General features: G+C 38.2%; 1 protein-coding gene across 1 annotated transcript; it reads left to right on the forward strand.

Annotated features, from left to right (window-relative positions):
• Positions 1 to 12,132: 12,132 nt before the first annotated feature.
• On the forward strand, positions 12,133 to 206,712 carry FBN2 (fibrillin 2; the record flags this gene model as incomplete). The annotated part of the gene is made up of 65 exons (XM_084304737.1): positions 12,133 to 12,350; positions 13,048 to 13,130; positions 17,134 to 17,232; positions 17,785 to 17,880; positions 19,800 to 19,895; positions 54,793 to 54,990; positions 63,442 to 63,567; positions 79,072 to 79,197; positions 84,766 to 84,918; positions 85,654 to 85,887; positions 87,363 to 87,500; positions 96,618 to 96,737; positions 97,300 to 97,425; positions 98,413 to 98,535; positions 99,580 to 99,702; positions 107,684 to 107,836; positions 108,790 to 108,843; positions 111,523 to 111,648; positions 114,412 to 114,537; positions 128,005 to 128,124; positions 134,591 to 134,728; positions 136,023 to 136,073; positions 136,446 to 136,571; positions 143,239 to 143,466; positions 146,727 to 146,852; positions 148,630 to 148,758; positions 154,904 to 155,029; positions 155,781 to 155,915; positions 156,690 to 156,812; positions 156,953 to 157,078; positions 158,670 to 158,795; positions 159,986 to 160,108; positions 161,488 to 161,610; positions 163,660 to 163,785; positions 165,531 to 165,653; positions 166,038 to 166,160; positions 169,922 to 170,083; positions 170,813 to 170,881; positions 171,521 to 171,646; positions 172,086 to 172,211; positions 172,807 to 172,959; positions 177,725 to 177,793; positions 178,453 to 178,578; positions 179,474 to 179,599; positions 180,052 to 180,177; positions 181,780 to 181,896; positions 183,810 to 183,938; positions 184,255 to 184,374; positions 187,673 to 187,798; positions 188,027 to 188,179; positions 188,850 to 188,915; positions 189,193 to 189,318; positions 189,425 to 189,544; positions 190,814 to 190,936; positions 191,341 to 191,472; positions 192,771 to 192,896; positions 195,494 to 195,700; positions 196,976 to 197,101; positions 197,662 to 197,784; positions 197,945 to 198,061; positions 198,733 to 198,861; positions 200,383 to 200,502; positions 202,797 to 203,028; positions 203,748 to 203,919; positions 206,338 to 206,712. The coding sequence occupies 65 exons, from the start codon at positions 12,133 to 12,135 to the stop codon at positions 206,710 to 206,712; spliced, it is 8,712 nt and encodes a 2,903-aa protein (XP_084160863.1).
• Between the last annotated feature and the right edge of the window lie 19,114 nt (positions 206,713 to 225,826).

Below are 225,826 nucleotides of genomic sequence, written 5' to 3' on the forward strand. Positions count from 1 at the left end.
CTTCAAGAGCTGATCAGGTCAGCAGATGGGTGCCTCTGTGCCTCTCAGAAGAGAGTGTCCTGCTACTATCACCCATCGCCTTCTCTTAGTGTCTTAGTAGGACTGGTTGTTACACAGGGAGCAGACCAGGCTGCCTTACTCAGCTCCATACCCCAGGAATGCATCTTTCTTTTTCAGTCTGCAGAAGAGTGAAGTGGTTCTGCAAGGGTACCTCAGGCTTTGGTACCCCTGCTGGTTATTGTTGCCAGCTTCCTCCAGTGTTACTGGCCTCCCTCCCTTCTGTGAGTACTGGGGAGGGAGTTTGGGGCAGTTTGGCCAAATATGGATCCAGTTGAGAATAGGTTGAAATAGCAAATACAGCAAGTGACAAAAGTTCCAGTCTTGGGAATAATTTGCTGCCTGTCAAGAGACCCGGCTATAGAAAATGGTCAGAGGTCATCTTCTCAATCTTAAGACAGTTCAAAAATTTTAGTTTGTTCAAAGACAAAAAGACAGAGTAAGATCAATAAACATGAATCTTCAGAATTCCGAGATTAAGATACTGAGATGACATGAAACAAAATGCACTCTCTAGCACTCCAACATTATTCTAAAAACTCAAGCTCCATTTCTGTGTTTCTTATTTTTCCACACTCTGTCTTTTGTCTATAGATTGTCTCTTTCCAAAGAACTGAAACTTTATTCTCCTTTTTGATTCTACTCCCCTCATTTAATGTAATTCTCGGCTTCTAAATTAAATCTACGTCTGTTTTTCTGATTTACTGTCTTGGAAATCTTGCTGTTAGTGCAAGGACAAAAGAAACCTTAGCTGTGTGTTTCTCCCACCTCTTTTCTGCAGCCACTTTGCTGCCTGTCATTCAGGTATGTACTCTCATCATCACTGGCAATTTGCATCATTTGCACTGCATATGATGTTGCATCTGTAGGACTAAAACTCCTGTGCTAGTTATCATCTCACATTTCAGTGACGACAACATTGTTTGCCTAGTGCTTTGAAATGCAATGTACATCCATATTGCTAACACAAAGATAAATTTATTGCATTGCTTCACTGATTTGGCTTTCTCTATTGTATCAAATACAGTTTATGTAACCTTTTAAAGACTCTTGCTGTCACTCACTTTTATTATCTCTCATTTGGGATCAAGAGGCTGACATGCATGTTGGAAAACTTGATATATTGCTGCTTCTCTCCTAATCTTCTTCTCTTTTGAAAAAAAAAAAAATATCCTGAGGTTATCTCCAAACCTTTTTTCCTCACTCATATCTCTCAATAATATTTAATCAATAGCTATGCCATGTGCATAATGAATCCACCTATCAAATTTACCAATATTTCTTCTGTGCAGTCTCTCCTAGACAACCCCTGATGCTTTTATATGGATTACAGTATTTTAGGATTAGGAAACTCTTCAATTAATTACAAGCATGTTTATGCCGTGGTTGTAGAACACAGACCTTATCCATTAATAAAGAACCCAGATGTCACTGTAAAAATATCAAAAGGACTAGCAGTTGTAAATAGTGGCAGATTTGTTTTACAATTAGGGTGATGCTGAGTGACAGTCCAGTAATTTAATAGAGAGATATCAACCAAGGTCAGGGACTAAAAAAAAAGATATTTTTTAAGTTATCATTCTGTGAGAATATTACATAGAGGTTGTGTTCCTTCTGCCTTTGGCATTATCTGGATAAACGTCTTGCTCTCTGAGACCAAAAATAAATAAATAAATAAATAAATAGATAAATAAATAAATAAATAAATAAGATTCTAGAAAACACTTCCAGAACTTCGCTGTATGAGTAAAGAAAAATGAACTGCAAAATAGTCTAAAGGTACTTTATAACAGTGAAATGTAGACTATAAGGCCAAAGAGAATCCACTGTGAATAAGTGGCTGTTCTGTCCACAACCAGTCTCTAAGTGATGTATGATAAGTATCCTCACGGTTTCTAGTTCAAATTTTATTTGACCTTTAGTTAAAGACCACTTCTGTTTGGCAACAGACTTTTGTGAGTCCCCTGAGAAGTGACTTAAGAGAGGTTTGACTACGCTGTGTTTGTGAAAAGGAATCTTATTCCCTGTTGTTGAAGCATAGGCATCACTAGCCAGATCCAGGACTCAGCATGGAGGATGAATGTTTTGAACAAAGAAACTGTGTTGAAATCTGCCTTCTTTCAAAACTGGAATGTGATGTGCAAAGATGACTTTTCAGTTTGAAAAGTTTATACCATGTTCACCCAACCCAGTATATTCTGACGTTTTTCTATTATTTTAGTCATTCTCCTGTCTGGCCAGGTCTATCAATTTTCTCAGGCTGGGAAGATGAATAGTAGATGTTTTCTACTGTCACATTCACATATATTTTCCACCATTGAAAATGTCTTTAAGGTCTGTGCCGATGGAAATCAGTGGAGAATGTGGCTTGGTTTTAGCAACTGGTCTGAAAAGCTCTTACGTTGTAGTCTTACAAGTCTTTGCTCTTACTCTGTGCAAAGCACTTTCTAGACTAAGGTAAGTATTATTAATGTTTTCTTTTCTCAGTCTTCTTAGTTCTATCTGTGAACTTGATACCAAGTCCTTCTGAAATGTATGTGAATATATATATATATGCATATGTGTATGTATATGTGTATATATATAAACTTTCTTTCCAAGCAAAGGAGAACATCTAAGGGAATAAAGCTGTTCATGTTTTGTGTGTATATTGAAAAAAATAAAATAAAAATGAAAATAAAAATAAAAACTGAGGCCCAAGGGCTAGGTTTCCTAGATTGTTTAAAAATATATATATCATAGATATGATATGTGAATTGGCAAACACAAGCTTTGGTTTTTAAAATGTCAGTGACAAGTTAAAAACAGGAGAATCTGGTCAAAGAGATCTATGACTGTTTTTCTTTGAATGCAAAACACATATGCAATCTGTGAAATGTTCTACCGTAGGCTGTAGGGGAAAGGGGTGTAACTAGCATTTCCTTTTCAGTCTGAAAATTTACAGGAATGCAACAGCACATCTGTATGGAATTAGCATGGCTTCTCTCCCTAATACATTGAGATGCATTTGACTGCAAAGCTAGAGTCTATAATCTTGAGTCCAGATTTGTTTTACCTAATAAAAACATCAGGACTGATTGTACCTTAGGGTCCAATAATTAAAAAGGATATATATATATATAAGATATATCAAATATATGTATATATATAAGTAAAAAATAAAAATAGGGAGATTCATTGTATTTTTCAGCCCTTACACCTTTAGACATCTGTTAACAAGGCTGTGCTTAGCTAGCTATATACCAAACCATGTACCCGTATTTACAGGCACTAAGATGAATTTGAGACCATCTCAAAAAAATCGTATTTTTTGTAAGCCATGAACAAACATTTCTGGTGACTGTCAGGTTTCTTATGGCATTTGCATTGGGATATGACCTATCCTTTCTTCCATTGTTCTACATGAAAGGTTCACTTCTGAAATAAGCTAATGCAAAATTCGAATTCATCCAATTCATCCTAGTATGTGTAGTACTATCACAAATTACTGAAGCATTCTGTAATGACTGAAAAAGTATGATACTTACTTTCTCTCTGCATTTCAAACACAGGTTTTTTCTAAATCTCATGAACAATGATCAGAGTTTTATGTATCAAGATCATACCGATTTGAATCCTACATAATCTGACATTTGTCTGCTTAAATTTGCATGTAAGTGAAAATTTCAAACTTTGTTTTTCATAGTGCCTGTTTTTCATGTGCCTATATAAAGGAACTGACTTGATAGCAATTTAATATTTTATTTTTTTTTGTATTAAAGCATGAAAGGAATCAGAGTTTATCCATATATTTCATAAAGCTATTTAATTCTGGTAAAAATAAAGTAAAACTTGGTTCTTGTATGCAAAAGCAATTATCTCATGTCAATTAGAAAGGAGAAAAGCACAAAAGAAATACAGCAGAAAACTGACTTTATTAAATTCTTGTTAAGAATGATTTTTCGTTAGATAACGCTACTGCTTAGTTTGGGGGTTACTGGAGACTTGGGACAGTTGCCAAGAATGCTTTAATTTTGTGATTCCACAGATACAATGTTATTTATTAAAAAGCGAGAACATAAGCTTTAAGCAATGATACGGTGTCAGTACAAACTGCACCATTGACAAGAATGGTGGAATTCAGGTGAACTAATAGTTGGCTGCAACTCTTTGATATTCTCACAGTTCATCCTTCTTGCCTTTAGTTAAAACTTTATCTCCTATAAGTATGCAGAAACATCAGACCATAGAATGGATCATGATAGACACAATCTCAGGTTTTTTTCAGATTCTTGATTTGTGGTGCAATGCTCATGTACTTATAGCTACCATTCCTAGAACTTCAGCACTGGTTTGAACAAAGAAAACTGCCTCAGAGCACAAAGTAACTGTGGAGATGTTAGCACACTGTGTAGTAAATAGAATATATGATTTTAGGTAGACAAATGGGTAGGAGAATGGAGATTTAAACATGTGGTGCAATCTCAACAAGATTTAGTATACTGGAATCTTTTTTAAATATGTTGCTAATGAGAATCTGGGTCAAAAAATAATGCTTAAAGGGACCTATAAAAGAACAATCATTTAAAATCAAACAGCCATAAAAATATTAATGCATTTAAGTAATTAAAACCACATACTCCAAGGTTTAATGCCAGATGAAATTTCTCTTGAATAAATGAGCCCTTTTATGTGCTCCACCTACAGACTCCCTGGGGTAGATTTTCTAGAATGAAGACAAATCAAAATAATTATAACTATAGACTTCCTGGAAACTGGGAAGTACCGCATCAGCTACATGCTTTCTTCATAGACAAAACACAATATCCAAGAATCTCAGTTGTGTTTTATATTTTATATAAAACTTGACTCGTTTTATACCAGACACTGAGGTGTCTGAGCTCTAGGAAGGGAAGACTTTGATCTTCTGTTTCATTTAAGACATATATAAAAATCTTACTTCATTCACTCCTGATTCTTGTATGTAAAATCTGGCTAACCTTTTCTGCACCTAGGAAAAAAAAAAAAAAAAAAGGCCTAATTTTTTCCTCTTTTCTTCCATGCTTTTTCCATTTGATGATAGATTTGGGAGTTTTAAGTAAAGAAAAATCAGGGCAGAGGGATCCACCCTCCTACACAAACAAACAAGCAATACAACAAGGGATTTTATAGGTAAAATAGGTGATTTTATAGGTAAAATAATTAAATAATCACATGAGTCCTGGAAGGATATGCTATGATAGTCTGCCTTGCTTACAGTTTCATTTCTACCAAAAAGGTAAAATAGCTGCCATCTTAAAGTTATGACTAATTTTCTCAAGAATTAGTCATTCAGAAATAGGTTATCTTTTTATAGCAGAAGTTGTAGCATCGATATTTTTGTTTGTTCAGGTTTTTTTGTTTGTTTGTTTGTTTTTGTTTTTGTTTTTGTTTTTGTTTAAATGCATGGAACACTTCTCTTATGAAGTGTTTCATTCCTCAGTACTCTGATGGCTTTTTTTTTTTTTTTCAAATTGCTGCTTTCTCTGCCTAAATATCTTTCTGTTTTTATTTTAGCCTCATTTAATGGTTTGACTTCATCTTTTCAATATGCCTCATTTAATGCATACTACCTTTTTATTTTTTTTTTCATCTGCAGTGAAAACATTGCTTTGAAACCACTGCTAAAACAATTCTGAATTTTCTAGATGGCAAACCTGCAGGACTGCAGGATGCTTGATGTGTATGTGTATAAGTGAGGGACTTTTTGTTGAGGGACAGTACTTTATGTCCTAATAGTAGAGCAACTACAAGTGAATTAATAAAAAATATGAATCAGGAATAGATCTTAAATTGTCATAATACCCTCTAAAGGCAGAAAAAAATAATTAAAAAAAAATACAGCCATAGAAGAGATTGTACCTATTTACTGATTTGTTTTGATTGAGAATAAATTTAGGGTTAGAATAAATCAATTTTCTCTCATTTTGCTAACTAGAGTTTATTCATTGTCACCAAATTATGGGCAAATTTAGAGAAGAAGAAAGGAAGCTAGGCTAACTAATCCAATTCTCTGGCTTCCTACTTCCTGAAAAAAATAGTGAAAAAAATTATTCAGGTAAGAGCAAGTATTTATGTGAAAACAATAACACCAGGAAAATAAAAATTAAAAAACAAACAAACAAACAAACAAACAAACAAACAAAAAATTGTCGAAACCAAGCAAGATTCAAACAGATTTTATGTAATATATAACAGCAAAAATGGATGAAAGAAAGCAAAAAAGATATCCTCTGCCTGATTTTAGTAATGCTTCTGAAATAGTCTCAACTAACATTCTTCTAAGCAAGACATCACAGTCTTAACTACCAGAGAGTTAATATGTAATACATTAAAGAGTAATTAGAATGGTTATTGGTTATTGCCAAGGAGGTAGCAAGTACTATGTGTTTGTTTCACACAGATGCCTCAGACCAATTACTTTTCAATACGTTGTTTTTTTAAAGAGCAGATGATTTATTCCATTTGCAGACTAATGCCAACCTGAAGGGAGTATAGGAGAACAGTGTTAGAATCCCGAAGTGACACGGTAAGGTAGATAAGCGGCCAAAAAAAAAAAAAAAAAAGTATGCAGCTCAATTAACTAAAATTTAAGTGTTTGCCTTTTATGCACATTTAGAAAAATATACTAATATTATAGTACACCATAAGTTAAAATGAATCAATAACATCATTCCTGGTGTTATACACACTAAAAACTATGGACTGTAGGACTGTAAAATAAATTAGTCTCTGCTCCACCATTTTCACATTTCACATTCTCCAAAAACAAAAATAAAAAAATGTAAGATTATGGAAATAAAAAAATAATTGGGAGAGAGGTCTTTAAAATGCAGGATATAGGATCCATATTGGACATTATGAAATGCCACTTTTTAGCAGTTGGTCCATGAAAAGCAGCAATTATAAATCACCTGTAGTGCTGAGGAGTTCCCATACCTGAAGCATAAGTTAGATAGCCAATGTTTATGACATGGGTAGTAGTCTTTTTTTTTTTTTTTTTTTTTTTTTTTTTTTTCTTGGCTTACAGCAGAGAGGATTAGCCAGATGACTTTTCAAGGTCTCATCCAGCGATACTTTAAAAAAATGTAATTGTATCTATGGTGAAGATATCAGAGAAAGATACTAGCTGAAAATTTGGCACTGTCTGAAAATGGTGGAGAAAGGGAGTATGTATTAGGTACAGTGAGGAAGAGGGCACAGATTAAAACAGCCAGAGAGAAAGCTTTTGTAATTAGAGATATTTTTGTCGGTAGTACCTGTAGTATCTCAAACAGGTTTACATAATGTAAGGTCAGAAAGAAGTAACAATTAAGAAATTCCACACAATCTTTTTTTTTTGTTTTTGTTTTTGTCTGGATAGACATCACAGCTTGAACATGTGATTAAGGCAAGACAGAATACACTTAGTAAAAGATGAGAAGCAAGTTGCAGTACCAAGCAACAGAAATTTTCAAGATTGTTGGGTCTGTGTGTTGTTTTGTTTCATTGGGATGAGGGCGGTTGCTCTTCCTCTAGGTTCTTCTCCCTAGAGAAAGAGGAAGGGGAAGACTGTCTGAGTGAAAAAGTTCAGAACCTTATTTTTTATGTACATATTTTAACATGACAGCAAAACATTCAGAAGAAGACGTCAGAAAGACAGGATGACATGCTCTATCAGCACGCACGCAGATAGGAATTCAAAGGCCTTGCTCTGTATGTTTGGATACCCTAGCTCTTACAGCACCTGAGTTCCACTCTGGACAATTTTCCATATGACTTAGAGCCTAGAGGTTATTGGGAATCAACAAATTCACTTAATTAAAAGAGAAAACAGCACAAGTGGAAAGAACAGTCTGCATTTCACAGGCATTCTATCCAATACATTTATAACTTTACAATTTACCATTTTCTAGTATTTTCCTATTTCCCAGCGTGCTTCTGCCACATTTAGAAAATGTTTATGTTTTGAAAGCTTCAAAAGATTTACAGTAAGAAGAAAGGTGAGAATATCTGCAGTCCTGTCACAGTAAGGTATACTGAAACAATGTTGAAAAGATGCTTTAAATTAACAAGTAAGGAACTTGCATTCTACATAACAAGTCAGTCATGTACATGGAATTTGAGAATTAGAAAAGGAGAAAGAAAAAGCAAAATCCCTGAATGACTGAAGTTTCCTATTTGGTGCTGATTCCGACTGATTTTTGTCATTTGAGCCACTTTTATCTAGAATAAAATGTCTCTCTTGAAAGGGTAATTTCAAGCACTTTCTCCATGGAAGAAGTGAGAGGTATTGTTAATGATGTCCAGAAACTGAAAGCCTCTTGTAATCTTTGATACAAGAGGCATTCAGATCCATCCCTTGCTACCAGCATATATGGTGTAAGGACCATATTGAATGAATTGCATTCCTCACTGTTCCTCACTGAATCATAGGTTCAATGGTTTGAGTTGGAAGGGACCTTAAAGATCACCTAGTTCCAACCCCCCTGCCATGGGCAGAGTCCCACTAGACCAAGTCACTGAAAGCTCCATCCAATCTGGCCTTGAACACTTCCAGTGATGGGGCATCCATAGCTTCTCTGGGCAACCTGCTCCAGTACCTTGACAACCTCAGAATTAAGAATATCCTCTTTGTGTCTAATCTAAATCTGCCGTCCTTTAATTTAAAGCCATATACTTACGTCTGTAAGATGGTGACTCTTGTACTTTCAATACTTGTAATGATCTAGGTGTTCACTGTTGGCTGCTTTTGATGGGTAATGAATAGGTAAGAATGTTTTTAATTGTCAATGTGGCCATTGATAGATATCCATTTTTATGACTAGAAGAAATCATTTACAGATGAGAAGTCTAGTTTACTTAGGTTCTGCTTTAGCAAAGCAATACTGCAACAACCCACATTTTATCTTTGCTCCCAGATGTCAAAATAACAGAAGTGCCTTTACTTAAAAATAACTCCCAACCTTGTTTGGAAAGAAAAACGTCAACTACATGGGAAAAATGTGGACTCCAAAATAATCAGCATTAAAATAAGATCTTTTCTCTGGGAATATTTTCTGTATATAAATGTACAGTTTTATGTTTCCTGAATATACACTATATATAACACTAGGGCCTATTTTTATTAGAATTGGTCAGACTTGAAGTGGAACATCAGCTATCTAGCAATTTAGACATCATTCATCCTTCTGCATCACTCACTTGATGTCAATACATCCTGGTACTATCCATGAAGTAAAATTCTATTTTACAATAGCTAAGAAATAGGATGGGAGGGAATCTCATCAAATTCACATGCTTATTAACAGTTGGCAGACTGTCTATGACATCTTTCCTAATGTAATTTAGTTTTATCCTAAAAAGTACTTAAAGTTTTAGGTTCTACATTTTCTAATGCAGAGCTGTATTGCTGTCTTATGTAAGAAAGTATTCTTATTGTAGCACTAATTTGAGTTATGGTCAGTTTATACTATTTTTTTCTTTGACTATTTTCTTCCCTTCCTTCCCCCCCCCCCTTTCCTTCTTTCCTTCTCTTTCTTTCTTTCTAAGAGAACTGCTGCTAGCTAAAGAACCCAATCTCTTTTAGCAGTGGGTCTCTTCCCTTGACCGTGCTAATGACTTCTTTATGCAATTCTTCTATTTTCAGCACATATTTTTCTAATGTTACTGATGAGAACGTAATTGCTATTTTAGATGATGTCTGATCATTGTCTCACACAAGTAAAAAATACTAATGCTTCCCTTTCTAATAAAAACAGCTTTGTTGGTGAGTACATCATTTGTATCCATTATTGACATGGATCTCTTATATCACAATCTTTTCAGAGTCAGCACTCCTTGCTGCCTAATGTTGGTAGTTTTGTGTTCTAGAACTAGTGTTCCTTGCAAATTTCTAGGAAAATATTACCTGGTCCTCTTCTGGTTTGAGTACATCAGGGTCTCTGAGCCTTATGTGCACATCAGTTGTGGCAGCTGACCAGTTGTTTTTCTTCTTGTGCTCAGTATCTACAGTTTCTTATTAAAAACTAATACAAAGTACGTACCTCTTGGTTTTGAACTGTAACTATTTCTTTCCTTAATCCCAATTGTGTAACTGGTTCATTTTGTTGTTGTTGTCTTTCATTGTTATTACTATTATTAAGATTTTGTTGTGTCATTCTTTTCAAGAGGTAGCTCAGTTTAACTTTGGGTAATTACTTCTTTATCTCTCTGCTTCCTGACACCCAAGACCCTGATCTTATCTCAGATCAGTCCTTTCCTTTTTATTCTTTGTAGGCTATCTGCCTATTCTTTGCATTTTTCTTGAGATAGTTATTCACCCGAGCAGGCATGGAATCCTTCTCTCTCCCTGCCTTTGTTAGGAGCACCTCATTCACGACAAGTTTAACAGCTTCTGATCTGAGGAAATTCCAAACGTCACCTATATCCTTGAGGTTCCTGAACTCTTCTTTCCAGTTGTCTTCATTCATTTGTTCCTTCATTAAATTGTCCCCTAATTAAAGCTTTACCTTTAAAGACTTAGACCCTTGCAAGCAATCTTACTTTTGATAGCCTTCCAAATCTGAACAAAAACAACAACAAAAAGTATTCTGGTCAATGAGAATACAGATCTGTATGTGCACCCACTATGAGAGCAGCTGGACTATCAAAGCAGTACAGTGACTTGAATAAGCGGATGGCTTTGTGACCTCTTAGCTGGCGGGTTTAATTTCAGAGATAACAAATCATGGCTCCTGCTCCTCGTTCCAGAATTAGAAGTGCCAGATAACACGCATCCAAAAGCAGCTGCTATTTTGTTTTGTTTGTCTTGCTTTAAAGTGTTTTGTTGGTGCTGCAGTAGCCATAGCACGGTGAGGTGCTCAACCCCAAGATGTAATTCAAAGCGATAAATCAGCTCAGATAACAAAACCAGTAGCGTCCTGTGGTTATCGGAACGGCCCACAGGGAGCACTCGGGGACTTCGAGCAGGGAGGCGCCTGCACTGCTTGTGCTGGTGCCTAACCACCCAAAGCATCTAGGTGCGTGCATGGTTTTGGCCTAAAAAGAAGTCACAAGGAAATTAGCCATTTTTCTTTTCATTCATTTTAAGATGCTCGTGTAGGTGAAGGGAAAACAAGTAAAACTTTAAGGGAGTGCGCCGGAGAAAACTACCAAGTATGGTGCGAACTCGGTTCAAACCCTGGCAGCTCCTGGCGTTCACCAGGGAGCCGTGAAGTTCCCACCGGGCTCCAGCTCCACGGGGGCCCCGCGGAGCGCCAGCATCCACCCGCGGCCTCCACCGGGCCGGGCCGAGCCTGGCCCCTCCGCCTTGGCCCCGGGCCTCCCCTCTGCGAGGCTCCCCTCGGGGGGCGTTGCGGCGGGGCCGGCCCTACCTGCACCGCTCCCCCTGACCGGGCTCCGCGGGCCTCCCTGCGGCCTCCCCCCTTCCCCTCCCCCGCCGCCCCCTCCTCCGGGCCCCCGCCGCAGCCCCACGTGTGGGGCGGCCCCGCTCCCCTCCGCCCGGCCCGGCCCGGACCCCCGCACCCCGGCGGCCGGGAGGCGTCGTCGCGCCCCTGTCCCCGTCCCCGTCCCCGCCGCGGGGACCCCCGGCCCGCCGCCCAGCTCCTTTCCCCGGGCTGCGCTCGGCGTTAATTAGTAGTGGTGACGGTATCTGTGTGTGGGGGGGTTCAGCCCGGTCCCGTTGGATTTCCCCTCTGGGAGGGGGGCGGTGGAAGGAAATCCTAGCCGGCTCGGCTTTTTCTTTCTTTTTCTTTTCCTTTTTTTTAAAAAAAAAACTTTTTCTTTTCCCGCCCCCCCCTCTTCATTCCCGCCTCCCCCCCTCCCTCCCCCGGAGAGAGAGGAGGGGGGATGCAACGTGGACCCCGCTGCCGGTATCACTGCGTCCCGCTGAAGGCGGCAGGGCAGCCTGGGGAGGAGGAGGAGGAGGAGGAGGAGGAGGAGGAGGAGGAGGAGGAGGAGGAGAGAAGGAGCCGCAGCGGCTGAAGCCTCCCCGCGACGAGAAGCGGTGCCCGCTGCGGGACCGGCGCGCCTCTCCCCCGTCTCTCGCCGCTCTTCCTCCGGGGCAGCATCCACAGCATGGGCCGGCGGCGGTGGCTGTGCGTGCAGCCCTGCTTCCTATGGCTCGGCTGCCTGGCCCTCTGCGCGCAGGGAGCCGCCGGGCAACAAAAGCCGCCGCCGCGGGTCCGCCCTGCGGGAGGAGCGGGCGGCAGCTTCCCCGCCGCCGCGCACCGGGAGGAAGGGGCCGGCAGCGCCGGACGGGTCCGCCGGCGAGGACAGCAGGACGTGCTCCGCGGGTAGGCACGGCTCGGCTCGGCACGGCTCGGCTCGGCTCGGGAGGGAGCCGCTGCCCCGCGCAGCCCCGCGCCCGTCCCCGGCAGCGGGAGCCCCGCGCTCCGCTCGTGCTGCGGGTTGCAGCACCGAGGCGGCTCGCCCGTGGCTTTGTTTTGTGCTGAGCGGGTTTCTGCTCCTGTACAAAAAGACTTTTTTTTTTTTTTTTTTTCCTTTCTTCTCTTGGTGTTTTGGGGGAGTTCTTGCTAGCTTGGTTTAGTTCATAAATCTTTATGAGGAGTCATCCCCCTTGTCCTGTGTCAAACGCAGCACAAAGCCAACTTTTATAGCCGGACTTGTGACACCGCGCGTGAGCGCGGAGCCAAGCTCATCCCCGGCGTCTCCTCTGTGATTCCCCCAGGGATGGATGTGGCCTGTTCTTGCCTATCCCGCCTCTCCTGTTCACACTAACCAGTCACACTGACTATTTCACTAATGTCAAATAAAATGGCTTGGAACTCCTTGTTGGAGAGAAAAATTGTATTCCTTTTGGGGAGGACTTTTTTTCGTAGACATCTTTGCTACACTTTTCTTTTTGTTTTGTTTCGCGGTTATATTTGTGCTGGTAGATTTACATTTCTTCCCCTCTGAGAACGTAAAACTTCAGGTTCTGCTTGCATAGATTTATATTTTTATATATGCCTGTATTTGTATGTGTTGCAGGCCAAATGTGTGTGGCTCTAGATTCCATTCGTACTGTTGCCCTGGATGGAAAACGCTCCCTGGAGGAAATCAGTGTATTGTTCGTAAGTGTCTGACTTTAAGTTTCTACTGCCCTAAGGGTAATAAGAAGAATAAGTGTTCTTCTGTGAGTTACTGATCCATTTAGTATGAGAAAAGAGAATTCTTACTGTAATTAATTTGGCCAGTTCTGTCTTTTGCCTTATGTGCGATTTTTTTCCTTAAAAAAAAAATAAAAATAAAATAAAATAAAAGAGAGAAAGAAAGAAAGAAGAAGAAAAAAAAGAAGAAAAAAATTATGGATTTATAGGTCCATATTTACTGTAATTGAAAGACTGGCAAATTGTTGTGTTTTCAGTGTTGTAAGAGGCACTTTTTCACCTATTTATTTTATTTTTAAAAGAACAAGACAGTGAAGTAAAAATAATAACAACAAAAAAAAATCTTCCAGATATCAAATAATCCACTGTAATAACAAAAAAAAAAAAAAAAAAAAAAAAAAAAGCTGAAGAGGTCTTGATATAAAGCAAATGAGATCTGAAGTTTTCTGGAACTTTTGTGGTAGGCTTGGAATTACAGTCCAATGGAAAACTTTTTTACCTCTGGAGTGCTTATTCTCTTGCCTGTCATATTTAGTTGTATTTTTGTAGCTATAAAGCATGTAGACGGTGATTATTGCTGGGTCATAATAGACGTTGTGCTGACAGATGTGGCTGTTGACATGGCTTGGCAAAAAAAAAAAAAAAAAAAAAAAAAAAAAAGGAAATCTGCAGAATACTCTGTGTAGGAAATGTCTACCTGGAAAGGAAATACAGAATTACGTTTCTGTCTGTTAGATAAAACTGATATTAGACTTTTTTTTTTTTTTTTCTATGAGGGCTGTTCCCATTGATTCTAGGCTGTTGTCATGTTGTCATCCCTTTTCCCAATAAGTGTGCTCAGCTTCAGAACTCAGGTTAAAGAACATGCTGCCCTTTGCATAAGCAATGCAAGTCTTTGTAATACTCAGTCCAATGAACTCCAGACGTCCAGGACTAAACCGGAGAAGGAGAGGGAGGAGAGGATGGTAAACCAACACCTGTGAAACTTAAAGGTGGCTTTTGGGCCACTGCCTGATGATGCAGGACTTGTTCACATTTGTTCATTTCACATGAGTAAATTGGCCTTGGTAATGTTTCTTGTAACTACCACAGATCGCTAATTTTCATCTCAGGTTGACCATAGCATTTCCAAGCAAAGGTTAGATGCATCATTCAGAGCAAGGAAGATGATGGTGGCAATGCCACTGTGGAGTAAAAGGAGCTCCTCAGAACATTCAGTCCATATTTATCGTCTCTTATCAAGTCTCAGTATTTACTTACTTAAATGTGAAACTGAGTTTTTAAAGTTTTTAGGCTGCCCAATACACTATTGAGCTGTAATAGTTTTTTCAAAGTCAGCTGGATATCCAGCTCAGTTGCAGTCAGGGAGAGACAGTGATTTAGGTGCTTTCAGGAATCTTAATAACTTACTCTTAAATTGCAGTTCTCAGTGACTCTTAAAGACCTCAGTCTCAGGTGTTTTCACATAATAACCATTGACTTGCAACAATTTCTATGCACAAAAGACACCTTTTAGCTCATGTTTAACTTACTGGAGTTTAACTGCAGCTCTCTAACATGCTTGAAGGGTGAATGATTTTGCCAGACCAGCTGTCAGACTGGTAGTTATGCTTTCCAAGTTGTATTTTTGGTGAATGTTTAAGAGCACAGATTTCTACACTTATACGTTTTGCTGAGACAATGGATCTTCTAACTAGATCTATTTAGCTAGAGAAAACCTTCTGCACTGGATGATGGAGGGGACAGTAAACTTCATACTGGAGTTGACCTGATTAAAATCATCAGCTACAACATACACTAATTATAAAGTATTGGTTCACAAAGTGAGTGGTGGGTCAACAGGAAACTATTCTGACTTTATTGTGTTTTCAGTTGATAATGTGATAGCAATTATTTGTGGTTGGTGAAATATTATGGTTAAATGTGATCTTTTATCTAAAGAAAAAAAAAAAAGGTCTGGTTGGTTTAGCTTTCTCTTTAAATAAACTGTATGGATGAAAGCATGTTTGGAATATGCTTACAGCTAGAGGGCTTTCAGCTGATAAAAATTGTTCCTCTAACAGATAATAAACCAAGAAAGTGGTTTAATGTAGACATGAGGAGATTGGGCTATCTTGTGTAAAGATGGACTGAACAACACTGTTCTCTGTGTCCATCAAGTGCTTTAATTCATATTTCTCTTTCTCACTTTCAAGTCTCCTAACAGAAAAAGTATTTCAAAGTATTTCATATCTGTCAGTGGTATGCCTCTAATTCCAACTATCTATCAAAGCCTCAGAAACTCTCACATCTGCTGCCTTCACAGCTAGGGCATAGTGGTAGAGAAGGTGTTGATGATCCACATTGCATCTTTTTGATGCCCAGAAGAACAATGTCAAATGACAACTAATGTGACTTTGTCTATTACTCTGGGAAAGAAAATTTGGCCTTTAACCAATTATGTCAAGGACTCAGGTGTACAAAGTCTTGTCTGGTTTGAATATGTTCAGCATCGGTACTGAGCTTTGTATTCGGTGGAGAAAGGGTAAAAGCACGTACATTTTGCAGGGAGCCTATCTGAACATCTTTAATGGGGCAAGAAAAGAGACTGCTTCATTAAAAGACATGTTTTTCATCTATGTATGTTTTCCTAAATTGGAAGTGGAGCCTCCTTTTATATCCTTTTATATGTATCTATATCTATATCTATATCATCTATATCTATATCTGTATCTATATCTATATCTATATCTATATCTATATCTATATCTAATCTATATCTATATCTATATCTATATCTATGGGCAGGTATAGTTTTTTTTGTTTGTTTGTTTTGTTTTGTTTTATGTGTATGAATGGGTTTTATCCCATTATCTGCCAGATATCCTTGCCAGATTATCTGCATGAGGAATGTGTTGCTCTTGTAGTCCTTCAGTGGAGATGTACTTCCTCATTATCTGATTCTCTCAAAAAGCCTAGAAATAGTTACGAAGGAGCTGTGATGCTTTTTTTTATTTATTATATACATATATATATATATATTTGTTTATAAGTTGTGTCCTGCAAGATGCATGCTTCTGAGGTCCTTTTGTGCTCTACTAGCTCTTAATGTCTTAGGTTCTCTTATGGTGTGTTTGCTAATCCAGCACATTATTTAGATGAATTCATTTGGATCTCATTTATAGTCTGGATTTAGACTTTAACTATTCTCTGGTTCTGTGGTTTCTTTGCACAATAGAGTTCCCTTGGCTGGTGAAAGAGGAGTATGGCACAACATGGGGCATTGTGAGGACAGTACAATGGCACGTACAATGTCCACATTTAATGCGGTGTGAAGGGGCTTCCCTGAGATTTGTTTAAAGTTAGTTTCACAGTGAGAATGTGGGAATATTTGAGTACGGAAACAGTATTTAGGGTAACTCCACACAATCTGGAAAGCTCAGTGTTCAAACATAGGCTTTCCATAAAACAGGTTTGACGAAAGGATGGATAATCTTCCAGAAGACAGCTCCTAAAATGCTTCTAGAATAGTAACAGTAAGAGAGAAGCCATACCAACAGTTAGAATTCATGAGTCATATTGTTTATAATCATTCAAATATTGGATTCTTCCTAAATTTTTTTTACAGGCCTCATGGTGTAAAATATATAATTCCAATAATTTTTCATTTGCTTGTATAATGGGGTGATGTTTCTAATTAGGGAAAGAGTTTATTATCTGTATTAAGTGGTCTGACCAGTGTTTGAATGTGCCATCTTCAACTCTGTCTTTAAGTTTGTCAGGGATATCAATTATTCCCAAATTGTTTGGTTTATTTAACTTACATTTACTTTTGTGTATATATTAGCTGTCCTAATGAATTGAGGATTCTGTGGCGTTTTCTTTTTTTGTTTTGTTTGATATTTTGATATTTGATTATTTTTTTTCCTGTGACTTAAGACTAAGGTTACTGTTAATCACACTGTCTTTTAAATGTGCTCTTCCTCAGCAATCTGTAGAAATAGCTGTGGTGATGGATTTTGTTCCCGTCCTAACATGTGTACTTGTGCAAGTGGACAAATATCACCTACTTGTGGACCAAAATCCAGTAAGGACTTGCTCTATTTATTTTCCTTGGAGATTTCATGTTAAGTAATTCTTCTTAATGTGTCAACTTAAAAATACCACGTAAAATCTTTAAGAATAACTTTTCATTACTGCATGTCTTCCACTTGAGTATATCTCTAGTTTTATTGATAAAAATTGATACACGTGTGCATATTTACTCTGTGTGACAAACTGAAAAAAATGACATGTTTAAACAGATAAGCGTGTTTAAAAATAAATGTGTGTGGCATTAATGTTTTGCTTGAGTCCGTTTTTGTAAGAAATGAATGTTATGTGGCCTTCAAGATAATTAGAAGTGCTACATTGCTATTATGGAGAACCTCTTTCACTGATGCTTTTAAAATAATGGTTTACCAATAGCTGCAAGTAACAGTTTTGGTTACAGAATACCTGAGCGTGCCTGTAAATACACAGTACATGCCATTCACGTCTGCTGTCATGTGAAGTTCTTGTCTGCTTTCAGATGTCTTTTGTCTATCCATCCACATATTTTCCCATAATGCTTGTGTCTATGTGTCTGGGCCCTCTGCAGCGCAGCAGTGCAGCATCAGGTGCATGAATGGCGGTACATGCGCTGATGACCGGTGCCAGTGCCAGAAGGGCTACGTCGGGACCTACTGCGGGCAGCGTAAGTAGTCATCCCTGTGCGTCCGGTTTAAGCCCACATTGGTCCCACAACTCAGCCCTCCCACTTTAGGCAGTCTAGGAAGATAGGAGAAAGCCCATATGAAGAAATACAGTAAAATGTCTAAGAGAAAAGTGTTGCTATTCTGCTGGACTATGTGTAGCTGGAAGTCAGTTTATGCATGAAGTGCATTTGTAGTCTCTGAAGAACCCTTTGGGAATGATGACAGTATACATCCCACTCACCTTGTTTGTGTTTTTTTTTTAAACCAGATGATCACTAATATTTCATTGTCTGTGAAGAAGTTTCTTGGAAGAGGAGCTTAGCTGCTATGTTATAGCATGTTTTTCTGTTTGACTAGAGAAAAAGATTAAATATGGTTCAAGCTCTTGGATGTTTTTTCAATTTGGCAGATAAACTAGGAAGTCAATTATTTGCATAACTCTACCTATCACAGAAGAGTGTTGACAAGCTAACAATAAAAATGTAAACAATAAAAATGACTAAAGGCTGTAGAGGTGAAGAAGGTCTCAAAGACCTAGTGTATTTTGAGGGAATCTGGCTAGCTGAGAAATTAATTGCTGAAGGTAGTCTGAAGAAACTAGAAACATACAAAAATCACTGTGCAAAGAATGCTTAGACTGAGTAATGTGGAGGAACATCCTTTTGTTCTAGTCTTCTCTGCAAATGCAGAAGCAGACTTGTTTTAGTTTTAATTTTGCCTGGGTAAAACTCTCTAAAATTCTAGGTAATAATAATTGTTATCGTAAAAGAAAAGATGATTGCCTATTTAAGCAGTGTCTTTAAAGCAACCCACAAAATCTGAATGAATTTTGGAAACTGCTCTCAGTGAATATTTTTGTGTTCACCATGGAGATATAGTGCATTTTTTCCAATATGAAAAATTTACTGACTCTAGATTCCTGAGGTTCTTTTGCACTGGATACTCAAATATGTAACAACCCCCATTATTAATGTGGGGAAACCTGTGTAGGAAGGCAGTGTAGAAATAGAAACTAGACTGGAATCCCTTTGCTGTTCATGCGACCTGAAGATGTTGGGACTTTCAGACTAAATGAGTAGATTTGGACTGTATGCTAACTCTGAACATGGTTTATATGTTCTGAAAGCAATGAGCTTGATCATAGATTAACACACTTTAATGGTATTTTTCAAACAAGCTGACAAACAGTCTTCTTTTCAAACTGAGAAGATTTCAGTGCTTTGCGAGGCTTTGTTTCTTTATTCACACCATTGATAAATAGCATGAGTGGGTGCATAGAAGTTCCACAAGTGTAAAAGTACCTTCTCCATCTATGTATTCTGTGGATTCATACCAAGAAAAAAGAATTTTATTCCTTTGATGGATCTTTCAAGAAGCATAGTTTCTGAAGGTACTTAAAGATAACTTAAACTACTAATTCTTTTGCCTTGCTCCAAGTGACATGCTAGCTCTGCTAGCAGTATGAATTCTGAACATTGAGTTATCTGCCTCTTTGACTCTCCAAGAAACCACCCTTCCTGAGAGGTTTGTTGCTGTTGGGCCTGGATAGTACAACTTAATCTGTGCACAAATTAGTTGAGTTTGTATCTGATAACTTTGGTGATGGATGTGAGTTCTTATGATTAGTGACTAGTGCTGCACAACTGTTTAAAAATACACTGAAGTTAAGTGTCTGCTAAAAAGCTGTGCTGAATATGATTAATTAAACAGCTGTTTGCAATTAAGGTGAAGCAGTTGTAAGTACTAATGGAATTTGACCTGAACAGCCATTATTGTTGGTGTTTGATCTTCAGGTCCAAAAAAACTTAGAGTAGTTGAAGGGAAAAATAATTTTTGAATAGCACATATGTGAATCTGAAATGTCATTAGCATAGCTTTAAAATTTTTTTTTTTTTGTTGTTGTTGTTGTTAATTAAAGCTGTCTGTGAAAAAGGCTGCCAGAATGGAGGACGGTGTATTGGACCTAATCGCTGTGCATGTGTCTACGGATTTACTGGCCCTCAGTGTGAAAGAGGTAAAAGAAATAAATAAGGAAGAAAATTATAGGTGGTTATATGCAGCAATGTGCATACATGTGTTTTATACAGTGTATTTGCCAGCTGAACCAGTAAGCTTCCAGCAAGAGATTTATTATTTATACTTTTATAAAGTTTTCCTTTACGGTCCAGTAGCTACACTTCGGGTTGGAAAAGCTGTCTCAGTTGTTAGAAATTAGAATAATTTAGGGTGCTTATTTTGTTTGTATGATAGTTAAAAGATGAGATATGTTTGCTTTCTCATACATGAAATAACATTAGAGCAAATTAAGAAGAGATTGGACTGTGCACTTAGTCACATGGTCTGAACTTTTGGGTAGACCTGTGCGGTGTCAAGAGTTGGACTTGATGATCCTTAAGGGTCCCTTCCAACTCAGGATATTCTATGATTCTATGAAATTGCTGCTTGCGTACGTCACATACATGTAACTAAATTAAGGATTGCTTTTCTGTATAGCAAATCTTTGATGGGGGGAATTTGAGAAGTTACTTGTTCTGGTTAGTTCTGTCATACAGGAAGAAGTTAGAGAAGGAGGAAAAAAAGAACCATAATAGGTGAAATCAGTTCCATGAAGCTATTCTTATTCATCAAAACAACTTAAACACGTCTTACAGTGCTTTCATGAATTGGGGGTCAAATCAGGATTTTCTTTTAAAATCTTTTAAAGAAATTCCTTAGCCATTTCTAGAAGATTATAGAGGTGCTGATAAAGTCAGTTTTAATGATTCCAAACAAAACATTTTTAGTGCTATACTATGTGATAAGCACAAAAATAATTTAGGCACTATGTCCATATATAGTCATTTAGAATAAAATTATCACTCTCAGAAATCTATACTTTTTGCTTTTTAGTAAATGGGACCATTGTTTGTATTTTGAAACCAAGATGACTCCGAAGAATTATTAACGTAGAACTGCTCAACGTTAGATGTAACTGTAGAAGGTGTTCTGTGTATCAAACTGATAATTACTGTCCAGCTAGGATGGGTTTTTAAAGAATGGATATAGTGAGAATTGCTTTTCAGAATGGTAATAATAATTGTACATCCTTTAAAATGAGGTTGTCAACAATAATCAAAACTGATGCTGAATAGCTTAGCAGAAATATAACTCTTTGTCTTGAAGTTAGTGTTATTGCAAATAGTTCTCATCAAAAAAGATACTGAAGAAACTGAGCAACAGAATGTGAAATCCTGAATGCATGTATGCATTGTTATCTCACTCCTTTAAAATATTCAGTGGATTATTAACATTAAAAAGAAGGATGGAGTCATATACATGGACAGAAAATATAAAGTTTAGAATTACTCTTGTAATGTCACATTCTTAATTCACATCAGCAGTGGATATGACACCCCCTAAGAGCAGAAATAGACTTCTTAGAGTCACAGAAAAATATAGATGAGAAGGGACCTCCACAAGGCCATTTAGCCCAACCTTCCAATCAGAAGGTCTGATCGGGTCAGCTTGTTCAGGTGTGTGTCCTGTCTGTAGAGTTTTAAACACCTCCAGTGACTGAGATCCCACAACATCTCTGGACATCCTGTTCCATTATTTCTTCACCCTCATGGTGAAAACTTCTACATTAACATCTAATGAGAGTTTTGCATGTTCCAACCTGTGTTTGTTGCCTCTTGTCTGAGAGCTGAGAGCATCCAGGAAAAGTCTGGCTCCAGTTTCTCTGCACCTTTTGTGCAGAGAGTAATATAGTGATAAACCCTCAAAACCTTTTCTTCTTAATGCTGGATAAACATTGTTCCATCAATCTTTCTACACAGGGCAAGAGCTTCAGCTCCTTGACCAGTGCCGTGTCCTTCCCTTGTACTTCTTTCTCTATGTATATTTCTCTCTTCTGTTGGAGAGTCAAAAACATAAACAGTACTTCAATGCAGTTTTACAAGTGCCAAATGCAGGCAAAGGGACACTTTGCTGAATTGGATGCTATGGTCATACTGATACAGCCCATGGAGATGGCCTTCTTTGTTTCAGGGCTGGACCACTGATGCGTGTTAAAGTTTTTGTCTATTGGGACTCCCATAATCATTTTCTCAGAGCAGTTTTGCTGGCAGCTGGACTCCACCTTTATTGTTCCATCACTTTTGTCAATCCTAGATGTGAGACTTCTGCCTTTGTTGGACTTCTTGAGATAACTTCTAGCCTATTTTTTTCAAGCTGTCCTTATCACTCTGGATAGCCACTCTGCTCTCCAGCATATTGACTGGTGTCCCCAGTCTGGCATCATCTGCAAACTTGCTGGAAGTGCACTCTTGTACCATCATCTAGGTTGTTACTGAGCACATTAAATTGTTACTTGTCCCAGCACTGATCCTTGAGGGTCTGCACCTCTTTCCTAGACTCCAGTTGGACTTTGCACCATTTCTTACAACTCTTTAAGCCAACAGTCCAGACAGTTTTCCACTCCCTTTAATTCATGTATTCAGCCTGTATCTCACTAATGGCAATTTCTCTATGGGCAGCTCACTCAAAACCCTTGCTATGTCAAGCAACATCCACAGCTCTCCTTCATATCTTTGTACCAGTGACCTCAGGGTTGAAAGCAGTGACATTTGCCCATGGTAAAACCATGCTGTCTGATCACAAACAACTTATTGCCTTTGTGTGCTCAGAAATAGCTTCTGCCATGGAATTCTGTGTGGCAAATTCAGCTCTGAGGTGCTCAAAGCTGCATGTAAATCATGAAAATATCTGGTACCTTTTTTGATATTTGATGACGGTGGAAATGAAAATGATTTCCTTATAGAAGAAGGAAATAATTGAACCAAACCCTGACAAAACCAAAACCAAAACCAAACAAAAAAAAAAAAAAAAACACAAAAAAAAAAAAAAAAAAAAAAAAACAACCGAAAAACAGGAATTTCTATTTGCTATTCCAAGTTTGCTTTGTATACCCACTAGATGTCACAAGCAACAGAGAAATGTAAGGGATGAATTTGTTTCTTTGTCTCTAATCGCTTATTACTTTCATTCTTAAAACCAGATTTACCAACTTCTGTACATAGCTGTTGGTTTAGTTTTAGCTGTTACATGTTATATTCAGCCCATTCTTTCTAGATGATTCTTGTGAACTAAGCTCAAGGACTTGATTCTATTATATTTTGGAATAAAGCATGGAAATTTTGGAATTTAGCATGGAAAGCAAGAAACTTCAGTCTGTTAAGAACTTCATTAATATTTAGAGCTGTTTTCAGGAATCTATCTTTGTAGAATGCACACCTGTCTTTTAGCAAAAAGGAAATATTACCTGTCCATTTAGGATGGATTTTCAAAGCAGCCTGAAGGGGTTGGACAATGTGAGGTTGCTTAATATTTTAAGCCTTAGTTCAGATGCAACATACATTTGTATACATTCAACAGATAGATTTTAGCTCTGGTTGGACTGTAGTGTGATAGAATCGTAGTATTGCAAATTAATTTTGATTCTTTTTAGTATTGACTGCATTCATATATATTTGATTTTTTTGCCAGACAACTTGGTAAACTTTCCTTTTGTGTCAGATAGAAGCAATCGCCTATGATTAAGATTTGCTTTTAGTTTAGAATCTGACTAGTTTCAGGGCTGTGGAATCCTGTCAATAGACATGACAGAATCTAACTGTGGTGGTGGATCAGTTTTTATTAAAGATGGCTATACTCTAAATAGAAGTATTCTGTTACTTCTTTAGAAGATTCTAGTACTTACGAGTATTGCAACTATTTTTTTGCTGTGATGAAAGCATTGCAGTCTTCTTTCTTAAAATTCATTGTGAAACTTTAAACTGCATAATCTAAGCCACATAAAGGAAAAAAAATCTATAATTTGGTGTTCCTATTTCTCATCTGTCTTTTAAAGTCTTAGATTCAATCTAGAGAAATGTGATGTGTATAATGTCTTAAGTCATTTAAGCTATAAAATATGTTTTGTTTGTTTGTTTTTTGGTGGGGTAGTTGTTTTCTGAAAGTAAGTAGTAGGCTAAAATTGCTTCTGCTATTGCCACAAAAATATAGCATATGTATAAAATAAATATAATCTCATTTATAATATACATTTTGCAGTGGTGGACAGGATTAAATAAATTTTCTCCTAGACCTTAGTGTTGCAAGCTCTCAGCTTAGTCCTGATGCTGGGGTAATAATTAGTATCAAATGAATAAAGAAGTGTGTATGAGTTCAATCAATTTCTGGCTTTGTGATGCTTATGTAGCATCAGTTGCATAGTCCTAATTTGTGCTTGCTCTGCAGTAAAACATTGTGATATGAATTAGTAACCTACAGTGCAAGATATGGTAGCAAACTTTTCATGTATGGTTTAAACATAATAGATATACATACATACCAAAAAACATACCAAAATATTGAGTAAACTAGTTGTAGGCAAGGCAACATATGTATGTACTATTGTGCTTGCCAGGTTCAGCAGAGTATGGTATGCCTGTAGGGAGGGATTAATTTCTCTAAAGTAAATAAGCAGCTTCTCCATTTTTCACAGCTACCTAAGTTTTTGTTAATGTTGTGGAAATGTCTCAGTTCACTGAATCTAACCTGTCAAACTACATGTAAAGAACCTACTGGCCATAATGAAAATATTATTCACCCTTGTCTTACATTCTTTGCACTGTAGACAGTTTTGTTATTGGCTCCTTTATGGAGGCCACCTCCAGCTTGAATGTTTGTAAATACATTGGCTGCTATTGAACTTTTAGCAGACAGGAATGTACAGTCTTTCCTTCTCATCTGTTCCATTATCTACCAGATTTTAGATTTAAATGGTGTAGAACATCTATGAAGACACTATATTTTAGACTTTATGGACACAATGAGTGCATGCTGACTTTTGGAATTATTTCACATACACTCCGTATATTTCCAAATATAAATGGTAAGACATGAATATTCAAAACTAGTTACTAATTTATTGTACTATTGTTCAGTGAAAGATGAAAAGTCTCTTACATAATAACTGTAAAATAACTGTTATATAGGCTATAGTTATAAATAACTATAACTATAAATAACTGTTAATTTTTTGTTTTACATGAGCTGAAGTACATGACAAAAAAGTAAAAGATACCTTAAAATTTTATTCTGTTCAACAGTAATTTGTAATTTACACTTTAAACATAATAAGTTCATGCTTTCAAACAGAATGCAGAAGGCAATGATTTCCTCATCTGTTTGTAGCAATAGGTGCCCCATAATACTTTACAGTAAAAAAAGGCCTCAGTAGTTTAATTTTAAACTGAGTTTAGCAACAGTTCATAACTCTTTAACTAAAATTTTATAGTTTAAGGTTATGTGTACTTCCCTTGCAAATCACATCAGAGTTATAAGGGATTTTTTTTTTTTTTACATTGCTGTGTTTTAAATGCATACTTTTTATTGTTCCGTAAATTAAGTTCTTTTAAAATAGGTATTTTCTCCCTAATGTAGAACATATGTAGCTTTCCTTCAGATTGGCCTCCCAGACTCAGTTATATGATAAAACGTGACTGCTTGTTCAGCTATCTGGGCTCCTAGCAGACTAATTTCCGGGCTGGAGACAGGAGGCTGAACAGTAACTAATGACTGGCATGATTACAGTATTTAACTTGAGACTTGCTGCTGGGTTAACAAGAAAGCAGAACCTGTCTGGAAGCTCGTGCTTCACTTTTTCTGATATATACAATGACCTTTTATGTTTTCTATCAAAGTCTGCTCTTATGGTCAGCTTCTTCCCTTTTTATTTGTAAACGTGTAAGATTCAAGCATTTGATTTTGTCAGTTTCTTACAAAAGAAATAATAATAGTAATAATAGAAATAATAATAATAATAATAAAAAAAAAGATAGTAAAATTTAGCTATCCTCCCTCTTGAAAAATAATAAAGGAACAAATGATGCAGATTAAAAGGCCTCATCCTCAACTGTGTGCCTAAGAACAGATTTTGTTCTAGCATGACCAGGTCTCCAGATCTTTTGATTTCTCAAGATTGTATTTATGTATGAGCAAATAATCCTTTTTTTTTTCTTTTTTCTTTTTCTTTTACAAAACCTGTATGTTTTTAAACTGTTGATCTGTAGAGGTATATAGAAGGATGGAAAAGCAACAATATTTTCTTCCTTCTTTATCATGAGTTAAAGTGAGGAGAGAAGCATCCTGTGACTATTGTATATTTGCCTTCATCCCCTGTAGAAAGAGAAGAAAACAGCACTTGTGATTCTGTGGTGGGGTAGGTGCCTTTGCAAGGGGGTTGGATTGAGTAGAAATGCCTGCATGGATTGGGAAGAACATAAATTTGAAGATGGGAGAGGACTTCATATAAAGCTAACAGGTCTGAGCAGGTGAGAAAAGAGGAAAAACAAAAATGTAAGTCGAATACAGTATAAAAGCTTCAGAAAGGGGGGATTTTCTGAGTTGTTCTCAGGAAAATTGCTGGTATTGTACCTTATCGCAGTGTATTCATTGCACTTAGTGTTCCCAGAGGTATGTGTAGTAACCTCCTCTGTGCAGGCAGCAGTGTTGGTACCAGCTCTGCAGTTCCTACAGGCACTCAGCCTGAGCCATGGGAGAGCCAGAGGAGGGATAGCAATGAAGCAAGAGAAGGGGCTGAAGAGTGGGACACTGCAGGAGATGGTGAACCAGGCTCAAGGCAGGGGATGTCACTGCAACAAAAGTTTGTTTTCTGGGTTAGGAAAACATACATCTCATATGGTATTTGAGAGCAGTTGTCTTCATCTGACCTCCCCTGATAGGAGAATGGTTAGTGTTGCTTGTGTATCTAAGGAGAAAGAAGAAAAATGGGAAAAAGAAAAGGGCTTATTCAAGCCAGCACGAGGATGGAGAAGTCAGTTAACAGTGCAGAGAGAGCTAGGGTGAAGGAAGAAACATGTTCAGAGAAAGCATTAACAATATGTAGTAACTGGGGCAAAATAGGGGAGGACAAAGGATAAAAAGATCTTGAATGGAGCTATTTTAAATAAATTCATTAGCACATAACTGTTACAAAGATTTTTTGGTGTAATACAACTGAAAAACATTGAGCCTATATAATAAACTAGCACAATTTTATAACAGACTCGATGCTTCTAGAATATTATTTTATTATACAGAAAGCATACAGTTCACATTTAGGCTGTAATACTGTGGAAGATCCTTGTGTGTGCGTGGGCTGGGATGAAGAGTCACTTAGTGACTGCAATTTAGATGGAAGCAAGGAGTGAAAGGAAATGAAATTTGTAACAAACTGCATTCTCCTGTGACAGGTATGCAAAAGTTCGTGTAACTTTACGCCACTCCTTGATATGTATTATTGGTAACAGGGCCACAAGAAGTGGAAGCATTGCAAGTTCAGTGAGGTACAGCAAGAACTTTTGGGGGCATACTGGGATAGTGTTTATTTGGTTGTGTGCCTCTAAGTTCATAAACCCTTTTGTCACACAGGCTATGGCAAGTTGTGCCCATGTTTTCCTGCCTGCCTGTCAAAGAGCATAATAGTGCAAGTGGTTCTGAACAGGCCTGTGCTTTTTCTCAAGTTGCTTAGTGTATTTCAGCTGTCCCCCAGTGATCGTAAACTTTGTTCTGGTGCATAACAGCAAAAATGATTTTGTGATCAGTGAGCTCTTCCTTTTTAGTAGGAGCTATGAGAACATGATTTTTTAATTTTGCTGGTTTTTGTTTTATAGTGGTTACTGTTAGCCTAAGCTGAAATAGATATTCATTATGTGGGGTAGGATGTGTGCAGGTAGTGGGTGCCTGCTCTGAAGAGGTAACCAGACAAAGCAAGTATTATTATCCTGCCTCTGAGAAGGGCTGTGGCACCATGAGATTACTGCTTGTTGAAGGTTGAGCAAGGCAGCTTCAGTAGGCTAGCAGTGAACCAAATATCCTGATTATTATTATTTTATTTTTTTTTTTAAACTAGGGATTTATCCTTCTCATTTTGTCGAGTTTAGCATAAGACTGCTGAATTTTTTATACTCAAGGAGTGAGTGCAACTGAAAATGTCGGACATTTTTGGAGAAGGCAGGAAGAAAGGAAGGCAATAAAATTAAAAAAAATATATATATATATATTACTAAATGCTGTCCTCAAATATCAACAATCACTCTTCTTTTCTTCTTGCCACAGGGCCACGTGTCCTATTACTTACTTTTTTCTTTTTCAGTGCACAGTAAGTGGAATACTTACCTGCCGAACACTAATATTTCATTCATTTCCAGTCCATTTTAGCTGTTGGGAAGTGGAACATGTGGTGTTGAGTTATCTTCTGCAAGTTTGTAAAGGACTTGTGAACCTGCTAGTTATTTTCGTTATTTGTTTGAGACTAGGTATCTCAAACTCAATAAATCTATTATATACCTAAAATCTGAGGTTTATAATGCTTAGTTAAGTGCTGTCCTTGTTCACTCAGGAAATCCTGTTCTTACAGTGAGTACTGTCCTGAAAATATTTGCATACGTGAACAGTTTGATAAACTATGGTAATTCTGAACGGGAAATTTAGAAAGCTGCTTTCATGTTCCATCTTAAATACAAATAGCTACTAGAATTACAGGAATGTCTAATCTCAGTTTCTAGCACTAGATTACCTGGTTTTAACATCCATTGCGACCTCCAGTAATAAGGTTTTCAGTTTTTTCTTCTCTCCTCTTTCACAAGCTGACAAATAACCAAATCACTAAGAACCCCACACATTGTGTACAGAGAATGTGTGTGTTTGTTGTTAGCAGGTATCTTAAAATTTCTCTCTTCTGGCTGTGCAAATGATTAAACAAATTTTAAAAAGATACAGATAATTCTGAACATATTGTTAGCAATAATGATTAAGAAAGTAGTGTAATTCCAGACAGTATCTTTCTCTTGCTTCCCTTTTTTACTTCGTCTGGGGACTTCAGCATATAATGGTTAGTATTCCTTTTCTCTTGCTCACTTTTCCTCTGGCAGTACTGTAACATTCAATCAGTTAGATAAGTATGGATGCAGCAAACAATGTCACTTTAAACTGAAAAGCTACTGATGTGTAGCATACATATGTAAATTACTTTAATAATTTTTACAGTGAGCGTAGTACATGTTGTCTCTGAATGCAAAAGACCAAAGCAGGTTATGCTGTTTTGGACAGAAAATGATCACGGTAGCAGACACAGTTGAGTCTGAACCTGCAGTTCACAGATGTGGTGGAAGCGCAGTCATCTAGGTATGAGCTAGAATCCATGCCAGGGATCAGAGCCCCGGCGTGCTAATAAACTGACCAAAGATGATCTCTGGTCTCAGGTGTTCTTGTGGTCTGCTACTACAAAAATAAAGATGAGGAAAAGATGGTAAATTTGAATATAAGCCTTTACGGGAAGCTAATAGTGGGGTGGGAGTCTACCTTTTGAAATGATATGGCATGGAGAGGGAATCATTTCCTTCACTCGTTTTGTAGAGCTCTCAGGTCTTTAAGGAAACAGACAGCTATGGGCATCCTTAGTTCTGTATAATGATTTTTGTTGCTACATTCTGAATGAACACAAAGATATTCTCTATCCAGATATAACTGTTAAGCTTCTTACTCATAGGCCTAGAAGAGTCTGAGTTAGCTTGGCTCAATCTGCCTTAAAGATATATCAGTTTATGTGATGGTAATTTGTTGAGAATTTTATCAAAAGATTTCCTCTTCTGTATTATTTTGATTAGTCCTTAGTTCTGGATGACTTCTGACCACAGCAGTTTGTCAGAAGCAGCTCCTGCCCACCTCCCAGTTCCAAAAGCCCTAAGAAACTGTGCTGAGCAGCATAGAGTGGTTACAAGGTCTTTCAAAGCTGGGACTCGGAAAGAGGGGGGATGAAGAGGTCATGACAGGACCCAAAATTTGAATTACAGTGTCCACCAGCAGTAAGTACATCCAAAAAGTGAGACCAAGTCTTTTGATAGAGAAGCATTATTACTTTGTTGGTAGCTGGTTTTGAAACACTTGATATCATTAATAGTTTTCAGCTAGTTCAGATATATGACAGCTAAGTATGGTAGTGATAAAGGGTCGCTACACTGTGTGTTACATGAAAATGAAACTGTGTGCCTTTAAAGTGAGTCTACAAGTGGAAGATGTAAAAGTAGATTTGAGTGACCTCTTCCAAACAAGTTGAGAATTTTCACCAGAATGAAATGGAGCTCACCTGCAACTCAGATACAAGGATAAAACTCTACTGTCAGTGTTTAAAGGGGCAGTACTGAAACTATGCTATGTCAAAAAGGTACATTTTTTTCACATACATGTTTTTTTGTTTGTTTGTTTGTTTGTTTGTTTGTTTTCTGAAGAGACAAGGATCTGGTAGTATAGAGCAACAATCCAAAAAACAGGTAGGGAATGTATTATTTAGGAGAGGGAAATCTTGGCTCCTTCTTTTGTCAGTGAAAAATTTATTCTTTTTAAGGTACATTAGATGTGACTTTTTAATTCATTAATCATTTGATTTCATTAACCTGATTATTTAAAGTACCTCCAGAATAGTATGGGTATATTTCCAGATAATCTCCAGAAAAATCTGGGGGAGATTAGAGGCTGCAGTTTACAGCTTTAAAGTTTAGGTGAGAATGGGTTGAGAGAGATGGAAAATACATGTAAGATGTGGATGTGAAAGGCATGGCTTGCAAGCAGTGTGGCAAAGGCAATCTGAAATGTTAGGGAGCTGCTGTTATGAGGAATATGAAGGGCTCCCAACAGATAAGATTTGAGCTCTTAAGCACCTTTGTAAGGAAATCATTTCAAAAAAAAAAAAAAAACAAAATAAAACAGAATTGCTTCACTGAAATAGTATACTGAAGAGAAGGAAAATAAAATGAAAACCTAGAACACACTAAAACTGATACTCATGTCAACAGGAACTGTCTCTCAAAGAAAGTGCAAAGTCCCCCGAAATACTCAAGTGAATAAGAAAACTTCTGTGAAATTCAGGAAGTACTAATGTTTATTATTGCTTATGTAGGCATAGTAGGCAGATTTTAACATTGCAAGAAAGTGCAAATAATTTAACTTAAAGAAGCCAGCTTGGAAGTACTGTAAAAATGAATAAAAGTTTTGGTTTGGTTTGGTTTGGTTTGGTTTCCTTTTTTTTTTTTTTTTTTTTTTTTGAGATTGGACAAATAGATTTACTGATAAATCTATCAGAGAAGGGAGGGGGGAGGGCACACTTGGAAAACTCTACCTGTGAAAAGATCCTGCTGAGAGATATAGTCTGAAATGCTTTTTATGTTTTGTAGAGGTTTATATTACTCAGGAACATAAGGTGAATGGAAAGAATCTCTTGAAAGTGCCTGTTCAGGAAGCCGCAGCACACAGGAGAGCTGCCACACAGGATCAGGGCAGGGGGTGGCCTAGCTGGCATTCCCTCCCTGTTTGTAACCACTTGAACAGGAAAAGTGTGTGGTGACTTTTCCCAGCGTCAGGCAGTGCTGTGGTTTAGAATTTTTCTGAGCAAGTGGCATTGTAATCATTTTTAACACCTTGCCCTGCATTTTTCTGCTGTGCTTGTGTCCAGCATTGTTTGTCTCCTCCCTCACACTCTAAAATCACTCATAGACTACCCATTTCCTGCTTCTTGCTACTCGCCTCTTGTTTCACTCTACAGTCTCTTGAAGAGCCTTTGGTTGGGGTCCTCTGGGAGTCCTGGTGGGTGGTATATGCTCCCATCTGATAGGCATGCTGACTCTTTAAATAACTCCACTAGGTATACAGGCCTCAAGTTTTCTTGTACAAAAGTCGCATTGATTCTTCCACAATGCTGCATTTATCAGTATTCCTGCATCAGTTAAGGTCTAGGTGTTGAAAAAAGGAGGCATATGGCATGCTTCTTTACTCTTGTTTTTTAAATTCAGACTGGCGTGGGCATGGAAGCTACAGAAATCCTGCAATTTCTTCCTTTTTTATGTGAAGATACATGAATTTCTGTAAACTTGGTAATAAAGTCGTGCTTTTGGTTCTGTGGGGCCTATGTCTTCTTTTGACTGTCTGACTTAATCTGCTTCATTGGGTTATGTTAGTCCTCTGGTTTGTAAATTGCAGACATGAAGTCTTTGCATAGAAATAAATAACCTTCTTGGAAATGTTCCACCTCCTCTTCCATATGATATATAATTTTTATTACTAATATCAAGATTTGTAAACAAGTCTTTAAATGGAAAGCTTTAACTGTCCTTTGAGTACAGTATGGAAACTGTTTTTTTTTAGTGTTTTTCAGAGTTTCATGTGAAGACTCTCAGTTCTGTCGGGTGAATTAAAAAGCAGATTTGCCTCCTATCCTTAGTCATTGATATTGCCAAGAGCATCCACAAAAAGCAGTCAGTGCAAATACTGGATCTGGACAGAGCCCACCACTCCAAAGATTCAGTGCCATGGGTGGTGCCCTTAGGATTCAGAAATGACTAAAGCAAGCCCGATGGCACCTGTGCTGTGTGGACCATCTGGGAGCTCAGTCCCCTCCCATTCTCCTGCTTGCCCCCATTGTGGAAGAGGGGAGAGAACAGGAAGGGCAAAAACAGAAAATTCCATGGCTGAAATAAGGACAGCTCTAGGGCTGAAACAATGAAGCACGTGCAAGCAAAGCAATACGAAGAATTGGTTCACTGCTTCCCATTGGCAGGCAGGTGTTCTCCATCTCCTGGAATGCAGAGTTTGTCATGTGTAACAGTTACATGGGAAGACCAATGCCATGAGTCCAAATGTACTCTCCTTCTTTTCCCAAACTTTATTTTGAGCAAATCATACAGTGCAGGACATCCCTCTGGTCCTTGGGGTCAGCTGTCCTGTCTGTGTCCACTCCCAGCTTCTCATGCACCCTAAGCCAGATGACGGAAAAGAACAAAGAATGAAATTTGCAATGCTGTGCAAGTACTGCTTGACCATAGCTTAAAACACTAGTATGTTACCAACACTGTTTTAGAAAAAAATGCAAAATGCAGCACTGTATTGGCTGCAGTGAGGAGAATGAACTCCATGCAGCTACCAAAAGTTCCTCAGCCAACACAGGTTTATAGTGGACATTTTAAGAAAAGAAAGGAATAGACAGGTATTTCTCCAAAATAATATTTAATTGAAATTCACATTTATTTTGGAAATTAAATTTTAATTAAATAAGAATAATTGCTGCAGCAAATTGAAAATAAATTGTAATGCCATCAGTATAGGATGGGTCTCACTGAAGATTTACATGACAGTTCCGTAAAACAGGTGGTGTTTTCGTCTATCCCTGTGGTGGCAGGGAGGGGTACTGACAGGACACGAAAAGCCCACCTGATAAACACATGGCTTAGAGGCTGGTGCCAGCACAGAAATCTTGTTTTTTTTGACCATGGGGCGCTTTACTCGGCACCTGGCCTGATGGCCGCAGACGGGTCCCTATCTCTTAGGGGAAAACGGATCCTGGGCCAAGAGCTGGTGGGGCTCATTGAGAGGGCTTTAAACTAGGTAAGATGGAGGATGGGGCTGAAACAAGGCTTGTTAGAGCTGTGCCAGGGGGAACAATGGCAAGGCCAGAGGATAAGGCAATGGCCCAGCTGAAGGACATCTACACCAATGCATGCAGCATGGGTAACAAACAGGAGGAGCTGGAAACCATTGTGCAGCAGGCAGGCTACGACTTGGTTGCCATCACAGAGACGTGGTGGCACTTGGACTCTCATGACTGGAGTGCTGCAATGACTGGCTATAAGCTCTTCAAAAGGGACAGGCAGCACAGAAAGGGTAGTGGTGTGATATTAGAGAATCTTTCGATGTTTTGGAACTCGAGGCTGGGAATGACAAGGTTGAGTCTCTTTGGGTTAGGATCAGCAGGAAGGTCAACAAGGCTAGTGTCCTGGTCGGGGTCTGCTATAGACCGCCGAACCAGGATGTGGAGACGGATGAGGAGTTCTACAGGCAGCTGACAGAAGTTGTGAAATTGTTGGCACTTGTTCTCATGGGGGACTTAAACTTTCCTGACATATCCTGGAAGCACGGCACAGCCCAGAGAAAGCAGTCTAGGAGGCTTCTGGAGAGCCTGGAAGATAGCTTCCTGACGCAGCTGGTTAGTGAGCCTAGCAGGGGTGGTGCCCTGATAGACCTTCTCTTCACAAACAGAGAAAGACTGGTGGGAGATGTGGTGGTCAGAAGCTGTCTTGGGCAGAGTGACCACAAAACGGTGGAGTTCTCTATTCTTGGCAAGGCCAGGAAGGGGACCAGTAAAACCGCTGTATTGGACTTCCATAGGGCTGACTTTGAACTGTTCAGGACACTGGTTGGTAGAGTCCCCTGGGAGGTGGTTCTGAGGGGCTGAGGAGTCCAGGAAGGCTGGGCACTCTTCAAGAGGGAAATCTTAATGGTGCAGGAACAGTCTGTCCCCACGTGCCCAAAGACGAGCCGGAGTGGAAGAAGATCGGCCTGGCTCAACAGAGAGTTGCAGCTTGAGTTTAGGAGAAAAAAGAGGGTTTACAATCTTTGGAAAAAAGGGCGGGCCACTGAGGAGGACGATAAGGATGTTACGAGGCTGTGCAGGGACAAAATGAGAAAGGCCAAAGCTCATCTGGAGCTCAATCTGGCTACTGCCATCAAAGACAACAAAAAATGTTTTTATAAATACATCAACACAAAAAGGAGGACTAAAGAGAATCTCCATCCTTTACTGGATGTGGGGGGAAACGTTGTTACAAGAGATGAGGAAAAGGCGGAGGTGCTTAATGCCTTCTTTGCCTCAGTCTTTAGAGGCAATAGCGGTTGTTCTCTGGATACCCAGTACCCTGAGCTGGTGGAAGGGGATGGGGAGCAGAATGTGGCCCTCACTATCCACGAAGAACTGTTTGGTGACCTGGTATGGCACTTGGATGTGCGCAAGTTGATGGGGCCAGATGGGATCCACCCAAGGGTACTGAGAGAACTGGTGGAGGAGCTGGCCAAGCCACTTACCATCATTTATCAACAGTCCTGGCTATCGGGGGAGGTCCCAGTTGACTGGCAGCTAGCAAACGTGACGCCCATCTACAAGAAGGGCCGGAGGGCAGACCCGGGGAACTACAGGCCTGTCAGTTTGACCTCAGTACCAGGGAAGCTCATGGAGCAGATTCTCTTGAGAGTCATCACGCAGCACTTGCAGGGCAAGCAGGCGATCAGGCCCAGTCAGCATGGGTTTATGAAAGGCAGGTCCTGCTTGATGAACCTGATCTCCTTCTATGACAAAGTGACACGCTGGGTGGATGAGGGGAGGGCTGTGAATGTGGTCTACCTTGACTTCAGTAAGGCTTTTGACACCATTTCCCACAGCATTCTCCTCAAGGGACTGTCTGCTCTTTGCTTGGACTGACATACACTTTGTTGGGTTGGAAACTGGCTGGATAGCTGGGCCCAAAAAGTTTTGGTGAATGGAGTCAAATCCAGTTGGAGGCCAGTCACTAGTAGCATTCCCCAGGGCTCAGTACTGGGGCCAGTCCTCTTGAATATCTTCATCGATGATCTGGACGAGGGCATTGAGTGCACCCTCAGTAAGTTTGCAGATGACACCAAGTTAGGTGCGCGTGTCGACCTGCTCGAGGGTAGGGAGGCTCTGCAGGAGGATCTGGATAGGCTGGACCAATGGGCTGAGACCAACTGCATGAAGTTCAACAAGGCCAAGTGCCGGGTCCTGCACCTGGGGTGCAAGAACCCCAAACAGAGCTACAGACTGGGAGAGGAATGGTTGGAAAGCAGCCTGGTGGAGAAGGACCTGGGAGTACTGGTTGATAGTCAGCCGAATATGAGCCAGCAGTGTGCTCAGGTGGCCAAGAAGGCCAACGGCATCCTGGCTTGCATAAGAAGCAGTGTGGTCAGCAGGGCTAGGGAAGTGATTGTCCCCCTGTACTCAGCTCTGGTGAGGCTGGACCTCGAGTACTGTGTTCAGTTTTGGGCCCCTCGCTACAAGAAGGACATCGAGGTGCTTGAGTGAGTCCAGAGAAGGGCGACAAAGCTGGTGAGGGGCCTGGAGAACAAGTGCTACGAGGAGCGGCTGAGGGAGCTGGGCTTGTTCAGCCTGGAGAAAAGGAGGCTCAGGGGCGACTTTATTGCTCTTTACAGATACATTAAAGGAGGCTGTAGTGAGGTGGATGTTGGTCTATTCTCCCACGTGCCTGGTGACAGGACGAGGGGGAATGGGCTTAAGTTGCACCAGGGGTGTTTTAGGTTGGATGTTAGGAAGAACTTCTTTACCGAAAGTGTTGTTAGACATTGGAACGGGCTGCCCAGGGAAGTGGTGGAGTCACCATCCCTGGAGGTCTTTAAAAGACATTTAGATATAGAGCTTATGGATATGGTTTAGTGGAGGACTGTTAGTGTTAGGAGTCAGAGGTTGGACTCGATGATCTTGAGGTCTCTTCCAACCTAGAAATTCTGTGATTCTGTGATTCTATATCATTCCAACCATGTTAAGCATTGGTATTGTGAGTTGTTTGTCATGCATTCAATTTCTGATTGTGTCATAACTACTAATGCAACAGTGTTGTGTGCATGATTTGACATACATTTGTATGTAAAATCAGTCTTTGAAGAGGTGGGAGGTAAGCTTTGTTATTTCAGTTATAATCACATGATAGCTCCTAGGTAATCAGTTATCTGAGTTCTTCTATAAAAACAGGTTTCAACTGTGAGAAAACTTAATGTTCTTACTCTAGTGAAATAAAGGCATTTTTCTCAGCCTTACAAATTTTAAGGGCTATATGATGTAGAGATGAGCCTGTTTTCTTTAAATAACTTGCAGAGTCCCCAGAACCCCAGCGGGGTTTTGCTGTAACCAGGACATTCTCACACTCTAAATGACCTGGTGAACATTTATTTTGGCATTGCTCAATTTATGTAATTAAATAGTTGACTGCTCTGTGACTGCTCTGCTACACTATTAAAGTGTTTTATCTATGGCTGAAATATCATAGGCTGCCTTCTCATTCTTTCACCACACCAACATGAGGTGATTCTCTTTGCCCTAAGTGAATATTTGTCATCATTTTTATGTGTGGCCATAAAGGTAGTGTGGCCTTGTGTCAATATAGAAAATGTATGGATAATTCAATAGATTTTAGTAGAAACATGTTATTTTCTTTAGAGTAAAACCTAATTTTTTGATGTGTTTTTTGTATACATTTGTTTGTAAACAAGGTTTGTAAATAAGCCTGTACATGTTTGTAAATAAGCCTTTGACAAGGCTTATGTATGCTTGCATGTGATTCCTGATTTCAGGAATGTAATTTTTTTAAGCTGGTAAGGTGGTTTTTTTTGTTTGTTTGTTTGTTTTGGTGTTCAAAAATATTTGAGTCATCTAACCTTTGAAGCAGGAATAATAGCATATAACCAATTAATAACATAGAAATAACAAATCAGTTTGTATATGTATACTGATGTTAAAGTTCCTTAAAAGGATTTTATCAGTAAATCATATAGTCATAGAAATCATCATTATTTTAAAATGTTAAAGAAAAATATTGTGTGTCATGTTCACTATTTGAGAAGGAGAAAGAATATGTCCCAAACAAACAAGCAAAGGTTGTACAAAGCATGTTGACAACCATTTTATCAAAATGATGAAAATGAATGTTTGACAAGAAAGAAAGTTGACATGAGTCCTTTGGGAGGATGTTCTTTTTTTTTTCTTTTTTAGGTAGCTTAATGTTCAGGCTGGTTAACTCTGCAGTTCCTCAAGAAAGACCAGTGCAGGTATAGTGGTCTGGATTTTCTGGGTGTTTTGAATGCAAGGAGTGTAGGGTATTATTTGCTCTAGCTTCTTATTTAAGGACTTAAAATTTTGGAAATGATAGATAGCTGTATATTTCATATCTATCCTTAGATACAGTGGAAAGCAAAGTGCTTGCAGAGATCTAAGGTAGCTTAATTTATTACTATTAGTGAATTTGTTACATTTGATTTAATTGCATTTGATATTTAGGTAATCAAATGCAATATTAATTTATCAATATTAATTATCAATATTAATTATCAATAGTAAATACGTTTCTAATGAAGTTACAACTTGAATTCACGGTCTAGTAAAGCTAGAAGAAATCTGTGACGTTTTCGTCTTCTTAAGAAGGTTAGTTTGTAGAAACTTGTTGCTAGGATTTTCTTAGATGACACTTCATTATTAAATATGAATATTTTTCACTATTTAATTGCTACCTTAGATTAGCCAAGTATTAGCCAGTGATGTGCAAAGTATTCAAAAGATTAAAAGCCTAAAGGAACAACACAGGAAAAGTCAATGGAAATAATTAAATTGGGAGTTGAAATATTTGTTATGAAACAATGAGCTGTTGAAAACAGTAGAAGGAAAACACAGGCAGGAATTGAACTGAATAAAAACAGAATAGGTAAAGGGTAAAATCTGCATCAGACAGGCATTGAAAAAAGCATCTTGAAAATGAAGACTAGTGCTTAAGGCTAGTTCATAGCCAAGTTTCAACACATTGTCCTTTCACAGCAGTGGAGTGCTGTGCACTCTAAAGTCTATCAGCACATTTGAAAAAGTTGTAGTAAGGTATTGGCTGGAATCTTAACATGCTGCTCAACTCAATGAAGTGTTAAAAGCTGTGCAACAAAGATTTTGGATGAACTTCAGAAGAAGCAGAAGGGAGGTCAGTAAGATTAGATGTTACTGATCTTAAATATAAAGTAAATAAAAGTAGAGTAATAATAGTCCTTATAAAGGAAATATAACTTGAAAAGTAGTATCAGAATGGGCGTATCATTCCTTATTTCCTGAATCTGTGTTACCGTGCATCTGCAGTCATCTTGTTTGGACTGACAGTAGGTGATCTTCATATTAGCTAAATTTTTAATTTAATCTTTATGGCTTCAGAACCTTGAGCTATGTCTTTTTGTCTTTGTCTTTTTTTTTTTTTTAATGTCTAAAATTTAAAACCTACTTTATGTGTTAGATGTGAGTAGTATTTTAACATTTTTTTCAGCCTTTGTGCCTTGCAGCAAAAAATACTGGAAGAATACAAAAGGAGAATCCTTGTTATTTTTTTTACCTCATTTCAACTGTTTTAAGTGATAGATCATACTGTAATGTGACTTTGTAGACATTGAACTACCTGAGACATCATGTAGCTGCTACCTCAAACCAAGCAGCCTGATGCCCAAAAAGTTTCATCGCTTCTGAATATTTATATAATGCAAACTTAATCTGCACTATCTACAATAAATGGGAAGTTTAAGAAAGGCCTCTCAGCTAAAGCAAAACCATCTGAAAATAATAAAATGTAACAAAAGAGGAGACATTTTCCAGTATAGAAATAATATCACTTGAAACTGAAAGATATTCTCTTTCCAGATAAACAATTCTTCTTGAAACCCTGACTGAATGAAAGTTGGAGATCAGTGTCACAAAACCGAATCTCAGATAGTATAATTTAGGATCTTATCTTCCTTTCATTTGATAAAGAATTTCTGTAGACATTTGACAGCTGAATGCGAATGTGACAATTCAGGCACATATAAGAAAAGATGTTTCCTCTCCATTTTAGTGTTAAGATGTTTATCGCTAAGTTCATTTCTGATAAAAAGCTTAGCTTCAGGTGATTACACACAATTTTTACTTTTGTTACAGTTTTGTAGAACACATATTAAAGTTTCTGTTCTCATTCCCTTTCTCCAGACCCTTTCATTTATCTGTTGTAGTGCAGATTGTGCTGTGCCATGCTGTGTTGCTGTAGAGCCCTAAAACTCCCTAAGCCCATCAGAACCCTGACAAAGGAAGAACTTTCAGCAAGCATCAATTACTGTTTTATTATTGTAAAGAGACTTAAGTTGCTTTGATATAACCTTACATTTTGCCTACAGAAAAGATTTTGATCAAGGTGGAAGATGATGTTTTAGTAAGTGATACCTGTGATTTCTGACAGTTGCCGGAGCAACTGTTATCAGTCATAGACCAGTATTGGGAATTTGAACCATGCTGTTTTAACTTTGTGAGAGATCAGCTTATTCACAGATGGGTCAGCATCATAAAAAAAGTAAAGCTGTTGTTTCATTTCCTCTTGATGAAGTATCCAAAACACAGTTTGAGTGTGGCCCTATGAATAACAAGTTCTTTGGTCTTTTCTGCCTAGAGGATGATTTCACTTCATTTCTTTTACCATACCTCAGACAACAAAAACTGTAATTTGATGAATATCTTACAATGTATGACAGTATAAAAGCTATTCAAGTTACAGATCTTCACATTAGTAATACAAAAACTTTACTAACTTCAGAACTTTTGTTGTATTTCCTAAGCAGTAGTTTTTAAAGAAAAAAAAAGTAGTTTTCTTCTGGTGTCATTGTATTTCAATAAAATTCCTTTCTGTTAGTACCAGAATATTTTGCCTCACAGGTGTAATTCTATTGGTTTATAGCATATGTTTTTAGAATTCCCTCCTGTCTCTGTTGCCAGTCCTATGCCTGAAGTTACTCTGCTTACTTATTCATATAAGGAAACATCTAAGGTTCTGAATTAGAAAAGCATGATTTCTGAAGTGATGCATACCTCTTTCTGAAATACAGCAGCAGAAGAAACAGTATTATAAAAAAAAAAAAAAAAAAAAAAAAAAAGAAGCTTTCATATATTAGAATCACAGGACCATATAGGTTAGAAAAGACCTTCAGGATCGTCAAGTCCAACCAGTAAACTGACCTACTGAGTCCTATCACTAAGTCATGTCTCTTAGTGCATGCAATATATTATAATATATATTGTCATATAGTCGTAAGATTTCATGTATGCTTTAAAAACATAGCTGTGTGTTGTTTTTCACACACCCTTCCCTCACACTGCACTATAAGAAGGTGCATTAAGGTTTAAGAATCAGAGTAGAATCATAGACAGATTTGTGTTGGAAGGGACCCTAAAGCCCATGCAGTTCCAACCCCCCATGCCATGGGCAGGAACACTCCCACCAGACCAGGTTGCTCAAAGCCTCATTCAACCTGTCCTTGAACACCTCCAGGGGTTGGGCATCCACAGCTTCTCTGGGCAAACTGCTGTAGTGCTTCACCACCCTCAGAGTAAAGAATTTATTCATAAAATCTACTTTAAACCTACCCTCTTTTAGTTTAAAACTGCTGCCCCTTGCCCTATCACCATGCTCCCTGATAAAGAATCCCTCTTCAGCTTTCCCATGGGCTCCCTTTAGGTACTGGAAGGCCACTATAAGGTCTGCTCAGAACCTTCTCTTCCCCATGCCCCAACTCTCTCAGCCCAGCCTGTCTTCGTAATAGAGATGCTTCAGCCCTTTGATCATCTTCATGGTCCTTCTCCAGGCTCATTTTAACATTTCCATGTCCTTCTTGTGCTGGGGGCCTCAGATCTGAACACAGTGCTCCAGGTGGAGTCACAAGAGCAGAACAGCGGGAAAGAATCACCGCCCTCACCCTGCTGGCTCTGCTGCTTTTGGTCCAGACCAAGTGCAGCACTTGGTCTGGACCAAAAGTGTGGCTTTCTGGGCTGGCTTTCTGGGCTGCAGACATGCATTGCTGGCTCACATTGAGCTTGTCAACCGACACCCCCGGGTCCTTTCCCTCAGGGCTGCTCTCAATCCATTTTCCACCCAGCCTCTATTTGTGCTGGGGGTTGCCCTGGTCCAGATGCAGGACCTTGCATGTGGCCTTATTGAATCTCATGAGGTTTGCACAGGCCCACTTCTCAAGCCTGTCCAGGTCCCTCTGGATGAAATCCCTTCCCTCCAGCATGTCATCCCTTCCCACACATCTCAGTGTCATCAGCAAACTTGCAAAGGGTGCACTTGATCCCACTGCCCACCAATAAAGCTGTTAAACAGCACCGGTCCCAATACTGAGCCCTGAAGAACACCACTCATCACTGATCTCCACCTGGACATCGAGATTTTGACTGTAATTCTTTGAGTGTGACCATCCAGCCAATTCCTTACCCACTAAGCCGTCCATCCATCAAATCGATGTCTCTCCAATTTAGAGATAAGGACATCATGGGGGACACTGTCAAATGCTTTTACAAGTCCAGGTAGATGACATCAGTTGCTTTTCCCCTATCTACCAATGATGTAACCCTGTCATAGAAGGCCACTAGATTTGTCAGGCACAACAAATTATATACTTAGTAATAACAGTGATTATGTACTATTACTCCCAAATTCTTAGACAGGAGAGTGCAAGAAAATATACTAAATATTTAGTGACCTGCTGTACAGTTAGCAATGTTAAGTATTTGTAACCATATATACATGCATATAAGTGAAAAGTGTATTTTATATGTATTTTCTCCATTAACACCAGTGACAGGACCCGCGGGAACGGGGTTAAGCTGAGGCAGGGGAAATTTAGGCTTGACATCAGGAGGGGGTTCTTCACAGAGGGTGGTTGCACACTGGAACAGGCTCCCCGTGGAAGTGGTCACTGCACCGAGCCTGTCTGAATTTAAAAAGAGATTGGACTGTGCACTTAGTCACATGGTCTGAACTTTTGGGTAGACCTGTGCGGTGTCAAGAGTTGGACTTGATGATCCTTAAGGGTCCCTTCCAACTCAGGATATTCTATGATTCTATGATTCTATGATTTTAATATAAATACGTATTTTTTTAGATTTCTACATGCTTTTCTATAAGTGGTTACATACTTTATATTACTGCTGTCACATGGAATGATGTGGCACGCTCCTGTAAACCCATGAAGAAGGTCATAATACAACGCAATTGATGAACTGTGTTTTTTAACTTTGGGTATGCATATGCGTGTTCAGTGTACACACAAGTCCTGTAAGTTCAGAAGGAGTGAGAAGAGGACTTTATTATTCTTTTCTGTATTTTGAAATATTGTACCTGGGGCTCCACGGCTGAACAACAGTAAAAGATTGAAGTATAAATGCATTGTTCAGTAAAACCTGAACAGTATTTGCATGAAAACTTCACAGAGTCACAGAATGGTTCAGGTTGGCAGGGACCTTTGCAGGCCATCTACTCCAACCCCAGTGTTTCAGCAGGAACATTCAGAATAGGTTGCCCTGGACCAAATTCAGGTGGCTTTTGAAGATCTCCAAGGAGCTCCCTCACTCAAAAATCTCTCCGATCAACCTGTGACAGTGCTCCATCCTCTACGTGGCACAGAAATGCTTCCTGATGTTTCAAGAGGAGCCTCCTGTGTTCCAGTTTGTGCCCGTTGCTTCTTGCCCTGGCACTTGTCACCTCTGAAAAGCAACTGGCTCCGTCGTCTTTGCAGCCTCCCTCCAGGTACTTACAAACTTTGATGAGATCCTCCCTGAGGCTTCTCTTGAGTTTGAAAAGTAAGAAAGGAGGAGTTTGCTTCTTTTGTTTTGTTTACTTTTGCTTTAAAAGGCATAGTCATTCAGTATAAACGTCATATTTGTTTTCATTAATAAAAAAGGAGTTTAGTAAAAAAATATAAATGTTGAGCCAGGAGGATCAGTATGGAGGACATAAAACTCTGTGCCTGTAATGGATTTCTGTGGCTGGAGTTAGACAGATGCCAGGTATTCAGAAACAATTTTCTTGTTTTATTTTCTCCTTCTGTTTTTGTTTGTTTGTTTGTTTGTTTTTTACTACACCTGTTCTGCTAACAACTGCTTGACAACTTTTGTGTTAGAGACATAGGAGCTGTTAGAATCTGGCAGATCTAATGTAAGGATGAATCAACTTTGCACAATCTTTCCACTTCTGGTGCAGATAAAACACATAGAGTGCAGTCCTCCCATCTGTGCTATGACATCATTGTCCTTGCATGCAGACTTCTCCTGCCACCCTCAACCTGTTCCCTTGGTGAGGCTGGTTTGCATGTCCCAGCCACCACTTCTGCTGTCTTCTGTCTCTGTACATTCCCAGGACGTTACTGACGCCAATGAAAATGCACTTTTTGGGTTCGGTCCTGCACTGTGTCTGGCAGAAATCCCAGAGAAGCTACTGGGAGTTTTGATTAAGAACAGAGTTCAGATCCAGGGCCACTGTTTGGATATGAGCGTAGATGTTTCCGGTTTTGCTACCTAAATGCTGTAGCACTGCACTGGTCTGTAAGAACTGAAACGTGAAACTGGAAAGGTTAGAAAAAATTGGAAAGTGGAGGTTAGAAGGTGTTTCTGTTACTCAGCTTGAAACAGTCAAAAAGTAAGCCTCATGTAACTGGTGAAAAGCATATTGGATTGTAGAATTAAAGTTCTAATGATTTTGACGGTGCAGTGCAACACAGTAATTATGTATTAGAAAATGTTTAATTTCAAGCTATTATTCAATATAAAATTAATTAAATATGAAAGTTTAATGTTCTTTAAATTTGATGCACTTTAAGTTTTCAACCATGTGTGTGTTCATTAGCATTGGTTATGCAATGTCTAAAAAGCTATAAATGCTGTAAAAAAAAAAAAAAAATATATATATATATATATATATATATATATGGAGAAGAGTATACCAGCTGTTATTAGACACAGCATTTGCTGTAACAGATCAACAGCAGGTTGGGTCCAGGTTTTCAAAATGCTAGAGTGCTGAAAGAAATCTGGTTTATCTTGCTTCAGAGTTGAAGGTCAATGTATGAGAAACAGCAGCAAGTTGTTTCTTTATAAAGAGATGGTTCTGAATTAAATTCTGTCCTGTTTTTGATTGTTAAAAAATACCCTAATTTATAGTGTTCCTCTGAAAATATTGTATAAGCTGAAGAAATCTGTGGTAGTAGGTTGTTTTTTGTTTGTTTGTTTGTTTGTTTGTTTGCTGAACCAACCCCAGAAGTCCAAAGGAGAGGAAACCACACTTATGCCATTTCACAGAGAAACCTCCAGTAAATAGTAACTGGCTGGATTTTTAGTTTATTGTCAACTCAAGCAAAGTATGGATCAGGATAGTGTAGACATTCATCTGGGTACGTGTTTCTTGCATGCTAAATGTGAGTTTTTTAAAGAGCCATGTATGAAAGAGTTATTTTTCCTTTTTTTTTTTTTTTTTTTTTTAAATTAAATTAACAAAAAAAATCAGCCACATGTCTGTGGTTTCTATAGTATTTTTGATCTGCTAACCCTTTTTGCACGTTTTTCTTAATTTACCCAGAAGTTGCTTATTAAATATATTTCTCATTTTGTTTTGGATATGAACACTTTCTTAAAATGGCTACTGAGAAGAATTACAGTTAATGGGAAAGAAAACAGGGCTGCAGGTCATCCACTTTTTCTTGATTTCAGCAGACTCAACTGTGCATAGTGGTGCCCAGCTTCCTTCTGCTTCTGGGTTGTGGCCAACTGGGGTCTAACATGTAAACACCATCTCCTTTTATGTCTTCCTTCTTATTTTTGACCTGCTAGAGTAGTACGCAGATTGCCAAAGGGTTGGGGGAAAAAAAAAAAAAAAAAAAAAAGATCCCATCTCCAGCTACCACAAAAGTTTAAGTTGTGTTTAGCTGCTTTTCAGTTTTGCAGCTACTGAAAAATATACGTTTGCACCTTTAAATTGTCCTGACTGCTCTTTTACACTTGGCTAACTGAAAAATGTCCCAATATACCAGGATGAGATCAGAGTTTCTGAGAATAATTAAGCATTTGCTGTGAGACCTTTTCTCCAATTCTTCCTCATGTGGGTAGTCTTAACCAGTATAAACTGGCTCAATTTCATTAGTGGGAATGATTACTGGCATGAATAATGATGCAGAACTCCAGAGAGGGTTGGGATGGTGGGGTGGGGGAGTTTACTCTGTGCTTTTTGCACTATTCTTTACTGCTATTAAAAGTTTATCACACCTGTAGACCTGAATCTTAAAATTTCATCTTTGCTGTCAAGGATTTCTGTTTCTCGGCGTTTTAACTGTACTGAACAGCACTAATTATGGGGGGAAAGCAGAGTATGACAGAAAAAAAAAAACAAAAAAAAAAAACTGTGGAAGATGTAATTGAAGTTCTAACATTATGGTCCAGAAACATAGCTTATTTTCTTTGCAGCCACATGGCAAGGCATTGCCTTCTTATTTGTTGGGTTACTTCTTTATTTGATGGGTTATGAAGGAATTCACGGATATAATGTGCATTTGTCCAGATTTCCAGAGCCCAAGTTTAATGATTAATATATATTTCCATCATATGAGCAAAGCTTGGCTTGTCCATGAAATCTGAATAATCTGAATGAAATCTGAATAGTCTGAATAAAATCTGTTTTGTACAGGGCTTCAAAGGGAGTAAACAGATTCCTTGGTGTCATTGAAAATCAGACATACAGCTGTCAGGCTATAAGAGAAAATCTTTCTGCACTCCCATGTCATCCCTACAATACCTACAAGTACTGCATGCTCTCCCAGTGAGGGTTTTTTCTTACTGAACTACCAAAACTGACACAGGATTTTGCCTGTATATGGTGAAAGACATTTTATTTTCCTTGTAGAAAAGAAATGATCTTAAAGGTGGAAATCAGTTTGGCCTAGAGATGTATTGTCTTTGCTGTGGAGATTTCTTTAGAAAGGCTGTAATGTTGAGACAAACAGAGGAGACGCAGGCTTTGTTGCAGTTCTTTTGCAGAGGCGCTTCACTCCGGTCTTTGAGTATTTGTTGGTCATACCTAGGTTGTATGGTAGAGAGGAAAGCCTCTGTTTTCCCTTCTATTAAAAATTAGAAGGAAGGGGGTTGTGGCTTTGGGGGCAAGTGTATAATTTGCCATGTGGTAGTTCTGGAGGAGCCTGGGTTGTGGACCAAAATGTTATTCACTGGCATTTCTGTAAAAATGAAAGAGGAGAGAGTGGTAGGTGGCAAGATACACAAAGTTGCTTCACTTTGAATTTCATGGACATCTCAGCATAGTTAAGAAATAACAAGATAATAATACTGGGGTAGTAAGTACAAACTGCAGAAACTTGTAAAAAAAATACTATTATTGTGATGTCTCATTTAGATGCACACTTTGCACAGAGGTAATTCGGCCTTTAAGTTCATCTAGTAACTGATGATACTTCCTTGTGTGTCAGCATGTGTATTTGCTTGTGGAGCTATTTCACAAGACTCCGATATCCAAATTAGAATGCAAACTTTGTGTAGTCGCAGGGCTTGTGGAACTATAATGAAATGCATATATCTGCAAGAAGCTCCAAACAAACTAAAATTGGAGTTTGTGCTGGAACCAAGATCTAGGGATACTTATTTCCCAGCTTTTATTCTACACTTCAAATTTTGTAGCAGTCAGTGCACAATAATGCAGTTGAAAGTGGCAAGAGTTTCTTCCAATGAGTTTTCCCAGTATTATTTTACTATTTATGGAGTTTTGTTGCTTACAGAAGCGAAATATTTTTGTGATTCTTTCTTTCTTTCTTTGTGTTTCTGTTCTCTGCTTCTTGTCTGTGTGTACTTAAAAATATATATATATATTTTATATCTTAAAATGTTAGAATCATTTTCCTCGATGTTCATATTAATTACAGAAATTTGTCCTTTATTTCAGAAGTATTGTTGACTATCTAGTACTTTACTGTCCTTTCCAATGTGTTTAGGTTTGTAAAATGAATTATTTTTAATTAAAAAAAAAAAAAGTTTTAAGATCTGCAGATAATACTACAAAACTTCTTCTATCTTTTGTCTACTTAAAGCTGACATAATATCAATTATATTAAAAGGGGTGTGCAAACCCTGGAATGTTGTTTTTGGAAAAGAGTTGCTTTCTCTGTTCCAGCATGAGGAAAATGAGAATGTGCTTAGAATGGACATGACAGCAGCACTGGTGGAAACTGGAATTTTGCTAAAAACTACAAAGCCGACATAGACTGCTGCTTTAAACATGCTTCTTTCTTTCTTTTTCTTCCTTCCTTCCTTCCTTCCTTCCTTCCTTCCTTCCTTCCTTCCTTCCTTCCTTCCTTCCTTCCTTCCTTCCTTCCTTCCTTCCTTCCTTCCTTCCTTCCTTCCTTCCTTCCTTCCTTCCTTCCTTCCTTCCTTCCTTCCTTCCTTCTCTCTTCCTTTCTCTCTTTCTTTCTCTCTTCTCTCTCTTTCTCTCTTTCTCTCTTTCTCTCTTTCTCTCTTTCTCTCTTTCTCTCTTTCATTTAGATCAGCCCTTCACTCTCTTTTTAATTGCCATGTGTATATTAAGTTGCCTAATCAGTCACAGGAGTTTAGGTGATGGAAAGGACTGCATCACAGGACTTGGTCAGAAATGGTCATGAGGAGGGACCATTAGAATAGTAGCAAGAATTCAACCTGAAAATGAAAGCTGTCAACTCTAGGAAAATGTTAAATCCTTCATAATACACTTAATGTAAATATTAAAAAACTTTTTGAACTAAACAATTTTTCTTAATTTCTATATATCAAAATAAATGTTATAGAAATCCCAGTCTCATACACTAATGAGCCATCTGTGGATTTGTCTCAACTTCTTTGAGTTATCCATAATTTAAATTTTTAAAAGACTTCGGTGTTCATTATTTATGCAAATCATAAACTTAATTATGGACTTGACATACAGATTTTCTTCTTTAAAAAAATGGGAAGGAGGTGGCTCAGACTTTACTATTCAGGCTTAAGTTTATGCAAACTTCTTAGCCTCAATAGCTGTACTGCCCATAGACTATTTTTTCCAAGAGAAATTAATAGCTTTGCCAAGCCTCTTTCATTTTCCAAGAGACTAGCTCTCATTTTCAGCCAACATTTTTTTTTTTTCTGCAACTTGTTGGATGTCACCTTTGAAAAAAATGCTTTTTATTTATATCAAGTCTGAATCAGAACAATTCATCTAACTTCTTGTTACCTTTGAAATCTCCCTTATGGTGAACCCTTGGTGTTGGCAGCTAAGCATTACTGAAGATCAATTTTCCATATTAGGATGATTAAAATATTGAAGGAAAATCAATTTTAGATAATCTTTAATAAAACAAACATATGTACCTTTGTAATGTTTAAATGTCTTTTTTCATACTGTGAGTTATGAACTGCAGATGGTGGAGCTGAACAAGAAGGATAATATTTGCATATGCATACATTTCAGATTTGTGGTCTGAACACAAGTACAACTGTGAGTATTATCAACCATTTCATACTCAGATGAAAATTTAATCAAGGAAAAAGTCCTGATCTCCCATTTTTAAGAAGCACAAGGATCTGGACAACACTGTCATTTATGCAGGTTGAGTGAGACAATGGGATGTACATTGCTCTGCCGATCTTTCTGACATCACAGTAGGGTTGCACATTGTCTCATTTGATACTGGAAGAAGATAAACCTCAAGTATACTTTTAATTATCAAAACCTTTAATTATCATCGCTTCAAAAAAAATATTTATTTGAAAAATCACATGGAATTTATGGGGAAATCAGCCACAGCATCCTAACACAGGTGCAATAGAGACAGTTGCACCTGCAGCATCTTTTGTGTTGGAGCATCCTCTGGCAGGGTGAAAACTGACTTCAGATCTTTGTCAGCGTAGACTTAATCTGTCCTCCTCAAAATTCTTTGGACTTATATCCACTGTGCTATTTTTCCTGTTTGAACAGAATAAAGTTCCAGGTAGTGGAACTACGAGTGGCAGATACTACTTTCCAGCATTTGGGTTCTAGATTTCTGTGCATTAGGTTGTTTGTCTAACAATGCTGGTGTATGAAATGGAGTTTTGAGGCATCAGTAATAATAATAAGCTGCTTACTATATTTGAGCCTTCAAGTGAGGTGGTGGAAGCTGAGATGATTTATTTTCAGATCTCTTCATTAATATTTGCTAAATCATACCTGTGAAAGAGTGTAAAGTCCTTATGATGGGCAAAATTGCTTTAAGAGGAAGTGAAACAGGTTTCCCAGGTACTAGGATTTGTTCTTCAATTAATGGGGGTGGGACACGTCATAACAAATCTTTTACTCACTTCTCTTGTGATTCAGACTGATCAACAGCTCAATGTTTCCAGTATTGTACTTTTAGTCATAGAAGTATCAATATTCCAAGTAGATTATAGTTAAAAATTCTTCCGTATCTAGTTACGATTATATGAAGTTCTGATTAAATAAAAATAAAGAGACTTCACAATTCCTTTCTGCTAATTTTTCTAGCACTCAGACATGAAATACAGGATTTATCATAATATATAGCTCCAATACTGCAGACTATGTCCTTTCAGCCTTCTGGAGGGCTTTATGTAGGTGCAAGAAACTGACTGCACCTGCAGTAGTACTGTTGGGCTTTACACGTAAACAATCTTTTGGTCTTTGGAGCTTCAAGTTAACATCTCAGTCTGTGAAAAGAAACTTAATGTTTTCATATTCTTCCAGATAACTTGCAACACACATTCCAGCATGTCTGGATACCTTTTTCCTTTCCTTTTTCCCTCTGTCACTTTTTTTACTTTTAGTTATCTGAGAAGACATAAGAAATTCATGGGCAGCAGTTTTTAGTTAACACAATGTGAAATTGTGGAGGCTAAAAGCATGACAAAATTCATATAGAAATATAATTCCTATATGTTTGTCAAAATATTTTAACTTTTTATTGTAAATGACAACAAATAGTAGGTGTTAAATGCTGTGTTTCAAGTCTTCAGTTAGTGGGTGTTAGGCACCAGGAGGAAACTTAATGTGGTAGGCAGATTATCCCATGTCAATTTACGGTAGGTTTTTTACACCTTCACCTGAATCATCTGGTTCTGGCCAGAGGTACAGGAAGAAAAACAAAGTAGATTACTATTGGACCATATCCAACACTTGGATTCCTATATTTCTAATTCCTGTAGGAGTCTCTCTGTCAATTATGTTTTTAAAAATTACAACTAGAGTTAGAATTAACTTTTTTTTTTTTTTTTTTTTTTTTTTCCCAGAAGAAGCTAATGAAAAAGATCTCAAGAACCCTGATAGTTGAACTGCCCCATGTAGTCTGTGTGAATACAGAATACACATTTCTACGAGAGACTAGATGTGCTGTAGTACAGTGAAATTTAGAAGTCCAGTATGTTGTTTTCAGTTGCTTTGATTTTTTTTTCTAATTATTTTTTTTAATATATTGATGCCAAGAAAAAGTGCTTCTTATTAAATTTAATGATATTAACAGTTTTGATTGTTGATAAGGGTTGTCATTCTTCAAGTCATGGTGCATAACAAATACAGTTTTCTGAGGTTAAAAAAATGCGTAACACATATGTGCTGAAAATCGCTTTCTTTCACCAAGGCAGTTACCCTTTCTAAGCAACAAATGATTTGTAACATATGTTCTAACATATGTTCTTTCTGGCAAAATTATTCCAGCAGCAATGCTGGGGAAGGAGCAAATGAAGAAATGCCAAATAATAAGACAAGAAAAACAATATGGAAAAGATGATTGATTCATAAACTCAGGGATTTTAAGGTCAGATGAACCATTAAAAAAATCTAGTCTGATTGTTTAAAAATGACCACAGAATATCACACAGTAAATAGTGAATCAAATCCATGTCTTCATTTGAAACTAAAAATTATCGTCGGACTCGCACCTAATCTTAATATATTTATTTCACTTAAATAAAAATATACTATGTGACATTATTCTGACTCTTTGCATAGTATTTCTAGTTTTCCAGCACCCCTTTTGAAATGCAGCTGCCATATCTGTGCAAAGAACTACTATTGATTACTTATTGTGTTCTTTCCCAGTTTCTGTCTCGTAATGGTGTGCTTCTGGATTACTGCTTTTGTACCTGATGTCACATAAGCCACATATTCACTTAGGAGCTCAGGATCTGTTGTCTGTATGTCATTATCTTGAAATATCATTTGGGATCTCACTATTTTGGGTTGAATTTATTTTCACGTGTAAAACTACTTGGAAGTTCAATGACAGTTTCATTTGTTCTTGTAAAGTTAGTAGTCAGATTTTTAGATGCCATCCTGCAGATTTACACTGATAGAACTTGCTTGGTTATACAACTTGAACATTAGGATTTATGCATTCTCTGTTTATTAAGGCACAGTTTGGCACATATATGTAGGTTTACAGAGTATATGCTTCCTACACACTTGGGCAGTCCCTTGCACTACTGGGCACCTTACTTTTGATAATTATGTTTTATTATAAACCCTTAATTTTATGCTAGTGGCTTGTAAATGGTTTTTCCAGGTTTACACATATCTCTTTAGTCTTTTTCAGCTTCACATTTTTGAAAATCTTACTCTTGAGGAGTCTAAAATCAACCTGAATTTTCAGGAAAGATTCAGTCTTTCTGACTGATCTGACTGTAGTCATCTATTGGGCAAAAATTCTGCAATGTGCAAGTTACAGACCAACAGTCAGCTCTCAATACTTAGAGTAGACCATGAACTTTCCCAGAATCTGCCTGTTACTTGTATTTCAGTCATTAATGAGAAAATGAAATGACTGAAATATGTTAATCATTTGTATTACTACCATATTAGTACCGTATATAACTTATTTGACATAAGAACGGGAGTCTGCTCATTGAACACTTAGTGGTAAAAGCTTTTTCTGTGCATATAAAGCTCATTACTTTCTCTGTGTGATACAGGGAATGCTTTTACAGATGATATTAGGCAATAAATTATCACACAGCCAATTGCTAAAGAGCACAGTAATGTTTGTTTTCCAAGAATGAAATAGTGTTGTCATTGAATTCAATAGCCAAATTCCCATTTGCTTTCACCAGGGCTAGGATTTAATTCAATTTATTTCAGTTCTTAAATTCTGAACAGTTCTGTTTTTCTTCTGATTGTAGACTGACCTTTGCTGATGATTTGCAGGTTAAATGTGGTCTATCACATATTTCCCTCAATTTTTGTGATACCTGAGTAAACTTTATATGAAACAGCTATACAGTCATAATCTGTGATGGAGTCTTTTTCTTACACTTACTCCTAAATTGAATTCCAGCCAAGATTACAATGAGTTTGTAGAATTAAATGTTTGATAGATGGAATTTGTATTTCAAATATTTGTCATTCACATATATTGCTTGATGAAATTCAAGCTGAAGATGGCAGATGTCTGTCTTCTGCTCTCAGACATCAGTGTTTGTATTTCATGTCAGAAGTTCAGCTATCTCTGATTTAGCAGGATGTTGGAGTTAATTAAACTGAGGCTATTGAGAAGCTGCTTGTCTTCCAGTATGTTGGATGAAAGATCACTGAAAACCTTTTTAATGGATAGGATTTTCTTTCTGTAATATTTTATGATATTTACTTATGCAATATTTTATTTAAAGTACTATTTTGGTGGCTTGATGGACACAGGGGTAGCTCAAATGCATAACTGAAGACAATATATCAATGAAAGTCAAGAAACATTACATTCACGTTCTTTACAGAGTATTTAAGATCTTTTAATCTCCTTGTTTTGTTAGACATTTTTCTTATTTATACTTACATGCATGCATAACTTTGTTTATGTGAAGAGTCCTGTTGAAATTAGCTTCAAACGCATTGAAAAAGCTGTATGCAGAAGTATTTCCCAAATGCATATCTGAATGAGCTTTTTCAAAGACAGGGAAAAGATCATTTATTTTTCTTTGAGCTAGAATCACAGAATCATAGAATCTCCTGAGTTACAAGCGACCCACAGCGATCACTGAGTTCAACACCTGGGTTTGCACAGGACCACCCAAAAAATCAGACCATATGTCTAAGAGTGTTGTCCAAACGCTTCTTGAACTCGAGCAGGCTCAGTGCTGTGACCACTGGGGAGCCTGTCCCAGTGCCTGACCACCCTCTGGGTGCAGAACCTTTCTCTAAACCCCATCCTGACCCTCCCCTGTCCCAGCTCCATGCTGTTCCCTCCTGTCCTGTTGCTGTCCCCAGAGAATGGGACATTTGGGAAGACCATTTCATTTGGGAATTAAGCCATTTGGGAAGACCATTTTTTCCTGTTGTAAAGATGTCAAAGCCTTGATTTTTATTCTTCAGGGTAAAAGTATCAAATTCTAGAAGGCGTCAATTGTCCTATTTGTAGCTTGCTTGTAAGCCCAGTTACAAACTAGTGAAAGGCAGAAGGTCTAAGTGATTTACACATTAACACACTGCAATCTATTTTCAGTAGGAAAAAAATAGGCGAATAGGACAGGATAACAATAAGAACAGCCGCAACCCCACTGTTATGCCTTTATTCACGTGACTGAGTCTGAGTGGAAGCTTTGCACTTTCTTCTTTCCCCCTGCCCCACCTCTTAAAGTTTCCATAAGGATATGAAATCTGACACAGAGCAACCATCTGTTTCTCATTTGTTCCTAGGGAATTTGAACTAATTGTTGTTCCCCGTTTGCCTTGCCTCATAAGGTCAAGAAATCTTTCTTTTTACAGGTTGAACCCTAATAAGTTAACCATTTATGGGAATTCAACTAGGAATATATTTTCATATAGTTTGTATGCTGTATTAAGTGCACTGAATATAACACATACACAGCACATGTAAGCATATGGCTCATGTTACTCCTCTGAAAATAAATAATGGTGTACCAATTAGTCCTCCATAGGTAGCACTACTTTGCACTAAGTATTCCAGCAGGAATGTGGATTCTGTGGAAAGTATCAGGCATGGCTCTGATCAACGTGGAGTGAACAAATGTGTGGCTTTTGTGTTCTGGATCTCCTTCCCATGAATCATCATGAATTTTCTTAGGAACAAGATATACAGTTCCCAGTCCTTAATTGCTTTATCTGCTCTCTGGTTCATTTGTTCATTTGTGTGTTTGTTTTTAAGACTCTTTCTTATTGATTTTACTGGATACATTGTCAATGCACTGGTCAGTTTTGGGGTCTAGCTACCTTTCATTACTTGCATCTGTGAGAAGGAAAGGAATTGAAAGATAAGATAATCTTGCAAAAATAATTACATTCAGTGGAAAGTGTTGTGCTACTTTTGTAAGCATTAAAATAACTTAAATTGCTGAGTCCTCCTACCATTTTCTTAGTACAGGTGTCTAATGGATTAAAAACAGATTCCTGTTTTATTGAGTCTAATATAATAATACAGTGATCTTTCCTCTTTTCCAGATTACAGAACAGGCCCATGTTTCACACAAGTTAACAACCAGATGTGTCAGGGCCAGCTAACTGGAATCGTTTGCACGAAAACCCTCTGTTGTGCAACCATTGGGCGTGCATGGGGTCATCCCTGTGAAATGTGCCCTGCCCAACCTCAGCCGTGTCGTCGTGGTTTCATCCCTAATATTCGCACTGGAGCATGTCAAGGTAAGTCTTCTGGTTTAAATTGTGCATGACTGTATGACTATATTCATATGGAATGCATTGCATCCATTTAAAACAAGATCACAGTTTTCCCTGTGTGTTCTGTACCTCAATTTTGATAAAATTCTGATAGCTTCACAGCTTCCAGAGTTTAGCTAGTGTACTTATAGAACAAATCTCAAATGCCTGGAAAAAATGAGTGCCAATCAAGAAGCTGTAAATATAGAACATGAAAAGGTCAGAATGTCTGTTGAGCACAACCATCAGCTACTGCAGTAGTGCACCAATTAGGTAACAGGAATGTGTTGTTCTGGCCCTTAACTAATATGTATGTCATTCATTCTTCTGAAAAATTGACTGTTTCTTGCTATTGAGTAGTTTCCTTTTTGAAAGGGATTGGCAGTTATTATATAGACATTTTTTAATCTCAGTATTTATATAAAACACATGGTGAACCTCCTATTGGATAACTCTGTGTGGAATTATATGTGGTGCCTAAAGGAAAGATAGGGAGGGTCTCTAGTACTAGTAAGGAAAGGCTGTAGTACTCTATTTCTAGGTTCATAAAATGCAGTCTAAGAATGGGCAAACTTGAAAGATAGGTATCTGAAAGAGGTACCTGTTTTGCTGTTTAGTTACATTTTCGAACAAACTGTGTAAAGAATGCAGTAACAAAGGATAGTAGATCTTCTGAAGTGAATATTTTTCTGTTATAGTTTGGTGCACATGGTCTGTTGATAGATTTAATTGTCTTAGAACCTTTCCAAGGAACAATGGAAGCCAGGCAGAAAACAGAATCAATTTCCATTTTATATAATTTGGACCTAAGACACCAGCAATAAGTTTCTTGATTCAGTTGTCAGGCCTCAGGATACTTTTATGAATGTTTTGTCTATTAACAGCTCAGAGTACGTTTAGCATTAGGGCTGAAATATCATGTTGTAAATCAACATGGTTTCTCTGAGTTCTGATTATAACTCATATAAAGAAATAAAGTAATGAAGAGAACAAAATCCTGTTTAATCAATCAGCCCCTACTCAGTCTGGGAATAAACCAGCAGTGATTCAAATAATTTTGGATGACACATTTTTTTTTGTTTTCTCATTTCAATAAGTGTCTGTGTACTGGTCTGCCTCTGCATATCCATATGTTATGTCTTAAAAAACCTGTGTGAGAAAGCACATCTGTGATACTGCAGGCATTACATGCATATGTAGATTTCTGTGGTATAGCTGAGATAATTTTTAGTAAAGTGATGAAGTTGAATAGAATTATCTGCTCTAAATATTTATGTAGATGAGTCCTTGTAATGCTAGAATACATTCTACTTTAATTTGCTATTTAAAAAACAGCAAAAAGAACATAATACCAGGATTTGTTTGTGTGTACGTGTTAGCAAGAATTTCTGTTAGAAAATTCAGAAAAACATCCTGATTCAGGCACATTCTAATGCTCAAGGTAGTATAAAAGATTTCAGGAAAATTGGAATTTTGCTGCTACAAGAAAGGGTAGATAATGTCCTTTTATCACTCTTATTTCATTATTTCTTATCTTTCAGTGTCTGTTTCCCCTTCCCCTCAGCTCTCTCCCCACCATACCCCCCTCCTGCCATTGTGTATTGAAACATTAATTTTAGTGTTCCTTTCCCCTGTGCTGCCTCATGGCTCATTGGCTAAAAGCTGCACAAATTTAGTAAGATCAGCTGTTTGGCTGGATTTCTACTTCAGGGCTCCTGCATAAGAGTTCTTGGTAAGGGTTCTCTACTAACTTAGATTGAAAAAAATGAGAGAAAATGAAGATACTTTAAAAATTTTATTTCTTTTAACATAAAAAATAGATATAACATAATTTGGGGATTTTTCTTCTTTAGTTTTCATTCTCACAGAGTTATGGTTGACCTGAAACTACACTGGAGGCTACTAGCTCAAATTTAGTTATGTGGAAATTCTCCAGCATTGTCTTAGCCAAGGCATCTATTTTATCTAAAATACTTAGATTAGTTTCAAGCAACAATAGATTTTTTAATTTTTCTTCATTGCAATTGTTTGCTTTTCTGTTTTCTGTGCATACACTGCTTAAAGCATCCAAACTAATGAAAGAGGACAAACATTTGATTGCATTTCTCTGTATATGTCATAAATAGGCCTCTGTCTGCATTTAACAGCTTATGCTATACTCTTCATCTTGAAATGATTATTATGTTTTAGACATTCTTTTCATAACAATGTCATAAACAGAAACAGTGTACTGAAGGCGTGCATGTTGGTTGCAGTCTCAAAGTCAAACTCCATTGTGTGATGAAAATATTGGCCAGATATAATGAACTCTTAAAACTTCTTGGCCAAACAGAGCCTGGCATAGCTTCTGGGGCTTAATTTAAATTATGTGAGAGACGTCTTTAGCACCCCTGCCCTCAATACTGTGTTTTATTTTTCTGCCAGTTTATTGTGTGTGGCAAACATTTTTAAGTTACGCAGTTAACATCATTGCTGAATTCCACTGGGAAGCATAAAAGCAATGTAGTAGTCTACTTTATGTGATAGATGAACAAAGTTTTAAAAGCCATAATTTTTGCTACATTTTTGGCATATTACTTCTGTATATGAAGATCTGATTGTATTTATGTCAGCAGGAGTCAGTACATGATGTTACAAGATGGCGGTAAGGCACAGATGATTAAAAGTTAAAATTTCTGGGTGGGAGAGGAGAGACAAAAAAAAAAAATCTTTGTTCTACAAAATCATTATGTTGTCTTCCAAGCTTTTCTTTCAAACTCTGAATCCTGGTAATCCCTGCTGACCTAAGTTCTATGTTTGCAGGCTGGTAGTATGTTATGTACTCCATCCTGAATTATCATTCCACACTGCTGCAGGAAGGGACTGGACATAAAACTTGCTATTGTAGAGACTGTTTTCTTTCCAAACTCCTTATTAGGGTTTGTAGTCTGTAGAAATAAGCTACAGGGATTTGCTACAGTTATTTAAGAAAATCTAAAAGGGAGCCTGGACAGGAAGACAAAGAATTTAATCAAAGTAGGAGAAAGAGTGGTAGATCTGTGAGTTATGCATAAATGTAAGTCTCAATAATGATAACAGGCAAGGTTATGCAGAGGTAAACTGCAACAAAGAAAATAAAAGGATCAAAATGGAGCAAATGTGAAATATTAGCAATTCAGGAAACAATTGTTCTCTGCTATCTGAGGAGGCATCATTTAGTTAAATATAGGCTAATATGAGCTAAATGTGAGCCAGCAATGTGTATTTGCAGCCCAGAAAGCCAACTGTATCTTGGGCTGCATCAAAAGCGTGGCCAGCAAGGCAAGGGAGATGATTCTCTCCCTCTACTCTGCTCTTGTGAGACCCCACCTGGAGCACTGCATTCTGCTCTGGGGCCCCCAGCACAAGAAGGACAACGGCCTATTAGAGCAAGACCAGAGGAGGGCCACAAACATGATCAGAGTGCTGGAGAACCTCTCCTACAAAGACAGGCTCAGGGAGTTGGTCTTGTTCAGCCTGGAGAAGAGAAGGCTGTGAGCAGACCTTATAGCAGCTTTCCAGTACCTAAACGGGGCCTATGGGAAAGCTGGGGAGGGACTCTGTCAGGGGATGTGGACAAGGGACAAGGAGCTTTAAACTAAAAGACAGTAGAAACAAGGAGGAAATTCTTTACATTGAGAGTGGTTAGGCACTGCAACATGTTGCTCAGAGAAGTTGTGGATACCCCATTCCTGAAAATGTTTAAGGCCAGGTTGGATGAGACTTTGAGCTACCTGGTCTAGTGGGTGGGAAGTGTCCCTGCCCATGGCATGGGGAGTTAGAACTGGATGGAACCAGAGGTCCCTTCCAACTCAAACCATTCTGTGATTCTATTCAATGATTCTCTGATTCTAAATAGAAAGATTAAGTGAGAGTGGTAATAAATGTTTTCATCATGGGTTTTAGAAACAAATATACTGATCTGACTAATGTTACGTCACCTTTTTAATGTTCTGGTAACATCAGATTTGAAGAGGCTTACGTTAAAGGAACACAAACCCCCTCATTATTTAGTAAAACTATACCTTCAACATACACCAATTGGACCAGATTGACTCAGTCAATAGTTCAAATGTTTGGCTTTTTTTGAAGTGGATGCTCACATCAGCAGGTAGCCCAGCCTGAGAGCTAATGAGTGATTTGAAATCAGTATTACTTGCAAGCCTTAGTATTGGAAAATATACCATAATTGTGGTATGCATTAATTATCATTCTGACAAGATTTGACTAGTAAATATGAAGTTGTTCCTATTCTTCACAGGATGTGCATGTTGCTATCTTACTGTATCTTAAGCTCTTTAGCTGGAAAAAACAGGTGAAAAGTTGGGTGATAAAGCAGCCTTCCTTTGTAGTCAGTTCATTTCATCTCTGTCTTACCCATACATAAGTTAGTATGTAAGTCTTCCTGACTGAATAAGGCTTTTCCAGATTGATTATGTTTGCTTAGTAATGTGCTTGTATAGAACATTATGGTAATATTATTACCATAAACAACTAATGAGAAATTAAAGAAGCAAAACAAGACAAAACTTTTTTTTTTCAGCTGTTTCCGTTTGGCCATTGCTTAAAAATTGGGAATTCAGGCAAGAGGAACTCTACATAATTGCCACTTCTACATGGCCTTAGGAACAGCATAATGGCAGAATACTTGTCTTAGACATTTTCACAGTTCCTCCCTGCATTCCTCAACTGTCCATTTCTGAGCTACACCCTTTGCCTTCTGACAGTTAATTTATTACTATTATTATTATTATTATTATTATTAGCATTAGCATTGGAGAGAGAAAAACAGTCCATGGCTGAATAGCTTTGGAAAATACAAAGGTTCTTCTTTCTGTTAGCGTTGCTGGTGTTGTTAAGAATAATTATTCAAGATAATATGAAAAAAAAAAATCTGTTCTGTAGCAGTAATACTGAATGTTACAGGCACTGACATAGTACGAAAGTGAGAAGGTAGTTAAATTTCAAATTCACAGTCAAGAATGATAGATGGTAATTTTTAGATAACTTAGTGTTTGGAATTAATGTCAGATTTATTAATGGTATTAACAGTGTCAACCTAGATCCCATTCTCCTGTCATGAAAATTAGTATTATAAAAAAAATAAATAAGCTTGGTATTACTTCTGTTGTGTTTTCAAATTTGTAGTATTTCTGGTAATTAGAATGTTGTAGAAGAAGAACTAACAGTTTTCCAATGTATTAACAATTATTTTGCTTTTTGGTTCCCACATGCAAAATTAATTGCACAAAAACTCCCCATACATATTTATAGGTAAAAATCAAGAGAAAATGCATAGTTGGGTAATTACTAGTTACTAGTAATTAGTACTAGTAATTATTAATTACTAGTAATTAGTAGTTACTGCTATCTTAAATAAGATGCACTCTCTCCTGAAGTATGGTATAAAAACTGAGAACATTTATATTTCCTGAGCATTATATTTCCTGAACATTCCATGTATTTTCTGAGTAGCAGTCCACTTATAAGGAAGGGAAGCTGAATTTGTCTGGGTATATGTTTACAAGTATTTGTTCAAATCCTGCAGGCAGTTACTATTTACTGAGGAAAGTTTCTGCAAAAGTAAAGAACCTTTTTTCACTTGCCAGGCGTTTTCAAGTCTATGAACACATGGAAACGTTCTGCCTAATCTTGAACTTCTGTGTACAGAACTGCATCTAGAGAGTTACTCATCTAATTTTGTGTTTATGGCAAAAAGCTTATTGTTTCAATATGGCTGGGGTTTAAAAGTGAGATTGAATATGTAGTTAATAATGATAAAACTTGTGTGGCTTAGTCTTAATTGTCAGAGATATACGAAGTAAATAAAAACATGCTTAATCTCAAATTTGTTGTATTTTGAGAAAAAAGTATTCTTACATCTTCAGATGGCATTTAGGAAGCAGTTCATAAAAGGTGCCCTTTAAGGAAGTTGTTTTCTGCCTTTTCTCAGTTTTAAAACAGTAATGGACTAACATGAGACGGTGATAGACCAAAAAAAAAAAAAAAAAAAAAAAGGCTTCAGACTTGTGTATATATATATATTTTTTGTATATATATATTATATATATATATTAGACTAACAGTGAAGTTGAGTTACTCATTCTCTTTGCACTTAAATAAAACTTAAAATAGTTAACAACTAAGCCATTCACAAATTAACAACAAATTAAGCTTGATACTAGCACAGAAAGGTGAGATAGCTGATGTGATTCAAGATTTGCAGGATCTCACCAAACACAATGAGACCATTTGTGTTTTCATCACTGGACAAGCATTACACTGTGTTGCATAATTGGGACTGGCTTTTCAGACTTCAGCAAATCTTGATATTTATTTGTTCTTTTAACACCGTACGAGTAATACTGAAAGAAATAAATGGGATCACTAAATCTTAAAATGTTGTTCTCTTTAAGGTTTCAGTGGTACCTTTTCTGGAAATTATTCATTTTCTGCTGTTACTGCCATTAATTTATTATTACTTGACGTCTTCGACTTACAAAACTGTGAAAGATAAACAGTGGTTATTTTTAACCACTGATCTGCTGACATGGTTGGATTAATTTAAATAAACATTAATAAATGACAGAAGGCACAGGCATACCCAATGTTTTGAATATATTCTGAGGCTCAAAGGTCAAAAGGCAAACACCATATTAGTTTTACTCAGAACAGAGCTACTGGGTGGGCTGGGTGTGATTAAATAATGAAACTGATATTCTGTCTAGATGTTGCTAAATCACGTCCAGATTCATTACTGTAATTCAGAGTAGAAAAGTTTGCTTTCTGGGTAAACGAGATTGCACCAAGCATGAGTTAATTGAAAGAAAAACGTTTCAAAAAAGTTCATGCCTCCAGTGTAGTCCTTAATCCATTTACAGTCTGTTGCGCTGGGGCTCTGTACTGTGCTAACTATATCAACATCAACTGAGGAACAAAATACAAACTTTTACAGCAAATGTACCTAAAAACAAGTCCAGTTGTTAAAATAAATAAATAAATAAAATGTTGCCTTCTTTCTTTCTTCTTTCTGATTATATCTGCTTGAATGAAAACGCAAGGGAATAGACTGGGAATGGACTTCACTATAGTGAAGGCTATATCTACAGCACAAACTCCAGGTGTAATAAAAACTGGGGAATCACTATACTCCACTAATTTAGGTGTAATTTCAGCGTCTCCTGAGAGCTTCCAGATAATGAACATCCTCTGAAACAGTATACTGCATTCTGCTATCAATACGTTTCTGTGGAGAAAATAGAAATATCAGTTGATTTTTACCTCTTCTGTAAATGGCAAATAGTTTAACAAGGAAGATTACCTAAAATCTTTTTCACAAAAGAGGTTCTGCAAGCTTTGGAACAAAATTTGCAAGCCTTCTCTCCTCTATGAACATTCGGATGCATGTGAAATTTTGCTGTGAGGGAATTAGTTCAAATGATTAATTCTGAAGTCTCATAGCATAGCTTAATGAAATTTTGAAATAGCTAGAGGTAGTTAGAAGCTAAATTTTCACGTATCTGTCAAGCATTAGTCTGGAGCCAGTTCTGCCTTTCTTTGAGTACAAAGAGCTCCACTGTCGTTTAGCACTGGTTATTTCATAGAGGCCTCAGGCTGCTGTGATCTTCCATATTATTTTCACAGCCCATTAGCACTTATACATAGATTCTTGGGATAGTTTTGTATAAAACTACCTTGCAGAAATGTAGAATGTTTTATATATAAACAAATGAAGAGTGGAGAAAAAAATACAATTTGAATGGGAAACAGCACATACTGAAATACAACAGGAAAATACTGAAAGTAAGCTGTAAAGCCAAAATGGCAAATACATTTTCTAAGAGCATTTATTTACTGTTGAAAGTTCAGCCTAAAGAAATCTATGAAATTCTAGCCTAAGTTGTTACTTCAGTAAATGAAGTCTGTGCAGATCATTTGCAGTACAACTTGTCCTGGTTGAACAGCACCTATTTTGTATTGACATTAATAGTTTGATTTCTGTCTATAAAATGGATGTCCTGCAAGAATTTTCATATCTAGTAAAAGTGGGGAGTGGGGTAGTCCAGGTGTAAAGGTAGGGGTCCTTTAAAACTAAGAATCTGTTTTTTGTGATGACCAATGCAAGGAACAATCTGAGAGCATGGGATACCAACAGTATGTTGTATATATTTAAAAGATGTGTGAGTTAAAAATCAATACATGGAAAATTTTGAGTTCATATGGAATCAAAAAGAACACACATGAAGGTCATGTTATTGCTGTTACTGCCTCATTCTATGGTGGTGCTGAAGTGGAGAAATATGCTGGGGTTTGTTGTGGTTATTTTTACAAATAATTTCAGAGATGACTGCCTATATGCAACAGCTATGATGGGTTTTTGTATCTTATTTCAAATAATCTTTTTTTTTCTGTTTGTAGATGTTGATGAATGTCAGGCTATCCCTGGAGTTTGCCAAGGAGGAAACTGCATTAATACAGTAGGTTCCTATGAGTGCAAGTGTCCTGCTGGTCACAGGCAGAATGAGGCAACTCAAAAATGTGATGGTAAGTGATGTTGTCAGACAACAAACCTAACAAGTGACTAAATAAAGCATTATAGCTGTTTGGTAATGAAAGAAAAGGTAATTGATAGTTGCAGTGTCTGATCTGAACAGACATAACAGTAGTGCCTTACGTTTTTCTCTTGTGTCACAATATTTTCTATTTTCCTGTGCATATTTTGTATTAGACTTTTTTTCTGTCTGATTTGTGGGTAAAGATGGCATTCATTCTGTTTCAAAATGTTAAAGTATTGATAAAGAATGAATCTATGAGCTTTGTATTACAGTAACTGGGTTATTAGGATTCTGTTTGTTTTCTCAAGAATGTCCATATATTCTAGTACAGGTAGGTATTGTCAGCCTACTGACTATGGCATGAAAAGCAATTGTGGTAATGGCTGTAAGAAATTTCTTCTGTGTATACTTTGTGTTGAAGAGCCTAGTTAAGTGAAAAAATACATAGGAAATGTCTTTCTTTGGAGACAAAAAAAAAGTCAAATAGACCGTGTTTACTCAGTAAATATACTGGTATAATTAAGAGCTGAAATTCCGTGTAGTTTAAAATAGTGTAATAGAAAATTTCTGAATATTTGTGGGTTTGATGAAGACTTCTCTGAAAAACTACAACACTGTCCCAAACAATGGGTAAAGATACTGTCATATTTAAGTTACACAGATAAGACAACTGCTTGTTCAATGCTGTGGTTTGTGGTTAGGCAGCAATTCAGATATGTTACTAAATTACATTATACATCTATCCAGTTACAAACACACACATGGCTTTTGCCCTATTCTTGAAGTCACATGAGTTTTCTGTAGTTTTGCCTGCACTACAGAATTTAAAGAAATACTAAGTAATACCATAGGTTTGAAAATTGCATTTTCTATGTGAAATGAACCAGATTGCATCCGGTGTTGTTGCAATTAATACCGAAGAGTAGATAAAACAAACATCCAGTTATTTTCTTTGATTCTGTCCTTATCTCACCTTTCAGTTATTTTCTGTCCTTTGATATTGGCCAGTTTCAACTGCTGCTCTGTGCACAATAATATTCCTGTCATGAGTTGTTTTCGGGAAGCCTGGGTATATCTTCTGAAACCCTGCAAGAAACAGTTGGCAGTAGAGCTTCAACCAGCAAAACAGAACTCTGAAGGCTTTTCTTGCCATAAATGAGAAGAAATAGAAGTCACCTTTGTATATGCCATGCATGTACACATCTATATATACCTAGCTGTATGCAAGAGTGTGCCAGTAGTGCACAGAGGCTTAGGGCTCTACAGGAAGCATAAAGATACACAGTAAAAGCAGGTCAATTTGAACTGTGTTGGAAGCAAAGGAGTTTTGCTAGAACATTGGGAAAAAGACTGTCTCCATGCCTTTGCTACTGCTAACGCCCCAGTTGCTGTTGCATTTGCCTGAAGCTGGATCTCTGACTCTTAAAACTTATAACTTCTTTTTTATTTCCTTATTGGGTAGTAGTGGCAGCAGTAGAGGCTACCATTTCTATGTCTTCTTGTCACTTGCCTTTCTACCCATAACATTTCTAACTCCAGAAGAAATTCTGGTAAATTATAAAAGAAAACAGAAAACTGTGATTAGCACTGATATATGTTAATTGGGAACCAGGTTAGGAAAAGGAAAGAACCACTCCCTTTGAGGAACTGTTGCCCGTTGTTCAGCTAGAGAGGCTCTTCTCTAGTGCGATTAATTGAGAGGTGCTTTGCGTTGTCTTGCTCCAGCTTCACTAATCAGGACAAGGCTGCTTTAAAACCTGTTGCATATCTATATGTGAGAGAAGTCTGCCATAGATGGAGCTGAAGTAGATCAATTTCTCTTAGCAAATTCTTTGTTGTAGGGTAGGTTGTCAAAGGCTGTAAGTTTTTCTTTTAAGTCAATGTATCCATTACTCAGAATGTTGTCACATAATGGTATTTAAAAGTAAGCATTATTATTAGATGAATCAGAACGCAAAGTATGATGATGAAGATGTATAGTAATTATCCAACATTTGTTTCTATTGTTTTGTGTTTGTTTGTTTTTTTTTTTTTTTTTTTTTCTGATCATGTATATTAATAAGTTGGAAAGACAAATTGGCAGCTATCATTAGCAGTTACATGCAACTTGGTTTTTGACTTGAAAAAATAAGCCCAGCGTTTTATATCGTCAGACATGGTACTGTACTGATGTCAATATATGACTTGCACACCAGAGCTAATTGTTTGATGAATGAAACAGGAGAGGTGGTTACACAGGACAGTAGAAGGCTTTACTTGCATCAGTTATTAACAGCAAGACTGGCCTTCAAGTTTGAGAAACCAGGGGGAACATCTAAAGCAAGGAACATGTACACTTGCTAGAAAAGGGTCAGGAAGGGGAAAACTGGACCATTCAAAAGGCCATGGGCTCTGGTGGGATGCATCTACAAGAGCTGAGGGAGTTGGCAGATGTCATTGTGAGGACCCTCTCTATAATCTTTGGTCAATCATGACAACTGGCGTGGAGTGGTGGTGGCTGTATGGGTGCGGAGCGAAGGCCGGTGGCAGCCCGCGGGGCAAGCACGCAGGCACTGGGCCATGCCAGGCCGAGCAGGGCTGAGCCGGGCTGGGGTTGAGGCACGGGGAGTGCCGGGGGAGGCCGGCCAGCCGGCTGGCTGGCTGGCTCTGCGGCCATGTGGGCCACGTGGATGCTGCTGCTGGTGCTGGCCGCCCTGTCAACCTACTACATCTACCTGCCACTGCCCAGCACTGTGTCAGATGCATGGAAGCTGATGCTACTAGATGCCACCTTCTGCGCTGTGCAGCAGACGTGTCACCTGATTCACTATTTGAGACTCAGCCATCACCTGATGGTTCTGAATTATTTGATTTGTATGTTCGACAAGTTGAAGTCTGTCTCTTCTGAACACATTAACATAATGGATGCAGTTTTTGATGGTGTGGAAGTCAGAGTGTTTGAACCTCCTGGAAAACAAGATGAAATGCTCAAGTGCAGTGTTGTTTACATCCATGGGGGTGGCTGGGCCTTGGCAAGTGCAAGAACAAGCCTCTATAACAACCTCTGCAGAATCATGGCTGAATCTCTCAATGCTGTGGTTATTTCTGTTGAATACAGGCTGGTACTAGAGGTGTGCTTCCCTTTAATTTTTATATAATTTGCTCGACATCACAGGTGATGCCCTCCCACACCAGCCCCACCTTCCCAGATGCTCTTAGGCAACAGGTTTGAGGCCCTGGATCTTGAGAGATTAGTAGCTGAGGAAGAGGTAGTAAGTCTACCCAGGAGGATGCCTAGGGTGAGGAAGTCGACTCCACACCTCAGGACTGCCTTCACAAGGGCAGAAAGAAAGGTGATTGTTGTGGGTGACTCCCTTCTCAGGGGAACAGAGGGACCTATTTGTTGATCTGACCCTACCCGTAGGGAAATCTGCTGCCTCCCTGGGGCCAGGGTCAGGGACATTGCCAGAAAGCTTCCCAACCTGGTTCTCCTCTCTGACTATTCTCTTTTAATAGTCCAGGCTGGCAGTGATGACATTGAAGAGAGAAGCCTGAAGACCATCAAATAGGACCTTAAGGGACTGGGACGATTAGTGGGTGGAGCGGGAGTACAGGTGGTGTTTTCATCCATTCCTACAATGGCAAGGAGGGGTACAGAGAGGACACAGAAAGCCCACCTGATAAACACATGGCTCAGAGGCTGGTGATAACACAGAAATTTTGTTTTTATGACCATGGGGCGCTTTACTCGAAACTCGGCCTGATGACTGCAGACGGGTCCCTATCTCTAAGGGAAAAACAGATCCTAGCCCAGGAGCTGGCAGGGCTCATTGAGAGGGCTTTAAACCAGGTAAGAAGGGGGACGGGGCTGAAACAAGGCTTGTTAGAGCTGTGTCAGGAGGAACAATGGCAAGGCTGGGAGAGAAGACAATGGCCCAACTGAAGTGCATCTACACTAGTGCACACAGCATGGGTAACAAACAGGAGGAGCTAGAAGCCATCGTGAGGCAGGCAGGCTACGACTTGGTTGCCATCACGGAAACGTGGTAGGACCACTCTCATGACTGGAGTGCTGCAATGTCTGGCTATAGGCTCTTCAGAAGGGACAGGTAGCATGGAAGGGGTGGTGGTGTGGCTCTCTATATCAGAGAGAGTTTTGATGTCGCGGAACTTGAGGCTGGGAATGATAAGGTTGAGTCCCTATGGGTTAGGATCAGAGGGAAGGCCAACAATGGAAACATCCTGGTGGGGGTCTGTTATAGACTGCCGAACCAGGATGAGGAGACTGACGAAGAGTTCTACAGGCAGCTGACAAAAGTTGCGAAATCATCAGCGCTTGTTCTTGTGGGGGACTTAAACTTCCCAGATATATCCTGGAAGCACAACACAGCCCAGAGAAAGCAGTCTAGGAGGTTTCTGGAGAGCCTGGAAGATAGCTTCCTGACACAGCTGGTTGGTGAGCATACCAGGGGAGGTGCCCTGATAGACCTTCTCTTCACAAACAGAGAAAGACTGGTGGGAGATGTGGTGGTCAGAAGCTGTCTTGGGCAGAGTGACCACAAAATGGTGGAGTTCTCTATTCTTGGCAAGGCCAGGAAGGGGACCAGTAAAACCGCTGTATTGGACTTCCATAGGGCTGACTTTGAGCTGTTCAGGACACTGGTTGGTAGAGTCCCCTGGGAGGTGGTTCTGAGGGGCAGAGGAGTCCACTCTTCAAGAGGGAAATCTTAATGGTGCAGGAACGGTCTGTCCCCACGTGCCCGAAGATGAGCTGGTATGGAAGAAGATCGGCCTGGCTCAACAGAGAATTGCAGTTTGAGTTTAGGAGAAAAAAGAGGGTTTACAATCTTTGGAAAAGAGGGCAGGCCACTCAGGAGGACTATAAGGACTGTTGAGAGGCAGTGCAGGGACAAAATTAGAAAGGCCAAAGCTCATCTGGACTTTGATCTGGCTACTGCCATCAAAGAAAACAAAAAATGTTTTTACAAATACATCGACACAAAACAGAGGACTAAGGGGAATCTCCATCCTTTACTGGATGTGGGGGGGAACTTAGTTATAAAAGATGAGGAAAAGGCTGAGGTGCTTAATGCTTTCTTTGCCTCAGTCTTTACAGGCAAAAACAGTTGCTCTCTGGATACCCAGTATCCTGAGCTGGTGGAAGGGGATGGGGAGCAGAATGTGGCCCTCATTATCCACGAAGAAATGGTTGGCAACCTGCTACAGCACTTGGATCTATGCGAGTCAATGGGGCCAGATGGGATCCACCCGAGGATACTGAGAGAACTGGTGGAGGAGCTGGCCAAGGTGCTTTCCATCATTTATCAGCAGTCCTGGCTATAGGGGGAGGTCCCAGTCGACTGGCAACTAGCAGACATGATGCCCATCTACAGGAAGGGCTGGAGAGCAGACCCAGGAAATTATAGGCCTGTCAGTTTGACCTCAGTGCCAGGGAAGCTCATGGAGCAGATTATCTTGAGTGTCATCACATGGCACTTACAGGGCAACCAGGTGATCAGGCCCAGTCAGCATGGGTTTATGAAAGGCAGGTCATGCCTGACGAACCTGATCTCCTTCTATGACAGAGTGACGCGCTGGGTGGATGAGGGAAAGGCTGTGGATGTGGTCTACCTTGACTTCAGCAAGGCTTTTGACACCGTCTCCCACAGCATTCTCCTCAAGAAACTGGCTGCTCTTGGCTTGGACTGGCGCACGCTTCGTTGGGTTAGAAACTGGCTGGATAGCCGGGCCCAAAGAGTTGTGGTGAATGGAGCCAAGTCCAGTTGGAGGCCAGTCACTAGTGGCGTCCCCCAGGGCTCGGTGCTGGGGCCGGTCCTCTTTAATATCTTCATCGATGATCTGGACGAGGGCATCGAGTGCACCCTCAGTAAGTTTGCAGATGACACCAAGCTAGGTGTGTGTGTCGATCTGCTCGAGGGTAGGAAAGCTCTGCAGGAGGATCTGGATAGGCTGCACCGATGGGCTGAGGTCAACTGCATGAAGTTCAACAAGGCCAAGTGCCGGGTCCTGCACCTGGGGCGCAATAACCCCAAGCAGAGCTACAGGCTGGGAGAGGAATGGTTGGAGAGCTGCCAGGCAGAGAAGGACCTGGGAGTGATGGTGGATAGTCGGCTGAATATGAGCCAGCAGTGTGCTCAGGTAGCCAAGAAGGCCAACGGCATCCTGGCTTGTATCAGGAACAGCGTGACCAGCAGGGCTAGGGAGGTGATCGTCCCCCTGTACTCAGCTCTGGTGAGGCCGCACCTCGAGTACTGTGTTCAGTTTTGGGCCCCTCGCTACAAGAAGGACATCGAGGTGCTTGAGCGGGTGCAGAGAAGGGCGACAAAGCTGGTGAGGGGCCTGGAGAACAAGTGCTACGAGGAGCGGCTGAGGGAGCTGGGCTTGTTCAGCCTGGAGAAGAGGAGGCTCAGGGGTGACCTTATCGCTCTTTTTAGGTACCTCAAGGGAGGCTGTAGCGAGGTGGGGGTTGGCCTGTTCTCCCACGTGCCTGGTGACAGGACGAGGGGGAATGGGCTTAAGTTGAGCCAGGGGAGTTTTAGGTTAGATGTTAGGAAGAACTTCTTCACTGAAAGGGTTGTTAGACATTGGAACAGGCTGCCCAGGGAAGTGGTGGAGTCACCATCCCTGGAAGTCTTCAAAAGACGTCTAGATGTAGAGCTTAGGGATATGGTTTAGTGGAGGGCTGTTAGCGTTAGGTTGGAGGTTGGACTCGATGACCTTGAGGTCTCTTCCAACCTAGAAATTCTGTGATTCTGTGATTCTGTGATTAAATAAGTCTAGGTATCGTGATTTATCATGATTAGCAGTACAATTTTCTTTCAGTAGAATTCAAGCTTAAATTTACTGAGTATCAAAACATAAACTACCTAAAATTCAGAAACATTTGCTTGTAATCATACCACCAAATATATACAACTATCAAAAAAAGAAATGCAAGTGTTGAATGTTTTCAAAAGTGCAACTGTGATGTCTCACTCAGAAGAGTGGATATGAAAATTTTAGAATTATAATCAACTTATCATTTCAGTGTTGAAGGAAAGACAGCTGTAATTACTAAACAAATGTATAATGTGTTTGATTGTGTAGGCAATTTATAGTTTAGAAATGTGTGTTTTGTTGTTGTTACTGGTCTTCGATTCATGCTTTCAGTTGCAAAGCTTTTCACTGGAAAGCTTTTATTCAAAATGGTATTCTCTGACTTACAGCTGTTTATTTTGGCAGCACTCTTTGAGTTTGAGAATGTTTAGAACTTTTTGTAGTATTGAATGTAATGATTACATTGATGTTGGAGAGTACCTTTGGCTTTTTTTGAGGAATACTTACTTATTCTTGTTTATTAGAAGTTCACTTTTTTTTTTTTTTTTTTTTTTTTTTTTTTTTGTTCTCTCAGTCACAGTATATTTTATTGGTTTTCCATGAGACTTCTAGATCAGGAGTAAGAAAATTGAGATTATTACCGTGCCAGCTGCTGCAGTGTTAGTACAGACTTTTCTAATATAATAAATGTATCATTAAAGCAAAGACAGCAAAGACATCATTTGGACACTGTGATATAATCCCTAGAAGAGCTCCATGTGAAGGACGAGCCATTACCTCCTCTGAGATGAAGTCAATACATCAAATAAATACATTCGCAGAGATACATAAAAGACAAGTCATTCATGCCACTTATCAGATCCAGGCAATATTCTAAAATGGTAACTGTAGTGTGATGTGTCAGATGAATCCTAGATTTATTGTGCTAAAAATTGACATCGTCAAAATAGATTAGTATTAAATCATATATGCGAGTATGAAAGTATTGAGTATTTTCTGAAGTGTGTAATTTTCTCTTAAGACCTGTTGATCTGAAAAATTCACAATCCTTTGTCTGCTTTCAAAGAGAGTCTCAGAATTCAAAAACAGACTGGGAAAAAAACTTCCACTACATTGGGTTCCACTAACCAAACTCCCATTTTCTTCATCTGAACCCCAAAGCCAGAAAACATATCCATCTACCTTCTTTTGCAACTACAAAATTATGGTGAAGCTATGACACCATTGGAATAACTGTGATGCCAAGCTGACCAGTGTGTGTGGCTGGAGTTCTGCGATGAAGTGATGTAGTCTCTTTAGGGAAGAGATGAAGAGTAGAGGAGGACTACCTTTCATAAAAGAAGGCTTGTCCTTCACATGGAGCCCTTCCAGGAATTGTATCACATGTCCAAATGATGTCTAAATGCTGTCTTTGCTTTGATTATATATTTATCATATTAGAAAAGTCTGTAGTAACACTGTGGCAGCTGGCATGGTAATAATCTCAATTGCCCTACTCCTGATAAGTAAAAGTTATTTTACAGGCCACTATGTAAGGATGAGAAATCAGACAAAGTCTTCTTTAAGCAGTTCAGGGAAGCATGTAAATAACAGTTACTGATTCTTCTGGGACAATTCCTGAAATCTGGGGGAATGGCAACACAGTGGGACACAAGCTGTCCAGGAGGTTTCTGGATGGTATCAGGGACAATTTCTACATAATTTCTACATGCAGATACCTGTTAGGCCTAGCAAGTGGGAAGGTGTGACAGTGTCTTAGATCTGCTACTCTGAAACATAAAGAAATGTGTTGGGGACATGAAAGTCTTATGTCAGCCTTGGAAATGAAGTAGTAGAGTTCAAGATCCTGGAGGGAGTGAGGAAGGGAAGCATCAGACTACAGACTCTAGGCTTAAGGAGAACAGATTGTGACTTATTCATTGGACTGGTAGTTGTGATCCTATGTGATCCTGTAGGGAAGCAGCTCTGAAAGGCAAAGGAGCTCAAGAGTTCTGGCTGTTTGAGAATAACCTCTGCCCAGGACAAGCATGGTCTGTCCCAGCACCCAGGAAAACAAGTAGACTTGTCAAGAAAGCAGGCTGGCTAAACAAGGTACTCGTTACTATTTTTTAAGAAAATCTTAAAATCTAAAATCTAAATCTTAAAATCTAGGGTTTTTGATTATTTTTTCCAGCTGTTTTGGAGAAGCAGGCTTTTTAGCCTTGTTTGGTCTGTATCACCAGATGCTGGTATGTACCAGTATTCTGGATGACAGTGTACACAAATAATTGCATGTATTTTTGTTGGCTGATTGTAGATCTGAATTCTGTGTATGTTGTTTCTGTCTGGCATCTGGTGCTTTGCTGACAAAAGAACTTGCTCATTGATATGTGTCCTTCCTTATGGAAGCAGTAATTAATGCATTCTTTGCATTCTACTTCTTTAACCCATCTAAAGCTCTGTGTAATAGTTAAAAATATTTTTTAGCAGTTCTCCCTGACAGTATGCACAGGAAAAGATAAATGTATTTTTAACATATATCTGCATAAAGGTTTGTGGTGCCTATGGAACTATGCAAGGTAGAAGTGAAACATCATCTGCAGTCATAAACATTTGCTGTTATTTCATAGTTCAGTAATCAATTGGTTTTCATTTCCTGCCTGGTTGGCAGCCTGCTGCAGCACAGGTCATAGCCTCCGGCTTTGTTTCTTCTAAGACCCTGCCACTTCCTTCTGTGGCAGAAGTTAGGTACTAATTAGTCCTCCGTCACAGCTTCCCCACAGGGAATTATCCATAAGACAAATCACCGTGTCCAGGTTGTACCATTTCTTTCTGTGGTTACAAAACTAGTGAAACTGTTGCTTGTTCATTACACTTGCTTCACAGCCAAGATGGTACTGCCAAAATAATACCAGGGTAATACCATAAAACCAAGCCATAATTTCATTCAGCCTTTTTATTTTTTAAAGACCTTGAGAGTTTATAATCTCTCAGTGTGAGATTTATAGAACAAAACTATAGCTAGTGCTTTAAATGATTATGCTTTAAGGTAGGGGAACTGTTTGCATGAGTGAAGTTGCATTGTTTGTAGATACAGATTGGGAAGGGTTTAAGGAATCAGTCCCCAGTGAATTAGAACCTGTTTGCAGAGATATTATTTATTAGAAAATGTTTGTTTAAAGTATATAGAACTGATATACCACAGAGTATTCTGCTCACTCCTTTCACTTTCTTTAAGAATGGAAAAACAGATCAAATATTATTTCCTGTTTCAAAGGACAAGATTCAAGTTGTTATTCACCAGACAAGGCTCCAGTGTTCAGAGGGAGATACTGGAATGTTCTATTGCATGTTCAAACCTTTTTTTATCTAATAGTGAGTCTTCCACTTGAAAGTTTGTGTGTCACTGTGTGTACAGCTATCATTGGACTAAGTAGGAATGATCATGACATACTCTTTGTGTTGGAATTCACATTGATACAACTATGCTAAACAATAATTATAACATTGTTTTCCTAAGTAGCCTAATTGTTTGTATTATACTCATTTTTTGTGTGTGTGTATGGGTGTGTTTTTTTTTTTCTTTTTTTAGGAGAAAAGATCAGTAAAGGGGCATATTTTCAGTTTATCACATTATTTTGAGCCTCAGATTAATATTTACTGACACTGACATTTCAGAAATTAATGGTAATTTTACATAAGTAAATAGACCTTTAAAGATTTCTAACAGCATCTTCTATGAGTAACTGTGTGTGTATTCCCTTGTAGAAATGTAACTAGATAGCTTAGGCTATTTGGTAAAATACGACCTTTAAAAGTAATCCACCTCAAGGTGCAATGTTACTGCTTTTATTTATAAACTTCTTTATATTACTAAGTTATAGGCTTTCCACAGTAGTCAGGACAAATCTTTGCACTTCAGGGCAGGTCATATAAGAAGCAGGTACACAGCCGAGAAATTTGAGGAGAGACTATTATAGGGTTTGTAGCAGATTCAAGATTTCCATAGTACTACTGTGATGTAGTACTATGATAAAAGAGAGGATGCACCCTCTCTTTTATGGCCTAAAAGTTTGGATCTACAATATACCAAGTGTTCATTGTCACTGTGAGAATTAAAATTGTTCATTTTTAGTATCTTATCTCTGAGTATTACTGTTCAGAGATGGATCTTGTATAGATAAATGGAGGGGAGAAATAAGTTTTCAGTTGTGCTTGCTGGTTTACATAAGAGGTGGAATATGACTCGTTTGTATTTCAAGACTCTAATAAATGTGTCCTACTTACGCTTTTCAAATTGGCTTCATACTCTTTGACTTAACGTAGTTAGTTATGATACCACTTACAGTCAGAGTACTCCAGGAAGTAGGAGGCCTCTGATGCTCTTCCATTCTTGCTGTACAGTTGACATCAGAGGGGTAGAACTATATGACACAGGCTAAGTCCTTTTACTTTAAAACATGACAACAAAAATACAAATAACCTTTTAAAAGATGTGATCTTTTTCTCCTTTAACGTGCAATTTCATTATACTGCAAAAGTTATTTTCAGATTTGTTACAAGAAGCTATAGGCTAAAATGATTTTCAAGGGACCGTTTTCAAAACTCAGAAGTTGAGAGCCCCTTTTCTAGCACTTCTAATCCAGCTAGTTCATAAAATCCTGCTTACTATAGCAGTAAAAGTCTTGAATTCTGGCTGACAAATAGGCAGACTGTTTGTTTTTGTTTTTGTTTTTGTGTTTTGTTTTGTTTTGTTTTGTTTTCTTTGGTTAGAAACTCTTTTCTTAATACTCATACCTGCACAGTTTTTGCCACATTATAAATTTGTTCTCATATGGAATGTGACTTGCTTTCTCATCTATTGCGCAACATTGGAACTGCAGCCATAGACACCATCAGTCTTTTTCCCTCCTTAAGATAGCATCTCCTTTTACTATCTTTGGAGTGTTTTCTCCAAGACCACAAGACTTATGTGTGTTTGGAGGGGGGGTGGGGGGAGGGTGGTGAAGGAAAGGGGGCTGCAATTGTACAACTTCTTAAGTTCAGCCATCCTGAAATAGCTCTTCTATTATAAAAACAAACAAACAAACAAACAAAAAAAAAAACAAGTACATGCCAAAACCAGTGGAAGACGAAACCAAGATTTAGTTCAAAAGCTGTTGAAACAATCCTCTGACTGAATCCAATTGCTCCCATGTTCCCATAAGGAAGATAATTATTCTTCCACAAGGGTTTGCTATGTTAATTGGTTAAAAACATGTTTTTCTCACCATGTGGAGAAGACTGCGGAATCTTCCTTCTGCTCCAGTAACTGTCCAGGTTTCAGGAAGGTGCTTGCTGCCTTCCCAGCTCCCTGTCCTTATTGGACAATGTTTGCAGGGAAAAAGCCCTGGATAGTGTTAAATCCCTGTGCATGTAAGTAGGTAAGCAGTGTGGCTTACCTTCTGCAGCTTTGCAGAATTGGCTAACTACTTCCTTCCAGTCTCTCTCTCAGTTGCCAAGACTACAAACTGCAGCTACTCTCAGTACGTGAGTGGGCTTTGACCCACTCAGCTGAGTGTGACCAACTAGTTTGGAATTTCATTTCCTGTGGTAGAAGACCAGATGTCAGGTACCTGTAATGATGTTTACTGCCTTTAAAGTAACAGGTACCTGTGCCATGGTGAAAGTGAATTGGAAGATGACATTTTTGAAGTGCCTGGTGGTTTTAGTATTCAAATATTTATTGATTTTTTTTTTTCTTTTCACTTTAGTTGTATAGGAGCTGCTGTTGCATCTCAATTATAAAATGTGAAATAAATGCTGTGAAAACTACAAAATTAAGACCCACATTCTATGAGAGTTACTGAACAAAACAGATATTTTTAAAGAATACATAGCTAGCTCCTAGATCAGGAATTCTTAAATGTAATTTTTTCATGTATCACTGGTGGCAGTTCCTACCTACTTTGTGCCATTCCATTCATGTGTGTAACATCTGCATCTTCAGACATCTCCGTTGTTTTATACCACTGGTGATATCATTATCAAAGCTTGGGTGCCTCTAAACTTCAGGATAGGTTTTGGAATTTATTATTGGATCTATTTCAGTAGTGAAGGAAAAGGGTAGAGCTGTATTTCCTTGAGCTGGAAGTTGTACTTTAGATGATGGTAGGATAAGGGAGTCTTCTCCCATGAATACCCAGTGACTCTGCTGTTGGCAAAGTGTCACTTTCTAGATGGAGGCTGTTCCTGTAGAGTCCTCCTTTTGTCATATTTGTTGCCTTTCTGATGTGATGTTTCAGTTTGTGTGTGTGTTTATACAGAAGGCAGTGTTATTCTTTAAAGGGCTTACAGGTTGTGAAAGACATTTGCTGCATGAAAGATCCCAACAAGGCATCCAACTGGTTTTGGTTCTGTTTTGATTTACACACATGATTTCATCTGATTTTCATGAAATCGTATGGTAAGCAGCTCACCACATTATATATATCGTCTTCAACAATAGTAAATTAATGCAAGATTTCAGAGATTTTCTGAGGAATTGTTTGGTTTTGACTTACACCAACATTTCAAATTCTGGAATCTCTATATTGACTAACTATGAAGTCCTGAGTGAAAACATTATTTCTTAAAATTATTTTTATTTAGGAGAAATTACACTGTCTTTTGTACATACTTGAACAGATGTCTCAGATATGGGGAATAGTTGTTATCATTTCATAACTATTTTGAAGTAAAATTTAAACTTTTTGTGTCCTCTGAAATGCTTAAATAGCATTGTTAAAAAGACAAAATTCATGCTTCTTTTGATTATTCTTCACAGTGTGAAACAAACAATAAGGGGTCACAAGATGCTTATATGTGTGGATTAAAGTAGTTTGAAGCAATATTACTTGTGTAGAAAATTGTCTTTTCTACAGTGACACTCAAAAAGACATGTCACTAGGGTCAGGTAGGGTGCTTTGTTCACCTTTACAAAGAACAGTTCTCACATTCTTAGTATTCATGTGCAAAACTTAATTTTCCTTTGCAGTACTTGATTGTCTACTGTAGATTCATATCTAAATAAAGTTCTTTATGTGTGGAACTTCCCACAGTGGGGAATTACCTTTTTAATATAGAACCTGTGCATACCAGATCTTTTTGGCACACTTTGTTTTCTTTGAATTTTCAGTGTGGAGAATGTAGTGGGGGAGGAGGCACAGTGTTCATCGCATAAAAGCATCCTAAGAAATAACAGTGGATAAAGTTTCTTCCTCAAGTTGTCATTAATCTCAAGGCAATTTCCAGAGTGGCAGTGTCGGGGGAAATGATGATCTTTATAAAAGTGCCAAGACTTCTTGCTGAGAATGTGAAGAATCAGTGCCATCAAACTGCCATTTGCTGTTTCTGATGATTCTCGAGAATTATTTGACATGAGACAGTCTGGGTTTAGGAGTCTGATCTTTTTATATATTGATTTAACTCTGTTTCACAGTATGAAAGTCTTAAATCAATACTGCACCAGAAGTTTACAAACAAGTTAAGCCTTGTATCAATTACTACTCTTGGTATTAAGCCAATCAAAATCTGTGGTACCTTATCATTCAACTGGAAACCATAACTCATCTGAAGCTAGTTAGAAAGTTGGCCTTTCCTTCCTGCATTTTCACAGAAGCCTCCTGTGTTAAACCAGGGCCACACTTCACATTTTCTGAAAGCCACTTGGAATGCTAATGGACAGATGTCACTTAAAGCCAAAATCAGGTTGCTAAACAGGCCCTAAAAATATTCCAATACCTAAAGATTGTCACAGTTGCAGAATGAATTGGTTACTTACAACAGCTCATGACCATTTGTCAATGGTCATGACAGTCCTTACCATCATGCTGTTTTCCTCACTTGTATTTCTTCCATCCCAGTTTGCTTTGCTGTGCTTCACTTTCTCTAAGAGTACAGTCAGATTGCTTCCTCTGTTGTTTCTCATTGCCTTAGCACCTTCTTTTGCTTTGCGCTGGGACACACCTCTATCCTCTTAGTCCTGGTGCTGAGTGCCCTAGAGCCCTTAGTTATTTGCAGTAGCTCATTCATCAGCTTGATGACATCTCAACTTCCATGTATTTACATGTGCAATTTTTCAGTGTTTAGATGAGACTGCTGTTTTTAGTTAACAGAAATGTTTGGATAGATTAAAAATATCTGAAAAAAAAAAAATGAAAACGCAATGTTTGGTCTATACTTCTGAAGACCTAGCCAAAATTCTTCTTTATAGCTGAAGTACTAGAAGAAGGCCAGAAAACTGTTAGATCTGATGAGAAACTGTTAGATCTGATGAGGAATATCTTCGTGGTCACAGAAGCCCAGAGCTGTCATGCTTGGCTGCTGTATCATCTTCATTCGTTCAGCTCAGAAGCTGGGTGTGTGTTTTTGTGTTGTCTTGTAGCTGCTGGATTTTTCCTAGAGATGGCACTCAGTGTGTGTCATTTAGTGGAAGTCTCAGTCGACCTCTCTGGGACTTGAAGTGGTGCATACTTTGAACCTGTAAGGAAAGTCTGCATTAGATGGCAAACAAAACAATTTGCAAAGGCACTCTTCACAGCAGCTTGCAACTAGCAGCATATTATTAAATCTGAGCTAAATAACAATTTCACTTCAGAGAAGTTATTTTTCCTTCTCTTTTACAACAATATGTGCAAATGTTTTGCTCATCATCTTCTGTATTTTCCTTTTTGAATAGATATTGATGAATGCAACATCATCCCAGGAATCTGTGAAGGTGGCGAATGTTCTAACACGGTGGGAAGTTATTTCTGCATCTGTCCCCGGGGATATGTCACATCTATGGATGGCTCCCGCTGTATAGGTAGGTGTTCCATCCTGTAGGCTTGAAGAGCTCTTAAGGTTATGAAGGCAATTTATACACAGCAGCAGGACTTCTAGGGGAGAATGCTAGATGGCTGGGACAGGACCTTACTCACTAGAAAACTCACTAGTATCACTCTGATCCAACAACTTAAAATTCCTAACATCTTTTTCCTCTCATGGTTGCCAGTACAACAATCTTTATCTAGATTGTAGACCTCTCAATGTCAGCTGTGCAGTAGGCTGAGAACTCCTGCCAGAGATCTGGATTTTTTTTTAGGGGAAAAAAAAGGAATGAATATCTCTCTGTTGGAAAACGTAAGAAATGTTAATTGTATTTCTTCGTAAATCTGTATCTAATGAAACCAAAGGTTAAGCTTACTTCAATTCTAAAGGTGCAAACATTTATTTTAATACCAAACAAACTTGGTATTTCAAGTTCCATCTGACATAGGTTAATTTAGCCTTTAAAAGTCACTATGAGGCATTAAACTATGCTGAGTTGCCACTAATTTGGCCATAACAGGTAATATAACAAACCAAATATTAAGTTTCAGTAGGTTGAATGGTTTAAATGGTAATTTATTTAAAAACTGTTGCTATATTGTTGTTATTATTATTATTATTATTAAAGTTATATATCACAGAATCACAGAATTTCTATGTTGGAAGAGACCTCAAGATCATCGAGTCCAACCTCTGACCTAACACTAACAGTCCCCACTAAACCATATCACTAAGTTCAACATCTAAACGTCTTTTAAAGACCTCCAGAGATGGTGACTCAACCACTTCCCTGGGCAGCCCATTCCAATGCCTAACAACCCTTTCAGTAAAGAAGTTCTTCCTAATATCCAACCTAAACCTCCCCTGGTGCAACTTTAGCCCATTCCCCCTCATCCTGTCACCATGCACATGGGAGAACAGACCAACCCCCACCTCGCTACAGCTTCCTTTAAGGTATCTGTAAAGAGAAATAAGGTTGCCCCTGAGCCTCCTTTTCTCCAGGCTGAACAAGCCCAGCTCCCTCAGCCTCTCCTCATAGGACTTGTTCTCCAGAGCCCTCACCAGCTTTGTTGCCCTTCCCTGGACTCTTTCGTGCACCTCGATGTCCTTCTTGTAGTGAGGGGCCCAAAACTGAACACAGTACTCAAGGTGTGGCCTCACCAGAGCTGAGTACAGGGGGACAATCACTTCCCTAGCCCTGCTGACCACACTGCTTCTTATGCAAGCCAGGATGCTGTTGGCCTTCTTGGCCACCTGAGCACACTGCTGGCTCATGTTCAGCCAACTATCAACCAATGCTCCCAGGTCCTTCTCTGCCTGGCAGCTTCCCAGCCACTCATCTCCCAGCCTGTAGTTCTGCTTGGGGTTATTGTGCGCCAGGTGCAGGACCCAGCACTTGGCCTTGTTGAACTTCCTGCAGTAGACCTCAGCCCATTGGTCCAGCCTATCCAGATCGTTCTGCAGAGCCTTCCTACCCTCGAGAAGATTGACAACAAGCGCCTAACTTGGTGTCATCTGTGAACTTACTGAGGGTGCACTTGATTCCCTCATCCAGATCATAAAGATATTAAAGAGTACTAGCCCTAGCACTGAGCCCTGAAAAAACAAGAGAAAGTGCAAACAGAGTCCCCCACTACCACAAATTATGCAGTTGAGTTTCCCGCATTTGGGGAAATAGCAGGGGTCAGGACACCTGGAGTGCAGGGGATGAGCCTCGCCCTGGGGAAACCTAATCATAGATCTTCTCATTAGCTTTCTTTTGTACAGCTGCAGATATGCCGAATATATGGTATAAACCGTACAGATGAATTAACTGAAAATGCTGATTATGACAATAGTGTCATTTCTAGCTCTCAAGTGGGTTTTCTTATTTCAGAAATCTCATAGCACTTTGATCTCATGTCGGGAAAGGGATGGAAATTCTGAAGGGAGTTCCAGAGTACAGATACTTGGCGTATGCCAGCAGAAACACAAGGCCTGCAGGAGATTTTACATTAATAATTTTTTGCACAGCGTAGTCTTTTGTTATTACCAGGTTCATCTGGGGAGTTCCAAGCTTTAAATACATTGTGTCTGGTCTCAGGAATCGTGACAGCCTATGATTTCCAGGATGATCAAAATTCTGATGGATTTTAGCATGTTTTTACAATTCATTTTTGAAAGTCAGCTCCCAAAACCAATTGCACACAAAGCTGTTTGCCCTAATCTGCTAAAACAGGCCTTTATGTTACAGTCTTTCCCTTAAATTAACTTTTGTCTGGATGTTCTTGTGTTCTCAAGGATTACAGTATTAGAAAAAATAGTGCTTAGGAGAAAAGTAAAGAATGTAATCATTACAAATACATACTTTTTTGTTTCTCTCGGTTTAAGATAAATATTTACTTATCACCAAAATATCAGGATGTACACAGTTATTTTAATTCATACCATGTCTTTCCAAATTAATAGAGCTTTTATCCCAGTTAGTGTTCAGAGGTGTGACAATGAAAGACCTAGGATGTATAATTGAAAGAACTAGGATATATAATATGTACATATCTATTTAAATATATTTTTGTTTAATTTTCACATGGTAATACTTAAAATATAGTAACACATTCAGTCTACCTTTAGCACAGACATGGTTCTTCCAATTGAAACTAATTATAGTTGAAGAAATATTCAAAGGGAGATAAAAGTGCTCAAAATTATTTCTGGCTTAATATAATCTGAACTTTAATTCAAGAAAAGAGGTGTAGCAACAAATTCTATCTTAGCTGTCTTATCCTATATAACAATGTCTCTAACAATGTCTATCTTATCCTATATACCAAATCCTATTTTAGCTGTGAAAATGATTGGGTAATCATGTTAATTGTTTTACTGTCTCTGTGGATAATGTTAGACACTTAAAGCACTTACTAAATCTCATACTAACACTGAAAATGCTATGCTAGAGTTAGATTTTTAGGAGACTGGATGGCCTTTTTTTTTTTTTTTTTTTTTTTAATCAGATATATCTACACCAAGGGAAAAAGAAATGGTAAAATCAATTTATGGAGGTTGCAGTTACATTGTCTCCGTTTTTTCACAGTGGGCTTTTCATTTTTTCCTATGTAGCTTCTATTTGTATTGCTTTGTATCCTTTGTATCAGCCATCTTTCCTGTTAGCTCAGCAGAATTTAGATCTCAAGTGCTTTGTTAATATGCTGAGGATATGATTTGAGCTAAGCCCCGGGACCAGTCTGCCACATAGTCACTTATATGTTCAGAAGATGGGTAATGTTTTTGCTCCAGCTATGTCTTTGGAGAAGGCATCTGGAGTGAAAGAAGCTTGTAGATACTGGAGAGGGACTGTGGACCTGCCTTATGTGAGGTTGGGATGGGTACTGTACTGACGAAGCTGAGTGCTGTTCCAGCAGCCACATTGAGCACTGTGGCATCTCTATGACCTTCTAATACTAGAGCGTCATAATGTGTTATGGTTAAAAGTATGTGAATGAATAGCTATTAAACTTGCTGAAAGAAGAAGCTAGAAATGGAATTTTTGGTGTCTTCACATGCCCCAGACCTTCTGCCACACATATTTTACAGTTGCAGGCTCTTTACTTCATACTCAAGATTGTATTTCTGTGAAATATTTTGGCTTTTTATTTTTTAAAGCCGAACATCTTAAACTTAGCTTATGGAGAGGGGCCTGTGATTTCAAAAATACTAGTCCTTAAGATTTGTGTTTTTGACCTTAGTCATTGTTTGTCTATATTTTATGTAGATTTAGGTCATATTTCAGGGTCATATTTCTTCTGCCTCATGCATCTTGTGTTGTTTTACTGCTTGTGTTAATCTTAGAAAAGACTTGGTTAAAAACGAACAGCTTACGTTTGTTCCTCTTGCATGTTTTTTATCTTCAGATGTTAATTTCACTGAAACGACTCATGGGAAAAGGTTCTGTTCAGTCTTTTTTATTTTTTTAAAGAGCATAATGACTAGCATGAGGCTACACTGATAGAAATTTTGCAGAAAATAGTTTCTTGAGTTTGGTTGTTTTGTTGTCTTCTTTTTAAAACTTGTGTACAGTTAAATACACATATAATTTATATAACTATATATATCTGGCTTTTATACCTAGTTGATTCTGTTAAGCTGTTCAAAGTCTGTAGTTTTTTGAAGTTAAGAAAGAAAAACAGACTCAGTTTGTCTTTTCCAGTGTCTAATTCTGGAATCTACCGTAGCCATCCTGGGTTATATTGAAGCTATATTGTGAGCAAAAGATAACAACATTGATCTATCCAGTGTTCCTTCAAATAAATTAGCAGCAATTTGTCATAGTCCAGCAACTAACATGATTTTCTTCAAGTCTTGTTTAGCACATGCAAATGAATGCACTATTTTTTTTAATCTGACCACATTGCAATGTTCATTTTTCTCCCATTTTTGATTGTTTGTTAGCATAGGAGGCTGTGACATACAGTATTTAGCTGCTGATTATTTATTTTTTGATATATATTTTTAAATTGTTAATAGAATCGTAGAATGGTTTTGGGTTGGAAGGGACCTTAAAGATCACCTAATTCCAACCCCCAAGGTTGCTGCATCCAACCTGGCCTTGAACACTTCCTGGGATGAGGCATCCACAGCTTCCCTGGGCAACCTGTTCCAGTGCCACAGATTAAAGAATTTCTTCCTTATATATGGTTGGCTTAGCCTTGTTCTTATACAAGCTGAATGTTAGTGATGCTGTTAGGAGGCACTATCCGTAGTGGTTAAGCACAGATGTGATTGAGACTACAGTAAGAATCACAGAATGGTTGAGGTGGGAAGGGACCTCTGGAGGCCATCTGGTCCAACCCTCCTGCTTAAGCACCTAGAGCAGTGTGTCCAGGACCATGTGCAGGCAGCTTTTGAAGATCTCCACAGCCTCTCTGGGCAACCTGTGCCAGTGTATTGTCACCTGCACAGTAAAAACATTTTCTGATGATCAGGAGGAACCTCCTGTGTTCCAATTTGTTGCTATAGCTTCTTGTCCTGTCCAGAAGAAGAGAAGGAGAAAGGCAAGTAAAGGAGAACGGACAATTGGTCAAGGCCATTTTCTCCCATGTTCAGGAGATTCAATAGTTGGGCAGATTTTGAAGTGGCTCTATTCTTTCTTCTACATACTCATTGAACACAGTCTGAAATAATTTGAGTAGTATTTATGGGATTTTTATTCTTTTCAATATTTCTGTAGTGGTTGTTGACAAAGCCACTAGAGAAAACATGCCTAGTCTATTCCACAAAGTAGTCTGTGAAAGAAGTTGAGAGCTTGTCAAGACTGGAAGAAAAGATGAGTTTGATAAGTAGATGTTGGATTAATGCAAGACTCATGTCAATGAATGTATGTAACCTTGCAGTAAACCAAATGTGGAATGGATTGGTGCTAATCACCTCGGGTAATTGTTTAGTGTGTTTTGATTTTTAAATACATAAATTTGATTTTTAAATACAGCTCTTAAAATGTTTTAGTACTTACATGAACTGAATAAGGGAAAGTAATTTTGAAAGTTCGTGTTACTATTTTTGGTTTTCTTTCTAAATTAAATTTCAGATCAGAGGGCAAGTACATGTTTCTCCAGCTTAGTGAATGGGCGCTGTGCACAAGAACTTCCTGGTAGGTTCACCAAAATGCAGTGCTGCTGTGAATCTGGCCGGTGCTGGGCTATTGGATCTGTTCCAGAGATGTGTCCTGTTAGAGGATCTGGTGAGTGGCTTTGTGTTTATTTTGTTTTTATTATTTTTTTTTTAAAAGAAAAAAAAAACTTTAAAATGTAGGTTAAAAGGAGAAAGAAAGTCAAGATTTAGATTGTTATTTGTTCTAGTGTTTTTAATACTGATGTTTCCATCTGTGAACCATTTTTTTTCTGGTCCATTATTGTTTGGGACTAGTTTCTTTAACGTCCTTTTGTTGACATTGGAAGCATTTCTTGGGAAATGGGGAAGATTTTGTGGTAAATCTCGAAGAGGAAATGACTCTGAAGGTCCATAGTTCATTTCGATTTAAAGGAACAGCTGCTCTCCCTTTCCATTAAATTTCATGTTACTTTGAACTAGAAATGATCAGCATTTCATTTATTCTTTCAACTGTGCTCACAGAGTGCTATTCCACATCCCATGTGAAATGTGTTTTCAGTTTATTTGTATCAAGATTTCTGAGAAATCAGGGAGTTAATGCTGTTGGAAACACAAATGGTTTTGACATATAGCTGTAAATTAAAATACTCCCTTTTATTATTCTTAGTGTCCTTCCTTAAATAATACCCATCACAATTGTGGAATCCCTCTTGAGATTAGGAGTGGGAGAGGGAATGCTTAACATGAAAGAAATGAAGAACCAATGTTCTGTTTTTTGCAGCATGCAAAGATCTTTATCTTCCTTAGAAGCTGGCTTTGAAGGGTTGATTTACTTCATGCTTCTTTTTCTGTTCCTGTTCAATAGATGAACACCGCAGACTTTGTGTGGATGGCACTTCTGCTGGAGGTGGTTCCAGGGGTGGTGGCACAGGAGGAAACGGATTCCTTCCCGGTGGTAATGGCAATGGCTATGGCCCGGGAGGAGCAGGATTCATTCCCATTCCTGGAAGCAACGGTTTCTCCCCAAGTGTAGGTGGAGCAGGGGTAGGGACAGGTGGTCAGAGTCCCACTGGAAATGGCCCAATAATTACAGGGTTAAGTAAGTATTGGCATTGTTATGACTTGTTAATCTCTTTTGATTCCTTCTATTTTTTTTTTCTGCTTTGTTTTTATTCTGAAAATGATACTGCATTCTTAACACATGTTCTAACATGCCTTTGCATATAAATGCATATAGGAGACTTTGGCTGATACATCAGACTTTGGGAGTACCTTTTTTAGCAGGAGTTCAGATGAATGGATTTTTTTCTTCATTTCTGTTATAGAGTCCTCAAGCATGTAGCTTTAGTATCAACAATTAAGTATAATGAAAAGATTTTTTTTTTTTAATTTAATATCTCTCCCTACTGCTGTGTGTGTTTTTGTTGCTTTCCCTTATTAGTCAAAGGCCAGTCTACCTATTCATTTTCCGACTTGGACTCTTAATAGCGTACCCTTCCTAACTTACTGTATGTCTTCATTTCATTCACATGATTAATCTTACTACCTGTTGGTTCTATAGCAGAGAATTTCTTACCAGGAGAAGTTTCCCAGTATATACTTTACACTTACTTGCAAGACTTGGACAGACTAGCACAGGAGACTAAAAATTCTATCTGTATTCTGTCACCATGTGTGTGCAATTTTTTAAATGGGGAAGGTGTATATGTGTATATGCATCATATTTGTGTGCTTTGGTCCATTTTTATTATTTATTTTTTATTATCTCTTACTTCCTTTAATTCACTTTTCCTCTCCACCTTGCACAACTGTGGTGACTGATGTTTTTCAGAGAACTAGTCTCAGCAAATTATTTTGGAATTCTTTTAAGTGATTACACAGTAGCTACGGCTAACTATAGAGAAAAAAGTTAATAAAGAATCATTGAATATCCTAAATTGGAACAGACCCCTTAGGATCATCAAGTCCAAATCCTGGCTCCACATAAGAACACCCTAAAATCAGACTCTGTGTCTGAGATCTTTGTCCAAGCGCTTATTGAACTTTGTCCAGCTCAGTGCCATGACCTCTTCCGTGGGGAGCCTGTTATGGTGCCTGACCACCCTCTCAGAAGGGTGAAGAAGTCAAGACTTTAAAGATTTTTATTGATCTTCCTGCCTTTGGCACTTTTAAGTTTGGTATTTATGACAGTAGCCCAACAAGAAAGAGCTTTATGTTCAGCTACGATGTATTACCTGTATGTCAGTTTATGTACTGCTAATATATATCTAACACATTTGCTTCCCACTTTACCACAGATGTTTGAATTTTTCACTTGTGCTGTGCCAGCCGATCTGGCTCAGTCAGCGCTAATAAGACTCCAAATTTCTAACTATTCTCAAAAAAATCACCAACATTTAAAATAAACTGTTCTCTTTCCTTACTTTGCCAAATCTAAAACTTACCCACTCTGCAGAAACACTGCCTTGCTGTAAGCACAAGGTGAAGTCACACATACCTAAAGTTTACTTGTATTTGAAAGTATGAATATCTGTCTTGTGTTCTCTTTTTTTTTTTTTTTTTTTTTTGTACTAGCAATACTCAATCAGACAATAGACATCTGTAAACACCATCCCAACCTTTGTTTAAATGGACGTTGTATACCAACCATTTCTAGTTACCGATGTGAGTGCAACATGGGCTATAAACAGGATGCAAATGGGGATTGTATTGGTAAGTGAACATCCATTGTTAATTTTTAAAATACTAACATTTTTCAGGTTTACTTTTTTTTTTTTTTTTTCCAAAAATACCAAACATTTTATCTTTCTTTCACATACGTATTTATTTTTTATTATAATAATACTGCTCTTGTGAAAGAGAATGCAAGGACTATGTTATTATTTACACTTGAAGAACTTATAGTCTTTCTGAGAGTAATCTGCTTCCTAAAAAAATCTTGAATCAAAATTATGAGTATGGAGTATTAATCTACAAGATAGGTATTGTACATTTTTCTGTTCACATCGAGTAAGTTAAGTTCCGTTTGTTCTTATTTATTCTTTTGTTATGCTCATGTAGCTTTTTTTTTTTTTTTTCCTAGAGGAGTTAATGTTCAATTATAGGCAAGATAACTAAGGGCAGAATTTATGTTTTTAAAGATATTAAAACATAAGTAGAATGGATGATTAAATTTTGATTATAGTTGTATTTCATAAAATACTGAATGCTAACTTCCTATAAAAAGCACAAAAGTTGGGGTTCTGCACTTCTATTCAGTACTGTAAACATTAGTCTTCCAGTGCCAAAGAATTATCAGGTGTTCTTGGGAAGTTTTGTGGACAAGACCCCTGTAAATGTAGGATAAAAGGATCCTAAGGGCCTAAGTGTAAAGCTCCGGTTCTCTTGCTGGTTAAATTGGCTTATTGATTCTTTTTATAAAGAGATTTGAGATTTGTGAATTAAAAATATTATGTAAGAGCTTGTTACCTGTAGTTTTTTTCTCTCTGAAACAGTGCTTTTAGAACTAATTTCTAATGTGCCTGTGGATTAGGGGAAAATAGAGAAAAAAGAATCACAGAAATTGAGTCCTTAAAAAGATCTTGTAACCAAGGTTGTCAAGCAAAAGCTGGGAACCACTGCAACTTCGTGCTGTTGCACATTTTTCCATTTCCCCTGAATTCCAAACTGAGTACGAGGACCAACCTTGGTTGGCACCCTGCCTTCTGGAGAAGTGAAATGGGACAACTGTTGATTAGTACTTTTCCTCTGGTGTCTGTTTGTTACTGTATCTAATGTCTCTGTTTTTCCTTCTCACATCAACTTGGTACAGTGCCCTTGACAGTTTGCAGGTCCCCTTAGTCTGTCCCCTTGCACCCAAGAGACCAGTTATAACTACAATGTTTCTGGGAACTGTCTGTACAACTTGTAAAAAACCATCAGGTGTGGAGGTGCCACCACTTCCCCACTTGTCATATGTCCAGAAAGCTTTCAGAGCTTCTAATCTAGTTTAAACACAATTTGACAAAAAATGCCAGCTCATTATTTCTTGTGTTATCCTCAGGGTTGTAAGAAAAGCAGGTTAGTACCTTTCTCTCTGCACTTCTGTGTACTTGAGGAGTGTTAAAGTTCCTCTTCCAAGTTGTCCTCTGTAATATGTATAGAAAACCCAACTTTACCAGCTTTTTATCCTTAGGAAAAAAAAAAAAATCTAGTCCTCTGATCTCTGGCTGGGAAATTTAAGAGATTTATTCTCTTGCCACATCCTTCTTGCCTTAGGAAGTATGAGTGCACTGTAAGTGAGGAATGGAGTCTTACCATACATCTATATTGCATTGATGTGCTTTTACAATGTATGCAGAGTCCTTGCACTTTTGATAACAGCATTACATTTTGCATCAGTAACATCAGTATCTCCTAACTGTGGTGAATCTTGACTCGTAGAAAACAGTCTTAAAATGTTCTAATCATCTTCTGAAAGCTGGCATACTGAACTAATGTGTGTGAAATAAAATCTTGGGAATCTAGCTAGTTTAGTCTCTTTCCTAACAAAGTTTCATCGAGTTATTCTTCATGAAATCTAGTTTACAACTTGTGTTCATATTCTGTGTTATCTGGGGGACAAGTTGAAAATCTTAGTGAAGCACACAGATTTTTCTTATGTAGCTGGTAACACAATATATGTTTATTACATTTTTATTATTTTTGCTTTTTAACTTTAAATGAAGAAGTAAAGATAAATAATGGTAAAAATCTGAGTCTGTGTTTGTTGTAAAGCTTGCAATGGAACAAAGTGAAAGGCATTTCTAAATTATATTTCTGAGGCAACCATCTTGTATTCAAATCATTAAAAAACAGTGACAATTAACATTATGGTAGAACACAATTATGATAAATGCTTATTCATGCTTGTAACAAACTACTCTGCATAAAGAAATACACAAAAGGAGCAAGAGAAACATAGCTCTAAAAACCGAGCCTACATACCATGGAAAGGCACAATATCATGTGTCTTTTAAAATCCTCTCCTCTCCGCAAGACAAATTTGACTGAGCTACTTTGTGCTTCATATTAGCAGAGAACGTAAAGGTGACATGTGGCATATAGTGATTAAGTAATAATTCACTCTGGCATATATTTTAATGCTGTTAAACTCAAAGCCCTTTATTACTTAGAAAAGCACAGAAAATAACTTGTACTTCAGTGTTGCTCATTTAATATGTTTTGATAGCATTAAATCCGTATGACTATTAATCAAATGCATGTATTGATAATGTGGTATATGTAAGTTAACAGCCTAGGAAACAAAGAACCAAAGCAAATCTTGAGATAGTAAGATTAACACTCAAAACACCAGAGGCAATTTGTAGGAAAATGTAGCTAGGTAGATAACCAAAGGCATAATCTGAGCTTTCATGTCCCTTTACACCTGTGTTTTTAGTGAATGCCAGTTTCTGAAACCACTGGCACAAAAGAAGTGAGTGATACATTGTCTTTAGTGCCCTTTTGGCTTCCCAGCCCAAACAACTAGCTATTCATTTATGCATGCCATTTGGGAGTGGCTTTTGGTTTTAGTCCAAAATAGGATTTAAACCCTGTGCTTGGGTTTATTGTGAAATACTTTATTTGCTTTATCTTTGTGCCACTTGATAAGTAGGTTGCAGCAAGTAAAGTTATGTTTAATTTAAACATTTTTTTTCAATTCTTATAGAAAAAAAATCATACAGGAATCATACAGGAAATCATACAGGAAAAAAACATCTGTGGTTTAAAAGACCTATCAGATATAACTGTCTAAGTGATGACAATGATTGACAGAAACATATAGTGTGTTCTTAGTAGCTGGCTGGCATTCTGTCCCTTTCTCTTCTATAGGGTCACTCTGTAGGCCACTAGCATGCCATTCACCTTCCACTCCAGCTTGCGGCAAGCTGTATCAGATTTTGAATTTGAGTTTAGAATTCTTGAAAAATGTGGGACTAGAGTGATAGGTACTGTTATAAATGAAGTCTCAACTCAATCTGAATTTAGTAATATTTATAAAAGAATATTTATAAAAGGCAAGTAAACAGCGCTGGGTGCACAGGGAATCTATGCTCTACCTACACACACACACATGAACATCAAACTTTCTAAATATACAGAACATTGCTTTTACATATTAAACCCAAGTACACCTATATATATATGCAATCAGGAAAGGTAACAAACAATCCTTTAAGTTCCATGACTTAACAGTCTCCATTTTCCATTCCTTTTCTTGATTACAAACAAGTCTCCATTTTCCATTCCTTTTGAACAGTATGTCTTGCTTTAAGATGCCAAGCAACTCGGCCTTTGGACCTTATGTATCCCGTTCTTCCCGCATCAAAGAAAAGCATATCCATCTCCTTTTCAAGGACAATAGGGCTTGGATCAAAAGGCACGTCCAGGTCACCAGGGGGCGTAACAGCAAAAGCCTTCGATGGCTGTAGCAGCAGAGGGGCCCATGGCATAGCAGTTGGATCAGTAAACGAACCCACATCTCCATCACTGTCTGGCAAACCACACATTTCTGACTGTGGTCCCACAGGGCTCTTTAAGGCCTTAGAAGCTGCTCACCAGGTGCCAAGCAATCCACTGCAACCTTGTCGTTTTTAGTTGCAGAGTCCCACACCTTGACCTCAATTTGGTTTCATGTTTCAGGATCATAAATTGTCTGATTGTTAATAAGGAGAATTTGTCTGATTGTTAATAAGGAGAATAAGCTGTGAGGTTACCAGGACAGTCTTTGTTCCTAAGGACGTATTGCCCCAGCAAGGGGCAGTTATGTGCACAGCTCCGCTTCTCTCAGCTTGAGCTTTTTTCCAGCTACAGTGCGCCCATTTCCAGCGACTTTCTGTACGACCTTCTTTGAGCGGTTTGCTGAGTTTGACCGAACCTATCTCAGTGAGGCGATCAATGTTCCTGTCCAGGTCTCCCTTCTGCTAGCCCATTCCTTTTCATTCCTTCTTTCTACTTCTTTATTGATGACATAACATCATCTCTTATACCCTTTTCCCCACAGCAGTCCTTTTCAAGAACAACTTTTCATTGGTCAAACAACTTTGTATATAACAGCAACAGCAAACACCCAGAAACTTCCATGCTTTAAGAGCTGGAGAAAAAGCAACCCCGAGACTGCATGGAGTCTCCTGAATCACCCTTCTTTGTTCCCTCTAAACTCTTTTACATTCCTGATGGCCTCATCATTAGGAGTCTGATGTTATCATCAACGATGGGGCTTGCCGACCCCCATGGCCACACACTCACATCTTCCCCTTCTTTATTAATATCAACCATCTTCTTGACACGAATTACCACTCCGTATATAACAGTACATTTAAACAAAATTGTTGACCCATATAATTCTCTAGCAAACAGCTATGTGCCCAGAAAAAGGAAGGGAAGGGAAGGGAAGGGAAGGGAAGGGAAGGGAAGGGAAGGGAAGGGAAGGGAAGGGAAGGGAAGGGAAGGGAAGGGAAGGGAAGGGAAGGGAAGGGAAGGGAAGGGAAGGGAAGGGAAGGGAAGGGAAGGGAAGGGAAGGGAAGGGAAGGGAAGGGAAGGGAAGGGAAGGGAAGGGAAGGGAAGGGAAGGGAAGGGAAGGGAAGGGAAGGGAAGGGAAGGAAGGAAGGAAGGAAGGAAGGAAGGAAGGAAGGAAGGAAGGAAGGAAGGAAGGAAGGAAGGAAGGAAGGAAGGAAGGAAGGAAGGAAGAGAGAAAGAGAGAGAGAGAGAGAAAGAAAGAAAGAAAGAAAGAGAGAGAGAGAAAGAAAAAGAAAGAAAGAAAGAAAGAAAGAAAGAAAGAAAGAAAGAAAGAAAGAAAGAAAGAAAGAAAGAAAGAAAGAAAGAAAGAAAGAAAGAAAGAAAGAAAGAAAAAGAAGGAAAGAAGGAAAGAAAGAAAGAAGGAAAGAAAGAAAGAAAGAAAGAAAGAAAGAAAGAAAGAAAGAAAGAAAGAAAGAAAGAAAGAAAGAAAGAAAGAAAGAAAGAAAGAAAAAGAAAGAGAGAGAGAGAGAGAGAAAGAAAGAAGGAAAGAAAGAAGGAGTATTCATACAGAGAACTTAGTCTTCAGACTAAGGGAACTTAGACTTCATAACTGAAACTCAGTATGAAACAGTGGTCTGAAACCTCCATCAATTCTGGATGTATTAGGATCAAAACAAAGATTTCAGGTGCTCTAACAGGAGCTGATACTCTGCCACGTGCAGTAATGTCCTAGATTGAAAGCTGGAGTGGGTGGAGAAATGGCTTCCAGGAAGTTTAAGTGTCATTTTGCCTATTTTTTTTTTTCTGTGTGAAACAAATCTGTCATCACAAATTATTTTAACTCTCCAGTGGCTTACCTTTTAAGGATCTGCTTGTATTCAGGTGACCTTGTCTGACTGTTACTTTCTGGTTGTATTACAAATAAGTAGTAAGAGTGTCTTAAGTGCCTCATTGAACTGCTGATTTGTGAATGTTAGTGGCCATAAATCAAAGAGAAAGTTGTCTTGGAACTTTAAACAGGAACTTAAATGCATATGTGTATTGTGTGTATTGATACATACTAAATTAAAGGGCTACTTCAGTCTAATTTGGATACTCTTATTACTGAAAGAACATACTTGGGGAATGTTACATTTCACTGTATGTCATTGGGTTAATAGTACATAAATGAACACTGCTTCCATACTGGTCTAAGACACTGCCTTAGATGTAAGACAATGCCTTACTAAGGCTGCCTACTCCCCAGGCAATAAATTAAGAAGTCAGAATTTATTAAATATTTCTGTAAAGAGTTAAAGAAAAGTCTTCTTTAAAAATTACCCTGTCAAACCAAAACATAATGCAATTAAATACTGCCTTCTAACCTAAATGCATATCATATTTTTGTCATGATGGAACATTGCCTGATGTGGCATAAGGACAATAAATAATCCTAAGTGATCTTACACTGAAAGATGGTCATAATATTCCAAACTGATGGACGGCTATGATATTACTACCTTTATTTCATTCTGTTTATAAAATCTCTGTGTAAAACGGTAGATACTTTAAAAGTGTCAGCAAGTCCATTTCTGTGAGATTTGTATTTGCAAAATGACTATAATTCCTTATTGCAAATTTTGCAATGGATCTTCACACTTATCACTGTAAGTATTAAGGGTGTTTTGGGAGTTCCATGCTGTCTCTTCTGACAAGTATTACAGATAAAATACTAAAAAGAGGAGTTGTGTGATGCAAGTGGTGAAAGAGAAATATTCATCATTGAAGAGAGGCATGTTGGGAGATGGAACAAAATGGGTTAAATATCTCTGTCTTAGATGTTTCCTGTTTACACTGCTTGGATATGCATGCTTGCAATGCAAACTCAAAGCCAACAACTTCTTTATATTAACATATACATGCTATTTCCCTCTTTTATGAACAGCTTATAAAAATAAGAGCATCTTAAAATGCATATTTTATAGGGAAATCATCTGATGCACATGGCTTTTTAAGGATTTTCCCAGTTCAAGTCAGCTATTTTATAGAGAAATGTTGCATTCCTGATGTAGAATTTATAAATTAATTTACAGTGAGATGCATTGCTAGCATGAACATTTCTTTAACAGATAAAGCAATTTGAAGCCTGTAATAAAGTAAGTCGTAAATGTCATTCTCTGTAGGAAAACTAAGCAAAATGGAGGACTGCCGTGTCTATTATTTTTAAGTTCCCCTATCCTCCCGTCTACAAAAGAAAGATAAATATACTGTAAAGTATTTTGGATTAAGATATTTGACAAAGCAGTAGTGTGAAAATGTGATTTAGATTTTGGCATTTTTTTGGTAGCTGGCAATTTCATTCTGATGGAATTATGTGCAGTCCTCCTGCATACTGGCTGAGCACCGACAAAAAATACCCTCTCAGGAGGAAGAGCATCTCAACATCTAGACAGTGTAGAAAAACATGAGGGCAGGAAGCTACTACAATTACATAGAAGTCTTTTGCCATGTAAAAAGCTGATGCACTTTATGTTATCTTCATTGTATTTAACACTCTGAATTTCTCTGTTCTTTATCTTGCTTCACTCTTGTGGTTTTACTGGAGTGGTGCTATGAGCTGCCGATGCACATGTGAATGAGCTAAATATGCATGAGAGGAGGTATTTGATTCTTCCATTTGCTTTGCCTTCATTCATTTAACTGTTTACCCCAAACAATCTGATTGTATTTAGGCATCAGGAGTTCTGTGAACAAACTCAGTAAATTGTTGATTTGGGTGGCCCCAAATCTCATTGATATGTATGTTGATAGTATTTGTTTTACTGAGTATACGTTAACACATTAAGTCCTGTGAAGTTTAAGGTGTTGTTTATGGCTTAATTAGAACAAAACTAACCTTTTGCCATTTGTAGAGTCAAGTCATTCATAGTACAACACTTTCAAGAAGTATGTGTTGAGCATATAAATGAAAATGTCAGCTTTTAAATTTGATCTCTCATTTGATCCCATTGTTTCTAAGATGTAATGAACTGAGTTTTAAAACTAAATCTGATAAAGGGTGATAAAAATGATCAGCAAAGTTACCCATGTTTTCCCTGGTTTTCTGATAGCTTACACTGCAAAATTCATGGGAAAATGACCATTGCTAAGAAGTGCAGCTGTGGCTTTGCTATGTGCCAGTTTCCTAAAGCAGCTTACAGCCAGATAGAATGGTTACCCAGAACCTCCCAATCAGCATTAACTTTAAAGCCTACCTGGATGAAGAGGTGTGTAATTTCAGGCGTACAGGGGAAATGGAGGGCATAGCTGGGGGAAACAAGGCACATAGCAAAGGTTATTGATGGAGAAAGGGGGATTTAAACAAATGATCATTCAGTTAGTAACCTGTGAATTTAGTTGTAGCAGAGAAAAGCTGCTCAGATCATCCTTCGGTAGCTGTAGGAGATACTGCAAGCCAGTGGTCCTGTCTGCAAGACCAGAGAACCGCACTTGTTCTGCTCCCAGGATCAGGGAGGGCAGGGAGCAAACACCTCTGAGAACCTGCAGAGGGATTTAGGGAATGTAAAGGGGAGGGATAATCAGTGCCTTTTTAGAGTTGGTAATACCTGTCTCAGGCCAAGTCACAGCTGACTCATAGAAAGCCACTCGAGATCAAACTTGAGAAAGGTTCTTGAAAGGGATTAAAATTTTCAGAGCCTTGTGTCAAACAAGAGTTATTTCTGAGTAGTTACTTAAAGCAGTTAAAGTGTATTTGTTTGTACCCAAATAACAAAAACCTTTGGAAAGGACAGTAAGGTACATTATAGAAAAGAGGTAGATTAAATGCAGCACTACTCAAATGCAGAGACTGTGGTTGAGAATGCAATGGTGCATAAGCAACTGAGATATGGTGCACAGACTGTAGTCTCATTAAGAATCCCTCCTGCTGATGTGCAGACCCTCCTCATGTTTCTGTAATAAACCTGTGACATAATGGGGGATTTTAGATGCCAACATCCACTCTGCTTTTACAATGCCAGTTTTGATCTGTGTTGGTTTTATTCTGAAGAATTAGTGGTCATTCAGTTAAATGAAATTCTGTTGACTAAAGTGTTGTTTTAATAGGTGATCCTGTGTCTCAAAATCTTAATATGTTATTTTTCTTTTGTCTACTAAGATGCATACAGATGATGCAGTAACATTTTGTTTCTTGAAAATGTCCATCTAGTTGTACTAAAATCAGCTCTATGATCTTAGGAAAGTCGTTATTTTGTATCACATTTTAAGTTTCAGCATTTGTCAGTTACTGTCTTTTTAACTTAGAAACTTCTAGACTTGGAAAAATGTTCTATATATGGTGAATTCACCAATGTTCCCCTGTACTGCCAACAGATGTTGATGAATGCACATCAAACCCATGCTCTAATGGAGACTGTGTCAACACACCTGGTTCCTATTACTGCAAGTGCCACGCAGGTTTCCAGAGGACTCCTACCAAGCAAGCTTGTATTGGTAAGAAAATTTGCTTTGTGTCTACTGATGTTGCAGATGTTCTGACCCCTTCTATCAGATCCTACTGGAGTTCAAAGAATAATTACCAGTGCAATTTCAGTAAATCTCAACAGATGTTGTATTAATTGGAATCCTAGTTCTGGGCCACTATCCCATTTATTTTACTGTTCTATTATTCTGGAATACCTGTTACTTGGCCAGCCCATTCTAACTGGGAATTTGACAAAAGATCATGAAATAGACTATTAATACGACAGATGTGTATTTGTATATGGATGTAGATGAATGTGTAGGCAGTTTTATAGAGTTATTTATAATGTAATTGTTGAGCATAGCTGACATAGCATTTATTGTAAAAGTGTGAAAAATGATATTTTTTATATCTCTGATGGAATGTGAATGAATTCTTAACCATTTTTGGATTTATTTCTTAAGTAAATAAAATTTAAATAAAATGCCAGCATTTTTCAAAGCAATAATTGTCACTATATAAATTTTATTTTATGGTAACTGATTGTATGATATATATATATATTATTTTTTTTTATTATTTTTGCCTTAGATATAGATGAGTGCATCCAGAATGGTGTTCTTTGTAAAAATGGCCGGTGTGTAAACACTGATGGAAGTTTCCAGTGTATTTGCAATGCTGGGTTCGAACTGACTACAGATGGAAAAAACTGTGTGGGTAAGATCTCTTCTTCATATGTGTCAGGCATTGGCTTGCCAGTTCTAGAAATTGTACTTCATAGTGCTGTAGCACAGTGATGATTAAGAATTGCCTTTTGTATAATAAGGCATGACCTGAGGTGAACTTACCACCTCTGCAGTGAAATAGACATTGTATGGAACTATATGTTTTCAAAGAAAACTGGAAGTAAGTTTTGTTTTTGAAGCTACATTTCTCCACAGGATACCCAGGTAGCCAAGTGCCAGAAATAACATTTTCCTACAAGCTTCATAGCAGGTGCTTCGTATATCATAGAGTCACAGAATGGTTTGGGCTGGAAGGGGCCTTAAAAACCATGTAATTCCAACCTCCCTCCCCTTCCCCCTCCCCGCCATGGGCAGGGACACCTTCCATTTGACCATGTTTCCCAAAGCCCCATCTAGCCAGGCCTCTAACGCTTCCATCCACATCTTCTCTGGGCAACCTGTTGCAGTGCTTCACCACCCTTAAACAATTTCTTCCTTATAATCTAACATGAACCTACCCTCTTTTAGTTTAAAGCCATTACCTCTTGTCTTATCACTACACTGCCTGACAGAGTCCCTCCATAGCTTTCCCATAGGCAAGGAAAATTTCAGCACTGCTGAAAAAATAACTCTTTAATTTTGGCTATACTGTGTCATAAAAATCTTCTTAGATAAACAGCCAGTTGCAACAAGCTCTTAATTCAATCAGGTGATTGAAGTTTTTTAGTCATTCACATAAGAAAGTGTGATGCAGCTTGTTCTTCTGTACGATCTGCTGAAACACACAAAGTAGCTTGTCACAATGGGGAAAAAGTTTACTACTTTGTCTGTAGAGATAAAGCTATTCAGGTGCTTCATTAGAGTTACTGGGAGTATTTAATCTGCAAGTGAAGGAATCTTTCTTACCATCTCTCCTGCTCTTTATGTCATTTTCTGGAGATGAAAGAATATAGGCAGTTTTCTTTGCAATGTTTTGCAGACCATGATGAGTGTACCACTACAAACATGTGTTTAAATGGGATGTGCATAAATGAGGATGGGAGTTTTAAATGCATCTGCAAACCGGGATTTGTTCTGGCTCCAAATGGGCGTTACTGTACTGGTATGTAGAACTGTGGGTAACTAATTAAGACAACCTTGATTGAAAACAGTTTTTCCTGTATGTTGTTTCATTAAGAATGGTAATCTTATCACATGGATTTAATATCATACCTTCCTAATTCATTATAGTAGATATCTTAAGATGCCTAAATATAAGTTTTAAAATTACAGAAAGAAATAAATGTATTACTTAGTATTGTTCAAAATAGGACAGCAGGTGTTTAATCAGCTTTTGAAACATCTTGGAGTCATCTTAAATGCAACAAAATATGCAGAGCCTTATTGAAATGGGAAATTGAGTAGCAATATGGGAAGTTTAAAAAGGTTAAAATATTTTACTTTGATAAACACAACGTATGCTTTCCATACCACCATTCTGGCAATTCAGAATGCATAACATTTAAGACATCACATCTGGCATAGAGAATTATAAGCTTTTTAAAATGAGGTCATGGAAATATTGCATTAAACATTTTAAGAATGGAGTCTGACTTAATTTCAAGTAATGGAAGATACCTGTTACAGCCAGTAGAAATAGGTTTGGACTTGAAGTATTTTCAGGAGGTGCAAAATCATGCATATACATTAGCTGTCTGCTTTGAAGCTGAACCAATTATATTAACTGTGTTTTTCTTAATACACATGCAGCTGGACTGTTCACTTGGAAATTGATGACCTTTAAAATGTTCTTTGAAATTAAACTTTACTATCATAGAGGTATTCTGTGAATAATGTTTCCTTAACCATGCTTTAAAGCAAAGTTGCAGTATCATGAGATGGACAAAGAAAATTTATTCCAATATTTGTTTAATGTAGAGTCTGAAATACCTTACCACTCCTTACAGTTTTTCTGACTTTTTAAGGCACGGGTGGAATTTTGATTATTTAGTGTGATTCCAAGGTGAGACTTTACTAGAAACAAAACAAAGATATATTAATGATTCATTCATTAATAAAGCCATCAGGTAACATTCTAAAAATGTTAATTGTAAACTTGCTTGAAAACAGCTAATATATTGTTGAATTGTGTTGCCTCCTGGTGTAGATATTGATGAATGTCAGACATCAGGAATATGCATGAATGGTCACTGCATAAATACTGAAGGATCCTTTCGGTGTGAATGTCCACCTGGCTTGGCTGTTGGGGTTGATGGTCGCGTGTGTGTAGGTAAGTGAGTTTTTCCTTTATTGAAAAGTATCAGGTGAAATTAAAGATATGCGTTATGTAACATTCTGCTAGGTAATGTTGACATCACCTATAGAATGGAAACAAACCAGAAAGGATTTATTCTTAAATAAAACTGATGTCTTTGTCTCTTGTTCTGCTATGAGTTTGTGTTAATATGCGTGCATATACGTATTCAGATTTATACTTAGTTGTACATAATCCACTCCAAATCACTAAAGGAGGTATATCTCTTGATTGCAACACTGTTATTTTTGCACTCCTGTTTCCATGTCTTTCTTTAATTGGAAAACATTTTTATTCTCTCCATACTATACTGTTAAAAAAGAAGCTCTAGCAAGAGAAATGGCAAAAACTAGATAGATAGTTTGTGTGAACTCAAGTATCATTATTACTGATTCTTAGGAAATCTTGCATTAATTTATCCAATATTCCTAACATTAAAAAACAAGAAGCTTGAAGCTGTGAAATCATACTGGTAGCACCTCTTGTTTACCTGTTATTCCTATAAATTAAAATTAAAGCTCAACTCTAGCCTTCCTGTAATCTCTTTTTTCTTGAGGAATACCCTTTTCTAGTCTGCTGATGAGTAAGATTTTGTCACATAATCTGAACTGCAGTCTCTTTATCTGCTCAAAAATTTTTAGTTGACAGTAAAGAGATTCTCCACCTTGCTGCATCAGGAACTCTACCACAGCATCAGGGCTAGAGCTCTCCAGAGGAAAAAAGAGCATTTTCAACCCAATGAAGAAAAAAGGGTAGAGGACAAGACATACTCAATCCATTATTTTCTAGTGATTGCTTATAAAAAGGGTGGAGAACGTTACATATTTTACAGAAATCTCTGAGAGTGATGGGTCTGCCTGCACTAGGGACTGTGATACTGCAAAGTTTCTTAAACCAGCTTTGGCCAATCCACAGGAGATTCCATCTTCCCCTTTGTTCACGTATCAGAACGTCACCTTCACTATATCTCCTAAATGTCTTCTCTCTAACTCATGAACATATCTATAATCAGGCATATTAATGACCCAAGGCTCAGTAAGTAGATAGGTATGGTGTTAAGCTTCAGCAAGGGAATATGTCTATAGGCATATAAGGTCTTCCTTGAGTGAAAAGTGCACCACTAGCTGATGCACAATGCATCAGCTTCTCAGTTGGTACACACCTGTCTTTGCTAGATGCTGCTGCTGCCATTGGAGCTGGTATTAGATCAGATTAAGAAATTTTGTCAAGATGTTTGACAGGTTCATGGAGCAGTAAAGGCAGAGAGCACCATTGGCTTAGCTCTGCAATTGTTATTAATATAATATAACATAATATATTTATATTAATAATTAATATATATAAATAATTATTTATATATAATGTACATAAATATATAATATATTTTATATAATGTATAAAATTTATATCTATATATAAATTTATATATATAATATATAAATAATTATATATTATTAATAAATATTATATATTAATAATTAATTTCTGCTGCTGGATACTTATACATCTTATCAGCATGAGTCCAAATAAAATGGCTTCATCACAGAATTTAGAGTTTATCTCAACACAAAGGGATGTGAGATACTACAAGCTTGAGTTAAAAATATCCATTTCAAATAAAGTTTTAAATTGGGCAGAAGTTCTTGAAAGTAAAATCTGGTACAAACTTTCATATCTAGTACCTGTGCTAACTGTCCCTTTCCGGCGTCAATTCAGTTTGTTAAATATGCATGTTTAAAGCTTGGAATGGCTTAAAAAGTAGTCTAATAAAAACACTTTTTCAGTCTCTCAGTTCAATCCCAAGCATTTGTTATTTTAAACAAATGAGAATTTTGTGCATTTTAGCATACTAAAAAGGTTGAGCCAACAAACACAAGGATTCTTCTCTAGCCAGGTTGTTTGTTTTCTTCCAGTTTATTAAATGTTTGAAGAAAAGCAGTGAAAATATAAAACAATGAGAAAAGGCTTGGTGTACTGTTTTTAATACATGAATTTCACTGCTTAGTGGCACGGCAGCAAAACCAGATTTGAGTACAAGCTGTTCAGTAACTTTTTTGTGGTCCAAGTTGGCCTCATCTTCACCCTTGTCAGTGATACAGCTGCAAAGAATCAAGTCAGTGCTCAATTTGCTGTGTTCCCATTTACCTAAAGCTGCCACAGTACTAGCAGCTAAAGGCTTCACAAGTTGGCTATCACCTGTGAACAAAACTTTTTATTTTAAAATGTTCAGTTCCACATGTGACATATCCTTAAGGTTTACCATGAATGCTTAAATTTTCAACAGGAAATATTCTTAATATGACAAAATTCCCAAGGCAAAATTGTGATTTATTTGGAAAATTCATTTTAAAAGGATGGTGATGTTATTATTCCCAGCATAAAGTGAAATATGAAATCTCAAACAGTGCCTAGCAAAAACGTCCTTATACATGACCTTCAGAACAGAATTTCACAGCTAATCTGTAGTTCAGAATTTTGTGTGTGTCTGTGTGTGTATATATATATATATATTTACACATGTTGTGTTGGCTACAGGAATTCTCTGGTTATTCTATCATATACTACATGATAATAATAGTTTTCAGACACTCGGATGGCTAGAAAAATATTAATGCAAAAAGTATTAATAGTCTGAAAATTAGTAAGTTACTTGCAGTTTCCTTTTAACAAAAATCCCACAAATGGTCCAGCCAATTATCAAAAATTAATAAATAAATAAGGGTATACAGTTCAGTTCTCTCACTTTTAGTTTAAGCAGTATTTTACTTATGAATAGTAACATTGATTCTAGTGGAACTATTCATAGAACAAAGTGCTTTTTTATTTAATATTAATAAGTATGGCAGACTCAACTACAAAATATTATACAAGTTTGGGAAAAAAATTACAGCAAAGGAGAACAAATGTTTGGAAAAGGAACAGTTAGATAATTTCTCAGAGCCAAGGTAATATTTGCAGGCATTTCAGGTTTGGCTATTCTTCTAACTTCATGCTCAGATACCTCAGCTGGCTCTGTGTGTATGTGTATCATCTCAGAACTTGCAGTGACCTGTGGCTGTAGCTTTGTGCAGTGTTGTTTGTTCTTTACTGAGGTACTTTTTGTTATGATTAAGTCTGCATTTCACATCTCTGCCCACAGCTGTAGCCATCTAGGGCAAAGTAGCTAAGTTTTATTTCAGTCTGTTTAGGTATTTTGCAGAACTATGCCCCAAAGTGTCAGTTATGAGCACTGCATGATTTGGCCTTCTCTGACATTTGGATGGTTGCAGTGACTTTCACTAAGAATAGGTCAACCACTGGTCCACCCGACCCTGACCACAAATGTAGTGGTGATAACACCTGCAGGTGTTGAAATGCTTCAGCACAAAATTTGAGTCTAGAAATGCTATCCTCCAGAAAACTGTCTAGTGAAAGCTCAGAAACAGGCATATAGTTAAACCAATGCTAGGCTCTGATCCAGGGCATGAAAAAAAAAATTGTGCCTCTCTTTGCAGTCACTTTGCAATGTCCCCTTCCATAGAGAGGGATTCCAGCTGCTTGTCTTCCTTGCCCACTAATTTCTGGCTACTGGCCCCATTATCCCAGCATCAGAGCATCCAGGTGACACTGTGCTCTCTTGGACAATGGCTGAAATCTTTTTGCATATCTCATAGCTCACCTAAGGATAGGGATTGGGTGTTTACGGCCTCATTTATAGTATCTGACTCTTCCTCCCCCTGTTTTCATGGTGGCCCTGCTTTGGGATAGCCTGCATCATCCATTTCCCCCTTTTCCTTCTTAGTAGAAGTTTTTTTCTTAACAAATGAGCTGACTTTCATATCCATTGCTTTGTCTTGTGTATGTGGAAGACCCTTACTGGGGCATGTTGAGTACAAATGAGTACAAATACCAGATTAATATCACCACTGGTAATTTTATCATATTGTAAACCAGTGTTATGCAGCACAACAAAAGGAGATCCTTAAACAAGGCCCCAAAGATGATAAACAGCATGCCAGTGAACACATCTAGTGAGTAAGGTGTTACACAACACAACTCCGAGAACAAACAGAACTCCAAGAGCAAAAAATTCAAAATTGTGACCAGCAGCTATTAAACTGATATCATGCTTATAACTACTTTTTTTTTTTTTTAGCATACTGTGGCCAAATTTGTCATTATGTTAACCCTTCATGTCATAGGGCATCAAAAGGATTGTTGTGGTTTAGCTTAGCAGGCAGCTAAGCACTACATCTTACCATTCACTTACCATTCATGGGGTAAGAAATCAGAATCAGAAAAAAAAAAAAGGCAAAGGTAAAAGCTCATGTGCTGAGATAAAGACAGTTAAAGACAGTTTAATAGAACAGAAAAGGAAAGGAAAATAATAATAATGATAAAGGAATAAACAAAAAAAAAAAAAAAAAAGCAATGCGCAATCCAATTACTCACCACCCACCGACTGATGTTCAGCCAGTCCCTAAGCAGCATCTCCCACCAGTCACCAGACAATTCCCTCAGTTTTACTGTTCAGCATGACACCAAATAGTATGGAATATCTCTTTGTCCAGTCTAGGCCAGCTGTCCTGGTTGTGTCCCCTCCTAGCTTCCTGTGCACTCCCAGCCTTCCCACTGGCAGAACAGTATGAGAAACTGAAAAATCCTTGACTATGTGAACACTGTTCAGCAACAACTAAAATATCAGTATGTTATTAGCATTATTGCTACCCTAAATCCAAAACACAGCTGCTAGGAAGAAAAGTAAGTCTGTCCCAGCCAGAACCAGGACACCAGCATTCTGAAATTAGTAGCCCAAGGTTGATCAAACTATACTTGGGGAGCAGCACAGGTCCATCAATAAGGTTCATGGTCAGAACTCTTGGGACACGGGGAACTTGAGCTTGGTGAGTTGCCTCAGGCAACTAATGAACAGACACAGCAGTGGCTGTCCTCATCCTTGCTATCAGCATGAGACAAACAGACATAGTATTGCTGTTTAGGTTCATGAGGTATAAGCCTGGTTCTTTCTCCTGCACAGATTTTGTGAATCACTGGCTGTGTAGATAAGACTGTTTACCTATAATTAGCAAGGCAATCCTACACAGGTTCCCTGACCTTCTTTAAAAACATTGTGTTATGTGAAAGAACACTTGCTCCCTGCAAGTGGGGAGTTGTTCAGGGCAGGGCTGTCATTCAGTACATCTGTAGCTTCCTCTATCTGCTTCCCACCTTCACAGTTTTAAAGACCTTCCTATTGAGTATTTCTTCCACACTTGCCAATCTTTTCTCCCCCTGCAATTTTCCACTGGTGCCATTTCCTCCCCTTGAAATTGCTTCTTCAGTCTCTACTAGACACATAACTAGGAGAAAAGCTTCAATTCTGTGAGAGGACAAAAACTGAAACTCCTTTATTCAAGACAGAGCAAGGCAGTATGGCATCTAGACTTTTTAGGGGTGTTATTGATGAAACTAATTATTCTGCAGGGTACATAAGCAGCTTTTCTTGTGCAATACCACTTATTGTCAAGCATAAAAATCTTTTCCTGCTGTCAAGTGCAAGCAAATTGTACTGGCTTCACCTAGACTCTTGGCAAGCAATAAGTCCTGGAATCTGGGCCACATTTAGCTGTGCTCCAGAACTGTATGTTCCATGGGAGACCAAAAGCAAGAGAAAACATTTATGTACAGGCTATGCCTTTTTGTAGGAGCCAGTTTACAGCAGTCAAAGAGCAGGCAGAACACATAAAGGATTGCTAGTTCTTATTGGAATTGGCAGAGGATATTCAACATATAGTTTCATGTAACTTTTTTCTGTTGTTCTGGGGACGCGTTTAAGCAGACATCTATCAGGATTCCCCCAGATCCTCCTTGGTTTAAGCACATCCAGACTCATGTCCAGACCATGGTGTATTGTAGTTTTACTGGGAGATCAACAGAGAATATAATTAAGTCTGGCCTAGTCTGTAGATACCTGAAACAAAAGGTATTTGTGTAGTTCTAGCAAAGGTTTATAGAGGTATAGGAATCAAAACTAAAGGCTATTTCTTCTGTCTGTATCTTGCAGTTTTCAACTACACATTCAGATGGACTGTCCACTCATGCTCTTGCTGGAAGATAGACAGTATTATCCTATAAGCAAATGTATATATATATATATATAAAAGACATATAACCCTAAAATGACAAACAAAAACAAAACCAAAAACAACCCTCCAACCAACAACAGAAACAAAATGCACAAAATGCGGTCCAAGAGATATTCTTACAGTTCTTGGTTAAGTATAGCACAGCAAAAGTTGGTTTTACCTGTAAAGTCGGGCTGAAGGACTGCCAAGGCATCTTATTGCTCTTCAAGGTTCAGTCATGATTTACATGAATAAATCAGCTGGAAGACTGACAATGTGCACATGGTGAAGAGAATCCTATAGCTGTATGATTCTCCTGTATATTTTTTCTTCTGTCTTTTACAGCATTATTTTCAAGGTTGGAGACCTTCCAGGTATTTTCTGTTTTCTTTCTATAGTGAGTGGTGGTATGTCATAGCCGTCATTTCCAGCCCTCTCCTCAGAGCTGGAACTAATTTCCATAGTGGCTTTTTAATCACAAACCTCCTGTAAATTCTCTTACTCAAGGAAATAGTGCTGCTTCCTCACATCCTTTAACCATGTGTGGAAATTGCCCAATCACTTGTGCTAGCCAGGTAGTATGACCTCTGATATCCTAATGTTTATCCAGCACTGGTGCCAGGTTATGTATAATCCTATTAAGTCTACCAATCTCATATATATATGATGGTTTGAACAATCTGCTGAAACAGCATTTCTGTTCACAGTTGGTATGTACAGTAGGAGGCTGTGTTCTATTGGAAATATGTAGCCTCCCAGGTTACCCAGGCTGCTGGTGAGATTATTACATGAGACACCATTCCAAAAGTAAATGCAAGATCTGTGTCACCGGGGTATGGCTACAGTCCTTCTCAATGGGAATGTTGAGGCATTACATGATGATTAAACACTATTCTGTGTTTCTTATTTAGGTAGGTGTTGATAGATACATAAAGCAACTCTCATGTGGAGGTCATCTTTGTTGGGTCCTATGGAATTCTAAGTTAGCCCACAACTAACTAGTTTGTTTAGGTGGTTTTAAAGTGCTCTGGAGAATACTCGAAGAACTGTTTTGAGAATTGGTCTTGATGCCATCAGGATTGTCTTATCAGAGCAATGCAGCTGTAGGCAATGTAACCATTTCGTAGAACAAAATTTTTTAGCTCTGATTGAGATAGAATTGACTAGTTCAGTTGGATGGGACCTACAAAGATCATTGAGTTCAATTGCCTGAGCACTTCAGGGCTACCCAAAAGTTAAATGATGTTATTAATAGCATTATTCTAATGCCTCTTGAGCACAGACAGGCATGGTGGCATCAACGATCTCACTACGAAGCCTGTTCCAGTGTTTGACCACCTTCATACTAAAGAAATCTGTCTTAATGTCCCCCCTGGCACCGTTCCCCACCCATCCTGTCATCAGTTCCCAGGAAGCAGAGGCCAGCTCTTCACTTCTTCCCTTCCCCTCCTGAGGAATTTGCAGAGAGACATGAGGTCACCTGTTGACTTCCTTTTTCCCAGACTGTACAACCCAAGTGTCCTCATCCTTTCCTCCTAGGACATGCCCTCCAGACCTTTTTACGGATTTGTTGCCCCTTTTCTGGTTGCTTAGAAGTACTTTAACATCTTTTTTCTAATGTGAAGCCCAGAACTGCACATGATGTTGAAGGTGAGGCCGCACCAACAGTAAATACAGTGGAAGAATCACCTCTTTTGACTGGCTGGCTATGCTGTGTTTAATGCATCCTCAAATGCCTGGCACATGCTGAGCCTACTGTCACCAGCACCCCCAAATGCCTTCCACAGATAATATACTTCCATTTCACTTAGTGCCTATGGAAATAAATTATTTCTTTGCATGTCCTTTCTTAGATACTCATATGCGTAGCACATGCTATGGAGGAATCAAAAAGGGAGCATGTGTTCGTCCTTTCCCTGGTGCTGTAACGAAGTCTGAATGTTGCTGTGCCAATCCTGACTATGGTTTTGGAGAGCCATGTCATCCCTGCCCTGCTAAAAATTCAGGTAAATTTTCACTTTCAAAAAACAAAACAAAACTTGTCCATATTAGTTTGTTCATTTATTTAATGCATTTGAGAGAAATGAATAGTGTACTTAATAGAAATGTACACTGAAAATGGTTTCTTCTCTAAAGATAAAACAAACTGTCTGGTATTCTAGTTTTATGTACTGTAACATTTGAGGCAAACCTCCTTTCAGAAATGGCCAGACTGTGACAAAATTATGAGAGGAACATGAATATTATATGGAGGGACATGTATATGCTATGAATGAATCTGGGTCCCTGAATTTAATGATGCTTTAGAGAGAATAAGCAGACATCTCTGATAAATCTGTACATCTCATAGTTAAATCTAGTTTAAAAGTGCATCTCGTATTCGTTTGGGAAATATGTATTTTATAGGAATGAGTTCTCTAAACACACTTGGAGACTGATTTAAATAAAAATTAAAAAAAAGTTCTTGAAAACAGAATTGAGATGATGGGGCTTGGATAGTAGACCCATTCAGTGTTGTTTTCTGAGACAGCAGAAATTTTAGAAGAAATGAAGAAATACTGGTATTATGGTTGAAAGCAATAGCTGAGGGAGAAAGTGTTGTCGAGACTATAATGAAGTAGCTTAAATATTTCATTCTTGCTATCAAATTTCATTTTTGTAGATATGGGAAAGTTCAGGGTGGAATGTAACAAGACATGTTTAGCTAACATATATAGATAGTTATTTCATGTGAACATTGGCATTTTATTAATTACAGAATCACACAGAATCACAGAATTTTTAGGTTGGAAGAGACCTCAAGATCATCGAGTCCAACCTCTGACCTAACGCTAACAGTCCCCACTAAACCATATCCCTAATTACATTGTAGAAAATTTATTTTGAGGATTAAAGATAGTAAAACACTGCAAATAACGTTTTATTTTTATTTCTTACATCTCTTGCTTCAACTGAGTAGCTGAATTCCATGGCCTGTGTAGCAGTGGCATAGGTATTACTGTGGATGGACGAGGTATGTTGCGCATTTTATTTAATCTATATGTTTGAAAGTAAAATAAAGATATGTTCAGAAGTAGGTTTTTCTGTAACATGCTAGGTATTTAGGTATGCTAGGTAGTTTGGGTATTTTTGCCTCAAGACTAATATTTTGCTTTTAATGTTTTCATTATTTAAATAGATTAATTAAACTAACCCTTTATCCTTATACCTAGTAACAACATACATAACTTTTAAAAACAGTACTACATTAGAGGAAATACTGTTTCTGTTCAGTACAGTAAGTGCATATGCATAGTTTTGTCTTTTCTATGAGCTCATTTCTTTAACGTCTTGCCAGACTTAAAAATAATGTGAAATCCACAGACTTTGTACATTCTCTCAGTTTTCTTTTCAGTGAATTCTGCAAAGTCCATTTGGAGAGTTTCTAAATCTCCTGGAGAAATAATGGCAGTGTACCATAATGCTGTTATACAAATAGCATCTTACTGTGAGAATTTGCATGTAGGGAGGTTATACATTCTTTCGGATACATGGAAAAAAATCTAATTTCTCACTGAAAATGTAAAACTAATTATGGACTCCACCAACTGCAGGATAGATTATAATTTTTGGGATTCCATGTCTAATTAAATCCCTCTTTGTTTATGTTTCTAAAGAAAACTGTAGCATTTTCTGTATGTCTTGCACAGCAACCTTACAGGTGATTTTATTGCTGCTGTTCCTACCACCATTTATGTCAATGTTTGCCAGCTCTGTTTCATAAAGGAGAGAAATACTGGTCCTGCAACCAATCCCTGCTAAGATTGTGTTCTTTTCTTTGTTCTTTCGCATTATCAAGAGTGAGTGAGAATACATTTTATCAGGAAAGGTTTTGGCATATAAATTTTACCTTCAGTTGATTCATAGATTGTTAATTATACTGCAATCCATCACCACATACCTACTCCCCATATTTAGCTTGTGATTAAGAAGCCCAAAACCTTAATTTCTTTGTATGAGAGGAATATGAATGAAGGTGAGGACAGAAATCTTGCTGTTGTGTTCAATATAAAAAAAAAAAAGGAAGATTTGGATCATGTCAAAGAATTTACTTTGAGGAGTTGGAGATGATCATCCCCATGGGTTGCTTCCAACTCAGGTTATTATATGGTACTGTTATTAACTTGATAAGGAGAGACAAAGTAATGAGATTTTGTGTTGTTTTTCTTTTCTTTTTTTTTTTTTTCCCCCACAAGATACAAACAAGCCCAGTAAACTGCACAAAACTTTATGCTTAAAAGAAAACATGCAGCTGAAATATGACTGTAATGAATATTTTCTTATGAAAATTTCAGATGTCTCATAGTTTTCAGTTTAATCCAGGAATAGCAATTTTTTTCAAAAAATTTTTCTGAGTATACGCAAATCATGGAGAATATCCTGATCTAAACTACACTATGGTTGAAGAGCGAATGACCTTTATAAAAAGTTGAACAGTGCAAGTATAAAACAAGCTTTTTATGAAGTCACAGCTAGGCCAGCACCCCTACTGTTCTTTCCAGTGTTTGGAAAGGGAACTATTTAAAGTAATGGGCTTACCGTATGGGAAGAAATAACTTAATATTGAAAAAACTCTTTTCCGCAGAGGCAAAAAATATTAAAAATAGTCTGTTCCTGTTCTTATAGTTCATATGAATATTCTGGAATTTTCCAACTACAGCAGAAATTCTATATGGGACTGTAAATTTAGGGAATATATCTCATTCATCATCTTATTCTGTCCATCCAAGAGAAATTTTAAATTTCCAATGAATACTGTAATTTCTGTAAAACTGAATATGCCGTGGTATTGACGTATGCACTAGTCCTGTATTAGGAAAGGTATTTGTATCACCTAATAAATTATAACTTCTTACCTAGATCCTTAAACCACAGGCACTAAGTGCGCAGGCTAGATATTTTGCATCAAGGTATTCTTACAAACATAGTCATTCTATTGATTTAGGTTGGAAAGGATGTTTGGAGGTCATCCAATCTAACCTTCTGCTCAGAGCAGGGCTAACTTCAAAGTCGAATCAGGTTTCTCAAGGACTTGCCCAGTTGTGTTTGGCAGATTTCCAAGGATGGAGTTCCCACAGCCTCTCCGGGCAGCTTGCTCTAATGCTTAACCACTCTCATGGCGAAGAGATTTTTCCCTAGCATTCAATTAACATTTTCCCAATTGTAAATCCTAAGAATGTTGTCTCTTGCCTTTTTATTCTGTAACTTGGAGAAGAATCTTGCTCCATCTCCTCTGGAACCATCTATTAATTATCAGAGAACTGCTATCGTATCTCCCTTTCATCTTCCCTCTTGATGGCTAAACAAACCCATTTCCCTGAGCCTCTTTCATGCATCATGTGCTCCACCCTTCTGGTGCAAATGGTCTTTGCAACCATTTCCTGGATACTCTCCAGTCACTTGGTGTATCTTTATTGGATTGGGTGGCCTCAAACTGAACACAGTTTCCCATGTTTGGCCTCACTAGGGTCAAATAGAGAAGACTAATCCCTTTGTTTAGCCTTCTGGATGCATCCTTGCTATATCCTTGCTTTGAATGACAGCCTCAACCTCTACCAAGTCAGATGCTCCCTCCAATTTGATATTCATGTCTATAGCTCATTTTTTTCATATGTTTCAGTGTCTGGTTGTTTTCTGTCTTATGTTAATACAGATATTAATGAGTGTGCATTGGATCCTGACATTTGCTCCAATGGAATTTGTGAAAACTTACGTGGCAGCTATCGTTGTAATTGTAACAGTGGCTATGAGCCTGATCCTTCTGGAAGGAACTGCGTGGGTAAGTTGCTCTATTTATTTATCACCGTCGAATAATTAACGACTACATTGATGATAATTGGAATTGGTAGATCTTAGATTAGAAGGCAGACATCTACTTTTTACAGCTACAATGAAAACAGTAAAAATCTGTATTGAGTCCATTTTTCTCAGCAACTGCATAGCCAATATTTTTATTGGTATCTTTTTCTGTTACTTGGCAATGGTTTTTGTTGTTGTTGCTGTTGTTGTCATCATTGTTGTTTTTTTAATGGTATTTGTCTGGGATGTGTAGGCAGGAAATATTGTTGTAGATTAGGAATTATTTTTCTCAAAAGTATGGGTCAGTTTCTGTTACATTTTATTGTACAAGAGAATCTAAAATATGTCATTTTAGATTCAAGGCTGGATGATAAATTGCCAATTGCTGAAGATCATAGTTTTACCTAATGAAATGTAATTTTATTGTAATAATGTAATGTAATGTAATGTATTGTAATAATGTAATAATGATTGCTATCATTACCATAATGAATGATACCTGGTGGCATATGTGCACAATTTTTGAAGTATGGAGGAATTTTTGATGTCCCTGAGTTACACAGGTACAGTAGAATGCATTGCTGAAATGCCTTGGCTTTTAGAAGAAAGCTGTGATCCCCACTTATGATTTCCCAAGTCCTGCCTGGACAGTGGACTGAAGTGTAACAGATAGTCTTTTGTTTTTCAAAATATTTCTTTTGGGTCACCACCAGAATCACAGAAGTGATTCAATTAAGAAACTTTTAGTTTTAAAGTCACTTTTAGTTTGGTTTAGATATATACCAGACTGCCATTGCAATTTCTATATAGTTTTTCTGGAAGTGTTTGGCAATGCCCAACAGAAGATACCTAAATTATACATTTCACATTCTATCTAGTTAATTTTATTATTCATGGTAATGTATGATCAACTAAACACAACATTTTTGGTAGGGAAAACCTGGACTATTAAGTGTGATATAATTTTCAAACTGAACATTCCTACCTTTTGTTTCAAAGCAAACATGAAGTAGTGAAAGTGTTTTTTTCATCTGCTTGAATTAAGGAATTTTGCAGCTCGTTACTTTCTAAAGGCCCTAAATATGACCTTTTGGCAGGAAATGCAATGCTGCAAAAAAAACTGTCAGGTTTTTGTTTGTTTGGTTAGTTGGTTGATTTTCAAATACTTCACATAATATTATTTTCCAAATTGATTTCATGGCAAGTGGTATCACTTGTTTAGTTATACATGCAATTATGTAACTGTTGGCATAGATATCTGTCTGTTTAATTATACAAATTAAAATGCAGCATATTCACTGTGAGGATGCTTTTATTCTTAGTTAATGAGGTTTTGCACAATGCAATTTAATTGTGAACACTCAAATAAAGAGTGGAAAAGTTTTAATAGATACATATTAAGAGCTGCCAAGAAATAAAAATCCTCATCAGACAGAATGCAGTTAGCATTTCTGTCAGCATCAAGTGTTTTTGGTGCATAAGCTATATTGTTCTTTCACAGTGTGTGTCACAATAGGTGACAGCCCAAATCTGTAGTTTAACAGTGACACTCTAAGGAAATAACATATTTATCACACTGCTAATTTGTGTTAGAGGATTTTATGACAAAAAGCTCAAAACTGAAGTCTATTGCTCTTGAAAACATCAAATTCCAAATCCATCCTTCTTTATGTAGTTAAAATTGGATGAGTTTAGATTAAGAAGCTGAGGAGCTTCTTTGTGGCTACAAAACTTAAAATTCAGATTTATTGTCTGGGGAAATAAAGGCTTTATTGTCTGTATCTTAACAGACTTAATAAGCATAGGTTCAAAAATGTGATGTACTTGTGAAAGCAGTAACCTTTAGATTGTAAGTATACTACTTTCTTATTATTTCTGTTTATTTATAACTTAAACACTCTAAAAATGTAGTTGATTGATGGGAACAATTTCAGCTACAGCTTTAAGTTTGGGAAATGAACCAGTGAAAATTGAGGAGACACCCTGAAGCAGGATAAAGCATCAGGCTTATCTTTCTATAAACTTAAGAATCTGTGGCATGTGATAGGGATTATAGGAATGTAATTTAAATTATGATTTTTTAACTTTTTCTTTTAAAAAATAATATGAAAATGAAGAAGTTTGATTGCTTTGTGTTAGCAATATTTAGAAGAAGGTAGGGAATTATGTTAATTGATGAGTTTTTCTTGTTCTGTATGCTTGATGTCTTGTTCCTTTTTTTTCCAAAAAGTAGTGTGCATATACATTCTTAAGATGTCTTCCATGCATCTGTACAATTTAACATATATATTAATTTCGTGGATAACAAATTCAGTTTTCGTTGCCTATAAAATAGGATTTAGAACAGTAATCTATCACATCCTTGTGTACATACATACATTAAAAAAAAAAAAAGAAAAAAAAAGGTTTTAAAACCAAATGGACCTTAGTAAAGTTGTACTGGTGATAGTCATACAGTTGACAAAGCTCCCAAGGTCATTCCACGAAAGTATAATTATCAGTGTAAGACTGTATGAACTGTTTATAAAGCCTGATAATGAAAAACCAAAAGGAAAATAAATTTTTTAGAAATAAGAATTAGATTTTTGTAAACAAGAATTGGCGTTTTTCTTTTCTTAGTCATCGTAAATAACTGCACATCTGGCAACCTAATTGCTGCTGCGGAAAGCAAGAGGGACTAGCTGGGGAGACAAGGGTGTCTCGTGACATTTGCTCTTATTGGTATTAACTCATCTTGTTACAGACATTGATGAATGTTCAGTGAATGGACTGCTGTGTGATAACGGGCTCTGTCGAAACACCCCTGGAAGTTACAGCTGCACTTGTCCAAAGGGTTATGTGTTCAGCACCGAGACTGACACATGTGAAGGTGAGAAATCTGCAAGTGTGATAATTTTATTGCTTATTATATAACCTTGAAACTAAATGATCAAAAAAGATTCAGTGATGACAAAAGCAAGATGAAAAGAAAGAACTAAGATGGAGCATAAATCATTGCATTTCTCTGGTAATTTCTGTGCAGTGTTTTTTAAAGTGTTGGGTCTAGCTAGTGAATTTCTCTTCAAAGTAGTCAGTTCATTGTTCTATGAAAGTATTTTCCTTTATTTAGACAAGATATTTTGCAGTGGAAATAAAGTCAAATGTATGCTTGCCATAGATCATAGAGTGGGAAAATACTGTTTATCATTTAGGGAAATACATCAGTTTTGATCACACAGTCTTCTTCATTTTCTCTCTTCAGTCTATGTTGATAGTTAATTCTATACCAAATTCTGGTATTTGTGATGTTTTATGTGATGTTAGAGTTCCTGCATGTGTATATTAGTGGTTGATACTAAAATCGTCTTCTTTTTTTTTTTTTTCAGTACATAATTTATAATCATCATTGTTTTTCTATATTACTAATGAACACACATGCTAGAGCAATGAAAATGTTACACTACAGAAACTAACCACAAAATTACAGAATGGTTGGGATTGGAAGGGATCTTATCTGTCTCCCCTGTTCAGACAGGGCCACCCAAAGCAGGTTGCCCATGACCATGTCCTGAGAGCTTTTGAAGACCTCTGAAGACAATGCCTTCACAAGTTCTCTTGGCAACCTGTGCCAGTGCTTGGTCACCTGCACAGTAAAAAAGTGTTTCCTGATGTGCAGGAGGAACCTCGTGTGTTCCATTCGGTGCCCATTGCCTCTTGTCCTGCCACAAGGCACCACCTTGAAGAGCCTGGCTCCCTTGTCTTTGCACCCTCATATTAGGTAGGTTTTATGCACGTTGATAAGATCTTCATAACATCTGTTGATAAGAGTCTTTCGATGTTGTAGAACTCGAGGCTGGGAATGACAAGGTTGAGTCTCTTTGGGTTAGGATTGGCAGGGACAACAAGGCTAGTGTCCTGGTCGGGGTCTGCTATAGACCGCTGAACCAGGATGAGGAGACGGATGAGGAATTCTACAGGCAGCTGACAGAAGTTGCGAAATCTTCAGCGCTTGTACTCGTGGGGGACTTCAACTTCCCTGACATATCCTGGAAGCACAACACAACCCAGAGAAAGCAGTCTAGGAGGTTTCTGGAGAGCGTGGAAGGTAGCTTCCTGACGCAGCTGGTTAGTGAACCTACCAGGGGTGGTGCCCCGCTAGACCTTCTCTTCACAAACAGAGAAGGACTGGTGGAGGATGTGATTGTCGGGAGCTGTCTTGGGCAGAGTGACCACGCAATGGTGGAGTTCACTATTCTTGGCGAGGCCAGGAAGGGGACCAGTAAAACCGCTGTATTGGACTTCTGGAGGGCTGACTTTGAGCTGCTCAGGACACTAGTTGGTAGAGTCCCTTGGGAGGCGGTTCTGAAGGGCAGAGGAGTCCAGGAAGGCTGGGCGCTCTTCAAGAGGGAAATCTTAATGGCACAGGAGCGGTCTGTCCCCACGTGCCCAAAGACGAGCTGTCGGGGAAGAAGACCAGCCTGGCTCAACAGAGAATTGTGGCTTGAGCTTAGGAGAAAAAAGAGGGTTTTTAATCTTTGGAAAAGTGGGCAGGCCACTAGGGAGGACTAAAAGGATGTTGCGAGGCTGTGCAGGGACAAAATTAGGAAGGCCAAAGCTCATCTGGAGCTCAGTCTGGCTACTGCCGTTAAAGATAACAAAAAACATTTTTATAAATACATCAACACAAAAAGGAGGACTAAGGAGAATCTCCATCCTTTACTGAATGAGGGGGGAAACTTAGTTACAAGAGATGAGGAAAAGGCGGAGGTGCTCAATGCCTTCTTCGCCTCAGTCTTTAGCGGCAATAGCAGTTGTTCTCTGGATACCCAGTACCCTGAGCTGGTGGAAGGGGATGGGGAGCAGGATGTGGCCCTCACTATCCACGAAGAACTGGTTGGTGACCTGCTACGGCACTTGGATGTGCACAAGTCGATGGGGCCAGATGGGATCCACCCAAGGGTACTGAGAGAACTGGCAAAGGAGCTGGCCAAGCCACTATCCATCATTTATCAGCAGTCCTGGCTATCGGGGAAGGTCCCAGTTGACTGGCGGCAGGCAAATGTGACTCCCATCTACAAGAAGGGCCGGAGGGCAGACCCGGGAAACTACAGGCCCGTCAGTTTGACCTCAGTACCAGGGAAGCTCATGGAGCAGATCCTCTTGATAGTCATCATGCAGCACTTGCAGGGCAACCAGGTGATCAGGCCCAGTCAGCATGGGTTTATGAAAGGCAGGTCCTGCTTGACGAACCTGATCTCCTTCTATGACAAAGTGACACGCTGGGTGGATGAGGGAAAGGCTGTGGATGTGGTCTACCTTGACTTCAGCAAGGCTTTTGACACCGTCTCCCACAGCATTCTCCTCAAGAAACTGGCTGCTCTTGGTTTGGACTGGCGCATTCTTCGTTGGGTTAGAAACTGGCTGGATAGCCGGGCCCAAAGAGTCGTGGTAAATGGAGTCAAGTCCAGTTGGAGGCCAGTCACTAGTGGCATTCCCCAGGGCTCGGTGCTGGGGCCGGTCCTCTTTAATATCTTCATCGATGATCTGGATGAGGGCATTGAGTGCACCCTCAGTAAGTTTGCAGATGACACCAAGCTAGGTGTGTGTGTCGATCTGCTCGAGGGTAGGGAGGCTCTGCAGGAGGATCTGGATAGGCTGCACCGATGGGCTGAGGTCAATTGCGTGAAGTTCAACAAGGCCAAGTGCCAGGTCCTGCACCTGGGGCGCAAGAACCCCAAGCAGAGCTACAGGCTGGGAGAGGAATGGTTGGAGTGCTGCCAGGCAGAGAAGGACCTGGGAGTGACGGTGGATAGTTGGCTGAATATGAGCCAGCAGTGTGCTCAGGTGGCCAAGAAGGCCAACAGCATCCTGGCTTGCATAAGGAAGCAGTGTGGTCAGCAGGGCTAGGGAGGTGATCGTCCCCCTGTACTCAGCTCTGGTGAGGCCGCACCTCGAGTACTGTGTTCAGTTTTGGGCCCCTCGCTACAAGAAGGACATCGAGGTGCTTGAGCGGGTCCAGAGAAGGGCGACAAAGCTGGTGAGGGGCCTGGAGAACAAGTCCTACGAGGAGTGGCTGAGGGAGCTGGGCTTGTTCAGTCTGGAGAAGAGGAGGCTCAGGGGTGACCTTATTGCTCTTTACAGATACCTTAAAGAAGACTGTAGCGAGGTGGGGGTTGGTCTATTCTCCCACGTGCCTGGTGACAGGATGAGGGGGAATGGGCTAAAGTTGCACCAGGGGAGTTTTAGGTTGGATGTTAGGAAGAACTTCTTTACCGAAAGTGTTGGTAGACATTGGAACAGGCTGCCCAGGGAAGTGGTGGAGTCACCATCCCTGGAAGTCTTTAAAAGACATTTAGATATAGAGCTTAGGGCTATGGTTTAGTGGGGACTGTTAGTGTTAGGTCAGAGGTTGGACTCGATGATCTTGAGGTCTCTTCCAACCTAGAAATTCTGTGATTCTGTGATTCTGTGATCTCCCCGGAAGCCTCTCTTCTCTAGGCTGTATAGTCATAGCTCTCTCAGCCTCTCCTCATAGAAAAGGTGCTTCAGTCCCTTCATCATCTTTGTGGTGTTTTATCATTTGTGAATTTACTGAGGGTGCACTCTACCCCATCATCCAGATCATTAATGAAGATGTTGAACAGGATTGGACCCAGCATTCTCCCCTCGGGTACACCACAAGTTTCTGGCCTCCAACTAGACTTTATTGATCATCAACCTCTGGACTTGACCATTCAGATAGTTTTTGATCTACCTCACCATCTGCCCACCCACCCCATACATCAACTGCTCCTCTGTGAGGATCTTATGATGACAGTGTCAAAGGCCTTTCTGAAGTCTAGGTAGACAATATCCACTGCTCCCTCCTCATCCATCGTGCTGGTCTTTTCCTTAGAGAGGCTTATCAGCTTGGTCAAGAACGACTTCCCCTTGGTGAATCTGTGAGTCCTGATGATTTTCTTCTTCATGTGCCTGGAAATGGTTTCCAGGAGTAGCTGCTTCATCACCTTTCCAGAGATCAAGGTGATGCTGACTGGCCCGTAGTTCCCCAGGTCATCCTTCTTGGCCTTCTTGAACGCAGAAGTGACATTTGCTTTCCTTCAGTCTTCAAGTTCTTCCCCCAGTTTCCATGATTGACCAAACATTATAGAGAGGGTCCTCACAATGACATCTGCCAGTTCCCTCAGCTCTTGTAGGTGCATCCCATCAGAGCCCATGGCCTTCTGAATGGTCCAGTTTGCTTATTTTTACCCCCATCCTGATCCTTTTCTAGCAAGGGTACAAGTTCCTTGCTCCAGCCTTTCCCCATGGTTTGTGGGACCTGGGATTCCTGAAGGCTGTCCTTTCTGGTAACAACTAACAAGTATTAATGAGAATTTTTGGTTGTCACACAGAATCACAGAATTTCTAGGTCGGAAGAGACCTCAAGATCATCGAGTCCAACCTCTGACCTAACACTAATAAGTCCTCCACTAAACCATATCCCTCAGCTCTACATCTAAACGTCTTTTAAAGACCTTCAGGGATGGCGACTCCACCACTTTCCTGGGCAGCCCATTCCAATGTCTAACAACACTTTCGGTAAAGAAGTTCTTTCTAACACCCAACCTAACACTCCCCTGGCACAACTTTAGCCCATTCCCCCTCATCCTGTCACCAGGCACGTGGGAGAACAGACGAACCCCCACCTCACTACAGCCTCCTTTAATGTACTTATAAAGAGCGATAAGGTCGCCCCTGAGCCTCCTTTTCTCCAGGCTGAACAAGCCCAGCTCCCTCAGCTGCTCCTTGTAAGACTTGTTCTCCAGACCCCTCACCAGCTTCGTCGCCCTTCTCTGGACCCGCTCAAGCACCTCGATGTCCTTCTTGTAGCGAGGGGCCCAAAACTGAACACAGTACTCGAGGTGCGGCCTCACCAGAGCCGAGTACAGGGGGATGATCACTTCCCTAGCCCTGCTGGCCACACTGTTATAAAACAGTTCCAAGCAAGGCTCTGCAAAAGAGGAGTTGAAATAGAAACCTTTGTCTCTTTTTTTAATTAGCATTCAGAGCAGCAGTATTTTACTAGTTTCTTGTATTGTTTTTTATTTGGTTCCATAATCTATAAATCTCAGTATTGTTATGATTAACAAGTTTTTTGTAGTAAAATAGTCTTATGTTTGAATGATTGTTGCGGAAGCTATAATCCTTTCGGAATATCTATTGTACGAACCAATATCATCTTCCAGATTTATCTGAAGCAGTGGAAGGCATTATTGTCCTCAGCTGCCTGTTATTACTGATCAGCCACAAGTTACTGCTACACAGCTAAGCAAACATACAGAATGGAAAGTGGAAGCACTCTTTAATCTATTCTTGCTGTGTAAGATCAGTCAGGTTAACTTAAACCATTTCATTCACAGTGTATGTTGGATGAGCTAACTTTACGCTGAAGCGGGTGAGGAAGGCCCGTGTGCTCTTCGCCGGTTTTCAGCAGAAGAGTGGAAGCAAACAGCATGGGGGCAATAGCATTTTGAATGTCTCCAACTGTTTGGAAAGTGAACATGTGTTTACACTCAAAACATCTAATGAAATGGTTTAAATTCTGGCAGTATCAAATCATTCACCTCTTCACCTCTTCTGTTCAAAAGGAATCATGTTCCTTTATATTTTAGTACACCTGTGTTTCACAGGCCACTTTTAAAAGTTAAAATTTCTTCCCTCAAATGTTACAAAGTAGTAGCACTTGCTCAGGTTAGGCCTCTAATACCCCCACTGATTTATAGCACACTGTGCTAAATTGTCTTAATGCTTAGTATCTATTCACAATGTTCAGGTGAGATTTTGTCTTCAGTCTGTCTAATTTGTTGCGTTTCTATGTGTGAAAACATCTCAGTCACTCATCACATGTTTTTCATGTGCATGTTTCTTAAAAAATCTCCTACACAGAAAAAAAACAACAGAATAGTGTAGCAAAAGAAGATGTTAATTAACAAGATGGAAAGACCATCAACTTCAAAGCATAACACTGACCAAAATATAGATGAATGAGATAGCAGAATGTAAATAACCTAGCACAATTATTCAAATAACAATGTAATAATGCATCGTAGCAATAGTAATGGTCATAGAAAGAGTAATAGAGAGCCTTAATTGACCAAATAAAAAAAAAATCAAATCGAGTCAAATTGACTAAAAAAAAAGTAAAAAAGTGGATTTATGATTGCATTGAGACACAACATCTATAGGAAAAAAGGGATCCAAATGGATTTCCTATCTTCTGGACATCCTTGTGACCATTCCAATGTGCTTTCTCTTGCACAGGTTTTGGGGATCGCGATGTAGTGAATGACATCTGGGAGTTCACTATGTCCCTATTATTTTGGGGGAAATAAGTGGGGAAGAGCGTGAGGGAGAGTTATTCTGGTGTGGAAATTAATTCACTGGTTCATTTGAATTAATAGTTCACTGAGTTTGGTGATTTAATTAGATAGCATTGCTAGCTGGTACTGACTGCTAAACCATAATATCAAAAAATAGTACAGTTAAGATAAAATCAAGTTTACAGGAAAGTTCTAGTAGAAATCTAAATGGCAGGCTTCTCTCATCTTAATAGCATCTTAGCTCATTTTTATTAGAAATGTGAAAAAAATAAAATTGCTTTTGGATTTTATCTTAAGGAGCTAGGTACATTCCCTAAATTAATCATTTATGGGTCGTATCTGAAAATAGGAACAGGGAACTAGCATAGTATAGTGCTTGTGACAATTGTCTAGTAATACACATAGTGAGACATTTCACAACATGAGCCATCCTGAACCATAGGCAGAAAATGCAAAAGTGACTTATTTGAGCAGGTAGTTATGTAAATTAAAATCAATGCTATCGTAAAAGAATTCCTGAGTTGATCATTCAAGGTACATAAGTACAGCAGATCATGTTTCTGTCTGGTGGCTTTTTGATTTGCTGAGTTTGGAGAGAGGTTAATTAATTAATGCATTTAATCTGTTGTTTCTTTTTTTTTTTTTTTTTTATGTGGAAATGTTCACAATACATTTTTTAGCTATTCATCTAAGGATCTGTTTCTTCCATAAAATATTAGTTCCTGTGCATCCTTGGGCTCTATTTCATAATGCTGTATGTATACTGCACTCAGAGGAATGAGTGCATAAATGGGCATGAATGCAGGAATAAAATAATAGAACTTTTTATTAATGTAAAAAAAAAAAATCCTACTTTCTCACTTTCTCATTTAAAAAAACAAAACAAAACAAAACAAAAACTAAAACTCCAGTTTTGTTTGGTTTTTGGCCATAGTTATTTTAGTGTAATCCAGCCTAAAGTAATTTTAATTTTATATTGTCTGTGCTACACATTCTGAAGGATTTTCAGTTTCCTTCAACGGTGTTATATACATGAAATCACACACATAGTTTATGAAGGATCTGTCATCTCCATCTTGAATATTTTAGTTAGATTGAAGTTTAGATTTAGCTGATCAGGCACAAAAAGATTCAGGAGTGGTTTGGCATAGAAGTGTCTATAAAACCTATTAAATGTATTACATTTTTTCTAATGTTGAGTGGGTTGGCAGTTTGAGGAATAAATTCATCTCTTTTTGTCCAAATTCTGTTTTCAAAGAAACACTAAGAAATTCAGTTTGGAGTTACAGGTTCACTAGTTGTAGAAGATTGCTATAGCCAGAAGATTTATATTATGCTCTGAAAATGCTCTGATGCTTATTATTCACTAGTATATTTTTAATTAGTATAAATGTCATCAGTAACTGTGAAAAAAAAAAAAAAAAAAAAAAAAACAAACAAACAAACATACACTGTTTTCATTTGTAGTTCAACTGAAAATTTTCATCAATTTGTTGCGGGGAGTGGGAGAGTTGTTTAAGCTTTCAGAGTCTGTGAAAGCTGAGATTTTTACAACAAGCTCTGTGGTTTAGATTGTGTTTCCAGTGACATAACTAGTTAAATGTAAACCAGATGTGCTTTGAAGTTTATTTCCAGGAATGTACAGTGAACTGTTTCAATTTTTGCTTCTGTGACATTTACAATGTACACTCACCCCACTTAAGAAAAAAATGTTAAAAAAAAAAAAATCCCTGGTAAATATTTTCATCCATTTGCTTTTTATTTTAAAATATAAAATTGTATTTTAAATCAAATAATTTTCTCACTTACTCTTTTTAAAGTTACCGTTTAATATTGGTAATAGAAGGTGTATGGAAACAATTTTTGAATTTGTTTACATTCTGTATATGATACTTTTTACCCTGATTCAGCAAAGCGCTATTGGTGAAGTACATTCGTCTTTTTTTTTTTTTCCTGAATGGTGGTTTGGGGGAGTAGTCAGTGCAATATTATAAACATGCTAATACATAAAACACTGAGCTTAGAGAAGTTCTTGGTTTGTTTTTAGTTTCTTTCTGTTCCGTTTGTTAGTTTGTTTGTTTTTTGACATGGTGCTGAAGCACATCAAATGCAGAACTTAGCAAACTATATTTTCAGGTTTGGGGACCCAGAGTACAGTAACAAGATCATCTTAGAAACAACCACAGATTAATGCCTCCATATGTGCATATCCTAAAACTGCAGTGAAACAGTGAAAGCTGCTTCCCCTGTTCCTAACCCATAGAAAGAAATGAGATGGGATGAGCATTTCTTCATTTATATAAGGACAACATGAAATGAGGAAGAGTGTGCTTCTGTGATACAGCATTTCTCACCCCTGATCTTAGTTACATGCTTTTGTCATTTTCATCCCAGAAACTGGAAAGTGAATATTTGTCTGTGGGATCAGTAAGGAACTTGTGCTTGCACTAGAGAGAGTTGGAAACAAAAGAAAGGGTGAAATGGAAATGTCCCCTGTAGATGGCAGCAACCTGATAGACTCAGGTGTATTGACAAGGAATGTGTTCAATACAGGCTTCAGCAAGGGTTTAGATTAAATGCCCTGACTTTGCCTTGGAATGCACAGGCAGTTCTCCCAGTCTAGAAGGTGATCAGCTCAGACAACAGATTCTCCTCTTCTTCCCTGTTTTGCTCACCTAGCCATTCAGTTTGGCTTCTTTCGTCTCCTTTGTCTTTTGCCAAAGACTGAAGAACATAACTAATGAAATCAGGAGAGCTGCTTCATTTCTCATAAAGTGCTGAACTTTAGATGTTTTGGCCCCTCCATTTCCATTTATTCACTTATCTTTAGTTTTAGTTTTCGGGATTCTGACTTTCAGGTATGGCCCTCAACTATTTTTTTCTTAGGTTTGGGTTTCTTTTTAACTCTGAAAACCCAAAGCAGAAAAGGTGTCTTCTCCTAGAATAAAAATGTGTTTGTAAAAATAACTTGCTAAGTATCAGGGAGAATTAAATATAAGCATAGTAACCTTCTACATTTTACAATTATAAATAAGAATTATTTTAAGTTTCATGAATTTTTGATATTCTAAATATGAGTGAAGAAGTGTTTTGGATAGTAGTACTTTCTCCTCAATATAGTGCTTTGTCTTGCACATTGATGGGGTATGTGCAGACGTGTGGTTCAGCTGCCAATTTTTAAAAGCATATGACACTTTCCACGAAAATCTCCTACTTTCAGCTGTAAATGTTTTTGGCAAACTTCAACCATTTTACCTATGTGTTTCTTCACTGTGCGTCTGACTCGGACAAAATTATAATTTTACCTTTAAAATTTTCAGACAAAACACTTTGTTTATTTCCAAGAATGACTAGCTACTGAGAAGATATTAGTCTGTGCATTTAGGTATGTGCAAAAGTTGTGACCTTTTCTTTAAAAAGCTGTTGCTTCTCAGTATTACTGCAGCTTGAAATTTCTTAAATAGGTTTTCTATTAGGATAGTGCTTCTTTCCTCTGAAAATGTGCTGAAGTTGTAAGACTCCTTTTGCATATGCTGAGTAGAGACATATTATATATTTAGTGTGTGAAAGCTCCAAAGATTGTGTCACTGTTCATGCCTGGTCCAGCATGGTGTGGTGGTTTTACCGTGCTGGGCAGCTAAACCCCACAACCGCTCTCTCACTCCCCCTCCTTTAGATGAGGAGGGGGAGAAGTAAAGCAAAGAACAACTCACGGGTTGAGATAAGGATAATTTAATTAAAGGGAAATAATTATAATAATTAAATAAAGACTACCATGAACTAAACAATTTAACTAAGGGGAAATAAAAAGGGAAAGGGGAAAAGGGAGGGGAAAAGGAAAAATAAAAAGAAGGGAGGAAAACAAACAAACAAAATAAATGAAGGCTATATGGAAGTGCAGAGGAAAGAAATTACTCTCTACTTCCCACAAATGAGCGATGATTGACCACGTCCTTGAAGCAAGGCCTCAATGCACGCAGCCGGTGTTCCAGAGGAGGACCGACGTTTTCCCAACGAGAGCCCACCCCTCCCCTCTTCTTCCTGTTTCCACCTTTTATTGCTGAGTGTGACACCACATGGTATGGAATATCCCTTTGATTGGTTTAGGTCAGCTGCCCTAGTGATGTTTCTCTCCTCACTTTTTGCCCACCCCCTAGGAGGGTTAGAGAAAGGCCCAATGCTGTGCCACTGCTGCTCAGCAGTAGACACAACACTGGTGTGATAACACTGCTGTTCCAGCTACAAGTACAGAGTACGGCACTGTATGGGCTGCTGCCGGGAAAGTTAACATTCCAGCCAGACCCAGTACACATGGGAACTTTTCTGAGTTGCACCTGAGCAGGAAAGAGCGCTGGACTGGTTAGAGAACCATACCTGTATAAAAACAGAGACATAAATGTGGAGAATGATCAAAGATTCCTCTCTCCCAATGCTGATTATAGAAGAGCAAGTACACAACATTACTTTCCAGAAATAATCTCCAATTTCCCAGCAATTGTGGTTCAGGAATAGGATCTTTACATTTAATAAAATATGGTGGATTTCTTTTTCATAACTTTTCCAGATTGCCATTGATTCGTGAATGCCTTGAGCAGCCATGGGCAAGCATCTCCAACTCCTCTACTTGATGTGTAAAGGACTGTTTCTTTATTTTGCTACAAGCTAGCTTTGTGGGATGTCTTTTTGTTCTTGTACAATAAGAGAAAGTGAAAGTTTGATGATGCCTTTGACAGGGAGCAACTACAAGTCTTTGATGTAGTTCACTTGTCCTTTCTTTCACTTCAGTTTTCTCATTGTTTTAAAGCTAGCCAAACTGCTGAAAGCAAGATGGCATATGAAAAGGAAGGAAAAGCATACCTTTCTCCAAAATCATTTGTATACTGAGAGCTATTCAGCATGTAGTACATATTTAAGATGATGCCTCAGTGTGATCTGTTTCTAATCGTGGGAACAGGATATGTGGTTTCTCTGTAAAAGCAGCAGACTCTACTCTCTGCTATCAGGTATTGCTGGTTAGGGAAAGACAAGAAGACTGGGGAGGCAGGGAGCATACTTTTGATAATAAAACCTCAGGTAGTAAAGTGTGAAATGTATTTATGGGGAGGAGGAGGGATACAGAGCAGATAAATGTCGGCAACCTCTCCATATTGCTAGCTGGGATACAGAGGTTCTCAGCAAGTGCTCTGTCTAAACTAACTGGCTGCTGTAGATCTATGTGATTACCTCCATGCTGCACTTCCCAGCACATCAGGTTGGCATGTGACCTGTCCTTGCATTGTGTGCTCACCCATGGTGCTGCACTCTGCCTGGTGAGCTGGCTTGGGCCTTGGTGGGTTAGGAATTAGCCTGAGATAACATGACCAACTGTATCTAAACGGGCTGTTTGTGGAGAAACTTGGAAGATGTGCCTGGTGCCATATGGGACTACCACCTTCAGAGGAGTAATTCAGGGCCATTACTGTTAGGGGTTTACCAGCTCATGTGTTGCTGCTGCAGTTAACCCAGTACAGGCAGCCCTTGAAACTGCAACACACTGCCTTGATATTGTGAGGCCTCCTAGATCTCATGTCTGCATCTGTGTATGATGTATGAGTAAACTGTGTAATCCACAAGATTAGGAGTAGATTTCACTAACACAAGGACTTTCGTTGTTCAAAAAATCTTTCTGGTTCAACCCCCTCTCTTCCCCCTCCCTCCCCCCCTTTTCTCTCTCCCCTCACCCCCTTCCCCCCCCCCGGCCTTTATATATATATATATATATACATATATATATATATATATATATATATACACACACACATATACATATATATATACACACATATATATATTACATACGTATGTCCTTTGGTGAGTTTTCTAAGCACATATTCATGAAGATACCTTCATGGAATCTTCCTTCAAGTCTAGTCATAAATCATAGCAAACCAAATATCAAATGATACGTTTTTCATGATTTCTAAACAATGAGCAGGACATTCCAGTTTGCTTTGAAAATGATCTATGGTGCAATTAATGTTACTGGTCCATAACTACATCCTGCATTAATTTATTCTTAATTTACATCATGCTATTTTTTTGTATCAATATGCCATTATTCCTCAAGCAATACTAGCAAACATAAGTATGGACTAAGAGCTTTGTTTCTGGCCTGCCAAAGGAACTGTCTGGTTGGATTAGAATGTATGGCTTGATTCAGGACCCAGATCAAAAAAAATGAATTGGTTGAGCTCAGGAGGAAATAGTGGATATGCATCTGCAATTGTTTTTTGAAAGAATTTGCTAGTATTGTTTTAATCTTAAAACTGGTTTCACTTCAAATAAAAAATCAGTAAATAATACTGTCTGCAGGACTCCTATTCTTACATATGAACAGGCTCAAAAAACTCACAGGGGCAATAAATAGAAGTAGCTAGGGGCTAGAGGGAAGTACCATTTACACTATTCCCGTTTCAATTCCTATTTCTTGAATGCTTTCCAGAACTAGAGAATCGCAGCCAGCAATGGAATATTTTGATTCTGACAGGGTTTTCTTAATTCTTCCAAAACCTCATGGAGCCATAAATGACAGAAACAATAAAGCTGTTGTTTGTGCACAGCATGTTGTGGCTGGAAATGCATTGCTTACCATGATAAAGTAGTTGTGATTTCTCACAGGATAGTTATAATTGATGCTGGAAAACTTTATGGTCCAAGTTCTTCTAAGTTACTGTTTTTGTAGAGAAGGGCCATTTAATTAACACTTTCAAAATATACACTCCTATACATATGTACATACATGCTAACTGCCTGACCATATATCATTTGCATGTCATGTTTTAAAAAGACAGACAGACAGACAGGAAGACAGACAGACAAAGAAAGAAAGAAAAGAGAAAAAAAGCCAAATATACCAAGCAGTTTTGGCAAATCATGGTCCACAGCAGTATTTGTACTCTAGTATTTTCCAAAAGCACATCACAGTCTTAACAGTGTCTTTCCTTTCTGGATTATAGATATAAATGAATGTGAAAGCAGCCCATGTGTCAATGCTGCCTGCAGGAACAATCTTGGTTCTTTCAATTGTGAATGTTCACCTGGCAGCAAACTCGACTCTACAGGACTGATATGCATTGGTGAGTCTTTCCTTCTTTTTTCCTTTTTCTCCTCTTTTTCTTACTAATTTGAAAAATATTGTTTTAATTGATTAATTAAGCAAAAAAAATAAAATAAAAATAATGCATTCTTCTCATTTTCCCTTTATAGCAGACTACATGTCTTGTTGTGTAGGTAATACTAAACAAACCAATACTAATTTGATTGTTTCCATGGAAGCAGAAGCAAGTTAAAAAGAGACATAGGTATAATGCATATGTATGTCCAAACTAGTGTGAAAGTGGTGAAAAGCAGATGTTCATTGGTGGGAGACAGTGGGGATGTCTTATTGTTAATAGGAATTACTGTCATTCTCCTAAAGGACGTGATAGGAGTGAAAACAATAGGTAATAAGCCTGATAGCTGTCCACTTTTAAATTTGAGCCAAGAAACTAATTAAAACTAGAGGAACATGTACTCAAATAGTGATGTGAAAGCACATGGCCTTTAGGATTCACACCATTTTTCATAAACTGCAAAGATTGGCTTTCTGATCTGTTAGGAAACAATAATGGCTTTTGCTTTATAGCATGATCTTAAACCTTCGGTCTTTTGTAGCAAGCTGATAAAGGAGAGTAAAATATATCTGAATTTATCAATATGCCTACTGCCTCTGGAGCAGAAACATGATAACATCTCTCTCTATATATATCTGTGATTCTGTTATATTATATACATCTAATTTACCATATTATGACATACAATAATGTAACATAAATAATGTTAACATCCTTCTAGGATTCTGTTGCATTGAAAAAAAACTGAGCATTGCACAGATTTTATTAGAGCTAGCAGCAGCAGTTGTCTGCAAGATGTCATTGGCATTATCTCTGGAAGTCATTCATTAATGTTGTGGGTTTTTTTTTTTCCTTGCCTTTCCAAGAATACTCAAAGGTTTGGACACATCTGCACTTCTCAGGTGCTCAGAAGTTGCCATTTTTTCCTCTTATTAGTGTAACATAATTGGAGCCATTGTAGCATATATGGTATAAATTGGATCGGAGTGCAGATAAAGGGATGATGCTGATTTTAAATATTCTTTTTATTGTAAGATGCATTTGTTTGGTGTTCTTGTTTCAGCTTTCTTGCCTTGCCAAGATTTTCATAAGATAGGAAATATTATGCAAAGACAAATTCCTATTTGTCCTGGTTTCAGTTATGAATGTTGCCATCTGTCTATGCTTTAACACATTTTTAAGTGAGTTACTTTTGCACCGAAGCCTTCTTTTAGATGCCTTCCTTCTAGCCTTTCTCATATATTTTTAGGGATACTGTCACCACCATTGGCCTGTACAGTTTAATATTCTTTTTATTCTTTTTCTCATTTTGCTTATGCCTTGATGTGGCCACACTAATTTGTGCTTTTTTGTACTGCTTGTTTTAATTTTCATGTTCTGACATCACATCCAAAGGTATTATCATTAAGGACTTAATTATATTAACAGTTTTCTGGATTTAGTTTGCAAATGGTTTCCATTTAATTGGTTGCAGTGTGAGGTCCTATTTGGCTTGAGTAGCAGTGGCAAATAATGTAAAACAAACAAAATACATAGTTGAACAGTCAGATTAAAAGTGAAGGATAGGAGCCACCTATACACTATAAGCCTAATTGTTGCTTGTTCATGTTGATCAACATTCCCTCAGGAAGAGTTTTCAGCGCCACAAGTGAGAATATGTTAGGACAGAAGCATTGGGATAGCTCATGTGAGAAATACAGATTTATATGTGTAGAGTCCATTTATGTTTTTCTATGTTGACAAAATTTCCATTAGAATCAGTAGTGACCAAGAGAAGGGTAGACTAGGTTACTGAAACGGGAGTGAGGTTATGGGCAGTTTCTCATGTGAAAAACTTGCAATCAATCATTGAATGTAAGTTGTTAAATCTCCACAGTAAAGAAAATTGTGGTTTTCCACTGGTATATTGACTATAATTGCCATAATTTTAGCTGATTGTTCCTTTAAAGCATTATTGTAGCATCAGATATGAAAAGCTTATGCCAGTACAGAAGCGTATGTCTAGAATGGTGTTCTGGTTTGGATATGTATTGTATTCTTCATAAGAATGATCAAACTAAAGTAGTGTCAGTTTGATTCTGACCTCTCTACAGTTTTGGTTTAGTTCCAAATTTGGTCTCATGTCAGAACCAAAATCACCTCTGTTTATAAGGTTTTTTTTTTCTTTCTTTCATGATGGCAATGAGAGCTTGAACTTAAAATTCCCGTAAAGTTGCACATGACAACATAATTAGAAGAAAAAACTATTAACATTACAATACTCTTAATTTTATTTTATAACATGTTGTTCTCATGTGTTTGTTCCAGTTGGCCTTATTGCTGATTTTCACCATTCTCTTGTGGACTCAGATCATACTCAAGTTATGTGGTTGACGCATGTTCTTTACTTAGTTCATGGACAGATAACTTCAGTCTGTCATTTCCTCTGGTTCCTTTGCATGGTCTGCTCAGCCTTAATGGTGAAGAACCAGGTGGCGTAAGCCATTTGCATCCATATTGCCCATAGAAATCCAGCATAGATGTGAGTCATTTGTCTCTCTCTGTGAAGTTCCCTGCATAAAAGAAAAATGACTTGCTCAAGTAATAGCAAGATTTCAAGTCACATTTGGCCTCATATTAGAGCTCCAACTTCCAGCAAATGAAAGTTGTTCGTTTAGCATTTACAGTAAAAGCATTCAACAAAAAAACATGATGTATTATGCATTTCTTTTGCTTTCACACTGAGAGTGTCTGCAGTATTAAGGCTGCCCTCCTGTAAGGAAGGGCAGAGTTGGAACTGTTTTTCAAATACATCTGTTAGTGGTACCAGTGCTGCATTTCTATTTTGGAAACTGCTCGTGTAGTAGAGGTACCGCTATTTGTGATCTTTGAAATGTGCACTTAATATATGCTTTTAATGCACATTTTAGTCAATATTTTTGGAATTCACACAGTGCACAACCCGTAGGCTGCCATCTGTCTGTAGTATGCATATATTTTTCTTCAAATCAGAATCAAAGAGCTGCAAGCAGCAGAAAGAATGCTTTGATGCTGAATAATAAATAATTTTTTCACCAAAGTAAAAGTCACAGTGACTGCCCTCTGTAAGTTTTGTCTGGACAAGAGAGGTTGTGTAAAATGAAGGAAATTAACTCATAGCCTGAAAAAGATAAGACAAGCAGATTTTGGCAGGGTAGTATAGATGCAGCTGGTGTGAAGAAAGTCACCTGCTAATTTGTATAGTTTAAATCATTTTTGAGATTCTGTTTTGACTTTTTCATCCCGTAACGTTGGCTACTAAAAATGAATAATATCGTGTTCAGAAATTTCTGGTGAATGAAGCAATGGAAGCGTTTACATTTTGATAACATAAAACAGAAACATCAGTGTATGGCCAATAAGCTAGATGTAGCATGAAATAGCAGCTAAAAGGGCCTATTTTTTTCTCCCTGTGTTAGTCCCCTGTATTTGGGCCATATGGTGTGAAGACATTATGACCAACCCATGACTGGCCAAGGGCAGATCCAGGTAGTCACTTTGTAGCTTATGTCTTCCTTTGGTCTTTTGATGTTAACCCTATTCCTGACTGTTAGACAAAGGTGGAACAAGGCTTAGAAAAGATGCCTCATCCACGATCCTCAGCCCGTCATTGGTTCATACATTTTTTTAACGAAAAGTTGTGTTCTCGGTGGTCTACATAATTTTTTAATGACAGTTTTGTAGAAAAGTTCAAGTTGACTGAAAAAAAAAAAAGGTGGAGTGTGTTGATCCTAAATATGAGGTATCAGTAATAATAATCCACAGCACCTAATAGGCAGTCTGGCTTTTTATATGTATATTACGTATAAATCTTAAAAGCAAATTCCTATTCATCTTGCATAAGTCATCTTGTTAAATTCATTTGTGCCACTTTCTTAGCTTTGAACTTTGAGTATGCACTTGCATTTAAACTCTGTCAAGGCTGATCTCCAAATCTAGATATTTAGGGTTAGATATTTAAAGACTGCTTTTGCTATCCAGTGACAAAGGTTGTGGTCTGCTTCATGGAATCATTGGAAGGAACCTTAAAGATCTTGTAATTCCAACCCCCTTGCCACGGGCAGGGTCACCTCCCACCCACTAGACCAGGTTGCTCAAAACCCCATCTAACCTGGCCTTGAACACTTCCAGTGATGGGGCATCCACAGCTTCTCTGGGCAACCTGGTGCAGTGCCTCACCACCCTCAGAGTAAAGAATTTCTTCCTTGTATCTAATCTAATCCTACCCTCTTTTAGTTTAAAGCCATTACTCCTTGTCCTGTCACCACGCTCACTGACAGAAAGTCCCTCCCCAGCTTTCCCATAGGCCCCCTTTAGGTAATGAAAGGCTGCTATAAGGCCTACCTGGAGCCTTCTCTTCTCCACGCTGAACAACCCCAACAACCTCAGGCTGTCTTCATAGGAGACATGCTCCATCACTCTGATCATCTTCATGGCCCTTCTCTGGACTCATTCTAATATGTCCATGTCCTTCTTGTGCTGGGCACTTCAGAGCTGAACACAGTGCTTCAGGTGCTTCAGGTGGGGTCTCACAAGTGCAGAGCAGAGGGGGAAAATCAGCCCTGCTGGCCATGCTGCTTTTGATGCAGCCAGGATATGGTTGGCTTTCTGGGCTGCAATCACACAGTGTTGGCTCATGTTCAGTTTCTTATCAATAAGCATTCCTGGGTCATTTTCCTCGGAGCTGCTCTCAATCAGTTTTCCACCCACCCTCTATTTGTGCTGGGGATTGCCCTGCCAGATGCAGGACCTTGCACTTGGCCTTGTTGAACCTCATGAGGTTTGCACAGGCCCACCTCTCAAGCCTGTCCAGGTCCCATTGGATGGGATCCCTTCCCTCCAGCATGTTGACTGCACCACACATCTCAGTGTCATCAGCAAACTTGCTGAGGGTGAACTCGATCTCACTGCCCATGTCACCAACAAAGACGTTAAACAGCGCCAGTCCCAGTACTGACCCCTGAGGAACACCACTTGTCACTGATTTCCACCTGGACATTGAGATATTGACTGCAATTCTCTGAGTGTGACCATCCAGCCAATTCCTTACCCACTGAGTGGTCCATCCATCAAATCCATGTCTCTCCAATTTAGAGACAAGGGTAGTGTCAGTGTCAAATGCAGTGCAGTGCCAAATGGTTTTTGCAGTGGCAGTGTCAAATGCTTTGCGCAAGTCCAGGTAGAAGATGTCAGTTGTTTTTCCCCTATCTATCAGTGCTGTAACCCCATCATAGAAAGCCACCAGATCTTTTAGGCACAATCTGCCCTTAGTGAATCCACGTTGGCTTCCCCTAGTCACGTCCTCATTTTCCATGTGCCTTAATACGACCCTCCTTCCAAGAGGATCTACTCCATGATCTTGTCAGGCACAGAGGTGAGACTGACTGACCTGTAGGTCCTGACTGACCAGGTCCTCCTTTTTCCCTTTTAAAATGGGGGTTATATTTTCCCTCTTCCAGTCAGTGGGAACTTCACCACACTGTCACAACTCTTCAAATATGGTGAATTCAAGAAATTAGATCTCATTTGAATACAATGGCATAAAAGTACTGAGTCAAGGTGCTGTACTTTCAGATGTAGATACCTGATTTAGGATCTAACTGACATTTTGAAAAGTAGCTTGGGCATTGAAAGCATAATTTTTTATACTTGAATATTTGTGTACCTAAAAGAATTTCAGAGAATTTCAGGCAGCATAGTTGACATTGGTGACTGAAAATCTCTCTTCTTTATGGCTGGTTAGCTGGAGAGCAGTCAGGAGGTGCTGCTTGTGCTGGGCACTTACTGGAATGGGTTTGCCCTGAGCAGGTCTGGGTTCACAGCCTGAAAATCTAATTTGTGATTCAGAAGCTGGCTGTACTGTGACTGCATCCTCAGGAGCTGAGAGTAGAGTGTAAGCTAACAGATGTAATCAAAGCCCTCCTAATGCACCAGGAGGACTGGACCTCTAAAAGAATATAGCACACTCCTGCCACCCACATTCTGTTTTTCTTTTCTTTCTGACAATCTTAAAGTGTCACCAAGTGGGACAGAGGTAAGAGCACCCAGTGATCATAGCCCAGTGGCTCAATCAGTCAGCTGGAAAGGGGAATCCCAGGTTACAATATCTATTTGCTGCTTGTGTATTTTAGAAATGAACAGTCTCTAGATTAAACAAATAAATACAATTACTGTAATTGCTGGAGGACCTCAACTAGCTATAGGACCTGGACTATAAAATGCCTCAAGCAATGCACTCTACCACTCATTTTTACTGGTAGTGGTATTCATTTCCTCTACTTCTAAAATAAAATGCATACAAAATGACTCTGATGCAAAGACAGACTGTGCTCTCTTTGTACTCCATCTGCCAGTGGCATGAGAAGATGCCAGCTATTTTTACTGTAACAGTTCCATTTTGTTTCTATTGTAGATAGCCTGAAGGGGACTTGCTGGCTTAACATCCAGGATAGTCGCTGTGAAGTCAACATCAATGGTGCGACATTGAAATCTGAATGCTGTGCTACCTTAGGAGCAGCCTGGGGCAGCCCATGTGAGCGCTGTGAATTAGGTATGCTGCTGTGCTTGCATATACTGTGACTTTTGTAAGAAGAGCAAATGTAACACTAACAAATTCTCATCATCTTCTGTTAAAAAATGTTAACAAGAAAACACTATGAAATGAGATTGTTTTCTTTAGCATCACTTCTAATCTCCAATCAGGTATTATTCTAGTAATTTAGAAGCTACAAGGAAATAACATTTGAATTGATCTTTGAATAGCTATATATGTTTCTTCTCAACAAGAACTGTGCACTGGGGTAGGTTAAATTAAAGACTATAGTAGTAAAGTGAAATATCTGCTAAAAGTCTTGAGGACTTTTTATTATGTGGGCTGTTAACACTTGTTCCAGCTGTTTTCAACCACAAAACTTATGTAGAATTATTGATTGCAGAATAGTACTAGTATTAGATCACAGGGGTAGGGCTGGAGGTTGGAAGCAGGAATGCTAAATGCATGCTCATTTTCATGGAATAAATACTGTGTCACACTCTCACCATAAGATTTGAATATTGCCACTTGCAGCCTTTATTTTTAAATTGAAACAATAACTGTGGTCACATGTATCTCATCTAGTAAGCATGCTGCAAACAAGCAAGCTTTTGAGATGTAGTAAAGCATCAAGACAAGATAGTACTTTGAACTCCAGGAAGTACCGTGGTAAGGTTAGGCTGGTAGAACTGATCAAAAAGTGATTCTAGATCTGGAGTGATTAGTCACTCTAGAGAGCTCAGTAGTTCAGACTAAGTAAATTTGGCCATTTAATTTCCTAATCTGTAACTCACTTGATTTCAGGAAGCTTACATATCTCTACAACATGCTACATTTTACATACATATCCTAAAATAATATATTTGTTGAGATCCTTTATTAAGCTGTAGTAATAATAATAAAAAACAACAACAACAACAAAAACACTTAAGTGATAACTAGCATCACTAAAGCTTGAAATCTTTAGGGAACTTATCAAGAAATTTACCTTTCAGCTACATCTGAGTGCAGAGATTAATCTGATTCCTCAATTTCCCATTGAGGAAAACATACATAAGATTTATATATTAAGATATTTTTATAAGATTTATATAAGATAAGAAAAAAATATATAAGATATAACTTCCCCAGCTATTATTTGTTGGAAGTGACATGCATGAGTCTGTAGTTTTCTTCATTGAGGCTAGATCACTCATCATGTTATACAGTTAGAAAATATAGAAAAATTGCAAAGATACTTTTATTTTTAATAACTTGTTCTTATATTTCTGTCATTCTAAAGCAGTGATATATCTTTTTGGCTTGATTCCAGATACAGCTTGCTCAAGAGGATTTGCCAGAGTTAAGGGTGTTACCTGTGAAGGTAATGCTTTTTCTTCTTACTCAATATGTCATTTTTTTCCCCTGGAAAATGGTATAAGAGAGGATTGATTATGCTGTTCATTTTGCCAGGCATAATCATACTGATCTTAGGTGAATGCCATCACAGTTACTGACTGTTGGGGACATAAACGTTAACACTATTGGAGAATGTCAAAATGGTACAAAAAGGATGGAGCTGCTCCTTCAATTTATTTATTACAAAATATTACATATCCTGATATATTATGAATGAAAGTGTCATGCTTTCTTTCCTATAGCTGAAGTTCTCAAAAAAAGTTGTAGCTTTCTACTTGCTGGAGTCTGAAGTAATCATACAGTCTGAAATTTCTTTCACCCTTTCATTTACCAACAGATGTAAATGAGTGTGATGTTTTCCCGGGGGTTTGTCCCAATGGGCGATGTGTTAACAGCAAAGGTTCATTTCACTGCGAGTGCCCTGAAGGACTGACACTGGATGGAACAGGGCGAGTGTGTTTAGGTAAGAGCACAGTCAACTCTGCTAACTTTTAAGCTCTGTATAACAAATGTCTGAAATAGTTCTCAAAGAGTATGAAAGGATGTTTGATTTTTTTATATATTGCTGAATTTGTTAAATGTATGTCTTAGTTGAAGTCTTGCCTGCTAAGACTTCAGATACGTGTGCCAGTTCAGGGAAGAGTTGTTAATCCCTAGAGGGAATGTGAATGTGAGGTACCGAGGTGAGACTCCTCAAATGGGGGTGGACCCCCTGCCCTGTAGCCGTCAGGCAGAGGGAGGGAATCTGGGAGCTGAGGAGGAATGGAAACAGGTCCCTGCTTGACATCGCAGGCGACGCCCTCCCCTTCCGGCCCCGCATTCCCAGGTGCCCTTACACAACATGTTTGAGGCCCTGGAGCTCGACAGACCAGTAGCTGAGGAAGAGGTAGCAAGTGTTCCCAGGAGGATGCCTAGGGCGAGGAGGTCGACTCCACGCCTCAGGACTGCCTCCATCAAGAAAGACAGGAGGGTTATTGTTGTTGGAGACTCGATTCTTAGGGGAACAGAGGGCCCTATTTGTCGGCCTTACCCTACCCGTAGGGAAGTCTGCTGTCTCCCTGGGGCCAGGGTCAGGGACGTTGCCAGGAAGCTTCCCAACCTGGTACGCCCCTCTGACTATTATCCTCTTTTGATAGTCCAGGCGGGCAGTGACAACATTGAAGAGAGAAGCCTGAAGGCTATCAAACGAGACCTTAGGGGACTGAGTCGGTTAGTGGATGGAGCGGGAGTGCAGGTGGTGTTTTCATCCATCCCTACGGTGGCAGGGAGGGGTTCAGAGAGGACACGGAAAGCCCACCTGTTAAACACGTGGCTCCGGGGCTGGTGCCAACGCAGAAATCTTGGGTTTTTTGATCATGGGGCACTTTACTCAGCACCTAGCCTGATGGCCGCAGACGGGTCCCTATCTTTTAGGGGAAAAAGGATCCTGGGCCAGGAGCTGGCAGGGCTCATTGAGAGGGCTTTAAACTAGGTAGGAAGGGGGATGGGGCTGAAGCTAGGATTGTTGGGGCTGTGCCAGGGGGAACGATGGCAAGGCCGAAGGATAAGGCAATGGCCCAACTGAAGTGCATCTACACCAATGCACGCAGCATGGGTAACAAACAGGAGGAGCTGGAAGCCATCGTGCGGCAGGCAGGCTACGACTTGGTTACCATCACGGAGACGTGGTGGGCCCAGTCTCATGACTGGAGTACTGCAATGCCTGGCTATAAGCTCTTTAGAAGGGACAGGCAGCACAGAAGGGGTGGTGGTGTGGCTCTCTATATTAGAGAGTCTTTTGAGGTTGTAGAACTCGAGGCTGGGAATGGCAAGGTCGAGTCCCTTTGGGTTAGGATCGGCAGGGACAACAAGGCTAGTGTCCTGGTCGGGGTCTGCTGTAGACCGCCGAAACAGGATGAGGAGACGGATGAGGAACTCTACAGGCAGCTGACAGAAGTTGCAAAATCGTCAGCTCTTGTACTCGTGGGGGACTTCAACTTCCCTGACATATCCTGGAAGCACAACACAGCCCTGAGAAAGCAGTCTAGGAGGTTTCTGGAGAGCGTGGAAGGTAGCTTCCTGACGCAGCTGGTTAGTGAACCTACCAGGGGTGGTGCCCCGCTAGACCTTCTCTTCACAAACAGAGAAGGACTGGTGGAGGATGTGATTGTCGGGAGCTGTCTTGGGCAGAGTGACCACGCAATGGTGGAGTTCACTATTCTTGGCGAGGCCAGGAAGGGGACCAGTAAAACCGCTGTATTGGACTTCTGGAGGGCTGACTTTGAGCTGCTCAGGGCACTAGTTGGTGGAGTCCCTTGGGAGGAGGTTCTGAAGGGCAGAGGGGTCCAGGAAGGCTGGGCGCTCTTCAAGAAGGAAATCTTAATAGCTCAGGAGCGGTCTGTCCCCATGTTCCCCCCCAAAGACGAGCTGGGGGGGAAGAAGACCAGCCTGGCTCAACAGAGAATTGTAGCTTGAGCTTAGGAGAAAAAAGAGGGTTTTTAATCTTTGGAAAAGTGGGCAGGCCACTAGGGAGGACTAAAAGGATGTTGTGAGGCTGTGCAGGGACAAAATTAGGAAGGCCAAAGCTCATCTGGAGCTCAGTCTGGCTACTGCCGTTAAAGATAACAAAAAATATTTTTATAAATACATCAACACAAAAAGGAGGACTAAGGAGAATCTCCATCCTTTACTGGATGCGGGGGGAAACTTAGTTACAAGAGATGAGGAAAAGGCGGAGGTGCTCAATGCCTTCTTTGCCTTAGTCTTTAGCGGCAATACCGGTTGTTCTCTGGATACTCAGTACCCTGAGCTGGTGGAAGGGGATGGGGAGCAGATGTGGCCCTCACTATCCACGAAGAACTGGTTGGTGACCTGCTACGGCACTTGGATGTGCACAAGTCGATGGGGCCAGATGGGATCCACCCAAGGGTACTGAGAGAACTGGCAAAGGAGCTGGCCAAGCCACTATCCATCATTTATCAGCAGTCCTGGCTATCGGGGGAGGTCCCAGTTGACTGGCGGCTAGCAAATGTGACGCCCATCTACAAGAAGGGCCGGAGGACTGACCCGGGAAACTACAGGCCTGTCAGTTTGACCTCAATGCCAGGGAAGCTCATGGAGCAGATCCTCCTGAGAGTCATCACGCAGCACTTGCAGGGCAACCAGGTGATCAGGCCCAGTCAGCATGGGTTTATGAAAGGCAGGCCATGCTTGACGATCCTGATCTCCTTCTGTGACAAAGTGACATGCTGGGTGGATGAGGGAAAGGCTGTGGATGTGGTCTACCTTGACTTCAGCAAGGCTTTTGACACCGTCTCCCACAGCATTCTCCTCAAGAAACTGGCTGCTCTTGGCTTGGACTGGCGCACGCTTCGTTGGGTTAGAAACTGGCTGGATAGCCGGGCCCAAAGAGTCGTGGTGAATGGAGCCAAGTCCAGTTGGAGGCCAGTCACTAGTGGCGTCCCCCAGGGCTCGGTGCTGGGGCCGGTCCTCTTTAATATCTTCATCGATGATCTAGACGAGGGCATTGAGTGCACCCTCAGTAAGTTTGCAGATGACACCAAGCTATGCACATGTGTCGATCTGCTCGAGGGTAGGAAAGCTCTGCAGGAGGATCTGGATAGGCTGGACCGATGGGCTGAGGTCAACTGCATGAAGTTCAACAAGGCCAAGTGCCGGGTCCTGCACCTGGGGCGCAAGAACCCCAAGCAGAGCTACAGACTGGGAGAGGAATGGTTGGAGAGCTGCCAGGCAGAGGACCTGGGAGTGATGGTGGATAGTCGGCTGAATATGAGCCAGCAGTGTGCTCAGGTGGCCAAGAAGGCCAACGGCATCCTGGCTTGTATCAGGAACAGTGTGGTCAGCAGGGCTAGGGAGGTGATCGTGCCCCTGTACTCGGCTCTGTTGAGGCTGCACCTCGAGTACTGTGTTCAGTTTTGGGCCCCTCGCTACAAGAAGGACATCGAGGTGCTTGAGCGGGTGCAGAGAAGGGCGACGAAGGGTGAGGGGCCTGGAGAACAAGTCCTACGAGGAGCGGCTGAGGGAGCTGGGCTTGTTCAGCCTGGAGAAAAGGAGGCTCAGGGGCGACCTTATCGCTCTCTATAGGTACCTCAATGGAGGCTGTAGCGAGGTGGGGGTTGGTTTGTTCTCCCACGTGCCTGGTGACAGGACGAGGGGGAATGGGCTTAAGTTGAGCCAGGGGAGTTTTAGGTTGGATGTTAGGAAGAACTTCTTTACTGAAAGGGTTGTGAGGCATTGGAACAGGCTGCCCAGGAAAGTGGTGGAGTCACCATCCCTGGAAGTCTTCAAAAGACGTTTAGATGTAGAGCTTAGGGCTATGGTTTAGTGGGGACTGTTAGTGTTAGGTCAGAGGTTGGACTCGATGATCTTGAGGTCTTTTCCAACCTAGAAATTCTGTGTGTGTGTGTGTGTGAATGTTTGTGTTATGACTTGTCTTGCCTTCAGTGCAGTCAATAGGTTTTGCTAGAGTTCTGCCCTTACTATGACTTCTCTTCCAAAACAGAAACATGTAATTCACTGGGAGCTAGACAATAAGCAGTTTGCTGACCAACCAGAAGCTTAAAATGCAGTGTGACTTGCTCTTTTCTCTCTTGCTATCTAGTCGTTGTGAAAATGAGGTACTATCTTGTATCACAAACACTGGTGCAAATTGTTCTGTTTGTAAGAAAGCAAAATGGATGTAGATAAAGATAAAAGCTCATCTTCGTTGTACAGAACATGAATGTCTTCTACTGACAAAATATGGTATCTGTGAAGACAATGTTCTCTACAGGAAAGTTTTGAGGTATAAAAAGTACTGAAGCCCTTATGCAAATTAAAGAAAACGAAAATATCCTGTAGCAAGTGCAGTTAGTTTTACTAGTCTGCTAAACTTTTTTGTTGTTGGCAGAGAAAAAAGGAAAGAACTAGAACTCAATTCATGAGGTTACAAGATAAGGAAAAAGAGCAGGAGAGACTTACCACAGTTCCTACACTACCACCAGGAAAGTGTGTTCCCCTGAAAAACCCTTAACTTTTCTGTAACTTTTTTTCTAGAGCTGGGGAAGTGCATGAATATGCATGAATATAATAGTGCTTTTTACAATCACAGGTATTATAAAAAGTCACATTGCTACAAATTTCTGGAGCATCTGAATTACCATAATAAAACAGCAATATCTGATAGCGAATGTACTTTTTCTTGCCTTTTTAATTGGAAATTATATCCCATTGTTTGCTCTCTTAGGGAGCTTGTATTTTTTACATACGAGAAGAAGCTGTAAAATCCATATTCATATACCATAAAATGTTTATATGGTTTTAAATACACCATACTTAGTAATTTAGAGTTACATTTATCTATAAGATTGTGGGGAGGAAAAAAAAAAAAAGACAATTTATTATGAGTTGTAATGTATTCTATAAAAGTGCACGTCTGTTTTAAATGACATTAATTTGTACCACACACACATTCTCCATCCAGGAATTCAGTGTTTTGCAGTACATCTGTTCAGATTGCTTTTCTTGAAATCCTTAAAAATCAGTAGTCAGAAATGAAAAAGGTACAGTCAGGGAACCGTATACTTAAAAGATTCTGGAATTCATGTTAACTTTTTTTTTTTTTTTTTTTTTTAACAGTTCTAAGGACTATAAAATATTATTACTGACAGCATTTGCTTTCTTTTAAGGAAACAGAACAATAGAACAAGTACAAATTTTCAGCCCTTGCTTTATGTCAGTCCAGAATTTGCCTGCTCTAATGCACGTTTTTTATTTGACCAGTGTTCTTTTTCTTCAAAGGAGATTCAAGTTTAAGCAAGCAATTTTCCTTTAATTGCACTATGCCTTACCAATAGCTGATACAAACAGCTATCAGGTTGTGTTTGTTTGTGTGTTTTGTGTGTTTTTTTTTGTTGTTGTTGTTGTTTTTTTTTATGTGAATGTAATGCTAGAGGTATTTTTAAAAATAGAATTTTGAAAGGGAACAGATGTGTATAATCAGCATAAATGTCTCATAGAAGAAAAGAATTAATTCAAAACCAAGTTTGCTAAGTTGCATGTGTGTATTTTTTAGTGCATAGCATATGTAGTTTTGCATGTTAGGTTTTCCTTTCTCTTTCTATTTTTTTCCCCAATACTTAGCAATTCTGTTGCCAGTCACTGTCATCTGTGACCATCAACCCTGTACTACTTCTCAGTGAGAAATTTCATTATGACACATGTGGATTTAGATGTAGGTGACTGAGATAATGAAAGGTTGGAACAAGGGAGTCATTTTCATGCAACACACAGGATTCATTTACCTTCTAAAGCCATGTTCCCTCTTCCTAATTTATTGAGAAGATGTCCCTTTATATTACAAGATTTGTGCCTTCTCCTCTGCTACATAGGCACCGTGTTATTTCTCAAATATGTTCATTTCCTGCAGGGTCCACTACATTTTAATGAAAATAAGTATTTATTAGAAATATGTTTGCTGAATCTTTTGAAATGAAAATAAGTATGATCCTGAAATAGAGTAGTTTACAGGAAAACATAAGAATTCTTTAAACAATTTCTATTTCTTATACTTGATTCTAAATTGTTTACCTTAAGATATGCATAGGATAAATTTATACTGTAAAACTGTGTAACTCTGAAGGACTTGTATGGAAAATAATTCAGAAGCTCATCCATGTTATTTTTTATATAATGCATTTTTGCCAAAGCATTTTGTGCTAAGCATTTAAAATATCTGTTAGGTTTCCTGAAGTCTAACTTCCAGTCCAGCGTGTCATATAAAAAATTAATGCTTACATTTATTCTGACAACACAGTTTGAATTCCATTCCATACTAGGAAGATGTAGAATCACAGACATCTTCTCTAGCCCAGCTGTAATTGATACATTTCCCTTTATTTGTATGTTGTAGAAATTAGCATTTAGATAAATACTTCTACTTTCATGTATTGCAACAGAGATTCAGAAACTTACCAATAGCAATTTCAAATGGTTCAACACAGTGCAGAAGTGTAGCATCTTCAGCAGAAATCTGTCTCCCAGAAACTGACTTACTGTTACACATATATGTACTCAAACAGCTGCTTCTGAAGAACTGAAATCCTAGCCAAGGGTAAAATTTCCTTTTTTTTTTTTTTTTTTTTAATGTGCAGATATCCGCATGGAGCAATGCTACTTGAAATGGGATGAAGATGAGTGCATTCAGTCTGTGCCTGGCAAGTTTCGTATGGATGCCTGCTGCTGTGCTGTAGGTGCTGCCTGGGGCTCTGACTGTGAGGAGTGTCCAAAGCCTGGCACAAAGGAATATGAGTCTCTGTGTCCCAGAGGTCCTGGCTTTTCCAACAGGGGAGATATTCTAACTGGCAGGCCATTTTATAAAGGCAAGGGTTCATTATTGTCTAATTGATCTAGAAGTGAATTATATGTACATCTTGGTGAATATTCTAAGGAAATGACAGGATTTATATTTCTTATGTACTTGAGAGGAGAAATATTATAAAGATGTGTACCTTACAAAGATGATAGTAAAGGTAGGGAACCTTCTGTTTGCATGGTGTTCAAGGGTGTTATAGGAGCCTGCCAAGAAAAGATGCAAAGTCTGAATTTGATAAGGACAAAAAGGAAATGACTATGATAGGACTATGATAGGGAAGGGAGATCTAAATGATGAGAATAACAGAAAATACACACCTTTTTAACATAGTGCTTTGCAAAGAGTGAACTGAGGATGAGATGGAATTCCATGAAGTCAAGGAGTTAAAATGTGAACATAAAATATTACTGCAATTTGCTGAGGGTTCTCTGAACCACAGAATCACAGAATGGTTGAGTTTGGAATGGACCTCTGAAGATCATCTTGTCCAACCCCCTTGCAGAGCAGGATCACCTCAAGGACATTGCACAGGATGGCATCTAGGGAGTTTTGAATATCTCCAGAGAAGGAGACTCCACAACCTCTCTGGGCAACCTCATCCAGTGCTCTGTCACCCTCACAGTGAGGAAGTGACCCCTCATATTCAACTGGAACTTCCTGTGCTTCAGTTTGTGCCCATTGCCTCTTGTCCTGTTGCTAGGCACAACTGAAAAGGTGTAGTTACATCCTCTTGACACCCTCCCTTCAGATATTTATATACATTGATGAGATCTCCCCTCAGTCATCTCTTTTCCAAGCTAAACAGTCTCAGTTCTCTCAGCCTGTGCTTGTACGACAGGTGCTCCAGTCACCTTATCATCTTAGTAGCCTTTCTCTGGACTCACTCTGGTAGTTCCATGTCCCTCTTGCACTGGGGAGCCTGGAACTGGACACAAGACTGCAGGTGTGGCCTCACGAGCGCTGTATAGAGGGGGAGGATCACCTCACTTGGCCTGCTGGCATCACTCTTCCGAGCGCACTCCAGAATACCATTGGCATTCTTGGCCACAAGGGCCCATTGCTCACTCATGGTCAGCCTGCTGTCCACCAGGACTCCAAGGTCTCTCTCTGCAGAGCTACTCCCCAGCAGGTCGGCCCCCAGCCTGTGCTGGTGCCTGGGGTTATTCCTCCCTAGTTGCAGGGAGGACCCAATCCTGACCCCTGGGGGACACTGCTGGCTACAGGCCTCCAGCTACACTGCACCGCTGCACAACCCTCTGAGCTCTGCTATCCAGCCAATTGCCAAACCAACTCACTGTCCAAACATCTAGGCTACTGAGCTTGTCAATGAAGTTGCTATGGGCATCAGTGTCAAATGCCTTGCTGAAGTCAAGGTAGACCACATCCACCGCTCTTCCCTCATCTACCTAGATAGTCATCTCATTGTAAAAGGCTATCAGATTGGTTAAGCCTGATTGGTTAAGCCTTGGTGAATCCATGCTGACTACTGCTGATCACCTTCTTATCCTCCACATGCTTACAGATGGCCTTCAGGGTCCTTTCCAGGGATGGAGGTGAGGCTGACTGACCTGTAGAAATACGGACTGAAAAAGGATGGGTTCCGTCTGTGCTTTGCAGAGTTTTTTCACCAATTGATTTTAATCACCAATTAAGTGATTAAAAGGGAAGGGTATCTGATATTACACTCAAATTATGAGGGCAATGGATTTGCAGTGATAAAGAAGTAAAAACATCTTGTCCATTTTTTCCCGTCTTTCCCTTCCACAGAGCACAGACAAAGCTTAAGAGGCTGAAAAACCTTAAGAAACAAGATATGAGATTATTTTAGATGACTGAAGACTGAGAAGAAGAACAGTAAATTTCTGTGTGTTCAGAAGCTGAGGTTATCCTGAATTGATTTAATACTTGAACACAGTATTCTGAAACATTTGTCTTGAAAATATGTTGAGCTGTTTGAGAAAACTTTAACAAATTGTTAAGCTCCACAAAATTGTTAAGCTTCACAAAAGCTCTCAACGTTCAGTGGTAATTTGCTAAACAAGTACAGAATTCTATGCGCTCAAGATTTTTGTAAGATTTTGCTGCATGTTTCTGCTTTTTCACCATACTTTTTTTAGTCCTCACGTAAGGACATTCATCCAGCAAATTATAGAGTATAAGAAAAGCTCATTCAAATCTGTAAATCCCCTTGTGCACGTGCTTATGAGAGAGTTTGCAAGAACTTTGAACAGCCTATGTTATCCCAGCTGTCCAGAAAATACATTTAGAAGAGGTGAAACATTTTGCTTGATATTCAACAAAAGAAAAGTTACCCTTTCCTAAACTGATTTTGAAATTTTGGAATATCACTCAATTAATAATAATAATAATAATAATAATAATAATAATAATAATAATAATTACATCTCTTACAAGAAGGTTCAGCAAAACCATGAATATTCATTGTGTTAGCCAAGTAAAGAACATGATACGTATTTGTGTCACAAGCAAAACAGTGGCAACATGGGAAATTTCATTGAATTTAGTGGATTGCTGAAAAACATAAACTTTTAATTACTGATTTGTGTATTGCAAAGCAAAGAAGGCATAAACAATTGAATGGGCAGGCAAACACCTTTTCTGCCTTTTTTCCAGGCTCAATTTCAGCCCAGCACTTCTCCTCCACTCTTCTTGGTGTTTGTCCCTCTGTTTTTATTGCAGGTTGCACTCAGTTCCAGACCATGGGTGAGGCTTTGGGCAGCAGGTGTTTGGAGATGGTTTCTCTCTTCCACCCCTTGTTATTTGTTTAATGTTTTCTCTCACTCTTCTTTCCTTCTTAAGCATTTTCTGTACCCCAGCCCTCAGGGCTGTCACTACTCCAGAGTAGTACTCCAGAGCCAAAACTGCCCATTGTCACTTGCCCTGGTATGGATCACCTACAGGAACAGTTCCTTAGAGGTGTGACTGCTCTGACATAGGTCTTCCGTGGGCAGCAGTCCTTCAAGGGTGCCTCCTAGGGCTTGGAGTACTGCCTTCCAGGAGTGCATCACAGCTGTGTCTCCAGCTATGTCCCCTATTAGTTGTCTCCTTGATTTCATTTTTCCAAACTCCAAACCTGTGAGGGATGAGGCCATCCCTGCAGTACCCTGCTGCCCTGCATGCCTTTTATGCTCAGTACAATTGATAAAAAGGAAAAGGAATTCCCATTCAATATATATTTATATATTAAGTGTTTAAGAATGTTATTTTCTTTTTTTTTCCTTTTTTTTTTTTTTTTTTTTTCCATAGATATCAATGAATGCAAGGTATTCCCTGGAATGTGTATGAATGGTAAATGCAGGAATACAATTGGAAGTTTCAAATGTAGATGTAACAGTGGGTTTGCTTTAGATATGGAGGAAAGAAACTGTACAGGTAAGTCTTTAATTTTCCCCAATTCTTAAAGGAACTTGTGATGGCTGCATAGCTTGGTGATCTGGAAGCTCAAAGTAATTCATTTTCTTCAATTTCTAAGAGCATAATCTATGTACAGAGTAGTCAACAGTTTTGTTTCCCTTTCAGGAAGTGATTCTCTATTAAATTTAACATTCTTCTGTTAAATAGACATTAGGAATCTGTTAAATTGGTGTTAAAGGTGCTCAAGTCATGCTCTGTCAGTACAATCTGAAAAATCTGAAAGAATTACCAGTGAAGTTAATTTCTACTTCTTAGCATACAGATTAACTCAATTTATAGTCTTTACTCTGTAATAAAACATCCACTGTGTGGATGAACTGAGGGACTCCACTACAAATTAATTTTCATTTAGATTTTATAGCCAAGCGCTCACAGAGGCACCCTTGCAATTCTGACATCAGTGCTTTAACACAAGAAGAGGCGTGCATTTAATTTAAAGTTTATTTACTGCCTGGAAAGACTAAAATAGAAGATAAGTGTGATAGTTTCCTCATTATGAGAACCTGGATGCCTGCATTGTGGGTGGCTCTGAGCTGAAAATGAAGGAGGTTTTGTTTTACCACACAGGAGTCCGTGAGTGAGTCTGACCAATACAAAGTGTGGGTGGTAAGGCATGTTAACTGAGGTTGGTCTGGATGTTAATGTTGCCCTAACTGGTGATTTCCTTGTTTTTATAGTGATTGCATTGATGAGAAATGCATTTAACTAACTTTATTTCTAAACTAACAAGAATAGTTCAGAAAACTTCTCCCTATGAAAGCGTGTTTGGGTTCTGTTTTTCATTGAAACTTTGTCCTGGTGAAAATGTTCCACAGAAAAGCCACAGAGACCCAGGTTTTATTAAATAGAAGACATTTTCTTATTTTAAATTAGCAACAAAATGTTTTATGAAGCCTGTAGAAAGCCAAGCATTCAGTGACATCCCAGGTCCACCATATGAATTACCATCCCACACCTCCACACATATGTGCATGAGAACAGAACTATCCTCTCCCATTAGAAACCTGGCCATTTGGAGCAACAAGAGGCAGAAGAGATTCTTTCATGTTGTAAAAAAAAGAACTGTTTAAAATCCTATTTTTTTTTTGTTCGTTCTTGCAGTTTCTTCAGCTAAGCTTGCACTAGCTTTGTTTTCCTGAGCCACTTTAAGAAATAGTTCACTGTCCAGCTCACCACCTTACCGCAGACATGTCGATGCCTTTCTCTGTTCTTTTATTCCTTGCTCCCCAGACTTCTCAGATGACTGCCCTAATTCTATGCCTTATCCTCTTGGTCTATTGTCTTTATTGTTTCAAATAATCTGTTATTTTTTATTCCCTGTGAATCCTTCATGTTTTCTTAACATGTAAAAAAAAAAAAAAAAAAAAAGAATTATGAATTACTAGAGAATTGTCTTCATAAAAAGCAATTTAATATCAATGGCACTGTATTCATGGAGTCAAACGGTACCTCTATAATAATAACTCAGAATATATTACAGTAGTGTCCTTAGAAATACACTTTAACATAGTTTAATCTATGGCTGAGAGCTCTAAAGGTATTGCATTATGAATCTTCCACAAACTTTTTCACACAATCTTTTAAATATTAAAATCAATTGCATTTCTCTATCAATGAATGTACTATATATAATTTCTGTAGAATTCATTTATAATGTCCAAGTTAACTTCTGTGAAAGCAAGAATCACCTTAAACTCTTTTTGACTTTTGTACATTTCCATTTACTGTAAAACAGACATTGATGAGTGCCGGATCTCCCCAGACTTATGTGGAAGTGGTACTTGTGTCAACACTCCTGGAAGCTTTGAGTGCGAGTGCTTTGATGGTTATGAAAGTGGGTTTATGATGATGAAGAACTGTATGGGTAAGTGTTACCAGGATGAGCTGGAGACATTCCATTTGCTGTACTCTGTACTATTCTAGCACTACTCCACTGAATACTTCGTACACATAATATGACTTCTTGAAAAAATGACCAGTGTCCAATATATAGGACAGATAACTGACTTGTGTATGTAGCTTTGCTTGTTCTTTTTGCTGATTACATTCACACATTTCTGTATAGCTAATTCAGATTGTCAGCAACTATTTATATAGTTTAACAGCGACTCATGAGGTATTGAAATATTTAATGCATCGAAGAACAGGAGGCTGAAGTTTCAAGGGTAATGTGATTTGTGTTTCTTTGATTCTTTTAGGACTTAAGAAATTCTGAGACAATTTAGTGTAAAAAAGTCTCACATATTTCTAAATTGTTTAAATCATAAGAATAGATACTGAGACACCAAAAGTTACTAGCCACCTAGAAATTCTGTGATTATAGAGTACTTCTGCAAACACCATGGAAATGGAAAGTCTGAAATTTGTATCTTGGTAGGATACACGTAACCCTATTTTAGATTTCACAGAATTTCACAGAATTTCACAGAATTTCTAGGTTGGAAGAGACCTCAAGATCATCGAGTCCAACCTCTGACCTAACACTAACAGTCCCCACTAAACCATAGCCCTAAGCTCTACATCTAAACATCTTTTAAAGACTTCCAGGGATGGTGACTCCACCACTTCCCTGGGCAGCCCGTTCCAATGTCTAACAACCCTTTCGGTAAAGAAGTTCTTCCTAACATCCAACCTAAAACTCCCCTGGCACAACTTTAGCCCATTCCCCCTCATCCTGTCACCAGGCACGTGGGAGAATAGACCAACCCCCACCTCACTACAGCCTCCTTTAATGTATCTGTAAAGAGCAATAAGGTCGCCCCTGAGCCTCCTTTTCTCCAGGCTGAACAAGCCCAGCTCCCTCAGCCACTCCTCGTAGGACTTGTTCTCCAGGCCCCTCACCAGCTTTGTCGCCCTTCTCTGGACCCGCTCAAGCACCTCGATGTCCTTCTTGTAGCGAGGGGCCCAAAACTGAACACAGTACTCGAGGTGCAGCCTCACCAGAGCCGAGTACAGGGGCACGATCACCTCCCTAGCCCTGCTGGTCACACTGTTTCTTATGCAAGCCAGGATGCCGTTGGCCTTCTTGGCCACCTGAGCACACTGCTGGCTCATATTCAGCCGACTATCCACCATCACTCCCAGGTCCTTCTCTGCCTGGCAGCTCTCCAACCACTCATCTCCCAGCCTATAGCTCTGCTTGGGGTTATTGCGCCCCAGGTGCAGGACCTGGCACTTGGCCTTGTTAAACTTCATGCAGTTGACCTCAGCCCATCGGTGCAGCCTATCCAGATCCTCCTGCAGAGCTTTCCTACCCTCAAGCAGATCGACACACGCGCATAGCTTGGTGTCATCTGCAAACTTACTGAGGGTGCACTCAATGCCCTCGTCTAGATCATCGATGAAGATATTAAAGAGGACCGGCCCCAGCACCGAGCCCTGGGGGACGCCACTAGTGACTAGCCTCCAACTGGACTTGACTCCATTTACCACGACTCTTTGGGCCCAGCTATCCAGCCAGTTTCTAACCCAACGAAGCGTGCGCCAGTCCAAGCCAAGAGCAGCCAGTTTCTTGAGGAGAATGCTGTGGGAAACGGTGTCGAAAGCCTTGCTGAAGTCAAGGTAGACCACATCCACAGCCTTTCCCTCATCCACCAAGTATGTCACTTTGTCATAGGAGGAGATCAGGTTCGTCAAGCAGGATCTGCCTTTCATAAACCCATGCTGACTGGGCCTGATCGCCTGCTTGCCCTGCAAGTGCTGCGTGATGACTCTCAAGAGGATCTGCTCCATGAGCTTCCCTGGTCGCCAGTCAACTGGGACCTCCCCAGATAGCCAGGACTGCTGATAAATGATGGATAGTGGCTTGGCCAGCTCCTTTGCCAGTTCTCTCAGTACCCTTGGGTGGATCCCATCCAGCCCCATCGACTTGTGCACATCCAAGTGCCATACCAGGTCACCAACCAGTTCTTCGTGGATAGTGAGGGCCACATCCTGCTCCCCATCCCCTTCCACCAGCTCAGGGTACTGAGTATCCAGAGAACAACCAGTATTGCCGCTAAAGACTGAGGCGAAGAAGGCATTAAGCACCTCCACCTTTTCCTCATCTCTTGTAACTAAGTTTCCCCCCGCATCCAGTAAAGGATGGAGATTCTCCTTAGTCCTCCTTTTTGTGTTGATGTATTTATAAAAATGTTTTTTGTTATCTTTAACGGCAGTAGCCAGACTGAGCTCCAGATGAGCTTTGGCCTTCCTAATTTTGTCCCTGCACAGCCTCGCAACATCCTTTTAGTCCTCCCTAGTGGCCTGCCCACTTTTCCAAAGATTAAAAACCCTCTTTTTTCTCCTAAGCTCAAGCCACAATTCTCTGTTGAGCCAGGCTGGTCTTCTTCCCCGCCAGCTCGTCTTTGGGCACGTGGGGACAGACCGTTCCAGCGCCATTAAGATTTCCCTCTTGAAGAGCGCCCAGCTCTCCTGGACTCCTCTGCCCTTCAGAACCGCCTCCCAAGGGACTCCACCAACTAGTGTCCTGAGCAGCTCAAAGTCAGCCCTCCAGAAGTCCAATACAGCGGTTTTACTGGTCCCCTTCCTGGCCTCGCCAAGAATAGTGAACTCCACCATTGCGTGGTCACTCTGCCCAAGACAGCTCCCGACAATCACATCCTCCACCAGTCCTTCTCTGTTTGTGAAGAGAAGGTCTAGCGGGGCACCACCCCTAGTAGGTTCACTAACCAGCTGCGTCAGGAAGCTATCTTCCACGCTCTCCAGAAACCTCCTAGACTGCTTTCTCTGGGTTGTGTTGTGCTTCCAGGATATGTCAGGGAAGTTGAAGTGCCCCACGAGTACAAGATGTTCCATTTTATTTTTTTTTTTTTACTAAATCCTAACTTTTTTAGTTCTGTTATGCAAATATGTCTTTGAAAGGGACAAATTGTTCAAGCTCTATTCAAAGGCTGATGAAACAGAATCACAGTCCCTCTCATTGAGTTTGGAGGACTTCTGGAGTTCATCCAGTCCAACCGGTGCTCAGTGCAGGATAAACTAGAGCCAGGACCATGAACAGTTCAATACTGGAAATCTCCAAGGACAGGTATTGCACAGCCTCTCTCAGAGACTTGTTCAAGTGCCAGAGCATCCTCCCACTAAAAATGTTCCTTTCCATGTTTAAATACAATTTCCTGTGCTTCGGTTTTGTACCCATTTGTCTCTCATTTTGTCACTGGACACCACTCAGAAGGTGACTTTTTTCTTTACCTTCCCCAGAAGATATATATACACATTGATAAGACCCCCTGAGCCTTCTTTTACCCATGCTGAACATTCACATGTTCACTCTCTAAGCTTTTCTTTGCATGTCAGAACCCCAGACATCTAAGTCTTCTCTATGATTTTAATGAGAATTTAACAAGTACATCCATGTACTGCAGAGCCCAGAACTGAATGTACCACTCCAGATGTAGTCTTATTGGTGTTGAGGGTGATGTTCACCCCCCTCCAGCCTGCTTGTGGTGCACTTTCTAATGCAGCCCAGGATGATGTTGACCTTCACTGCATGGGGCACATTTCTGCACCATGTTAAGTTTGTTCCCCAGGATCCCCGGGTCCTTTTCTGCAAACCTACTATCCAGTTGGTCAGTTCCCAGCCTGTGCTGTTGCATCTGTTTATTCCGCCCTGGGAGCATCACTATTTGTTGATGAGGGGTTCCAGTTTGCTTATTTCTTCAGCTTCGCAAGGTAGAATTGAATGGCAGCACAACCATCTGGTACATTAACCACTCTTTCTTCTGTCACCTGCCAACTTGCCAAGGGTGCATTCTGACCCATCATCTAGATCATTAAAGATGATTAACAGTATTTGTCCCATTATTGACCCCTGAGGTATACCACTAGCAACCAGTGTCTAGCTGGGCTTTGTGACACTGATCACAACCCTTTGAACCTGGCAGTTCAGCCAGTTTTAAGTCCACTCCACTGTGTCCTCATCTAGATCATATATTATCAGTTTGTCTGCTAGGGTCTTAGGGAAGACAGTGTCAAATGCCTTTCTAAAGTTAAAACGAAAAGCATTCACTGCTCGCTCATTCATTGATCTAGACATTTCATTGATGAACACTGTCAGGTTAGTTAGCTCTGACTTTCCCTTTGAATCTCTGCTAATCATACCCTTTCACTTCCATGTAATTCCTGTGTTTGAAAATGGCTTCCAGGATTCTTTGCTTTATCACCTTCCCAGAGACTGAAGTGAGGCTGAATGGTCTGGATCCTCCTTTTTGCCCTTTTTGAAGATAGGATTAATATTCACTTTCCTCCCATCCAGAAGATCGTCACCTAATTGCCATGCCCTTTCAAAGATGATCTGTAGTGACCTCACAGTGACACCGGTCGGCTCCCTTTGCACTCATGCATGCAAGTCTTGAGGTTCCATGGATCAGCACATGGCCCCATTGTTTAAATGTTCCTTGACGTCTCTGACTGAGGAGTGAGTCTTCCTGATTCCAGACTTTTCCACTGATTTTAGGCCTCAAATTCCTGAAAGCAAATGTTACCAGTAAAGATGTATGCAACGACAGTATTGAATATCTTGTCTTCTTCCAGGCATCCTAGGTTACCAGTTCCATTCAGCACTGGGCTCATATTTTCCCTCATCTTCTGTGTGCTGATGCTCTGCATGTGAAAGACTTTCTTGTTGCCCTTTACATCCCTTGCCAAGGTCAAATCCTGGTGGCATCCCTGCATACTCAAACAGTGCTTCAGTATGCCTCCTGGGTCGCCTATTTTTTTATGTATTTTGTGTATACGCTTTTGTGTATTTTATGCTTCATTTTTATGTTTGAGTTCTGTCAGGAGTATTCTGTGCTCCTTGATTGAACTCAAGTGCATGGTTCTGTGGCCTCCATGCAGGCTTCCTGTCACCTTTCCTTGGTTTCCTGTATATTATGATGCTTGAAAACAGAGTCATCAAAATATCATTGCCCAAATCACAGAAAAAGATAGTAAAGAAACTAAACTGTGGAAACCTTCAGGAGAGACGGACACTCTCTACAAATGCAGAGAAAGAATACTGTTTGGTTTCTGTAAGTCAGAGGCAAGGAAGCAAGATGTCAGGTAAATACACAGAGAGTGAGAAAATAAGAAGAGAAAGAAATGACTTCTTGAAGGCCTTTTGCAGAAACTAAGAAAAGGAAGGCATGCTGAATTAAAACGTTTTAGAGCTTTGAGAATTAGCCAAACAGGAGTCTATCAAAAGATAAATTGGATTCTATCATCAGCCAGTTTCTCTCGTTTTGTGAATAACCTGCAAAACCCTATGATGTCTTGGCTAATTTCTTAGGCGAATGAAGTCTACCTATTTGAATAAAATACTAGTCTACCTATTTGAATAAAAGTCTTTATTTCAAGGGTAGCTAGTCCTGCTTCCTGGGAGTCCAAAAGTGTGAGTGCTTCCTGCACCTTGAAGGTCCATTGTTCATATTTCTTTCCATATCTATAGTGTTAGCTGTTTTTTTCAGGTTCATGAGTCAAATATTCAGTTTTCCATTGTAAGTTGTAACATGTCTATTTCTCAGCCGCATATCCACATACACAGTAGTTATCAAGCTATCTATCCTTTTACTATCCTTTTAGTTAAAAATTTACATGCATGTCCCCATTAACTGTGATCCATGGACAACAATTTCAATGCATGCCTGAAATGGGTATCTGCTTAAATTTAGAAGGTAACTTTTTTTGAAAATTGCAACTGAATGTTAATACATTGCTCAAAATGATGACCATCCAAACAGATGCTATCTTTTCTTGTCTCATGTGTCTCTAAGAGCACTTAATTTTGAATGATACATTTATCTTATTTTCTTGAAAAAAAAGCCCAACTTATTTTAAAATTCAGTAACATAAAGGACTTTTGTTTTGCAGTGTTACATAGAATGAGGAAAGGAGGAACACTGCTTCAAATAAACCTTCTTTTTATTTGTGACCTCCAGATTTTGTCACTTCCAGGCACTGAGAATTGCTTTTCCCTTTGTTGCTCCTTAGTAATGATTTTATACTTTCTTTCCCTGGTTTATTTTCAGATATTGATGAATGTGAACGCAACCCTCTACTGTGTAGAGGTGGCACTTGTGTGAACACAGAAGGGAGTTTTCAGTGTGACTGTCCTGTGGGACATGAACTGTCACCATCACATGAGGAATGCATTGGTGAGTTTCAACTAAGGATAGCAGTCTTCTTCTCTCTATGAAGAGCAGTCATTTGTGCTATGAAAACTTTTTGTCACTGGCAAGGATGTTGCCTTAGGAATATCTCAAACAAATTCATGTTCCTTCTTTGAATAACTTCAAATAAAATAAGTACCTGCAAATTAAATCCTTATAGAAGATCCTGTAAAATTTCCAGTGCCCTCAGCACTTTTGGCTTCAAAGAGGAGTTTTTTAGCAGGCCTCTAAGAGTTATTAAGCAGCTCGAAGGACTGTACCACTCATGTTGGCCATTTTCAATTAAAAGGCATAAAAGCATGAAGTGAACCTTTTTCCTACAATCACAAAAAAAAAGTGTTTCTGTTCCACAGTGAAATGCAGTTCTCCTTTTTGCACATAATTCACTACTGAAGGGGTAAAAAAAAAAAAAAAAAAAAAAAAAAAAAGCCATAAATCATATTACATCTTTGTCTTCTGTGTTTGATGAATAGTCATTGCAAGAGTTGGCTTAAACCAGCAGATTGGAGTACCATGGACTTTCTGAGGGGTTCTGCTACAGTTAATATTCACAGAACAAAATGAAGAAAATAAACATTTGGTCACTGTTTCAGACATACTGTTTAGGGTCCATACCTTGAACAAGAATGAGCTAAGAGCCAGAAATTGAAAGTGTCTGAAATCCACTGGTTTAATATGTATTCCTTACCCCCTTTCTCTGACTAAGAAATAATTGATATAAATGATTATTTTCCAGATATAAATGAATGCTCACTAAGTGACAATCTCTGCAGAAATGGCAAATGTGTGAACATGATTGGAACATACCAGTGTTCCTGTAATTCTGGATACCAGGCTACTTCTGACCGACAAGGCTGCATAGGCAAGTGCTGTATGCCTTAACCCATGTATTTGTACTTAAGCGTGTATTGTTTCATATGACTTTGCCTCTATTTCATGCAGAGCCATCTTCTCATTTTCTGCTATCAAGTATATCATGACCTATTGTGGACATTTCACCTTAAGAGTATTAAGAAAGTGTAACACCGTTGCTGTACTGAACTCTGAAACATGCTTTGAGAAAATAAGACTCTTATGATGCTATGCCATTAAAATCATAAGCTTGAGTGTGAAACAATGAGAAAATATTGCTCCATTTCTTAGTTGAGAAAGAACAGCCCAAGCACATATAGTTTTTATTCTACTTACTGTATATGTTTCTAAAAATCCTACACTTTAGTAATACTGAACTATGTATTTGTCAGCACATAGGCAATGAGAGCAGAGGGTCTGAGATTTTTTTTTGTTGCTGCTTTTGCTTATTTTTTGCAATTACACAAATTTGTGCTGCATATCAAGTGTACATGAAACTTTAGTTTCTTAGGGCTTTTATTTCTTTTTCTTTCCACCTGTTGTCTTTTCCCCCTTTGTTAAGCCTGTATCTTTAATAATATATGTGAATATAAATAACTTAAAAGTAGTCGCTTGCTCCCATAGATGAAAATGCAGTTGAAAGAGGGAAGGAAGGCTGAACAAAATCTAAATAAAGGGAGTGTAGTGTGAGAATGAAAACTCAAGATCATCACCGGCAAACTGCTTCATCTCTTAAGTAAAATGACTTATCCTTATAAAAGTAGACTTACTGTAACTTATGTTGCTTCCCCAGATATTGATGAATGTATGATAATGAATGGAGGCTGCGACACCCACTGCACTAACTCCGAAGGCAGCTATGAATGTAGCTGCAGTGATGGTTATGCTCTAATGCCAGATGTCAGGACATGTGCAGGTAGTTTTTAATATCATTATGGGTTTTCATTAAAAATAGATTGAAAGTTCCAGCATGGTGCCTTTCAGCCAATCTAAATATGGTATTCTGTTAGCCAGTCTGTATCAGTGTGACAGAGTTATTTTCTCCTTTTATTTCAGATATTGATGAATGTGAAAACAATCCAGATATCTGTGATGGTGGGCAATGTACTAATATTCCAGGGGAGTATCGCTGTCTCTGTTATGATGGATTTATGGCGTCTATGGACATGAAAACTTGCATTGGTAAGTAGCTGTACAAACCAAAGGTAATGAAAGTCCAAAAATTGTACAACTCATGCTTTGGAGTCTTTGAAGGGATAATGAAGGCAGGTTATAGAACTATGTATGTAAATGTTAAAAAAAAAAAAAAAAAATCTACCGATCTGTCTTGCTACAGTATAAATGTCAAGAAGTGTAGCAGAAAATTTGAAAAGTCCATATGCATAAATAAACCCCTGTAATTTCAAAAATAGGATTGATATAGTTGTAATTGTAGGATTTGCCTAAAACTTCACTATAGAGAAGAAAATGTTTGGGTGCCCCAGCATTTTCTTCTGTCTCTTGTAAATGTTTTAGTTTATCCTCTCAACTACATTAATTTACTATGAGTGATTATGAAGGAAATCAAAATAAAAATACTTCTTCGAATTAAATACACCTGTTTAGATAGTTCTACTGTTTATACGAAACCCTAATATTTTACATTTAATGTTTTCTATATACTATACTTTAAGGTGGTTTGGGCTATATTAATAAAATTATATTTTGTGAACATCTGTCAAATAAACCTTTCATTACTCATTTTACACATGTGCACACTGAGTAGAAACTAATCGTATGTAGTGCTGAATAAACTGTCATAGAATCATAGAATATCTCTAGTTGGAATGAACAAGGATCATCAAGTCTAACTCATGACTGCACAGGACCACCCAAGAATCAAACCATATGTCTGAGAGCATTGTCCAAATGCTTCCTGAAATCTGGCAGGCTCAGTGCTGTGACCACTTCCTTGGGAAGCTTATTCCAGTGCCCAACCACCCTCTGGGTGCAGAACCTTTCCCTAACTCCCAGCCTGACCCTCCCCTGTCCCAGCTCCATGCTGTTCCCTCGGGTCCTGTCTCCGTCTCCAGAAAGCAGAGCTCAGCGCCTGCCCCTCCACACCCCTTGTGAAGAAGCTGCAGGCCGCCATGAAGTCTCCCGTCAGCATCCACCTCTCTAAGCTGAATAAGGGACCTCAGATAGTCCTCAGATGTCTTTCCCTCTAGACTCTTCACTATCTTTGTCACTCTCCTTTGAATGCTCCCTAAAAGTTTTATATTTTTCTTATATTGTGGTGCACACAACTGGACACAGAGCTCAAGGTGAGGACACACCAGCGTGGACACACCAGCAGTGCAGGACAATCTCTTCAGTCAACTGGCTAGCTATGCTGTGCTTGATGCATCTCAGAATACAGTTGGCCCATTTGGCTGTCAAGGCCCACTGTTAACTCATATTCTACTTGCCATTGACCAGAACCCCCACATACTCCTGGGCTGCTCTCCAGCTTCTCATCCCTCTGTATGTATAGCCAGGGCTGCCCCTTCCTGAGTGCAGAATCCAGCACTTGCTCTTGTTAAACTTCATGTGGGTTGGTGATGGCCCAGCTCTCTAATTTGTCAAGATCTCTCTGTAAGGCCTCTTCACCCCTGAGGAAGTCAAATGGCTCCTCTTTATGTGCTTCTGGTATTTTCACCTCAACAACAGTATTCCAAAAAGACAAAGTATGCTGTTAGGTGACACTTAGGTGTTAGTAATTTTTAAGTAACAATGAATTTATGTGCACTTACAGATGTAAATGAATGTGATTTGAATTCCAACATCTGTATGTTTGGGGAGTGTGAAAACACTAAAGGTTCATTCATTTGTCACTGCCAGCTAGGATATTCGGTCAAGAAAGGAACCACTGGATGCACAGGTAAAGCAAATTTCTGTCATATGTGTTACAGTGTGTAGATATCTTGATTGGCTTTCAGGTAAAATAAATGCACAAGTGTTCACACACACGTGAGAGAGTGTAATTTCTACCATTAGGTAGTAAATGTAGGAGTCTAACTATATTACATGTATCAGCATGTATCCAGGAGTTTGAAAAGGTTTGCTCTTTGACCAACATCAATGTGATATAAGAGACCTCATATGTAACTGCAGTTTTAAAGGCAAAACTTTTTTTGCTATAGACTGGAGGAATATCTAGTACCAAATAGAACCTGACTAGGTATGGCAGCATCTGTGGTAGAAGTATTTAATCTGTACCCATTTGTCATGCATACTCAAAGTATAAACTCATATATCAACTACAGCTGTAGAAATAGTTGTAGAAAGTTGTATATACAGCTGTAGAAATAGTTGTAGTTGTAGAAATGACCCAGGAGTCTAAGGTCAAAAGGGGAAAAAAATAGAATAAAAGAATGAAAATTTAAAAAAAAAATGGTGTAAGAAGGAAAGTATATGCCTTCCTTCTAAACCATGCTAAGAAATTTTAAAGAATCATAGTAATGCAGTTTCAAACTGTACAACTTCCTGTGCTAAATGGCATCTTTCTGCAGGGTGGTCTACTCTGTTAGGGGGAAGCTAAGGTCATCCAAAATGACTCTTCTCGGAAGGTTGATGGAATTCCTCCTGTAATTCCATGTTTAAGAATTTGTTTTATAGTTTCAAAAATCTAGGACAAGTCATTTCTATAACTGCAATGTGCCCACACAATCAAGGATGTCAACCCATTTTAGGCATATGAGCATACTTGTCTGTAAGACAGCTTTAATTTCACATCAAAAAGCAACTATAGGAAATCAAACTAATTTTACCATGTTTACTAACAAAGAACAAATGAAAAGTATATGAAATGAATATATAATGAATAACAAATGAAAATATAATGAAAGTACAATTGAAAATGCAAGTATCACTATTATTAATTTATAAAATAATGTCACTTGCTTGAATATGGTTTTGCTTGCTTGAATATAGCATATGGTTTTGAACTTTTTGGTTTTTTAAAGGATTGCAAAACTATGCAATGGAAATGAGTAAAATCCAAGGGAAACATCACTTGTAATATTCTGGTTCTCCTGATGTAAATACTAACAGTTTATTTTGTGCTTCTAGATGTGGATGAGTGTGAAATTGGTGCTCACAACTGTGACATGCATGCCTCATGTGTCAATGTACCAGGAAGTTTTAAATGTAGTTGCAGAGAGGGATGGGTTGGGAATGGCATTAAATGTATTGGTAAGTATATAGAAAAATGAAGGTTTTTTGTCTCTCTTTTTTTTTTTTCTTTTTCCTTTTTTCCCTTTTTCCATTTTTTTTTTCTTTTTTTAACAAAACATGCAATATGACTGTGATTACTCCATTAGAAACAAAAGTATTATTCATCTATTTGCTGCACTCTGTGGATAGATGAGTATACAAGATTCTTATGTTTGGGGAGTTCGCTTTTTTTTTTAAAAAAAAAAAAAAAAAAAAGGTTTTGTTTCAAGAGCCTCTCTGTGTAACATCCTACTGTGTTTAATACGTATTTTGCAAAGTTTATATACAACAGCTAGAATGGGCAAAATACAAAATTCAGTCAAAAATAAGGTGGAGTTTGTTTTGAGATTTCCTGCCATTAAGATATTATTTCTGTTACTTAATACCATTTTTCTGGAAAAAAAAAAATCCTGTAGTATTTCTAGTTAATAGGCCTAATATAAAGCAGGTTGGACCTGAAGTATGGGAAACTTGATTCTACATTTGCTGGGCTGCTACAGTCACATTATGTCTCCTTGCCTTTGTTTTTAACTTTGGTGTGTAAAAGAGATTGTAATATTTACCTATTTTGCATAACATTTTGGGACCTGTGGAAGACAAGATTCACTTAAAAATTAGGCTTTATTGGTATAATATATGAAAGAAAAAGTACCTGTATTATGAGATTTTACTACAAGCCAGATTTTGTAAGATTTTAAAGCTATTTTAAAGCTATGCTAAATAAGACATCCTATTTTATGGTAAGATATGTTGTTACATGTTGTTAAGATAGCTCCTGGGTACAGAATGTTCTTCCAGGAGTCCCTTATACAGATGTCTGCTGATGGGCAAGGCAGAGTATGGAAAGGACCATCAGGTACCACATATCATGTGTCACAGTGCGGCACCTGATACTAACTTACATCATGCACTCAGATGGCCATTTCCATCAAGTCAAGTTGCAATTGCCATTTAGCGGCAGGAGAGTCTTCTGTTTTTGTTGTTGGTTTGGTTTGATTTGGTTTGGCTTGTGTTATTTTTAAATCCAAATTGGCATCCAAGTTAGTAGTAAAGCTTGCATTGATTTTCATAGCATTAGGTTGGTTTTGTGTTCTGTTCATTGAGAAGGCTCATCAGATGCGTGTTAGATTTTCACCTCACCATATCTCTTTGTTCTGTTATTTTCAACACACTTTAATTCCAAGTTCTTTATCAGGATATTAACATTTAAGTAATGATGTCAACATTTACTCCAATGAATCAGCTGAATTCCATCCATTGTGTGGATGTTGTATGCTTGTTTAGTCTGACAGTTAATTGCAAGCAAAGTACACTAACTGCTGTATTACTGCTTATGCTCTTTTGTCCCTGATGTGTAGATCTTGATGAATGCTCCAATGGGACACACCAGTGCAGCGTGAATGCTCAGTGTGTAAATACCCCAGGGTCATACCGCTGCGCATGTGCAGAGGGATTCACAGGGGATGGATTTACTTGTTCTGGTAAGAAGTTTCTGTGAAAGCTGATTTGCCACTACTGGTTTCTGCTTCATGGGAACGCTGCAAAATTAGACCCAAGCCCAAAGTGCAAGAGAATAAATATAAAAATGTCTATTAAGACCCATCTCCTGAACAAATGTTAACAAAGGCAGTTGACCCTTCGATTTGCATGCCAAACTGGATGCAGTGAGAACAGTTGTTGTGTGAAACTCCTGTGTACTCTTTTCTCCTTTTCCTTTTGCTCTTTTTTGAATGTGAATGTGCAGTTTCAAGAGGACAAGGATTCAGCTGTCGTTGACCCTGCTCTGTTGACTGGGTCTGTCTCTGACAGGGAAGAGATATTTCATTTTGCCCTCACTAGGGGAAAGAGGACTGAATTGGATGTAATCATTAATGATTAAATCATTATTTTTAATGATTTTCTTTTAAATAAAAACAAGTTGCAATTGAAAAATGTTGCCCATTATCTCTGCATTTAAGTTTTTTTGAACATCATTTACCACACAGAAAGTGTTTCAAAATCACTCGAAGTATAAGAGATTGTATAAAGTGTAAGGATTTTATATAAGACATAAATTTATGAGCATTGAGTTGCTGTGTTTTCTATCACTTACGGAGTGGAAATGCAACAGCGTCTCTGCTCTACAGTTCTTATTTGTTCTGTATGAGGTCAGCAGTTTTTAAGGTTTGAAGGAATGCATCATAAGAGTAGTAAAATAAAGAAAGTAATGTGAACACATTCAGTATTAGCTAACTAACCAAAATCAATTTACACCTTAAATATTATTAAAACTTAATATAACAATCAGTCAGAAGACTTATTACTATTAGTTTTTGATCTCAGAAGTAGGATCTTAATATTTTGTTTATTGATGTGTGTTTCAAGTTTGTGGCTAATGAACATGAATTTTAATCCCTATTGTTTATGCTTCACATTTGTAAATATAAAATTTAATTTAATTCACAATTTTGCTCTTTTTTAGAGCTATCAAAAATCTTAGAAAAATGAAAATGAGCCATGTTTTTTGAAAGGACCGATGCTCAAAGTAACACTTACAAAGAATGTTTCATGTCAGACTAACAGAGCAATATCATAGAATCACAGAATCATCTAGGTTGGAAGAAACTGCCAAGATCATCTAGTCCAACCTCTGACCTAACACTAACAAGTCCTCCACTAAACCACTAGACCATATCACTAAGCTCTACATCTAAAGGTCTTTTAAAGACATCGAGGGAAGGTAACTCAACCACTTCCCTGGGCAGCCTATTCCAATGCCTCACAACCCTCTCGGTAAAGCAGTTCTTCCTAATATCGAACCTAAACCTCCCCTGGTGCATTGTTAGCCCATTCCCTCTCATCCTGTCACCAGGCACATGGGAGAATAGACCAACCCCCACCTCGCTACAGCCTCCTTTAAGGTACTTACAGAGAGTGATAAGGTCGCCCCAGAGCCTCCTTTTCTCCAGGCTGAACAATCCGAGCTCCCTCAGCCCTTCCTCTTAAGACTTGTTCTCCAGAGCCCTCACCAGCTTTGTTGCCATTCTCTGGACTCACTTGAGCACCTCGATGTCCTTCTTGTAGTGAGGCTAAAAAAAAAAAGCTGAACACAGTACTTGAGGTGCAGCCTCACCAGAGCAGAGTACAATATATAACATAAATATATAATATATATTATTAATTATTAATATATATTATATACGTATATAACAGAAAAAAAAGCTTTGACTTTCTGAGCAAAGCATTCAATGAATTTATCAGACATAATATTACTGAAACTGAAAACCTTGCATTATTAAAACAAATAATTCTAATAATAATAATAATAATAATAATAATAATAATAATAATAATAATAATAGGTAAGAATCTTAGCAGGGTAGAAGGAGTCATTTTGGAAATGACATTAGATTTGCCTTTCTCCATTCTTTCAATTTGGTTCATCTTCAGGTGTAAACAATTTGTTTTATATCAATAAAACTCTGCAAATGGTAGGATAAAATTATTTGTATTTGGACATGTGGTTTCAAAGAAATTCCTGTCTCCCACAGATATCGATGAGTGTGCAGAAAATGTTAATCTGTGTGAAAACGGACAGTGTTTGAATGTCCCTGGTGCATACCGTTGTGAGTGTGAGATGGGATTCACTCCCTCCTCGGACAGCAAGTCATGCCAAGGTAAGCTACCAGTACTTCAAGTTCATTTTCTGAGTTTGGATTGGCTGCCATAAAGCAAACAACGAGAATTTCTGGAAGTACCTCAACCTGGAAGCAGAATACGTAACACATGCTTCACATATAAAACTAATTTATTCAACTAAGGATTATTTTGCAGTCTTAATTATGTTGAAGGTAGCTTTCATCTCTTTATGAAGTTTTCCTGGCTGTGGCCCAGAAATCTCAGCAGTTTGGCTTGGAAATTTTGTGTTGGTGTTTTTTTTTGTTACTATTTCTCTTAGTCTTGTCACTAGTGAATAGTGTGTGGAAAAAACCTGCATTCATCTCTATTTTATTTAATGTGCTTACATAGGAAATATAAACTGTATTGAGTGACCTCATTTTTAATAAACCATATTTGACAACTTTGTAATAATCCTTGAAGTGTGTCCTGAAGATTTTTTTATCATCATCCTTTCACTCTGTGTATTGTAGATCATCTGAAGTAGAGAAGAAATGATTCTCTCTCTAATCCAATGGAGCTTCTGTTCCTTGCTGTATTCTTACACCCTTTTTCAGTTTAACATGAAAACCGTGTATTACATAAATTCTTTTTAATTAATGTTCCAAAGCATTTTACTTTAGTGGCATGTTCACATATTCATGTGCACATGTATGAGTCAGACTTCAGGCTTGTGAAAAATTATCTAAGAAGTGTTCTGGTCAGAGCTATTGTAATTACTGAATATTATCAGTTGTTTAACTTAGCAAATTTCTCAGTGCAACTCAGTTAGCCATTTTATAATCGTGCCAATGTTCCAATGTTCAAAAATAAATAAATAAATAAATAAATAAATCAGCCAATTGATATATTGATAAACAAAATATTCTAGAAATTTCTCTAATTCTAGAGACAGTAAGTCATGCAATTTTGGCTTTTCAGTGGGTCCACAATAATGTGCTGAAAAACAAATTGAAGAATTTTGGACAAAAAACTTGGTATATTATTGTGATTCCAAAAGAAGTGACTCTTTGGCTGATTTCTGCCATCAAGGGATAAAATCTAAAGCCTGTATTTAGTGCGGTAATTGCAATATTTCACCTGATTTCTAAAAAAACCCCTTGACATATTAGTATATTAGCTTCTCAATGATACACTCTTTTCCACAACTTTATAAAGCTTATCTTAACACAGATTATCTTTCTGACCCAATTCAGAGGTCATTTCATGGCTATAGTCCAATTTAGAAAACTTGCTTTAATTTCCAGTTTAAATTAACTGAGAACCACTGGATACTAGGCATTTATCTTAAATTTTTCATCCAAAAACTTAACCCAATCCCCATCATTCCAAAGTTACCCTTTCGCATACATTACTATAAAGAGGCATTACATCACTACTCAAGCTTCGACTAAAGCAAGCAAGCCAAGTTCACCACAGATCTTTCATTCACTCCTGAACTGTGTTCAGGATTCCAAGTGAAAATTTAGCTGTGCTTAGTAAAACGGTATCAATGCTGTCTGCTTTCCTGTCTCTGCTAAAAATAGCTCACTAGAGCTGCATTCACCTTTTGCACAGATGCTTTATTTTAGAAATTTAGGAATCTTGCTATTGGACAGTACCTGCCAATTTTTTTCATCTTTTATTAATTTTCTTCCACTCAGAAGTTGTATGTGTCTTCATTCGCACTTTGCAATACAACACACTATTATAACATTAATATGGTAACAGTATCTAATTTTCTTTTCTTAATATATTCCTTCAGATATTGATGAATGCTCCTTCCAAAATATATGTGTGTTTGGTACCTGCAATAATCTACCAGGAATGTTTCACTGCATCTGTGATGATGGCTATGAACTAGATAGAACCGGAGGAAACTGTACAGGTATATTTCTTCTTTTCAGAAATATGTCAAGGCTAAATAAATACCCTTTTAATTGCAGTGGGTTGTTTGAAACAGGAGTTCACAACATGTATTTTATTCTCTAGCAGCTATACAAGCACATTCTTTTTCCACCAAATAAGGAGTTTTTAGGATTGTATGCTTTTGATTTAGTTTAAGAATTAAATTTAAAAAATGCTTTTTATATATGCAGCTGCATGATGGTTATTCTTAAGTGTTTGATGAATTATTAGCAGCTCTTTGCTTCAATTTCAGGTAGAAATAACTGGTATTTGAAAATTTCTTGCCTGTTTTGCTTTAAAATGTAAAATGATTCCTCTTTTCCATCAAGTGAATGGATTTATAAATATAGCCTTCCTATTTCAGATATTGATGAATGTGCTGATCCCATTAACTGTGTTAATGGTCTCTGTGTAAATACTCCTGGGAGGTATGAATGTAATTGCCCTCCAGATTTCCAGCTGAATCCTACCGGGGTGGGTTGTGTGGGTAAGTAAAAGCTACTTAAAGTATCACCGTAGAAATCAAATGAATAATCATGTTAGATGGATACTAGATATATCAAACATGGGTAGTTTTGGTCTCTCTTCGAAGGCAGCGTGCCTGTTTTGATGCACTTGAGGGTAGCAAGATACAAAAATTATCATTCACTTGCTGATCCTGCTGTATAGTTTTCTAGAGCTTATTAGTTCTTGTAAATGACTGATGGTGTTTATAAAGTCTTTAAAATACACTTTTTAAAAATTTGTTCAAACATATATTATTTGTATTTCCATTTTCCTCAAAGTTGCCAGTTCTTTGTTTAAGTCTAAACTGGAATTAAAACTGCTTATGGTGCCCATTTAACTAATAACAAACTCAAAAGCACATTTCACTGTAGTTTAATTCTCTCTGGCATAATCATCTCTGGCTTATACTGACATAAATGGAATTTTCATTGTATCTTCTACTTTCATTACATTTTTCCACTTGGTATAAGACTGTCATGTGATTACAATATATAAGAGCAATCAGTCTAGGGAAGTTTTTGGGAAAGTAGTGTTGAAAGAAGTTCAGCTCTAAAGATTTGTGTGGGATCCTGGGAAAGCCTTTTAGTTTTTTGTTTGGAGACCAGCCTTTTTATTTTAATACTTGGGGAAGACTCAGACTTGCACAAATTGAGAAGTAGAAATCTGCCCATTTTCTAAATACTGGCAATACTACTATAGTGTGGTAATAAATAATTATATTCTAAACAAATCATTTCTATAGAAATGCATATTTCCTTCAGAACACATTTTATTGCTCATTTTTTCCATGTGTCTCTCTTTTCTGTGTACATTCTCTCTAGCAACTGTAGAGTCCCAAGTGAGAGTCCAAGTCCTCCCTCTCAGAAGAAAAAAAAATTTAATAAGAAAGTGAAAGAAAAACTGTTTGACCCTACTTTATTTCTGTCTTGAGGAAGTACTACTAGGCCTCTCTCATACTTAAACACTTTTCCTTTCCCCTGTGTAAGAAATATTTTTAGTTCCTCAGTGACTGCCTGCACAGAAAAGAGAAGTTCCTGAGGTTTAGACTGCTGGACAAATGTGTTTTTTGTTTGTTTGTTTTTTTTTGTTTTAACCTCAGTTTCAGAGATTGGCAGAACTGTAATCCTCTTGTCTATATGGCAGGAACTGTAACTCTCAGATGCACAATTTACATCTCTATATAGCCTGATTTCATGATGAAGTGCAAAAAACATTCACTGAACATTCAGCTTTTGTTTTTAATAGGAGTGTGCAAAGCCTCTGCTTCTCATGAAATATCATCAGATTAAGATAACAACTAAGTCCTGTTCCATGAATGAAATGGCACTTCAATGCCCTTTTTTTAGAAGCCCTTTAAGAGATGGGGGCATCAAGTGCAAATAAAGGCATCTTAGTTATACATTATACGATTTTAAACGTTGTTAGGTTTTGATCTGTTTCCTTTCAACAGCAGCATTTATAATATTTCTAGAGGATTAAATGAGTTAACATGGGCAAAGGAAACACCAAGACAATTGCCATTCCAATGCAGCTATACTAATTCTGTTTTAAGAGGTGTTATACTTTGGATATGTCTACCATACTGACTTATGCAGGCCAAAGAGGGAAGAATTAAAGTTCATTTTGCTTGTGATCTGTTATAGTCTCAGGACTGCAATTCCAAACTGCAGCTTCAGTGACAGTGAAGTTTGGGTCATTTGCAAATGTAAAGCCTTACCCAATTTTCACTCTAAGATTGTAGTCACTTGGGGAAAAACAAAACAGAACAACAACAACAAAAGACACAGGCTAGTAGACCTTACCAAGATAATGAAAGTTTCTTACTTCTGGAATTAAATGGTTGTGCCAAAAAATGTTCCAGAAACTTCTTGTCAAAGGACAGCACTTCTGGTTCTCTTCAATAGCAACTATCTCTTGCACGCTTGAGCAAAAAGTGGAATTTTAATTCCAATTCCTCTCAGAAGGAACAGAAATATTATCCTTGGCAAAGAAGAACATGGTGCCTTGTCAAGACAGTTCATGTGAGTAGTAAACCGAAACCTAAAACCCTTTACGGACTCAGTATTGATACTCTGCTAGAGAATTCCACACTCTGCCTTCCTTCCAAGGACTATTATCTCCTATTGCTTGTAATGGACCTGAGGTCTTTAGCCGAAGTCATTTTCCAAAAAGCTCTTTTTTTTCCACTTTTCTCAAGAACCATGAAGCCAAATCTCAGCTTCACTTAAAAAGGCAGATGTCTCCCACTGTCACAATTGGAGAGGAGCATGCAGTTCCTCTGAGAACACGAGGAAATAGGTATTCTGAGAATATCTGTGTTAGGGTTGTTTCAGCTCAAGTCCATAAAGAGAACAACAGGATATGCCCTTTTTTAATTTTTTGGGAAGGCTGTTTATATTACTTTGATCTAACTTAATATTATTTTGCAGCCATAACAAATTGTAAAGCTTGTATTTATTACTAGAATCTCTTAGTAAATAAAAAATATGTAATAAATTTAAAATAAATAATTTTTTTAAAAAAAGGACTTCCACTCAACATGGGCTGATCAGTGATATGTACCACAACTCAGGATAATTTAAAAAGTCATGTCATATCAAGATATTTGTTAAACCCTGGAGATTTTTAAAGGATGAACTACACATATTTATCATACTTGGTTCATCTCACTCCATGTAAAATGCTAAGAATGTAGTGTGTGGCACTTGCTACAAGTAGTAAATTAAAAATGTGGTATTTCTGGTCAAAATATTCATTTAGAAAACCATTCAAAAATTTATATACAAGTTTCTTAGTTATACTATTAACAGAAATAGTAAAAATGTAAAAAGACACTGTGGCCTTTATACAATGAATCTTTCTTCCAAGTTGTTTCTATGCTTCTTTAGTGGCATACTTTGATAGTAAGTTAATTCATAGCTGTGATCTTTAAAATTATAACACTAAACTTGAGGAAATTAATTTATTCTTATTTGACTGTAATAGGAAATACTGTCATAATTGACTATATTCTCATTCCTTGTATTTATGATTCACTGCTAGTTACTTGCCGTTTATACAGAACAAGGAGGTAGTATTGGCAGTAGAAAGAAAACTCAAAGTTGTACTTCTCTTAGCAGATTCATTACTCATTCTACCAATGCCAACTGTTGTCTACATCATGAAGTATCAGTTTGAGTGAACTAACGTTTTTTCCTCAAAGTTTCTGGAAGTTTAGATTATTTTCTTCAATGCTAATGATTTTTGGAGATTTTTTTTTTTCAAGTACAGCTCTTCCAGTGCAATGACAGATGGCACTTTTTTTCTGCAGTTCCATAGAGAAATAGGTGACTTCTAATTTCCACAAGAGAGTGGAATCCAGCCTAGTCAAACTCAGAAAATAGAGAAGAAATATTATCAGCAAACTGCAGCAAGGCTTCTAGATGTTTTCTGGACTGAAAACTGGGAATATTGTATGTTCTACATACACTACATACAACTGAGTGTTGTATGTATCTGGAAGATACTCAAACATTTAAAACCGTTCTCTGGGTTCTTAGGAGGCTGAAGCTACCCTTTCTCCATACTGTCTCTCTCAACATCAGTAACAGTGTACATGAATGTTTTCAGCTTGCCAGTGACTTTAAAAGAATGATGTTATCTGAATTCCGGCTTCTAGATATGGAACATTAAAATGAACGCCTACTGTTGCTTTGCCCAGATTGTTGTGTGCAGCTGTAGTCATATGTGCTTTATATGTAGATAATCGTGTTGGCAATTGCTACCTGAAGTATGGACCACGAGGGGATGGAAGCCTATCCTGCAATACTGAAATTGGAGTTGGAGTCAGTCGTTCCTCATGCTGCTGCTCTCTGGGAAAAGCTTGGGGAAACCCCTGTGAGACATGTCCGCCTGTAAACAGCAGTAAGAAAATGTTCTCATATTTTCCTCTCTCCCCTTATTATAAAATATACTACTGAGAAATAGAAAAAGTGTTTGCAATCTTTTACTGCATTAAGTTATCATTTTAAAAAATGATTTATTTTGAGAATCTGAACATATTGCATACATCTGTTTGCAATTTTTAATCAGCAGCTCCACATTGGTTAGGGTAATAAATGTGACTAAAGGTTAGAATTTAAAGTATGTCTTTAATTCGAAGAACTGTGTTGGTTCTCAAAGAGAATCTTGGTAACTGTTATATAACAATTTCTGTCACACTTAGGTACTTTCAAAACTGTTACCCAGTGATACTTACCAACTTTGTAGATATATGAAATAATGCAAAAGAAATACAAAGCAGCTTATTCTAAACAGTCTCATAATAGTGTGAATTACAATTTTAACATCTCTTCATCTATTGTATACTGGCATACAATATGAAGAACTAGAAAAAGCTAAAAGTGGAGGATGCATGTATACCTTATGCAGTCAGAAAATGAAGGAAACAGTTTTGTCCCTGCCTATAAGAATATCCAAGGTTATGGTAATGGTCAAAGCAGACTTGCTTTGTTTCCAGTAAGTAGTCCAAGGAAGGTAGAAGAATAATGACCGTAGGGAAAAAGAAGCATTAGAAACACATATGAAATGCTTTGTTTCTATTCTTAGCACTCATATAACTGACATGCTCTCTCTTGTTATACTTTACTTTAGCGGAATACAATACTCTCTGTCCAGGAGGAGAAGGATTCAGACCAAATCCCATCACTATTATTTTAGAAGGTGAGTTCATTGTAAATGACAATGAAATTTGGTAATAAAAAAAGTGCCATCTTTGGTGAGATAAATGCATGAACTGTATTTTGAAGAAGCCATTACATTTATTGCAAACCAAAAGTTAATATGAGTTGAACAACAGTGTGATGAAAAGGAGCATTGTAAAAGAACATTGAAGAAGTCCAACAACATTTCAGTAGGAAAATAAAATGATATCATACCTTTTGTGTGCCTCCTTACTTGAGCTGAACTTTGAAATTAGCCCTGAAGAATAAATCTTCTATGAAAATTATAGTTTATCAGTGGAAGGTATAAGTTTCAGGAAACATTCATTGGACAAAGAAACCAGTGAGCATGCAGGAATGGGGAATTGGATGCCAAATTCCTGTAAACAGTAACAGAAGCTGAATTCCAGGTGCTCATCAAGCTGAAACGTGCTCCAGAAAAACTAGTTATATAGGAGAGAATGAGCATCACATCCATGCTTTCATAAAGTGCATCCATGCTTTCATAAAGTTTCTAAATAAGCAACAAAAATCCATGTGACAGTTAAAAGCTACTAGTTGGTAAAATTTCAGGGGAGTACTTACAGTCTGATGTTTCTTTTCATTCTGGATTGAAAGTAAGTTTTTGTCTCTTTTTTAGACATTGATGAATGTCAGGAGCTGCCAGGTCTCTGCCAAGGTGGAAATTGCATCAATACTTTTGGCAGCTTCCAGTGTGAATGTCCAAAAGGCTACTACCTCAGTGAAGAGACGAGAATCTGTGAAGGTTGAATCCCTTGAAATTGTCTTATCACACTGCAGTTATGATGAAAAACAGTGTTTTAGCCTTAAATCCAAAAGTGGCTATGGTATCCACACTCTTACCAAAAATCTTTTCTAAAATCATTGTCTTGGGCATTATTGATATGATTAACATTAAACTTGAAATTCATATACTAGATCTCAGCTATGTGTATTTTCTACATAGTATATAGATAAGGTGATTCAACTCATCATTTGTAGATTCCAGCTTCAGTGCCTTGTATTGCCTACTAGTTTTACTACATTCTCTGTATTGATCCAAATCTGATCTGTACTTCCCAAACTAGACTTTGTATGCAACGTTTTTCTCGTTTTAGCATATTTTGGCTGTGTTTCTCAGAAATATTTGCTGGGGCTGGTCTTCCTTCTTATTGTTAATTATATTTTTTTCACTTGGTCTCTAGATATTGATGAATGTGTTGCACATCCGGGTGTTTGTGGTCCTGGAACCTGCTACAATACCCTGGGAAACTACACCTGCATTTGCCCTCCTGAATATATGCAGGTCAATGGAGGACATAACTGCATGGGTATGCAAAATGTCATCTTTACTATAACTGTCTAGATATCAACCTGTTTTGGAACCAGACTCCCTGCTCTAAAATTTCCTTTTTCATGTGGTCGATTCTGAAGTCTTTAAAGTCTCATACCAGAAAACTGGACTTGCAGTTGTTATGTTTTTTCATAAACTTAAGGACTATTATAGCTTTTTCCTACCTTTAACTCCCAGGAGGTTGTGTCATGTAGCCAGGAAAGAGAGACAAATGCAGTGTTTTCATGGTCTTGTTCTTTAACAGAACGCAGAAATATTTTTTATTTTTACCAGCCATTTCCAATAGTAGGGTTTGATATACAGATGGATCTGATGGGCATCTACAGTTTGTTTCTGATTTCTTGTGAATGTTGCTTTTACCCCTTTGTCTTGAAAGTATGTCATTTCAGGTAAGTCTAATACAAAAAGTAGATGAGTGCAATCTTTAAATGATTTCTGAGTGTATCTGTGCACATTTTGGGGTTGCATTCGGAAGCCAGAGTTAATGAATTACTGTCTTGGTTCATGGGGGTAGATATTTACATAAATCAATTCATTGGTTACTTCATAAGTGATTCTTTCCTCACATCTAGACATGAGAAAAAGCTTTTGCTACAGAAGTTATAATGGAACCTCCTGTGAGAATGAGCTGCCCTTCAATGTGACCAAAAGGATGTGTTGCTGCACATACAATGTTGGGAAAGCCTGGAATAAACCTTGTGAACCATGTCCAACTCCAGGAACTGGTAAAGCCTACCATAATCATTCAATTTTCTTACATTCTTTGTGCTTCTGCTCCTTCAACATATTAGCTGAAGTTGAAATTTCAGCCCCCAAAAAACCTTTGCTAAAATCATAGTATCATATAAACATTAAGGTTGAAAACACCTCCATGATCATGTAGTCCAACTATCCACCTACCACCAATATTATCCACTAAACCATGTCCCTAAACACCACATCCAACCTTTCCTTAAACACCCCCAGAGATGGTGACTCCACCACCTCCCTGGGCAACCCATCCCAATGCCTAACTGCTTTTTCTGAGAATTTCTTCCAATTTCTCCTAATTTCCATCCTGAACCTCCCCTGGCGCAACTTGAAGCCATTCCCTCTTGTCGTATCACTAGTTATCTGCAAGAGGAGGACAGCCCCCAGCTCCCCACACCTTCCTCTCAGGTAGCTGCAGAGAGCAATGAGGGCTGCCCTGAGCCTCCTCTTCTCCAGATTAAACAGCCCAGGTCCCTCAGTCACTCCATCCAGGACTTGTGTTCCAGGCTCTTCACCAGCTTCGTAGCCCTCCTCTGGACACGCTCCAGGTCCTTGATGGGTCCTTGTAGTAAAGGGCCCAAAATTAAAGGTGCAGCCTTACCAGAGCAGAGTACAGGGGGACGATCACCTCCCTGTCCTGCTGGCTACACTATTCCTGATAGAAGCCAAGATGCCGTTCGCCTTCTTGGACATCTGAACACACTGCTGGCTCATTGTTGGTTGAGCCAAGTGTCAACCAACACCTCCAGATCCTTTTCCTCTGCACAGCTTTCCAACCACTCTGCCCCAAGCCTGTAGCATTGTATGGGGTTGTTATGCTAAAATAGTGTGACGAATACCCCGCTGTTTTTTCACTGGTTGGAATAAGTCTTGCTGTGCTAAACAGGGATAGATATTTCTTCAGTTTCTGCAGAGGGAAGATACAGCCTCAATAGTCAAGGAAACCAATCATTCACACAGGTTGAATAAAATATACAGGAAGAATATAGAGGTTTTCCCTCTCTGCTGCCAGTGAGATCAAGGACAAGGGAAGAAAATACCATCAGGTCCCCCTGAGTGGAGGTGAACATAAAGGCCTGGAAGGAAAGAGATGTCTGCTGCCTGATCAGCCTCACAGGATCATTGATAGCATAATTTAGTAACTGCATAGCAAGGGATACATTTATCCTTGTAGTCCTAATCTCTGTTTGAACACAAAGATTGTGTTTCATAGTTTCATACAGTGTATTGCCTTTCTAGATTTTTCACTTGTGTCTCACATCTGAGCATGATCCTCTTGGTTGCTTTTACATTACCTCTACTGAAGGTGATTAACTTGCAAAAGCTCTGTAAGTAGGGCATAGTAATGGGAAATAAAAATTTCCTTCTACAAAATGAAGTGAAAATAGAAAGGTACTGAGTTCTTTTTCAGTTAGTCTTTATGTAGTTTCTTGCCTGGAACAAGTCACCCTTGAAAGCTCAACTCAGAAAAATTGTTGGTGAGAGAATCACCAACTTGGAAACCTGACAGTAGCACCTGGGCCTCATTAAAATACTCTTACATTTGTAAAAAGAGCAAAGGTGCCTAGATAAAATAACTGTTTAATATATATGCATTTTACTGTTTAATTAACTTTCTACAACAAATCTAGTACCACTAAAGCCATACCTTTGGGGGTGCATCCTCTGTGGTGTTAGTGTAAATAATGTATTCTTTTCATTCCACATGGTTTATTCTGGTGATGTAAGGGAAATAGCAGATAATTAGGGAGGATTTTCTCCCACAAGCAGTAAAGAGGAGGAAAATGGGACTGAAAAGAAAAACACCCTCTTCCATTTCTTTCTTAAGTAGGAGGAGGGAAAATGAAGGAATGTTTCTAGCAGTCAGGAATGGGAGCTGAAAATAAGCTTGAGAGAGGAAATACATGTTTGCTATCAGAGAGAGCTCATAAAATTCTTTCCCATAGTCGTTTGTCTCTCACCATAAAATTGTCATCAGGATGACATATGAAAAAAATATACCAAAGTATTAGCAGGGATTCATGCAATTAATATTCTTGCATGAAGGAGAGAGTTCTCCTTTTAGATTGTTAAGACAAGTTTTCAAGTACTGCTGCAGTTTTTAAAGCTTTGTTAAAACAACTTCACTGAGACAGTCTGCAAGGAGTTATGGGGTTAAATATTCCTGAAATACTTCGGTATTGTCTTGTTAGCTCTTTTAAATGCCTTTACTATATTTGGAAACATGGCTGACACTCTTTCACCATGAAAAGAGATTGTTTGAGGGATTAAACACTTATGTAAATGCTTGAATAGTTGAAGTTACAGGATATAATCAGTTGTACTGAATCTGGGTGGGGGGCTACACATCACAGACAGGGGTTATGATATTCTGACCTTAACCAATTTGCTAGACTGAGCCCCAGTACCTCATTAAAAGTATTATTCTGCTCTGATGAGAATTATATTGTTCCTCTAAATTAACTTCACGTGCCAATTCATTTGCAATTTTTTCTTTGTGAACTGAGTTCTCTCTTCCTTTTCATGTATTTATGCTTAACTATTAATTTCTGTTGATGACTTCCAGGTAGGAAAGATTATCTTGCTCGGTTTTACACATAGTACAGATCATAACCATTACCATACAAGCCTTAAACAGAATAATCTTAGTTTCTTTCTTCTCTTCCTCCCTTCCTTCCTTCCTTCCTTCTCCTTCCTCCTTCCTTCCTTCCTTCCTTCCTTCCTTCCTTCCTTCCTTCCTTCCCTTCCTTCCTTCCTTCCTTCCTTCCTTCCTTCCATCCTTCTTCTTCTTCCTTCCTTTCCTTCTTTCTTTCTTTCTTTCTTTCTTTCTTTCTTTCTTTCTTTCTTTCTTTCTCTTTCTTTCTTTCTTCTCTTTCTTTCTTTCTCTTCTTTTCCTTTCTTTCTTTCTTCTTTCTTTCTTTCTTTCTTTCTTTTTCTTTCTTTCTTCTTTCCTTCTTTCTCTCTTCTCTCTTCTCTTCTTTCTTCTCTTTCTTTCTCTTCTTTCTCTTCTTTCTCTCTTTCTCTCTTTCTCTCTTTCTCTCTTTCTCTTCTTTCTCTCTTTCTCTCTTTCTTCTTTCTCTCTTCTTTCTCTTTCTTTCTCTCTCTCTTTCTTTCTTTCCTTCTTTCTTTCTTTCCTTCTTTCTTTCTTTCTTTCTTTCTTTCTTTCTTTCTTTCTTTCTTTCTTCTTTCTTCTCTTTCTTTCTTTCTTCTTTCTTTCTTTCTTTCTTTCTTTCTTTCTTTCTTTCTTTCTTTCTTTCTTTCTTTCTTTCTTTCTTTCTTTCTTTCTTCTTTCTTTCTTTCTTTCTTTCTTTCTTTCTTCTTTCTTCTTCCCTCCCAAATAAGTGTAAAAGCTGTTTCGCTGCTAAAAAGTAACCAAGTATTTGCAGAACTCTCTGTATGGTTGGATCATCTGGGAGTGCTTGACTCAAAGAGTTTTTTCCCTGTTATGTGATAGAACTTTTTTCCTGTGAAAAATAATATAGTGATAAGTATGTGGTTTTTGTAAATACTTTTTAAAGTCATTGTTGCAAATAGTAAAAAGTCAAACTTTCAAACTTTCAGAAAGTAAATCTCTGGAGTGTTTGTGCAATGCTAATTTGGCAGTCTTTATAAAAGCATTATACTACAGTTCTTACTTAATTACATGCAATTTTTACTACACATTACAAGCTAAAAAAAAAATGAAAGAACTCTATTAAATAGAACATAGAAAATACCTAGGTAGCATAGCACAGAAGGGAAGAAAGCTTGAGACTCTCTGAGGTTCTTCTTCATTCTCCCAGAACTGATGTTAGGCGTTATTACGGAAATAGATTGTCATCATCCATGGGGACAAGGTAGTGAACACAGGGCCCTCTTTTTACCCATTGTGTGTGTTTCACTGGTTTAACAACAATGTAAATGGCATAAATCTCCATGCAGAAAATAATTGTTATAAAGAAAACCTTAAATCTTATACATGTTAATAGAACAGAACATTTCTGGATGGCAAAACATTGTGGCAGTGAGCTCTGAGATTATTCTGTACTGCAAGAGTAACCTCAGTAGACATTAAACAGTCACTAAAGAGCAGGACAGAAGAAAATGCCAAGGTTTATATACTGGGTCCTAGTCAGCTTGTACAAGAAATAAGAATATTTGAATGTGAAAAAAATATTTTGCCAAATCACATTCTGCACAATTATCAACTATATTTGCTGAAATTTTAATAAAGAAGAACATTTGGTTTAAAGGAAACAAGAATTACTCAAGTTATAACGCTAGTGATTAAACTTAACCAATTTTTAAACTAATGAAAAGCTGACATTGAAATATAGAGGATGAAGAAACTAAGACAACAACAAGAAGAGAAATAAATTATCACCACTTTGGGTACCAGTGAGTTAAATTTACTTCTTTCTGAAAGTGTTGCTGATTGTCTCTACAGATTTCTAGAAAGCAATAATGAACCTTAAATGGTAAGTTACTGAGTTCTATTTAAAACAAAAACTAAAGCTCTGCTTGCTCAAACCAGACATTTGTTCTTGTGCCAAAGTCTGCAAAGATTTACAAAAAAACAAGTATGAATTAGTGTTCCAGTTTGCATTCATTTATTGGCAACCTGAATTTTCAGTATAATTTGTACAGGAGGCAATGGCTCTCTCTTTTGAGTAGATTTGGCTTGTATCTGCTCTGAGAAAACTACAATTGAGAGATTTATAAATACTCAATAAAAATGCATTTTTCTCTGTTTTGCTCTAGCTGAATTCAAGAACATATGCGGGAATATTCCTGGCTTTACTTTTGATATTCATACTGGAAAAGCTGTTGGTAAGTTTCAATAAACTTATTTTAACCAAAAGATGCTATGCATAAGATTGGTGCAGCTCCATAATAGTGGACTAAAGTGAATATTTCATAAAATAAAATTCAATAAGATTCTATCTCATTGTGAAGTTTTGAAGGTGAGACGCATAGTGTGAGAGCAAAGTTATAGTGACTTGTTATTTATATTTTTTGATTCCTCCATTTTCACAGAATCATAGAAACTATAGAACAGCTTGGGCTGGAAGCAGTTCCAATTAAAGCAGTTCCAACCCCCCCCCCTCTCTCTCAAGAGAGAGATAATTTTTGATCATTTTGATAATGATCTTTTCATCCCCCCTCCTGAAGGTTTGTTTTTCTGAAGGTTTTGCCTTTTTTTTTTTGAAGGTTTTACCTTCAAAAATTTTTTTGGACTCATGAGCACATTAGTAACACTTCTGCATCCTGATAATATTTAGTATTTCTCTGTTTTGATCACTTGCTAAACTTCACATAGTTTATTTTTTCTTGTAATCTTGTTTTGATTTATACCCTGTATGTAATTAGTAGTTTAAGTAAATTAAAAGGAACTTCTCATCTCAGTATAAAAAACAGTGAAATTGAGAAACCGTATTGTGTATAAAGTCAAGAAGTACTGTATTTTGACAAGCTCATCTGACTTTCAGACATCGATGAATGTAAGGAGATCCCAGGAATCTGTGCAAATGGTGTTTGCATCAATCAGATTGGCAGCTTCCGCTGTGAGTGCCCCACTGGATTCAGCTACAATGACCTGCTCTTGGTCTGTGAAGGTGATTTGAAGTGACGCTATTTTCTACTTAGTTCACATAAGCATAATTATCTTAAAGGAAAGGCGAACATTTAAATTACATATTTTTCAAACTAGAGGACAAGTTGTGAGCTTTCTTTCTTGTAAGGGTCAAATCCATAAACGATTTTGTGATGTGTTTGTCTTTAATACGTATGCATATGCACTGAATACAGTTTGTCATTTTTTTTGTGTCAAGTAACCCACTGGCTCCTAAATGCTTTCATTTTATTATGGTTTTAATTGTATTACTTATTAATTTGTGTTAAACCTTGCTCAAAGAAAAAGTTCCCTTGATTTTTCCCCCTTCTATCTGTTCTTCCGTGGTTTTATAAAGTATCATATATTCATAGAAGATAGTAGTGAAATTTTGTGTGTCCTGAAGTCAATGGTAGTTTTGTTGTTGGTATTTGAGTGTCTTGTGCCGATGACACTTGAGCCCTAAATTGCAAACAAACTGTGCCACTTACTTTTTCACTTCAAAATGTTCTTTTGTTTAAAATATATAGATGTACAACTGAATAAATAAATATAATACAATAATACAATAATATAACATACAATAATACAATAATACAACACAATAAATTTCTTCGGGTACATGTTTAAATCTTCATGACTGCTTCAGTATATAGGGAGTTGGATTCAGTATATAGGGAGTTGGTATCCTCCTTCATCCAAAAAGTGTGCTGTTGATAAAATTCAATCGATGTTGCTTTTCATTTGCACTTACAGCACAGGAGGCTGAAGGTCAGCATCTTCATACTTTGCTAAGGAAACCTATGAAGACCAGTCTTGCACAAGACTGACTATACAGTCTAAATACTAGGCAGAAATATGCATCTTGTGGTTTCTTACTATGACTCTTGGTATTTCAGATATTGATGAGTGCAGCAACGGAGACAATCTCTGTCAAAGAAATGCAGACTGTATCAACAGTCCTGGTAGTTACCGCTGTGAATGTGCTGCTGGTTTTAAACTTTCACCCAATGGTGCTTGTGTTGGTAAGAAATCAGTTGATTTTTCTAGTCTGAATCTGTTTGTATGTAATCAAGGGTCTGTATTTGATTCTCTTGAAGGGTGAAATTTTCTGTTTACTTTGCATATTGTTTTTTTTTCTGTTTATTTTCTGTTACCTTGCATATTCTGCTGTGTGTTTTATGTAGCAGTTTTTATTTTATAGCCCTGTTTCCTTGTGCAAGGGAAGAAAAGACAGGGTGAAACTTTTAAAGAACATTCTTGAGGTATCAACCAAATACTAACAGTAGTTTTGACCTTGAGGTGTACAGGCAAGAAGTTCTTATAAAACGAAATTTTGTTATGATTCAGGTTTAGTTATGGATAATTTCGAGTCTGGTTTTAATAATAATAACAGATTGTAAAAACATGTTTGTGTAAAATGAATGAATAATAAAAGTCAATAATGTGTACCATCTGTTTTATATTTTTGTTATAGATCGCAACGAATGTCTGGAAATTCCTAATGTTTGCAGTCATGGTTTATGTGTGGACATGCAAGGAAGTTACCAGTGCATATGTCACAATGGTTTTAAAGCATCTCAAGACCAGACTATGTGCATGGGTATGGAAAGAAAACACTTCTGTGATTTTAAAAGAGGGGATAATAGAGGGGACTGAGTTTAGATTATTATTTTTTTTAATTGTATAAGAAGAATATAATGGCATTGAAAGACTGATTCATGTGTTTTTGACTTTTTGTGATTAAAGTATGTGAAGTTATCCTTGGAGAAAGGAGAAAAAAAATCACAATATTTTCAGAGGTAGCTCCATATTACTGAAGAAAATGTTAACCCTATTTTCACAAAAATACATGATAAAGACTCATTTGAAAGAAAAATTTACAGGTGATATTACATAGCAACAGATTTCAGAGACAAAAATACAGATTTTTTTTCAATTATTTCAAACGCCATTGAGTTCCTACTTCATTAAGAAAATAGAATTCCACACTTAATGTAATCTATACTAATTTTATATTCTGATAATGACATGAAAGAGATGATATTAAGAAATAAGCAGATTACAAAATAAGAATGTTTTTCTTTCTTTTTTTTAATGTTAAATATTACATTCTAAAGGATATTTAAAGAAAGAGGTGATGCATGTATGAATTTTGTTCTCCGAAAAAAATAACTAAATGTCAGCTTTAAGCACTAGTGACATTTAGTGACCTCTATAACACAGGTCTGTTCGTGCTTCTGTTTAATGGAGGCATTGAAAACCTGTTCCCATAATATTATATATTCATATATGCTTTGAGTCTTCTCATTTTTGAACTAAATCATATTTGTCAAATCAGCTGAAAAAGATATTTTGGAAAGTGACTTCTGTTAACAATGCAAAATTTCCAGAACATGGTTACTTGAAATGATAATAATTCTAAAACTGAAATTTGTCTTTCACAGTCCGAAATACACATTTTGACTGAAATGCAGTCTGAAATACGGATCTTGACAATGACAGGTTATGGAAACAATTCTGTAACAAGTTGTTTAGCATCTGTAATAATGTTATAAATAATAAAAAATGTTATAAATATATAAATAAACAAATATTTCAGAAAGTCCACAAGAACCAGGAGACAAAGATCTAAGTAACCTTCATATTCCCATGAAAATCCAAACAACACTCAAATACACAGTAAAAAACATTGAATTCTAGTGTTTTAAAAAATAGATGTATCCAAGAGTTTGAAGGCAGTCTTTATATTTCTGATTGTACGTTGAGAACAATAACACATATCTCGTTTAGAGAGTGTTTTGAACAGGTTTTCATGTGCGCTAGAGTAAGAGGTGTTTACGAATTTTGAGACAGTTCTGAGACTGTGATTCTCAATCCTTTGTACTGACTTCAGATCACTAGTATACATTAAGAAATGAAGGTATTATTAAGGAAAATAAAAAGAATGTTTCATGGTACTGCATATATACTTATTTTGATCTTTACAGTACTTTTTAAAATACAAATGAAAAATAAGTGTCATATGTAATGTTTTCCTACACGTGCCCAGAAGGTTTCACACAATGATGCAAAAATCACTAGTAAAAATAAAAAATGTGACAGATGTGACAGGTTTAGAGTATTGTCACTGTATGCAAAGACATCACTTTAACAAATACCTTTAAAAATAAATTCTAGCATATAATTTTGTTTCACTTTGCAGATGTCGATGAATGTGAACGCCATCCGTGTGGAAACGGAACATGTAAAAACACAGTTGGATCATATAACTGTCTGTGTTATCCAGGATTTGAATTAACTCATAATAATGATTGTATGGGTAGGTGATGTAATCCAAACCATGCTTTCATTGTGGCTGGTTTAGCATGCCAAGGAGGATGTATATAGTTAAAACTCAAACAGATGTTTCAGGGTGCTAGGGAAATTAATTGAGTGCAGTAATTTATACAGCTACCAACCCTAGAGGTTAACCATTACTATCATTTTTGAAAATAAATTCAGAATATGTTTTACCGTCCATCTTGAGATAATGTAATCCCTAAAGGTCTTGACCACTGGCACAGCCTTACAGCCCTCATCCCCATTAGATTTCTTGGGCAATTACAGCAAATGTCCTTGACTGCTGGCAAAGTCCATAGGAGCCACTCACAATAAGCATGGCATAACACCAGAGTTACCTCAAATCATTTTTTTATTTCACCATATTGTTTGAAACTTGTGTATGGTGTGAAAAAGAAATGAGACCAGCAATAAGAAAGCAAGCACAGCTAATCACCTACATTTCCTGCTCTCCTAAGATGAACTCTGCTTACACAGAGGCATTGCTATTTCCTTTTCCTTAAAAGTGGAGAACACCAGAATGTCTGATGGTTTTGGACAATTTAAATATTTGTGATAAAGAACAAAATCTTCCTAGGCTGAAGAACAGACTCATAAGTCTCTGGAGATCCTCTGCCTTGTGCAAAGCCTAAGCCAAAACGGAAGCCTTCACATTCCTTTCTGCTACAGAAGAAAGACAAAACAAAGTCTACCATTTCCTTTGTGGTTCAGGAGAAAACTAAAACATTTTAAATAAGTATTTTAAATCCTGTCCTTCTTCAGGAAAGAGAAAATTCAAAACTTGTTCAAGAAAGAAGAGACTGCAGCCAAAGAATGGCAGTCTTTGCCAAGGAGTTTCTTTCCCATAGCAGTACAGCTGCCAGGCTACTGCCAAGAGCATCCAATGCCTCTCCTCCAGGCTGTGCCTTCAAGGAGGCTAAGGAGCTCAAGCTGACTCAGAGACTTGGCTTTTGTGAGCTTGCCTCCTGACAGCCTGGAGAGCCCCACGGCTTTCTTCCAAGCCATCCTGGTCATTCAATTTAAGCCCATCCCAATATAATAGTCTGAAGGTATCTGTCACACAGAAGAAATACACTGTGGAATAAACTAGTAACCAGGCATGTCTGTACTGGCCAAAGCAGAAGGTACATCTTGTACAGGAGCTGGTTCTTAACACTTCTGAAGAAGACCTAAAACCTTTTCAGTAAAATTGATGTTAGTCTTCATCATTCAAATTAAAGTGTTTCACAACAGTGAAGCGTAAGTTGTTCTTACACCGTGGTACTTATTAATCTCCTTGATTTTCATTTCTTAAACTTTCTCATCTGTAATACATTACTGCATTATGCAGTGTTTCTTTCATTTTGCCTCATTAAAGTAACTCTTAACTAATAAGCATTTTCAAACCTCATTTTCAGAACTGTTATGAAAGAAAAAATCTTCCCATGGAAAGCAAATGGCATATTCCAAATTTTGAAAAATGACAAAGCAGGTTTTAGGGGGGAACTTGAGCATATATAAAATCCAGATAAAGTCCAGAACACCCCATGTTACATTTTCTTTTCTGTGTCTGGAGTTAGTATCATACAGTCACTTGGCAGTAATTGACTGTCTCCAGATGCAGTAGCTGAGGTAATGCTGCAAGTTTTAAAATTATAATACCCCATAAAAAAGAGTGTTGTTTAAATAAAACATATACCCTAAAGCACTTGAGTGAGAGTTACTTTCCACTAACTGTCAACTGTTCCCTTGTTGCTGCAAGATTTGCCTTTTCCATGGAAATACATGCATTGCAACTTGAGTGTGTTTATAACATTCTGTATATACTGTGCGTGCTTACACATTCTAATGGTTAAATTCTTGGAAGGACTCAACTCTCACTTGTGTGGTTTGTTTGTTTTTTTTTCTATATAGATATCGATGAGTGCAGTTCCTTCTTTGGTCAGGTGTGCAGAAATGGACGGTGTTTCAATGAAATTGGTTCCTTCAAATGTTTATGTAATGAAGGATATGAACTTACTCTAGATGGCAAGAATTGCATTGGTATGTATGTATGATACCACATGGAGATGTTACAGTACCGCTGAGCTGAAATAATACAGCTATTACCTACTATGTAGAAGGAAGGATCACAGTCTTAGTATCTTAAAATAAAAAATAAAAATGACAATGATTTTACATAACACAACAGAAGTAACTGGGGCTTGGAATAGTTGATCTTTATGCATTTAAATATCTTAGAAAATTGGAAGGTACTCTACCATATATGTAATGAATAACACTGATTTGTAATGTAAGAACAATGATGTTAAGAATTACATGATTCTAAAGCTTTCCTGATTCTATTTACTCTCCTAAGATACTAATGAGTGTGTGGCACTACCTGGTTCATGCTCGCCTGGTACCTGTCAAAATTTGGAAGGATCATTCAGATGCATCTGTCCACCAGGATATGAAGTAAAGAGTGAAAGTTGTATTGGTAAGGCAAGTTGTAATTGTTGCTTCTATACAATTTAAAAATTAAAAGTATCTGGCTTCAAAGTAGTTGTACATATTGATGACTGTGAATTCTGAATTCTGTTCTACTTCAGAAAACGGGGAAAGCCCATAAGTAGTTAAAGTATTCAGGAAGAGGTTTTAAAAGTGGAAGACAAGACATCATCTTGAACTGTGTTGTGCTGTTTTGTACTTTCATTTCTTCATTGATGCAAACTGAAAAATACTTGGATTTACTTTTCAAAAAAAATGGTGTCCTGTATTTCATGACACCCCCCCCCCCCTTTCTTTTTCCCAATTATTATTGATAAAACAAACCAAACTGTGTAGTGGATTTTTGTAATGTTTGCAGAAATGGTAATTATTGTAATGTAAAATAATGGCAATCAATGCAAGAAGAAACCTTTGGTTTCACAGGGCTATGACATTTTAAAATCTGGATTTGGAAAAGGTTTTGGAATTTATGGGAAAAAATGCTTAAATTGGTTTATTCTAACAATTGTTTTCTGATTTGGTGTTTTGTATAATGTCTCTCAAGTGCTGAGATCCACAGGGACGAGAGTAGACCTTCCATCAGTTTGCATATTCTTGTTTATTCATAGAACTGTCTCGTTTGAATGCAATGTCGCATAGTGAATTAAGAGTGGGTGTAGCAGAGAATGAGAAATAGATTCAAGTTACAAGGAGAGCAAAGCACGGGACTGCTGTGAATGTTATTAACATCTAAATATATCATGTGTGGACACCAGGCAAGAAAGGTGCACACAACTAGTTTTCGGCAGCTAACCTAGGAGGCCTTAGATTCCTGTAAGGTCAGAGAATGGAGTAAGCACCTGCCTGGCCACTGTGAAACGTGGTTCTCAGCCTAAATTACTGAAGGTAGCTGCACCCCTCAGACACACTCATCAAAATAACTCCCTGTAGTAAATGAGTAGCTTGTCCTTGTATGGAATGAAGAAAAGACTGGTGAGCAATTAATGACTTGGCCTACATTATCCTAACTTTCTGAATGCAGGAACAAAGACCATAGGCCATAGGAACCTTCTTGATTTTTTGTCTTCAAAAGTAGGATACATTTTCTGAGCCCCAGACCTTTCTAATTCTGTTGTATCATACCATTATATAAAATTTGCCTGCCAACTTTATGGTTTCTTCTGGCAGCTGCTGTTCCCATACATTAGCAATTGTGTTTGAGATCCATTCAAATCACCTATAGTTGTAAAATCATGAATATAAAATGAAAGCTTTTGGTTTGCCTGGAATATCGCTGTTCATGACACTGTAGTATCCTGAGAGAAGTCTTGATGGTTTTGTCAATATCAGTGATGGCCATACAGATCTTTACCCTTAGTAGAAGGTACGTAATTGCATTCTTCTTTATTCTGTCATGTGTCCAGAAGATTTTGAGATAAAATTACTAGACAATGCTTAGATAGTCATATGATTGTAGTAATAATTTGATTAATAATCTGTCAGCTCTTGAAACCTATGATGTTCCCCATTACTTTCTGTTGATCTTAAAAGCAGACATCTTTATAAAAATTCATTACTTCTCTCAGGAAGGGTGGGTACAGCTAGATTATTTCTTAAGCTCACAGTGATTATTTGCAAGAGAAATCAAAACAGGCGGGAGCCATATAAAAAGTCTTAGTTTTCACCTACACATTTAATATATTTTCTTTTATTTTATGGGGAATAAAGTGAAGAGGACTTGCTTCCATTGTTTGGTTAGCCTGTCCGTCATGGTCACAAAAAGTGTTTCTTTTATTAGTCCCAAGCCACACCTTACATTAACATCCAGAACTTCAAAAGAGAAGCATTTCAATCCCATTAATGCAGCTTAGGTGCTGAGCTTTGTAAGTTAGCAACTGTCACACTAAGTAGGAAATTGATTTATTTTCTTTCATGGAAATAAAGTGGCTCAAAACACATAGTAGGAACCTTTCCATGGGAAGTTTCTGTGGAGCTTGGTCACACACCAGCTTGTGCTACAGTAGTTTGGTCATGTGCTGTACCTATAATAGCTTCTGAAAAGTGGGCTCAAGGTTTTTTCAGACAATATCAAAAGGACCTGTTCCAACCTGATTCCTTCCCTCTTACTACTTAACTTTTTCCTGTACAAAAGACTGTTTTTCCCTGGTTGCCTTATCTGCTAAATATGGGTCAGTTTTCTAAGATTCAGTATAGTACAGAGTCCAACAAGTATCAGGAAAAATGATGCTACAAATCTGTGACTCAGCATCCATGAAGCTTAATTCCACGAAGAACATCCATTCCTGCATGCACTTTGATTTAAGATCAGTGTTGATATAACTGAGAATTAAGAACAGTGTTAATATAACTGCAGAATGTTTATGCAGCCACATTATAGATCCCTATAATGTTTCTTCTAAAATCCATTACTAAAAGACTCAGAAGGAATTGTCCTGCAGTTATAGCTTTGGAAAATTTTAAAATACACTTCAGAATTTATTAAATTATAATTACCTTTAGAAATTACTTTACCAGAGAGGGTTATTTCTTCTGATAGCATTTGCAGAACAGAATAAAGTAAAATATTGTTAATAATAATAATAATAATAATAATAATGGTCTATTAATACATTACTTTTCTTACTCTTTGTCTATATAGGTGCAGGGATATGCAGCTTGATACTATTTCAGCTGCACAATTTTACAGACCTTTATAAAGGTCTTTAAATTAGGTCTGTAAAAAAAAGGTCTGTATATTAAGCACTCCTTTGCTTTTAGTTTTTAATAATTATAAAAAGATCTTTAGTTAAAAAAACTGAGTATGCATAGCTCTAGTTTCTAATTAAATAGAAGAGGTTTTTAAATAATGTATCAAGAGTGGCCATGGTAAACTGGTGTCTCATAAATGCGTCTCATAGTCCTCCCTCTGTCTATAGTGTCAGTTCAAGGGTCAGTCAAGCAATGTGAAAAAAAAAAAAAACAACTTTTATTCCAAAGAATCCCCAGCATACAGATTGTTTTAAAATTCATCTTTGGATGTTTTATGTTGATGGGAAAATATTTTTCTTGTAAATATATTTCATTCTCTGTTTCAGTCTGAAAGCGTTTATTTAAAGTTTATGCAATAAATATGGCAAAGAACAGATAACATGATTTGAAACACTCGAAAGAGTTAGTGGAGCTTGCTTTATCTTTTTGTTTTATTGGAGGTGTGCCTCTGGTTGAATTTAAATAAATAAACGATGTTTTTAACCAGTGAATTGATAATTGATGGGATTCTGATGAAATTTTTCTTATAAATTTTATAGATATTAATGAGTGCAATGAGGATCCCAACATCTGTCTCTTTGGCTCTTGTACAAACACTCCAGGAGGTTTCCAGTGCATTTGTCCTACAGGTTTTGTGCTGTCTGATAATGGACGAAGATGTTTTGGTAAGTTTAACAATTACAGAAGGTAATAGCTAATTTTAACAGAAAACAGATACCCTGTGAAAAGGGTAAAAAGAGACTTTGGGAGGTCCATTCCAAAATTTGTGAGAGTTGGAAAGTGCATTCAAAATAGTTAGAAAAATACAGGCCTAACATCATTCCTTTCAGGACTGGACACACATTAACCTGGTAGGAGCCGTGAGCTCCACATAACTGTGTTTTCTTTTTCAGATACTCGCCAGAGCTTCTGTTTCACTAATTTTGAGAATGGGAAGTGCTCAGTGCCAAAGGCTTTCAACACCACAAAGGCAAAGTGTTGCTGCAGTAAAATGCCAGGAGAAGGATGGGGTGATCCTTGTGAGCTCTGCCCAAAGGAAGAAGAAGGTACACATGAAGATTAAAATAAAGACTTTTAGCTGGGAGAAAAGGAGAAACACATTCATGTAGTACCTTTTCAATCAGTAGAAGAAGGGATCTCTCTTGGTGTTAGCTCTAACAGCCTTTTCTAGAATCATTCTGAGGTGAACAAATGGAACAAAATTACATAGAAGAAACTAAAGAAAAACAGCCTGAGTTACTGTTTTGGCTCTGTAGAGCTAGTATACTCCTATATGAATCATGGATCAGATATATATATCCTGATGGATCTCACCTGCTTTAGGAAAAGCAAAAGAGTAAAATGGGACGGTGCTGAGGATCCATGAAGTAATCAGCCGTTTTCAGTTCTTGGTTTTCTCCAAGTTCCAAGCGCAGAAAGAGAAAAGCACCAAGCATGTGCACACAGAAGTTGGGTACATTCTAGTACTGTTACCCTGCCCTAGAGACAGTTTTGCTTTGCTTTTACATCCGGCAAGACAATGTAATGGCCATGATTTAAATGGCTGAATTTTGAAAAGTGTGGTATAGAAGATACATACGTGATTTTTTTTATAGCTTTAACCATTTATCCTGATTCTCTTTCTCTCACTTGCTGTTTTTTTTTTGTTTGTTTGTTTGTTTTTGTTTGTTTGTTTGTTTGTTTGTTTTTGTTTGTTTGTTTTTGTTTTTTCCACAGTTGCTTTTCAGGACCTGTGTCCTTATGGTCATGGGACTATTCCTGGAATTGATGATACACGTGAGGGTAGGTATGCTTTTTCCTCATAATTCAAAAAGTTTTGATTTGTGTTTAAAACTAGACTTGGATATTGTAGTGTATGGTGGGTTATTCCCCACAGCCCACAGGTGACAAGAGGCTGACTTTTAATATATGTGAGCCATTATGAGATAGATAAGAGATTACCTTTAAAAATGCATGGGTAGAGAACAACAGAATGGAGCACTTTGGTTTTTAAAAATGCTGTATTGAGACAAAAACACATCAACTGATAAATGGTTGCTAATATCTTCCTACCTTTTAGATGTTAATGAATGTCTTGAAAGCCCAGGGATTTGTTCTAATGGACACTGCATCAACACCGATGGATCCTTCCGCTGCGAGTGTCCAATGGGTTACAACTTAGATTTCACTGGAGTACATTGTATCGGTGCGTCACTGTTTCGTAAATGCTAAAAATTATAGCACTCGGATTTGAAACGTAATTTGAAATGTGTCCCAGTTCTCTTCAGCTTACATTTACTCATTATACACAGATACTGATGAATGTTCAATCGGCAACCCATGTGGAAACGGTACGTGCACTAATGTGATCGGCAGTTTTGAATGCAACTGTCATGATGGATTTGAGCCAGGCCCAATGATGAATTGTGAAGGTACATTGTCTTCTACTGTCTTTTCCTTTAGTTTCTGTGTAAGTTTCACAATGGTTAGTTTCAAATTATTTTATTCAATAGGTGTTTGGTGCTAGAATAACCAGGAGGAGAAAAGTTTCTTTGATTGAAATATCTGATAGGGAAAGCAAGTCATGAATTGATTTAAGCATTTTTTTTTAATTTATCACAGGGCTTCTGAAATTGCATATTGTGGTAGTCAATGCAGTGGTTAGCTGTATTTATTGTGAGGTTATTTTGGGGACCTAGCAGTTATCATCATTTCTTTTTCCTCTCCAGCAAACAGCTGAATCAGTTACCACTGCAAAAAAAAGCCTGAATTTGCAGAGTGTTTTTCATAAGTGAGGCAGCTCAGTTATGAACTGACCCATTCATCACAGTTATAGTAACAAATGAGTTACATTGGACACAATAAGCTGAAGTCAGACCTCTGATCCATCTAGTCCTTTATTTCATCCTTCACAGTTGAAATGCTAATTCAGGACAGCATATAAGCATGACTAACAACTTTCAGCAGCTCACTCCTCTCAAGAATATATGGGAAAATATGATGCAGATTGGAGGATGTGTTCCGGCAAAGTGGGTTTAGCATCCATTTATGGATCTGTTGTCCAAGAATCTGTCTAGTACATTCTTCAAACTACTGATACCATCTGCATCTAAAGCCTGTTGTGGCAGCAAGATGCAGAAGTTCACTACCCTCACAACTTAGAGGAGTATTTTATTTCATTTATTTTAAACTAATCCTCTATTAGTTTCACTAAATAAGTTTCATTCTGTAAGTTTCAGTAAGTTTCATAGCGTGGGGTATATATACAATCATTATGTTCTCATCAGATCCTTATCAGGATCCTTCTTTAAAAATTTGTCTTTTACAAATCATAAGTTTCCTTTCCAAAGCAAGAACTAATTTTCTTATAGTTGAAAAAAATGCTGACATCTGTCATCACATAGAAATACATTTTCAAAATTTCATTTAATAAAAATCTAAAATAGAGCAGTCCCAGCTTGCCATTTTAAGTTCTAGTTTCATATTATATTTGTAACTACTTTTACACTGAGCTTTGTTCATTTTTGTCTGACTACTCATAACCAAGCATCCATAAGTTTCTGGTTTGCATTGTATTACATTTCTGATGTTTTTTGCTGATTATATACATATATATATATATAGAAGTGCAGGTATAAAAACTTCTGGGTGATTGTTTTAAAACTTACTGGAGAATGATGTTTTTGTTCCTTTCTGTTCAGATATAAATGAGTGTGCTCAGAATCCCTTGCTATGTGCTTTTCGTTGTATCAATACTTATGGTTTCTATGAATGCACCTGTCCAGTTGGCTATGAACTGAGAGAAGACCAAAAGATGTGCAAAGGTAATGACTTAAATGTGAATTCCCCACCTTCTATCACCCTGTGCTGGCCAATACTCCAGATATTTCTGTGCATCTTGTGTTCATCCTCTTAGTGAAATGTAGCAAACAGCATAGCAGATAATTTACTCCTTCAAAATTCACATAATGCCAGTGTTTAGTGCTTTGTGTGTTCTTGCTGGGGAATGTAATACAAGAATGTCAAGATGGTGAAATTGTCTTTCAGCTCACAAAGATTACTTTGACAACTACAGTTATGCACAGCACTCTGTGGTGTTTTTGTTTTTTTTTTTTTTTAGTTCTTGTTTCATAGGATAGTCTGGATGCATTTTTTTCATGAAAAAGTGCTGGTTGCCTTCAGTAAACGAAGCTACTGAAAGGATGCTCAAATACATGTATTTTTACAGATCTAGATGAATGTGCCGAAGGCCTCCATGACTGCGAATCAAGAGGCATGATGTGCAAAAATTTAATTGGTACTTTCATGTGCATTTGTCCTTCTGGAATGACCCGAAGACCTGATGGAGAAGGCTGCACAGGTAAAGCTTAGAAAAGGAAGAAGATATCTACTGCAATTACAATGAGAAAGAATGCTCTTTACGTGTATATAGCGAGCTGGAAAATTACAGTTCATAAAGTACACTTAAGATAGCTGATAGTACCTAATGTCTTAAATTTACTTTTTGTTTCAATGTTCACCTACCTGAAAATAGGTATAAAGGTCTAGGAAGTATTTCAGAAGAAAAACTCTGGTTTTATTTACTTCATTGTACAACAAAATCAGGAAGTTTTTCAGACACTTGGTAGATTTAAAGCAATAAGTATCCTTTTTTGAGGACAAAAGAGACCTCATCCGATGAGTACAAAGCAAAATTATTGTAAATAAAAAGTTAAACTGCCTTCAGCTTAAATACTGTTTATAAATAATGTGGCAGTTCCTTAAAGATTACAGCTGTGAGATTCTGAAACAATATATAAGCCACAAAGAGGAGGTGTGAAAACTGCCATACTTTACAATAATTCTCTATATCTTCTCCATTATGTTGAGAGGGAAATGTTGGCAAATTACACTTTTCTAATGGGTAAAAAACTCAAGCCCATTCTGAAGTTCTCTTTGGAAAGAAGTATCTGAGGCTATCACTAGCTCAGAGGAAAAAAAAATAAACATACATCTCAGAGAATGCTTTAAATGAAAATATTTCAAAACAGCATTCCTTCAGCAGCAGAATGACCTCTCTTCTTTACATAACTTGATGAATTTACTCAGAGGAAAGAATGTACTAACAATAATTTTGTCTTTTTCCCTATTTAATACTGCCTTTAAATGACCTGAGGTTATTTTTCAGTTAAACTTTAAGCATCTATAGAGGTATTTAATTGCTTACAGTGTCTATGCCATTAACTATGGAAGAAAATAAACCGGGATTGTAAAGTGTTTCAGGGAAATTATGTGCTGACTGAATTGTGACTGCAGAAAGAAGTTAAATGTCCTCAGATTCCTTCTTAATGATTACAAAGTGAAAATTTGTTACACAAGTCATGCACGTGTTCCAAATTTATTTAAATGTTATTTGCCATGTAAAAGTTGTGGATAGGACTCTGCTGCAAGTGTTTTCTGCTTCTTGTTACTTGCAAAGCGCAAAAAGGTCTAAAGCCTTCATCCTAGATGCAGCATATAAGGCACGGAATAGGATATCATTACTAGAAAAGTCTTTCTCACACTTAATCAGTTGTTGTTGGTCCACTTCTTACAAATATTACGCAAAGTGCTGAATACATTCTGCAAGTCTGATACATCTTCTTGTAACAATAACCTGCATTTGGTATTTTGGTAAAGACGAAAATGAATGCCGTACCAAGCCAGGTATCTGTGAAAATGGTCGCTGCATGAATGTCATTGGGAGCTACCGATGTGAATGTAATGAAGGATTCCTGTCAAGCCCATCAGGCATCGAGTGTCTTGGTAAGTCCCTCTCTCCTTCATATGCATTCCATCTTACATGAAAGAGTGTTTCGGTGCTGGGATTTAGAGTGTAAATTGGGGTTCTAATTATCTCTAACAGCTCTCTTAGGTGAAACAATTAAATAATGTTCCTGATTAATTAAAATAATGAAATGACATTAAATGATATAATATTAAATAATGACAGGAATGAGGAACCTCTTGAGAATGTCAGCTTAATCAGGCTACCAAAGGGCCTCACATGAAAACATCTACATTCCACAGGGCATAAACACTATCCAGACAAACTATAGGTATTTATAAAGAAGCAGAATTTATTTATCTTAGATAGATGAAAAACTGGGATGCATAGCAAACTGAAGTGTTGACACATTCCGAACATGATTTTAAGCGCCACAGTATTGCAACTAGGTATATGATTTTTCTGCACTTTTAATGTAGATGGTGAATATTAATAAAAATATTAGGCTTTCACCAAAAAAAAAAAAAAAAAAAAAAAACCTTTTGTTGAAAAGCTATTGAGCTGTGTCTGCACTTTAAACACTGATGAACAGTTTAATATTCATCAACCTGTATTTCCTTTTCAATATGTTCAGACTTGTCATTTGCACTATAAAATTGTTACTCTTTTAAAAATCAAACAAAACTGCAGAATCTTGACTTTTTCATGACCACTGCTCAAGTGTAAATACTTAGAAGTGTTTTTACAATACTAACGTGAAATTGCAGGACTGTTTAGAACTATATAAAGAACACCTGCTTTAAAACTACTTAGATATTATCTGACGTATGTAGTAAATAACCAGATCCATGTAAGTTGCCATCGGTAGTGTGCTGACTTCATGGCAAAGCAGTAATGTATTTCCTAAGTATTTCCTAAGGATTAGGACCAGATGGGAGTGGGATGTTGTAGGCTTTTAACCCCAGCCAGTCATTAATGCCAAGGAAATACCCTGTTTTCATTATTACTTTCTTATATCATATATATATACATTTATATATACATATATACATATAAATAATACATATCTATTATATATATGCACACACGCATATATTTATATACATAATTTTTTAAAAACTATACTTTGGATTACTTTGCTCATTGCTGCTTTTCCTTTAGGGCTGTCCAGGTCAGATAAGACTGAAAAATTAGACTGGCAGAAACAAACTGCATCTTCAGAATTAAAGAACAAACATTAAGTCTTAGATTACACTATTTTAAATATATTGTGCAAACCTTTATATTCTGTTCACATTGAAGCATATTCCACATCTCAAATTGGAGATCAAGCATTGCATGGTCTTCAAGTTATAAGGGGCATAAAGACCTGCCCAATATACCTACTTACAAGAACATAACTCTGCTGAGTCTCTCACAAGTGCCACTTTCTGTGAGGACAGCTTTCTCTGCTGTAGCCAGTTAAGTTACCAGCCACCCAAAGCAATTTTCACCTAAGGTCAAAGATTACATTTTACCAGTTCATGTGAGAAATCCACAGATTATACTTATATACCACATGGTCAGCTTGGTGTTCAAAAATGTACACATTCTTAGGAATCTGAAAGATTTTAACTTTAAGCTTTAAGACAAAAGATCTTTCACTTAAAAACATAAGCGTCTGTCAGACTAGTTGACAATATCTTCATTTTTATTAACAAATATGATAACTGACCTATAACCTAATTAGAAGTACCATCTCTGCAAAATCTAATTTCCATGATCACTGGAATCTCTCCTCTCTTCGTCTGCCTGTTTGAAGGAAACATGCAGGAAGTTAATGATTGTGTAGTTTCACTCCTCTTTCATGATTGACATGTATTAATAAAAAGGTTCAAAAAATAAGGAAAATTGATTAAGAAAGAGACAGGTTAACAGTATGGCTATATAAAACCATTTTTCCAACCTGCAAAGTAGGAGTGTTGCTTAAAAAGACTAGTGAATAGCAGACTAGCAGCACTTAGAGACTTCTAAGTGCTAAGAATTTTGTCATTTAAATCACATCACGGTATAGATGATCAGACACGCTATTTTTACCAGGAAAAATTAAAAAATGGAAAAAAAAAACAACACACCTACACACACAAAACAAACCAAACAGTAAGAGAGAAAGAGAGAGAAAGAGAGAGAAAGAGAGAAAGAGAGACAGAAAGAGAGACAGAAAGACAGAAAGACAGAAAGACAGAAAGAAAGAAAGAAAGAAAAGCCAAAGCTGTAACCCTACTCCAAGTAAACCTGTTAAATGCAAGCCAAACATAGGTAGCTTAAGAGGGAGCTCAGTTTGGCTTGCAGCCTGTTCTACTATCAAGTAAGCTTGCCAGGGATGCCTAAGGGCACATCCTTCCTAGAAGTAAGATTCACATCAACTCCTACAGTACTGAACTTCAGAGATGTCTGGAATAAACTTGGAATGGCAACAAATGTTCAGAAGACATGGCAAATTTTTGAAAGGCTAAAGCAAAACAGACTTTGCAGACTGGTTGCGAATAACCTAGTGCTTGAGAGTTGACAGAGAGACAGAATAACATATCAGATGCTCAGTGATTCAGATATTTATCTCCTGCTCTTTCTTAGTCTCTCCAATTCTTCCTTACAGATAATCGTCAAGGCTTTTGCTTTGCTGAAGTACTACAGACTATGTGTCAGATGGCTTCAAGCAGCCGCAATCTTGTCACTAAATCTGAGTGCTGCTGTGATGGAGGCCGGGGCTGGGGTAATCAGTGTGAGCTCTGCCCACTTCCAGGAACCACCCAGTATAAGAAGCTCTGTCCACACGGTCCAGGATATACTACAGATGGAAGAGGTATTTGCAGAGATGAAAGGACGTAGAAAACAGTGAAGGAATACACTTACATGCTTAAGAAAATGCAGTATTCTCTTTGAAGCTCCTTTGAAGAATTTCCTGTGAAACAACAGAGTTTGATTTTTCAAATACTACTGTGTGATCAGAAATTAAAAACACCTTTAAACAGTAGCTGCACCAGGAATACTCACAGCTGTGCACGATTTTCAGGGTTGGGATCTAAAACAGGATCAACCAGTAGTAAAAGCTAGAAATTATCCCAAAGCTTTTGTATGCTGAGATGTTACACACAAGGCAAAAGGTAACAACAGTAGTTCTAACTGGCACATATTTTTAAATTTTGGTGAAAATTTTTTCATGATCTTACTAGTTATAACAAACTTCACTTATATGATTTTTTGTTTGTTTGCTTTTAATTTTTTGCCCTTAGTAATCAAAACTAGAGCTGGATTACCCAATGAAATAGCATGAAACTTTCAATGCAGAAAACAATACTAAAAATTGGAAAAATATTTGCTTGTGTGTTCAGGCCCATTTTAAAGAGAAAGAAAGGTTAAAGTTACTATCCATAGCATGATGATCAGGAACTGTGGAAAAATTTGAAGATTTTTTTTTTCCATCCCCAGTAACATTCCCATGGCATTATACACAATTACAGAATGGCTGAGGTGGGAAGGGACCTCTGGAGGTCATCTAGTCCAACCCCCCTGATCAAGTAGGGACACCCAGTGCAGGTTGCCCAGGACCATGTCCAGGCAGCTTTTGAAGATCTCCAAGGAGGGAGAATCCAAAACCTCTCTGGGCACCATATTCCAGTGCTCAGTCACCCACACAGTAAAGTGCTTCCTGATGTTTAGATGGAACCTCCAGTGTTACAGTTTGTGCCCCAGTGCCTCTTGTCCTGGTACTGGGCACAAAGGAAGGAGCTTGGCCTCTTCCCTTAAACTAGACATTGATGAGATCCCCCTGAGCCTTCTTTTCTCCAGGCTGAACAATCCCAGCTCTCTCAGCCCTTCCTCATGAGAGCTGCACGATTCTCCTGATCATTGTGGTGGCCCTCTGTTGGACACTTTCCAGTATGTCCAGCTTTCTGTTGTACTGGAAGGCCCAAAACTTAACACAGTAATCCAGGTGCAGTCTCAGCAGTAGATCATTGGTAGAAGGTGGTCTTTTTTCTTTGAATTTCTTATTCAGAAGGAAAACTTAACAAATGTCAAATACAAAACTAGTATCTATTTTTTATGAAAGATCATATATTTAATATTTTCCCTACAGATATTGATGAATGTAAGGTCATGCCAAACCTATGTAGAAATGGACAATGTATCAACACTATGGGCTCCTTTCGCTGCTTTTGCAAAGTTGGCTATACGACTGACATAAGCAGCATATCCTGTGTTGGTAAGATTCAGTCTCTTAATCGTCAATATTTTTTTTAATGGTACATAATTACACAGTGCAACTATCAGTCTCCCTCTGTAAGCCTTTGAGTATCTCTTTATCTCTTAACTCTTTTCTTTCTTTGTCTTCCTAGTATGCCCTTCTGATTTCATTTTGCAAAGCAGGGAAACAAGCTGTACTGACAATATTCCTGCACTGAAATATGTTTTCATCTATATAACCATGTTGACTGACAAAACAGCTAGCTCACTGCTTTGTTTTTGCCACTTTCCTGTTGTTTAACTCATCTAAGTATATCATAGTATGCCTGAAAAGAAATGCTTTGTCCATAGGTGAAAATATTAAAGTCACTGTTACTCTAGTGTGTCAGTCTTTCAAGAGATTCAGTTTGCCACAGTAGAGGTTACTCCAAAGTGACAGACGCATAGGGAAAGAAATGGAAATGCTGCAAAAATGTAAAACATACTTCTACAAATGTTTTTCTCTTAAATATAGTACTGTTCAGGAAACATCTTTCAAAGAAATCAGTACAGCAAATCTTTAACAGTTTCTCTTTTTAGATCTTGATGAGTGCTCCCAGTCTCCCAAACCATGCAATTTTATCTGCAAGAACTCAGAAGGGAGCTATCAGTGCTCATGTCCTCGGGGCTACATCCTTCAAGAAGATGGAAAGACATGTAAAGGTAAAGGAAGCTATACGTAGTAACTTTAATTTTGTTGCACTTTGGCTTAAAAGGAAATATTTTTGAAGTGTGATTTTTTTTTTTTTTTGCAAGTTAGACTATATTTGTTGACTTCATATTTGTTGACTTTTGTTAAGACAACATCACCTCTTACTTTCAGATCTTGATGAATGTCAGACCAAACAACACAATTGTCAGTTTCTCTGTGTCAACACCCTTGGAGGCTTCACATGCAAATGTCCACCTGGTTTTACTCAACATCACACAGCTTGTATTGGTAAGAAGAACATGAGTTTTCTTGCATTCATTTTTTCTAAAAGAGGAACATTCTCAATTCTTACCCTTTTGCATCATATAAACAATAGTAATACAGAGCAATAATGTCAGCAGTTCAGAAAACAGATTTTGAAAAGCAGCAATTACAGCTGAAGAAATATCAAAGTATATCCACCATTTGTATTTTCTTGCTTAGTAAAAAGTTATATATATTTAATACATGTTATTATATGCTAAGTATAACCACATGGACACAAAGGAGTAGAGTATTAAAATCTGATTTAAAATGTAGTTAAAATAAAAACAGACTGCCTTTTCTTCTTTAATAGATACAGATGTCTTTAGATGTTAAGCACATGCATGAATCTAGCCAACTGAAACTGTTTTAGTTAAGCTAATATGTAGGTGCAGCCTTTTTCCACTGTCAACAATTACGTACCTGGGTCTTTCACGCTCATAACTGAATTACAACCTGTGCTACCAATTTACTAAGTACTTTTAGCCCTGCATGAGTCATCAGGTCATCTGAAATTTGAATATGGAAAATAAAATTTTCAAAATAAATTTTTGCATCTCTTTGGTTTTCAACCTCTAAGGAAGTGTTATATGAACATGCCTAACATCTTACCCCCAAGGTAAGATGCTAACCTTCTTCTCTCTGCCCTGTTAAAGATAACAATGAATGTGGTTCTCAGCCATTGCTTTGTGGATCAAAAGGAATTTGCCAAAACACTCCTGGAAGTTTTACCTGTGAATGTCAAAGGGGATTTTCTCTGGATTCTACTGGATTAAACTGTGAAGGTAACTAGTAAAAGTCAAATTCTTTTGTGGTGCAAATTCTTACCTCTGAGTCTAGGGAATCCTATGATGTCAAAGACAAACCACGATCATAAAACAGAGAAGCAGACATAGTGAAAGCACATACCAAAAATAAATAGGAGTGTATCTGAGGAATTTAAAACATAAATGTATGCAAGAGCATACTGTCTAACTCTTTTTTTACACAAGTCAAAATAAAAAATTACTCTTTATCTGAACTCTCAAACAACTCCAGAGTGCTTTCACCTTCACATAGGTTTATGAATCAAAAAGTCTGGTTACTTTTTCTTTTTATTTCCATGTACTCTAAAAAGAACCTTGCTATTTTTTTTTTTTTTCTCCAGCTAATTGTAATCATCTGCCTGAAGGTATCTAAGATCAGATTCTAAGTGACATACTTATCTCTTCTTCCATAGCTTCATCTCTCTGTTGGCCCAAAGGAAGCCCCAGTTGGGAAATCTGGATTTGAGAGTTGTAGTGTCTTTAGTTGGTCTCAGATACTGTGAAACAAAAAATTAAAAGGCAGAGGTATATGTGCACAAATTTATGACATCTCAAAATATCAGTTACTCTGACAAAAGGATTTAAAACATGAATTGATATTTGGAATGCATTTCTAAAGTAACAATGCAGAATTTGCCCATCTAGAACTTTTAGAAAGCATTATAATCTGTCAGATTACTTTATCCTCTTCAGGTACATACATTCATCATGTGTACTTTATCCAGCACTAAATTACACATACCAAAGCATACACAAGATAGGTACATAACTAGAACATCAGAACTGCTCTATATGTTTTTACTGATGAAAGCACAAGTTTCATTTCCCGGCAGTAGTTTTCTAGACCTCATGCTTTGGGACAGCCCAGTTCCCCGAAATCTGTGGACAACTGTGTACAGCTAGAGTGTAACTTATAATCTGTGGTGTCGTGTACAATTTCTTATTTTCTACTAGCATTGCATACTGTACCTTACACGTTGGGGTGCTACAGTGACTTACTTCTTGCAGCAGACACTGTTTCTAATGACCAGATTTTTACATTTTCGTTTTAATTTGTGGGTTTATTCTTTATTTACACCTTCATCAGAGTTTTTTAATTGCAAAGGTGAACAAGTACAATACAGACAAATTTGATATGTGTTCCACACATTCAAACACTTCAGTATGTGCCAGGAAACTGAAGTCCGACATAGGTGGTTTGGCAGCTGAAATCCAAAACCATTCATGTTCTGAATATTACATCAAAGCAACATTGTGTGTGATTAGGAGTAGTGTTTCTTCTCCAAATCTGAGTTAAAGTTTTGAAAGCTTTAGTTGGATTATTGATAGATACAGAGAACACTGCTCCAAACCTTCCAAGGGAAAAACCCTGTACAGTGCTGCCATCTTAGAACAGTATTCCTCTGTCATAAATATGGGTGTTTAGGTGATTAAAGTAACATATTTGCAACATGTATATTGATGTGTTCCCTCTGTTCTACTTCCCTTCCCAATGCAAAGATGTGGACGAATGTGATGGAAATCATAGGTGCCAACATGGCTGTCAAAACATCCTCGGTGGATACAGATGTGGATGCCCACAAGGGTACATACAGCATTACCAGTGGAATCAATGTGTTGGTAAGGAAACAAAATGCATACAATACATTTGTTGTCATAGAGATTACAGTGACAACTGCCAAGTAAGGGCAAGAATGCACTGGACAAAGGATATGCAGACAGATCTCTCTCTCTCCCCTTCTCTCCATCCACTTACTACTTCTAATGTAAAACAATGATAGATGGTGATGAGAAAACTCACTCAGCCTGTTAAAACTCTGTGTGACAAGGTGTTTTTTCTAGACTTTCTATATTCTGACTCCCTTCTCCTCAAGAAAATCCCCATCAAAAAAGGTGTAAAGGCTTTTATTGAATTCCTTCAGGCTCAGTATAGATACCTCTCTTGAAAAAAGAAAAAAAACAATCCTACATTTCATCAGTAGGCATCAGTCAACACCATTAGCATTTTGAGAATACTACAGAGCAGTATCTATAGTGAATAGGAAGAAAAAGATACTGACATAATCATTCCAAAATACAGTGTTAAGGCTACCATTAGTTCATTGGGGAGAAAACAGGGACAAATGAATCAGCTCAGCAGTTTTCTTCTATATCTGGCTGATTCAGTCCATCTTTTTTTTTTTCTTCTGTATTACATGAACTAAGCCAAATCCTATACCAAACAGAATGTAGGAAATTAAAATAAATAAATAAATAAATAAAAAACAACATGGACAAACAACCCTATCCTGTACTGTTCACAAAGCACCATAACAACATATTTACCTTTTCATGTTTGCTTTCATGGTTCTACCTCAATGGTATCACAATCAGAGGATAGCTGTGAGCCCTGCCTTAGATAGGCTGATCTTATTGCCCTGTTATTAGTTCATCAAAATTAGTTCATTACACCCATTTTACACTGAATAGCACACCAGGCAGTTTTTCTGAAGGTCCAGCCAGTAGCAGCACTACTTCGTACTGCTCTTTAACAAAGAAAGATAATGAAGGAGGTAGGAGTGACAGGAAAATATAAGTAGCAACTCTGACAAATTTCCAAAACAGCTACGGTCTCTGAATGTAGAATAAAGATAGATAGTCCTCAGAAGAACATGTCTTCTAGTAACTGCAGACAAAAATGGTAAAGCATGCACCAATGATTCTGGTTATGAAAACTGTACCATGGTAAAGTAAATAAAATAAGCACTGTATTTGCTAATTGTCAAATACATAGTCTTTCAATACAACCAGCTACTTTACTCACTCATTTTTCACAAGATAACCTGTAACTAAATCCATCAGACTGATTGGAGGATCTTCCTTTTATGTGCCCATAAAATGAAGACAATTCTTGCTTCTCTCTTCCATCTGGAATGGCTGTTCAGGTTGTCTTTCCCCTCACAGAGCCTGCAGGTTTCTACTTCAAGTAGGTAGTAACCTCACCCCATCTCTGGGTGTCCATGAACACTGTGTTGTGGTTTAACCCGGCCAGCAGCTAAACACCACACAGCCATTCGTTCACCCCTCCCCCCCCCCCGGGATGGGGGAGAGAAACAGGAAAGTGGATCCTGTGAGTTGAGATAAAGACAGTTTATTAAGACAGGAAAATAATAATAACAATAACAACAATAATGATGATAATAGTACTACTACTAATGTGTACAAAACAAGTGATGCACAATGCAATTGCTCACCACCTGCTGACCAATGCCCAGCTCAGCATGTTGCCAGATGGGATAGAATACCCCTTCGGGAAGTTTGGGTCAGTTGTCCTGGGTCTGTCCCCTCCTAGCTCCTCCTGCACCCCCAGCCTGCCCGCTGGCAGGACAGAGTGAGAAGCTGAAATGTCCTCAGCTTGGTGTAAGCACTGCTCCGCAACAATTAAAACATCAGCATGTTATCAGCACTCTTCTCATCCTAAGCCAAAACATAGCACCCTACCAGCTACTAGGGGGAAAATTAACTCCGTCCTAACTGAAACCAGGACAACACCGTCATGGTTGAAGTATGACTGGAGTTCCAGTCCATTTCTCTTCTGTGGATCTTGCATGGTAGGAATGTATCCTGCCAGGAGAAAGAGTATTGACAAGTACCCCGAAGCACAACAGGAGACATGCCATGAAGGAAAGGGAAGCGTTGAGGGAATATAAACTTGACAGTAACAGTATCCTAAAACATCGTTATGGTCCAGATATATACGTTTGGGATTTTTGCCAGTGTGCTTTTACTTTGGGGGCCACATCTTTGTAGCATAGTAAGGTCAAGGACGTAGCAGAGCCCTAGGACTTGGAGATATTCTGATTTGTTAGCTACATCTTGCCTGTCTGATCTTTGTCCAGATTAAAGATACCAATGCACTTTTGTTTGCTTACTAGATGAAAATGAATGTTCCAATCCTAACACATGTGGCTCTGCTTCTTGCTACAACACACTTGGGAGTTACAAGTGTGCCTGCCCTTCTGGATTTTCTTACGACCAGTTCTCCAGTGCATGCCACGATGTGAATGAGTGTTCTTCTACCAAGAACCCCTGCAATTATGGCTGTTCCAACACTGAAGGTGGTTATCTTTGTGGCTGTCCACCAGGATATTACAGAGTTGGACAGGGGTGAGTATCTCACACAGTCACTCATCAGAGACACATTCAGAGGGTGACAAAAAGTCTAGGCAGTAATTACACTGAAGAGCAGAGGTGCAAATGAAAGAGAGGTTAATAAGTCATGTTTTTCTACATTTCCTGTGCACAATGTACACAAGCTGTGCTTAAATACCTGTCATATTAAGAAAAAATAAATAAAAAAAATATGTCTGTACCTGCAACATGACACTCATTTGAATTCTAGTATATAAGCAGCACTACACAGTTAGTTCTGCTTTCTCCACTGGTATCAGCACAAAAACTCCAAGTCTGCTCAGTGAGGAGTGTTACTACATAAGGATAGGTGTAATCCTCACTGAGTTAATTAAAGGATTTAAGCTGTACTGGTCAACCCAAAATGTTAAACACAAATTAACATCATCCTGGTACATGATAAAAAATCTTTATTTCCAAAGTCAGGGCAGGTTGGATTTGTTCTGTTTCTTCACAATACTTGTGAATGAAAATTAGAAAAACCTACGGACCTTCAGCTAGCAGTTGCATTTCATTCAGTATCTGAATGTATTTCATTCACTAGTATGAAGGAAATTAATTCACAGTCATCCTGGTGAGGAAAGAGAAGGGGACGGGATACTGGCACTATGGTACAAATTACACACACTCACTTTCCATTTAACTGGACTGTTCATAAAACTGCAAGAACTAAAATGGCTGCTTTTATTCAACAGTCACTGTGTCTCAGGGATGGGATTTAACAAAGGCCAGTACCTGCCACTGGATGGAGATGCTGATGAAGAAAATGCTTTATCCCCTGAAGCATGTTACGAGTGCAAAATCAATGGCTATTCAAAAAAAGAGAACAGGAAAAAGAGAAGTATTAATGACACGGTACGTATCAAGGTAAATAACACTATAATGTACTTTGAAGTATTTTTAGAGATTAAATATTCAGTGCTATCAGTAAGCTGAGGAAGTTTTACTACAGGCCACATTCAATAGCCAAAATCTTCTTTTTCCTGTCCCTACAATGATTTTTACACTTGTGTCTTGTTGGTGGGAGTGGTGTGACAGGAAGACATCAGCAGCTATGAACAGCGGAAGACTTTAAAGCTTGTGGAGTCTTCTGAGGCCTGAGATGTGGTCTAGTTCCTCAAAATATCTCAAAATCGGGTTTCTTGTAATTACAGAGAGCTATGACAATGGTCATTTCTGCAATCTGTTCTGCTGAAAGGAGGAGTTTGGATAGTGTTGTATGGTCTCAGACAACTAAATAGATCTGCTTGCAGATTGTTTAAATTGAAGCTTCTGTTCCTGGTTGCTCATAACTGTGGGACACTAGAGTCCATGACCTAACTGATACCTACATGACAAACCAGCTTACATCCTATACCTGCAAAATTGTTGAGGGTGTTAGAGAATTACACTTATGATTTTATTTTTTCTCACTGCTTTTTTAGGCTTAAATGGGATGTTCATGAAAGGCAAGCCCTAGTATTTATGCCCAGTATTTATTTTAGATACTTTTTTTTTTTTTTTGAGAGTTAAACAAGAATACCTGTACACCTATTATCTGCATTGTCTATATGATAGGACATTGTTTTGTAGCATTAGCTCTGGTCTTGAAATCTGCAGTAATGGGAAACTGACTAGGCGGGGGGAGAGAATTTCCTTCAGTAATGCAATGTCTGTGTAATGCAAACAGACAAAATGCAAAGTCTCAGATAAAATGGTGAGGTGTGCTGAACACACAAGTTACATTGAAGGAATGAGGAAACAAGTGTCCTTTCTAAAAGGGTAAGAACTTAAGATGATTATGAGTACTCACTACTTCTCATGACTGTTGCCATCAAAGCCATCAAAGTCTGATATTGGTAGAGTTTCTAAAGAAGACAGCAATTGTGTAACTTCTCCTTTGGAGCTTAAAAACTTAATGTTTGATTTCCCCCCAGACACTCATTTCACATAAATACCGCTTTGTCCTTCCCACTCCACTCCTACTGGGTCTGTTCCAATCTGAATTCTCTGGTCAACCCACCATAGAAATACCTGGATGTTTTTGAAAAACACTTCTTCCATTGCACAGCTAATTTCATATCTTGTTCAGCATTATTATATATTGTTATTACATTTTTAAAGCAGTAAGCTTTCTTGCTGCCTGAGCAGCAAGAAGGGAAGATTTCACATCCATAAAACTACAGGGGGAAAAGTAATAATCTCATCACTAACGATGTGTATAGGTTGTGGTATTTAATACTCTTCTGTATTTGCCCCCATCATAATTTTTCCTTATTTTCACCATGTGTTTTTAATTACATTACATAGTAGTACATACACATGTATATAATCACATGTGATTGGGATTCCCTCAGAGAGAGAAAAAATCCTTTCTAATATTTAAAAGTGCAAAAGGAGTCTTGACAAATAGGCTAGATAACCAGTTTTGGTTTCCTGAAGAAGACTAAGGCCTATGAACCATTCTGTGTATTTTAGGTCAAAGGGCTTTTAAAGCTGTTCTTTGTTAGACGACTTTTGTAGGAATGCACTCATTCTCAACCTCCCACTCCCAGGTGTGTTCACAGCTCACACCTCTGGAACAGATTTACATGTGCAGCAGAACTATACTGAAGCTCACATAAAAAACACATGACTGATTTGTCAGAAAAACAATGCCACGACATTCTTCTGCACTCTTCTCAGTGGTGAAAGTACAATGTAATTGGACTTGACATACCAGCCCTTTTTGTGGAACACAAACAATACAGGAGTACTCTCCATGCTTCAGTTTCAATTTTAATCATCATACTTTATCACCAAATGCCAAGCCTGTCTTTTTTAGAAGCCAGGATTGATTAAAACAGTTTTATCAGAAGTTTAGGGAGTTCCTATACAGTACTGTGTGTCAAGATTCCTGTTTTGGTTCTGTAATATTCCACATTCATGTTGATCATAAGAACAAAACTGTGCCTCACTTACAGTCTTCACTGCAATACTAAACATATGTCTCTTCTTTACATGGGCTTTTTGCAAGCATGAAGTTAAACAGATTCTGAAAAGAGACTGAAATCTGAGCCCCCTCTATAGACTTGATGCTGTAACTTTAATTATCCTGTTAAGCCTGTGAGAGAAGCCCTTAAGATTTACAGGGTGTGTTATATGGAATCAAGCAGTTCTCCCAGCTGGAAAGGATTTACAATGGCTTTTTTTAACAGCTAGATTTTGAGAAATGCAGAAACTGTTACTAATCACTTACTCTTCTGTCAATGCAAGTGAATATCTGTTTCTCTCCTGCTCTAAACATCCTTTCCTCCTTTACTTCAGATTGAGCAGATTAGCTTGGAAAGTCTAGACATGGATAGTCCTTTGAAGATGAGAGTCAACATTTCCAGGCTTGACAACAAGGAGCACATCCTAGAACTCATGCCAGCCATTGAGCCTCTTACCAACCACGTGCGCTACATCATCTCACATGGCAACGATGATGGCATCTTCCAAATCCATCAGAGGGATGGACTCAGTTATTTGCACACAGCTAAGAAAAAGTCAGTGCCTGGAACGTACACACTGGAAATCACTAGCATTCCTCTATATAAGAAAAAGGAGTTAAAGAAACTGGAAGACAGCAATGAGGACAACTACCTCCTAGGAGAGCTCGGGGAAGCTCTCAGAATGAGGCTGTGGCTAGAACTCTACTAGCCATCTTCCAGACTGAGTCCAGTTCTTCAGTCACTTCTGTTCACCTATTTACCCACCTGAACATATCTGCTTTTCAAAGGCTTTGAAACAGTCACTGACTTTTGGGGGAGGAAGGGAGAAGGGAAAACTTCTTTCTCTCCATCCTGCTGAGACTGCAGAACCACCCTTGCAGGAGGGGTAACTTGTGGGAATCATGGTTACTGTATCTTTTATATAACCTCAATTTAAAAATATATTAAAAAGCTAAAGTTGAAGAGATCATCATATGGCACTAAATGGCACAAAAAATGTGAGCTATTTTTTTCTTCCTGTTAGCAGTCTGTAACACTTTGGGTATTTTGCTATAGTTCCTAATTAAAAAAATATAGATGTTTATTTATTTTTAATGCAGTAATATATGGAGAGAATAACAAATTATGTAAACAAAAAGGGAAACATGCTTGTTTTTCTTTAGATTTATAAATTTGAACTATAACATTTTAGAGGTACTTTCTTTTTTTTTTTTTTCTTAAAAGAAAAAAAAAAAGATTTGAAAGATGTTTCCTTTTGTACTTGTGCCAGTCATTCAGATAGTATATAAGCAATTTTTAAATTTATGAGAGCTGAAAGAGCACTGTGATACATCTTCTGGCTACTCTAAAGTGCTCTAGTGAAACTTGAGTATTCAAAAAAAAAAAAGTCTTGAAGGACAAGAATTACAATACTAGTCTCAGCAAAGATCATATTTCACAGCAGGTCAATAGGATTGTATTCTGAATCAACCACATCAAATAAAGTAAGAGGCACAACCACTGTAGCAAAATACCTTGACTGCTTTTAATACCATTAGAATTGCAGAACCAAACTGTACTGTACTTCCTTTCAATAACCTCAAGGAACCACACATGCTACCACACCTCATTCTCAGAAAGGGTGCTCTACATACTTGCATTACTGTAGGCAGCTGAATAAAATGTCACTCTGAAGGGGACACATGATATTTCATACTGTTTGGTGCTGGCTTGAATTAATGGTGCATTTAGTAAAAATTGAGAGCTGTATCAGGACTGCCATATGTGCAAACTAATTACGCAGTGCAGACAAGGAAAATGTGTATTTGAAATCCATTTTTAGAAGTTTCATTAATACTGTAGTTATACACCGTACGCCTCATTTTATCATAGCTTATTTTGTAAGAACGATGTGTGTACAATGAGTTGACATTTAGTTTACTTTAGTAATTTTTTTTTAATGTTGTACCATTATGTGTTAAGTGTATGTCTCAATGGTGCTTTTTTTGACAGCTGGTGCCTGTAACTAGTCATGTAACAGAATCTCAGATGTGAAAATAGCCAAAGCACACGCTGACTCCAGGATTGTTTCAGTCGCCTATCAGCGCTGACCAAAGATTAGTATCAAGTTATACTCAGTGGTTTTTCTTTACTTTTGTTCTTATGGGGATTTTTGAAAAAAGAAACATTGTACATTTTTATTAAAATGTTTTTAAGAAAAAAAGTTTTGTTTGTAGGTCTGTATAAGTATGACAACACTTTTCTTGCAATAAAGCTTATTTTCGGGTAGCTTTTTTTTTCTGAAATGTCTGTATTCTTTACAGTAAATAAGCATGCAGTTGTAAACTTGAAGGATTTCTGAGACAGGAAAAGGAGGTGGTATGGAGCAAGGACATCTTCACTTACAAATAAGGCTATACAGAATTTACTGAATAAGTTTATCAGCACAGAACCTAAACGCAGCAATTAAACTATCCCTAGGCAATCAGGACTCTGTATCAATTACCTCAAAACCAGTCATCACGCATTATGTTCAAGGAGGCCAGCCTTGAAAAAGATTACACTTACCCATGTAATGAGGGTTGTAGGACCATCAAAATTTAAGTTTGACAATTGAGGTCTAAAAAACTCACAGTATATTTAAGAGTGTAAAAGCCACCCTCCTACCTGAATACTGAAGAATATGTTAAGATCATCAATGGAGGTACTTTTGCTTGTTGGCAGTCCTTTCTTTGAATGCCCTTAATTAGGTATACAGTCAAGCTGAAAAAATGCAAAAATGTTTTTTTATTCAAGTATTCAAGGTTTCCACAAAGACCTCTCTAAGAAAGCTACACTGTCTTTTTATTCCATTCTGGATTAAACTGGTGATCATTTTTAAGTAATAGCCAATACTGAATGTATGATTTTGTCATAGCAGTAATAGCCAGAAAAAGGGAAATCAGAAACATTGGATTAAACATTGAATCAGGATGTGCAATGTCCTGTTTTAGATGTTTAGGCTCCTTAGTTTCTGAAGTTACAGAAAAATAGTATAATAATACTTAAACATTTACACCAACAAAATCAGCCCTACATATGTCATTGCTGCACTTCTGGAGAAGGTGCATTTCACAAGGTAATGGCATTAAAAGACAAGTTACTAGCTTAAGGTTCTAATTTTAGGATGCAGTAGCAACAAGTCTCCCTAGTATATGGGACTTTTTTTCAACATAGAATTGCTCTTCTGAGGGTTTCAAAGATCCAGGCTAACAAACTTTTCCTGCCACCTCATTGTCCTTTTCTGACATTCCAAATAGTCATACAGTAATATAATAAATATATATTATTTTTTTTCAGGAACCATACACTTGAATTTCACTCCAGAAAGAAAATTAGCAGGAATTATGGCATTTTAATTATTCTCATAATTACTGAGTTATTTGGTATTCCTTGGAGGCTGTGTATTTATTCAGATTCATTTGACATCATCTGTTGTCATGCAGGTTTTATTGATTCATAGCTGCTTTTGGGTAAAATAACTGAAGTCTACAGAAATAAAAAGCTCTTCAGAAGTCCGATAAATATCCAGTACAGCACTGACCTGACTTAACAACTCTAACAGCTGGTTGCCAAGAAGGCTACTATTTGTCCAAATGGGAGCTTTCCAGGAAACACTTACTGCAAGAAAAGCCATCAGACAGAACCCAGTAGAGCATTACCCTCTGCTGCCAACTCTGAAACAAGGAGAGAAAATAGTAGCAACACGCTTACCAATGACTCCTCTGAGGCTACAAGTTTTGGAGGATTTCGCTGCTAAACAGACGTTACTTGCATGTGCTATGAGCACAGCACATTTAAAGAGCCAAGCACAGACATTACATCCTTCTTTTCTAAACAAGAACTTTCCATCAGATACATCCATGTTAACTAATCAGTTAACAATGTATGAAAAAGCCTTACATGTTTACTAGAAAAGCAGTATTACCCGCTACCACTTTAAAATGCACAAGACAGCCATGCACAGTAGCCAGAGAAAAGTCATCCCTTTCCTCCCCTCAACAGAAAATCCATGTTTAAAAAAAAAAATCTGAAGCAAAAAAAAATCCAAAACAGAACAATTTCCTCCCCAAACAGCCTGTCATAGTAGATACTTCCATACCTATTTCTCCAAAGTACTCTACACACTAGCCCTTTAATTTCTAAATATTAAATGAGAAAGCTGATTACACATGCAAAGAAAGACTAGTGCTTGAAAAGGTACAAAAAGAAAAAAATACCACCAACCTTTTGTTAACAGTAACATAGAAATCACCTTGCTATTTAAGAGAAGGAGCAGGATAAATCTCTTGGCAATTTGATGCTAAGATTGTAGAGACCTAGGTAACACCTAGACCAGGCCTGGGCAGCAGAGACTGAAGCACTAGGGTTTAGCTACTCAAGCAAGTTACTAGTGTCATGTTTCAACACAGACTTCTTCCACAGGCTCTCATTTTATTCCTTTCTCCTGTTAAAGAAGAAAACAGGTGAGCTAATATGTTTCAAGGCTACTAGTACATTTCACACCATGCTTACAGTAATTTGACAATTTTTCCATTTGCCACTATGAAATACACCTCTTATTATGATACTTCATCATTACAATCGGTTAAAAATGTGTATGTATACATATAAATAATTTTAGCTAATACTAATTTTTGAGGCAAGTCTGCCGGTTCTTTCCAGCCTTACTACAAGGAATCAGTTCCTCAGCTCTAGGTCTAGGCACAGGCTTTCCTTGCCTGCCAGCACTAAAGCTCAGCACTGCTAACTCTCTACACAATGCTACCAGACCCATCAAAGACCCACCATGCTGCTGCCTCTTCCATCTCCAAATGCTCCACAGCATTTGACCTCTTTGTATGTGTCAAAGTGTGTAAGAATTGTACACAGTCTTTTTCAGGGCTTCTCCTCTCTCCTCAAGTGCGGCTCTAGTTCAGTGACCAGGCTGGCACTGCTAGGGGTATTGCTGAGCATCCAGTGGTTATTTCAGAGTGCTCCATGCTCCATGCTCTTTCTTCACAGAATCACAGAATCACAGAATTTCTAGGTTGGAAGAGACCTCAAGATCATCGAGTCCAACCTCTGACCTAACGCTAGCAGTCCTCCACTAAACCATATCCCTAAGCTCTACATCTAAACGTCTTTTGAAGACTTCCAGGGATGGTGACTCCACCACTTCCCTGGGCAGCCTGTTCCAATGCCTCACAACCCTTTCAGTAAAGAAGTTCTTCCTAACATCCAACCTAAAACTCCCCTGGCTCAACTTAAGCCCATTCCCCCTCGTCCTGTCACCAGGCACGTGGGAGAACAGGCCAACCCCCACCTCGCTACAGCCTCCCTTGAGGTACCTAAAAAGAGCGATAAGGTCGCCCCTGAGCCTCCTCTTCTCCAGGCTGAACAAGCCCAGCTCCCTCAGCCGCTCCTCGTAGGACTTGTTCTCCAGGCCCCTCACCAGCTTCGTCGCCCTTCTCTGGACCCACTCAAGCACCTCGATGTCCTTCTTGTAGCGAGGGGCCCAAAACTGAACACAGTACTCGAGGTGCGGCCTCACCAGAGCCGAGTACAGGGGGACGATCACCTCCCTAGCCCTGCTGACCACACTGTTCCTGATACAAGCCAGGATGCTGTTGGTCTTCTTGGCCACCTGAGCACACTGCTGGCTCATATTCAGCCGACTATCCACCATCACTCCCAGGTCCTTCTCTGCCTGGCAGCTCTCCAACCATTCCTCTCCCAGCCTGTAGCTCTGCTTGGGGTTATTGCGCCCCAGGTGCAGGACCCGGCACTTGGCCTTGTTGAACTTCATGCAGTTGACCTCAGCCCATTGGTGCAGCCTATCCAGATCCTCCTGCAGAGCTTTCCTACCCTCGAGCAGATCGACACACGCGCATAGCTTGGTGTCATCTGCGAACTTACTGAGGGTGCACTCGATGCCCTCGTCCAGATCATCGATGAAGATATTAAAGAGGACCGGCCCCAGCACCGAGCCCTGGGGAACGCCACTAGTGACTGGCCTCCAACTGGACTTGGCTCCATTCACCACGACTCTTTGGGCCCGGCTATCCAGCCAGTTTCTAACCCAACGAAGCGTGCGCCAGTCCAAGCCAAGAGCAGCCAGTTTCTTCAGGAGAATGCTGTGGGAGACGGTGTCAAAAGCCTTCATAGCCACACCTCTTAATGTAGCCAACAGCAATGCCTCAGCAATTCAAACACTCATTATTTCATGCTCCTTCTCTGAAAGGACAAACCTGTAGCAAACCTGTAGTTTTTCATTGCTCAGGTTTTAAAATTAACATTTTTATTAAAAAAAAAATATATATATATATATATATATATATATATATATATATATATATATTATTTATTTATTTTTTCTACAGGGTCTTGTTAGACTGACTTAGAATCAACAGTTTAACTTTGGTGCAATGAACGTGGCCTGCAGCCTGATGGCTGAAGAACCTGCCTTTGTGCTAAGCCCACAGAAGAACTTGGGACTGGCAATGTAATGCAAAACCAAACAGCAAAAAATCTCACTGCTCCAGGTGTGTTTCTTAATCATTTCCGTAAATTATATATGAAGACTAAGCACCTAAACTAACTAATGCTGCAAACCAGACATTTTAAATCCAAGAAAAAGGTTAGATTTATGAAATCTGCTCTGAGAGGCCAAAGCTTTGTAATGCTGTACTCATACTTTTTAAAGCAGGAGAGAAGGAAAACATGAACAAGCAAAAGCAAAAGATTTCACATCTAGAATAAAATTCTAGTCCCTATCATGACGGCTTAGGTGCTTGACACCAAATTGCTACAGCAGAGAGAGAATATATATTCTTTGTTTCCATAAACTTTGTTTCCTGAACAGTCTCTCCACTCTGATAAAGAAGGTGGTTTCTCAACCACCCCATTAAGCTTGTTGCAGGAATGCCAACCAGTTTGTCAGTGGGGGTGATTGCAGAAATGTTTAAACTGTGCATTTGGACATTGCTTCAGTGTGAGCAGGCTCTCCTCGCTGCCTGGGCTTGTCAAGAATGAGGTGTTTTTACCCGTGGCCAAAACCAGATCTTGAGACACAACCAACTCCAGCAGAAACTGCTGGTGTTGTGCCATCATGTAGAAGCCTCCAAAGTAATGGTCACCCAAACAGGGATTTTGAGGTTTATAATTCTGAACTCCAAGGCCAAAGCAGAAGCTCAGCAGTACTGTCATGCACGAAAATTTGTCTACGTCATATTACAGTATATCCTAAACAGAAATACCCTGAGCTAGCTCAAATCTAGCTAACCCTACTAGCCACTCCTACAAAATGACACCACGAAGAACTTGCAAAAAAGCGATAGTGTGAACATTACACATACTGAATGAGAACCAGAGGCCTCTTCCTCAAGGGTCTGAACCCCAGCCAGTCATATACTGAAGCATTAAAACAGGGAAAAATATATAAGTCTCTACCAATTTAAGGAACAATATCCACTTATTTAAAACTTTAACCATTCTCACTGTTTTACCAGCAGCAGTATTGAAACACAGGAAAAGAGAAAACTGTCAAAGCCCAGAAAAGAAAACAGTTACATAAGAGCAATAAGTTCCTGCTGTATCCGAACCAGAGAATAAATAAACAAACAAATAAATAATAAAAAACTAATAAGAAAATAACAATAAAAATAAATAAAAAGGAACAGCACTGTAATTGTTTATAGTGCAACATATATTTTAAAGTCCTACATCTAAATGAGATTTTTGATTTTTATTTTCCTGGTTTGGGCTGGATAGAGTTAATTTTCCTCATAGCAGCTGGTTCAGTGCTGTGTTTTGGATTTAGGATGAGCATAATATTGATAACACACTGATGTTTTACTTGCTGCTAAGCAGTGCTTGCACAGAGCCAAGGACTTCAGCTCTTCACACTGCCCTGCCAGCGAGGGGACACAGCTAGGGCAGCTGGCCCAGACTGTCCAGAGGAATATCCTATACCATGTGGTGTCACCCTGGACAACACTATGGGGTGGCTGGCTGGAGCTGGGGGGAACACTGCTCAGGGACAGGTTGGGCATCAGTCAGCATGTGCTGAGCAATTGCACTGTGCATCACTTGTTTCATACGTACTATTACTAGTATCATTATTACTATTTCTCATCCTTTTCTGTCTTATTAAACTGTTTTTATCTCAACCCACAAACTTACTACTTTTTTTTTTTTTTTCCTGATTCTCTCCCTGATCCCACTAGAGGGTAGGAGGTGTGAGCTATGTGGTGCTGAGCTGCCTGCTGAGTTAAACCACAACACTTACGTAAATTAAATCTGAAAGACTTCTAATAAGTTTCCACTAACTGTAACACATCATCTCTCTTTATGCTGGTTGTATGGCACTACTGCAGTTTTATCTGATATTGGTGTTTTATTTGGTAATTTTACATTTTATCCCACACCATTTTGTGTCCACTGCAAACTCAACAAAATAGTGTGAGTTTCCAATAACTATTCAACAGCATTGACCAAGGGCAAGACTACCAAGAAGCTGCCAAAAAAAAAAACCAAAACAAAACAAAGAATATGCATATATGGATAGCCACACACGTGCTGTCAACCACATCAACTGCAGCAAAGAGAACTAACGAACTACTTTCTCTGTTAGGCAAGAATTCCAGAAAGGTTTCAAATTTTAGGCCAGATCACTTAACTGACATCTGAATACCTGACATGTGCTCTCAAGGCCTGGGCTCTGTTTTGAAACAAAGGAGTATATATGGTTTCAAGAAGAACCCCAGTATATTTCTTTAGCAAAAATAATGCACTATGTATCCAGGTGATACAAATACAAGGACCTAATCCTCAGTCTCTGAATTCCCTAAAATGATAGCAATAGATCTAGGTCTTACTGTTCCTTGTTTGGATATTCTCTCTGATATTCTCTCTGTCCTGTGCTTTTAAAGCTCTATTCATCTTTGAGAAAGTAAAAAAGGAAGAAAAAAAAATAATAATAATAGTAACTACCAACCTATGCTATAATTTTCAACTGTTTATTCAATTTTTTGAGAAACATTAATTTTAAGACAAAAATCACCACATTTATCAACTCACAAGTTTCACTGCTGTCCTGGCTGTTTGAGGAAAATCACCTAGCAGAAAGCTGAAAGTATGCAAGAAACAAGTGATTAAGAAGTTGCAAGTTCAAAAGAAACCCTACAAAGTAGTTTGCCCCCGAGCTTAAAAGATAATTGCACTGTTCTCTTCCATTTCTATAACATTTCTGGAAGTCATCAATTCTTTAAAAATCTGAATAAAAGCAATTATGAGCATCTGAAATAGGAAAGAATAATGAAAATATTTGAACAGTATGTCTTACACAAGACATGCACAAATGAGCTATGGATGAAGATACCTGTAACCATTTAAGGTTAACATCAATGTGGAAAAGTTGTTTAGTACAAATACAACACATCTGGTATGCTGCAATGAGATAGAAAGTTTACATCACCATTTTTGCATATATTTTCACTTGGGTGCGTGCACAATTAACCTATGATTGCTTTATGCAAGTTTCAGGGTCTAGAAACCCATAAACAATAACACATAGGAAACAATCATGCAAATACCTCTGACAGAGATGATTCCAGAGATTGCAATTAGCTGAACTGGCTTATTTATTGGAACATAAAATACAACATGAAGAAAAGCCTGCACAGACAGCTTGGTGGTCTTCACAACTTTGTTTATAAATCTGTGCTTAAAGCAAAGCAGACATATCTTTGCAAGAAAAATCATATTGTGGAAGAGAGATTCTTTGGTAGAATCTCTTCTCTCTTCCACTGCAACCAAATCCAAGGAGAAGATTACATGATCTGAATTTTTTCTTAACCGTTACTGCTCCACTCAGCCTCCCCAGTATATTCTCTAAAAAAAATAATTTGCATAGCTGCACTGCATGAATATACAATTCCACAGCCTCAGAATTATATCCTCCATTAAGTTATACAATGGCTGCATAATGTATTAATTCCATATCACACCCCTTTCCCTTTGTTTTATCAGGACATAATATACAACCTCAAAAAAAAAAAAAAAAAAAAAAAGTGTTTTCTCCTATGTCCTGTGCCCTTCCGCGGCAAAACACATACTGTGTAGCACGGTGAATGAGGATTCATCAATTATTCATTGCCTTTTTCAAGAGCAGAGGTGCAAAGAAGTATGTCAGCTTTGAAGCCTCGAAAGACAGCTATTTCTCTTTCCAGGTAGTTATCTACTGAATAAAGGACAAAATTGTAGAACTACTCACAACACGACAGTGTGGTTTCTGAAAAATCCAAGGTGGCGTCCAAAGAAGATGCTTATATTAATGGAATATAAATCAGATGGAATACATGAGAACTGCAAAAAATGCATCTATCTCAGGAAGCTGCCAAGATGAGAAATTTTCAAGATTACTAAGAGCATTATGGAGAAGTTTTATTGTATGAATGCCCTCCAAAACCTTTTCAAAGGCATAATATTTGCTTGATAGTGCAGTCATTGATACTCTTTTGTGGTGGTTTTACCCTGCTGGGCAGCTAAACTCCACCATATCGCTTTTGTCCTTCCCCTCCTCCAAGGAGGAAGGGGAAAAAATATGATGATATGCTCTAATACGGGTCCCCCAGGGGTGGCAGCTCCTCCATGGAATCTGTGGCATCTTTTAAATGCATCACAGTCAGAACATTAATACCTGAACAAAGCTGAAACCGTAACAAAAAACAAAGTGTTTATCCTCCCGAGAAACCATTACATGTGATGAGTCCTGCTTTGCTAGAAGTGGCTGATGCCTGTCTGCCAATGGGAAGTAGTGAACGAATTCTTTGTTTTGCTTTGCTTGTGCAGGCGGTTTTTGTTTTGCCTAGTAAATTGCCTGTATCTCAAGTCATGAGTTCTCACACTTTCATCCTCCTGATTCCTCCGCTGTGGGGGATGAGCTTTGCGCTGAGTAGCCTGCCAGGGTTAAACCACAGCAAGTAGATAGCAACAACTCCCACCCTGCCAGTTATTTCAGATAGTTTCTAATCTTAGGTGCATTAACAGCATCAGCCTCATGCTCAATTCTTTTTTTTTTTATTATTATTATTATTATTTTATTTTTTTTAATGTAAAAATAATGTTTTTTGACGTCTGTTTTGAATTGGTTCCCTCTAAAATTTCCAGGCATGTCCCTATCTCTCAGTATTTTCTTTACAATTAAAGTAATAACTGGGGTTTATAACACCTATGCCTACTTAAACTTATGGAGTCATCCTGACATTGGAAGGTTAATAAAGGTATTATTTTAGCATTTACCAGCTTGTATGCATCACTCCTGGCATGAGCTTTTATTGCTTTCATATTTTTATACAAGCAGTGATGAGAACAGAGCATAATTACAACGGCGCCATTCCTACCACAACAATGAAGCCCCTGTCAGCATTTCCCAAATAAAAGCCTATACTGAGTCTTGTTACTCAGCTGTATTAATGCTCCAAACTCAGTTTATAAGGCTGATGTAGGAGAGTATATGTTTCTTTCCCTTTTCACTTCCAAAGGTATATTAGTTCATCAAATGTCTATTGATTAAGAACAAAAGTATATTAGTTGACTTACTAACGATGCACCCAGATACAGGTCAATTTAAAAAGAAAACAAACTGTATAACACAATGAATCCAACTCCCTTTTTAAAACAAATTTTAGGAAAAGTATCTTTTTAAATGGCCACGAAGACTCTACTTTTGGATTAATTAACACTTTCTCCATTTATATTCCAAAATAATCTTGAATACTGGACCTAATATAAGTACACAACCATCTACATATTTAGTAATGCATATTACTTAAAGATTTAAAGGAATTGAATTCTTTTAGATCTAAAATGAGTTTTATTGAATATTTAAAGTTTTTTACTTCCAATAGTTTTAAGTCATCAAATGAAAATGAAAGGTAAAAAACTGAGAAGACCTGGTGTTTGCTGGCTGAAAGGCTGAAAATTCATAGTTAAGAATCAAGTTTCAGCCTGAAATGCCCATCCATCAGTAGATTTATTGATCAGTGCATACCCCACACATCTTAGAAAAGACAAATTAAAAACAAACAAACAAAAAACTGCACTATTTTTAAGGTTAAGTGTACTACTGAGACATCTCAGCTTTATGTCTCTCACTCTTGATCAGTAAGACCAACACTAGGCAGCATGGTCAACAGCCCCATCACGGGGGAGTGTATTGTTCTACATGCCTCTAAAGTGTGTAGGAAAGTACTTTCCCGTATCATTCAGTGAATTGTTAAGACACATAACACACAATATTTTAAGCCTCTGATTTCAGTATGCCTAAAATCCAAGGAAATCCTTACACTGCATTCTATTGTTACACTGATAAAAGTACATGGAGATGGTAAAAAATAGCTGCTCTTGAATCAGAGCTGAGCTCCACTAGGATAGCTCATAATGCGGTCCATCTATTAAATATTAATCCAAGGAAAATACCAAGTATACCACGCAAGCTATTAATTACACGGATTGAAATTCCTTTTCCTGTTTACTATGGGATGCAAAGAAACATTGTTCTTAAGCATCCCGCAAAATAATAATATCCATTCAATCTCAATACAGCTGTTTTTTTGGCTAAACAGTAGCTGTATGGGAGTCATTTTAAAGCTAGGATGAAAGCAGAAGAAGAGTGTTTGAAAGGAAAATTCATAGTTATAAATAATTTCTCAACTGGTGAGAACACAGATGAAAATTTTAAAAATGTGCCCACTTCAAAATACAAGAGTTTGTGGAATATGGAGTTAACCACAGATGAGTCTTGTTTCCTTCTTGATGAAAGGAATCCACCACTTTTTTGGTCTAGCCTTCTCTCCTGAGAAGAGCAGCAACATTTGCTTCATGCAACATGGAACAGAATGTTAGAACACTACTCACAGTCAGATTATTTGTGTGAATCCAACATGCTGTAAGGCATTTCAGTGTCTTCCCTTCCTCTCCTCTCCTTTTCAAATGGACTAAACAGGCTCTTGCATGTTTGTGTTTGTATTTAACACCCTATCTCCCCATATCTGTTCTCCAACTTCTTTCAGTGAAATGAAAACTAAACTACCCTTCATCAGGACACATGCTCTTAGGAAAGCAAGGTCCAGAGGAAACATCCAAGAAAAACAAACCACAGTAACCAATGCTTGAATTGAGCACAACCAAAGCAAATAATTGTAAAGCTCTTGTTCCCATAAAGTTACATTAAAAACCCACCAAAATATTGCTGCTTGCAAGACAAAAACTAGTAAAAGTGAACATGAAATGGACCTCAAATATGTATATAACTTGGTATGGTTAATACCAAAAAGACCAGCCATCCCCATACCAGTCTTTTCTAGAAAGCAGCACTTTTTAAAACAATGTTCCTGAGGTTTCAAGACTGACACTCACAGAAAATGAAGTCATACCTATTTGCCCAGAGAACATGAAAAAAGGGGCAGTCACTGTGTCAGGTTGACCTTTTCTATTGTTCAGAGAACACTTTACTTAATTAATAAAATAGAAATATCTTCTAGGCATGAGAAAGAAACATTCTTAATACTTGCAGTCTCTTACTTCTCTTCAGACTAAAAACAACATTGGTTAGTATAATATATATTTTTGTGTAATATCAATCAGCTGGTAATAACCATCAACTGGTTAGTTTTGATAGCTAGTTAGCCACTCGGGTTTATTTTTTATTTTATTTATTTATTTTTAAAATAAAATTTATTTTATTTATTTTTAAATTATTTCACTTTTACCTATCAATTAAAAAAAATAAAATATTACCTCCCAATTTCCTAGTGTCAGGACATTTCCCAGATTTTTCTCCATAATAGCCACAGGTCTCATCTCCAAAAATAGTACAGCCATCACCAAATCTCATAAATACAGAGACTCCACCACCATAAGCTGCTGTGGAAACATACCAAAGAACTACGCATTCATTCATAGAACGCAGTCTACCTCAAACAAGCATGCAAGGAGGAAAGCTGATTATGAAAGCAACCAAGAACAAATATTTTCAAGTGACCAAGAATCATAAAAATCAAGATGTGTTAAAAAGCAAGAGAAAGCACACTCCAGAATATGGGCCACATAAGTTGTCAAACCCACAACTGCATTTTCAATGATGCAAAGCAGCAAAGAAAAAAACAGCAAAATACATTAAGCACTTCCCTAGTATACTGCATCTCTTCAAAAACAATTAGCATGCGCAAAGGGCATTTATTCCATCCACACATTAGCTCTGATAGAAAATGGAAATAACAAGAAAAATCCTTCAAAACATCAAGCTGATTACCTCTATTACAAAGTTTCTTCCCTCACATGCATCCCCATTTGGATTAGACACATCTACACATAGAGGCAGTCTGGAACACTTCTCAAATGCCTTTTTATGCCCACTTATCTTTCCACACAATGCTTCAATTTCTTCAAAAGAGTAAAAAAAGAAAAAAAGAAAAAAAAAAAAGACAAAATAAGGGGACAAAGTTGTGGTCCTCATCCTCTTCACAACTGCAGGAATTGATCATTTTGATTTGCACTCATTTATTTATCCCAACTGAATTTTATGTTGTATTTATTTTCCATATTTACCTCACTTTTTTTTTTCATTAACCTGTGACTTCACAATTCTCTTCTCACACACTCTAAACACATTCATCTTTCTGATCCCTGTTCTACCTTTCATCCTGAGGTGATTCCAATGTACCTGTTAATGGTTTCCATTTAGATTCCCATACTCTTAAAATTCCTTGTCATCTTTACAGTTACCTAAAACTCTTCTAGCCAAAGCCTACAATGTCTACAAAGCCTATGAAGTAGAACTCAGAACCATAGGATCTCATTCATGTGCATTCATCTTCTGCCAGTCAACTTTAACATACTATTACCAACACCAACTCCCTCAGCCTGTCAACCTGTAGGAGAGGTGCTCCAGCCCTTTGATCATCCTCATGGCCTGTCTATGGACTTGTTCTCCTTTCCTAAAAGTATTTTCCATAATGTCTCAGAACATATTTGACAATGAAATTGACAGCAGAAGGAGGCCATCTGATCACAAGCTCTGGTAGATACAGTGTATTTTAAACAGCAATACCTGCTGGAAGGGAAATACACCTAGGAAAAAGCCGTTCCATGTTTCTCGAGTGTCTTGGTAATTTCTTGATGTAGTTGTTCAAAAAACCACTTAGAAGAAATTCTCTACTGAATCTATTTTCTCACAAGAAAGAATTGGCTGGGGATGTGAAGGCCAAAAGCAGTCTTGGCTGCAGTGACTATGACAGAGAGCGGAGTTTTAAATCCTGAGAGGTGTAAGCAAGACAATAAGCAGAATTACAACCCTGGGCTTCAGGAGAGCAGATGTTCACTTTGAAGATGTGTGTAGCAATTTCCTACAGAAGACTGCCCTGTTTCAAAGTTAGAAGTAATTACAAAAAAAAATTAAAAATAATTATAAGTATTTCTCATTAAAACAAAGGGAGACTATTCCTAGTACTTACAGCAAAACCTAGAAATTAGGATTTAATCTGAATTCTGAATCTGCCACTAAGTCACTTCCAGGTACAAAAAACTGACATATAATATGGTTAATTACTGCCAGAACAAGGAGAGATCTACAAACTCAGAACCTATCACTCTATTTAGAAGCCGACTACCCATAGTCAAAGTTACAACAGGAAAAGATGCCTTTTATTACTAGCCTGGCTTTATCCTGCAAAAGTGAAAATTCCTCGATTATGTGTGGAATGATGGCCCAGAGATTCAGAAAGACTGGCAGACAGGCTCCAAATCATAAATGAGTACTGGAGTGTTTTCTGTCTGGGACAGAATGAGCTTTCTACAATGACCTAATAGTCCCAGGGCTGGCCAGCACAAAAAAAAAAAATAATAATAATAAAAAAAAATAAAATCCATTTTCTTGGTAGAAAAAAAGCTCAGTTCCCAGGGTCAACAAGTAATCATAACTTTATTTTTTATTATTATTATTTTTTAATCTGTTGGAATTATTTGCATCATGGTGATTCCAAGGCCCCAGCTGAGAATCAAGCCTCATTTTGATACGTGCATACAAACATGGCAAGAATGCAGCCAAAATCCTGCAATCCAATTAAAATAAAGATGTCACAGATCAAAAATACTTAGCAGGGTTTGGCATGTATTTGCCAAAGCTTGAGTTTTCCCAATAAATCTTACCTTGTCTGAAATACTACCACCACTAGCAGAAGGATACACAAAGATTTTAATGAGAATAAACCCTTAAAATTAACAACACTCAACTGTGCAATCAAAAGTAAAATGAAATTCTATATGAGGTTAGCCAAAATCCCATGGGAAAGCCCACACTTTATTCTGTGGTTAGCCTTGATTTCATATGTTAATAATATGAATGGCTGTTGTTGGTTGACTCCATAAAATGTCATTTCCTTTGAGGTGCAGACTCCTCTTGGCAGGAACAGTGTTTTGACCCACTGTGATTTCTAGGTTACTGGTGCTTAAATTACTATGTTTTGCTACAAGCAACAACACTTACTCTTGTGCTTTTATTTTTGCACTTTACATCTGTTTTGATTTTTCTTTACCCATTGCTCATCAAAGATGAGCTGCATTAAATAGACCAACACATTTATTGAACACATAGGTTAACACTGGATTATCAGGAAAATTCTTTTGTATGTACATCTCATCCCCTGCTTCACATACAGTTTTTAATAGAGTTCTTAATCTATGCAATCGGTAACAGTAATAAAATGGAGTCCCTATAATTTGCAAATGATCAAAAAGGGCTGGGAGTGAGCATGTTTCAAGGCTAATCTCAGCTCTCCAGTTTTTCACCAAGAGCCTGTGGAAATCCTTTACTTGTGACTTCGTTTCACCATGTGTTTTGCAGAGACAAATTTAATTACTGAGAGATGTTCCAAGATTTAGTTATTAGTTGTAAAACACTTCAACAGAGTGGTAAAGTTAGTCTCAAGCTTAATAAGCTTGAAAATGCCAAATGCTACGCTATTCAGTCTTCTCCAATACTTTAATTAGCTTGTACTGGAATAGTTAGGGATGACATGTGACAAAGTTTTTATTTTCTTCCTTCTACCTCTCTACTGCTAAAAGGTGGTAGACATTTGTCTTGCTTGTTACTTATGAAGCAAAAATAACTTGCTGAAAGGTTACGGATCACTCTGAAACTAGGTGGGACGTTAGTCAAACCTCTCTATTTAAAACGTCTCCTTTTCTGCCTGGAGCTTTTATCCTTCTGGCTCACTAAGGTTAAGACAACTGGAAATAACCACTAAGAAAAATGGACATCACTCAGTGTTTTACAAAATGGCGGTTACCTCCAAGAGGCTGTCTGAACTCAACAGGAAACATTTACATGGAGGTTTGTATGTCTTTTAGAACACAACCAGAGTAATTTGCCCTCAACAGAAGGGAAAAAGCAGCATTTGCCTACTTCTTTTCTCCAATTCACAGTCAAAATTACGAAATATATATATATAATGCATAAGAGTCCTATTATGCTGACATGTGTGAAGTTTATTCAAAGCACTGAGTCATTTAGCCCATGAAACCATAGGAACAGGGCAAGAAATAAGTATTTGATACTTCAGATTCTCGTTAACCAAAATACTAAAAGACAACAGTGCCACCTTGTGTTACTATTATAGTTTGAACTACTCACAAATTGCAGAGAAAATATTTTCCACCTCTTTCACTAAACCTCAGGTTTTACTAGTCAGATTTTGTCATTACTAATGTGGATGGAAACTGAAGGACTAGCGAGATGAGTTTTATAGACCCAACGCTTCCTGCCAGGCTTTGATTTGGCTGCGGATTTTCAGGTTCTGTTTGCACCAGCTCTCCAGGGGTTGGGAACATGGGGCCCTTCTTCCCTTACACATGGATGCCAGTGAGGCTAGACGCTGGTTAGTAGCGCATTTTGCAAGATTTCACCAAGACACAGAAAAAATAATAAATAAATAAAACATATATATATATATATATATATACACATTTGCATTACACACCACCATACCTTAGCAAACACCAGAGCACGTCACGAAATGACGACCTTAAGCTGATGACCTTAATACTTCTCCTGCACGTTATTGGTGTTGGATTGGCCACTTGTTTAACATCTGCAAAGCAAATGAGCAGAGCTGTCCCCAGCCGCTTGACTCAGGAAGTTCATCCAACCCACACAGGGTATAGCGCATTAGGGAACGTTTAGGCACTTTCTTCCTAGCAAGTGTTTGCGTAAATCTAGGCTTCCCCCTTTCTGTGGCCGATTATAGCCCGCATTCCTGCCGTGAATGACCCCCCCGACCGCCTCAGTACCCAGGAGCTGATAAGCAGGAAATGTCGGCTAAACAGGGAGGGAAACGCGCAGAACGTGCTCCTAAGGTCCCAAGCCACCAGGGGAATTCTCCTGGCGAGCCAACAGTGGCAGCTGCTCGCGGTGGCGTCGCGCTCACAGCTCCCCACACGGGGAGGGCTCCCCCACGCCCCGCTAACAGGGCTGCCACCACCCCCTTCACCACCCGCCCCCCACCCCGCCATCGACGGTTTAACGGCCGCTGCGAGCTTCCCGCAGCAGCCAATAAGAGGAGGAGGGGAGGCGGCCACAGCCAATAGGGGCGCGGGGTTGGCGGGAGGGGCGGGGCCAGGCTGAGGGCGGCTCGGGTGGGGGAAGGGGTGTTTCGGTGTTTCCAAGTTGAATCCCCCCCCCCTCAGCCCGCGGGGGCGTTTGGTTACGCACCCTGCCAGGGACTGACGTCCATGCTGCACCTACGATAGAGCACAGGGCATCATGGCTGAGCTGAGCTCAGGGCGCTTAAAGCTCGTGTTTTAACAGAAATGCGTTTTCAGGAGGCACACGCTGCTGCTTCAGCATTAAGTGATCTCCTCCAGAAGTTAACAAAGTGATTTCTACGAGCTTGTGTCTCCCAACACAGCCATGAGCTCGTATCAAGCTAACCCCGTCTTAACTCTGAAAATCTCTTCGCTGCCCCTCTGTCAAGAGCAGTAAGAGATTTGATAATGCACTGCTAAGTTTTCTGAAATCCAAACCTGCTATTTTCACCCTGCACCGAAAGAAGTAAGGCAGTGCTAGGGAAGCACCATTCAACACCTACACAGCCACACAGACTTTAAGCCTGCAGCTGAAAGTAAAGCAGGTTTTAAGTACACAAAGGCAAGATTTACGGGATCCCCGAGAGGTTATATGAGAACTGTAACCAGACTGACTAAGGTGAAAAGAACCCTGCTTTCCCGTTCCACAACACAACAGCTAAGTGTGTAGTATGATCATTTATGTAATTTTTGTAGGCAAGTGATGAGAACAAGCTTGGCCTTTTTTTTTTTTAAAAAAAAAAGGTTGTAAACCATATGTGAAGTCACTTTATGAATTCAGCTAATGGTACTGATTATTTAGATCAACACGTTCTTCAGCACATGTAATCCAGAGAAGTCATCACATACCATATCCTGTAGCTCTTTTACCAACCAAAAGATAGGTTAGAGCCAACAGGATAGAAGTTTGCAGCATACTCTAAAGAAGAGTTCCCTTTCCACTGGCCTCCAAAATCTCCCTCTCAGGGCCCACCTTTACATATATGGGAAAGATACTTAGGGGTTAATCTGTCTTTAATTTACTAATAATTTCAAATCACTAATTTTTAAATAACAGGTAACAGTCATCAAGCTGTACTAGGAAACACCAAAATTAATGAGCTTAAGAAGTTCTTTAGTGATTGTAAGTATTATCTTATATGAAAACACAACTTTACAATTTGTAATTTTGCTTTCAAGCT

Source organism: Netta rufina (genome assembly GCF_964035555.1).
Source record: "Netta rufina genome assembly, chromosome: Z".
Taxonomy (NCBI): domain Eukaryota; kingdom Metazoa; phylum Chordata; class Aves; order Anseriformes; family Anatidae; genus Netta; species Netta rufina.